General features: G+C 48.7%; 1 protein-coding gene and 1 long non-coding RNA gene across 46 annotated transcripts; one reads left to right on the top strand and one right to left on the bottom strand.

Annotated features, from left to right (window-relative positions):
* Positions 1-55,439: 55,439 nt before the first annotated feature.
* Positions 55,440-272,972, bottom strand: DYSF (dysferlin). Of its 44 annotated transcripts, none has more exons than XM_025994567.2 (58): positions 272,385-272,516; positions 247,109-247,164; positions 246,089-246,180; positions 225,267-225,372; positions 214,047-214,161; positions 212,723-212,815; positions 212,153-212,364; positions 209,578-209,706; positions 209,077-209,139; positions 208,171-208,221; positions 206,708-206,738; positions 206,002-206,117; positions 201,157-201,283; positions 199,308-199,411; positions 191,737-191,805; positions 191,564-191,607; positions 187,698-187,780; positions 180,371-180,412; positions 178,593-178,708; positions 177,935-178,051; positions 176,494-176,671; positions 175,831-175,955; positions 173,780-173,886; positions 168,473-168,665; positions 166,216-166,371; positions 162,458-162,589; positions 162,195-162,361; positions 161,236-161,350; positions 160,842-160,947; positions 160,431-160,573; positions 158,480-158,653; positions 143,330-143,423; positions 142,708-142,785; positions 134,595-134,776; positions 131,903-132,043; positions 131,040-131,069; positions 129,442-129,471; positions 123,584-123,625; positions 120,711-120,812; positions 120,428-120,589; positions 119,212-119,377; positions 118,652-118,728; positions 112,221-112,283; positions 89,247-89,345; positions 81,220-81,348; positions 80,755-80,910; positions 80,052-80,143; positions 77,402-77,572; positions 76,593-76,735; positions 74,545-74,684; positions 73,198-73,286; positions 72,846-72,941; positions 72,299-72,440; positions 68,055-68,154; positions 62,485-62,663; positions 60,778-60,887; positions 59,303-59,450; positions 55,440-55,705 (listed from the first exon to the last, which is right to left on the bottom strand). In XM_025994567.2, exons 1-58 carry the CDS (start codon positions 272,470-272,472, stop codon positions 55,667-55,669), a joined length of 6,450 nt encoding a protein of 2,149 aa, XP_025850352.2. In that variant the 5' UTR covers positions 272,473-272,516; the 3' UTR covers positions 55,440-55,666. The 44 variants fall into 44 exon arrangements, with proteins under 44 accessions (XP_025850352.2, XP_072622985.1, XP_072622986.1 ...); XM_072766884.1 differs by lacking the exon at positions 272,385-272,516 and adding an exon at positions 263,021-263,171; XM_072766885.1 differs by lacking the exon at positions 272,385-272,516 and adding an exon at positions 263,021-263,171 and having other exon boundaries at positions 212,153-212,358.
* LOC140599983 (uncharacterized) lies at positions 270,031-273,073 on the top strand. Of its 2 annotated transcripts, XR_012003088.1 has the most exons (5): positions 270,031-270,072; positions 270,447-270,492; positions 271,561-271,628; positions 272,374-272,483; positions 272,935-273,073. It is a non-coding gene; the product is annotated as an uncharacterized lncRNA (long non-coding RNA). The 2 variants fall into 2 exon arrangements; XR_012003087.1 differs by lacking the exon at positions 272,935-273,073 and having other exon boundaries at positions 272,374-272,497.
* Positions 273,074-288,358: the final 15,285 nt, after the last annotated feature.

The following is a 288,358-nucleotide window of genomic DNA, read 5'->3' as shown; positions in this document are numbered from 1 at the left end:
GATGACAAGTTCAGCCTTCCCTGAATCACACACACGTGTATTTCCTTCAAGCATTAAAGGTTTCATTGACAGTCTGCAAATGATTTATTGTTCCTCCCTGTCTGCATCCATTATCCCTTGGATTTTTAGTCCTATCTACCCACAGACAGAGAGAGGCACAGAGACAAGAAGAGAACCCTAGAGAGTGCATCCCGAGAAAAGCAAACCTTTCTTTCTCTTTCCTTTTGCCCCCAGACCAGCCTCTCACAAGTGTGAGCCAGTTCCACAGCCCACACAGCACCTGTACCTATCTCCCACCTCATTCTGACAGTGGCCCTGGAAGCCTTTTGAAATGGAGGCCCCAGGAGGAACCATAACTCACCAAAGGTCACACTTCAGGCAGTAAATGTGTCCTGATGCTTACGGTGCAGTGGTCACTGGGACACATGGCTCTCATGTCTCTACCTCCCTTCGTGGCTGTCAGGAGGCACCCAGCATGGCCTGGGACATGGCAAAGCCTCGCCTTGATGCATGGGACTGTGTGGTTAAGGGATGCCTCCGGTGGATTCATCAAGGGTCTCTACCCCATATGAAAGGTTGAGAATATGAAAAAAAAAAAAAAAAAGTCAGGTCTAAATTCCTGTGGAAGTGCCTCCTGACCTTCTCTAACATGGTGTGGTTTGAGTTTTCCGGAAACCAAGCCCCCCAACTAATGGTTCTACTCTCTTTTCTAATAAATATGTGGCCCTGGGCCCGGCTCCCTTCTCTGCTTTGTCATGAGGGACCCGTTATTTATGACTTAGGGATGAGTCACAGGCCTTGGCAAGGAGCTCACGGCTCTGGGCCCAGTGTATTTTTCCACTCAGTAGCAAGCAAAGGAGGACGGACGCTTGTAAATTCTCCCGTTGAAACAACTGTGTAGGTATCTTCACAGGGATGCTCTTCCTAGCTGAGCTATAAATCTCCCTGTTGGACATTTCTGGTGGTCTTTGGCTGCTGCCCAGGAGTGCGGGTGGGGCTCTATGGACTCTGGACTTAGCCCCCACCCCAGCTCCCAGGCCACACAAACAAAAGTGCCTCACAAAAGTGCCACGTATTCTGTGGGGATTTTTCCAAGGCACCTTGGACACAGTGAGTCAATGGAAATGAAGGTGTCAGAACAATGAGTCCCAGGGAAGATAACAGTGGTACATGGGAGACACAGGCAGTAGGATATAAGGGCTTCCAGGGTTCCCCATCACCCTCAGAACTCAGTGTGCATTCCTTAGCTGGGCACTCCTGACTCTCTGGTGCTGGGGCTTGCCCAGGTGTAGACTGCATTGGCCTGAACTCCCAGCCTCTGTGCTTTGCTCCAGCTTTTCTCTCTCCTTCCAAACCCCCAGCCACAAAGCCCTTACTCAAGCACTATGCTATTAGTGATCTATGTTGTAGATGATTTTTTTTTTACTTCCTATTTGTCTGTCTTATTTGCCCAAATAGATTTTGAGTTCCTGAGCAGAAGGTCTCATGTCTCTTTACATCATTTACATGATGACCAAGCACTTGATCTGGGAGGCAGGTAGGAGAGATGTCAAGAAGGACCTGAGATTCACACCCTTCTTGCAAGCTAGAAAGCTTGCCTGCCGCTATTTCATGGATGCTGGCAGAAGACATTAGACTCCTGGGTCAGACACAAAGGACTCTAGACTGACAGTGATAACAGTATCTGGAGCATGAGCATTTGTGCCAGTCCTGGGAACTCGAATTTCTACAGGTTTAGGCAGGGGGCTGCATGATACCTACACATACATTACAGAAGATCTCTGAGCTTAAGGAGCCTGAATCTTTTATAATAAGCAGTAATCATGCCTATATTTTGATCCAGAAGTGGACATTCTCTTTACCGTTCTGGACAGCAAACAAAGCTGCTCTCTCATCCACAGGGAGACACTTCTACCTTCCTAGACTGTTAACTACACAAACCACCTTGAAAAGGCAGTCAAGAACAAAGGGAGCCCATGTCTGTGCTGGAAAAGATGTGCAGAAAAATGATGCATGGAGCATTGTCTTCCAACAGGGGACTCAATAGATTTTTTAATTCATCTCATAATGACCAGCTTTGGCACTGTCCAAAACTCTGTCATAGTGCACCAGCCTAGAGATCCCAAACTCTGCATTGCACATCAGAGTCTTGGTGAGATTGAGGGTAAGAGTGAGGGATATACCTCATTTGTAAAAGCATATTGAAAAAAAAAAAAAAAGCATATTGCAGCGGGTTCTCTTGGTTCTCTGTCATAGTCTTCACTTCCAGACTAAAGACTACTTGCTTCGCACCTGCCTCTGCCCGTGCAGAGGACAAGCCAGAGCTATTGAAGGCATAGGGATCCTGTTATCAGTCCTCAGCCAAAGATGGGGAGATGGAGCATAAATACCTCAGCTTCTTTGCCCTTGCCTGGGACAACTCAGTGAGACTGTGCCCCAGTTTCCCACAACAATAGCTGCTCAATGGCAATCCCTTTATTGGTCTCTTCCCTTCCCTTTTTCACTCCTGCACTCTCTCAGTGCCTTCAGAGATCACTTCCTTACTTGCATATAAATCTTTTTCATAATACTACTACTAGGGGATCCCAACCTTAATTGACATCATAATATTCTATGTTCGAAAAATGAAGTGTGTACTGTCTTCACAATACAAGATATAAAAAATAAAGTTTACCAGTGGCTGTCACTAGTTGGATGTTTACAATCTGCCAGGTCCTGCATGCTGAGTACATTCAGCTCATAATCCTCATTAATCCTTATCACAACCCTTCCAATAAAATTGACATCATAATAGTCTGTTTGAAAAATGAAGTGTGTATTGTCCTCACAATACAAGATATGCGAAATAAAGTTTACCACACCAAGCCTGAGTCATGGTGACATGCAAAAAAATAGTAATGATTCCTTCCAAGAGAGGGGGAGATCAAAAGAGGACAAGGAGAGAAAGAAATATGGGATTAAAGAGGTCAAGACCCTGTGCTGGCTCTTGAGAACACAGCAGCTGAACTATCTCCACCAGTACAAAAGGAGACATGCAGCCTAAGGACCATCGGCCAAAGAAGCACTGGCCTGTAGTCTTTCCTTCTGTGGTGCTCTTCTCTTACATTCCAACTCCAAGTCTACCCCCTTCTTAGTCCAGACTCTTCCTTTATAGGAATCTCAATCACACACAGGCATGAGTATCTGACAATAGCTATGAATGGGATCCTTGGGGCACTGACTTTAAACAAGCCTCAAAGCCTTGAGCTAAAGTGAGGAATGCCCAAGAAGGGGAAGGGGGTGGGAGTCCAGAGCTTCAGAACCACTTGGAGAGCTTATCCAAACCACATACCTAATGGGTTGGAGACATCCCAAGAGTGGGCTGAATGTCTCCAATTCAGCCACATCCCTGCAAAATTTACATTTTGCCCAGAACCACTCTGCCAGGCTTCCTCCTCAGCACATACACTGGGAATTCTCTCCTCCAACCCTTTAGCCAGCAAATCAAAGCATGTTAGGAAACCACTAGCATTAATTAGCACTCATAATTATTGCTCATTATCATTATTATCTCTTGAATTGAAACAGTTCTTTATATTTTTAAAAGCTTTATCACATTGACTATGTTATTGAGCCTCTTTCTTTCCATGCCCCCTCCCCCGCCATTAGATAATTAAAAAAATAATATTATCCTCATTTTATAGATAGTGAAACTCTAGATTAGTAATGGAAGCTTGATGGAAATGCTTTCACTTTATAGATAAAGTGAGACTCAGACAGAGTGGCTTGCCTAGGGTCACACAGCACATTAGTGTCACAGAGAGGAAGAGGAGCATCTTGTTATATAATACTGTAATGGCTGTCACTAGTTGGATGTTTACAATCTCCAGGTCCTGTATGCTGAGTACATTAATGATACATTAACCCCATTTCACGTATGAGGACATCAAGGCTCAATGTGGTTAGTGATCTACCCCAGGAGGAAGGCAGATCCTGGCTAGGTGGGCATGGATGTGTGCGGAGTTAGGCTTCCTAGCTTGCCAGCTCTCTCCAAGCATGAGCTCAATCAGATCTGACAGCCAGATGTCTGGGATGTGACGTCAGGGCTCAGGGCAAGGGGCTGGGGGACAGCCAAGCTCTGGTTGGTAACCCCCACCCAGGCAGCTCCCCATATGCCGGGCCACATGAGAGTCAGAATGAAAGAGTATATCTGTTCCTTTCTGCTGAAAATACCCTGCTGATGGGCCTGGGTCTGGTCTTTATACCCAAACCCACCCAATATTTATGGGTCCCTGAAGAGTGCTGGACTCAATCCCTGCAGCTCCAGCTCTAGGGCAGGCAGATGCCCCAGAAAGGGCCAGTGATTGCCCATCCCAGTAGTGCCCCGCTGAGCAGAGGACTGTCCTCCCCTCTCCCATCAAAGCCTCCTCTGTTTAGCCACAACCTTTTGGCCATTGCTTCCTTCACAGATCACTCCATGGTCTCTTCCCAGGGAGACATCTTGCTCCCCTCCCAGGCATGGCCCGTGGCTCAAAATGTACACCCAGGCTGACCTCACCACTTTGCTTCAGGAATAATCTGGTGTGAATGCTAGGCCAAGTCTCGGGTCACTGGCAATGAAAGTCTGCTGTCGAGTCCCTTTCCCCCAGCCCTGACACTGTCCTTCGGCAGCAGCCCTTGAAGCCTTCTCAGTGTCCAGATGTTTGGTGTCCTACAACCTGGCTGATGTCCAGCCACACCACAGTGGCATTAATGGAGGCTTCTGCTGGAGAAGATGGAGGTCAGTTTACTTAACTCAATTATAAACAAAAGCAATAATTATCCTGAGTGAGGGAGGGAAGGGAAAAGGAATAAATTAAGGCCAGGCTGAAGAAACACCTGTGGAAAGGACTCCTCAGCCCAGGGGAACAGCGGCTGCAGTAAACAAACCACGAGTGACCTTGGCTCACAGACATAATTTGCTTATTGTTGATGGGTTTATGCAGCCTAAAATGGGAAGAAAGCCATGGTTAAGCAGCAACCCAGTCGCCCTGTGTGGGAGCATTTAGTCACGAATTAGCAATTCATTAGTCATGAATTAGCAAAGATGGAGTAGCCCTGGTCTAGGGCCATAGGCCTGAGAGGGGACTCGGCCTTATTGTAGGGGGGCACCCAATGGGGTGGCTGCACCTTCTATAAACTTGGAGACAGACTAGGGGAGGGGTCACATTTGCACTCAGATAGCTACAGTACTACACAGAGCCAAAGAGGTGTATGTTTTATCAAGACTCTTGGTTACAACTTGAACCAGATTAAGAAAAAAGATGGATATTATCTACGCAGAGAATCCAACCAAGTCATGACAAGAGCCAGAATGCAAAGGGATTTCAAGAATCCTCCTCCAGGCCTGCTTCTCTTTCTCTCTCCTCTCTCTCTTCCTGCCTCTCTCTCGATATCTATCTCTAGCTATCTATCTCCATGCCTCTCTCTATGTTAGTTTCCTTCTCTTACAGCACAATGGCTTCTATCATACCAAAAAAAAAAGGGGGGGGGGGCCTTTAACAGCTTCTAAGTTTTATATCATACTATTTCTACCTCATTCTCTCTCTGTTTGTTTTTTTAAGATTTTATTTACTTATTTGAGAGAGAAGGCAAGTGAGTGAGAGAGAACATGAGGGGGGGAGGGGCAGAGGGAAAAGGAGAAGCAGACTCCCCACTGAGCAGGGAGCCCCACACCCGGCTGGATTCCAGGACCCCAGGATTATGATATGAGCACCAAGGCAGATGCCTAACCATTTGAGCCACCCATATGCCCCATCTTAGTTTTTGTTTTAAAAAACATATCAGGGAATGGCTCTGAGTAGCCTGGATTAGGTGAGGTGGTTGGTTTTAAACCAAAGAACTAGAACCAGAAAGGTAAGGAGCTATGATTGACCCAGCCTGGTGAAGACCCAACAGTGAGCTTAATAAAGGCGAGGCTGCCAAACACCAAGGCAGTCTCCCCGCTTTTCAACCACATGGTGATGTGGACAGCAGAAAAAGGAGAAAACTGCAGATGGAAGGAGGTGTGCAGGGTGTTAATAGCACAGCTGGACACGGCACTCTATTGACAGGAACAATACTGAACCATCATGGCAGCATGAGGAGCAGGAATCCAGAGCAAGGAAAATGTGATTGAGTTGGAAAGACCAAAGAAGGTAACATGCAAGTGAGTTTTGAAGGATCAGTAGGTGTTAAACAGGTAAAGGAAGGAGAAAGGGTCCTCCATGTTGGGAGAAGCAAGGGACAAAAGATACAAGAGCTTAAGAGTAAGTGGGTATGACAAGAAATGGTATGTCTGGGTGATGGACTGAACAGTGAGTCTGAAAACCCTGATGGTTCCATCATGGAAGGCCTTGAATTCCTTGGAAAGAGGCTTAGACTTCATTATATAATATAGTCAGTGAGAAGCCATTGTTATTTTTGTTGTTGTTGTTCAGTTGGCTGGTTATCGAGACATAATTGGCTTAGAACATGATGTTTAATTCAAATATGCAACATAATGATTCAGTATCTGTATATATTGGGAAATCCATTGATATTTTTTGAGCCAGGGTGACATGATCAATTATTCATTCAACAAACACTTTTAAATGCTGCCTATTTTTTAAGCCTTGTGCCTGATGCTGGGGCCAGAGAAAAGGAAAGTACATGCCCTCAGAGGGCCCCTAGACTGGTGAGAGGGATGCAGAAATGGAGCGTTACAGTTCTGCTCTGACACAAAGGCTGTGCCATAGAAGCCAAGTTACATCTGTAGCATCTACAGTTACAGTTGTAGTTGTAACTACATCTACAGTTACATCTACAGTTACAATTGTAACCAAGCTACAGTTACATCTCAGAGATCCCAGAAGGCATGGGAGGGCGTGAAAAGGGGCTTCCCAGAGGGATAAACACCTAGGGATAAAACCAAGTCCTGAGGGCTGAGCCAATATCTGGCACTTTGGGCAGATGGAGAGAAAGGGATGAGTGAGAAACACGGACCAAGAAACAGGATGTACAGTTTTCAGAGCTCCTCAAACCACTTGAAATAGCAAAGCAGGATACAGGCTGGATGAAGGAGCAGTGGCCAGCTGTGGTGTGCTCTGTGGGCAGTGGGGAGCCATGGAAGGTGTATAAGCAGGGGGTGCACATTTTAGACAGCCTGGCTGCTCTGTATAGCTGGGGGGGTGCAGATGCAAACGGGGGGCATGGGGACAGGCAGCGGCAGCTGTGAGGCCGGGAGGGAAGTGAAGACACCTGGACCGAGGCAGGGGGTGGGTTAGGAAGGGATGGCTGTGAGGGAGCTTGAGGGATGGACTGCATGGGAACCGGTAGAGAGAGCCTGGGGCAGGAGGGGTAGTGTCACACACAGGAGCAACGGCCCATGGAGAAGGAGATTTGGGAAGAAAAGAACCAGTTAGTTTGGGGGGCATATTGATTTTGACCTCCAAATTAGTGGGACCTCCAGAAGGAATTATCCAGTCCTGGGGTGGAATTGTGGGTATAGAGTCAGGAGGTACTTCTGTGCAAAGATACAGACTGTGGAACCCCTGACTTTGGAAGGGAGGAGTTTGGATCGGTGGGTGCTTTAAGACTCCAACAGAGAACATGTGGAGAGAGGAGAGGGCAGGCCAGAAAAGGGAACCCCAATATTTCCTGGGAAAATAGAGGGAAACTGCCAGGGAAAATATTAACAAGGAGCAATCAGAAGTGGTTGTCCACCAATATCTGTTCTGTCCTCCTTACAGTGGCAATGGAATTTCTGCCTGGCTAGACGTCATGGTCCCCAGCTAGGTGTGGCCATATGCTGCATTCTGACCAGGGGGACATAAGCTGACGTGACATTGCAGCTTTGGAGTCCTGCCTCTGAAGGGAAGCTGCATGGCTTCCCTTCCTCATCTCCCCTTTCCCACGGATGACAGGGTCAGGAGCAGCCATCCAGGACCAAGAAACAGAAGTGAGTGGCACACAGAAGATGAAGAACAAGCAGAAGGAACCAGACCCTGACACCATCAAACCACCACACCAGGCATGCACCCATTCTTCTTCAGAGAGAAATGAAATTCCATCCTGCTTAAGCCACTGTATTTTGGGGTCCTTTGCCTCAGTGGGTAGCATAATGGCCAGGGAGGAGGATAGGCAGTATAATTGGCTACCACAGAGGTCAAAGGAGCGAGGTCAGAGAAGGACTTGGCAATGAGGTCCCTGGTGATCACAGTGAACACGGACTCAGTGGGGTGGAGGGACCTGTGTCTGAGTGGAGTGGGCTGAGCTGCAAATGCAAATTGATTAGAGACGCAATTGCTAACGGCTTCAAGCAGGCAGGCTGAGGGTGGAAGTGGAGAGACGGGCTGTGGGCTACATTACCAGCAGTATGTAAACAGTGATAAGAGGGCCTGGAGTGCTAGTAGGCACTGGTAGGTGAGGGAAAGGGCACAGGGAAGCCCTACCATTAGGGGAATGCTCTGAGTCCCAGGCTAGAGCATGGTGATGGGATGGACATGGGAAGTGTCATTACTGGGTAGGGACACCCCAATCCATAGGCCCCACAAAACACCCCAAGATCATGAAGGAGACCAAGAGGATGGAAAGAATGCAAAGGCAATGTGGGGTGGGGTGGGTAGGAGAATCAATGGCTTTTGGGGGCTAGACAGAAGGCAGATTTAGACCAGGGTTAGACAATGTTTGGTGACAGGATTGGGAAGGAGAAGGATAAGCAAAGTTCCCACAAAGTGCCATCAGCAGCATGCATGGGCAGACCCAGGGGCTGCCCACAATGGCCTCTCTTGGGTAGCTTTCATGGAGCCATCACCATCTGGTGTTGGGGACACTGTATCTGTCCAAGCTGACGTCTGCTGGGGCAGACTGGGGACCTGATGGAGAAAGGAGAAAGGCAGAAGGGAAAGCTAGGCCAAAGGGAAGAAGGAGGGACCCATCCCTTGGTCCTGGCCTTTCCACCCCTGGAACAGGAAGAGTAGGAACTGGAAAGGTCTGGGTCAGGAGGAGTTGTTGAGTAGATGGCTGGGGACACACTGGGCCTGAGGCTCCCCTGGAGAGTAGCGGGGAGACAGAGGGTCGAGGGTTCTGGTTCTCACGTCGCCAGGGCTGAGGGGAGTATGGCTGGAATGCACTACAAGCCAGTGTCCATCCCCCGGGGCAGCCAGTGGGGAATCTCCAGCCCTGAAGTCATCGCCACCCGAGGAGCCTGGACCCCGCCATGGAAAAAGGGTCCCGCAGGGGCACCCGGCGCCGGCCAGTAAGGATGAGCTCATAGCCACTTGCTGCCTCTTCCCCTCTTTTCCAGGCATCTCAGATTTCTGAATGTCAGGAGCATCTGACAGACAGGAGTGGAGGACAAGAAGGGGACAAGAAGGGGACTGGGGTACAGACTCAAGTCTGGATGTAGGGGGCCAGGGGGATTCCCCTCCACCCCAGCACTGCTCCTACCCCCTTGCTTCATCCTAGGCCAGCCGGTTACAGCAGTGTTACCTTCCCTCCTCACTTTCCAATTTAAGGGACCAAGGAAGCCCTAATGACAAGGCCCCTAAAAAGACACATCTGTGTAACCTGGAGAGATGGCACTGCTGTCCTCTCCCATTGGCCCATGCCTTTTACCATATACTTGTTTTGGAAATGAGGGTCCTAAAACCAAAAGGAATAGGAAACAGAGCAGAGGAGGTAGTCGGAATGGCAGGAGTCTGGTGGAGCCGGGACATCTGATAGGAGGCAAGGAGCTGCCACACGATGCTGCAGTTAGAGCACCGTGCTAAGAGTCTGAGCAGAGAGCCAGCACCAGCTCCTGCTCCACTGCTGCATAGCTGTATGACCCAGGGGAAGCCACGTTCTATCCTCTTCAGTTTCCTCTTTGTGAAATGGAAATGCCACCCGACCTTAGAGTGTTTTGAGAATCAAATGAAAACACAAAATTGGGCTTTGGAAGCTTATGGCTCTTTGCGCCCAAGAAGAGCACATTATTGATGCAAATACAGTGTCCTTTGCTCTATGGCTGCTGCATTGTCCAAACACAGGCGCCGCCACTCACCCTGTAGCCAGTAAGAACAGAGCGCCCCCCATGATGTGGATGATGCTCTTGGGAGTGGCACAGACCTACAGACCTGACCCTACAGCTGGGAAAATGGCTAGGTAAAGTGGTTATCAACTGTAAAGACTGGACACCAGACTACGTAGGGGACATCAGACTGTCGGGGTTATTGCCATTGTCAATCACAGAGGTTAGAGGCCACAAGTGGTCTTAGAGGTTGAACACTCAGGTATGACCCCTCTTTGGGTCATTGTCTCCACTGTGGGAGCCTGAAGGACAGGATGCCCTGTGCTCAGGGGCAGCTGATCCCACAGCTGCACAACTCTCCCCAGCATCTAGAACTAGAGGCCTCCCAGTGGTGTCACTTCACCTGCAGGGAGAATTTTCTAAGGGGAGGGAGGGAAGGAAATGAGCTACCAGTTATTAAGTCGTTGAGCTGTGGCAGGCACTTTACCTATATGCCCAGCACATAGTAAGTGATCAATAAATACGGTCTGAATGGATGGTTGAACAGTGGGAAAAAGAAGCCAAAGTCACCTAACATCTGACTAACTGCAGTGATCCCACCTCCTACAGGGATGATATAACGCCTCTTCTAAGTGGACACCTTCATGTGAAGCAAAGTACCTTGAAGAGCCATACAATTTGCAAAGCTGGCCTCAGGGAAGAGAGATGGGACACTAAGGGGAATCATTTTCTTGGCATAGGAAAACAATAATTTGACAGCTTCTAGAGAGAACGCAAGGGTACAGGAAATGGTGCTTGAGAATGGGGAGAGGGTTGGAGCTTGGGAATATGTAAGGTAGCCAGGCTGGGCCTGCAGAGAAATACAGCCAATAAGAATGAGCAACAGGGGTGAGGCTGGACTTTTAAGAACAGCAAAGGCTAGAGGTCACTCTTTAAGCTCCCACCTGGACTGCACTTACAGAGATCCAACCTCTAAAACATTACCCCCGGAATGTAAGTAAAACCTACCACATATGTGACCCTGATCCTTAGGAATATGAAGAAATTTGTGGGGGTGAGGTGTCCATCATACAAAACTAAGGGCCAACAAGGTGTTGAGAAAGACACAGAAGTGGGCACTGACACAAGAAGTGAAAATACATGCCTTTGCTCATATGCTCCTGTTCACAGTTCCGTTTAGTTCCGTGGTCAATACTTCTAGCCATCAGACCTCTGGAAGTGAAACAAGCTACCTCATATGTGGAATTCTCCATCCCTAGAGGCTTCTAAACAGAGTTCTTGGAAGTGGGTCTCCAGCCCCGGAGTGGGGACTGGACCACACCAAGTCCCTCCCAAACCTGATAGTCCATGATTATGTTAAAATGGTCAAAGAAGTCCTGAAGCAATACTGAAAACTTTGGCCTTCATTCACTTTCAAGTCCTTTAAAGGCTGAAGGAGAGCTGTTGTGAAGAGAACATTTACTGCCCTCCAAAACTTCATCTCTCCTGATTTGGGCAGCCTTCTGGACTACCCTTCCCAGCCTTCCTTGCAGTTATGTGCAACCACATGACTAAATTATGTCCAATGATACTTTAGCAGAAGCAATGTGCACTATTTCATGGTCTAGCCCATAAAATTCTCCCATGCTCCCACTCCTTCTTCTTCCCCATCCTGCTGACCAGGATGTTAACACCCAGAGAACTGGAAGCCACGTGCTGAAGATGGCAGAGTTATCACCAGTGGGTTTCCTGGTGTGAAGAGAGCCAGTGTACAAGAGTGTGATAGAGCGTGCAGCGTTACCTAAGCTTATTTGGCTATGTAGCATTCTGTCTGTGGTTTATGTTGCAAAATGTCTCAGCATGGCATTCAAAGTCCTCCGTGCTATGGCTCTAGCCGACCTTTCCATCCTTGGCTTCTGCTGTTTCTGCCTATGATCTTGTGCTCCAAACAAACTTCCCTAGAATCTGTTGGATTTCCGGGAAGCCAGAAATACTAGGAGAACTGAGGAACAATGTCAAGCATGTTTGTGAACATGCTTGCCATAACCTGTCCTGCCTCTAGCTCCTCCCCTTTCCATAAGCCCCTCCACAATGACTGAGTCTTCCTTCTATGACCATAGCATCCTTCCATGATACCTACATTGTCCCTACTCCCTCCTGTACCCAATAAGCAAACAGTGCCTGTCATTAAAGAGTGCACAAAAATCCCAGTTCTTCTCTTTCTAGGCACCTGAGAAGATCGCACTTCCTTGTTTCTTTTGAAATTAGTCTTGCTTCAGCCAATAAAATGTAGGCAGAGACAATATGTGTCACTTCTGAGCAATGTACATAGAATGTGAGTGAGAAATTCTATTGTTGAAATCTATGGAAATTTTGGAGTTTTGCATTACCACCACATAACCTAGCCTAAGCTGACTGAAACAATGTATGATTCATCACTTTCTCTTCTTACCACCACAGTGATCCTAAAAAAGCACATAGAATTGGATCCTCCATCAGCACAGCCCGTAGGTGACTATGAGAGCAGAACTACCTTCTAATATACAGCATGGGAATTAAACCTTGCCATATAAACTCCCGAAGGGGCTATCTGTTACTACAACATGACTCAGTCTATTCAGACTGTTGTCTTTAAATGCCCTACATATGTATGTCTTATGACTTTGATCAATATTCCCATATTTATAATACTGTGTCTGTCATTGCAAAGTCCAATATCCCTGCCTCTACTGCCAATACCACCATTCTCACCATAATGAAATCCACCATCTTGGTCATAATGACTCTAGCATCCACACTGCTATGAAATCCATCATCGCAGTCAACATTCCGACCACTACCACTTCCAACATCAATGCCACAATCACTCTCATCATTCCCACCATTCCCACCGCCTAGCACCACCATAATCATTCCACCTCCACTGCTATAATTATCAATGCCATCCACATTACTATCACTTCCCCTTGTTTGCTCCCATTTCTGCCATCAACCCCACTAATACCATGTCTCTCATCGTGCCACTGTCACCACCATATCACCTCCACTATCATTGCTAGTATCTCCTCCTCCAACATCTCATCTTCAAAGCTACTATCACCTCTATCATCATGAATAGAATCACTTTCACTGTCCCACTGGAATTATTTGCACCATTACTGCCAATACCATCGTCAGTATCACTTCCACTATCACTAGCACCATCTCTGCATCTATCACTTCTCCAGTCATTCCCTCTGTTATGCTTATAAATTCCCATTGATATTGCCACTTCCTCACCTCTATCACCTCCAGTTTCACTGCTACCATCACTTTTGGATTCTAGAAGTTATTCACAGCTCTCCTCTCTCTCTTTGCTCTATTCTCAAGGAGGAGCACTGCAATAGAATATCTTATGGTGCACTGTGCTAGTTGGGGAGAAAGAGCGCCAGACTGAACGTCTAGCACACATGGGTGCAGTATGAGGGCTAGGGCCTGCTTCCCCAGGGAGAAGGCCCAATCATCTCTCCTAATTTTTGGCTTGAACCTTTTATCCCCATTCCTCTTTCTTTCTTCCATGTGGCAGCCACATGGTCCTGGAAAGGCTTGAGAAATGGAGCAAATGCAAGATGTTTCTGTGTTTCTTGCACTCCCTTTTGTGGCTTTCTGGTGAATGTGGACACTTCCAAGACTTGGGTTTGGACCTAAGGCAGTAGATGGAGCAGGTCTTTCAGCTGATTTTGGTTCTGAGCCATTTGGACTGACTTATTTGGTCAAGAAGTTCTCCACATAATCTAGCATGGCTCACCAGAGTTCTCATTTTTATATTCTATTTAAATCTTTATTTTTTTAATCAAAGTAATACATGTACATATTTTTGAAAGTAAAATGTTCTACAAGGTTTATAATGAAAACCATAAGACTTCTGCTCCAGTCTTGCTCACTTTTGAGTCCTCCTTTTCTGAGGCAAGCACTTTGAATTATTTTAACCCTTTCCTCTAGTATTTATTTGAACATTTCTAATTGACATAGTAATACTGATATTTCTTATATTTTTCAGGATTAGGTTTTATCTATTGACTTTCTCCTATGGAAGATAAGGATTTATCTCTCTTACACCATCTCTCTCCCTCTTTCTCTCTCTTTTACACACACATGCAACATTGACATTGATTACAGGCATATTCAGGATTTGTATTACTATCACTATATTACTATCACACACAATTAAACCACTTTTCCTTTCTTGTACAACTGTTTGGTTTCCCTTGGAAATAATAATTACCTTGCTTTGCCATCTGCTTAATTTTCCACGTATCATTTACTAATTCATCTCTGAACTTTCCAATGGAACTAAAACTTTCCTTTGAATGTACATTACTGTCAGTTTAATTTCCTTCTTGAAGACCTCCCTCCTGGAGTCCTGTATCCTCATGGCTAATGTGGACTGACTGTTCTCCACATATTTTACTTGATTGTCATCTTGACACTTTTCTTCACCATCATTCACAAACTTCCCTTTGTCTCTATCCTGATCACATATCCTTTGTGTCCTTCCTCTTCCTTGGTTTATTTCCTAAGTAAGGTGGATAACATTCCCCAAGATCCTCCTGGAAAATACTGTTTAAGAGGTAAATTTGTAAGACCATTCATGTCCAAAAGTATCTTTATTTTTATTGCCATACTCAATTGCTAGCTTGCCTCAGAATTTAGAAGCATTGGTGGAAATAATTTCCCTCAGGATTTAGAAGCATTGGTCATTTTCTATCTTACACAGTAATTGTAGAGATTACAACCCTAATTCACAATAACTCGTAAGTAAACTTCTTTCCTCATTCTGGAAACTCTTGAAGTTTTCATTTCAATGTTCTGAGATTTCACTGCAGTGTGCCTTAAGGTGAGTTGTTTTTGTGTTTAAATTTGGTCTGCCATATACTCATAGAAAAATTTTTGCCTGGGGTGCCTGGATGGCTCAGTTGGTCAAGCATCTGCTTTTGGCTCAAGTCATGATCTCAGGGTCCTGGGATCGACCCCCACATCAGGCTAGCTGCTTAATGGGGAGCCTGCTTCTTCCTCTCCCTCTGCTGCTCCCCCTGCTTGTGTTCTTTCTGTCAAATAAATAAATAAAATCTTTTTTTTAAAAAAAGGAAAATTTTTGATCCATAAATTTATGTTCTGCAGTTCTAGGAAATTTTCCTCCTTTTTATTTATTTTTTAAAAGATTTTATTTATTTATTTGACAGAGAGAGAGAGAGAGAGAGAAAGCACAAGCAGGGGTAGTGGCAGGCAGGGGGAGAAGGAGAAGCAGGCTCTCTGCTGAGCAGGCAGGGAGTCAGATGCAGGCTCCATCCCAGGCCAAAGGCAGATGCTTAACCTACTGAGCCACCCAGGCACCTCCATCCTTTTAAAATTTTATTTCTTTCTAGGACTTACAATGCTGCTCCTAGACTGACCATCTACATTTTTCTGTCAATTTCCATTTCTTTGTTATACTTTTTGGGATTTTGTCCTGATTTTATAGTCCAACTCTTCCTTTGCCTTTTAATAAAATGTGGATGTTATATTTGCATGTCCAAGAATTTTCTTTCTTCTGCTCCTTTTAAAAAAGTCACCCCAGTTCTCATTTAAAGAAGGCATAACCTTCTTTTATCATTCTAAAAAATATTAATCATGGTTTCTGTGCTTTTCTTCTTCACCATTTTTTTCTATATTCCTTTTTCCTCTTAGTTTGGATGTGTGCCTATCATGTTGGAGGCCTTCTTGAAATATCAAGTAATTCTTAGCTGCCCATTCATATTGTTGTGTGAGGCACTGCAGTTCTGATTGGAAGCAGTGGAAGAAGAGAGAAAGTTGTTGACATGTGGGCTTCACCAAAGAGTAATCGGTTGGGACTCAGAGCTTCATGGGGAGACCAAATACCAAACCTGTAGGAGAAAACAGGAAAATCAGTGTCCCCAGGAAACTTTCTTCCAATATCTTGCCTGTGTGGTATTACTCTGGCTTCCATTGCTCTGGGGATTGATATAGAAGAGAGCTGAGAGCTTCACCTTTCAGGAAACTGGCTTATCTTTAATCCCTATTTTCAGAATGACTCTTCTCTCCTCCTCTAGCTTTGCCTGGTGCTCCTATGTGTGAAGCCTTTCAGGTTCAACATCTCAGAGCACAAATCTGTCTTCCACCAGCATGGAAGGGGATAGGGTTAGCTGGATGCATAGGGTAGAGGAGTCAACCCAGGATATGGAGGTTCTTACTGCTTTTTAAAAAAACTTAAAACCAATCCTCCTATTTTCCACCCTCATTCTGAACCCCTGCCTTCAGAAGTAACTGCTGCATCCAATTCCCAGGCTTTTCTGGGAATCCGTGGCTAAAAATATTTTGCTACCTATTAGTTCCTGCCATCTACCCCCACAACCTTGCGGGCTTGAGTTTCAGCTTTTTCTGTGGTCTGCTAAGTCAGGTACCACTCATCCATACACTTTCTGATTTCCAAATTCTTGACTTCTCTTGTCTGCTGCCATTCCCTCTCCCATTCTCTTTTTCCCTGTGGGTTTATGCTTAAAAAAAAAAAAATCCATTAATGATATGTTAGTGGGGCTTCTGGAAGTAGCCAAAATAAACATGTGTGTTCAATCAGCAATGATTGAGAAGTCTAATGTTTTCTATTGGATTTGAGGGCCAATCTAACAGTTAATCATAAGGAATTCTTCTACCTTGCTTTGCCTGCCCCCGCTGTGCCTTTCTTCTGGAGCAGACAACTGTTGAAGGTAGTCCGGATCACATATCTCACCATGACTCTAAACCAAGTGGAACAATCATCCCAAACAACACAAATGTCATTACCCCTAACACCTTTATGATCTTAACCACCTCCTCCATCATCTACTCCATGGTGTCCATCACTACTATCATTTCTAACATCACCACCACTCCTTCCACCATCATCTCATCAGCATGTCTATTACCAAGTTCAGCCACCACTTCCATTATCTTTGCCCAGACTTCCACCATCTCCTCAAGCATTATTGCCTCTAGAATATTTTCTTAACAATATGTTGAATATGTTCTTCCATAGGAGTTGCACAAGTGATTTTCAGTAATGTGATTTCTGAAATCAGAAGGGGTGATTTCTACCTTTGAACACAGAGAGTCCTTCTTTTAACAAAGAGAGGAGTAGAAAAGAACCTACCGGTTTTTCCAGCTTAAGTCACCTACATGGGAAGAGGGAGAGGGGAAAGGGAACATTTACTGAGCCCTTTCTAAGTAACAAGCATCCTACTAGGCACATTAGTTAGAGTGTTTTCTCTGGTAAGAATCATTGCCCCAGTTTTACAAGGAGGAAACTGAGATTCCCAGATGCTAAATAACATACTCAAGGCCACACAATAAGTGGTGGAGCCAAGATTCCAACCCTGTGTGACTTCAAAGTCCATATTCTTTCCATTACACTATGCTGGCAAGAAATCTCAGGAGCTTGGTTTAAGCACAATGGGTTATGACTCTGAGCAAAGAGAGCCATAGTCATGGTCCCTGATCCCAGGAAGACCTGATCTGATAGGGCAGAAAGAAGTTCTTCTCTCAAAAAGACTATTATCTGATAAAGAAGATTCAATTCCAGCCCCACAGAGCCTATGCCCTGCCTGAAGTCCTCACTCAAGCAACTCTTCATAGTACCCAAGCTTGCCACCTCTCCCTGACCTTGAGTTCCCAGAGGGAGAGGGAGGGAGTGTGGACATCCAGTCCTGGGAATGCCTGGGGTTGAGAGAGCTGAGTTATTTTGGGATTGTTTACATTTGGAATCTTCCTGATCTTTGGTCCCAGAAAAACACCCACATGTTGGAAACTCTTCCGAGTTATTCACTGTTGGGGTTTTTCTTCATCTCCTTCAGCTTTTTCTTCTTCTTGGATGGAAAAAAAATCTGCTAGTGATTAGTCACAACCTGTGAGGCTCAGCTTTTGACAGCCCCACTGAGAAGAGAGAGACAAAGAGGCTCAGAGAGGGGCCCATGGGCAGATGCTGCTGGAAAGGAAACGTGGTTCACAGCATTGACCTCCCGGGATGAGGGATGGTCCATTTGCCTCTCTCTGCCAAGGGACAATCACTCCCCAGACCCTGGTTGTTCCATTCCAAGCCCTCATCCCAATTTCACTGGGGAGTACAGGCCAGAGCATGCCTTAGAAGGAGGCGCAGAGGGTCAGGACCCTGAGAAGAAGGCTGAAGAGAGAGGAAACGGGAGCAGGTGCCAGGCCCAAATGATGCCTGCCCCTTAGTCTCCCCCTGGCCATGTTCTCCACTGACAACCCAGAGTGCCCCATTTCAGGATGGAAGTATGAACTGACAATCCCATACCTCTTTGGACAGCCATATGATCTCTGACAGGTTTTATTACATCTTAGGGCTCCTGGAAATCCCAGAGTGTGAGGGCCTCCTGCTTTTTTGCAAGAAGGCTAAGGGTCGGGTGGGGCTGAGCACTGTCCACAGAGGCCAGGACAAAGGGAGATTGTTTGAGCTGAACAGTTAAGGCCTGGAAGTCAAATGTGGATCCAATTTTAAAATCTAAGGATTGTGAAACATGGTGGGGGTAATAAAGGGAATTTGGGAAATCTCCCTTGGTGTAGGTCTTTTTAAAGAGGTTATAAGGCAAAAGAGAAAATCAATTAATACAATAAGCAACAGGGCAGCCCCAGAGGCTCAGCGGTTTAGCGCCGCCTTCAGTCCAGGGTGTGATCCTGGAGACCCGGGATCGAGTCCCACGTCAGGCTCCCTGCATGGAGCCTGCTTCTCCCTCTGCCTATGTCTCTGCCTCTCTCTCTCTGTCTCTCATGAATAAATAAATAAAATCTTAAAAATACCATAAGCAGCAATATGGCAGAATGGCTTAATGTCAGGGGAATGGCAGTGCCATCCCTAAGGTGTAAAATTTCTGGGATCCCAGAAATTTTTTTTGGCCAGGTCTATCTATGTAGACAATTTGAGTTTGTCAAAATCAGTGTGTCAGTACCATTCTGAAAGGTATTCTGAGTATGTCCATGAGGCCTCAGGATAACTGCATAGGCATGAATCTCACTGCAGCTTGGAGCATCTGGCTGGCCCCACACATGGGATAGAGGGATGGAGGGTACTTGAAGGAGGAGAAAGAGGGGCTGGGGTTCATCTAAAGCTCAGTCCAAGCTCAGGGTGGCCCACTCAGAGGGCACTGCCAACCCTGGTCAGTTCTAACCACAGATGGGGATCTCCAATATCTCAAGGAAAGAACTTCAAGGCACAGGGTGGTCTGTGCCCAAGCCTGAGGATGGTACTGGGACTGGAGGCAGTAAGCTGTCAGCAGGGCACCTCATACCTCTACAGTAAGGTGTTCTAAGGGGCAGACAGCAGCACCTGGCTTTTAGTCTTAGCTCTTTTACTGGCTATATGACCTCAGGTCACCTCCTGTTCTTCTCTGGGCTTCTGGTTCCTCATCCATAAACAGCTCTATAATGTCCACCTCAGAGACCTGTTGTGAAGAGTACTGGCCCAGTGCCCTGGTCCTAACTCTTCCTGAAAGGGGTGGATTTGACCACGGGTAATATGGTCCAGGTCTAGACTCTTGGCCTGCCTTCCAGAGTCTCCAGTCTGGGGATATGCTGGCCAATACCACTTCTCCTTGCCCCCAGTGCTGGCCCTGGGATCAGAGTCATGCTTCTCTTGAGAAGAGGTGTCTCTGGACCAGGCCCCTTGCCAGACGACAGAAGGCCTATTATCTAAAATAGGCGGTTAAGGCCAGCAGGGTTCAAGATACAAGCCTGACAGGAAGGGGAGGAAGGTCCAGTCTGGGTCACCTAAGTGAGGCTCTGGAGGATGTCATCCCAACAGAAACACTGCCAGCTTGGACTGAAGGGGACAGAGAGGATGAAATAAGAGTAGGAGGTATGACAATGGAAGCAAAAACCAAAGTGACAAAGCCACAAGCCAAGAAGCAAGGGCAGCATTGATCTTGGAAGAGGGAAGGAAACAGGTTCTTACCTGTAGGGTCTACAGAGCCAGAGGCTGAGGAAGTTGTTGGGCTAGGAGTCATCCTGGTCTTGTCACAGAAAAAGGAGGGGCAGCTATGCCCCCAGAGAAGACTATTCAAGCCTCCCTCTTGATGTAGTCCTAGGTATGACTGGATCTAGGTGGCTGCCTAGTACAAGACCACATTCCCATCCTTGAAGCTATCATATGAGCCAGCTGAGGAGCAGCCAGGGCTGGGGGCCAGGTGAGGAGTGGGGACCAGGACTTGAAAAAGCCAAGAATGCCCCCTCTCTCTGATTCCCTCTTTATCTCCTGATTACCACCCCCTAATACTGCACGTGGGGGCCTCTTGGAACATTCCTTCTAATGTCACCTGCTCTTGCCTGTGGAGGACTGAACTGAGGTCCTTAGGACCCCCAGCATGGTCAAACAAAGCTAGAACAGTCCTCAGAAGTAAAGGCAAAGGAAGCCCTTGGCAATGACCCAGCAGGGGCTCCGTATGAGCCTGTCATGAAGATGTTCCACATGCTTGCCATCCCCAGAGCTCCATCCTGGCAGGTGGCTAGCCTGACCATCCACTCACCCTCCTCACATTACAGAGCCCTCTGTTTCAGCCTGGCAGAGTAGGGCAACCCCTGCCCAAGCCCCATTTCCATTTCGAAACACCTCATTCCTCCACCTATACACTTAAAAAAAAATGTAGGGACGCCTGGGTGGCTCAGTGGTTGAGCATCTGCCTTCAGCTCAGGGTGTGATCCTAGAGTCCCGGGATTGAATCCCCCATTGGGATCCCTGCAAGGGGCCTGCTTCCCCTCTGCCTATGTCTCTGCCTTGCTCTCTGTGTCTTTCGTGAACAAATAAATAAAATTCTTTTAAAAATGTAAACAAAATATGTAGTCTACCAAAGGATTTTATTTTCTTACTTGCAAATTTAAATGAAAGTCTTACCAAGAAATAAAAAAGAATAAATTCTGCTTATAGTGGGCATTCCATGCACCAACATTATCAGAAGGAAGAGATTTTTGTGTACATCGATGACTCTAGAATAAGGGCTGAAGCTGCAGGTCCTAGGCCATACCTGCCAATGCAGCCCCAACCTGCTAACAAGATATGGGACAGGTGCTAGACCCACCCAAAGAGGACAAAGAGCTAAGTGTCTGTTGGGTCCAGAAAGCTGGAATGAGGGGAGAAAGGGTCTCAGGCCTCAGTAGGGAGGAAGGTGGGAAAGAGCACTGACAAAGCAGGGACAATGAAAGAACTGCACCTGAGGGGAAGACTGAGACCCAAAGCATGAGGACCCTGTTAGGCCAGTCACTGTCCTTCTACTCAGGGTATCATTACCATTTACTGTAACAACATCCCTTAATCTTTCTCATACCTACCAATTCCAGGGAGGTAGGTTGTGCATTATTTCTGTCATTCTACAGATGGAAAAGCTGAGGTAAAGTCATGACATTTGTGTCCTTCCCTTGCTGACACCCTTCTTCATAGAAAGGAGCCTGATAAGGAACTCAGGGGAGCAGCATGGAGCCACTGGTTCTGGCCCTACATTTTGGTGGAGCTCTGTCCTTGTCCCTCATCTCTCTGGGTAGGGCGAAGTAGAGCCAAAGCTGCCTTAACCAGGTCATAGAGGATGGCTCTCCACAGGACAGGAGGTCACCACTGGTCATCAGGAAGTAGGCCTAGCCTTCCTGACCAGGTGCCCTCACCCACATCTACCAGCCAAATTGCCTGGGCCAGGGCCTCTGGCCCGGAGCTATTGTCTAAGAGAACTGGCATCTCAAGAATCAGCCCTCACTCTGTCAGAGAAAGATTTCACCTTATCTTAAGTACCTGTGCTCCAAGTGCCCACTCCATTCTGCTTAGGCCACTCTATGCTGGGGCTGAGACTGGGCCCAGGCTCCACTATTAGACTGAGAGCTCCCTAAAGGCAATTCTGGATCTCTCTCCCCTCACTTCAACATATTTGCTCTCAAGACTATTTCTTTCTTATTCTTTTCTTCTTAATACCTTGCTCTCTCCCCTGCAAAAAACCTGGCATGCAATGGTTGATACTTTGCCCTCCCACATACCTACCTGTCTAACCCAGATTTCCCTCCACAGACTGACTGAGATCCAGTGTTGCCATTCAACGAGTGGGTCTGAGTCTCCTCATTTCCCAGAGGAGAAAGCAAGTCTCAAGAAGTTGGGTGACTTGCCTGTCAGGATGCAGTCAGTCCTGGACCTCTGGCCTTCCAGCCAATGGTCCTTTCCCCAGACAACCTCACCATGGCCTCCTGGTGTTCACCCCAAGTAAAAGCCAGGAGCCAGGACAGGAACTGGGACAAAGAGGAGGAGGACACTGGGGCCCAGGCCTTGACCCCAAGTTCCTATTTATAATCCTCGTTCCGGAGACGGCCACTTAAACACACATTCCTGATAACTGAATAATCTTTGGCACCAAGCAAAAAATAGCCTGTGGCCCAGACCACAATTGCACAGCTGGAGCAGGGTGAGCAGGGGCGACACAGGGCCCCGATGGTGCAGGACAGCCTTCTGAGGGGGGGGTACAGGGGTGGCAGGCGGGGCTGGGGTTGGGACAAGTGAGTGGAACTGCAAATATAGCAGTTAAATATAGCCTTGCCGACCCGGACATGGTGCCAGCCTCCTCTGCAGGCAGCATTTCCCAAATCGGCTTGGATCTCCTTTTCCCAAAGGGAATGAGAGCCAGAGACATGAAGGGAGGAGCTGGAGGGATCTTGATGGAGATGGAGTCTAAGGTTCTGGAGAAGTCTGCAAACAAATGGGGCACCAAGAAGAGTGGCTCTGATGGCACCTTCTGGAATTGCCAATCTGATCAGGGAGGCATGGCTGTGCTCTGAGGCAGAAAACAGAGAATATCTCATTCCCCAGATCAGCTGGTCAAACCCCATCCATCTTCCAATTCCAGGAAGACTGATGCTAAGGTCTCTTTTCCAAGAAGGCTCAGGGCAGGGCAGAAATGAAAGTGGGAGACATGGAAAGTTCTGGAGTCTAGAATCCTGAGGGATCTTTGAAGCAAACAGTAAGCGCCTGACCCAGGCAGGGTCCCCAGAGGAAGCAGCCATGGCCTTCCCTCCCTCAGGACCAGCCGACCCCAGGATGAGCCAAGGTGCTGCTTGAGTCAACACCCTTGACGAACTTCTGCTCTGTTTCCTCTCAGGATCTTTCAGTTGCTCCTTTGGGGCACAAGCTTGGTTCTGAGTTCTAAATTTTAGAGAGTCTGTGTGGCCCTTCTTCAGGAGTTTAGAGACAGTAATAAAGAAGGTGCATGATTCCAGGTCTCAGGACCCCTTGCCTACTCGGAGGTGTTCCCCTACATTTCCAGGATATCCCAGGCAGGGTCTTACTCACAGCTGGGAATAAGTCTTCTCACTTGTCTGCTCACCATAAGCCATCTGAAGAAGTCTCACCCAACCTCTGATGCCACTACCCCTTGAGAACCCCTTCCATGCCCAGGTATCCCCAAGCTCCCAAGGTCATTAACCCTTCCAAATGTCAAAGTACTGGTTTTCTTCCAGTCATCCCTGGGCAAGGATCTGATCCATCAAAGTATCTTTTAGAAATGAAGAGAACATCCTCAGCTTCATTACTGTGCTATGAGTCCTGAAGCATCACTTCCTGGACCCCAAATCCCACAGCATCCAGCAGTTTCTCTCTATCAAAAGTATGATCCACACCTAGCACACTGTGCTTGCCCTCCCTTCAACAGCCTTCTAATTTGGAGGAATCTCTCTTGGGTGTGGTTTTGTAAGAAGCAATGTTCCACTCCCTACTTTAGAAGGTGATAGTGCAGGACACCTAGGTGACTCAGTGGTTGAGCATTTGCCTTCAGCTCAGAGAGTGATTCCAGGGTCCGGGGATCAAGTCCCACAGTGGGCTCGCTCCCTGCAGGGAACCTGCTTCTCCCTCTGCCTATGTCTCTACCTCTCTGTGTGTCTCATGAATAAATAAACAAAATCTTAAAAAAAAAAAAAAAAAGTGAGAGCGCCCAGGTCTCCCTCACTGATAGCCTGGGCCCTGACAACCAGGGCCAGGTACTCGGTGCAGCTCAGCAAGGAGTGTGCCAAGAGCCACTCCTCAGCCTCCCCAGGTTGTGGCTGTCAGAAGTTCTGTGACATGGTGAGGGAAGGGGCTGGGCCACATGGGTCCCAGTGTCCCATGTCCCAACACAGGCCCTTCATTCCATAAAGATGCCCCAAGAGCCACCATGTGCCCGGTGGTATGCTTAGTCACTGAGAGTAGCAGAGGGAATGAGAGCCAGGAGCCCCCTGGCAGCTGCTCATAGCCAGGCATGCCGAGAGCTTTGATGGAGGGCAGCAGGAAGCCCAGGCAGTGGAGGACAGGGATTGGGAAGGCCTCTAGAGATCAGGAAGGCAGAGGGAGCAAGGAATTCTAGGCAGTGAGCCTGTGCATGAAAAGCCCTGAATGAGGGGAAGGGAAGCCATCTGAGGATGTGAAGAAAGGGGCAGCATAGCTAGTGCTCAGAATGAGAGGGGGAGGCAGGAGGTGCAGGACAAGGTTAGAAGAGGGAGCAAGGGCCAGATCATGCCCTGGACTCCTCCTGTGGGCAACAGGGAGCCCTGAAGGATTTTAAGTAAGGGTTGACCTGATCTATTTATGTGTGAGAAGGATCCTTTGGTCACAGTATGGACAGTAAATGGGAGGGGCCCTAGACAGGATGTGGGCTGACCAGTTAGGAGGCACTTGCAGATGTCCAAGTGAGCAATGATGGTAGCCTGAACTCAGGTAATAGAGGTAAAGAGAGGTGAGCAGCCCTGCGACATATTTAGGAAATGGAAACCATAAAGACATGGTGAATGTTTCACGTGAGAAGGAGAGACAGAGAGAAATAAAACATTCACTCATTCATTCATTCAACAGTGATGCAACGAGTTTCTAACACACATGAAGTCCTTTGCTAGCCATTGGGGATACAAGTTCTCTGCTCTTGGAGATATACCATCCAGTGGTATGGGGCAATGTAAAATAAACATGTAAACAAATACAAGGTCATCCTAGCTGGTGGCAAGTGCTTTGAAGATAATGAAAAAGGATAAATAATAAAGGGTAATTTGGGAAAAGGGCCTACCTTGGGTCGGGTGTTCTTCAAAGCCATTTCCAGAGGAGAGGATCAAAATGCAAAGGCTTCAAGTAGGAAAGAGCTTGCAGTCTTTGAGGAAGAGAACGAAGACCAGTGTGACCAGGGTGTAGTGTGAGACACTTGGAGAAAATGAGATCAGAGGATTAGGCATGTGCACATGCTCAATATGCACACGAGCACACACACACACATAAACACGCACATACAAACACATGCCCCCCAGGACTGTGCAGAGTTGACTTGACACAGAATAGATGTGGAGAGAAGAGAAAGAAAAGAAGGAAAAGAGGAGAAAGACAAGGGAACCCATCACTGAGTGGTAATACAATAAACACAGGCTCTCCATTGGAACCACAAACCAAATTTACATCTCTGGGTGAGTTCGAGGACGCTCACACTGTGAAATTTTATGTAATTGGAATCATACTTTTAGTCTGGTTTTTCCCACTATTATACTACATAAAAAGGATGACTTTATAATCCAATTAAATGTGTTTACATAAGATATCAAAAGCCTACGGATATATGCCATGGAGGGCCTTACCAAAGAAAAGCTAAAATAGCTGTGTTAATTTCAGACAAGAGATTTTTAAGGAAAAGCCTTTACTAAAGATAAGGTGATTCCTTCACAATCATGACACATTTAGTTCATCAGAAACGTATAACTAATTTAAATTCTACGCACCTAATAACAGAGCCTTGAAAGTGTAAAACATAAAAATTATCAGAACTTCAAAAAAATTGACAAATCCACAACCACAGTAGGAGACTTAACACATTCTGTCAATAATTGATACAATAAAAATTAAAAAAAAATCAGTAAAGGCATAGAAATGTTAAGAAACAGGATTAACAAACTTTACCTAATACACATATGTAGGAAACAGGACCCAACAAGTGCAGAAGATACATTTTTTGTTCAAACACACTTGAACAATTCCTATAAATAGACCATATACTTGGTTCCAATGCCAATCTCAACAAATGTAAAAGAATGAAATCGTAGAGCATGCTCCCAGATTTAGTGCGATCAAACAAGAAGAGGAAAACCAAAAAGATAACAGAAAAATCCCCATATGTTTGGAAATTAAGAAACACCTAAGTGTCAAAAATAAATCATATTGAAACTAGGAAATATTTTCAACTGTACAATAATATTAATATTATATGTGAGGGCAGCCGGGGTGGCTCAGTGGTTTAGCACTGCCTTCAGCCCAGGGCATGATCCTGGAGAACCGGGATCGAGTCCCACGTCAGGCTCCCTGCATGGAGCCTGCTTCTCCCTCTGCCTGTGTCTCTGCCTCCCTCTCTCTCTGTGTGTCTCTCATGAATAAATAAATAAAATATTTTTTAAAAAGTTATATGTGAAAGTTTGTGACACAACCAAAGCAGAAGGAGGGAAATTTACTGCCTTATATTAGATATATTTCAAAAGGCTGAAAAATAATGAGCTAAGCACCAATGAGCTAAGTTAGAACAATACCAAAATAAATCCAAAGATAATAAAAATATATTAAAAATAAGAGCAGAGAATGATGAAATAGAAAACAAACATAAAAAAATAGAGAGGTTCGACAAAGAGAACAAATGAGTTCTTGAAAGAACTGATACAATTGAAAAGCCACTAATGAAAATGATCAAGAGAGAAAGAGAGACAAAATGAGAGAAGACAATAACCAACATCAGGATAAGAAAGTGGACATCTCTGCAGATGCTATAAAGATTTAGAAGGATAAGAGAAAGTGATTTTTAAAAAAGCATGAGAATAAAGTTGTGTGCTGCTGAGATATCAAGTGAAATGAGAACCAAGATGACCAGTGATGGCAGCCGCCACAATGGCAGCCCCCTGCCTGCCTATTCTCCCCATCGATGCCCTCCTGGCCCCAGCCAGGCTGCAGGGCCTCCCCTTCCAGGTGGGGGCCTCTGCCTCTCTAGTCCTCAGGGGCTGAAAGGTCTCAGTGAACTTGACACAGACTTGCATTAACCCAATTTACTCAAGCCAGAGTAGAAACCTGATGCCAATTAATTCTTCTGCAGCAGGGACTGTCCCTAGAATGCACCCTCCATTCCAGGATCCCATTTCCCTAGGTCAGGGTGGGGAACGGAATAGCAGAGTAGTTAAGTACATGAGGTCAGGAGCCAGGCTGCCTGAGTTCAAATCTTAGCCCTATACTGTAACTTAACCTCTCTGAGCTTACATTTTCTCACTACAAATTTGGGATAATAATAGATTATTGGGAAGACTTAATGGGTGAATACACATAAAGAAGTTAAAACAGGGGATCCCTGGGTGGCGCAGCGGTTTGGCGCCTGCCTTTGGCCCAGGGCATGATCCTGCAGACCCGGGATCGAGTCCCACGTCGGGCTCCCGGTGCATGGAGCCTGCTTCTCCCTCTGCCTGTGTCTCTGCCCCTCTCTCTGTATCTCTCATGAATAAAAAAATAAAAATTTTTAAAAAATAATAAAAGAAATTTGTAAAAAAAAAAAAAAAAGGGTTAAAACAGTGTCTGGCATACAGTATGCACTCAATAAATGTTAATCATAACAACAGCTACTCCCTGAGAAGACAAAGTCTTACCCAGAAGATGGCTTGGTGAGTGTGGAACTCACAAAGAGCTGTGTTTGGTTTGGAGGGAAATTTTAGTTTGCTCTAGGGAAGCCCAATAAAACATCTCAACTCAGCAAGTGGACCTCCCACCCCTGTCCCACCACCCATTTCCTCAGCCTCTCTTCCTTGAACATGGCTGGCGAACAGCAGGCAGATCTTGTTTCTCTGATCTTTGTCATTCTAATCTCACCATTCCAACCCATCCGACCCCTCATAAATGAATTAAGCAGCAAGGAGCTAAGTTCACAGTTACTGTAGCTGTGAATTCAAAGGAGTTTCTTAATGGCCTGTACCTCAATTTCACATAGATTTCACAAAACCATCTACACGGCAGGGTTGTTGTTCCAGTTATCTACTGCCAAGTAATACACCACCTCAACCCTAACGACTTAAGACAGGGGTCAGCAAACCACGGCCCGCTTTGTGGTTTTGTACAGCCCACAGGCTTAGAATGGTTTCTTAGGTTTTTAAAGAGTTGCAGAAATATCAAAAGAATACTATTTCACGACATGTTTAAATTATACAAAAGTCAAACTTCAGTGTACATAAAGTTTTATTGGAACACAGCCACACCCATTCGTTTATGTGCTACCTGTGGCTGCGTTTGCAGGACAACAGAGGTAAATAGTTGCAACAGAGACCTAATAGCCCACAGAGCCCAAAATATTTACTATCTTGTCCTTTACAGAGGAAGTTTTCTAGCCTGTAGCTGAAAACATCAACTGTTATTTATTTCACTCATAAATCTGCATTTGGGCAGCACTCAGTGGGGAGGGATTATCTCTGCTCCTTTGGGTATCATGTGAGGTGGCTCGAGACTGGGAGTGAGTCACCCAGGGGAAGACACTGTCTGAAGCCCTGCTCACCTGTCTGGCCGTGGGTGGCAGCTGGCAGCTGAGACCTCCTCTGCTAGAATGGTTGGTCAGATCACCTATGTAGGACCTCTCCACGTGGCTGTCTGGCTCCCTCACTGCTTGGCTGCTTGGCTTCAAAAACAAATGTCCTGAAGGTTAGGAAGTGAAAGCCACTAGTTTCTTAAGACCTGGTCCCAGAAACTCACACAGCAGTACTTCTACCACATTCTGTTGGCCAAGCTGCCTCAGAGACCCAGGTGCAAGGGGAGCAGACATAGACTCCATCTCTCAGTGGAAAGGATGTCAAAGAATATGGCAGCCATGCTTTAAACCCAGCACAACTGTTGTGAGGATCTGGGGGCACGAGGCAGGGACTCTTGTTTCTGCTATTCATCAGCATCAGAGTCACTGCCATTTCTGATTCTCTTTAAGGAAGCCTCTGCTCATGGGGCCTAGGAGATATGCAATCTCCTCCCCAGTTGTTGACTTATCCACATTCAGGTTACAATTTGTCTAGAGGAAAGTGCCCAGAGCCCTATTTCTCAGAAGCCCCTTGGTTGATTTTAGTGTGCAGCCTGCATTCAGGACCACTGAGCATGGGAGCAACTCTAGCATTTGCTGTCAGCCCGCATACAGTAAACTGATCCATTTCTCTGGCCCTTTATGTGAAGACAGAACCAGATTCTCTGGTTCACCTCTTAATTCCCTGCACAGTCTAGGCCAAGGCCTAGAGCACAGCAAGGTCTCAAGTGATGCCAGCCCTCCATTCCCCGCAAGCTTGTTCTGACACTGGGCTGACCCAGAGGAGAGGTGCCTATATTTTTCCCAGCCTTCCAAGCCTCTTCCTTTCCTTGCTTCTTCTTCTAGAACAAGTAGTTTCTGGGAAAACCCATTAAAAGAAGCATGAGTTCGGGGCAAAGGAACCATTAGGTTGCCCCTTCTCTTGGGCAGAGGAGCAACATCACATACACTGGCTGTTTTAGGGGATGAAGAATAGGCCTGGATGGAATGAGGGTTGTCACCCAGCCGCACTGAAGGCCCACACACAGCCATGCACATCTGAAGAGCCCTTGTGATGAGACACATTCCATGCCAAAGCCTGGCCTCCAGATGCCAAGCTCCAGATGCCTCCATCTGCCATGGTTCCCATAGGACCCCCCAGACTGCAGCCATGTGCAAAAGTCCCTTCAGTTGTGAGCTGGAGCCTTCCAGTTGTAGGGATGCATGCCCTGGCAGATCTGCTGCTCCCCCAACCCCAGGTCTCAGCAAGGAGTTCAGAACTCAGAGCTGCAAATGTCAAGACATTGCATGTGTCTCCGTTGGAGGAGGTGCTGGGCAACCTCTCATCAGCTAAGGCTTTGTGAGGTCAGTCTTATCCACATCAGTTACACTGAAGATAAACTGCTTTCCAGTCACACTCAGCCGTAATTCGGTCACATCAATGTGACCTCAGACTGACCACAACCATGGCCACAGACCAACCCTGACACTGACTCACACTGATCCCAACCCTAGCCAAGACCAACCTCTGACACTGGCCACAAAACCAACCCTGTCCAAAGACAAATCCTGACCCTAGCTACAAAATTGACCCTGACCCTGACCACAGACTGACCTGTGACTTTGGAATAGGATTAGTAGAATGCACCAAACCATAGCACAGCCTCATGGGCCCAAAGGTGCACCAGTCTAGCTACACTTGAGTGACAGCCATATGGGCGGGAGCAGGAGGGTCTGTCCTGTGCAAACCCAGGGCTACCTGTAGCAAGCAGGTCCTGAGTGACTGCAGGATGACTCAGAAGCACCTTCCAGAACAGCTGAAAGGGCCAAGCGGTTGCCAGACACACCAGCTTGCTTGGCCTCTAGGCCTTTGCCCTGGAGTTCCCCACCAAGCAGGCCTTCTTCTCTTCTGCTAACTCTAATCCTGCTATATCTAGTTCCACCTGCCCCGGAGGCTGGTCTGAATGTTCCACTTACATTTTCAAAGGTTTTTCACCTGCATGATCCTGACAGGAAGTGTCTGCTAAGGGGGTCACTGAAGGACTTTTCTCTCCAACCTTCCCACTCAATAAGAGACGTGGCACCTTCCCCTTGTTTCCCCCAACACAATTCAATAGAGACCAGTCTGGAATTATTTAAATAAAATCTTGCTGTCTTCTTGTGTACATCATTGCCAGGGAGAAGTCTGGTGCCAATTTGATTTGTAAGTTACTTCTTTTTGTAAGTAATCTGTTCTCTTTCTTCCAATGAGTCAGGAGGAGAGGGTTAAGGGGCAGAAAGGAAACAAGATGTTCATCCCTGGGACACTGGGAGTGTGGACAGTGGGGTGGGAGCTAATTTGAGGGTGCATGGTCATGCTATCTTCCCATGACAACTACTGCACCCAAGCTCCAAGTGCCACCCACTCTTTCCTCTCCTGTATTCCTGAGCCTTGACTCCTTAAGAACCAAGTGTTCTCCGTTTAGAGCCTCTGTTCTCAGAGCTCTGCACTTCCCCTCTCTCATGGCAGGGAGCAGTCCCCATTCCTGCAGGGCTGGCTAGGGGACACTGCACACACACGTGAGTATCTGCTATGCATATTTATCTGCATGCATGTGTGTGTGACTGTGTGTGTACATGTGCACCTGTATATGTATACATGGACATAGATATGGATCTAGAGGTATGTGTGAGGTATCTAGATGTGAGTGTGCCTGTGTTTGGCATGTGTGCATGTGTGTAGGTGTGCATTGGTTATGTGGGCATTGTGAATGTGGTACATGTGGACTGTGTCTGTGTGTGTGTGTCTATGTGTGTGCATTTGAGAATTTGCTGCTCTTCCATCCCTGACCAGCAATGTGCTTCCTGGGACAATGCCCCCTCACCTGTGCTTCCTGCACAATCCTTGGACCGGATGTGGCAAATTCTCAGCAAAGTCTCAGGGCTTGGGTCCAGTGGGACAACATTCCAGGCCTCCTGAGTCCATGGCCAGTAACCTTGGTAGAGCCAGAAACCTGTCAGCAGTTCAGTGCCTATGGGTGGCTGGAGGAACAAGAATAGCAAGAGCCTCTGGGGGTAGCCTTTTGCCTCAAAGTTATTATCCCAACACCGAGCCCAAGTTCATGGGGCAGCTACTGCCAGCACACAGCACCTGCAGCTAATGCTGCTATTCTCTCCTGAAATCCTGCTCCAAGCCCCAGATCCCAAGCCCCAAGCCCACCAGCAAGCAAAGCACTAGCTCCTGCTTCCCCACTCCATCACAGATTCCCACTTCCACCTGCCTTGCTCCACACTCCATACACCCTCTTAGAACAGGAAGAGGGAGCCTGTGTGTCTTCTACCCCCAGGAAGTTCACATTTTCCACAGCCGGGATTCTGAGCAAGGCTGAGGAGGGTGGGGGGAACCAAAGAACACCCTGAGAAAATGTCCCACGCCCTGGGGCAAAACTTCAACCTTCCTCTCCGTCCCTGCCACCCATGAACCAAAATCTGAGGCTTCAGAAACCTAGGTTCTGCTGCACCCTACAGCTGGGAAAGATTATTAGAGAGTGAAGTGACTTCATCTGCCTCTCAAGGGCTATCAGGAGTTTAGGGGCCCAGCACACAGGCTCACACTCTGATGATATACACCACCTTTCCGACCAGATAGACAGAGAAGCAGAAATTGTGAAGCCCACTGGGAGGGCCATGGGACATCCTGGGAGGGGCATGAGGCATCCTGGGAAGGGGGTAAGGAGTTCTGGGTGGGGTGTGAGCATCCTGGGAGGAGCATGAGGCATCCTGGGAGGAGCGGGAGGCCTTCTGGGAGGAGATTGTGATTTGGGTCAAGTCCATTAGCTTGATGACCTTTGGCCAAGTTTTCTTTAGTTTAGCTTCCTTGTATACGGTGACAATTTAAAATCCAAATTGGAACACTGTTAAGAGTGAAAGGGGACACTATTAATAATTATACCCAGACAGCAGGTATGAGTCCCAACCGTTCCAGGCAAATGGGGACGTGTGATCACCGATAACCCGCGATCTCTCTGTGTCATCTACAGCAGTGATAATGAGGAGCAGGAGGGAGGGACTGCAGAGGGACGAGGCCTGCTAGATTTTCAGGCATTCCACTTGGCCACGGGCCAGGGGCTGAAGGGGAGGGGAGGGCCGGCGGGCGCTGGGCCTCACAGGCGGGGCCTCTTGGCCTCTCCCCGCCCTGCTCACCTCCGCGTGCCCCGGCTCTCCGGCTGGAAGGCCGCACTGATGCCTTTAGCAGCCGCCCAGGTCTATCTCCAGGGGAGTGCTAGGTTCAAAGATCAGATAAATTTTCTGGCAGACGTGGGGCTGGTGGCCGACTGCCAGAGGTAGGAATGGCCCTGCCGGCTCGGGGTCAGCCGGGTTATTTTGACTCCTCGGCATGGGGTGAGGGGCCTTAGGAAGGAGAAATCTGCAGTGTAGAGGCAGAGACTCCCGTCTCTGATGAGCTGGACTTGGCTTTGCCTCCCAGCTTGGAACAGGAGAGGGAAAAGGAGCAAGGAGCTGGGAGAGGAAGGGGGAGACGGACATGAGGAAAAAGAAACCTGGAGAAGGACCTATTTTAAAAGTCACCCATTTGGGTTCCAGCTCCCCCCACTCAGGCACTGGGCCACAGGGTGTGGTGACAAGGTGTGTGTGGTCAGTGCTGGAAACCCTTAGGCATCCAGGGCAGCCGGGGAGAGGCCAGGTGGGGGTGGGAGTGGGCAGAGCCAGGCATGGGTCACTATAGCTGGTCCTGTCTCATCACCCCGAGTGCCCCTAGACCTGTATCTTCAAACTTTTGATAGTGACATACTTTTTAGGCCGCAACCTGGAACACATAAAGATTCTCCCAAAATACTTGCCCTTATTAAGTCAATGTGTCCTGTATTTTCAATTCTACTCTTATTTTTAAAATAGTGATTGCAACCCAGGGCACTGTTTTCACATTGTTTACCATGGGTCATGTCCTGTGGTTCTGAAAACCCCTGCTCCAGACTCATACTTCCCAAACTCCAATAAGCCTGCCTATACATCACCTGCGAGCTTGCTAAATGCAGATTCTGGTTCAGTTGGTCTGCAATGGAACCTGAGGCTCTGCATTTCTAATAAGCTCCTGAGTGATAGAATGCTGTTGGTCCCCAGACCCTGGAGAAAAAGGCCCCGGATCACAACTTCCTAGTCAGCACCAAGTTCACCAAAGAGGCTTAGGGATCACACATGCAAGGTGAAAGGGGAAGATGAAGGCTACCTACACTGAGGGTTGTCCATCACTCAGCCTCCAGGCAAAGCTGCACCTGAAATGTAGCAAAAACATGATGGCATAGGATGGCAAAGAGCTGCCTTCCAGGGCCCCAGGCTGAGCAGCTATGATCTAGGAGTCATGTGAGGTATGACTGCTAGTCGGCATTAGCTAGGCCTCACATGATAAAGGAAGGAGGGAAGGAGCGAGAGAGGGAAAAAGAAAAAAGAAAAGATATTGTAGATTTGAGGACCTCATTCAGCACTCTAGGAGGCAAGGTTGACATGTCAAACTGGGATTACTTTCAGAAATCTAGCATTAAGCAGGAAGAGCTGCCTTGTTACTGTTCCATTCTGGAGCAATGCTGACCTTGCCTAGAGGCAATTGATTAAGGCAGTGGGTCCCAAATAGAGTTCTACAAGACACTAGCTCAAGAAGATCAACCAGAAATGAGCATCAAGAGCAAACGTGTTTGGGAAATAGATTATCTCCTCGAGCCTCACGTGGAGTATTTTTGTCCACAGTGTAAGATGACAAGAAGACTAAGAGTCAAGAACCCTGCTTAATTTGCTTGAACTCATCATTTTTCACACTTAAGCAACCATGGAATTTTCTTTCTCTTTAACCTATTGGTATGGAATGAACCGTGTCTCTTCAAAATTCCTAGTTGAAGCCTCTGATATGACTGTATTTGGAGATAAGGTTATATGAGGTCATAAGAGTGGGGCCCTAATTCGATAGTACTGATGTTTTTACAAGCAGAAGAAGAGACAGCAGAGCTCTCCCTCTGCATTTGCTTACACAGAGGAAAGGCCATTTGAGGTCACAGTGAGAAGGTAGCCATCTGCCAGCCAGGAGAGAGGCCTCACCAAAAACCAACCTTGATAACACCTTGATCGTTGACTTCTAGCCTCCAGAACTGTTTTTGGTATTCTGTATGGAGGCCTAAGCAGACTAATATATCTATAAGCATGCTGTGGAACTTGCTTTAGGAAATCAGGATTAAAAAAAAAAAAAGGAAATCAGGATTTCAGGATTAGACTTGTGCTTTGCTTTTTTTTTTTAATATATTTTTTTAAAGGTTTTATTTATTTATTCATGAAAGACACAGAGAGAGAGAGAGGCAGAGACATAGGCAAAGGGAGAAGCAGGCTTCCTGCAGGGAGCCCGATATGGGACTCTATCCTGGGGACTCCAGGATCACTCCCCGAGCCGAAGGCAGGCACTAAACCGCTGAGCCACCCAGGGATTCCCTAGACTTATGCTTTTCATATGCTTCATCTTCTAGGAGATTTAGAAGTTCATGTGATCCGCATCTGGAGTCTAGGAAATGAAAGTCCACAACATGAAGTGAGTGGCCCAAAGTCACATAGCTGGGCAGGACTAGGCACATGGAATTCAAACTCACTGTGATCGGCTCAGAAGACAAGTCTCCCACTGTCCAGCAGCGGTAGTCTACTGAGCATGGTATGATATTCCCATTCATAATAAAGAGGAGGCTGTCCCCCTAAGCACATACTGCATAGTAAGATAAATTTGTGAAGCACCTGGGTGGCTCAGTAGTTGAGTGTCTGCCTTTGGCTCATGCTTAAGGATTCTGGGATCGAGTACCGCATCAGGCTCCCTGTGGGGAATCTGCCTCTCCCTCTGCCTGTGACTTTGCTTCTTTATGTCTCTCATGAATAAATAAATGAAATCTTAAAAAAAAAAAAAACTGGTATTGATCAAAGGTTTCTTGGAAAAGGTGATTCTAGAAGGGCGCACAGAGTGGTCGTGTTGGAAGTAACCAGGATCAAAATTGGTGAGACCAGCTGATGGTAGGAGCTAAATACTAGGCTGAGAACCAAATATCTTCCCTGCTAGGCAATAGAGAGCCAGAGTAGGTTCCTGAACAGCAGGGCATGACATGGTGTGAGTTGGTCTAGGTATGTGGGATGGCTGGGAAGGATCCTGGTTGTGAGAGGCCCAAGAGCCAGAGCAACAGAGGAGTGACCCTGCAGAGGTGGAATGTGGAAGGATGGGAGGGTTAACTTTGTCCTTCTCCTTCCATGCCTGCCCCCATAATCTTGCTGCCTGGGGTAGGAATGTAGGGCCCTGGGGGATGGTTGGATTTTCCATGCCTTGACATTTAGAGCTGGTCCTGGCAGCTAGTTCCTCCCAGCCTCCTGCTGGGGAAACTGACAATGAGGGGTGGAGGGTGGATGGAAAAACTATTTAAGGTACAAAAAACACACACATACACACACAGCATGGATGGCTGTTGGGCAGGGAGGCTCTCTGCTCCCCTTCTCTGTTCCCCACATGTAAATGAACCCTAGCTCACTGCTCTCATTTCCACGTATCCTCCCAGACCAACTCATACAGTCATTCAGTCCGGAATTGTCACCACGTGAGGGAGGGAAAGAGTCCTAAGGCAGACTCAGGGGGAACTGGCTGGGACACAAGCCCGGGCACCAGCTGATTCCCCACAATATGGTCAGTTGGCCCTTCAGGACAATGACTCTGAGCTCTGGGGAGTCCTAGGGGGCTCTTCAGTGTGCCTGAAGGGCAGAGGAGTGCTGGGGGGCAACCATCCCACATCAACCCCCATCATTGCCATCCAAACCGGACTTAAACCAGCTCAGCTCAGCTTTCACCTACCTTAACAAATTGGGGCCCTGATACATTCATTCAGAGAAAGGGATCTACATCCTTTAAAAAAAACTATCAGGGGACTTGGATGGATATCTTCCTTCTATTCAGGTCACGATCTCAGGGTCTTGGGATCAAGCCTAGCATCGGCTCCTTGCTCAGTAGGGAATCTGCTTCTCCTTCTCCCTCTGCCACTCCCCCTGCTTGTGCTTACTCTCTCTCCTTCCCTCTCTCTCTATCAAATAAATAAAATCTTAAAAAGAAAAAACACACACAGCATTCTAGGGATTGTGGGGTGGGGGGGGGGCAAGGGTGCTGAGCTGCAGCTGACACTTTGGGCCGCGAGGCAGGAATCACAGGTGACAAAGAAAGCATAGGGAAGCCCTGCCATTCCCCACTTTATACTCAAGGCAGCTCTGAGAACTGAGGATGCTTCTCCCCTTCTGCACTATGGAAATTGAGTCTGGAAGATGCGAACTAACTTGACTGCCCCTAATCACACAGCCAGGATCTCCCATCTTCCCTGGGGTCTCAACAATACTAACAGCTCTGAGTTACTGGGAGGAAGTCTTAAATAGGGCCACCACTGCCCTAGTCCAGGAAACACTATTCATGGTACATTCTAGAGAGGCAGCAGGATATGAAGACTGAGAACTGAAGTAAGGAATAGAATCTACCAGCCTCTTAAAAAAAAAAAAAAAAAAAAAGAATCTACCAGCCTCTTACAACCTATGCAAGCTTTAACAAGCTGTTCGACTGCTCTGGCTCTCATCTGTTAAGTGGGGATAGACAGTAGCTCGCAGTAGGGTTATGGTGAGATGAAGTGAGTACCTATCTGCGAAAGCACTTATAACAGTGCCTGACTCCTCCTAAGTGCTAGGTCAGTGAATATTACATGAATTCAGTCATTTGATTCTGTGTGATTGATGCCCCCAGAGTCAGCGGGAACCAGTGGACTGGGAAGGGTGATTGCTACTAGGCCGTATCTGAGTTCAAGCCTGGGTCATTTTCCATGACCTTGGATGTGACCCTGCCACTCATTGAGTGATGATTTGGGCTGGCAAATCCTGCAGGAGAGCCTGCTGAGATCAAAGCCCAGCCTCCCACAGCCCCCTTTCTGAGCTATCTGCCTCTTTCGTGCACCTTCTTGGCCACGAGGCACATACAAAAGGTGAACTCTCTAGGGCAGTTAGGGCCTCAGCATGGTGTGGCAGAAGAGGACTAGAGACCTGGATCCCCTGGCCATGACAGACAAGAAGCATCATCCCCTGCTTTCTCTTCTACTGCCCTGTCTCCTATGCTGTGACCACAACTCAATCCCAGGCTTCCCTGCAGGAGCCCCTCCAGTGGCCTCCTATCCTCCCCTCCAATGAACACTGGCTTCTCCTCTCCCAGTCCTGGCTGTTCAAGGCCACAAGGAGGGGCTGGAGTTGGGGCCCTGGCTGGAGGCCTCAATGGCTTCCAGGTGTGGGGGAGGCCCAGCTGGACAGGCAGGTGTGGGGAGGGCCTGAGCAGCTGTGGGGTGTCTGGAAGGCATTTGGGCAGCTAATGAGCTCAGGATCTAATTAAAACGTTGGAGGAGGAATCTGGGCCCAAGCCATGTGGCACAGGAAGTGCAGGCCGGGGGCTTGCCTAGGCCTGGCCGAAGAGCAGGCAGGGGCCAAGCAGGGATTCAGCTACAGCTCTGACCCCACCCTGCCTGGCCCCACCCCTTCCTCCAGAACCTAAGTTCCTTGGATTCCAAAGTGCCCAGGGACTTTGACAGCACACCACTGCTCTCTGCAAAGAGAATCGGTCAGCTCCTGGCTGAGGACTAGGGGGATAGGGGCAAAGACAAGGACTCTGTCCAGCTAAGTTGAAAGTGTGTCTGAGGACTGGAGATGAGGGAGCAAGATCAAGGTGAAGAGAAAGTCGGGAAAGATACACCAACCTGACAGCACACTCCACCCCAAAGATGTGGGCATCCAGGTGGAGCGAAGCTGAGGCCATCAGTCTCCACCATTATTACTTCATCACCATCGCCACACTGCCACTATCAGCACTGTTACAAGTACAGTCACCAACATCACTATCACCATCAACCCATGAACACTACTCATTGGTCTCTAATGCCCTTGCCAGCCTCTCCCCACCTGCACCACGTTGAATACCCACCTCCCATTTCTGGTCTAGCAGATCTCAGCTCCCTCGTACACCATCCACACCTTGACACATGCCCCCACCCTTCACCCTACCCCCACTAGTGCCCTGAAGGGCTTAAAAGAGGGGCAGGTGGTGTGAGTCCCCATTGTCCAAATGCTGGGGCTTCTGGTGGGACACTCCCTAGACAGACAAGCTCATGCTTCTCAGTATCCTAAATCTGGAATTTCTGTCCGTCTGGACCAAAGGACTTCCATGGAGAAGATATTTCTAAAGAATTGGCTCAGGACCCCAGTGGTCTGGGTGAAGGTCTGCTCAGTCCTTTCCCACAAATAATCCCACCAACCCTCACGCCTAGGCTGACCCTCTTCCCCCTTCACGTCCCTGCCCCTCCCACCGTCCCTTCCCATCTGCTCCCAATAAGTCGAGCTAACATCTCCCAACATGCCTTTCAGCTCCTGGTCCCTGCGGGAGGACTGAGAAGGCACGACATCCCCCATTCTGGTCCCAACTCAGGGTGTTAACAAGGAACAGGTTTCACCCCAGCTGTGGGTTGGGCCCTCAGACAGGAGTTTCCTCCCTCCTGCCTTCTCTTTATTCTTCAAATGGCCCAATTTCCCCAACAGATGCTGGAGGTTGAGAAGAGAGAGGCAGGTGGGGAAAGTGAAGGCTTCTTTCTGGAGTGGAGGTGACAGGGAGGGGAGGAGAAGGTGAGAGCCTGGGGAGGTAAGGGGGACACTTCCTCTGGAGGTGCCTGGGGAAGCAGTGGTCCAGAGGTCAAGCAGAGGTCAGACCCACAATCCTGGGGGGCAGTCCTAGGGGAGAGCTGGATGCTGAGGTCCCCTTACCAACCCAAGTCTCCTCAGCCCTCAGCCTCAGCTCATACCGCCCCCATCCTCCCATCTCGCAAGCCCTGGGGAGAAGCCTTTTTTCCCTTAAACTCTTCCGAGGGAGCCCCTAACCTCCAGTAGGATTGACCACAACCCCTGCCCCGACTGGCCCAAAGCAGCCTTGCCAATCTTGTTTGCACAGATCTATCTATCCGCTACCTCAAAGGGAAAGCAGCATCTGCCTCAATTGTCTGCCCTCTTACACGAGGTTCCGTGCTCAGCACACACTCCCTGAGCGCTTGGTGACTGGATGACTACATGAACGCAATGGTGGTGCTCATCCAAACCAGCAGCCTGGGAGATGGAGCATGAAGTCTTGTTTTCTCTCTCCCCCTGCTCAGCTGTGCAGGTTTAGGTAACTTCCTTGCTGCTTCTGGCCTCAGGGGGTTGGACTAGATGCACGGGGAGTGGGAAGGCTGCTAACTCCCCAACATGGTAGGATCTGATGGGCTGTTGCTGAGAAGTATACATAGGAACTGCTTTGCAACCCCAGTGGCCCCCACCAAGCCTGAGGTCCAAGCCTTCTCTGGGAATGCCTCTCACAGACTTCACTGGGGCGAGGGCTGGCTGGTGGACTGGTCTGGGGGCAGAGCAGCGCTATGGACACAGCCTTGGACAGGATTTCCTTGTCTCCTCAGAGGCCAGGTAGGGGTTTCCCAGGATTCTGCATGGTGGGAACACCATGAGAAGCTCCCCCAAAGCCTGGCTGTCTTTGCCAGGCCAAAGAAGCTGCAAGAGACAAGCCAGTATCCTACAGCCAGGCTCTCAATGAGGAGAGGTGGTCTCCAAGGCAGAGCACAGATCCCAGGGCTCACCTTCTCTGCCATTTGTCTCTGCCCATGAGCACTTCAGCAGCTCAGGAGGTGAGGGGAACTGGAAAGACCTCGCCTCATGTGGGCTCCCCATGGGAGTCATGGTAAACCAGGAGACTTGAGAGGGCAATGTGCAGCCACCCCTAAAGAAGTAGAGCTCTGGAGGCAGGCAGAAGTGTTCTCAGAGCTCCAAAAGTCCAACCCCCTGGGCTACCTCCTCCAGGAAGCCTCCCCTTCCTTAAAGGGAACTCCTTCTTGTGTTCTATGGTTATCCCTTGGCCCCAGGGGCAAGGGCAGAGCTACTGCCATTTATTTGCTTTTCCTGGACCTGGGAGGCAGGTAAGTCTGTGCCTAGCTACTAATTATTCTATAGTACCCTGGTGAGCACCCTCACCCCTACATAGCCCCAGAAAATTCAGTGGGTCCCAGGGGCTCAGTGATTCTAGCCCTCTGGGGCTTGCCATGCTCCCAGCCTCTGCTGCGTTCTTCACCCCACCCCAGCGTTCAGGGCCAGGGCTGCTGTGTCAGGAGAACATGCTGTCCTGGGGCTGCCATCCTCAAGAGCCTCCACGCTCTGCCATTCTGCCTGAAGTCCTCAGAAAAACCCTCCCAACCCTCCTAGGACTGTCCTGCTCCCCCACCCCAGTCAGCTTACACCATGCCCAGCATCAGCACCACTGCCTTACTCTCCTTCATCTCCCCTCCTCTCCCACCAGGGCCCAGGCCCAAGCTCTTCCTCCTTGGCAGCTCCCACAGGAATCAGCACCTGTCCAGGGCTCCCTTGCCCTGTTCTTGGTCAGACCCCACATGCCCACCTTAATGCCCTTGAGTCTCAGCTGGGACATGCTTACTTCCCATACCTCTCTAGTCTTTGCCAATGGTTCTAAGGGTCTCCTTGGACAGGAGGCACACTTCCGCTATTTGACTCTGGAGGTTCCACCTCCCCCATCAGAATATGTGCTCTCCAAGGGCACTGCCTTCTCCATTAATCTTTGGTCTTTTCAAGTCCAGGGGCTGGTGGCCTGAGGGTCCCTGAGAGCAAGTCTTGTATCTCCTATATTGGCCTGGGAGCTCACAAGCAACAAAGACCATGTCTCCCCTTGGATGGTATATGCCTCTTCCTCCAATCAGTGGGATCCCTAAGGCAGAAGATGTGCCTCTCCCATTTGACCTGCGTCTCCCCCATCAGACTAGTGGCTCCTAATGGAGCGGACCTAGCTACATAATTCATAGGACCCAGTACAAAGTAAAAATGCAGGGCCCATTATTCAAAAGGCACTAAGAATTTTAGGCAGTGACAGGAGAGCATTCAGGCAAAGGCAGGGCCCATCTCAGCACAAGGCCCTGCGCACAGGTCCCATTTCCCTAGGGCTGGACTGTGAGGAGAGTACCATGACTCCTCATTGAGGCAGAGGGCAAGGAGCTGAGAGGCTGGAAGGGCACAAAGCCAAAGGGAATGGGGAGAGACCTGGAGGTGAGCAGGCCCCCGGCCTAGAGGAGGGGTGCACAGGGTCACCTCCAGGAACAATGGGGCATTCAGGAGCAACTGGGCTTCCCAGCAGGGCCCTGCCGCCAGGCTGCGACTCATGCTCCACTCACTGAGTGAGCACTGGCAGGGGCTCAAGTAGGAGAAAGTTGAGGTTGCGGAGGTGGCCGTGGTGGAAACATCTATTTTTACCCAGGCGGGTGGGGAGGTAGTTCAGCGGTGGCTTTGAGTGAGTCCCAGAGCAGCCACCACAGGGGCCAGTGAGGGCCTGGGCTGGGACAGTCATGAGGGAAGGGGGGAGGGCAGCCCATGGCAGCTGGGGGCCACCCAGGTGGCCCACCCGAGCAGCACCCAGTCAGGCCTGGGTGGGCCAAGGAGCAAGATAGCCTCCCTAAAAGAGGCCCAGGAGGGCACCGCATCTATCTCCAGTCTTGCTCTCCCAATGTCACTCAGGTCCTTGCAGCCTGACACAATTAGCCTGGAACAAAGCCAAACACTCGTGGAGCTTAGCCCCCACACCCATGCCAACCCTGATGAAGGACCACCACCCACCTCCCCCCAGGTCCCTGGGGATGCTCTGGCCTATCGACGTCAGTAAGGGTAGAGGAAGAAGAGTCTCGGGCAACTTACCCTGATGGGGATGCCTGCTGAGTTACCCACAGTTGGAAGTGGAGTGTGGGTGGGCCTTTAAATAGGGAGCCAAGAGATGTGCTGCTGAAGCCAGGGAGTGAGGCATAACGGGGGAATTTCAGACTCTGCACCAGCCTGGCACTCTGCTTGGGTGGCCCCTACCCAGCCTCTAAGGAGGCCAGCTAGTCCCCACCACCTGCCCGTGGCAGCCAGCATCTGAGGCTCCCACCTGTCCTTCCCGTGAGGGAGATACTGTGTGCTGAGGTGTTTATGTTACGTAAACCAAACCACGCTCATCAAGACAATTTGTGGCTCCCCCTGAGTAATGAAAACTCAAACGCCTTCTTGTGCAGGGCCAGGCTGGGCTCCCAGCCACAAACCCTGGATCCACTTCACACTCCCAGATTCCTCTGGACCCCGGCCAGCATGGGAGAGGAGGACAGACACCCCCACCTCTGCTGTGCTCACCTCTGCCTACCTTGCTGGGCAACCCCAAGGAAGGCAGGCTCCAGCCCCTCAGGCAGCCTGCTGAGGCTGAGCCAGGAAAGGACACGGGTCCCCTGCCCGGGGGTGGGTGGGGGGGGGACCCCAGCAGCACCGGGAGCCCTGTACTCCACTCTGGGAAGGCTCCCCCTTCCTTTGGGGACAGCCTGCCATCCATAGGCCACCAACCTCACTCCACAGCACCTCTTCCGGATTCATCACCTCTCTGACAAAATAGCAAACACTTCTCTAGAGTTGTCTTCCCGCCTATCACCACTTTTAGGTGAGAAAGTTGGGGGCAGGGGTCCTGGGGCAGGAGCTACCCCAGGGGTGGAGAGGAGACAATTGAAAACAACGTCCACACATGGCTGCACTGCTTGGGTCCCACAGAGCCCTGGGACGGATGCCATCTCTCTCGTTGTCCTTAAGGCCAGGGCCCTTGGAGGCGTGCACTGTACAACCTGGGCAGCCTCCTCATGCAGCCCTGTCAGCTTCTAAGGAACGAGGGACAGATCTGGGCTCCCCCCAGGGGCATCACTCACGCTTTATAGGTCTTCTGAACAGACCTGAGGCAGTCCCCTAACGAGTCCTGCCTGTTCCATGGGGCCCAGCAGATTGGGATCTAGCTCATAAACCACAGAGGTCTGAGTGCAGACAGCCGATGGGAGGAAAGAAGGCGCTGGCCCCAGCCACCAGCTGGGGGGAGGGGGGAGGAGGCTGTAGACAAATGGTTTTTACACTTTGAGTTAATGAGGGTCAGGCAGGGGCACCCACTGGCAGGAGAGGATAAATGAGAGGAAAAGTTGGGGGAAGGGGCAGGAGGAGGAGGGGAGAGTCTCCAAATAAGGGAGGTGAGCGGAACACTTAACGCAGTCATAAAAACCTCTTAGAGACACACACACAAAGAACGGGTCCGCCCCACACAAGCTTCCAGAGCCCTGCTGCGTGCCAGGCCTGGTGCTGGAGGCTGTGGGGCAGCTGTCTCCAGTCCCCTTACTAGCAAACCCTGTCAGTGGAGAGTCTGCACTCCCAACCTATTTCTCTCCCCATAGACTACATCTAGTACGACCCGCATGAGTCCGTTCCTCAGGGCACACTGAGCTGAGGACAGGGTCTGGACCAGGTAACGGACATGAACCCTGATCTCAGCGGGGCCTATCTCCTAGTCCTTGTGATGGCTCAGTTCGCATCACTGACTTCTTGTCAGATCTAATGAGGTGCTTGTTTTCTCACCTCCCGCTGCAACCGGTCAGATGAGCCCTTGCTGGGGTAGAAGATGTGTGCGTCAGCTCTGCGGGCATCTCTGCTTTGTGTGGTTAGCTTGCCCTCGCCCTGCTATCCTCTTCTGTTCACGTCGTTAGCTTACCTCCCAGCAGTGTTCCATGGCAGGAGTCTTTCTAAGCCTTGGGTCCACTTCTGGGAGGCCGGATCCTGTGATCTGCAAATCCTCTTAAGCAGGCTCACATGGAAAGCTAATACGTGGGAAGCTGATAAACAACGGTGATACTCCCAAGTACCCCTTCCCTCAGGACACCTATTTACCTGACGTAAAACCTGTACCCATCTGTCCCATGGCATAAGAGGAGTCCAGGATGGATCTGAATATAACATCCTGGGAAAGGGCAGTAGCTTCGATTTTGTAAGTATTCTCTTCTCCTACACCAGCAAAGGGTTGTGTGCCTCCTGAGGTCCCCGGAGCCCACCGCCAGGGTAGGGGGAAGCAAAGGGGTGGAGGAAACATTTTATATCCCCTTAGAGACTTGGTAGGAGAAGAAAATGTAAAAGCAATATTTAAACACTGAGCATCTACCACGTGCCACATTCTCCATTCCTGTCCTCTGGCCCTCAGGGTGACCCTCCTCCAAAGGAGCTACGACCGCTCCGCATCTGGTGGTGGGGAGAGAAGCCAGAGAGGTGGGACTCAAGTTCAGGCTGACCCAAATAACCACAGTGACGGTCAGCAGGGTGGTGAGGGCCCTGAGGGAGGGGCTGAGGCTCTGAGCCTACCCTGCTGGATGCATCAGAGACAAGGGAGGTCTGCCACAGTTGGTGATGCTCCGACCGACTCCCTCTTCCTGCCCAGACCTACGCTCCCATTCCCCTGGGGTCCTCACCTGACACACCTCACCACCTCTGCGCCTCCATAGCTTTCCTGTCAAGCTTTCTGGAGAATCAGCCACCTGCAGACTCAGGACTCTCTCCTGAGGGCAGGTGATCCTGCACTCCCCATCCTGTGTATTCATTTCCCCTACCAGCCTTCCTAAGCCCCACCCCAGCCCTCAGCCCCCAACCCCAGGTCTTTGGAGGCAGCCTGGAAGCCTGGAATGGCCTTCCATGAGCAGCACTGACTGTGGACAGCTGGAGGGAAAACCTAGTTTTTTTAGTGAATCCTCTTTCCTGAGTCTTCCCAGGGATTCAGCCTCTGCCTGGGGGTGGCTGAGAGACCTAAAGGACCCATGCCCTACAGAAGGAAGCGTGGCCCCACATGCTCAGCCGAGAGCCCTGTCCTGACCTCTGGCATCCTGAGGCATCTTACCCCACCTCCTATCTCAAGGACGCTTCAAGGCACTTCAAAATAGCCTCCCAGAATGGCTAGTGAAAAGCCCTATGGACAAGATGTTCCAAAAGAGAAGAAAAAAAGGAAAGTACCAGAAGTCCATCAATAAGGACCTGGCTAAATAAACTATGGCTTATCCAAATGATAGACTATCACAGAGCCATAAAACCATGGTGCAGCGCACACTCAGTGATGTGAATGGAGAGTCACGGTAGAGTGGTTACAAGCCACCGTGTACAGTGAGATCATGTTCTTTAAAAATACTAGCATATATTTCATACTCACGTGGAAAATTCTAGAGATACCTATGTGCCAACAGTGGTTCTTTCTGGGTAATGGGATTAGTGGCTCTTTTATACTCTTCCTGTTGCTAGCCGATTTCTCAAATTTCTATAATGAACGTATAATACTTCTGTAATAAGACAAAAACCAATAAAAGCTATTTTTAAAAATAAAATAAATAGTCACCCTTGCCCATCTGGAAATAGTGTGTTGCCCAAATCCCCAGCAGGGGTTAGAGTGGGCAGTGAGGAGTGTGAACGCTGGAAGCACTTCTCCAAGTAGCAGACCATGGGAAAGAAGATAGCCAAGGAGGCTGTGTGCCACACTTAGCCTCGCCTGGAGTGGGTGAGGGCACCCACTTCATTCCTGGCAAGGGCAGACAGGGAGGGATAGGAATGGAGTGACGACTTGCTCAGACCCCGCCTTCCCTGGCCCGGAAGAGTTGAAGACGAGCTGTATGAGAGATGACAGGCAGCTCCCAAGCAGCGAACAGTATGACCAGGCCAGCAGGCCAAACTCCTTCCTGCCTCAGGGCCTTTGTACCCTCTGCCTGGAATGCTCTCACCCACGTTTTGCACGGCTCCCTCTCTCAGTTCAGCCAGGCTTTACTCTGATGTCCTATTTTCGGAGGGCATCCCCCATGGGAAGGGCCACTGCCCACCGATCGTCACTTTCATTTCCTCCCTCTGCTTTACTTTTCCTCTTCATGTCCCTTCTCACTACCTGCAATTGTTTGTTGTCCGGCCCCCTGACTGGGAGCTTTCACAAGGGCAAGAGTTCTGTGCTTAGAGCAGAGCCTGGGCACACTTCACAGCGCCCGCCCGAGGCTACCCCCACGCACGATCGCCTCCTTGCTTCCGGGCCCAGCCATCGGGAGGGGGCTCGGCCGCCTGAGACTGGGGTCTGGCGGGGAGGGCCTGGGCCTGCGGCGGGCAGGGAAGCAGTGTGGAAGGAGCAAGCGCTGAGCCAGCGTGGCGGGATCTGCCTTTCATTAGCAGCTGTGGGGCCTGAGTCTTGGTGTTCTGGGCTCTAAAATGGGGTTCAAAAGAGCCGCTTCTCACAGGTGAGGATTAAAGGGGACCGTGTGCCTCGTAGAGCACCTGCCCGGCAGTTGGTGCTCCGTAGCCGAGGGCTGCCCCTCTCAGCAGCCTCCAGCTTCCTCCTCACCCCAGAGCTGAGCCGACTCGCCACCCCCCCACGTCCTCCCTCTCCCCAAGCTTCCAGCCCCTGACCCCGCTGGGAACGGGAGAGGAGAGGTGCCTGTAGCCGGTAGGGCAGGGCTCATCCTGGGTGCGGCCGCCTGAGAGCCTGGCCCGGTGGGAGGTGAGCCTGGCATCTGAGACAGCCTCTTTATGGTGTGCAGCCACCTCCCACATGGTCCTTGGGGGCAGGGACCCCAGCTCCGACGGCTGGCCTGGCACCGACTGACCCGGGGCTGACACAGCCAGCCTTCCCTCTCCCTCCATCTCTGTCTCTCTATCTCTCTCTCTCACACACACACACACACACACACACACACACACACACTACACACACCCCCACCATACACACACCACACAAACACACCCACATATACCATGCACACAACACACACAACACGCACACACAACACACACATTATACAACACACACCATGCTCATAACACAGACCCCGCGTACACACACCCCTGGCTGCCTGGCTGCCCTCCCTGGCCTCCTCCCTCCTATTCTCCGTGGTGGAGGTGTTCCCTCAGGCCCATTTTTCTCATTCTTCTGGCAGCCTGAGCCTAACTGTGAAAATCCAGCTCTCCCTGGCCAGGACTGGGTTATGTAAGAGGCCCCAGAAGCCCTGGGGGAGGGGCAGACCGAGCCTCGACCTCCAGTGGGGGGGGGGGGGGGGGTGGGGGCAGCTCTCAGCTCAGGGTCCCAGGGCCATTTCTACCTACCTGCTCCTTCCAGCCTCAAACTCCCTACTGCCCACTCACACACAACACCCTCATGTGAAATCCAGTCTCCGCCGATTCACCCATCCTCTTTCAAAACCAGCTTCATCTGACCTTCTTCAGGAATTCTCATGGAATCAAACACACCCAAGCGCCCCCATCCCTGCAATCCCCTGAAGGTAACTCCATCCCCCACCTGCTGCTTGCTTCCAAAAGAGTGAGAGGATGAGGCAGTGGTCACAGAGAGCACCGCCCCTCAGACTGAGAGGGGATGCACTTCATCCTGGTGTGGGCTAGACAGGACGTCCCAAACCTCCCACAACCCGAAAAAAGGGTGTCAGGAGAGGCTGTTCACATTCCCCAACCCCCAGCAGGCTTCTCGAGGGACACCCTTGGGCTCCCCCCATCTCTAGGCTTGCTAGGTAAGCTCCTGATTGCGTGGGGCTGAGGGAGCTGGGTCCAGCTCCCAGGAGCAGACCCTTGTTAATGGAACTCAGAAAGGGGTGGATAAACCAAAACGCCAGTGTGGAAGTGATCAGCGAGTGGCGCAGCTAGCGTCGGCACGATCTACACACGCACTCCCTGTAAGCAGGCCTGCGCTGGAAGCCAAAACAGCATCAGAGGTTTGCCCACAAATGGGAAGGAAGAGGGATGAATTCAGTGCTTCATAGCCTCGGGGAATAGCAAGCCTTGTCAAGGGGCCCCCTAGCCAAGTCTCTCTTCCCTGGACACAGTCAAGGTGGGTGTCTGAGACTCACACTTTTCTCTCTAGATGGGTGAACATGTGCTCCATGAAGGCTTGCCAGGCCTTGGGACCAGTCACCTCATCAGGGAGCCTTTGCCAGCCTACGCTCTGGTCCCGCATGCTGTCATTTCCTAGCGCAGTTCCGAGGGCAGCTCGGTTTCCGCCAGTTCTGTGTTGGTTCTTGGATGGCACCTTGCTGCTGCCCCCAGGTTCGATCCGTGTGGGGGATCCAGGAATGATTGCAGCTCTTTCCTGGATCCTGGACAGCAGGGAAGGGGAATGAGGGTATGGATCAATATCCCCTGCCCTGCTCCATTTTCCAGGCTCAGCCACGCACTTACTCGTCCCTTCGTTTCAGTAGCTGGCAGAGAGTCATAATTGAATTTGCAGTAGGGCTGAGAATGAAGAAAGAAAACCCTTTACATGTCTGGGATTAATTTATCCCTGATGATGGCCACATTCACACGCTCCTTTCTGCTTAGGTTTCCAGAGCATTCTGGCTGACAATGGGAAACACACACACACAGAGAAAGCATGTGTGCCCTGAGTGCACGCTGGGAGTGTGCGTGTGCCTGCATTCGTGACTGTGTCTGAGAGCGCAGGGCTTTCTGGGTGGGTCTCAGCATGACGGATGCAGCCGTCTGCCTGAGTGGGCCTGCATGAGGCAGAGGGCCTCCAGCATGCACATCCATGGGCACCCAGTCTGGTCATTTGTGGGCAACTCTCCCCCAGCTCACCCAAAACCCAAGTAGAGTAACTGAGGCCATGCTGCTTTGCTATGAAAGGAAAGCCTGGACACGGTGGCCAAGACAGGATGGTGCAGTGGGCACAGCCCGGGGGTCAGGGCAGCTGCACAGCTTCTCCCACTCCCTGTTCTCATTCAGAGAGCAGCAAGCCCAGTACCCTCGGGGCAGAGAAATGGGGTTACCATCATCCCCACACTGGAGAAGCCCCCACCAAGAGGGGAGCCATCTCCAACCTGCCCTGTCTTCTTCTGTAGTGTTCTCACTGCTCCCCAACATCCAGGTCAGCCCAGAGCTCCTTTTCAAAACAAATTTGAGTGCTCATTATGCATCATCACGGGTCATCCCTGCAATACCCTGTGAGGGAAAAGCCACCATCATTCCCTGTTTCAGATAAGAAAATAGAGACCTAGGGGTAAAGTGACTTGTCCAAGATCACAAAGCTAAGTGGCAGAGGCAGCGCTTGAACCCCTGTGTGCCTGATTCTAAAAGCCACACTCTGGCCATGGGGACTAAGAAGGCCACTTGTGACAAGCACCAGGTGTTGTATGGAATTGTTGAATCACCATATTGTACACCTGAAACTGAATCACACTGTATGTCAACTACCTGAAATTTAAATAACAACTTTAAAAATTAAAAAAATAATAATAAAAGCCACCCTCTAGTAAAATCTCTTTTGACCAGGGATCTGTCAGCCTGGGAATCCTTTTATAGACTGAGGAAGCCTTTTGGTCCTTGAAGCTCTGCTCCCAGACAGTGTCTTACAGGTGAGTTTAGGTCTCCTCAGTGGGAGTGCTCAGAGGACAAACCTCTCTGCATTCCCACTTCCAGGGAGACCCTTGAGGGGGCCCCTCCTGGGAGTTTCAGGCAGCATTATCCTCTGCCTTCCCTATCCTGAAGGATCTCTTGACAGCTTCTTCCTGTTCTCTGGACAGTGAGCAGAGGTGGCAAAAGTGCTCGAGGGAAAACAGAAGAAAGTGTAGATGGCAAAGAGGTAGAGGATACTAGACTTACTCATTATAAGTGTGAGTAGATTTCTTTGTGGATTTTGGTCTTTTGTCTCACCCTTGGTTCTTGGTCAAGTTCCTTCAGAGAAGATCCCAGAAAATCTCTGCTGAAGCCAACAGTAAAGGGAAGAGTTTCCTACATAGGCCTGAGCCAGCAGAGGGATGGAATGGGCTCAGGAGGCTGGGGGTAGGGGCACAGGTGAGCTCCCAGAGGGCCCCACAGTGGTCCCCTCTGCCTGCAGGAGGAATGGGCAGTCAGGTTCTGGCCCTACATTGATCATGGAAACATGGAGAACTGGTCGGGGGCGGGGGCAAGCACTGAGGCCCTCTGCCCAGCCGCTGAACCAATCACTGCCCCCAACTACACACACACACACACACACACACACACACACACACACACACAAGCCAGCACAGCAGAATGAAGGGACGTGGAACCAGGGTTATCAATGCAACCTACAATGAACTACTGGGTTATGAGGGAAATGTGACATGGGGCTTCCCCAACTGGATTGATGGAGGGAGACCAGTGCAGGGGACTTGTCTCTCTCCTCCTCCCTTCCTCTGCTTCCGCCAGGATGAGCCTGGGAGCCCATGGGGAGGACAGAAGGGAGCCGGCTCTGGCCCCGGAGGAAGGAAAAGACAGCTGAGGAAACACTCCAGCAGTTGCGTGAGGTGCTGGCCTCTATCCTGTCCCCACTGCCATGGTCTTCCTGTCTCTGCCTGTCCCTCACCATGACTGTGTCTCTCTACATCTGTCTCATCTGTTCTCTCTTTTACACACGCAAACACACACACACACACACCATGGAAAACTGAGACCAAAACAAAGGCGGGGAAATGGTATGAAAGTCCCACCGGGCCAAGCCACAGGGACTAGGAGCTGCAGCTGGTTGTCCCTGAGGAAGGAACAGCGGTGACTGGAAAAGGAGGGAGAGGGAAGCTCCCTGGTCATGTCAGTGGCTCCACCGCCAGTTAAGGATGAACAGGTCAGGCCGACCCGGCCCCTCCCCAGTTGTCTTCTGCAAGCAGGAAACTTTTCCTGCGCTGTCCCTGTGCCCCTGTCGGGGGATGCCCACCTGGCTCCTCTGGAAATCCCGTAATCCTACATTTATGAAACACATGGAGAGAGGATTGAGACACGTGTGGGTTCCCTAGGGGTGGAGGCAAAATGGGGAGGGGAGTGTGGGCCCCGGGGCAGGCCAGGGCTATGCTTACAGCTCCCTCGGTCCATCCCGCCTCCCTGCCACCCTTGCTGGGCCATCCACACAGTCCAGGAAAGGGAACAGAAAACGGTGTGTGCGTGTACGTGTGTGTGAGCACGCACACATTTGTGTGCACGCATGCACGCAGAACACCTCTCCCTAAAACACCATCAGAGAAACCAAAGGTGGGGAGCTGAGTATTCTGAATACAAAAGGCTTATCGAGTTTTACTGAGCCCCCTTTTTAACCGATGAGTTATTCGCCACCTTGCAGCCAGAAAGGGTCTCAAATTTCAGAACATAACAACCCATCTTAAATGGCTCTGAGGGCCTGGCTACTTCAAGAGAACTTTCAGTGAAACACTCAGCAAAGCTCCTTCTTCAAAGGAAGCAGACATCTCATGAAGGACTGTGATGTGATTTCAGCCCTGGGGGCACCGACTAGGGGCAGGGAGGCCGAGAGAATCACGTCAGCCTGATCTCAGTGAGGGCTGCACACCAGAGCAGGTCAGGGGAGACACCCCAGAGGACAATGGGCCAAGGCCAGGTCTGTACCTGGCTCAGCTCCGCAGAGCAGAGGGAAGAGCAGCAAATGACATGAGAGAGGCAAGCAAGGAGTGGCCAGAGATGGTTGACTTCCCTCCTGAGGATGCTGGAAAACCATCCCAGGGTCCTTTCCACTGCTTATGGACAATGGGGCCAGGGGGTGGAGAGGAGGAGGACCGAAAGGAAGGATTCTTGGGTTTCCATGAGGCCAGCCTGCTGGTGGCCTCACTGCAAGTGGGAATGGTGAGAATGGGGAGGGAAGTAGCTTGATGCAGAGTGACTTGAGAGCCAGAATCTGGGATTTGGTGATGTGTTAGGTAAGGGGGAAGGAGGAAGAAAGTCCCAAGAACGCTTCCCGTGCGTCCAGCTCCAGTGACTGAGTGTATGGAAGGAAGGGCAGGGCAGGAGCTGCTTTCACGGGGTGGAAAACAGAGATGTTGAGTAGGAGTCTCGAGGTTGCTGTGCATGGGAATTGCTCCCGGGGAGATGCCCCCCACCCCAACCCCACCGGCTAAGATGCTGGATGACATGGCTACAGCACAGAGCAGAAAGGAGACTAGACATAGGGATTCCAGGGTCAGTCGCCCCTGGAGGGCAATCAAAGCCACAGGAACACATGTGGTGGCCAAGGAGGTGTGCAGTATAATAAAGAGCCACGGCCACAGCTTGGGCAGCACGGCAGACCAACAGAGAAGGATGCCTAGAAAGAGAGGAGGACAGAGAGGAGGAAAGCTGGACCTCTGTGATGTCATGGAAGCCAAAGATTTAAAGTGTCTCACGAACCAGAGGCACATTCAGTGCTGCCAGCTGTTGTGCAGAGGCTGGAAGGGTAAGTGGCTGCAGCTTTAACAACCGGGGCTAGATGGGACCCCGGTGTGAATTGGAAAAAGGTGCTCTTTCCTCAAGGTAGTTTACATCTGTGATAAAACTATTGTAACACACTGATTTTATTAGAACAAAACACTTTACTGCCATCTGTAGGAAAATTGTTATAATAAATAATAAATGTATGACATCCTAGATGGGGTGCCTGCACAGCGTAGCCCTGGTTATTGGCAGTGCAGTAAAAACAGTGTTCCAGAGAGCAGAAGATTGACCAGTGAGCATGCGGCAAGCTGTGGGTAGCACACTACACAATCAAGATAAGGTATTCATGACCCCATGTAGCAAGATGACTAAAAGTTGCAGCAGTTCCAGAGTTGGTTCCTTCTCAACAGCTTCATGGAGAACCAGGTCCTTGCCATCCTCGGTGTGCCGGCATCCTTCCTCAGGCTTGTGCCCCTCGTGATCACAATATGTCTGCCAGAGCTCAGGTCATTAACATTTTTCCACAACATGATTCAAAGGCAGAGGATGAAGATGAGCCTCCTTGCATGCTCTTTGTTATTGGGCATAAAGTTTCCTAAAAATTTTCCCAGCTGCTTCCCACTCCCCAAAACCACCACCACCACCACCACCACCACCACCACTTTCCCCTCAGGTCTCACTGGTCATAAGTGAATCACCTGTGTCTTCCTAAACCAATCACTGGCAAGGGGGATGATGTCACTGTGATTGGTCTGATCTAAGAAGACAATTCCCACTAGGGCTGGGGCGCGGCTCCTCTCTCAGTACTTGGCCATTGAGAAAGCTGAGTAGTATCAGGATTCTTTGAGCAAGGAGGAATAGCAGAGTCTGCCACAGGCATAGAGTCAGAACAGTGGGCGGAGGAGTGAGTGTGAGGTGTGAACAGAGAGACACAAATGCAGACGATGCTTTCTAGAACTTTGAGAAGGGAGGAGAGAGACCATCACTGCAAGGAGACATGGAGGGCAGGAAGGGTATTATGACTCTGCACTAAATATTTCTGGACTTCCTGGTCAAAATGGACTTCGTGAATGGTACCAACAGTCATGAAGACAGAAAATCGAGATTTATCCCACTTGGCATGTATCTCCTATAGCACCCCACCCCACTCCCAGCCCTAGCCAATCAATCCCCTGGGCCTCTCAAGTCTAATTTTCAGTATCTCTGGAATCCACTATCTCTATGCCAGAGTTTCTCAACAGGAGCAGGAACAGCATTCTGGACTAGATAATTATTTTGGGGAGATAGGGGCTGTTCTATGTACTGAAGGATGTTTAGCAGCTGCTGGATGCCAGTAGCACCCTCACCCCACCCCAACTCAACCTCCAGCCAGGACAATCTAAGACATCTCCAGGAGCTGCCAAATATGCCTCGAGGGGTACAACTGCCCCTGGTTGAGAACTCGGTGCCCACATGGAAATTCTTATAGATGTTTGAACTGGTTTCCGACTATGGCCAGTCTTTACACCCTCTGTTCTCTCTATTTTCTTTTCCACTCTTTGCCCTTGACCCTGTAACCCCTGCTCACCCATCAGTGCAATGTAATTGCCTATCTACCTGTCTTCCTTTCTGACTCAGTGGTGAGGTGTGGGAAGGCAGGAACCATCTCTACAAACCGATGTTTATCTTGATCAACATTGTATCTCTAGAGCCTAGCCCTTTGCCTGGTGCACAAATGGCTACACACACACACACACACACATTTCTTTAATGAATGAATGAAGAGCATGAATGAATTAATGAGCGAATGATTCCTACCCTGCCTTTCAGATCTTCCTTCCCCAGCTGAATATTGAGGGCACTTCCAGCCTGAACCTTTCCTGAAGAGAGAATCACTCTCTGAGAGAACCATTCTTTGAAGTATAGTTCTCCCAGAAGGGTCCAGGATGTCAGTCCTGTGCCAATCCCCCCAGTCTGCCAATCAGGTGAAACAAGGCAGGGCTTCAGTCTGGGTCCCAGAGTGCAGTGAAGAGCCAAGTGCCCTGGAAGGATCACTCTGGGGCCTTGGGGCCCAGGCCAAGGGAGCAGACTCACAGTGGGAAATAGGAGAAGCCCTCCTGGGAAACAGGAGAGGAGGCGGCCAGCGCGGTGCTCCAGAGTTCCAGCCCCTCAGGCGAGAGAAGCAGAGGCCTCTTATTTTGGAAACACAATGTTTTCGTGCTCTTTGCTTTTTCTCTAAGTATGTTCCTGCTGCCCCCGTAGATTAAGCCTGATTCATGCAGGAGACAACTGACTCTGAACTAATGCTAAGCTACAGACCACAAGGAAAGGTGTGTTTGTGCAGACCAGATCTCGAAGCAGGGTAAGGAAGCAGAGCTAGGGAGTCCAAGAAATCCCAAAATAGTGGGGGATAAGGTCACAGCCAAAGGTCCAGCAGCCCTCCCTGCCTGGAGAGCTTCTGTCCCAACCCTTTCCATGGTGCTCCAATTGTATAAAGTGGACCCTCTGCCTGGGCATGGTCAAAGAAAGCAGAAGGTATAGTAACTGCCCCGTCTAAGCAAAGCGAAGCCCGGGAAAGGAGGAGGAGAAGCCTAAGTGGGGGAGGGGCAGGGAAGGGGAATGTCTCAGAGAACCAGAACATGATGGGTCTTTAGGCAGACCAGACGCTGAGCCTCAAAACCCACCCACCCTGACCAATCTTGTCAAAGGATAAAGTTTCCCTCAGAATACCAAGCCAGAGATGACCCATGTCCCACTCGCACCCCACCCAGCCAGAGACCCCACCCTACACGGTCACACCTCATTCAGGTACTACAAGGACACACAAGCCAACATGGCCCTGTGGTTCAAACTGGTTTTTTTTACTGAAATATCTATGGGCTGATCCAAAAAGGGTTGGATTGGGGGAGAAAGAAATGAAACAGCAATGATCCCAGCACTCGATGTCACCAACTCTTGGTGCATGTGCCAGTCTGTCTGCCCACCCTGGCAGCCTGGTCAGGCCTGGAGGTCTGGAGGAGCTCAGCGAAGGTAGGTGAAGAAGGCAGCCAGGCCTGGGCCAGAGTCCTCAGCTGAAGGGCTTCACCAGCTTCATGGCAGCGTAGTTCTGGAGGGAGGGAAGAGGCAGCAACACATGATGACAGCCTCCGGGGGGCGCAAGAGCTGGGAAAGGTGGCTCACCTACTCAACCACCTGCCCACACCTTACCCTCACCACCCCCTGCGCCACACTCAGCTCAACACCCCACCTACTGGGGCTCTCGCCGACCACACAAGCCCACACCCTCCTGAAACTCTGCTTGCACCCTCCCACCTAGGGCCACAGCTGCCTGAATTGCTCTGCTTCTGCCCACTTCCATGCGCCAACCACCTGCCAAGAAGACTGATCACCCAGGTCCTGGTCAGAAGCAGGCATGCCGTGGTCTCTTCCACCAGACAGGTGGCCTGAAGGCATGGCCATAATTCTCACCACACCCCTCCCATGGGCCCTACACAGGAACCCACATGGACTCACTGGCCACCACAACTGCCATCCAGAAAACAGAGAGAGGGTTGCAGGGTGGGGTGTATGGGGGCGACCTACCACGCAGGTCAGCGCCAGAGATGGGTCACCCCTGATTAAGCCCTGCCTGCTGCAGGACTGACAGGAATCTCCCCTCCCCACTCCTCCCCCCAAAAAACCATGAAAACACATACAACACAACACAGGGCTCCTAATTGGGACAGTATGTTCCCCAGCGCCGGCCCGGGAAAGCCAAGTCTGGAAACAAAGCCACCGCTCCTTCCCCGCCAGATCGCCTCCTGCCTCCCCACACTGGCCCTGCTCCCGGCTGGCTCTCGTGGGGGGAGCCGGGAGGATCAGACAGGCTGTCCTCCACATCCCCCTCCCAAGGTAATTTCCAAGAGGGTGGGGAGTTAGGCCGACCGAGGGGCTGCAGCCCTGGCTTTGTTCGGGTCCCTCTCCACCAGACCCCCTGCCCCTAAGGCCTAAATGCCCGGTGAGGATCTGGGCCCTATTAGGTGACTGGGCAATTGGCTGGAGGGAAGCAGGATGTGCCCAGCTTGTAGTAAAGAGCTACACACAAAAAAGGTCTGCAGCCTCAGGCCTGTGCTGCCCCTCTAGACCTGGACCCTCCCCAAGGATCTGGCTCTCGCGTGCGGCTCCGGCAGAGGGAGGCAAAGTTGGTATTTGCAAGAGGACGATTTCCAGAAGGACTCAAGGAGAGTGATGCCACGGTTGGGGGACAAGACAGGGGAGGGCTCTGACAAGGGCTGTTGTCAAAGTGCTCCTCTGCTCCTGCCCGCAGGGACTGAGGCTAAGGCTGCCCAAAAGTAAGGAAGGACCACAGGCTGGCAGTGACCGGAAATCTTCTCTCCCCCTCCCAGCCAGGAGCAGGCCCTCCTTCCCTGGGTCCCTGAAGGCCTGGCCTGCCACCCAGCTGGAGCTAGTCACAGAATGGCAGTGATGACACTTGGGACCTGCCCCTGCCCTCCCCTCAGCTCTTCAGGAGAAGGCTAGCTTGAGATGCAGCACCCCCAGGGAAGGTAAAAGAACTCCCCTGACCCCAGTCCCAGTCACAGCAGGTCCAAGCAGTGCTAGCCCAGCCCCTCCCCATGTGGCTAGGAGAGCCTTGCCCAGGTCACCCAGGAGGTCACTGGCAACACTGGAGCCTCGCCAACATCGCTCCAAGCACAGAGCCCCATCCTACATAGCGGGGCAAACCTCCATGTGTCCAAGGTAGGCTCCCTCCAACAGACCCAGGGCCAGTCCAGCACCCTGCGTCTCTGACCAGCAGCCTGGGACCACCGCTGCTGCTCCTCAGACTACCTCCTTGCAGAGTGAGGGTCTGAGCCAGCTCTCCTCTGCCTAAACTCCCCTGGCCCGAGCCTCAGGATGGAGCCCCATCCCTTGTTCACTGGCTTCGCTGTGTCTCCCCAAGAACCACACTCCCTGGCAGCACAGAGCTCGTCACCTTCTCCCTCAACCCCATCACACACACTGTGCTTAAGGAAGTCCTCACCTGAACTGAGTGGCAGCCAGATATACCCAAAATGAGAGGAAGGAAGCCTGAGGACAGGCCAGCGAGGGGAGCCATGCCTCCCTGGCTCAGCAACCCAGGCCTGCCCAAATCGGGGGAGATACTGAGGCAGAGTCTGAGCCTGAGTCCGGAGCCACAGCTGCCACATTGCACATGCCCTTCCATGGCCCCAGATTGGTGATTTTGTGACTTTGGTCTTCCTTGGTTTCAAGAGGCCCCCGCCAAACTGCACATGTTTCAGGTCCCTACCACCTGGACCCTCCCCTAGACCACAGTCAGAGCTAGCCAACTGCCTGTGACTCTTCCCAGAACACATTTCAGCAGGGCACTCCAGGTGACCACAGGCAGCTGGACACATCAGCCATTCTGGCTCCAGACCCTCCTTTGTCACTTATGGCCCCAGAGAGTAGCTGGGGCCTGGACAGATGGTACCCCTGCTATTCCTCACAGTCCATGATATTAGGGACTGAAGGGGATGGCTTTGTGGTTTTAACTGTCTTCCTGGTAGGAGATGCATGCTGTTCATATAAGGCCCCGCCAGCCATAGTGGGAGAGAGCTCTCCATCCTCCCTGTCCTCTGGAGGATTCACAAAGCAAAGAGCACTCAGACAAGTAATTGTCAATCCCAGAGCAGACTGCCTGCTGTGGGGACGGCACCCTTGGCCAGCAGCCTGGTGCTGATAGGGACAGAGGCCTGCAATGGCTGGAACCGAGGACCAGAACTGTGCTGATTGCTGTGCAGACCTGAGCCAGTCCCTTCCATCACTGGGTGTCTGTTTCTTTGCCTTTAGAATCAGGGTGACATGGGGTTGATCATGCCATTCTCTCTACTTTTTTTTTTAATCAATTTGACATTTGAATATGAAAAAGTTTTGTAAAAAAATGTAAAGAACATTAAAAATCAGGAATCAGCCTGGGAACACTTCATACTCTGAGGTTCCAGAGACACAGTGGGATGGGGAGCTGGAGCATCTTTGGGGCTCCCTGATGATCTGTGAGGGCAGGAAAGCACAGACAGGAAACAAAGGTGAGGTCCTACTACTCCTCTCTGGGAGGGGCCCAGCAGAGCTGGTGGTATAGCAGCGCTTGCTAAACTGGCCCCACAGCTCCTTGCCGGGTGTCAGCTGGCTTCCTACCCCAAACACCAACGTGCCCTGGAGAGAGGCTCCCGGGCCTGCCCACGCCTTCCCCCATACCCACCCCACCGCAAGAGGCAGGACACACTCAATCAAGGTCCTCAGGCAGACAGTGAGACCCTCTCCCAGCACTAGGGCCTCCCTTCCTCTGGACATCAACAGGTGCCATTCTTATGAACAGAAGGGTTTTCACCTCAGCCCTGCATCCATACCTACCCTTCCCTTCCAGACCCACTTCAACATGATCCATCAAGAAAGTTCCCCTGCCCACTGCCCACCCCTGCCCAAGGGGCCTCACCTTCTGCCAATGTTGATGACAGAGTCTAGGGGCTTGCTTAGCACAGCTATGTCTCCCCATTGAAGGCAAAAACTCAGTTTCTCCCACTGGACGAAGAGAAGGACTTTGCCCCAAGGGCAGGACTTTGTCTCTCCCAGATTGGGGACTCCCCAGAGTGGGGGTTCTGTCTCCCTCATCAGACCAGAGGATCCTCCAAGACAGTGTCTGGGCCTCCCCCTCAGGCCTACTCACCGGGAAAGCATAGATGAAGATGCCTAAGAATAGTAGCACGATGAAGAGAATGATGAAGAGGATAATGGTGCATCGGAACCGCCGCCACAGGATGAACTTCATAGTCTTGTATGGAGAGGTGAACCAGAGGAAGGAGGTGTCAGGGCGCCTGGAAGTGAGACCCCAGAGGTCAGCGAGGCATCCCCTACCTGGGCTGCCTTCTCCAAACCCTGCTCCCAAACCACCCTGGCCTTCCACAGTTGGCCCCCAGGACCAGCTCAGCCTCAGTGCCCCCAGTACTTTCCCTCTCCATTCCCCTGTCCTCTGAGTCTTTGCTCCAGTGGGAGCCTTGTCCATGCTGCCTTCTCCTCTTGGCATCACCCAGCGCTAGGCACCCTCCGAGACCCAGCTCTCAGCCACCAGCTCCTCTCCCTGACCCAGAACTTAATCCCCAGCTCTCCAGCTGTGGGAGCTGGGCAGAGCCTCAAGGAGTTGGCACATTAGGTGAGTGACAGCCCCCTGAGCCCCAGCTGAGCCAAAGCACCCACCTACATGCACATGGCTGGTCCATGATCAGGGAATGATGATGGGAAGAAAACTGGCTTTCTCCCACTCACAGCCAAGAACCTTGAAACCTTCCCTAGGTCACCTGCCAACTCAGAGAGCATGCAGGATGTTGTGTCTCAACAATGGCTGTTGTAACATCGGAGTGCACATCACTGGGTGTCCTGGGTCTCTCTTGCCTTTCACCCAGATCCCAAAAGCCTTGGGCAGGGACGCCTCTCACAGCTCTGCCAGCCCCACGGCACTAGGGAATCACCATGATAAATGGCCCATCTGTGCCAAGTCTAACCTGAGCCAGCCTGTGGGGTGGCCAGATGCAGCTCTCACCACTGCCCCCACAGCCATCCTCCCGGCCCTAGTAACTGCCCTCAAGGCCTCTACATCCATTGGATTGGTCTATATCCGTTAGCAGCCTATGAGGTAGGGAAGACAGGGATTCAGAGTTGGGAAAATGAAGGCTGGAAGGCTGTTTGAAAGCCACAGTGACACCACAGGTGAGCCCCGGAAGGCAGCCAGGCCAAGGCAAAAACCTTGATTGGGCTCCAGAGAGAATCAGAGCAGGTGTGAGAATTTCAGCTTCCCTTTCCAGGTGGAATGACCTTATGTAACTTTGCTAACATTGTTTCCTCATCTATAAAATGGAGATAATAACCACCCAGCAGGGAGGTTCCATACCACTGCATACATTTACCACATGACCACATGCTCGGCACACAACCAACACTTACCCAGCAGCCCCTGCTTCTCATATTAGCTGAAGAGCATTTCCTGAAATGATGCCTATCCCCTGTTCCTAACTTCTCATATGACTGTGGACAAGTCACATCCCTCCTGAGTCATTTGGACCTTGTGACTTCTGCATGACTATGGCTGCCTCCTAAACCATCCCTCCTGGCCCCCTGGGCATCAGGGGTCAAGGACTGGGCACTAACCTTGGGTCCTCGAGCTTGGGGTTCATGTTGGGTTCATCCCGGCCCTGGCCAGCAGGCCGCTCCTCATGCTCACTCTCTGCTACGATCTCCAAGGTCATTTCCAGCTTGCCCTGAAGGGACAGAGGGGACCTGGTCAGGTGCACAAAGGCTCTGCGTCATGGCTTGGAGAGGAATCCGGCCAGAACAGACATAAGAGCCACTTTATTTATTTGTTTGTTTGTTTGTTTGTTTTAAGATATAGGGTTACTCTGATCACAAAAGCACTACTGAAGGGCACCTGGGGGGCTCCATGGGGGAGTGTCTGCCTTCAGCTCAGGTCATGATCCCAGAGTCTTGGGATCGAGTCCCACATTGGGACTTCTCCCTCTGCCTATATCTCTTCCTCTCTCTGTGTCTCTCATGAATAAAATCTTAAAAAAAAAAAAAAAAAGCACTACTGCTCCTTGTAGAACATTTAGAAACTACAGAAATGTACAAGGAGAAAATCAGCCCTACTTACACTATGTGGAGACCAGCACCATTCATATTTTTATGTACCAGAGCTATTTTCCTCTGCAAGTATATGCAATATACCCCTTTGTATATATCGTACTAGAGCTTGCTTCTTTCACTTAGAAATATGTTTCACTATATAATCATATATTCTTTAAAGCTTGCTTTTTAATGGCTGTAAAACATTCTATGGGATGGTTGACCATAATTTATTTAGTAAACTACTTATTTTGGTTCATTTAGGTTGTTTCCAACTCTTTGATGTTATAAATAATGCTGCAAAAAAACACCCCAGAGCCTACACTTTTAATTGTGTCTGTTTATTTCTTTAGGGGAAATTTTGAAAAGTGGGATGACAGCATCCAAGGGCATAAATATTGTTAAATCCCTGGCTATATATTACCAAATTGCTTCCCTAAATGGTAAAACCATTAGCCCTCCCAGCAGAGGTAAACGAGGGGCTTGCCTCTGTGTCTTCACCAGCAATGAGCATTGAGGGGTGTTTTTTTTTTCTTTAATGTCTAATTTAATAGGCAAAAATATTTTCACATTTAAAATTATTCCTTTAACTACTAGGAGGAATGAAACTTTTTAAATGTTTAATGGCCATTTCTACTTCTTTTGTGTATTATCTTTGCTGGTTTTTCTTTTGAGGTGCTAGTCTTCTTAATAAGTGTTATAATTCCTTCTACAACAAGGGTATTTTATTTCAAGTCCACTTAAGGGGTTGGCCGTCTGCCTGCGCTTTCTCAGTAAACCTTCAGGGATTCACTTCCTCTCCAGAGGAAGGACAATCCTCCCCAGTGTCATGGCACCCCTGAGCAGACCTCTGGGTGAGAAGAGTAGTACAAGGATGGTCCTTGGAAGGATCCTGCTCCAGTGGGAGAAACACTCCCCCAGTCCTCCACGGAGAGCCCGGGCCAGAGGGAAGCCAGAGAGGAGCCTAGGAGCCGAAGGAACAATCCCCAGAGGCCAAGGAGCAGAGTATAAATTAAACAATGTCCACAGGAGTTAACAGTATCTTTCCATTTAAATAGGCTTCCTGGGATGCAAACCTCAAGTTGCTGGAGGCTGGGAACTAGAAGAGAACCACGACAGCACCTTGGAAGACAGGAGAGGCAGGGTAGGAGAGGGAGAGCGCCCAGTACGTGCCCAGTAATCCCTACAGAAGAAGCCAGTCGGCTGCCTGCACCAGGCTAGAGGGAGCCCACTTACTGCCAGCATCTTCCTCTCGCCCTCTTCTGCTACGCAGGGCCACCAGCCCTTAACTGTTTTCTGTTCAAAAAGGGACACAAACCACTCCGGGTGGAAAGTGTCATCCAGCTGGTCCAAGGAGCACTTCTCAGCTGTCTTGGCAGGCTTGGGCATGTGGTTGAGATCCAACTGCAAGGAGCCTGCAGTAGAGAGGGGTTCTTTGGCAGAGGGTTTCTCAATCACTGCCAGCCTGGGGCTATCCCAGGGCTGGGCAGTTTCAGGAAAAACTATCACGTCCTCTGCTTGGATCCATGGGCTTAGCCACAGGTCAGATCCCACAAACTCTCCACTTCCCCGCCCACTGCCTCTCACTCCACATACACAGCTGTGCATCCAACTCCTCATGCATCCATATGCTCAGTTATCTACCCTTACTGGTTTACCCTTCATGAAGCTTCCTGCATGATGCTCAACTTCAGCTTACGTTGTACAAATCCATTCATTCATCCATTGTCTACATCCATCCATCCATTTTTTTAAATTGCTTTTATTGTGGTAAAATATATATATAACATAAAATTTGTCACTTTACCCATTTTTAAATGTATAATTGGGTGGCATTAATTACATTCACACAATCATCATGCAATCAAGCACCACTACCAATTTCCAAAACATTTTCATCCTCCCAAACAGAAAATCTGTCCCCGTTAAGCAATGACTCCGCATACCCCTTCCTTTCAGTCCCTGAGATACTCTAATCTTTCTGTATGAATTTGCCTATTTGAGATATTTCATGTAGGTGGGATCCTAAAATATTTCTCCTTTTGTGTCTGGATTATTTCATATTGCATGCTTTCCAGTTTCATCCATGTTGAAGTATGTATTAGTGCTTCATTCCTTTTTATAGTGGAATGATGGTCCATGGTACAGAGAGACCACATTCTGTTTGTCCACCCATCTGTCGATGGTTGTTTCTACCTTTTGGCTATTGTGAATCATGCTACTCTGAATATTGGCATGCAAGTGTCTCAGCCTCAGTTTTCAATTCTTTGGGGTAAGAGAATAGAATTGCTAGGTCATATGGTAATTTCTGTGTTTGGTTTTTCAAGGTCCTGCCAAACTGTTTTCCACAGCATCAGTACCAATTTCTCTACATCCTCTCCAACACTTGTTGTTTTCCATTTTCTGTTTTTCTTTTTTTAGAGTCATCTAGTAGATGTGAAGTGGTATCTCACTGTGTTTCATCCACCCATTTTTCCATCTGCCTGCCTAGTTCTCCAAGCAGCCATCTTTCTATACTGTTTATTACTCGTCCATTTTATCAATCATCTCCCTATATAGCTCCATCTTTTTGGTTGAACCATATGAAAATGGTATTCAACTATCTTTGACCTATAAAAACAGCAATTTCATGTGGTTTCACCTAATCCAATCACAACAACATGATGAAGTCAATGGGACTGGAGCATAAACTGCTAAAGGGATTAAGTGAGAAAGATAAATCTAAAAAAATGTTTTCTGAGGCCAAATTAAAGAAATTCTTGAATACCATGCAAAAGAGATTAGATTTTTTCAGTGTGGAATGCTCGGTTACTGTAAGTATCCACCGATGGGTTTTCTTTCTTTCCACTTATCCACTTATCCCTCCACCTACCCATCCACTGTGGTCTAACTAACCCCATCCCTCCACAGCTGCCATTTGTTGAGCACTACATCTATCCATTGATCAGGCTGTTATTCTGTCCATCCATTCATTCAATTCTGTATGAGCATTCATCTATCTATCCCCCTGCCCATATGTCTCTCCATCCCTCAAATGTAGGTGAATGTGGGATGCCTGGGTGGCTCAGTGGTTGGACATCTGCCTTCAGCTCAGGGCGTGATCCCGGGGTCCTGGGATCGAACCCCACTTTGGGATCCTTGCATGGAACCTGCTTCTCCCTCTGCCTGTGTCTCTCTGCCTCTCTCTGCCTCTCTCACGAATAAATAAAATATTTTTTAAATGAAAAAGAATGTTTATTTCCCATAGTAAATATAGTCCTAATATAACATTAAGAAAAAATCAAGATATTAAACCATACACATGTGTGTGTATATACACAAAATTATCCCAGTATGAGAAAGGGGAACCCTCTTGCACTGTTGGTGGGTATGTGAACTGGTGCAGCCACTCTGGAAAACTGTGTGGAGGTTCCTCAAAGAGTTAAAAATAGATGTGCCCTATGACCCAGCAATTGCACTGCTGGGGATTTACCCCAAAGATACAGATGCAGTGAAATGCCGGGACACCTGCACCCCGATGTTTATGCAGGAATATCCACAATAGCCAAACTGTGGAAGGAGCCTCAGTGTCCATCGAAAGATGAATGGATAAAGAAGATGTGCTATATGTTTACAATGGAATATTCCTCAGCCATTAGAAACGACAAATACCCACCACTTGCTTCGACGTGGATGGAACTGGAGGGTATTATGCTGAGTGAAATAAGTCAATCGGAGAAGGACAAACATTATATGGTCTCATTCATTTGGGAATATAAAAAGTAGTGAAAGGGAATAAAGGGGAAAGGAGAAAAAATGAGTGGGAAATATCAGAAAGGGTGACAGAACATGAAAGACTCCTAACTCTGGGAAACGAACAAGGAAGGGGTGGTAGAAAGGGAGGTGGGCAGGGGGTGGAGGTGAATGGGTGACGGGGCAGGGGGCACTTGATGGGATGAGCACTGGGTGTTATTCTATATGTTGGCAAATTGAACACCAATAAAAAATAAATTTTAAAAAATTATCCCAGTATGATCTACATAAAAGACTATAAGGAGGGATCCCTGGGTGGCGCAGCGGTTTGGCGCCTGCCTTTGGCCCAGGGCGCGATCCTGGAGACCCGGGATCGAATCCCATGTCGGGCTCCCGGTGCATGGAGCCTGCTTCTCCCTCTGCCTGTGTCTCTCTCTCTCTCTCTCTCTCTCTCTCTCTGTGACTATCATAAATAAATTTAAAAAAAAAATTAAAAAAAAAAAAGACTATAAGGAAACATTGTATAATCTCTGGATGGCAAGATGACAGATATTAGCTATTATTTTAATAAATATTTTTAAAAAGCAAAATATGTAATTAGAAACACATGAAGGAGAAAAAAAGAAATCTTATGAAGTTAAAAGTGGTAGTTTTAATGGTTTTATTTTTATTTTTAAAAACAAAAGATGAACCTGTTTTGTTTAATTTTGAACGCTGTTTTCTCATTCAATAAAAATGCAGCTTTCTTTGTTTTTCTTTTTAAAATTAATTTTCTGAAGCCTCACCTCATAAAGAAAAGGCTGAGAGAATGATGCCAAAAAAAACTGTTAAGTCTGTAAGCAAAAAAGCCTCCATAAAAAAATTAAAAAGCAGTTGAAGAAAGGGGAAGAATCATTTGTAATGTGTCCTTACTATGTAAAAAGCTCTGAAAATAAAAAATCAAAGATAAACAAAAACATGAAAATAAAACCTCACTAATAGTATGGGTCATAAATATATTTTTAAAGTTCTACCTCACAAGTAAAGAAGAGATGAAAACAAAAATTAAAATGAGGTGTCAAGTAGGCAATGTTTTCAGAAAAGATAACATTGATAACAAAAATTTAGGGAAAATGGCTCCCTTATACAAAAAGGGCACACATGGGGAGTAAAATGTCAGTGTAAAAATCAAATAACAACTGAATAAAATATTTCAAAAGCCACGAGAATGTACAAAGACTCTAAAAACCTACTTACAGTTCAGGAAAGATATGCACAAAGGGTTCAGAGCTGTGTGCCTAAAGGTATCGTTCATAGTGGAGGATCTAAAGGTGAGCTGAGTACCCACCAAGAAAAGATTGGTTAGGCTGAACAGGGCCCAGGGACAGGCAAGACTTAAGTATGATGATGCAAATATAAATGTAAACAGACAACTACCAATAGATAGGATGTTCTTGAAATATTAAGTTTTCCAAAAAGCTAGGATAGAAAACATATGTGTGATAAAACTCATTCTGCCATATATATGTGTGTGTGTGTGTGTTTATATATATATATATCCCATTTATGTATACATGATTATATGTGTGTATAAATACATATACAACATACATGTGGTTGCTTATATATGAAATACATGCTAACATATGAGTGGAGGTTAACTCTGGGTAGTGAAATTTTAATACATAAATAAAAGGAGGCACTGTTGATCTGTATATTCCAATTTTCTACAGGAATTATATACTGCAGATAAATCAGTAAAAGAACAAAAGTCCAATTGGATGCCATGATTTTGACAGCCTGAATCTTTTCCAGTGATGCCCTACAACAACCCTTGGGTCCTCTGAGTGTGTGGGTGACCCGGCAGGGAGTGGCAGGGGCAGGAGAGATGGAAAAGCAGGCAGGCCTGCTCCTCACCCCTGCTGAAGCTGCTCCTTAGCACTCCCCCTGCAGGGGCCCAAGGGCTCAGCAAAGACCAGCTCACCTTTCTGCAATCAAGGGCCACCAAGAAGGGCTCCGTGATGCATTCAAAGCCACCCTGCTCCCAGTAGCAGTGTGGGCCGACAATTCAGGACTCCTGACTTCCCAGGCTGCCTTTTTCACAAGGTCCACTTTTTTTTTTTAATTGAATTAAAACTCCTATAAAATGTACCAATTTAACCATTTTAAAGTGTAAAACTCAGGGGTTTTACACCACTGACCCATTAGCAGTCACTCTCATTCCCCTCCTGCCAATGCCCGGCAACCACATGGCCACTTTCTCTTTCTGCGTTTGACTACTGCGGACAATTCATATACATGGAATCACATGCTACAAGTCCTGTCACGACTGGCTTCTTTCACTTAGCATGTTTTCAAGGTTTGTCCAGGTTGTAGTGTGGATCTGTATTTCCTTTCTTTCTGTGGGTAATATCCAACTGTGTGGATAGACCACACTTTCTGGGTAACTCTGGCAAGTTGTGACAGGGCTGTTACTCAAGTCCCACCTCCTGGCCCCTACGACCATCCTCCTCGCCCCACGTCTCACCCTGTCTTTACTACATCCTCCAGCCCAGCACTCCCTGCTCCCAGCTCAGTTTTCTTACCACCTCTTCCTGACCAGAAGCCTGCCTGGGGGCCCAGAGGATGGAGCCACAACAGCTCATTCACTCATCACTCAGACACAAGGGCAAAGAGGGCTCCTCACTCACTGGGCCCAAGCTGCCCCGTCTAGACAGGGGTTGAGGTGGAGGCATCCCGTCAAGGCCAGACATCCAGCTCCTGTTTGCACTGCCTTTGACCTGTGCTCTCCTGCCTTCCTTACCTGACTCCTACCATCCGATGTAGCCCAGCATACAATGCCACCTCCCATCCCCCTACAGGCCACTATGATCACTTGGGCACTCCTCTGCATTACAGACCTTGCTCAGCACTGGGGAGCAGTGACCCTGAGCTCCCAGAGGACAGAAAGTAGGACTGCTCCTCCTGCCAGCCTTCCCAAGAATAGCACACACACACACACACACACACACACACACACACACACACACACAAAAGTAGGGGTTCTAGGTCCACTCCCAACATGCAGAAAGGTGCTGACTGGAAACGGCGCTCACCCAGAAAGTCGTCAAAGGAGAACTTGTCATTGTCCCAGATCTGAAATACCACTCGTGCTGGGATTTTGCTCTCAGTCTTGTCCAGCCTCCAGAAAGCATCCTGGCCCAAAGGAAGAAGCAGGGAAGCACGATTAGACAGAAACAGCCCGGAAGGCTGCCTGGAGAAGGCAGTGAAGGCAGGGACATCAGCTGTTAGGGACTTGCCAGCGCCAGGTCCAGGTGGGAAGATTGCTAAGATGCCGGTGGACAGTGTTCAAGGACCCATGAAGGAACCACGCAGGCTGGCTTCACATGACACGGTTCATTTAAGCTGCTCAGTGCCACGGGCAGAGGTTTCATTCCCATACTACAGATGATGAAGCAGAGACTTGAAGAAGTTAAGAATGTGCCCAAGGTCTGACAGCTAATAATAATAATATTAACCTGCACTTCCTATGTTCTAGCCCTTCACCACTATGAGCTCATTTATCCTTCCAACAACCTATAAGGGAGATGCTGTCCTTACAGCCGAGGAAACCAGAGCAAGGGACCTGCCCCAGTCACACTGCTAGGAAGTGACGAGCCAGGATTCAAAGCCAGGCAGTCAGGTCCCAGAGTCCTGCTCTCACCTCTAAATCTTCCTCTGCTCCAGTGCTCTTGGGGACAGGGTTGGCTGACTGCGAACCTGGGGCCCCCACCGCATCCTGTCACCAGAAGGACCCCCTGACACACTGCTATAAGAAGCTGACTTAGGGAACAATAACCCCAGCTCCTCCCTGGCTGTGGCACCCCACCCCATCTTTATCTCCAAGAGCTTGCCTTGGGACAAACCCAAAGCCCCCAGGGCTGGGAAGTTCCCTACCCTCCTGCTCTCCCCACCCCACCCCCCTCTGACCACTCAGCCTGGACCAGCAATAATGTGGGCTTCTTCCCCCAGAGGCCTCATTAGAGCAGCTGAAGGATGAAGATAGGCATGCTGAGGCCTGTGTTCAGCCCTGCTCAATCCATATGACTGTCACTGGGCTTTCCCGCTCATGCTTGTTCTCTCGCCTCATTGTAGTTTCTCCTGAGTGAGTGGCAAGGACAGGAACCATTATGACGATCCTGCAGACAGTGGGTGCCAGATCCTGAGTGCCAGGTCACAGCAGGGGCCTGGCCCGAGTCTCAGGAGACAGACTCCATGGGGAGTCAGTGAGAACTCCTGATCCCATAGGGTTTGCCTGCCGCTGGGTGCCCTGTACCCGCGGCCTGGCTGCCTAGCCGGGGCTGTGCCTACTGAGTGGCCATCCCGGGTCATGCAGACCCACAGAGCTCCTGAACCACAAACCATGCCCTGCAAAGAACAGTCACCTTGCAAAGCACACAACTGCAGCTTGGCCTACTGCCTGATTTGGCGAGGGGCTCGGGCCCCCAGCTGGCCCACGTCTGGTGCCTCCCCTCTTCCGGGCCCCAGCCCTCCTGCAGGTGCCTCCCTTCTCTGGCGGGGCTTTTATGGCCAGCTTCGCAGGCCCGCCTGCACAGGCCGCCAGCATCCTCCATTCCTCTGGCCGGCCCGGTTTATGGGCTCAGTAATGAGCCAGAGGTTCAAACAGCCCCTGGTGGGAGCAGCTGGGCTGGGGCTCCAGCCTGGGGAATGGCCCTCCAGGTCCCAAGCGCTCATTACGCTCCCGGTCTGGGCCCTTTTACTAGCTGTTTATTTGCAGGGTGGGTGCCTGACTCGCAAGCAGGCCCCAGTGGGTGTGCTGGGCTCCAGGTGGGGAGCCAGGCCGGGGCAACCAGCGGCGGTTCAAAGCGGCCGGATGAAAGGAGACCCTTGTGCTTTACGACAGTCTCGTCTGGTTAATGGGGTCCCCGGAGGGCCTGCCTGCCAGAGGCCCTGAACCCCTCGGCAGAAGGCTGGTTCTGCGGCAGGACTGGGGAGCCCAGGGGCTGTGCTGTACCCCTGCACCATCCCACTCTCAGACTCAGTTCTTTGGCCCAGACCAGCTTATTGGTGCCCCACTATGGACACAGTTCCACCTGCCTCCAAGGCCCCTTCTTCCACAGAACGACCGACTGGCTCTTCCCGGGCCAAGCCACGTCCTCTCCCGCTCTTCTGGTTGACTCCAGACTCCAGAGCCTCCTCCTCCACCCTTCCTTTCGGGTACACTCTCCTGGGGCATGGCACCCCACAGAAATCCATTCCCCCTGCCCTGCCCCTGGGGGGGCCTCTCCTGGACTGCCTGACTCCTCTTCCTTCTCTCCACCCAAGCAGCCCTTCTGGGCTTCCAGGTTCTTCCAGGCCTGACCCTCGCCTATGGGCAATGCTACAGTGGGTCAGCCGGATTCTCTTCTGCGTTCCCAGTGCCTATCACAGAGAGATCAAACTCCCTTCACTGCCTGAATCGAACCATCTCAAAATCTTAACAAGCAACTTCAACTAGGCCCTCAGCACTTCCAGGTAACCATCCTAGCATCACAATTAGCTCTCCCTCCCCTTCTTCCTTTCTCTCCCTCTCTGCTCTACTCCCCTTCGCTCCCTTGCTCAGCACAATGACTGCTTCCAGCCTTTTCCACTTATCTCAAGTCATCTGCCAAAAAGTGCCAGGAGATTCTCCCTCCTCCTACTTTGTAGAGAAAACAGCCTCTGCTTCCCATGCCTCCTTGAGTACATCTCCACCTGTTACAATGAAGAGGGTAGCACCGCCTCCCATTGAAGCAGGCCAGTCCGCACCTCTCAGCCTGGTTTCCCATCCATTACCTAGCCCCTTGTTGGGCGTGCGGAGCACCAGACATGGAGGCCCCACTTCCCGGCCCCAGTGCTCCCTCTGCCCACAGCAAAAAGAAGTGTGTGTTTGATCTGGAGCTCTTCCCCAACAAACACCACAACTGCTTTGTTATGGAAACAACCTGTAATAGACAAACACTCTGAGCAAAGACAAACAAGATTCAACCTACAAAGAGGCTGGGGCTGTCCTTGACTGCACAGAACCCAAGGCTGTTGCTAAATTCTGCCTTCTGGCAGGCACTGTGCAAGCAATATCCAGGTGAAAGCATTCATTTAACCTTGTTTAACCCTATTTTCTTTGGTTTGATGGTTTCAGAATGTTCACTGGAACACTTTGGTTTCTCTAAAATGCAGATGATCCTGTGTGTCAGGCTGGGCAGGGGTCATGCAGGGAGGATGAAATGAAGAGAGCTAAAACTTCAGCAGTGCCCAGGAAGTATGTTCTATATACTTCATGAGTATATAGAGACACCCTTCATGAGACACTCGAGCATTCAGGAAAGAAGTCACAGAAGTTTGGTGGCTTGAAGCCTTGTGCCACTTTGGGAAGGAAATCTCATCTAAACACTAGAGAGGCATTCACTTTGCCCAATAGAGAGTACCTCAAGGTGGAAGGGTTCTTGGTGGGATGCAGGTGGTCAGAAGCTCCAACAAAGGTGCTCTCCACCTGCAGTCAGCTTGGCTATGAGGCCTCTCTGTGCTCTGGGGGCTCTCCCCAACGGCAGGTGCAGGACCACCCAGAAGGAAGGTCTGCCTCAGGATCTGCCTACTGCAGAAGACAAGACTTTACCACCCAGATGAGACCTCAATGAGGAGATGCTGAGGTCCCAGGACCCATCTCCATCCTCTGGTTAATGCATCAGGTCCCTTAGGGGCCTGCAGCTTGCAATGAGCTCAGGGAGGAAAGAAGACAAGGGCTTCTGGCCTGGAAGGCCTGAGCTGCACCCAGGAACTGCCCAGCTTGGACAGTGACCACAGGCACCAGACACAGAAATGTGCACGATGACATAGCAGGAGGGGCTTAGCTAAGCAACCCCAGTCCTGTGGACAAGCCAATCCATAGGCGAGGTCAGCCTTCCAGGGAAGCTCTCTCTATGGGGTCTGCTCAACTGCCCCTTCGACAGCCATGCTGTGTGTCCTTCGAATGTTCTTCCCACTCTGACCCTGCAGCCCTGCCTGCTGCCTGGTTTGTCTGGAGTAGGGAAGACAGCAGTAGTTTCAGGATCTGGATGGAGTAACATACGCTGGTTGTAGTACTAGTGCGGGTGTGGTTGTAGGGGTAGTGATCCTCATGATGGCAGTAATGATAGAAGTGGCAAAAATGCAGGTGGGGAGACAGGTGAAAGGGCACTGGTGGTGGTCATCAGGCAGGGGTGGCCATAGGGACTCCAACGTTGGCAGGGGGTGGGTGCTGGGGAGGGGCAACGCTGCCAGGGCAATGACACCCACAAGAGAAACCCCTAGGACCAGCACCCCTGGGGGTGCGCATGACGCTCACCTTCTTAGAGACGGTGCAGACTTGCTCGGCTGGCAGGTAGTCAAAGGGGAAAATGAACCTCCAGTTAAAGTTGCCTTCACCTCCCAGGGACCGGTAATGCACATCTGTCTTTTGCTTGTGCTCTTCAAAGCCAACCATCCAGCTGGACAACGTTTTAGAGAACATTTCTAAGTAAGGCTTCCACCACAACATGCATGCCCAACTCAGACAAACGAGGAATTACGGAGGTAAATGAACTTGGTAGAGGGTAAAGCAAAACCCATTCCCCAGAAATCTCCACGAAGCACCAAAATGTGCCATTAATTTTAAAACATTCTAACATCTCTCTTGAGGGACATCCTCAAACCTTGGAAGTTCAACCCAAAGATTTTTGTAGAAGCAATCCCGTGGGAGAAAGTCTCACCAAAGGCAGAGAGCACGCCCACCAGGCCCTCCTTTCTTTCTGGTTCCCCATTCCCTACACAGGAGCTCCCCCTTTCCACTACCCCAGAGGGAGCAGGGCAATACCATGGGACTGGGACAGGTGAGAAGGCAGATGACTCCCTACCCCTTCACATAAATATCACTCATCTTCTCCCCTGTGATGCTGAGGTCATCCAGGATCACGTCCTTTGTGTTCCAGATGATACAACGCAGGAAAAACCTGTGGAGAAGAATGGCTTAAGTCCACACGGATTTCCCACCAAAGGGACGGCAGTCCTTGACTGAGAAGCCAAAAAGCTGGCTTATCCAACAAGACCCTGATACTTGCCTGGCTGGGCACTTGGCCAGGCCCACACAAAAGTGATGCCCCGTGGCCCAACGCCTGGCCCAAGAGTGACCTCCAGGTCCCACCCATGGCTAGCTGTAAGCATCCCATCACCCTGCTCAGCTCCAAGCCTATGGCTGGGGTAAGTCACCTTCTGGCTCTCCGCGGGGTGATGTTGAAGGGAGGTCCGGGACGCCCCAGGGCCTTGGGAAATAGGTCGATCCACATCTGCAGCTTCCCCTGGGGAGACAGAACCCCATTCTCTCCTCACCTCTTTCTTTCCACCAACACCTACCAACCAACTGCTCTGTGCCATGTAGGTGGAGCACAGTATGAAGAACACCCAGGCCTGTCATAGAGAGGCTCACCACCCCAAAGAGCAGGTGCTCTACATGGGACTCCAGGCCCAACTGCAGCAGTGAGCCGGCTGCCCCACAGGCTGATGATGTGGGCCCCATGCTGGGGGCCGGGGGGGCAGGGGGCAGGACAGGCTTCTCCAAGATGATGATGTTCACGCTGAGTCTCAGTGTGCCAGATGAAAAAGGAGGGGGAGGGCATTTCCAGCTGAGGCAATGGCACACACAAAGTTTTGGAGGGTCAGAGGACACGGTTTAGTCATAAGAATTTCAGACGATTTCCACAACACGAAACCACTCTACCTGCCAGCCCTCAGCTCCCTCCCTCTCTGCAAGCTAAGTATTATTTTTGTCCCCATCCCACAGAGAAAGAGCAGGGATCGAAGTAACTTCTCCAGGGTACTTAGATAGAGAATGAAAGCTCATATATCAACACCTGCTGTGCCACTTTGGGTGCTGGCAACCACATACCAAGAAGAGAGCTCAGTTCCAAACAGTAGAGATCATGTCTCCTGCCTGTCTACAAAGGCACTTTCATTGCTACCTCAGCCCTTCTCTGCCTGTAACTTTCTTTCCCCCTCTTCCTCCTCCAAAATCCAGCCTTGAACTCACCCCCCCCCCCCCCAGGAAGCCTCCTGGTCTTAGTCCCGGGCCAACTGTCCCTCTGCTTCCCCTCCCTCTACATGAAGGATGCCCTTGGCTATCCTGGCAACTGCTCTCAGTGACAGTTCTGTCATTCTGTCATAGGATCCCAGGCTCCCTGTCTAGATTCCTCTCTGCAGCTCAGCCCCGTGCCAGCCACCTAGATGGCACTGACAGATAGTAGGCAAGGGCATCCTGAGGGCAGGCTGAAACAGTGAGGCTTCTGAATGACTCCTGGGAAGCCAGAGGTCTATCCACGGGGATAGAAGCAGTGGCTCAGGCTCACTCCCCAGGTCCTGAGGGGGCTGCAGGTAGCCAGGGGAGGCCAGCCCAAGGAGTCCCCTCATAGGCCAACAGTGGTCACCACTCAAACTGTGGAAAAACATGTCAAGGAGGGATTGGCCAAATTCTGAGCTCCCCACCTCTTGGATATCCATGTTGTCCTTAGGACAGGGCTAGCTTGGGGTCAGGGCCCAGGGGCCCAAGGGGCAATGTCCTACCTGTTCAATGTCTGGCTGCAGGGGGCTGTAAAGAGGCCGGGACTCCACATGCTCAGGGACCAGGCCCTGCTGCTGGAGGACATGCAAGGCCAGACGCTCTTCCACTGGGCCCAGGTGTGGGTTCGGGACCCGGCCAGCCTCTGTTCCAGTGAGAAGACAAAAAAGTTGTGGGCTGAGTGAGCAAGGTATGGTAGGGCTGCCTGGAGGCCTCGGGAAGGCCCTAACCCCTACACCCTCACCCCCCAACCAAGACACACTTCTGATCCTCAGGTCTCACTCTCTGCAAGGGAAGCCTCACTGTCCACTGGCTCCAGCTTGAAAATCCAGATACCTCACTGCCACCATTTCTACCAAGCCTCTTCCATAAAGCTCTTCCTCTTTGCCACCAATACAAATCCTCCCTGCCTACCAAAGCTCATCCCTTCCAGGAAGCCCTCCCTGACTGCTCCAGCAACCTCTCTTCCCAGATCAGCCATCTAAGTGCTTTTAGTACTATGGTGCTGCAGTTCACACAATCTGTTTTATTAGTAGCAATAGCTAAAACAATAGTAGTCACAGCCAACACTGACAAAACAGAAACCAGACACTGCTCTTCATAAATATTAACAGGTTCTATCCTCACAATAACCCTAGAAGGTAACTGCTATTTTCATGCCCATTTTACAGATGACAGAAATGAAGCATAGAGCAGTCACATGGTTGGACAGCAGGGCAGCTGAGATCACACCCTCATCTAGGAAAAGGGAGTGACTGTCCATGAATGCCCTTCTCTTCTGCCTCGTGCTTCCAAGTCCAGCTCCTACCTGCCAGGGAGTGGGTCAGGGACTGGTGCTGTGGACATGATGAGGACATACGGGTGTTTCAGACCCAGACGAGCCCAGCCAACCAGCCAGCAGCAAGAACTTAGGGCCCCCACTACAAAAACTTGAACAGGGGGTGGGAGGGTCCATGTGTGTCCAAACACACAAGTAGACACACGGGTATGTGCACTGAGGTGTGCCCATGCTCAAGAGCACAGATTTTCATGTGCATACACACACTCACATATGCACAGTTCATGTATCAAACCTGCCTCTCCCCTCACTTTAACAGGTACCACAAAGGAAGCAGCCCAGCACTGCAGCAGGACAACTGGGCCAGGAATCTGGCTCTGCTCCTAACTCGGTGACTCTGGGCAGGTCGTTAGTCACTCTTGGCCTCAGTGGCCTCATCTGCAAAAATAGGCAGATGTGGGATGTCACCATCAATAGATTCTGGCTCCCCTTTCTTATGAATCTATGACCATGAGCCCTGGCCCCTGCACTGAAGCTGCTCACAGACTAGCAGAAGGAAATGAGACCACCCCTAAAACAGATGCACATTCTATAGGAAAAGAGAATGGGGGTTGGGTTAAGTCCTCTAATGGAGAGGAGCTGGCTCAGGCATGACCTGGAAGAGTCGGGGAAAACAGAATGAGAAGGAGGGGGAGGTGAGGATGGGGGAATCAGAGCCACCATTCCCTTTTTATAACCTCAGCACCAGCTCTGACATCAAACATCTCTGAAACCAGCAGGAAGCAAGGGGCTCCCTAGGCCTGTAAACACCTCGGGGGAGTCTGAGCTGCTCCTGGTAGACAATGTAGGCCTGGGGACACCTCAGACATGCAGGGAGCACGCAGCAGAATTCTCAGGGTGAGGATTGGGCAGATGAGAGGCAGGGGTGGAGGCTGCAGGGCTTCCTGCTTGCCCCCTGGATGCTTTAGGTACAGGACCTGTGGGGGGGGGGGGGCGGGGAGGCGGGCAGTGGGGAGGTTGGGAGGGCTCAAAAGATACCCTGAAGGCCAGGCTGGTTAGCTAGTGCAATTCAAGTAGAAAACAATCTCAGAGGTAATCTGGACCCCAAATTCCAATTAAAGTCTGGCCACCCAAAGCCAGAAGCAAACTGATCCTATGACCCTGACCTGGCTTTACACTCACTCCTCATCTTGCCTTCAGAAAGGCCCCAACCAGGCCCTGACCCCTTAGGCAGAGGGAGAGCCCACCATGGTTCTGGGGTCACGCACAGCTCACCTATTTCTTCAATGCTGTATTCTTTATCCTGGAACACCACGTGGTCCGTGAGGTACACAGGAGCCTTGAGTCTGCGCTGCTGGCAGAAGAGGTGGAGAAGCTGGGAGGGGCGGAGCTGGTCCCTCCACTGGTTGGGTCCAGAGCTGAGGCCCAAACACAAGGCAAAGAAGAGATGCTGCAAGGCGCCATGGAGGATAGAGGGGTACACAGGAACCTGTGTCCCCACATGCATAGCCACCCACCCTTCATTTTCACACTGGGTGCCCTCACTCACCATGACGGGAGGACCCACTTCACACACAGAGAAACTGAAGCCCAGAGACAACAGGACTTGTTTAAATACATACTGAGTTAGAACCTCGATATTGCCAATTTCCAGATTTAGAGAATCAGACTCAAATGAGCCCCAAATTGACAGTGGGCAGGGGCTGTCCATGCGTGAATTCACCTGACATGGATCCCCATAAGCTCAACTGGGGCCCATGTGTCCCATTGTCTGTCTCCCTTCTCCTTTCCGTCCTTCCTCATTCTTTCCTCTACAGGGGCTTGGTAGTGTCTTAAGGAGAACTGGATTACGACAACACAATGAAGAGCCAGGTTCTTAGAGTCAGACTAACAGGTTCAAATGCTAATCCCACCACTACAAACTGTGCTATCTCTGGGCCTCAGTCTCCTTATCTGTACCATGGGGACAAGACGCCAGTTGGCTTTAGCGAGAGAAGGCCTATCAAGTGCTAAGCACAGGGCTGTCACACAGTAAGTGCTCAGGATTCGGGTGGCAGAGGAGCAACCAGTCCCCGTGCACCTACACACAGTACGTCTGTGGGAGTCCGCAGCGAGCCCCAAACTTGGACAGCAGCCTATCCTCCAGGTCAATGACTGTCTCCCCAATCTTTTCATCTTTGGAGAGGAGGTCATAGTCATAGAGTGTGATCTTCAGGTCCTTCTCCAGAGGCAGAGTGCAGGTCAGCTCGAACATCCTGTAGGGGGCCCAGGGCAGAGGTCAGGAAGCTACAGGCTCACCAGTGTTGTTGGACACCGTGGGTACTCAAGAGAGGGAAAGCAGGATAAGAGCAGGGGCTTAAAAGCCTTCCTTGGCCCTCTCCTCCCCTTCCAAGAGTGGCCCTGGAGTCCACCATCCTCGGGTCCCCTGTATATCTTAAAATATTATTCCCAGCACTCTACTGGTACTGCACTTTCCTGAGAGTGTGTGTGTGTGTGTATCTGTGCACATACACACATGGGTGTCAGATGTCCCCAGATAATCTGGGCTGAGCATATAGAAGGTACATGCCCAATGGACCACAGAATGAACAAAATGAATTGGAATAGAAAGTTAAACTGAAGTTTTTACCATGACACCAGGAGGCAAGGGATGTCAGGTTGCCAGAGCTCTGGAATTTACCAAGGGGATGGCCTGGGACCATCCCCTACTTTGAGGACATGTAGGGCTTTACACCTCCTTGTAGTGTGGGAAGGAGGATTTGTGAAAAGAGTTCTTTGGAGGGAGCTCCCACTGTGCTCTGAGATCCCCATTCCCCTTATAAGGTCAAATGTGACACAAGCCTGGCACCTGACTTATACTCAAAGAAGAGAAAGCAGATGGCAGCAGACAGGAGAAGACAGAGGCTACACTGCTTCCATCCTGGCTGGGACACCATGAGGCCAAACCCAAGCTACTTGGAATCCCACCGCCTGGGAGCTGGGGCTCCAGCAGTGAGACTCTGGAGAAGCCCATCTGAAAAGGGCCAACAGTAAAGGGACACAGCATCTGCCACTTCCCTGGAGAGTCAGTGGGTGGGCTCAGAGGGGCTTTCTGGAAAAGCACTTAGAAGAAAATATAACAGCTTTAAACATTTGCCACCCAGAGTGCCTAGGAAATATAAGGGCAGTGAATAAGCACATGGGCTCTCCTCTCACAGGAGCTCCCCTGGTCCTGGCCATGCATGATCCAGAAGCTCGGGGGCTAGCTGGAGGTTGAGAGGAGACATTAGATGGGACAGGGAGAGAGGCAAAGCCCCCTCCTGCCCCTCACACACACACATCCATGTGCTGCATGCAGCTACACCCAAAGTGGACCTAGCTGGGAAAGGAAACGAGTACCCCAGATAGAGCCTGTCAGGTTCATGATTATACATGAATGGACATTCTGGTTACCACCTTGAGACTGGGTTTAGGACAAAGCAGATTGCCTAAAAGTAAGCAGGAAAGTCACCTGCCTGGCACGGTTTCCACTCACAAAATGAGGAAGGTAACTCCCACAAAATAAATGTTCACAGGACATGAGCTGACAAAGACAAAGGTGTGTTCTCATTACGTTCCATGTATGTGGAACATACATGTGCATGTTCAGCATATGAGTTATACAAAGGAGTTTCTTCACTCACTCCCCCACCTGGCACTGGGCCCTGACACACACCTCCACCTGACTTGTGGAACAGGCCCAATCTGCTGCCCAGTCACCATTTGCCCATGGCCGCACTGCCAGCCACTGGAGCTCACCAAATAGAGCTCCTCCCCACCTTCTTCCCTGCTGCCCTTCCCTCCCATTCCAGCCTGTCACTCATCATAGAGGCTCATCACTGGCAAATGGCGATTCCCCAGGCTGACCAGTCCTTGCCACAGGGCTGAATGGCCCACAGCTAACCCTGCAGATACCGGCTTATGAATTCAAAGTGTCATGTGTCAATATCAGAATGACACATCTTCTACCAGTGCTAGAGAAATAGCCACCAACTTCCCTCTGTGAATCTGCCCTTTCTCCAGTCTAGTTAAATAAGCTCCCATCCAGCCCATTCAGGCTGCCTGGGAGCTGTGCCCATGTAAGGGGCACTGATTCTTCCTTTCCTTGTTCTTAGATTTCAAGAAGCACCTTACTACCTTCCTCGGTCTATCCTCTAGAGATGAACATGCAACAATAAAAGACAACAATGACTAAATGCAACATGGGATCCTGGATTAGATCCTAGAACAGTAAAAATACAGTGGGGAAATTGGCCAAATTCTAATAAAGTCGAGCATTTAGTAAAATATCAATTTTGACAAAATGAACCATGGGTTAAGATGTTAATGTTGAGGGAAACTGAGTGTGAAGCATATATGAAAATTGTGCTATCTTGGCAACTGTTCTATAAATCTAAAATTATTCAAAAGTAAAATTAATCTAAAAAACAGAATATTTAGCAAATGCAGGCTCTGAGTTTCCATTTAGATTTCTGATCTTTGAGGTAATTGTTTATGTGATTAAGTAGGAGCTTCTGCAGGGACTCAAGCCTTCAGCACATAATGAAAAGCAAGCTGAGGTTACACCCCTACAGCCCTACAAACATGCAAGATTAGGGGCTACAGCTTTGGGGCAGGAACTGGGCACTTCCCAGGGGCAGCCGCGTATCCCGCACTATGCTGGGGGTTATCCAGATTGCACCTCTACCCCCCAGACCCAAGCTGTTCCCAACCTACTTTCCAAACACAGGCTCCAGAGTACAGGGAATGTAGTTATCCTGGTCACTCACTGATTTCTTCCCTATGGAGATCTTGATGTAAGGATCACACTGAAGGAAGAGACAGGAAGACTTCAGTGAATTCACTCTCCCAACACACTTCTGAGGCTTCTTCGGTCCCCTGCCTCCCAATGGAGGTAGGAGGCCAGCCATCAAGAAGTTGCCATCTTGCCATTGTGCCAAGTCAAGGGCCCCATCCTGCAGGCCACCACACTAACTGGCCCTGAAACGGACTTCTAGTTACAATCTAGCAGTGGAAATGGGGGATCTGAGTCCTCCATACTCCTAAACCACCGCTCTACTGGGAGAAGGTGAGTGAGGGCAAGGCTCATATCCTCAGAAACACAGCAGCTTGCATTATATATGTGACTGAGCCAGCTAGGGTCCTCTCTGTGACCTCTGCTTCAGGATATCGAAGGGAGAGAGATGGCCAGACTTTTTCAGCCCAACCCAGCCCAGGCTGGTCTGCCCCAGATGCCTCTTGCAAGCCATAGCCTCCAGTTAGGTCCAGAGTGTGCTCAGGGTCAGTTGTGGCATGAAGAAATCTTGAAGTGTATGTACTGACCTGTTAACTCTCTGGGGGAGAGCTGTATCCAGATTCTGCAACCCGTGTGCACCCCAGCCTGCTGTTTTGGGAGAACTGAGAGCTCCCGGAATGTTACCTTCCCATTGGGGTCCTTGGGCTGCAGTCCAAATGCTCGGATGATATAGATGCGGACCAGGCACTCCTGAGGCCCTTGGGCAGCCAGCTGGTGGAATTGTCTCGGGGGCATGGGAACAGCCGGGTCTTCTGGGAGGGGATAGATTTTGAAGAGGCCCTGAAAAGAATTCATCTCATTCATCATCATCATCACCAACACAACCACCATCATGACCATTACCCTCATCTCTGCCAGAGTCATGACACCTGAGATCACCACCAAGTTCACCACCATCCCTACACCACCATCAGATTCTGCATCAACGATGTCACCTTCACTGTCACCCACATGGTCACCATGTGCCAACATCAACACCACGGTCATTACTGCAGTTACTAAAGTATCCCTGATCCCACCCCTTTCACTTGTTGACGCCACTTCACAGTCTCAGGCCTCCCGGGTAGGGACCTGTTCTTAAGAACTTACCTTAAACTCCCCAATAACAGATGGGTCCTCTGTCTCCTCCTGAGTCTTGCCCCGGTAGAGCTTGAAGGTGTTACAAAAGTCAGACAGGCCCTCAAAGGCCTCCACGTTCTCCAGTTGTGTGTCATAGACCTGCCACATGTGGGGACAAGAAAGGGGGACGAGGGAAAGAGAGAAAGAAGAGGGCCAGCCAAGGAGGAGGAAACATGGCAGTATTTAAGAGAAGATTGCCAAGAAGGAACAGAGAAGAAAAGGAATAGGGGAAGGGCCGTGTGCATATGTGAGAAGCAAAGGCAGGTAGGAGAGGGAAGTGAGAACAGCCAAGAACAGAGAGGGCAGAGAAGGAAAGGGCAGAGGTGGAGATGAAAATGACGCCAAGAGTGGAGAGGAAAAAGAGGGGAGGTGGGGGACAGGAGGGGTAGGATGGGGGGAAGAGGGGAAGACACGTGTTCAGCACCCTTAGCGACAACTTTCTGGTGAATCCAACATCCTAGGTATCTAGGAGTCATCACCTACATGGCTGGTGTATTTTTTTAAGAGAATCAAATCCAACAAACACAAATGAAAACTTAACTGACATTTCATTTGAAGATCTAGACAGAACTCTGGAAAATTCACAGGTCCATGTTTCAAGCCACAGATGCTCCCTGTCCAGGACGCCCAGGTGGTACCAAACACTGAGCCACAGGGGCCTTCTAAGCACAACTTTAAATTTGCAAACTCCAGGAGCACTGGGTAGTTCAGTCAGTTGAGTGGCTGCCTTCAGCTCAGGTCATGATCTCAGGGTCCTGGGATCGAGTCCTGCATCAGGATCTCTGCTGAGCAGGGAGTCTGCTTCTCCCTTTCCCTCTGCCTCTCCCTCTGCTTGAGCATGCTCTCTCAAATAAATACTTAAAATCTAAAATAGGGCAGCCCCGGTGGCGCAGCGGTTTAGCGCTGCCTGCAGCCCAGGGTGTGATCCTGGAGACCCAGGGGATCAAGTCCCACGTCAGGCTCCCTGCATGGAGCCTGCTTCTCCCTCTGCCTGTATCTCTGCCTCTCTCTCTCTCTCTCTCTCTCTTTCTCTGTCTCTCATGAATAAATAAAATCTTTAAAATAAAAAATCTAAAATAAATAAATAAAAATAAATAAATTGTGCACTCCATTTATCTATTCTGTTCCTCTCAAACAGCCACTGACTTCTATTTGTTAGACTAGTTTTTGGAATTGCTTAGGCTTAAATGAAGCAGTAGTTTTCTATCACAAATTATAAAACATACCTAATGGTGACATTAAAAACTTAATATATGTGCTAGGTTGGTTACACCTGACACTGACAGCCAAGATGCTCCAGGTAAGTCCCTTTCTCATACGGCTATTATTCCTCACTTAGGACAGACCAAATTCCATCCCTTCCAAGAAATAATTAATTAATGATGCAAGTGAGGCAGGTTCATTATTAAAAATTTGAAAGTACGAGCAAATATAAAGAAAATATTATTTTTGTCTCTCATTTTGATTCTCAAAAATAGCAGCTAGTTATTGGCTTAATATTTGATAAGTACCATTTTGAACATGTTCTTGATCCCTTTATATACTTTAAGCATTTCAAAGGACAGTTCCTTCACTTGTCAATTATACTACTTCCTCTGCTCCAGTTCCTTATTTCTGTTTATTTCTGCTTTTATTTTTATTACTTAGTTCTTCCCCCTGCTTTAAGGGTTTTTTAATTCTCTGTAACTTCTTCCATTGAAGCTTTATTTTCTTTTCTCCCCCTATTCTGATAAGGAGACTGCTTGTTGCTATAAAATTGTCTCTGCTTACTACTGCTTTGGCATGGTCTCATTTGTTTTGACTGTGACGTTATCATATTCATTTTCTTGCCATGCCATAGTTACAGTTTTATTTGTTTTGTTTTATTTGATCCAAGAGCTAGATGCTTTTTTTTTCATTCTTTTGTTTTAATTAAGATAAGCTTGTAAGGCTATAAACTTCCTCTGAATGCTGCTTTAGCTATAACAAGTAGATTCTAGTATGTGGCATTTTATCCTTGTTTCCCAGATATTCTGCAGTGTGGGTTTGTGTTTTCTCTTTCACCAAAAACTGTTAAAAGAGAGATTTGGTTGGTTTCTTTTTTAATTGTCTAGTAGGAAAGAACTTTTGGGCTTTTGATCTTGTTATTAAGTTCTCATTTTACTGCATTATAATCAAAAATCATTGTCAGAGGTATGCCATTTTTTGAATTTTATTAAAGTTCTCTTCAGGATGTGTAATGTGGTCCATCTCTGGAACTGTGCCAAAGGTATGGCCTTTGTTTTCAGGCTACAGGAGTCAATCAGGTGAATAACTATGCTCTTTTCTATATCTTTTCTGTATCCTCTTATGTTTGTGTTCCCTTGAAACTGACATAAACTAAGAGGAGAGAAAAATAAGCTTCCCCTACCTACTAGTTCTTTCCTCCATCTCCATCTCCTGTAATTTCTGTTTTGTAAATATTCGTGTTGCATTATTCAGCACATAGATATTCTCATAACTGTCATCTCCTGGAATTGCATGGTTTAATGTTATAAAGTGTCATTCTTTGTCTCATTTAATTTGGGGGACCTGAATCCATTCTCATTTAATAAGAAGATGGTGACTTCCACTTTCTTTTCGCTTGCATTTGCCAGACACACATTTTCACCATCTTTCATTTCAACCTCCATGAATCTCCTTATTTTGGAGTTAGATTTTGCTTTGAGATCTGATTTAAATTTTGTAATTGAGTGATTGATATGACATGCATTGATATTATCTGGGTTTATATTTATATTATATTACATATTTTATATTATATATTTATATTATTATATTTTTATTTTACATATATTTATATTATATTTACATAGTCATATAATAGGTTTATGTTACAGTTTCCAATTTTGCTAATCTTTTTTACATTTTGCGTGGTCTGTTTACTCTGTGTGTGTACATTTCTGATAAGCTGAGTTTATATTCTAATATTATTATAAATTTATATATATCAGAAATTCTCTAAGTTCTGTATGTCTTTAGGGACAATATCTATGAGTTCCCTACTATAGCAATGATAAAATGATGGAATTTTATCTCCCTCTCTCTCCCTCACTCAATTTTAAGCAGTATTTACTCCATACTATTTGCTTATTATTTGCTTATACTCCTCTTATTTGATTTGCCAATTTTAAATATTATCTGTCAACTCTATCTATTCTATAACATGGCAATCCATGTACTTACTCTGTATCCCGTTATCTTTCTTCCTTCTCTATGTGCCTAATTTTTTTCAAGATTTTATTTACTTGAGAGAGAACACACGAGCAGTGGGGAAGGGCAGAGGGAGACAGAGAAGCAGACTCCCCACTGAGCAGAGAGCCCAATGCAGGGCTCAATCCCAGGACCCTGGGATCATGACCTGAGCTGAAGGCAGACACTTAACCAACTGAGCCACCCAGGCACCCCTGCACCTGATTTTTGTTACTTCCACATTTTTACTGTATATATTTATGTTCTGTCCAGTTACCCTAATTCTTCCATTTATGTTCATTGTAGGTCTAAGGCAAAATATGATCACAACCATTCCCTTTGTTCTGGCTTTCCCAGTTATCTTCTAATTGACTAAGTTCAATATCTAGGAGCTCCTCAAGATGGGAGCACGAGACCCATACCCCAGTTCTTGAATATGCACCCTTTGTAGCTATCATTCCAAAAGGCAGATAGGCTGAATATAAATCCTGGGCCACCCTTTCTCTCCTTGAAGGTCTTACACATGGCACATTACTGTCTTGGGGTATTAAATATTGTAATGGAGAAACTGAAGCTACCTTGACTTATTTCCTATTTTAAATGACTTAATGTTTTGGGGGTCGTGTGTGGGCAGTCAGTATGACTGCCACAAAAATTCTTTATCCCTAAAGTCCAATAACATATACTAGGATATGTTTCAGGGTTGACCAAGCTGGGTCGATTTTTCCTGACTCCCAGTGGACACTGTAGTGTATATATTTGAGTATTCTTTCATTCCTGTGACATTACATTAAACTCTTCAATGTCTATTTGTTTTATTTCATTGTTTTGGTTGTCTTTCTTAGAGACTCCAATTATGCAAGTGTTGGATCTCCTTTCCCGACTCCTGGATCTGTCATTTTCTCTTTTTTTGTTTTATATCTCTGTTTGTTATTCCTATATCATTTTGCTTACTCTCATCATTTCTGTCCTCTACCCCTTCCTGTGTTTTCCACTGTGGCCATCTGCCCTGCATGCCTTCCAATTTTATGTGTTCTTCTCCTTGTTTCCAGAATCCTACCAGTTCAGTTTATCTTTTCTTATCTCATCACCCGTTGAGTTCTTTCATTTCTGCTTTGCATGCTGACTGTCCCACTTCTGTAAAGTTCATAGCAACATATTTCATTTCATCTGCCTGTTGGCAAAATTTTTGATAGGTATAGATCCTCTTCTTTTGGTTAAGTTTTAATTTATATTTTCTTTTTTCATGGTATTTCTGAATGAATGCCCTAATAGTTCTTTTACAATTACTTGTCACTAAATGTATTGGATTCTCTTGGCCCGATTACTTCCTTTGTTCCAACCACAGATGCAGACTGCTTCCTGCAAATATGGCTCATCTATGATTCTTGTGTAGCTCCACCTTCTCTGCTTCTCTGAACCAGACCAGGTGTGAGAAGCATTTGTCACCAGCCTGAACCTGACTCCAACGTTCGCATATCCATTGTTGTGAACAAGGTGGATCACTTCTATATTTCATGGTGAAACTTCAACTTCAGGAACTTTTTTTTTCACTACTCATTTTGAAAGTTTTCAAGCACACACAAAAGTAAAGATAACCGATAACAAGCACCCATGAGCCTATAACTTGTCTTCAATAATTCTCAACATTCTTTTATTAGGAAGGATGGGGTTTTCTGAGATCTGCTACCACTATAACCTATCATCATTTTCTCTTCATTTACTGCCGAGTGGCTTCTACCCAATCTTGGTTGCCTTTGGACAGCCCTTACATGTATTTTGGAGTCTGCGGGTTTTATTTGTTTCCAACTTTTACTGAAAATGGAGTTTGTGGGTTTGAATGATTTCCAGAAGAAAAGGGGAAAAAATGCTGACTTATGCAGCCATGTTCGTACTGGAAGTCTCAATAAAATACTTTTTAAATTTCCAAGTGGTTGGTCTTTTTGTTTAAACTTTTGTTATTAATTTCTCATTTTATTGCATTTTAATCTGTCTTGTATGATTTCTGTTTTTGGTAATTTATTGCTAAACTAATATGGAATCAAATTTGGTAAATATTCTCTGAGCATTAGGAAAAATTATATTCTCTATTTTTTATTATTTTTATTCTCTATTTTAAATCTACTTTTAATGTAGCTTAAAAATATTTACCTTGTTATTCAGATCTCTTATTTCCTTATTTATTTACTTTCTGCTTCATCTGCCTAGGAGAGAGGTGCATTAAAGACCCTACTGCATGGGATCCCTGGGTGGCGCAGCAGTTTGGCACCTGCCTTTGGCCCAGGGCGCGATCCTGGAGACCTGGGATTGAATCCCACGTCGGGTTCCCAGTGCATGGAGCCTGCTTCTCCCTCTGCCTGTGTCTCTGCCTCTCTCTCTCTCTCTCTCTCTGTGACTATCATAAATAAATAAATAAAATTTTTTAAAAAACATTTAAAGACCCTACTGCAACTTTAATTTCTCTCATTTCTTGCTTTCATTTGTGTGAGGTATGAGTTTAGAACTTCCAACAATTTTTGCTTTAAATATTTCTAAGCTTTATTTTCCTGTACATGAATGTGTGGGCATTTTCTCATTGAGACGTGTATCTTCTATTTATATAAAACACCCCATTTTGCTTCCTTTGCTTCTTACTTTAAATTATATGTTTCTCTTTTATTTGCACTTATTTTGTTTGCCAAAATATTTATTTTTTAGATATTCTAAGTTGTACTATTTTAGACATACCTCTTAAGAACAGTCTAGTGAGTTTTGAATTTTATTTCATCTGAGAGCCCTTATCACTTATTAGAGAAGCTTAATACATTTTCATTTACTAGGAAAAGAAATATGTATTATTTTTTCTATTGTGTTTTTCTAGGATTTCTGTTTTTTTATGCTTTCTTGTTTGTATCTTTTGTTTTCTATCTTTGCTACCGATACTATGAGTTGTACATTTCCCCCATGCTAGTAATTTCCAAAATATGAGTTTTTTTCCCTACCCATTGTGTTGTCCATTCTCTCCATATTGCTACAGGCTATTTTACAAAAACTCTTGGTGGTGGTTTTCTTTTATTTACTTATGCTTTAAGGACCAGTGTTCCTTCCAGGTCTGGTTTTTTTCCCCCAGAAACAGGTTGAATGTGTTTTGTTTGGGATGGTCCATCTTCACTTGGACACTGTCAGAGATCTCCTTGGAGAGGTCAGTCTGGAGGGCTGGGTGCCAGTTCTATGTCCCGCCTCTGAGGGAGCAGCAAAGGGGCCAGGGCCATGGGCCACACTGGCAGGAGTCCTCACTCTTGGTTTCTCTCATTTTCTGGCAAGGCCACAGTACCACATGCCAGACCTAATGTGTCGGACCTTCTTCCTGGTACACAAATAGTTTAGTCTCTTTGCCCAACCTCACACACCCAACTGTAAGTCAATGAAGAATTTGCTGCCTAAGGAGGCCTATGCCTTTGGATCCACTGCTCTCCTCATCTCTGCACATCCAGGCCTCCAGCCACAGTTCACCCAGAGGCCCCTAGTGTGTCAGAGACCACTCTTGCCACCTTGTAGAATCACCCTCCAGAGTGGCCACCAAAGGCTTTCAGCCAGCAGAGCTACCTGAAAGCCCAGACCACCCACCACTCCAAATGACCTCCAATCCCATTCAGCCAGTCCTCTTTGGGGTGCTCTTCGGGCCCCTTTCCTGTCTCTAACAGCCTTTGCATACTTCCTCTAAGCTGGCATGCCAGATAAACCAAGGCAAAATACAGGACACCCATTCAAATTTGAATTTCAAATAAATAGCAAGTAATTTTGTTAGATAAGTATGTCACATGCAATTGGGGCATAAGACATACTTATCTAATAATTATGTAAGATCCTTATACTAAAATACTATTCCTTGTTTATCTGCAATTCTACTGTAACAGCATCCTGAATGCATTTGGCAACCCGCTCCAGGATCCTCCCGACTCCTTCGGAGTATAACTTTGAGTCACCTCTGGTTATCTTTTTTAAAAGGAGTCTACTTTTAAAAAGCCTAATTGTATTTATGGAATTTCCTCAAAATACCAGAATTTGGCTGACTCGTGCCTGGCTTTATTTTTGTTTGGTTGGTTGGCTTTGGGGGGAGATAGGGGGTGTTTTTTTTTTTTAATGGAAACAAAGTTTACCATATTTTTATATTTCTTAGGCAATTTCTGTCCCAACTGTAGGGGTGGAGTAATCAGAGCTACATTCTCAAGCTGACTTTTTCCTTTTCATTTTAATACAAATTTTTTATTATAGAAAAGTTCAAATAACTTGAAAAGAAACAGAATAGTATAACAAATCCCTAAGTACCCATCTCCAAGCTTTAACAGTTTTCAATATTTTGCAATTTTCATAATTTTTAATATTTTGAAAATCTACCAGAGGGCCACTCATATCATCTATCTTCCTGTTTATTTTTCTTTCCTTTCTTTCTTTTTCTTTTCCTTTCTTTTCTTTTTTCTTTTTTTTTTAAAGCATATTCCAACAAACCCCAGGCCAGGCATTATTTCACCCATAAATACTTCAGTATTTTTCAACATTCTTCCAAAAATACTTTCTTGGTAATTCCAGCCCACACTGACTTCTTGCTCTAAATCAGTGGGTGAGCTTTCTCACCTCAATTAATTCATCAGGACTCATCGGCTCTCAGGCACCGAATGAGGAGATACACACATATAGTCAAAGGAAGTGACATATGAGTATATGTTTTGTCTTCTGTGGCACCCCCACTGTCCCTCATGTGTGCCCAGGGTCTTCTAGCCAAAGAGCACACTGCAGAAAGGCCTCACCTTTAGAGTGTCAAAGCCCTTCTCCAAGTATGAGCCGCACTTTTCCCTCTCCCCTGTGGAGGCAAAGAATTTGCTCCACCAGTCAATGAACTCTTCCTCCTAAGTGGATAGAAAAAAAAGAGATAACTTCAGAAACAGAATTTGCCAAGCAAGGCCTTTCTGGACCAGACACATAGCAAGGCTGATGGGCCGGCATGGACTTCAAAGCTCTCCTATTGGATGAGTTCCAGGAAGCAGACAGCCAGAACTCCCCATCACTCCAGGGACAGACTGTGCAGACCAGATCAGAAAAAACATTTGAACACCTGCGGCATTGGGAGGAGGCTCTGGTCCTGGCTCTGCCCTTCATTCATTGTGTGATGCTGTTAAGCTCTTGGTCCTCCCTTTTCCTTTCTGTAATGTGGACATGATCATTGTCATACCCTCAGAAGGTACATATAGTAACTCTTTAATGAAAAATGTCAGTAATGTGGTATTTATGAATAAATGCAGTAGACCCAGGAGAATTCAGACCCCAAAGAGCTATCCTGCCTTCCCAGCTCCTAAAAAAGAAGAAGCATGAAAAATCAGAACTTGGCCTTCCCAAGGTCAAATCAAGGCAGAGTTCCTGAAAATCAACAAATGCTTACTAAGTTCCCATTATGCAAAAGACAGTATGCTATATGGAGGAAATTAGGTGAAAAGAAAAGAAGTTTGTGACAACACACTCTCTCCCCTGTCCTTCTGTTGTAACACATACCAGTCTCCTCAGCTCCACACATCCTGCACATGGTATGTCTATAGTCTCTCTTAGCTCTTGTGTCTAGAATGTTCCTCCAGCTCTGTCCTGTCTAGACGTGACTGTCCCATCACCCAGGGAGTCAGCAAGCCTCCTGAAGGCAGGACGGTCATTCTTCCTCAGTCTCCTTCCAAATCCTCCCTGGAGCTGGGCACTCATTCTGTGCCTGTCAATACCATTAAAACTCACTCAGTTAGTGGGAAGGGCCAAAGACAAGGTGTGAGGAAAGCCCATCTGGAACTTGCTTTTCCTCCTCTGTATAGGGGTATGCTAGGAGATCTCCCAAAATTCTGCTCTGATACTATAAAATCATTGAGATTGTGAAAATGCTGGTGGCTCCCTTTAAATTAATGTTCAGTCCTTTGAGTTCTGGCTTCTTATGGGTGAGAACCAGCTAGAACCAGGCCAACAGTACCTGAGCAGGCACAAAGGGGACAGGGTAGGATGAGGTTATCAGAGTCTCCACCCATACTGGTAGTGTGGCCCTATCACCCACTGTGTGGCCAGAATGTGATCCCCAGACACACAGCACAGAGTATGGGTATCAGAGTAAGGCTGAATCTACAGAGCATCATTGTCAGAACAACTTACCAGGAGGGCCTTCTGCAGCCAGAGGAGAGAAAAGGCCATTCAGATGAGTTAGAGACAGCATAGCAGAGTTTCTGGCTTATAACCACTCTAGAAAAAGCCAGCACTGAGGCAAGGCCTATCCTAGCCCTGATATGGTAAGTTTAATTTAAAGAGAAAGATGCCATGGGTGACTGAACATATGCAGACATATATACCAAAGGTATAACACAGAAAAATATATTTACATAGACATTCCCAAGAGAGATGTTTATACTGCAATGCACATATACCCCACAAAAGTACATACACCAACACGCAAGCATATATTGCACACAAATAGAAATGGCTAGATTGGAAGCCAGTTTAGCTAATCCCTCCTAAGTCTTTCTTCTTTTCCCCAGCCCAAATACTTAAAGATTTGAGTTTATTATTCAGGCTCAGAGTCAGGCACAAATAGGCAACCAACCAGTGTGTTCTGTCCAAAGAAATAACAGAAGCACACTAGTTGTGGGAGAGTTGTTACACTTCCCACAATCTTGAAAAACCCAATAATTTTTTTAAAAAGGAATATTAAGACAGAAAATCTGAATACCACTAACAATGTCAATTAAGAAGACAAACATGTGATTTAAAGACAGAAAGAATACCTTCTTTTCCAACACCACTGGAGCACTTAGAAAAAATTAAAAGCCACAAGCAAATCTCAATAAAGTACAAGAAAAAGCCGTATCAGTCACATTCTCTTAGCATAACACAGTAAAACTAGAAACTAATGAGAAATTTAAGAATGAAAAATCTCAACCTTTTAGAAATTTAAAGGCACACTTTAAACTCTCCTGGGTCAAAGAGAAAATCAAAACTAAAATCATAGATACTTAGAAAATACCAACAGTGAGAAGAATCTGCCCCCAAATTTTCAGGTTAGAGCAAATTTGTCCTCAAAGAGGTGTGTCTGGGTGGCTCAGTGGTTGAGTGTCCACCTTTCGCTCAGGTTGTGATCCTGAGATCTTGGGATCCAGTCTCGCATCAGGCTCCCCAAAGGGAGCCTGCTTCTCTCTCTGCCTATGTCTCTGCCTCTCTCTTTGTGTGTCTCTCATGACTAAATAAATTAAAATCTTTAAAAAAAAAGTCTTCAAAGAAAAATTCAATCTTAAGTTCTCTTGCTTTTATATAAAAAGAATGAAAATAATCTGATAGCTCTAGAAATTGCAAAATGAAAAATAAGAAGACCAAAATTTGACAAGTAGAACTAATATATTAGGAAGGAGAAGAGTATTATAAATTATAATTAAATCTCAGAGCAAACTTTCAAAGGCCAATAAAATAAATATTATCAAATCTAATGTTTAGAAGCAGATACACCATGAGGAATGAGAAAGATCAAATAGAATATTATAGAGAGAATTAAAATATTAAGAGATTTACTACAACCAAATCAGTGACAAAATGGAAAATGTAGATAAAGCAAGAAATTTTCTTGAAGAGCATAAATTCCCAAAATTGATTCAAAAATAATAGAAAACATGAAGAGATCAGTAACCCTGAACATGGAAAAAGTACTTCCAAACAGACATCGGGCCAAGATGGTTCCTTTGGAACAAAGTTCTATCAGTCTTTCAAAGATTAGATCATTCTTTATTACACACACACACACACACACGCACACACACACACAGCTTAATCCCATTCCTGAATAGAGACATTAAGATACTAATAGATTACAGCAATAGATCTGCCATGGTCAAGAGGGATTATTCCACAATGCAGGAGTGGCTTGACATCAGTGATTAAAGAGGGAAAACCAACATGATCATCTATAACAGAAATTTGCAAACTACTGCCTACTGGCCTGGCCACTTGCTTTTATAATTTAAATATAATCTGTGGCAGCTTTTCAGCTACAATAGCAGAGTTGAGTAGTTGAGACAGAGACCTTAAATCCCCCAAATCTAAAATATTTACTCTCTGGCCCTTTAAAAAAAAAAAAAGGTTTTATTTATTTATTTGAGAGAAGGAAAGTGGGGTTGGTGTAGGGGCAGTGAGGCTCGATCTCCTGACCATGAGATCACAACCTGAACCAAAAACAAGAATCAGATGCTTAACCGACTGTGACACTCAGGCACTCCCAACTCCCTGACTCTTTAAGAAAAAATTTGCCACCCCTAATCTATAACATGCAAATAAGAAAGGGGGAGAAACAAACGATAAAATCTTCAGTTTTTAAGTTTTAAATGAAACTCTCCATTCACTCCCATTTACTCACTCTCCTTCAATTAAGAATAAAAGGAAGCTTTCTTAGCATTTTATAAAGAATATCCTAAAGCAATGGGCAATATTGTGCTTAATAGTACCAGAAATTCTCCCTTCTGGGCTTTTGTAAATAGGGCTGCCTCTGCCAATAATTTTCATGTGATGTGGACACAAAAAGGCTGTAAATCAGGGTGATTGGGAACTAGGATTTGGGAGCCAGACTAGCAGAGTTCAAATCCTGCCACTCCTGGCTGTGTGACCTTGGATAACTACTTAACTTCTCTGTGCCTTAATAATCTTTAAAATGAATAAATAATAGTACCAATTTTATAGGGTTATGGTGAGGAATAAGTGAGTCAATAGGTAGAAAGAGCTTAGAACAGTGCCTAGCACATAAGGGCAATGTCAGTATTTACAGCTATCACTGATCATGATATTATTGTGTCTTTGGTGTGGACCAGGTTAGTTTCTAGGGCAAGGGCTGGCTCTCTCACAAAACTGCCAGTGGGAGCATAGCTGGCCACAGTCTACTCCAGAAGGCAATTTGGCTGCATGTTTCCACAGCCTTAAAAGTGTGCATGCACTTTGACCCATCAACCTGTTCTGGAAATCTATCCAAAGAAAGTAATGGTAGATATGCATAAAGATTTAACTTCATTTATAATAGTAAAAATTGGAAACAACTTCAGTATCCAACAGAAAGGAACTGTTTGGGAAACTGAACATCCACATGATTAAATGTTATGCAGCATAAAAAATGATGCTGTTGAAATACATTTATTGACATGGAAAGTTATTCAGAACAAATGAGATTTATAAAAGGTTAAAAAATGAATAATTTGATTTCATTTTAGTAAAGAGATCAAGCCCCAAATGTTCATAGCAATTACCTCTGAATGACATTATAAATGTTTTGTTTATTCCTTCTATTTTTGTGCATCACTCAAAATTTTCTAATTTTTCATGGTGTGCACATATTCCTTCCATAATTTTAAAAATTAAAGATTTTAAAAATAAAGGATAATACCAGGATGCCTCAGAAAAAACATGACCAAGAAAATAAAAAGATAATCCCAGAACAATAGAAAATACTTACAAAGTGTATACCAGAGAAGAGATTTGTAACCAGATTATATGGAGAACTCACACAGCTCAATAATAAAAAGCCAAAAAGCCCAACCAAAAAGGAGCAGTGTATTTAAATAGGCATTTCTCCAAAGAAGATCAATAGATGGATAATAAGCACAGGAAAAGGTGCTCATCATTAGCCAACAGGGAAACACAAATTGAAACAACTGTGAGAAAACACTGCACATCCACCAGGTTGGCTATCATAAAAAGTCAGATAATAACAAGTATTGGTGAAGATGCAGAGAAATTGGAACATTACTGATGAGAATGTATAAAGGTACAGTCACTTCGGAAAGCAATCTAGCAGTTCTTCAAAACATTCAACAGAGAGTTATCGCATGACCCAGCAATTCTACTCCTAGTTGTAAAACCAAAGAGAAATGAGAACTTACATCTACACCAAAACTTATGCAGAAATGTTCAGAGAAGTATCATTCATAACAGACAAAACATTGGATCCGAATGTCCATCAGTTGATGAATGGATAAAGAAAATGTGATATATCCACACAATGGCATATTATCTGGCAATAAAAAGCAGTGAAGAATTGATGGGCAGTACAACATGGATGAACCTTGAAAAAAATGAGCTGAGTGAAACAAGTCAGTCACAAAAGACCACATACTCTATGACTGCATATATATGAAATGTCCATAATAGTCAGACCTGAGACAAAAAGTAGATGAGTGGTCACCTAGAGCTGGGAGTGGTTGGGAGGAGCTGGCAGGTGTATCCTTGGGTACAGGATCTCTTTGGAGTGACAAAAATGTTCTAAAATCGATGATGATGATGGCTGCACAACTCTGTTAATATACTAAAAAACACTGAATTGTACAATAAATAGGAACTTATATCATGTGGATTATCTCAATGGAGCTGTTGAAATAAAAAAAAAAAACAAATGATCAAATACAAGCTTATAATCTCTAAAACAACCACAAAAGCGGGAATCTCAAGTATGTATCTTAAAGAAATAAGAGTCAAAAAAAATTTTATAAGATCAAATGGTCACCGAAAAAGATCTAAATTTTAGCACACCCAGTCATCCTCAAGAACCCCTCCCAGCTGTAACTGCCTCATCCCTCACAGTTCCAGGCAGGAACCAGGGGCTGGTTCTCCCCGGCAGACACACGGCTGGTGAGGAGCACAGGTGGTGGCCTTCCTCATTCCAGGTGACACCAGCTGGCCTGCCGTTCTCAGTGGCTCCTGTCCCCCTTTTCAGCCAGCATCCCACAGGCTAACTTCTAATTCCACCCCCTGGGCAGAAATGATATGTGCAACAGAATTGTAATTTGTATGGTAACTAGTTTATTATTCGCCTCTATTTATATGTATTTTTTGCTTCTATTTGTATGTTGAGTAGCTATTTTTTGCCTCTACAATCCTCTACCTACCCCTTGATCTTCCCTGCTTCTACTCCCTTGCCCCTCTCTGGAGCACTAACATACTTCCATACTCCCAGCCGACCCAACCTGGGTTTAACACAAGGGCGCATGTGCCCCGTACAACCAAATGTGGCCAGAGGGAAACAGCAACCCAGGTGCTGCTCTCACTCCAAGTCCTCATCACAGCCTCAAGTGGGTCCCAGAGCTGGCCATCCACACCACCTTAATTTCCCAGTCCTTGAGTTCTCCCATCCCCTAACACCACCACCCTATACCTTCTGCTTTTTCCTCAGATGTCCTCCACCTCCTTCCTCTTGCAGTGACCCTATTTCCTCCTTCTCTTGGGAAGCAGAAGCAATCAGAAAAGACCATCCTCAAGCCCTCACCAGCCCCTACACCACATCCTGCCTTTCTGCCTATCACCACGCATGCTCGGCTCACATCCCAACCCAAGACCAACGGCTGCGCTCGTACCCTAGGTCCCGTACCCTTGGCCTACTCAAGGGCACCACTCCATGATCCTCTTCACCAGCGCCCAGGCCAGACTCCCATCTCTACTGGGTCATTCCATCAGCATTTAAACATGTGACTAGTTCCCTGTCATTTAAAGAAAACACTCTTTCTCCATTGGCTCCCAGCTCATTTCTTTCTCCCCTTTACAGGAAAACTTTTACAAAGAGTCAGCTACACTTGTGTCTAATTCTTGCTTTCCATTGTCTCTGTTCAACCGAAACTTGTCAAGCTCACCAGTGACTTCAATGATCAATCTAGCAGCAGTATTTGATGTAAGCAGTCACTACTCTGTCCTTGAAACATCCCCCTCGCTTTGCAGAGGACCAAGGTGGTGTCTTCCCCCATCACCAGCCAAGCCTTCTCAGTCTCTACTGATCGCTCCTGGTCACCCACCCTTTGATCATGTGAGTGCTCCAAGGCTCTGTGCTCAGACCTCTTCTTTCCATCCACTCTCATTCCCTGGGATTCCCCTTGAGACTTACATCTTTAAATGGCACAGATGCTAATGGATCCCATGCTGAGCTCTCTCTAGCCTGGATGACTTCTCTGAATTCCAGTCCCCATTTCACATCTCCCACTGCACATCTAATAAGCATCTCAAATGTATCACATCCAGAATCCAATTCCTGACCATCCTCCACCCACCTGCTCCTTCCAGTCTCCCTCATGTAAATAAATAGCAACACCTTCCTTCCAGATACTCGGCCCCAAACCCTGTGGTCACCTTTGAGTCATTTCCTCATGCCCCACATCCAGCCCATTTAGCAAATCCTTTTGTGCCAGCTTCAGTACATATTCAGAATCAGACCACTTCTCCCAAATCATTACCCTCCTGTTCTCTACCATCTGGAATATTGCACTAGTCTACCAACTGGTATCCCTGCTTTCAAACCTTGTCCCCCCAAATATCCTCAACACAATAGTCCTGTATGGTGGAACACATCCAGCCACACTGGCCTGCTTGGTCCTTGAGCACTTCCAGCACCCACCTGCTCTTAACCAAGAGCTCTATTCCTCTCATAGATACATGGATCACTTCTTCGCCTCGTTCAAGCCTTGACTCAAATACAATCTGCTTTACCCCCCTTCTTCACCAGACTTTAAATCATGACCCTTTTCCCCAGAAAATCTTATCCCCTCTTCCTTGCTTTTTCTCCCTAGCAATTATTACCATATGACATGCCATATATTTTATTTAGGTACTTGTTTGTTATATCTCCTTCCCCATGAGGGCAGAGACCTTTATCTTTCTTAACACTATACCCCCAGTACTTCAAACACATCCCTAGTACTGGCACATATTTGGAGTTCAGTAAATATTTGATGAATATATGAATGCCCAAGCAGCAGGGATGAAGGGAGATATTTGGCTTTTAAATTTCCAAAAAGCAGATAATATTGCTTTTTTAAAAATAGGTTTAAGAAGATATTTTGTCCAGCCAGTTTTCCCACCCTATCTAGAGGAGATAAAAGCATAGAGCATGGGAGGAATAAAGAATTAAGAGATTTGTGATGGTTTTGATCCCAGGTTAGCTCCAAAGTGTGTATGGAAGAGACCCCTCCATAACTTTGGGGATCTGGTAAACAGCGGCCCAGGAGTTACCAGAGGAATGGGCACAGGGAGCATTTGGCAGAGATGACTGCATGGGTGTCATGGGAGAGAGAGCCACAGAGCCCTCAGCATTTCCTGACCCCAGAGTGTCATGAAAGAGCAGCCACATTGTACCATGTTCCCCAGAAGGGCTTGAAAATTAGTCAAGAGAGAGAAAGCCAGGGGACCTGAAAGGATCTTATGGCTGAGATAATATTTTATCTATGTGGTCCAAGTGCCCAGAAATCAACAGACCTATGTTGGCAGGGCAGACACATACTGGTGATCAGGGATCTCTGCCTGTGGAGGTCATAACATTAGGGAAGCCCAATCCAGAATTTAACTGCCTCCCAAAGTGAAGGGCAAGGAAGAAGAGCCCAGAACTGACTCACTTAAACCTGAACTGCTGAAGGATACCAGGGCTTTTCTGCCATCAGGAAAAATGTGAGCTCAAAATTAAATTGAATTACAGGAAAATCAAGTTGTGTTTTTAACACACTCATAGACGCGACTTGAAAATACCATTCCTGCTAGTTTACTAATTTGGCTTCTGGTAGAGTTATTTCAAGCCCATTTCTTCCTTCTCTCCCTCAGAAAGTCCCAGAATAAGTTAGCACACCTATAAGAATGAGCCCCACAGAAATAGGATGGCCCTTCCAGTCTTAACCCTGATTATCAAAGCCAGCTCCACCCCCTGCCCCATGTCAGTGGAATCATAATCCAAAACTCCAGAAGGGTAATGGGCATATTTTCTCAAGTTCCAAGTGTGCGCTTGACCTTACTTTGCAATAGCCAAGCATCTAGTCTTGGAGCATGGCAAGGAGGAAAAACAAATGCAAAAGGCTTGATTGCTAAGTGTCATCTCAGGCTTTAGCAAGAAATCTGGCCATTAAAACTTTATATCCCCGTACCCAAAGTTCAAAGCCCCTCATCGTTCAGCCAGCCAAGCAAGTAAGTCTGATCAAGGCACGGACTGGCAGCCTCTCCAATTTCAGCTAATAGCCAGCATTCAGTTCCTGAGCAACCAGAGCCATGTAACAAAGACATGCTTCTCTGGGCTTGATCCAGTGTAATGGGTAGTCTAATCCCTCTGAAGACCCAAATCAGCACAGCACACACTGAACATTTAATCTCCCATTTTCATTCAGTGGACCTAACACATCTCGTGAATATAAACAGAAAAACTGACAACAATAATTCTAAGCCTGACTTTCTGTTAAGTGAGGAAAATTGAGGGTGGGAAGGGGTCTCACTTGTGTTCTCTCCCAGGATGACCATTTGAATCAAAGAGAAAAGTTCCCAGTCAAATCCATTTATCACCAAAGTTATAATGTTACACTTTGCTTGGGTCACTATATGGAACTACTCACACCCACCTCTAAAAAATAAGTCTATTTTTTAAAAGTAATTTTAAGCAGGACTTCATTACCTATGGCAACCCAGAGGTAGATATTCTAGTGTGTGTTGAAAGTGAGTTCTCTCTTAGCACAAATCATTATCATCAAAATGGTAATAATATAACACAACACTGAGATTATGGTGAGGCTAAACTGATGTCTACAAAGAGGCTTTATGACCTGTAAAGTTTACCATGACAAATATCCTTGTTGATACTGCCAACATCATCAGTTTGATCCCCAAACACTGCCCTAAAGCTCAACATCTGCATAACTAGAATAATGATATGATGCCTCTCATTGTTTAATTAATGCCCAAAGTTTTAAGCAACAGAGACTATTTGCTTGTGCACACACATATACAAATGCAGACGTAGCATTGGAGTACTTATGCCTACATGTAGACCAGATAAACCTCCAGACATGCAAGTACCCCAATTTCAAACCTGCCCCCCCCATTCATACTAAACCTCTCATGCCCCCCAAACCCACACAAACACATTCCCACAGCCAGCTACCATGTTGATTCAGCAGAACTCTACATACTTACAACAAAAATGACTTAATTATTTCCACAAGTGAAACACTGGGCTTTCAACCTCTTGTTGACATTCCCTATAGTCTTCCTACCTCTGTGTCTGTCATAGAGATCATTACTCTGCTTACTCTGACTTCAAGCTGGACCAGCAGAAGTGGGAGGGAAGGGAAGACCTTTAACCAAAATGCTGAATTGTTTCCAAAAGGCCCAGTGAGTAAGTGTGCCTGAAATCTAGCAAAGTCAAGCAGATGGTAAGCAGAGAAGGGTCAGGACCTAATAATTTGACTACTGGCCTGTTCCGGATGGGAGACCCAAGTGGGGTAGGGAACCTCTGTGGAATGCCAGCTTACTAGTCCTCTCCCAACTCTGGTGCCTAAGGTAGATAAGATACATGAGCTCATGACTTGATCCTCTGAGGACAGCATGACCATATACACCCATGCAGAAAGCCTAGAGGAATGGGATCTATCCAGTAGGGTGAATGAAAGAAGATTCTATCACAGTCTTCTCACTTATGAGGAAAGCAATGAGACATCATGAATTCAGATTTTGTGATGATTCCAGTAGGGCCTGGGCAAAAGTTTTCCTTACCTTCTTCATTCTGCTTATGTAGACAGTTTTGCTCAGCAAGAGTTCCAACAATCTACTTAAGAGAAAAACTATTTTTGAAGGCTTTCCCGGGACTGCTAAAGCATTCATCAAACTACAGACACTAATCTTAGCTATCTTAAATTCTATTTTAAAAGTATTCTGGGGGAACCTACTATGTGCCAAAGTCAACCCACTTTCTAGTTACTGTGTGCATTTTCATACACAAAATCACATTACTTTTCAAATATTTTCTATTTTGAACTTGCTGTTACTTCGGTCTGGTTTCCTACCCTTCAGTTAATGTCAGAGAGGTGTTAAAAACACTGGCTTGGTTAATAAGCTTCAATGAACATCCTCGGGGGATTTTTACTCAGCCATGAGCACTGCACCAAGTTCAAAGCACTGTCCTGACCCAGGCTAGAGGGCAGGAGGAGACAGGGACAGGACAGTTACAGATAGGAAGGCATGAAATGAGACCTCAGGGAGAACTTGTCACCCTGCAGATTTCCACAGGGAGTCGAGAATTTTGTCTCTGAGATGAATTTTTTTTCTTTGGATGGGAAAACAGGTCCCTCGTGGACCAGAGGAAAGACCTTCTGGGAAGAGGGGAGTATGACGGGGTGAAGGCAGAGACAAGGAGGGCTGGTTGCAGGGGGCTGGGGCCTCCTCCTGCCTGATGAGGCCCTGGAGTTTGCCAGACAAGTTTCACCCCGGGCTATCCCCCCTGCAGTGTGCATCGAGGGAGGAGGGGTGCACCCCCGAGGAGACCACAGGAATGCCAAGGAGGGGAAAGGCGCCTGGAGCCAAGGGCTCCGGCAACGAGGATCCAATATCTGCGGGTGACTCCAGCCCCCGTAACAGGAGAGACCGTAAAGTATGTGCTCTGCTTCCCAACCAGCAAACACAGCAAATAACCAATTACTCCAAATAGCTAACAGATTTCGGCTCTGATTTCCCTCCCCTTGCCTCCCCTGTGCCTTCACTTGTCATTTGATGGGCGATTTGTATTTGCTCTGAGAAAATGAGAGAAGGAATGACTCACAAAGGAAGGTCCAGATTACACGCAGTGACAGGCATCAAACCTCTCTCATCAGAACTAATGGGAGTGGGGGGAGGCCAGGCTGCTCTGGCAACACATCTGAACCGGAGATATTTTTGAAGAAGTACAGTTTTGTACTTTCAAGCACATACAGTAATTCGTGCTAAACCAATATTGCCAAATGCATGTCCTTAGGAAACCTACTTTAAGGAGGAGATAAGTATCTACCTAATTAGCACATCTGCTAGATACCAAAGGACAGGTAAAACTGTTCGGTTATTGAAGTTAAAACACTCCCCCTCAAAAGCTCAAGTTCAGAGGTGCAACCGTGAAGTTCTGAGACAAACTGCCTTGGATGCCTTCTGGAAATGCTTCCTCACTTGGGAGCCACACCCTGTAATTGATTCCTTTGCTCAAAAAACCTTTGCTTCAAAGTCTTTGGATAAATTGTTGTCAGTATTCATGAGCTGCAACGAGGCATTCCCCCAAAACTTGGAATTAAGAGAAATAGGGCTGCCCTCGGAGAATTAGACCGTGAAATCAATGCAGAGTGGTTCAGGGTAAGGACAGGCAAAATCACCTCAAAGCAGAAGAGTGGCTCTTACACTAAGCCTTAACCCTAAATGGGTAGGCTGTATTAATACATCTAGAGAAAGAATATGTTGGTGAGAAAAGGAATTGGCCAGTTCCACAAGTACAAGAGAAGGAAGGGTTGACTATTGACAGTTGTGCACATCAGCACCCTTGGGATGGCCTGAACCTTTGGAGATAGGTGGATCTGTCCATCTTGGTCAGCTGCCACGAAGTTTCGAGTCACAGAACTATCTCTCCTCATTCTGATTATTTACTCATCTCATCTCCCATCACACCTTGGCTTCCCAGTTCCTGAATCTGTAAGATATCATGGGCTGGGCCATAATCTGATGTCACATCCCCCAGGCAGGAGTAGTTCTCACTGTAAACTCATAAACTGGCAACCTCAGTTTGAGACTTGAATAATAAGTATCTTGACCTAAGAAAATGGACTCATCAAGTGTCTGAACCTACAAGGGTGAGGATCCACACACAATACTATAGAAACCTCCCCAAAGAATAACCCTGCTTGGTGGGCCTGATGGGAGAGAGTCAGCTCTCTTTTACTTCAGAAACTCCTTACATAGGCATCCATTGGCCAGGACCATGGCCCTAACCTAGTTAGTTAACACCCAGCTGCCACGATAAACATAGAAAACAAGCTCTTCAGTCCGAGGGGGAAAACTTCTGATCCTGCTTTCCTTCTTACTTCTACCCTGCTAGATTCCTCACAGGGCAAGATATAGCCATCTTAGACTATTTTCCTCTTCTTTCTATAAAAGTTTGAGATTATAAGGGGGCCCATGCAATGATGGACAGAGCCAACTGAGCTTCCAGAACTTGACAAGCAAGTACTTCCTCTGTAAGGACCGATAGAAGAGAATAAGGTTCAAAAGAAATGGAGTAATAGGAGGATGAAGACAGGTGTTATGTTAAAGAACTGAGTAAAAGACAGAAGAAAACAGGGGAGCCTGGGTGGCTCAGCGGTTGAGCATCTGCCTTTGGCTCAGGGCATGATCCCGAGGTCCTGGGATTGAGTCCTGCATCAGGGTCCCTGCACGAAGCCTGCTTCTCCCTCTGCCTATATCTCTGCGCCCACCCCCCCGTGTGTGTGTGTCTCTCACAAATAAATAAATAAAATCTTAAAAAAAAAAAGAAGAAGAAAACAAATGGCTACTTTATGTTGGTAGGAAGTTTCATGAAGTTGGAGCATGCAGTCCTGAAGGACATATAACCTGCATGAAGACAAATATGACTGTTAAATGTAAAACTATAACAAAGACATTGATTTCCAGCAAAATGACAAACAAGAGGGCCAGAGAAACTCTCCAAGAACTCCCAAATTAACAGATAAGATATCTTTAAAATTCTTTTTAAATGCATGCCTGAGCTGATGGGAATGTAAAAAAAATCCTTGGGGGAAAATGAGAAAGCAAAAATACCAAAAAATAAGGCACCAAAATGCAAACTAACTGTGGAGCCCAAAAAGCCCCAGCCAAACATTTAGTTTTAGTGAATCTGGGTTTGTAGCATTTCCAGGCATCTGGTAAAGTAAACACATATCCTCTGTGAAAGAATGTAACTTTCATCCAGGCCTCAAAAAACTCTCAGATAAAGTTCCAAGGAACATGAGTTCACAATCAAAAATAGTATAACACATAAGGAACAAGGCACCATGAGCAAGAGTCAGCTAGAAACACCAACTGCATATCAGGTCTGTGAAGACAATAGGAAACAGAATTGTCATAAATAGGACTATTTAGGGGGGAAACAAAGCTGTTTAAAAGAAAAAAAGACATTAAAAATTATGTCAAAGGAACAAGAGGCTTTCAAAAATAAAGCTGATTGCAGGAAGAACCTTTTGAGATAAAAATATAATTCTTAAGACTAGAAACTCAATAGATGGGGTCTAATAGCCTTTAGAAAAAACTAAAGACTTAATGAACTAGAAGATCTGTCTTCAAAATCAGTCAGTGCAACACAAAGAAACAAGTAATATGAGAGAGAGTTAAAACTAAAATGGAGAACAGAGAAGGTCCACCATATATCTATCTAATCAGAGTTCCATAAGGAAACAATAGAGAGAATGCGGAATGTGTAATATTTAAAGAGAGAGTGGTTGAGAACTTACCAGAACTAATAAAATGGAAAAAAAAAAAACAGTTCTCAGATTTAGGAAGACCACAGTACAATGGAAGCAGGAATAGTACCTTCAAACTGCTGAAAAATAAGTGTTAGAAAATAAGTGTTAGTAAAACTAGTATATCTAAAATAAAGGTGAAATAAGACTAGTATTAATTTTATTTACTAGTTAGTAAAACTAGTATTTCCAAAATAAAGGTGAAATAAAAATATTTTCAAACAATAATTAAAATGTGAGAAAGTTTACAATGAATTGATTCTAATTCAAGGAATTTCTATAAGCTCTAATTCAGAAAGAAAGACTACCCAGGAGAAAGAAGACTGGCATACAAAACAAAATAGTAAATGTGAGTATAGTTAACAGAAAATGGATTACTTTTCAAAATGATGTGGGTTTTTTTAAGATTTATTTATTTATTCATGAGACACAGACTGAGGAGAGAGGCAGAGTAACAGGCAGAGGGAGAAGCAGGCCCCCTGCAGAGAGCCCAATGCAGAACCCAATCCCAGATCCCAGGATTATGACCTGAGCCGAAGGCAGGCGCCCAACCCCTGAGCCACCAGGCGTCCCAATGATACTGTTTTTTAAATATCATTTATAAAGGTAAAACTAAAATATTGAACTGAAGTTTATAAATTGGTATATGGTTGGAATGAAAGTATTCTAAGTTCCTTGTAATATTCTGGAGGAGGCTATAAATATTAATTAGACTTTGTTAAGCTGAATATGCATGATAGAGTTTCTATACTAATCACTAATGGAATAAAAACAATGTATAGTTTCAAACCTGAAAAGGGAGGAAGGAATGGAAAACAGAATCTGTCTATTTGCTATTCACCAAAGAGACACCTAAAACATAAAGTCACAGAAAAGTTGAAAGTAAAGCAATAGAAAAAGGTATACTAGGAAAATACTGACCAAAGGAAGTTGGTGTAGCTGTATTACAAGAGACAAAGCAGACAAAACAGTCTCATTAGTAGAGATTTTAAAAAGCAAATGGACAGAGGTTTACTACATATCATTAAAGGATTCAATTTTCCAGGAAGATATGTGAATTCTAAATGTCTTTATGGCTAGTAACATAGCATAAAATATATAAAGTAAAAGTAGGTAGGATCATAAGGATAAAATGACAAATATCAAATCAAAGCAAGATGTTCTAATATACCCCTCTCAGAAATTAATGAATGACACATACAAAAATCAGAATAAAAACAGATTTAAATCACACAATTAACAAGTCTGATCTAAATGGATGTGTTATATATAAAACACATTTGGAGAATAGACATTCTCCAAGCACACACAGAGTTGCAAACATTTATCTTGTAATAGATCATAAAGCCAATGTCAAGAACCATAACATACAGACCATATTTTCTGAACCATAGCACAGTTAAGCTGAAACCAGTAGCAGAAAGATAACTTAAAACATAAGCTAGGAACTTCTAAAACCTACTCTTTAGTGATCAGGTGTCAAAAAAGAAATATAGCAAAAATCAGTAAATACTCAGAACTGGAAAATGACCAAAAAACAACAAAAAAAAGTCATCAAAACCTGTGGGATGCATAAAGCAGTACTTAGAGGAAATTTTATAGCCCTAAATGTTTATATAAGAAAAGAAAAAAATTTTTTTAAGATTTTATTTATTTATTCATGATAGACATAGAGAGAGAGAGAGAGAGAGGCAGAGACACAGGCAGAGGGAGAAGCAGGCTCCATGCCGGGAGCCCGACGCGGGACCCGATCCCAGGACCCCAGGACTGTGCCCCTGGCCAAAGGCAGGTGCTAAACCACTGAGCCACCCAGGGATCCCCGAAAAGAAAAAATTTGAAAATTGATGAACTAAGCATAGCCCTTAAGAGGTTAAAAATATAATAACCCTCCCCAAAAACAGAAGGAAGGAAATGATAAATTAATAAACTAGAAAACAAGGAAACAATAAAATATCAACAGATTAAAAATCAGTTCTTTGAAAAGACTAAAAAAATATCTGACAAATTCTGACAAGAATAATAAAATATAACCTTAGGAATTAAAAGGAACATAAATAGAAGAAGAAAAAAGTTGAAAAGTAAAAAGTTATTGTGAGAAATGCTATGTCAATAATATTTAAGAAGAAATGGATAAATTACAATAAAATATAAATCACCAAAAGTGACTCACATAGAAAAAGAAAACCTCAAAGTTCCTATAAACATTTTTTTCAAATTGTATCAGCAATTTAAAATAACCCCAAGAAAAATACTAGATTTAGAAATGATTTAGAAAACTAACACTAGTTTTAGAAATGAATCTACAACCATTCAGGCAACAAATAATGTTAATCTTTTTTCATTCACTCAAAGATTAGAAAAAGAGTATATATACCCCCAAGTCATTTTATAAGATTAGTGTTAACTAAATATCAAGACCTGAAAAAAACAGTATCACAAAAAGAAACTTTAAGCCATATTCACTCACACAATAACTGATGCAAAAAAAATTCCTAAACTAAATACTTGCAAACTGAATCTAGCAATGTAGATAATAATAATAATAATAATAATAATAATAATAATAATAATAAATAATGTATCATGACCAGGATAGATTGTTTCAGGAATGCAAAGTTGTTTTAACATTTAAAGAATCTATTAATGTAATTCACATTAACAGATTAACAGATTAAACAAATTATACAATCACCTCACAGATACATAAAAAATATTCAGTAAAATTTCACATTATTCATGATAAAAACTCTTAGCTAACTAGTAATCATTCACCTGCTGCACCAGTGGTGTAACATAAAAATATTTACTTGTAAATTAGAGCAGATAAGAATATTCTATTATCAGTTACATAGAACACTAAAGTGAAGATCCTAGACAGTGCAATAATATGAGAAAAGGAAATAATAAAGAAAAGAAAAAGAAATTAAAAGAAACAGAAGAATCAAAACTGAGATTAATCACAAATTATATGATAGATTACACAGAAACCTCAAAAAATAAATCAGCAGAATTAATGAGAGTTTAGCAAAATTTCTGAATATAATATCAGTATATGAGAATAAATTTCTTTTATATACAAGCAAAAAATAATCAGAAAATGTACCCTTAAAAATCTAAGTAAAAATAACAATAAAGCACAAAATGGGAGGAATGAAATCTAATAAAAGTTGTACCAGGCTTTTTTGGAGAAAATTATAAAAGTTTATTGAAAACATTAAAAAATACCCAAATAAATGGAGAGATATATGATGTATGTGTTCAAAAGAGAATATTATAAAAATGTTTTTTCCAAATTGATCCAGAAATTCACTCAATCACAAATCACAACACTTTTTCTAAAGACGTTGACAAGCTAATTCTAAAATTGAGATGGAAAAAGCAAAGGACAAAAATAGCAATGACACTTCTAAAAATGAACAAGGTAAAATATTTCCTCTACCAGATATGAAGGCTTGTTATAAAGCTACAGTAAAATTAGACAGTAGAGTACAGGGAAAGACCAACGGAACAGAATAGAGAACCACAAACCAACCCACACTTATATGGAAACCTCACATATGACACAATTGTCCTTATATATCAAGAAAGGACAGGTCATTCTATGATGATATGAATTCAGTGGTTAGCTACATAGGGAAAAAAAAGAAATCTAATCTCTATCTCAGACTTTGTACACAACACAAAGCAATTCTAGATGGAATAAGGACTCAAGTATGAAAAAAACCAAGATTTTAAAGTTCTGGAATTTTGAGAACAAAATGTAGATTAATACCCCCTTCAAAAAAATGCTGAACAATGCAGAGATGGGGGGGGCAGGCAGAGAGAGACAGAGATATGAAGTCATAGCCTAAGAGATCCAAAATATATATAACAGGAATTTCAGAGGAAGAAAGCTTAAAAATGACTAGAAACTGGGCACCTGGGTGGCTCAGTGGTTGAGCATCTGCCTTTGGCTCAGGTCATGCTCCTGGGATCCTGGGATCGAGTCCCCACATTGGGGTCCTTCAGAGAGCCTGTTTCTTCCTCTGCCTGTGTCTCTGCCTCTCTCTGTGTCTCTCATGAATAAATAATAAAATCTTTTTTAAAAATGACTAGAAATTAAGGAAACTAACCTAATAACAATTTTTTTTCTTTTTTTCTTTTTTTTTTTTATTCATAGAGACACAGCTAGAGAGAGAGGCAGAGACACAGGCAGAGGGAGAAACAGGCTCCATGCAGGGAGCCCGATGTGGGACTCGATCCCGGGTCTCCAGGATCACGCCCTGGGCTGCAGATGGCGCTAAACCTCTGTGCCACCGGGGCTGCCCAATAACAAAATTTTTGAAGAGCTGACTCTCTGCATGAAAAACAACCATAAAAGTAAAAAAGATAAATAACACAAATCACCAAATTAGAAATGAGGATGAAAATAGAACATATACAGAAATGTTTTCCTTGATTGTAGTAATATACACAAATTTATACTAATGTAATAAACAATACCTGGGGACATCTAAGCTACCAAATTGACAGAAGTAAAGAGTGATCCAAAAAAATCCCCTTCCAAAATAGGTCCTGGGCCCACTTTTTACCAAAAAAAGTACAGGGTGGGTGCATCTTATACAATTACACAAGATATGCATTCCTAAAAATCTAAAATTCAAAACTCATATAACATACCACCATTTTCTACTTTTTAAAGAGTGATTGATTTATTGATGTGAGAGAAAGAGTGTGCCTGAGTAGGGAAAGAGGGAGAGAGAGAAACAATTTCAAGCAGACTCCATCCACACTGAGCATGGAGCCCAATGGGAGGCTTAATCTCATGACCCTGAGATCATGACCTCAGCCAAAATCCAGAGTCTGGCACTTAATCAACTGAGCCACCCAGGCACCCCAAATAGCACCATTTTCAAGAAAAAAATGGTAAGTATCCTATTTACCAACTAAACCATAAATACAATTCACTTGACCACCACCTTTTAAATTATATGATTGTTAATCATTTTTCAAATTTAGGTTGATTCATATTACTACACATTTTGTACACAAAGCAAGACTATTAAAGGTTTTTTCTATTAAATGTGTATATCAACACCAATAAAAAATAAATTTATTATTAAAAAAATAATAGGGACCCATGGGTGGCACAGCGGTTTAGCGCATGCCTTTGGCTTAGGGCGCCATCCTGGAGACCCGGGATCGAATTCCACATTGGGCCCCCAGTGCATGGAGCCTGCTTCTCCCTCTGCCTATGTCTCTGCCTCTCTCTTTCTCTCTCTGCGTGACTATCATAAATAAATAAAAATTAAAATAATAATAATAATAATAATAATAAATAAATAAATGTGTATATCATACAACTTCCAATGTGCATATTTCAGAGTCATAGAGTGGCTTTCGTATTTCATGTATTTTCAAACCCTTAAGAAACTAATTCTCAGGCCATAGAAACTAGAGTGTTCAAGAGCACAGAAAATGATAGAACACCTCAAAAAAATTGTCCTATGAAATTATAATTTTGATATCAAAACCTAACAAAGACAAAAGTGATACTTATTAATAGAGACACAAAAATCCTAAATAAGTAAGAGCAAATGCAGTTCATGATATAGACTAGAATTTCTTATAAACTTGCCCTTAACCAGGATCAACAAACACTATCCATTTTCCCTGCTAACAATCTGAGGTACAGAGCCCACTGAAGGTTGGTATGCTGCTATAGCTCCCATAGAGGAGCTGCATGCTTACAAGAGTCACTGTGCTGCTTCCCAAACCTGTTTATGCCATTTGTACTCACATGGTAATCAGATCAATAAGTCGATATTACAAAAATACATAAAAATTGAATTTAAAAGAAACGGTATCTTATCTAGAAAATGAGTTTAGTGATTTTTTTTAACTGATGAAAATTAAGAATGATATTTTTTAGTTTTCATTCAAATTCCTGGTAGTGAACATACAGCATAATATTAGGTTCAGGAGAATCACAATATAGTGCTTCAATAGATGAATTCAAATAGATGATGGGGATTAAGGGGTACACATGCTGTGCTGAGCAGTGAGTGTTGTATGGAAGTGTTGAATCAAGAGTGAGATTTTTTTAAAGAAAAGGTATGGGAGGGAGGAATCTTAAATTTTTAAAAGGACTCCACGGTCCAATTTTTTTGTGGAAAAATCTCATCAAACTTTAATAAACCTAAAGGAAAAATCATAGATAATGTAGTTTGGATGTGGTTTATACAAGAAGGATGACACAGTACTCTAATTACAGATCCAAATTTAAAGAAGCCTTGACATGTGTCAAATGACTGGTAAAGAAAGATACATAGATAGGGCTAGATATAAAATGTTTATGGTGTGTACACATGGCTTTTAATCAGTCCCCATTCAATTAACTTCTTCGATTTGCTAATCAACTACCTGTCTTGATTGCACTGGATAAGAGAACTTCAATTATAGTAAATTATAATACCATGACCAAGTATCCAGGAATGCAAGACAATTATACATTATGTTAACAGAATAATAGAAAACAAAATAATCATCTTGATAAATGACAAATGGCAGTGGATAAAATTAACTCCTATACCTAATTTTTAAACTATTAATAAATAATAAAAGACACGATCTTGACAAAATCAAGAATATCTATCTGAAACTACCAATCATTATCACAATTAATGGAAAAATGGCAGAAGCTTTTCATTAGAATCGGTAACTAAACATGTTTGTTCACTAGCACCTCAATTATCAACTGTTATTCTAAAAAAGGAATAAGGTATAATTATTATTAGAAAGATAGTGACATATTTATTACTGTTTGAAGAAAACCATCTTACCTACCTGGAAAACCCAACAGAATCAATGAACAACTTTCAGAACTAATAAAGGAGCTTCCTAAAGAGTCTGTTTCAAAGGAAATACACAAAATATTGTCTCCCTATATTCTAACAATAAGCAATTAGACCAAATCATTAAAAAAACATATTCCACGTAGATAGCAACAAAGGCTATAAAATGTCTAGGACTCAACGTGAAATGGGCTGGTCTAAAGTAAACAAAAATAACTCCTCTAAGAAACAAAAGGCACCGGTGGAAATTAATATCATTAAATGTCCAATGATAGGGAAGTAGTTAAAATTTTGTAGATTTCCATATGATGAGATGACATGAAGCCATGTCTTTAAAGAATATACCAATATGGAAAAACATTACATAATTTTAAATAAAGAAAATGCAAATTATAAAAAGGTACAACATGACTACAATTATGTTTTTAAACAAAAGTCTGTACACATGCAAAAAAGATATCTTAAAATGTAAGCACATCAAAATCTTAACAGTGCTTGTCTCCAACTGGTAGGAATACAGGTGGTTTTCACTTTCTGCTTTACACTGTCTTTTCTGTATTTTCTATAATGGATAAATCAGAAAAAATTAAAAATATATATGGCCTCTTCCTAGAAATCCTAAGATGCCCAATACAGCAATGCCTCCCCCAGCACCATGAACAGAATTTAATTGTTGGCAGGTCCTATCTCATATGGCTCCCCCAGCAGCTCAGAGGCTGCTCTGGCTCTGAACGTGGGACTTCATGAGGGCGTGGTGAAGGCTAAATGCCAAGTCATCTTCCCAGAGGGACCCACGACCCCTAAATATGACACCAAGCAAGGAAATCAGCCCAGTTGCAGACTGTGGGCCCCAGCAAACATCTCAGAACCTTCCCCAGACAACCTAGGTTCCTTGGTCACACACAGTTTTCATGTCTGTGGGAGGGGCAGAGAAAATCAACCTGCCACTGCCCACAGAAGCTTTTTACGTCCCATGTTCCAGCAGTCCAGCTCTAATCTAGACACTTCCCTGTTTCCATTGTCCCCTGCAACCCCAACCAACCCTCTGGCCCTCATGCCAGTAAACAAGATTAAGTCCCAAGACAAACTAAGATAACTCAGTGCTGTTTCTGAGGATCTTCCCCTATCTTGCTCCCCATTCCTCATCCATCACACAGGGCAGGTCACTGTTCTCTGTGGGATCTCAGGAAATACAGTTGACCCTGAACAACACTGGTTTGAGTAGCATGGGTGCGCTAATACACAGATTTTTCCAATACAGCACGGTGCTATAACTATTTTCTCTTCCTGATGATTTTCCTAACAGCATTTTCTTTTCTCTTGCTTACTTTATTATAAGAATACAGTACGTAATACCTACAACATACAAAGTCTGTGTTTATAAGCTATTTATGTTATCAGTGAGGCTTCTGGTCAAAGTAGGCTATTAGTAGCCAAGGTTTTGAAAGTCAAAAGTTACCTGTGAATTTTCTACAGTGCAGGGGCTAGTGCCCCAATGTGCCTGCCCCCACATTGTTCAAGGTCTAATGTACTTCCTTTCTTTCCCTCCCACTCCCCTTCCTCTGTTCCTTTCCTTAACTCCCTACTCCCACCCCAAGCCCCCCAGGGAAATCAAAGAGCCCGCAAATAGGTAAACAATACATACATGAGGACTGGATGGAGAAGATGCCATGTTAGTGGGGGCAGAGCCCGACAGACCATCTGCAAGCTACAAATTAAACACGCTGGTTAGCAACAGGGTTAGGGAAACCACTTCAGGGAAGACTGGACCACCCCAAGGAAGTAGAGCTCTCCAAGCAGGGAGGCTATAAAAGCTACAGGAGGAACGTGTATTTTGGAGTTAGGTAAGGCAGGGTCTAAATCCTGGCCCCACTGCTCTATCAGCTATGTGACCTTGGTCAAGCCCCCTGACCTCTCTGGGTCAGCATCCCAAACATAGAATGGGTACAAAGCCCAGGTCACAGGGCAACAGTGAGTATAAGGAGTTGAAGGTCATGCATATTTAGCACAGGTGAGGCACATGAAAGTTGCTCAGCCAATGCCCCTCTCTCGCCCACTTTCTCACTGCCCTTGGCACCACTTACTCAATACCATCCTCACATGCCCACCCTATCTTTCAAACCTCTCCATTGCAGACATACTCCAAGCTCCCCACCATTCCTGGTGGTTTCTTCTAACCGCTGGACCACACCAACCCCTGCTTGGGCATGGTTCCTAAGTCTTTTCTCTTAAAAGACAAGAACCAGGGATCCCTGGGTGGCGCAGCGGTCTGGCACCTGCCTTTGGCCCAGGGCGGGATCCTGGAGACCCGGGATCGAATCCCACATCGGGCTCCTGGTGCATGGAGCCTGCTTCTCCCTCTGCCTGTGTCTCGGCCTTTCTCTCTCTCTCTCTGTGACTATCATAAATTAAAAAAATAAAAAAATAAAAAAAAGATTCTCTCTCTTCCTATCTCTCTGTCAAATAAGTAAATAAATCTTTAAAAAAAAAAAAAAAACAAAGACAAGAACCAGGGCATCATCCGACTTTCCCAAAGCCTGTAAAAGGGAGGCTTGAAGAGTGTTATAATCCAACGCCCCTTTGCTATGCTAGAGAAAACTTCCTGCATCCTTTTCTGGCATCAGATCCTTGCCAGCAAGGAGTACCTGCCTTGCCTCTGGTACTGTGACTCAGTACTTTCTAGGATAAATCCCTGGGCTGCAGGGTCCAGAGAGCCTCAGAAGGCAGGACTGGAGACAGGCGACTTTGTCAGAGACCACTATAATGGTCCTAGAGAAGGTGATGGGGCTCTGGGTGGATGAGCACCAGTCTGGGTAGACAAAACCAGGAGATGCTTTCCAGGCAGAGGGGGTAACAAGTGCAAAGGAGTAGAAGGATAAAATACAACACAGTCAAGAAAGCAAAGGGCTCAGCTCGGGAAGGAGGCACTGGGCAGCAGACAAATGAGGCTAGGGGGGCTGAGACGATGAGCCAAGAAACAGACTCCCAGCGTCAGACTCTCTCTGCCTTTGAACCCCGAGCAGAGGGCTCCGGGAGACTCCACAGGAGGCCTGAGCCCTGGGTGGCTGTCCAATCCTTGGCTGGAAAAACCTGGGAGACACAGTCACCTGGGGGTCAGAAGGGCTCAGGAAGGCCAGAATAAAGTCTTTTGGGATCTGGGGGGGAGTCTTGGAACCCATAGACCCAACTCTGCCCTGTGAAGGGGGAATCACTGAAGGGGACCCTAGTCCCCTTAAACTAGCTTTATTTAGAGCCAGAAGCACAGGCAGCGGCTAGTGAGCACCAGGCCAGGCTGCTGGATGGTGCCAGGGACTGGCCACATGTGTTGGTGGATATGGTGTGACCCCTGGCATAGACCAGATGAACTCCACGCAACCCCCCACTCCCCAGCCGCCTCTGCCCCTCCCGCTCTCATCCCGAACTTCACAGAAGCCTTCTTGTTATTTTTAATACAGTTTGTTTTTAGAAAGGTGAGAGGGAAACCAGCAGTTCACCCAAGCAAAAGGAAAAAAAATAAAGCTAAACATAGTGCTCCAAAGATCTGGTCCCGCTTCCGAAATTACACGTTCCCCTTTGGGACTCAGGCATAATTTGCCGCTACAGTTCTGGGAGCACGTTGCCACCTTCACGGCGTCCCAGAGACTATAACTGGAGCAGCAGGCCCAAAATGAGCCCAAGCTGGGGAGCTTGGGAGCCGCCAGCCTCAGCACCCTACCCCACAGTGCGGGGAGTGGGTCTTCACGCCTCCTGATGCCTTCTCCACCCAGTCTGCACTTCCTCCGATACCCGCCCACCTCACACACACGCGCACACACATGCATCCACATACACTCACACACGCAGTCCCACTGCCTAGCCTGTGCTCCACTCCTTTGCCCATCAGGAAAGCCCTCCTCTCCTCTCCTCTCCTCTCCCCTCTGCTGTTCTAACCCCGCCGGCCTATGGGGCCAGCCCCTCCTGGGCATTTTCCTGATCTCTTAGCCCACGCTGACTCACAGGGCCAAGACAAGCACACGATCTCTGTCCCTTGCTGATAAAGTGTCTCATTTGAGATCAGTTACATACCTCTCATTTCACCCAACTGGGGTGAACATTTCAAGGTGCTCTTTCCTCTTTATCCCTCTTCAACCTGCACATGGTCCCCACCCCCAAACCCAGAAATCCTCCTTCTCTGGAGACTTACAGAGGAGATCGCCTACCTAGTGTGGGCTCTCAGAACGATAGGGAAGAGTCACCCTTGACCAGGTGACTCCAGGGGCATCTCAGTGCCCGGTGGGTCATGTGTGGGGTGGGCAGGGGCACCACCTCTGCTCTGAGCTTTCAGACCCTCTGTAAGAGATGGGGGGGGGGGGGTGCTTTGTGTGTGTCCTGCACACTCCTTCTCTTCACCTCTTCATATTTAGAACACCAAGAACCAGCTTAATGAAAAAGCAGAGTAGTTAAGAGAGACTCCCAATTTTGTTTTAAAGAGAGAAATGGAGTCTGAGTCGGAGTCAGAGACAGAAAGAGAAGCCCAGGCAAGGGCAAGGGGAAGGAGAGAAGGATATGTTGATAGAAGTTCATTCTGATAGTGTCCTTGGTTGGAAGTAATGCCTACTTATTCATAATTATCCTACATTTTCCAAATTCTACATAATTAACACATATTTATAGCCAGAAAAAGAATTAATATATCCTTTTTTAAAGCAGAGCACTAATGGAATGAAATAAGCTCTATGCCCTCTCTTTGAGGACATACCCAGGCCTGTCCTCAGAAGGTTAAAAGTCAAGGCCTTGATTCCTACAATACCACTGTGTCTAGACACACCCTCGGGAGCTTGCACACACACACACACACACACACACACACACCTGCCCCCAGCCGCTCCCACCTCTCACACACACTCATGTGCATACACCACACACATGCACACAAACACACTACCCCACCCCCAGGCTACAGGTCTAAAATCTATGCAAAGGAGAGCCGCACCAACCAAGGATAAACTATGGAGTCAATTCACACAAGCCTATCTCCTCCTGGCCCTGATCACCAGAGAAGAGCTCAAGAGGCCAGGCACCCACCCACATGGGACAGGGGTACTGACCTAGGAGCCCAACAAGGCCAAGTGGACAGATCTGCTTATACATACATTTTGGGCCATCTCTAGAATTGGCCACTCCTGACACAAACCACACATTTCTTGAAACCTGAAAAACCCTCTCTGTGTCAGCCCAATGATAACATCAGGGAAGAGTCAGATGACATTTCTAAGGTGTGGCAGGTGCCTCCCAGGAACCGAGCCAATGATGCCAAGGACGTTCCTTAGCAGAGAGGAAGTACTGAGGAAGGAGACAGAGGGACTGAGACAGAAGCCAGATCTGGCCAGAGTGGATGTGCAGCCAGGACCTAGTGAGCTCAGCAGTGAGGACGACATCACCATGAGCATGAAACAGGCTGCTGAGAAACACGGGTTGGACAAACACGAGCCAGGCAAAATCCAAAGTCAGCCAGACTTCTTGTCCCTTCTGTCCCCAGAGGGCAGGGACCTTTTTGTGTGGGGGAGGGGGAAAGGGATATAAGCCCAGCCAGAATCATCTGGCAAACCATTTGGAACTGGTACGCATTGCCTCCTGGATCTGCCTCAGAATGCCTGGTCCTGCCAAGTGCCAAGGGGTGTGCAGGAGAGACAGGGGAGCAAAAGATCTCCTGTCCAACCAAATAGGATCAGTGGATCTTGGAGAAAAACACAATACAAGCTTGGTTTTTCCCCAATTCCTCCATCAGACGCCATCAGGCCAGGGCTCCCTGGAGACCAGTGGTGGTGTCCCTGCTGGCCTCACGGGTCCATGAGAGTAGGGACAGGAGCTCAGGAGGGCCAGGTTCAAGCCTCCTCCATCAGAGCAGGCATGTCACACTTCCTCCATCTCCTGGGCCACCTCTGAGGCCCTGGGAGCCTGCCTCCCCACATGTGGGCACACCTCCAGGAGCCCAGAGCCCAGCTCCTCACCCTTTGCCTGGCCAGCAGTACTAGCCAAAGTGACCATGTGTTCCCACAAAGAGCACAGCCCCTGCACTGGCTCAGGCCCCAGCCTCGGTTCACCCATGTCAATGCCAGGAGGATGTCCAGACTGGGTCTTCTCACTATCTGCATCTGACTGTGGGCTTGTAGCCAGCAGGACTCAAAATAGTACCCCCCCACCATCTGAGTCTGTAAATATTTTGAGGGCAGCATATACAGACTGGAAATGCTGCTGGGCAGGCCCTATACTTCCCTGCATAGGGGGCAGAAAACAGGAGCCAGGATTGGGAGGCCTAGAATTTGGGGCTAATTATCTGCCTAATTCAAGCTACAAACCCCCACTGAGGCCAGAAGGCACTAGTACTGAACATAGCTGAATCCTGGGTAGGACCATCCAAAATCTCCACTTGGATTTTTCTCAATCTAGAGAAGCTCCTTCTTCGACCCACATAGAGAGTAGGCAGGTCATGCATCCATGCATCCACCTATCCTCCCTCACAATGGCCCATCCAGATAGACTTCACTGAACTCCTCCTTTTAACCAGTCTCATGCTGGGTATTGAGGACACAAAAGAAATACACCCTGGTGGTTGCCCTGAACCTGGTCTGGGGAAGGTGCTGACATTTGCAGAGATAATCAGGACCTAAAGAAAAGGTAGTGACCAAGATATAGACAGGACTTGCAGGAGAAGGGGGGAAGCCGGGGACGAATCCCAGAAGGAGGTGACCACACCTAAGTTGAATCTTAAAGAAAGAGCAGGTGTAGGCCAGAATGTGTCCCCAGTAGAAAGAATGATGAGCAGAACCCCTCTTGTTTTAGCAGCAGCTAGACCCAGGTGCACACTGGAGCTGTTCCCTTGGAAATGGCAGAAAGGTGAAAGATGCACAAGCAACAAAGAAGCAAAAATCAGCCCTAAATGTTAGAGGGAAGCTCCAGGGTAGCCCTGAGGATCCTGAGCCCACCTTAGCACCCCAGTGTGTTCTCTTGCTCCCAAGGCCAATATTTGTGTGGTGGTTTAGAGAAAATGGAATCTCCTGGATGCCCTATGTCAATAAATAGGCCAAGAGCCTATGGACAACAAGTACTGTCAACACAGCCTGGACACTCTCCGTCTAGGCAGCAGGGAAGCTCTGGGAGCCCCAGGTCCCAGGGGTATGACCAGTGACCAGCATCATGCAAAGCCAGGAGGAGGGTGACAACCTGAAAGAGCTCAAGGCTGGTGCTCACTGTGAGGCCTTTCCCCATCTCCACCGTGGGAAGGACTGGGTGATCTTGGGCCTAAGGAACTAGAGCAACCCAGGGCCCAAGGTGGGGAGAGTGCTCCCTGCTCAGTAAGAGGTGCCACAGCCCTCCCACCATGCTATTTGGCATTGGAGCCTGGGTCACCAGCTGGCCCTGGGACACTCAGTTGCTGAGTATGTAGCAAAGGGATGCCTCTTAACTCTCCACAGGGTTGGATTCCCTGAGAATAAGATCCCCCTCCTTCCCCTCACCCTTTCTTTTCTTGGAGGTGGCAGGAATGGGGCAAGAGGGACTATTGGCTTGGACACACACCCCTCCTTCTCAGCTGCTTTCAAGGTGCCCCCATACCTGAGCCTATAGTTAAACCTTACCCCCAAGCAGGGTTCTGGCTGGGGTAAGGCAATGGCGCTAGAGCACACTCAAGACTGCGTGGTCACTCTTTCCCCTGTCTTCCTTCTCTTTCATTTGCTGAGCCCACCATGATTTCCTGAGTAATCTTCAGAGAGAGCCCTCACCATGGCCCTCTAGGTAGAGGGTACTTTTTTTTTTTTTGGCATGCTTTGGAGAAAATGACTGGGTCTTGCCCAGGTGACCACACATCGCCTTCCCCCAACCCCTCCACCTCATTCCCGACCAGACTGAAAGCTCCCATCTGGGTTCCTCCACCTATACACTGTCCAGCCACCAGGGTACGAGGGAGATGTCTTACAGAGGCAGAGGCCATGTGGTAAGGAAGGGAAGGGAGGAAGAGTGGGAGAGACAAGGAAGAGGGAGAGGCAGCCAAGGCCAGCAGAGCCAGTGTCTTTCCTGGGGGACCAGTGCTCATCTCACCTGCATGGGGATGAGGGGCTCCTTGTCATCGATGTCAATGAGCACGTCTTCCCCAGGACTGAGTAAACTCACATCATCTGTAGGGAAGAGCCATATCCATGCCTGAGAGGGGCTCCTTCAGGGTACTCGCCCCTCTCCAGCCACAACACTCAGGCAAGACACTGAGACCAAAGGCCCTCAGCCTTCCACACTTCTCAATGTCCTCTGTGTCCTTTTCTTCCTATCCAGTTCTTCCCTCTCCCATCTTCTCTCACATTCACTGTCGCCCCACCCCCACCTGGTTCTCTCTCTCTCTCCTCATCTCATAGAATCCCTGCCTTTCTGTCTCCCTCAACTCTTCCCCCACATCATCCCACCCTAGCCCTGGCCTCTCAGTTAGCCGAGAGCTGGGCGATGCCCTGAGGAAGGCAAGATTCCCACCCTCCTGGTCAGCTGAGCAGAAACCATTTCTCGCTCAGATCCAGGTAAGAGAAGGGCTTCAGGCCACGTCTCACCTGGGAAGCCCCACCTGCCCCAGCCCCTCAGCCCTGGCCCTCTCCATCAACAGCCCTACCCCCTACCTGGGCCGCCCTGTGGGGACGGACTCTCCTCGGAGTACAGGTCACACATGAAGCTCTCCAGGGAACGGATGGTACACTGGCCCACCACAGGCCGGCGGCCAAACTGGCGGTTATCAATGACCTTGATCACGATGGAGGGACAGTAGACCTCCTCCTTGGGCAGCATCTGGGCAGAGCAGGAGGGAAGCTCTGGGCTGTGGCCCGAACCCACCTCTTGGAGACTTTAGAGGAGGCGAAGGCTCTCCTTCACAGGACAAGTTCAAGGAACAGAGAATGACTTTAAACCCACACATCACCCCCAAGAGCCATAAATCCAAAGTGGTGGTTGGCCGAAGCCAGGAGCTGGCCAGGGGAAGAGAAGCCACACACCTTTTCAGTCTGCCTCTTGAATGCTGTATGCAGAGGCTGACTTTTCCCCCACAGCTCTACCTTCCGGACACATCCAGCTCAGCCTCAAGCTAAAACAAGTCTACTTTCCCTGAACCCTCACTGGTTGGGGAGGGGAAGAAGGGAGAAGTTGGCCCAGGACTCAACATTTCTTGCAGACAGTCCCCCCCAAGTGGATACTCAAGAGTTGGCTTACAGACCCAGATTCTTCTCCTCCCAACCCCTGCCCCAAAAGCACTTTGAACACAACTTGAAATAATTTATATGCTCTCCTTCGGTGGCGGCTTTGGCTCGGCCAAGAGGAGGCTCCTGTTGACAGCCACTGGGCCTGGAATTTCTCTAGCGCTTTCATCTTGCAAACCATTTTCCTTTCCTCAGACTTGCCTCACTCCGGCCACTAGGCCCAGGCAGCCTGGGGAGCTGCAGAAGGCTGAGAGCCTGAGGGCCTGTGGGCCGTGGTGGGGGGAGTCCACAGCAAGGCTAGAGGAGTACCCAGTCAGGGAAGGTCTGGAGGAAGCACGGAAGGTCAGAGCCCTGGCAGGCCCCCCGAGGGGAGCTCCAGGGGGCTGAGAACTTCCCTGGCAGGGAAGGGTGGGTCCTTACAACTCCTGTGCATGCCTGTCTGGGTAGGAAGAAGCCAGCTGACCCTCATTCATGCTGCTCACAGGCTTCAACTCTTCCAGGGAGGAGATGGTGAGCACTGCTTCCCCATTTCCACAGACAAATGAGATGGGAAAGATGCCATGACCTAGCCAGGATCCCACGGAGAGGCAGAGCAGACAGCCGAGCCCCTGACTCCAGAAGGGGACAGCAGGAAGGCCAGGCTTACCACTTCCATGAAAAGGGTACAGATGTCGAAGTTGGGGTTCTTCCGGAGGTTCTTGATGACACAGGACTGCACTGTCTGGCCCCCGCACTCTACCACAAGGCTAGGGGAGGAGATGCTGGCCAGCTGGTAGCTCTTCATGTTCCGCAGGCCCCACGCCAGGATCTGGGGACACAGAGTGAGGAGAGCAGCTGGAAAGGCCCCGGCCCCCAGGAAAGGCTGGGGCCAGGAAAGGGAAGGGCCAGGCTGCATCCCCACCCCCACCCCATGCCAGGGCCCAGCTCACCTCTATGGCAGTACGCTGGAGAACAGGCTTGATGTTCTGGGGGACCATGAAGATGTTGGCCTCCCTCTGAGGTGGCGGGTAGGGCAGGTCTACGTCCTCTGACTGCAGAGGATGGCAGGTGGAGCAGAGATGGTAGGAGGAAGACCAAGGCAGAGAGATAAAAAAGAAGGGGGAGGCAGTTGGGACAGAAAGGACAAGGGTGGAGGGCAGAAATAGAGAGGCAAAGGCACACAAGTTGGGCAAGCAGGCAGGCAAAAATGAGAAAACCAAGTCAGTTTTTGCCAGGCACCATCTTTTCCAGCATCACAATTTGAGCACCTTGGCCTGGGATTCAGGTCACCTTGTTTCAAGTGAACCCCAGGTCACCCCTCCTCCCTAATGCAGTCTCAGAGGCACCAGTGTGCTGCTGAGGGTCTCCCCATCCCTGCCACATGCACACACATGCACACACACACACACACACACTGCACACTTTCATCCTAGCACATCCACTCCAGCCTCACTTGGGCACAGAGAGGACCACATTTCTCCCGCTAGCCTGGTTCTCCTGCCCCCAGGCTCAGGCACTCCCAATGTGCCAACCACCTTGGTGTCCCTCCTCCATCCCCCACACCACACCCAGACACCTGCCAGCCCTGAACCCCTACTTCTCACATCTGTCCACCACAAAGACAGAACACTCGCTCTGTGAGCCAGAAAGAGAATTTACAAATAGGAGAAGGGGATGTACGTGCCCATTATTCACGGGTGCTAACAGGAACTGCTGGGGAGGCTCCTTCACCACCATAGGCCAAAGATGAGAGCAGCATGTGTCAACTCTGCTGACTGAGGGTTTGCCAGAAAGACTGAGCCAAAAATCCCCCATGATCATGAAGAAATACACAGGGAAGCATCAGGGGCAAAGCAGGCTGTGTCACTGTAGACGAACCAACTACCAAGTCTCACAATGCTTAGGAACACAGGCTCCACCAGCTACTGACTTGCATCAATTATTTCATCTTTCCATGGCTCCATTTTTTTAATCTATAAAATAGTTATTAAAAGTTGCCAAAACTCGGGATGCCTGGGTGGCTCAGCGGTTGAGCATCTGCCTTTGGCCCAGGACCTGATCCTGGAGTCCTGGGATCGAGTCCCACGTTGGGCTCCCTGTATGGAGCCTGCTTCTCCCTCTGCCTGTGTCTCTGCCTCTCTCTCTATCTCTCAAGAATAAATAAATAAAATCTTTGGGGAAAAAAAAGTTGCCAAAACTCTAGATTAATGTGAGGCTTGAAGAAGTTAATACTGACACTTAGAACAGCACCTGGTTCACATGGACCCTCAACAGGTCTCCGAGCCCACATTGCACCTTTGTGGCAATTAAAGAAAGATGTCCCTTCCTTGAGACTCTTTACTTCCACCTCAGAAAATCGTCGTATTTTACTAGCTTCTTAGAACAAGACACTTTACTGCCACCTACTGGAAAATTGTTATAATAAATACAAATACATAATGCCTGCACTGGAAATTGTATCTCCTTAGACACAGTGCCCTTGTGCAGTGCACAACCCACACTTCCATACAAGAAGGCCCTGACACTCAGAAAATGTTGACTATTAAATAAAAGAGCTAGGCTGGACACTTTACAGAGCCTGCCTTGTGTAACCTCATTTAATAAACAATGGAATCAGTGGATTAATTCTCCAAGTGACTTGCTTTGGGCTCCTTCTCAAAGGATGGTGCACCCATGTACAAATGCTCTGACGTAGATGGTGGGAGCAGCTGAAGCACTGAGACACATGGGCTTCCCCTTGCCTCCATGAATCACTTCACAACCAACCCCAGTTGTCACTCTTGCCCTGTGACACACACTACACTACCCCAACCTGCAGGGGTTAAGAAGCTCATTTCTAGTATTGGTTGGGCCTCAGTTCTAGTTCCAGCCCTGCCGCCTTCTAGCTGTTTGACCTTGGGCAAATTACTCAATGCCTGTGACTCATTACCCTCCTATGAAGATCCAGGATAACAATACCCCTCGAGCCTGCTCCAACAATTCAGTGAGAACAAACCTCAAGTGTCTGGCACCCGGGAGCTGCTCAGTCAATGGCAGCAATTGTAAGGATGGCATTATTGTTGTCAGTACCATTGTTTTCACCAGGAGGGCTGTTGCTCTCCCAGGGTGACTTGAGGAGAACTGGGCCCCCAGTAGCATTTCTCAGAACAACACTGGCTTCCGAACTACCCCTATGTCACACAGGCACCAAGTGAAGGAATTCATAATCTTCCTCCAGACCTTCAAAGCAGGTGACATGGCATAGGAAATGCCTACATTTTTGGACTGGCTGGGAGACAAACACTGTCAGGAGGAGTGGCAATGTGCGGAGCTGCCACAGGGCACAACTCCATGGCCTGCTGGGCATGTCACAGTTCATATAAGTAGTGGCCTGGAGGGTGGAGGTGGGGCCCTTTAAAAGAAAGGTTTTGCCTGAAGGTCTGCTCATGGTCTGTTTGTGACCTGCTTAAGGCTGGTGCCCAGCCCGATGTGAGGGGCCCAAGGCCCAAACCCCAATACCGAAAGGAGCAAAAAAGAAGGGACTGGGGAGGCAGAAAGATCAGGCCCTTCTCACATGCTTATACCGTTCTCCTGAATCATGAGAAAAACTCATTAATATATTCCCCCACCCTGAACATTTCTCTCCAGGCCCCCCAAACTCTGGGCAGTGTCCCTCTGATTCCTGTTTATCCCTCATTTGCACATTCAGGCTTTCCTCCCAGCTCTGCTGAGCTCCATGGTGATGACATTCCCCTCTACAGGCTGAGGACCAGGCTCCCCATTTTCAGGAACCTGTGTGTGAGGACAGGGAACAAGAGCCTTGAGCAGGCTTGAGCTCCAGTACCGTTTGGAGGAGGCCCTGGAGGAAGAAGGCAGGTGCACACAGCTGCGGAACACCAGGCCCAGCAGAAGCAGAAGGAAGAAAGAAGCAGAGACAGTGGTTAGAGGTGTGTCCACGGGCAGCTTCCTTGCCACAGCATGAGGCCACCATTCTCATCCCAAACCCATCTCTGTCCACCTCACCATCCCCCCAGGGGTCTAGGCACATGTTTGCTCCCTGCCATTTGTCAGCAGGACCCTGCCTCTGCAGCCTACCCCCACACTCCACAGCCCCGGCCTGCAAGCCACCACCACAGCCCCCATCCTCCTCCCCAGCGTGCACACCCACATGCCCATTCATCCCTCTGGAGTTATCGCTGCACAGCCACACCTAAAGCCTCCCTTGTTTCCAGCCACATCCCATCCCGAGCTCCCCAGCAGCTGGATCGTTTCCTTCCCTATTTAGAGACGGTCTCTCATATCCATCCCTGCCCTGCTCTGTGTCTTCCAGCAGCCTCCCTCCTTCTCCCCTCTCTTGCTTCCACAAGGCCCTCTGCCCCCAGCACGCCTGCTCCAGAAACTTCACTGTCCTAAATCAACGACAGCCTGCTTGTAGCTCAACCCGAAGGCCACTGGCAGGCTCGCATCTCTCCCTCTCCTCAGCAGCATCCTGCCAACTGACCTCGGCCTCCTTCCTGAGACTGTCTCTGTGGTTTCTCTCTGCTGCCCCTTCCCCCTCACCCCCTTCTGTTGGCTGAGTCTCCTCAGCCAGTTTCCTGGGCTTTCTGCCTTCAGACCCACATTGCCTACCTCTTCCTGCTCAGTTTGCCCATGTGCCCCACTGGCCTCTAACACTGAACAGGTCCCAAACTGGATCAAGTTATCCCCTCAAAACCTGCTCTCTCCCCATGTCATCTCAGAAACCAGCCGCATCATCCACCTTGACCATCAAGCCAAAAAGCCCCACGCCACCCTTGGCTCTCCTCCCCTTCATCACTATGTCCCATGGACCACCTGGCCTTCATGATTCTGTCTCCTAAACTTCTCACATGCCCATCCACCTGTCTCCTTCCTTCACCCCCTCACCTGCATTCACCAGCATCCCCCTAAGTGGTCTCCTTGCATCTGGTTTTGCAAATTCCTTCCCAAGAGAGCCAGTGTGTGCTGTATTCTGCAACCAGGGGAAGTGTTCTAAGAATTTCATTCTGTTTAAAACCCGTCAAACGCTCCCCAGCTGCTCAGGATGAAGTCCAAGTTCCTTAACATGGCCTCCAAGACCCCTCATCTTCTATTTCCTTCTGACTTCTCTGGTCCTGCCTCCCACTAGATAATCTTCCATTCTGGGATCCCAGAGAATGATGAGCCACCTCCCCATACATGCTCAACACTGGCCCTCCTGAACACTAGCAAGTTGTAGAGGCAGCACACTCTCTTTTCCTTTGAGGCTTGGAGTTGCCAGTCCCTCTGAAATGCTCTTCAGCCCACCTCAACTGGCCACCTCCTTCTCAGACTTCAGATCTCCATTTAAATCCTCCCTGGTGTCTTGAGCTCAAGATAAGCAGCCCCATGGCTTCCGCAGCAACTTGCCTCACTCCCACTGAAAGACACACCACCCCGTGCCATCCATGTGTGTTCCACTGGCAGCTCTGCCCACGGGGACCACAGCTGAAATCCCTGTCCAAGGACTACAGGATGATGAATGAGTATTTGAGGGGAGGGAGGGATGGCAGAGGAATGAATGGGTGGGCAGATGGTTGAATAAAGAACCCACCCACACACTCTCCCTTCCTCCCCAGCACTCCTGTCTGCATCAACCTGCTCCATGGGTCCTCACCAACCCCCTTTCCCATGCCTGCTCCTCACTCCTTCTGACTGAATGGGCTTCCCAGACCACCTTCCTGAATCTAACACATCTCTCAGGGTCTCATTCAAGCTCTACATTTTCCAGAAAATCTCCCAACTGTTCCAGAAACTTCTTACCACCCTATGATAAGGTCCTGACTGGTCTGTGACACCTCACTGTGAGAGTCCTGTGGCCCTGGCCAGATGACCAAACTCCTGAGCCTGAGTTCCTCAACTTCTGGTCCAGACAATGTGAGGGGCTCAACACCCTCTTCCAGGCCAGTGATTCTCGGGGAGGGTGGGGGGCTGCAGCGATCCTATCACATCCAGGGAAGCATATCGACACTGCCAGAGGGTAGACGCAGACTCCAAGTATCACCAGGACATTCTAATTCACTGTCCTATGTGATACGAGGACTCTGAGGACCACGAACCTGGAGGGCAACTATACAACGGAAGTCTAATTAGATGAAGCCACCCATGACCAATCCCTCCCTCGCACCCCACCCCCTGCCACCCTGAGTGCAGGCAGACCTGGGGCCACCCCACTGATGGGTCCTACAGGTGTGCAGGGTGTTTACTGAACTGCCTCACATCAAGAGGACAGGGACCCAAGAACAGATGAGGCTCTCTCCCCCGTCAGAGCAAAATCTACCCTTATGTCCCCATCAGTCTGTTCAGCAGGCCAGCTGAGCACAGAGAGCTGAGGACAAGCCTTGAGGGGGACTTCCTCCCCTAGGTCGGAGGGCCACCACACTAGACAGACATTCATTCCCAGGGCAGGGCTGGGGGAAGGGTTGACCTCCCCCCACACACACACCAAAGTTGTCCTGTTAGCAGCGGCCCCAGAGACTCCCACCTCACCGGGCCAGGACGGTCAGAGGACCCTCTAGACATTCAGATCTGGCTCCTCCGGGAGCTCCAGGCGGGGGCAGCCAGGCGTGCTGGGAGGGCTCCATTGTCTGCCTGCCCCACCCAGCTCGTTAGGAACAACATGTTGCTCTAATTACACTTCCCAGGAAAAACAGTGTTTTAAATTAAGGCCTTGGGGGAGGGAAAGGGGGATGGGGGGACCACTGGGTTTATTTTCCTGATTGCAAAACACCAAAAATTTCCTTCTCGTGGATTTGGGGGTGCCAGAGAGTACCTCGTGTACGTCTCCAACTAGAAGCCATACCCTGGATTTGGAAGGGGACAGAAAGACATCCGGTTGGCCCCCTGAGCCCTCAGGGAAAAACAGCCATGGGGCGTGCAGTCCCTTCTAGCAGGGCATCCCCCGCCTCGGAGCAAGACAGGAGCGGCAGGACCAAGGGTAATACCCCAAAGAGCGCCCCCTTAAATGGTCAGGTCTGCAAGCCTCAGCTGTGCCCACTGGGTCCCCCAGTGGGATCTCCCTCTGCACAGAGTCCCACATCCTCGGGGCCCCCCGTTGTTAAGGAAACCACCATCACCTCTTCTGCCACCGGTGTGTACGTGTGTGCGTTCTTACACATATACACACTCGCGCACATGCACGCTCTCCAGTTCTCAGGAAATCTAAAATTGCAGTTTCTTTGAACTCACTCCCCTTGGCAGCACGGACCGCCTTTGTTCTCCAGACAAAAAGGAAAAGAAACGAGACAGAGGGCTCAGAAGAGGCGGGAAGAAGGAGGGAGAGAAGGAGCCGGAGGCCAAGGAGCAAATCAAGGAAGAGGGAAACAGGAAGGGAAAGCGGAAGAGGAGAAGGTGAGCAAGGCTCAGGAAGGGGGGGGGGGTTCTTGCTCTACTCTGACAGAAAGACAAACTGGGGAGCTGGGGACGGAAGTTCTCCCCTTACCCATGCTCTTTGCAAGGACCCAGGTCTCCCAGACATCAACGAAGCCTCAAAGACACAAGGCGAGTCCCAGTTCCCCGCGGGCCAGAGCTCCCAGAGAGGGCTGCTCCAGATGGGCATAAAGCCTGGGGGAGGGGAAATCATGCCACACAACAATATGGCCCCAGGTGGTGACAAGCCCCTAGCCCAAGGCAATTCCACCTAGATCCCAATCCCCAACTCCTTCTGCCAATCCCTGCTTCTGATGTTAGCTCAGTGTCACCTCTTCCAGGAAGCCATCCTCACTGTCCTCCAGTGGCTCTGGGAGCCATCAGCACAGCTTAGGAAGATGTCATTCCCAGACACTCTGTCTCCCACACTGGCGTGGAATGCACTGGCCAGAGGCACTCCCCACCAGAAAGGCTGTCCTTAAAGCATCCTTCAGAGTCACAAAAGCCTCTTACCTGGTCCTGCCCCCTGCTCCCCAGCCCACACCCCCTGCAGCCACTAGCTTCCTAACAAACCCATCTGCTCTGTCTGCTCCCAGACTTCCAAGGGCCAGTGGCCCAGAATCTAAACTGCCTGAATGCCTTCCCACAGCCTCAGGGAAGCTGGTGCACTTTTCACGAGGATCAGACCGGGAGCCTGGAGGGAGTTGGAGGGAGGGGGATGCAAGGCAGGAGTCTGGCCACAGCAAAGACAGAAAACTTCTGTTAAGGCATCAGGCTTCCTATGGACCCAACAGCAGCAGCTGGACTAACCTATCCCTGGAGATTCCTGAAATGAAATAGGACCCAAGACCTCCGTATGAGGCTTAGCCTTCAAGTGCAAGGCAAGTGGCTGAGCCATGGAGCCCTGGGTCTGGCCCCCAAGAAGGAGGTGATCCACAAGATCATCCTCTGGGGTTCTTCCCTGGACTGCCTGATACTCCATTCATCCCATGGGGCCTTCGACCCCTTGAACCTGCTGACTCAGCCCAGCCCCGTGCCCAACAGACCCTCAAGATTTGCTCTCCTCTCACCCTGCTGACCCACACCCCACCTCAGCCTGTGGTCTGGCTGGCTCTGTGGCAGGACACTTGGCCCTCTTCAGGGTCTGGCCCAAAAGCGGCAGATTTTAATTTGCTTCTTGACAAGACCACAGCCAGAGCCCCGCTCTCGGAATCTGAGCCTTCACTGTTACATATTACAAATCCAGCTATTAAGGACTTTAGCTTTTTTTAATAACTCATCCCTGGGCTGGGTCTTCTTCAGAGCAGGCTGTGGGTTTTGGCCACAAAGTGCTTTCAATCAAGAGGAAGGGCTCCGTGCTGCTTCCCTGGACAGGGCTCGGCTCCCCTTTCCAAATCGGCAGTCTTTCGCAACTGCGGCCAAAAGCAGGAGGCTGCCTGTCAGGCACAATTATGGCCAGCTCACTTGGCGGACCCCACCTTGGTCTGGGAGCAAAAGGAAGTGAGGTAAGGGGCGCGGGGCCTGCGGATCCCACATCCTGACCCTGCATTTCGAGTCCAAATTGCACTGGAAATGTCAAAGGGTGCCCGCTCCCAGCCTGGGGATTCCCTGATGGCAGGAAGTGGCTGCCCTTTCCCCAGCCCATCTGACCAGGGCTCTCCTTCCTGTCTCCCTGCCCAGGCCTCTGCCCAGGCCTCTGCCCCTGCTCACTCCTGAGGACCTGCGCACAGAGGGGGTGCAGGAGGCCATAAGGGAACATGCTCCTTATCCCTCGTGGCAAAGGATGTGGCCTTACTTCCTCTGGAAGTCAATCCCAATCTTCTTCCAGAACCTAGGAATCCCCAACCCCACCAGCCCCTAAAGCAGCCAGGCCCTAAACTGGTGCTTGGCCCTTTGAGCCAAAGGCGCATTCCCCGTCTTTCTGCAGCAAAGTATGGCTAACGCTACCTTCACCAGAAAGGCTTCCTTGACTACTCTAGCCCCCTTATGAAGATTTTATTCTTGAAAACATGCCACCTGGTACTCAGCCAGATGAGACCCTGCATTTCTGCCAGGAGATCTACATGAATTCAGCCTCCGACAGGGCAGCAAGCCTTCTGAGGCCAGAATCACACTAGGATATACCCCCATGCAGCCCTGGATCAGCACAGAGTAAGGGGAGTGAAATCCAGTCAGGTCTCTGAGTGGCAGATGTCCACTGAGGCACCAGGAACCCAGAAGGCTCTGCGGCACCTGCCCAGAGGCGAGCCTTCTCCTTCCCTCTGCCCTCCTGCACCCAGCTGCGAGGGGCCAGCTCACCTCTTCCAGGATTCCTGACATATCCTGTACCTAGGCCGCAGCATGGGATGATCCATGTCCAGGAGATTGGTGGAGGGAAGAGAGGAGGGAGGGTAAAAGTTTACCATCAGTGACACGGAGACTCGGCTGGGGCAGAGATCAACACATCAGATTCACCCTAAGAGAAGCCAAGAGAAACTGCCTCCCATGGAGGGTATGGGTGGTGTGCATCTAGCCATGCCTTCCACATGGTTCCTTGAGAAGGAAGGTGTGATGGGGTGTCGATGCAGAGACTGGTGGAGAGGCCAAAGTGTTAACCTAGAGCCCTGGCATCTCTGGAGGTGACAGGTGGTGGGAAGGGTCGCAGACCCTGTGCAGCACCCCCAGGAAACAGCCAGGCCTCACCCACTGGCACCGCTGTTTCTGCTGAAGCATATGGATTTGGAGAGGCAAGGAGAAACCACCCAGATCCCCAGGGGCAGGCAGGCCGGAGAGCAGGAGCTTGGACTGGACAGGAGAGAGAGAGAGAGAGGGAGACAAGCCAAAGAGGTGGGGGGGGGGGGGGGGGCGGAGGGGAGAAGTAGAGGGGTAGAGTGGGGAACAAGCAATAAAGGAGAGCCCCGCTGAGTAAGAACTGTCTGCAAATTGTGCAGGCTGCCTCGTCGTAAGGGGGGAGGCCTCCAAACACAGCCCAAAGGACCACTTCTCAAAACTGCAGCTGAGCCTGGCAGAGAATAGTACTTCCTGAATCAAATTAGCAGGGTTCCAGGAAAGCTCTACATTTTCTACCATGACCCCCACAAGAAGGGGAGCAGGGAGCAGGGAATAAAGCAGAGGGAAGAAAACCAGGTCATGGTGGCAACAAGGAGCCAAGGAAGAGTGTCTCAATCACAACTTGGGGACCAAGCATGGCTCAGAGCCCCTGGAGAGCTTCTGAGTACACAGGGTTGCTGCCCTGTCCCCTGAAGGTACACTTCAGCCCATCTGAAGTAGGGCCTGAGACTTGGCATTTCTTACCACACCTCAACAGTATTCAGCACTGGCTGCACATTAAAATCCCCTGGGGAATGGAGATGGGTGGGGGGATAAGGTAACTGGGTGATGGGCACTAAGGAGGGCACTTGATGGGATGAGCACTGTGTGTTATATTATATGTTGGCAAATTGAATTTTAATTTTTAAAAAATCCCCCAGGGAACACCAAAGGCTACCAAGGCCTGGGCCACTCCTCCAAGAAGTTGTGTTTTGATCGGTCTGGGGTGCAGCCTGAGTACTGGTGATCTCTAAAGCTGCCCCCAGGGATTCTAATATGCCACCCAGATGACAGCCACTGGTCTGGGTGACTACAAGGTCATTTAATTCTGAGATCTGTGATTCTCGGGCTTCTCCGGGAAGAAGGGCAGGAAAGGCCAGAGCCAGACAGGGCCCCCAGCCCCTGCCCACCCTACCCCGTGGCCCCCCTGGGGCCTTCCTCTGCTTGGCCGCAGGATGGTGGTGACACGTGTATGCCTGATGGCCCTTCCTAGCCCGGGGTGGTTGGGCGGTGGGGGCGGGGTGGGGACCCTGCAAGCCAAGAGAGGTGCAATTGGTTACAGAAGAAAAGGGAAGAGCAAGACTTACCTCAAAACCAGGAATATGGTGAATGGCCGGCTAGGGTACAGAAGAAAGAGAGCTTTGGTCAGATGCCTGGCACCCAAGCCCTCAACACCCTGCTTTCTGCCCTGGCTAGGCAAACACATTTCCCACCACAAAATGACACTCATGGAATGCGTCAGTGATCAGACAGTGCAGGGGTTTACAGAATCTAGTCCTCGAAGGCCTAGGGGACTCGTCAGAGGAATCTGGAGGTGGTGGGTAATCTCAAAGGAAAGCCAGGTTTGTGGTATGTGGTGCTCCCCTCCAGACACCTCACCCAGAGTAGCCCTATTTCTACCTGGCTTACATTGTGAGGTTCACATCACAGTAAGAGGAAGTTTGGAGATGTGGCTATAAACCAAACGCCTTCTTTCATAACAGGGAGGTGGCTGGCCCTGGGTCATGGAGCTAGGCCAGGGCAGAGGTGGCACTAGACCAGAGGCCCTGCCCTTACCTGCCCGTGGAGATGCCCCCAACACACTTAAGCCTCCCCAAACCAGATCACAGAGGTCCTATTCCCAGAAACCACCTCAAGTTATGACCCAGCGATAAAGATATCCAATGGCCAGAAGATTCAGGCATTCTAGCACAATCCGGATCCCAATACTCTCCCTAACAGAGCATGTTGTGATTTGGGGTTCAGAAAAGATGGGCAAAACCCAACCCTTAGCAGGAGGCCTGACAGCAGGTGACTGTTCAGTGTTCCCCAATGACTGCAGGCCTCCAATCAGTGAAGAGGGATTGATTGCAGTCCCCTCTACTCCAGAGGGGCATCCCCTCCCTGGGCTCCCTGTCACCCCTACTATGTATGTACTCCCTGCCTGAATATAGATATGAACCAGCCTCACCTTTTCTCTCTGGATGAGCTCAAAAGAGGCCAGCAGCTCCCCCGCCGACTGGCTGCCCCTAATCAGTGGGAACCAGGCCAGCCGGGGTGTCCGCTCCAGGCTGGGCTGACAAATGCAGCGTCCCATAAACTCATCTGCACCCTAGACCGGGCATGAAGAAAAAGTCAGCATCTCCCAGTCCAGGACTCTGAGTGGCCTCAGAGCAACTACCAGACCTATATCCAGCCTCCTGAACTAGAAAGGGACTCAAGAGTTGTGGCAGCCCCTGGTGCAGAATGGTACACTCTGCCCCCCACCCCCTTAGCAACCACTTCAAATCCCCATCAAGGTCAAAAATGCCTCCATATGTCTAACTAGCCTCACCTTGATTTAATTTCAAGCTCTGAGCCCCTTAGAGACCACAGTGACAGCTCCCTAGCATTTTGCTAACACCCTCAGCATGGTAGGTGTTTACATTTCCAAAGGCTTTTGCATCTCCTTTAAATTCCCCACTTCCTAGCTGGGAAATTGTGATCACTCATCAAATTAAATGAGTCTTGTTAAAATGATATTTTAGTCTTATTCATCTGCTCAGGACCTTCCATGGTTCCCACTCCCTGGAGGATAGAACCCCCATCTCCTGGCATGGAAAGCCCCTCACTGGAGCCTACTTGCCTCTCCCGCCCTGCCTCATTCCCTCCGCACACCCCCTGCTCCAGTCTGCTGGCCTCCATTGACCTCTCAGCCCCTGGTCTTCACATGAGCCATCTTCCCCAGCTGTGCTGCTCTCTGACCTTCTCAGCCATCACCCATGGCCCTGCCCAAGCATGGCCCTCTGGCATGGGCCTCCATGACCTCACTGTCCTGTGACCTCCAGCCGTGTGATTAGCGTCCCCAAGGTGGCAGCGGCAGGACTGGGGTCTTGGCCAGATGGTGCCACAGCCTTTACAAGCCCTGGTGCCTTGCCGAGGCCCTCATCTGGAGAGACGGAGCAGAATTTCTGGGAAGCACCACTGACTGCAGTCATGACACTGCTGGGGATGTCCCACACAGCAGATCATAGTCCAGCATCAACCACTCAGTGTAGACAGCAGCCACAGCGCTGGGAGGGGTCCTGGAGGCCCCTCTGGCCTGTGGGTTGCCCCATTCGCTGTGGTTCATGGAGAGGTTATGGGGAGGGGATCCTGGGCAGCCAGGCCAGCAGGAGCTCCAGGCAATGGCTACAGTCACTTGATATGTTAACAATGTATGCAGCCTCTGCTCTGCTCCAGGACCCTGGAGCCCAGCCACCTGGAAGATGCCATGGCTCTTCTCCCCCTGGGACCCCCAGGCCCTGGCCTGCAGGAGAGAGACAGGGTCAGAGCAACATTTTCAAAAGAGGAGGTGGGATGCTATTGGAAGAAAGGCTGTGTGCAGCCAGGCTCCCGGCTCACCTTGATCTAGCACTCGCACCTGCTCCTCTGCCAAGCCCCTGGCCCAGCACATCCTGGTCCTCCCGCTCCTCCCTTCTTCCTGCCCCCAAGGTGCCAGGCCCTGTGCTCTTCCCCAGACAGTTCCAAACAGACTCTTCCTCCAGTTGATCAGCCCCCTGACAGAGCCAAGGGAAGAGCCCATAGGTGGACCTTCCCAGCTCAGGCTTATGATTCACTGCCCACTGCCAGCTGGCCCCCTCCACCTGGTGGGACACCCCAAACAGCATCACCTTGCCCCACCCCCTAGTTACCACACCTTCCCAGAGAACCTGACATCCAGCCATGGCAACTCTTTCTGGAAATATCTTCCAAATCCTGCCCCTCCCCTTCTATCCACTGCCACCCCACCCAACCTCAGGCCCCTCTACCAAACATGCTGTCAGGCAACCCGTCTCTCCCTTCTCTTCTTTTCAAAATGTTGCCTGACCACCTCACTCCCCTTCTCCCCAGGCCTCCTACTCCTGTCTCCTCCTTCCCAGCTTGCTCTCGGCTCTCCTTATCTCCCTTTGCCCTGTGCTGGGCTGGAATGCCCTAATACCCCAATCATGTTTCCTTCAGGGCCTGGGTCTTTCCCAAGGCCTTCCCTTAGGTTCCAGCCCTGGGCTTTATCTCCCTCCTGGGAATCTTCTAGAGCTGCACCTTGTGGCTGTTTAAACATAAAGTTTAATTAATTACAACTAAAAATTAAAATTGAGTTTCTCAGTTGCAGTAGCCACTTTTCAACTGCTTGATTGCCACCTGTGGTGAGCAGCTCCCGTTCCAAGCAGCGCAGCAGGGCCATAGGGCTTTGCCAACACCGCAGGAGGTTCTGTAGGAGGCCCTCCCTGTACCACTGGAAGCATCTCTGCTCTGTGGGTAATTCTCGCCTCCCACCTACACTGGGAACTCCAAGTACTAGCCACTCAGCCCAGCACATAAGTGCTTGATAACTGGAGAGTCAATGCATCTCTCGATGGGGAGAAGAGACTACTGGCCTGGGGTCTTAGAAGCAAGTTAGAGGCAGAGACACCCTGACCCACAGCCAAATACCCTTTCCAGTTCCATCCCCTTTCCCTGATGCATGCACAGCACGTGTGTAAGCAATCCGTTATCAATTACTCTGGAATAGTTTTAACTGCTCTGTAGCCTGTGGGGTCAGGGGAAAGACCATCTGGCTGGGTACCCCTCCCAGTGGTGTCTCCTCCTGGCTCCTGGAGGCCACAGGCAGTGAGGGGACGAGAGAGGAAGGCAGGTGGACTCACGTAGGTGTCGTGGTCATACAGCTCCACCACAATGCTGGGCGGCTGCTCAGCGATACTGGCTGGCTCACCAAAGATCTCAATCTCATAGAAGATAAGCGTCTGGTCCCAGGTGGGGTTCAGAGTGTTCTTCGCCACCACTGTCTTCTGGCTCTGGTGCAGGAAGGAGACGATGGCGTAGGGATCTGTGTGGGCCAGGCCCAGGGAAGGGAGGCAGGACATAGCAGGGACCGTGAGAATTGTCTCTGCTCGGGCTTCATGTGGGTCACAAAGCCGGAGCAGAATCGTGGCTGCTGCTCTGGAGCAACAACCTACAGGTTGGAGCCCATTTCCCCAGCCACCACCACCCCACCCCACCCCAGGCCCAGCCCTCTAATAAGGCCAGCTGGTGGGCTACAGGGGAGAAATGGAGCCGAGGTCCAGGAGAGCAGGCTCAGAGAACCAAAGAACTTCCCTTCTGGGCTTCTTACCGGACTGGCCACTGGGAGCCAGGTCCAGCTAGGAGAAGTGAGTGCCTGGATGATGCGTTCCTTCATTCATCCCACAAGCATTTACTGAGTGCCTTCTGCATGCCAGGCCAAGAGCTAGGAGCTCAGGGCTGAGAATACAATTAGAGCAAAACCATAATCCATACAAGCAACTATAAAACTACAATTCTGATCAGCACTTTGAAAGTGGATAAAAGTCACAGTGGCATGAAAGAGGTTCCTTGAGAAAGGGAGAGTAGAGCAGAGATGCTGGTGCCATCAGACTAGGGTGCCTAGGCCTGTATTTTAACAAGCCCACTCCAGCTGCCACATGGAGAATAGCCTGGAGGAGGCAGGGACACCAGTAATGAGGCCTCTGCCAGGATTCAGGTGAAGATGGTGGTTCTCAGATGGGCGAGCACACTAGAGGGAAGCACATGGACTCAAGAGCTGTTTAGCAGTGGGCGATGTGACAGGAACCCTAAGATCCCTGCAGCTCCAAACTATTCTAAAGCCTGCCAGCCCCAGCCATGCCAGCTGGGGCCCACCCGCTAGTCATTCCCCCTGCCTGCTCCCAAAGGGAAATTAGTGTTACTAGAGAAGATTCTAGGGCCATGGCTCTCAAATGTGAGCATACAACAGAATCACCTGGAAGGCTTACCCAGACTGGGCCCCATGCCCAGGGACGTATTAATCGGGTCTGCTGCTGACCCTGAGAATCTACATTTCTAACAAGTTCCCAGAGGGAACTGATGCCGTGTTCCAGGGCCACACTTGGGAAACCAGTGTAGGAGAAAGTCCTATGGAATTGAGTACATGTAATCTGGGATAGAGGCAAAGGGTTGGAGGAGGGGCTCCTCCAACTTCTCTCACTAGGATGTCAGACTGGGGGGCAGGTCCAATTCACTGCCACTTTATAAGACTCAAGGTGCCAAATACTGAAGGACAAGAAAGTCTTGAGATGCAGAGAGCTGGTGGCTAGATGCTAGATGTCGGGAGGGCTGAGCCCAAATAGCCTAACACATGCCCTCCACCCTTGGCTCCCCACTCCAGCCTGCAGCCCCCTGCACCCTCTGAGCCTCATAGTGCCCCAGATGTGCCCTAATCCTCATGTGACCTTAAGAGAGCCTGAGCGCTAGAGGTCCGGTACTGGGATGTCCAACTGTAATCCTGGGGCTGCGATGGGGAGATAGCACTTCTCCAAAACAGGAAGGGGAGCAGGACAGGATCCTTGGCCTTATGGAGACCAAGTGGCACACTACGGCCGTTGCTCAGGAGGTAATAGAGAGTAACCGTAGAAGAGGAAGGTTGGGGAGGATTCCCATCAAGACATGAGGATATTAGGATCCAAGTTTTAAGGGTAGGGGAGATCTAAGTTAGGAGGCAGGAACTATGGGCATTCAATGGCTGAATAATGCTGGGTTTGGCTAACAGGAGGTAGCCACCAGCATGGAACCAGCCTTCAGGCACAAAAGCACAGTGCAGTCAATCCTGGAGGGCTTCCTGAAGGAAACCAGTTTTGAACCTGATTCTGGGAATAGAAGAGGGCAATGCAAGGCCCTTGACAGGGGAAGGGGCAGAGGAGACATGCCCACCCGTCTTGCCACCCCCACCTGGTGGAAGCCTCTCTGGCATGGGGCTCCCCCTTCCATGCACCGGCCCTGGTAGGGTTGGCCCCAAGCACTTCCCCTCCTGCCCCTGGCAGGGCCCAGCGGCGTCTGTGCATTTAATGAAACCGTCTGGCTGTGATACCATCAGCTCCAAGCTCGGCAGAGAACTTCTCCCTGGTTCCAGTAAGGGAAAGAGGGCGCGTTCCGATAAATAAAACCATATTAGAGAGCCGGCGAAAAAGCCCCTTTTGTTCCCACCCCCTGTGCTTCCCAACGCTTTATTTTTATAAGCGCGAGGGCCCCAGACCGACCGCGTTTACACAAAGATCACAATTGCACATTGTAGCGGCTGTGCACGCTGTATTGGTGTTGGCAGCACCCCCCACGCTGCCTAACCCCCCCACCCCAGCAGGCCGACTCCTTCCAGCAGCCCCAGCAGCCCAAGCAATGAGCTCAGCGCTGGGGGAATGGGGAGGGGGTGGCTTTCAAACAAAAATCACCCAGACCCACACACGCACCCTGCCCGCCCATGGGAGGAAAAAACACACAACAAAGGCATTGTAAAGAGCAGGCCTGGAGGCCTGGGGCCTCAGACACTGGGCTACTGTGTGCTGGGGCCTGGCTTCTCCCCCCACAGGGCCCAGCCCCTCCACAAAAAAGAAACTGGGGAGAGCCAGGGGGTGTTGCTGAAGCAAGGTGGTCAGATGAGGGAAAGCCAGACAAACGCACAGACACATCCCTCTTCCAGGAAGGCCCAGAAGAGTGAAAAACAGATCCCAAGGAGAGGTGGAGGGCAAGGTAAGAGGCTGATTCTTCTCTTTGCACTCCAGCCTAGCACTCTTCCCAGGCCCACTCCCACTGAAGGAGGTGGCACTGGCCCTCAGGCCTCACCCATCAAGCCACATGGAGCTGAAGCAGAAAGTGGCTGGACTGGAGGTCTTGGAGGACCATTAGCTGCCGTAGGCAGCTCCAGCTGTGGACACATATGATTCTACTGGATGCCATCATTTCGAGCAGCCCCAAGCAGGTGGTTCTTTTGCCAGACCTAGAGCCCTGCACCCGACCTCTGCTGCCCAGACCTTCCTAGAGCCTTCCTAAAACCTTTATGATACAGTAAGTCTTCCTCATAGGCCTTCCCACCTTCCCAGTTCAGACCACCGGGCTGGGAGATAAAGCAGGCAGCATCATTCCACTCATCGGAAGAGAGAGCTTTGAGCCACGAAGACTAAGTTACTAGCCTATAGCTCACAGGTGACCAGGGCTAGACCCCCCTGACTCCCAATCTAGTGCTCCTTCCACCATGCCATGCTCTTTGGAAAAGAACTTTTAAGAGAGAGGGAAATAGATCACTAGTAAGGCAGTGCATATGAAAACTATAACAATATTTTTCCTATTAAATTAAGAAAAATTGTTCAGAATTATAAAACCCAGTGTTGGCAATTATTGGACGAAATGGGTACTCTCCTTTATTGCTGGAAGCAATTCAGGAAAGTAACTGGGCAATATGCCCTAAAAAACATAAAACTGTTTATACCTTGCTTCCTATATTCCTGGGAATCATCCAAATTAACCAAAAGCTATACATGCAGAGATGCTCATTCCCACATTATTTGGAATCCATCATTCATTCACTATGTAATTACCGACTGACCAGCACGTAGTGGGTAAGCACAGTACCCGGGATATGGAAATGAAGGAGACTCAATCTAGGCTCTTAAGATCATGATTACTGGTTGAAAATGGTAACTACAGGGCAGTTTAATCCAAGGTGATATGCAATTTACTCAGGGAATGGATAAGGTGCTGTGGGCGGGGGTACCCCATGAAGCCTGGCAGCATCTAGTCAGTCTTCCCAAAGGAGGTCTCCTACCCTGAGTTTCAAGAATGAGGAGTAACCAAGACACACCAAGGAAAGGGGGGGCATTCTAGACAACTAGCACGGCATGCGCAAAGATGCCAAAGAGCACGGGCACTTGGGAACAGCAAGTAGTTGGTCCAGCCAGAGGGAGGAAGTGAGGGCCCAGGGCAGTGGGGATGAAAGAGGGAGAAGGAGGCTGGGAATATCACTAAGGTCCCAGATACAAGCGCAGCAATTTGGACTGAATCCTATAGATCAGTGTTTCCCAAAATGTGTTCTTCGTCAGTGTGAGTTCTCTGGGGAGCTAACGAGTGCTTAAACAAGTCAGACAAGCTCCTTCCCTGCAGCCATTGCAGAGCCCTCAATGCCACTGTGCATTGTAAATCTGGAAGTGTGCGGTGTTCCCCAGTCTCCCTTGCTCAGGAACCCTGTTTAAGTGGAGCATTTCACAAGCCTCCAATGCACTTTGGAAAACAGCTCCGTGAGCTCAGTGGGAGAATTCCCCTGGCCAGAGCCAAACTTAATAGAAAAGCTGTGCTTCGAGAAGGAGTGGGCTATGACTGGAGTCCAGACACAATGAGCCCCAAAACAGAACTCCCCAGCTCCACCCAAGATAGAGTCTGGATCTGGGTGAAAACTAAAGCACCGGTCCCCAAAGAGGTGACATCAGCTGCGGGGCAGCCATGGGCCATCAGACCTCACTGTGGCCTGCCCTGGAGTAACACCTTTCAGGACCACCCACCTGGCACATACCTTTCATCTCCCAGGAACCATAAGGCCAGCAAAGAGGGCACAGAACCTTCTGCTGTCTTAACAGATACCCCAGGCTGGTAAATTAATAACCTGGCATCTGGTCTACTTAACATCTCTCATGCCAAGGCAGGCCCCCTGAGCCCACTGATCTGTGAGAGGAGTTTCTGATTCCCCTAAGCTAAGGGCCGTCTTCTGCTATGTAGTGATCTCCCAACAGAGCTGCCAATGGGCTGTCCGTCTCAATGGGAGCTCTGGAAGCAGAGCTTATGGCTCCCTCAAACCACAGCTCTTGTGCCCAGCTGGAGGAGAGAGCAAAGCAGAATTCCCTGGGGAACAGTCGGGCACATCAGACAGGTTTCTTCCTGATTTCCTTTGATACATAGCAGGTTCCAATGAAGAACAGCTCAGCTGAAGCATTGCTGCCCACTAGATACAGCGTGGAGAACCTGTGATTTCTAAGTCCTCCAGCGTCATATCTTTTCCATTCAAACTGAATTCAGTGCATACTATGGATGCTCACCAAGCAGGGGCAATCCCAACCCAATATCAATGAGAAGTCATTTGAATCAAGCATCATTTTATGTTTCCTAATGCTTAGTTGCTACACAGGCCACACATCCTCACAACCACAAGCCACACACATCCTTCTAGTGTCTGGAGAATTGATGCTGGCTATACATTCAAACCACACCTGAGGTGGGATCCTCAGGCAACCTGGACAGAGCATCTCCACAAGCCCCCTTTCCTGCCTGAGTTTAATATTATACAATAAGTGTTTCCTGGGCAGTTCCAGTATGTCCCTCTAAACCCTGGTCCAGAGCGGAGGAGGCAGACACAGCCCCAGCCTTTCGGCAGCCTCAAGGCCCACCCCTCAGGGGACAAGTGGAGAGCACAGCTTGGGGCCCCTGGAGCCCACTGCTGCTGGAAAGGCCCAGAGCACCACAGGTCAGAGTCAACCAAGCACTTCTGGAGGAGAGCCCTCTCCACCCCAGACACCCAGCAGGCAGGCTGGAGGAGGATACCAGCCACAGACACTGCACTAGACCCTCCCCCGGCCCCAGACATTCTGGATTCACACATGAGTTTCCTCCGAGAAATGCCAGCTGGTGGCCACGCACAGCCTCCAGCCGCCAGCCACCCCAGGGTCAGTGCCAGGGGAAAAATGGCTTTGGTTTAGGGTTTGGGAGTGAAAATAAACACTCTGGATTTTATAGGTTCACCCATGTTGGCTGCTGTTTTCCTTTCCAGCAGCTGGTCAATCAGGCCTTTCATTCAGAAGCCAGCGGCCTCTGAGGAAGCCCTGGGTAGTGCCCTCAAAGCTCAGGGGATGTTTATTTGGGGGAGGGGGTGGGGCTGGGATGGAAAGTGTGACATCTCCCACAGGCCAGCACCAGGCTGACCCTGCCTGTGGTCCCCGGGGGTGTGTGCTGCCTCCTGGCATGGGCTCCTTAGGAGGGGCTCCCTCCCTGCAGGGTCCTCAGCCAGTCCCAGACCAAGGAGGGCAAAGGCTGCCCACCCCCTTGCCACATGCCCACACAACCCCGCCACCTGCATCCCCACCTCTCGTGCCCGCCAAAGAAGAAGCAAGGCTATGAATGAATCCACCTCTTTTCTCTCCGCATGGCATACGTTCCGATTGTCACTGAACAACCTGGCAGGTTCCCAGCAAGGGCCAGTTGCACACATCCACCCAGGGCCCACCAATCCCTACATATGGGTTTTGCATATGCTCTTCAGAAGGTGCTGTCAGACCCCCCAGGACCCCAAGCACAGAAGAGAAAGTGCTCTATTCACCATGTGCCTGGCTGCCGGGGGCTGGAAAACAGGCCACTGAGAGGAGAGAATGCAGGGAAACATAGCTGCTGGGGGTGAGGAATGAGAGTGGTCCCCCACGTGGGGGAGGAGCAGGGCTGGGAGCAGGAGAGGCAGGTGGCTCTGAGCTGCAGCACCATCCTAGGAACAGAAGAGACCCCTCTGACAGAAGAAGTCACTTCTACTCAAGTTAAGTGGCAAGCATTTGGAGGCTGGGATGCACTTGTCGGCTATTTGACCTCAAGTAATTTAGTTATGCTGTCTGCGTCTCTGTTTCTTCACCTGTAAAATGGGTACGTGAAACACCTATGTCTGAGAGAGATGTAAGGGTCACATGCATTGATGCCAGGGAAATGCCTGGGTTCATAATGAGCACTCGGTAAGTGTTAGTTCTTTAGATACTTAGTGCTGTGGGCTCAAGACAAAGCTCTTCCTGGAGCCACTCACAGTCAGGGTGGGAAAGAAAGAAGCAATCGGTCCACACAGTGGTCAGGGCTCTGAGAAAGGTGGGGGTGAGGCGCTTGCCAAGTGTTAAGGAAGGAACAGCCAGCTGGGCCCAGGGAAAAGTCAAAGCATCTGGGCTGGATCTTAAAGAATGAATAGAAGTTTGTTGGGTTAAAAATTGGGAGAGAATGCATTCGAGGCAGAAAGAGCACTGAGTATGAAGGCCAGGAACATGGGAGAGCTCCACAAACGTTGTGAAAGTTGGTGAGGCCAGAGCTAGTGGTTAAAGGCGAACTAGGGGAAGGTGCCACCGGTGAGGTCCATGGGGGTCCGATCCACAAAGGAGCTGTCTGCTGGGCTGAGAGTTGGGGATTTCTCTCCCAGTGTCTACATGGGAAATCAGAGTAGTGACGTGACCAGATCCTTCTGAGGCAGTGTGGAAGGTGAAGGCGGCCCGGAGATGACCCTGTGTCCAGGTAAGAAGGGGTGAGGCCAGTCCTCAGAAATATCTCCGAGAGAGATTCAGAAGCCAGAATCAACAGGACTAGATGACTCATGGCTTCCAAACTGATAGGCAATAGACAAGTGCTGATGTGATGCCGGGACCACAGTGGGTGATGAGGAAAGGCCTGGATCAGGGGCAGGGGCACAGGGAGTTCAGTGTGGATGGGAACCAAGGAGCCAGTGAGGCATCCAGGGGAGCTACCTAAGATGTGGCTGGATCTAAGGGCTCCTGTGAACTAAAGGCCTAGAAGCTTCTCTAACATGAGTGGTCCCTGAAGCCAGGGAAGGTGAGGGGACCTCAGTGCCCAGAGGAGAGGACACAGGCAGACCATCAGGACCATCAGACTGGGAAGCTCCCGAATAGGAGCAGGTGGAGCAGCAGGAGGCTGCAGGGGACCCTGGATACTTCTCCTGGGGGCCAAGGCCAGAGGGACTTTCAGAAGGAGGTGATGGTCAACAAAGCCAAACCCTGCAGAGGAGTCGAGCAGGCCACCTGACAACCAGAAAGCACAGTGGACCCTGGCAACATCAGCCACCTCCACGCATCCAACAAGCGGCCACGCTCCCACCCACAGGAGAAACCCTGCGCCACGTTTCCTGTGGTCTAAAGACCTGTTGGCTCAGCTCCCAACTCTCAATCCCTGGTCCCCGACTCCCTTCCCACCTACCAGAAAAAGAGTCCTTGTCCATCGAGGGCAGGTCCCGAGCCTGGTACATGTAGCAGCGTAGGTGGTAGCGGTTCCCATCTGCACCAAGGAAGAAGGAGAGATACCAAGTGAGGGGCCAGGGGTGGCTAAGAGCTACAGCTGGGGCAAGGGTAGAGTCTACCCTAGGAAGGGCAATAGATGAAGGATCTGAGTGATAGAAATGATATATGTCACACTCTGTGGGAGTGAGCCGCTCACAGGATCAGAACAGACCACGGCTCAAAGGTAGACACCTGAGCGTCATGTCCTTGGGCCTGGTGAGAGCTGCGAGGAGAGGATGGAGGAGAAGGAGAACGAGAAGCCAAATAAATGATGGGGGCAGCCAGAATGCACAGGGCCCTGAATGCCTGATTCTGAGCACAGAGTTGATGCACATGCCACATGTAAAGGGATGTGTGCCTGTGCACACAAATGTACGTGTGCACATGCCCACCCCACAAAAGACAATGTCCCACCACAAAGTACATAGACTCAATTCTCCCTAGCCCCCTGTATACACCTGACCACATAACCCCGTGAAAACAAGCATAAGGTTACACACCCATCCACATCACCCCCAAAGACACCACCAAGCATCACTTACAATCAAAGATGCAGGAAATCGTGGGTCTGTTCACTCCAAAGCTCAAGGTGGACACGGACATGGAATCTTCACTCCTGTCATCTACCACACCACCCTGGAGAAACAGAGCTGGTCATGGCAGATTCAGGTCCCAGAGCCTGGGGGTGCCAGGAGACCAGTACAAGGGAGTCAGATGCCCAGGGCAGGAAACCTCTAGACAACACTCTTCAGCTGCTGAGACTGGGCCATTAGTCCCTAATTTTACTAACCAGGGTAGCACATCCTCCTACATCATCCCCAGACTCCACTGTCAAGTTCACAGGGAAATTGTTCTCCCTTTCTAGTGGAGGCCAGACAAGCCAGAATGGAATTTTGAGTGATTATGGCCCAGGAGGTTAGAGTCTGATAGAAGGAAGGACTCTAGGGAAGAGAATCCAATGGGGATTTTCCCACCAGGATGAGTTAAGAAAAGCCAAATCTAGAGGGCCCAGTCTACCATCTCTGTCTACCCCTGCATATCTGGACATTGGGTCCCAGCTCTGGGAGTAGTTGCACTGCTCCCACTGAGCTGTGGGTGAAGGAGGGTGCAGACTGTGGCCAGGACAAGGACAGGAACAAGAGGCAGGGCAGGTCTGCACTCAGGTTCGGAAGCCAGTCTGTCAGTGTACTGCACATAAAACTAGCCTGTCGATCCCCCTGGCTTTGTCTTCATTGGCACTGGGTTTAACCACTGGGCCGTACACCAGCTTCCTTGGACTAGATGCCTACCCCTCAGGTGTATCCCACACCACCTCTGCCACACTGCAGCCTCTCACTGGCATCCTGCATGGTTTGGGGGCGGTGCTCAGGGACCCAGCAGGGACCAAGGCCCCCACAACCCACAAGAATAGGAAATATGCTGGTCACCACATAGCCCAGCCTCCAGACTTGGCTTTCTTGGCAAGCTCACCAACATCCTATGGCCCAGAGCCCAGCAGAGGGACTCCAGAGAGCTGGAGACTGTTCCCTCTGCATTTTGAGAGATTTCTCCAGGTCCCTCACCCATCTCCACCACTCCCCACCCCCCCACTGTCACCTACTCCACTCTCTTGCCCAGTTCCTCTTCCCAACACACAAGCACACAAACCCTTGTGTGTGAATGAAAACTCTGGCATCACCGCCAATGGCCTGTTCATCTGGACTGGCCCAACCAGAGTGGCCACCTGCCAGGACCTTCCACCCTGCCCACCCTCCTCTCCAAGTCACGCCCACTCTTAGGGCCCAGTCCCAGATCCCTTGTTGCCTCCTTGAAGCCTCCCTGGTTGCCTGCCTTCTCACTTCGGATCTGCCCACACCCAGAACCAGAACCAGCATTGCTACCCATAGCCCAAATCCTTTGCTGGGTCCTGATCAGACCTCAGGTTACTTGCCCCGTTTTCCCATTCAACACCAGGGCTTCCCTCCCCCAAACGCAACCCTCAGCTGTAGGCAGTTCAAGCTGGCCAAGACTCACACCTGCTCCATCACAAGCTCTTGCTGTTCCCTAGCTGGAAGTGTCACTGACCATCCCAATCTACCCCCCGTCCCCATCTTCAGGGCATCCTAAGACCCAGGAGACCCATAACTCCTTTGCCCTCTCCCAGTACCTACAGGGACCTCCGTATGTGCTGATAGCTGCCAGTGCACATTTCCACTCACCCCATGCCTCCTCCAGATAGCCTTCCCCAGCTGCCTCCCATGGGCACCACTTCCACCAAAACACCTCTGTCTGGGGTTCGGGCAGCAATTTCTGGGTCTCTGTCCAAGGGCAGTCCACCTTCCTGTGATCAGAAAAGGTGTCCCCTTCCCTGGGATTTCTATGAAGGCAGGTGCCAGGTGTCTCGGACCTAGCTCAGTGCTTGGCCCAGAGTAATAATGTCCATCAGAGGGAGGAATGTCCCCACACGGCAGGGGCTTTTCCACCTGTCCTAAGACACCCAGGGAAAGCCTGCCCTGGTCATTCTGGGTCAACAAAGAAATGCATCCTAAAGCTGGCCAGGTCTTCCTCTGCTCCATTCCTGCAAAAGGGCTCATAAAACACCCACGCAGGAAAGACAGGTTCATCTGCTCTTCCAGGGGACTCACTAAGGTCCAGCTTCAACCAGATTGTCTCTGGATCCCACCACAGGACACTCCCCTTCAGTGGCCCCCTTACTTTGATCACAACTCCAACACAAGCTCTAGAACCAGATTGCTGGGACTCCAGTTCAAGTCCTGACATTTATTGGCTGTGTGACTTTGGGCAGCTTGCTTAACCTCTCTGAACAAGTAAGTCTCTGTAAACTTGGAATAATTCTACAGTATCTATCTCAGAGAGTTGCTGTGGTTGTTAAGGAGAAACATTACATGTTGTTCTTTGCACACCTCCCAGCACATAATAAATGCTCAGTAAATGTTTGCTGTTAATGATCTTATATGAGAAATAAGGCAGAGGTGGGGCAGGAGCAGAGTAGGTCATAAACTATAAAACTCGCAATTATTCTCAGGGGCGGTATCCATATACCTCATACTTGTTCAAAATTATTCCAGAAGCTGGAAAAGTGGACATTTCAGGAGCCACAGCCCTGGGCAGAAATCAAAAGCAATCAATCAAGCAATCAGTCTCTCAACACACATATGCACACACACACGCGCGCACAAAGTAGGATAACAGGGAGGGATGTCATACTATAGTATGACAGGGAAAGACCCAAAGGCCCAAAGGCCATCACTCCTGAACTCCTGTCTCTTGAAGAGATGTGGACCCAAGGCATCCTGGGCATCCCCCCACCCCTGAGAAGGCATTTGGCCTGGCCATGCTACCCTGGCATCCCGCCAGAGCATGCACCAAGGCCAACAGCTGACAGCTCCCAGTTTCAGGATTTGCAAGGCCGCACATAGGGCTGGACCTAGGGGGCCCAGCAGGCCACCCCAGGCGTCAGGTGCATGACACCAAGGAAAGCAGAGCAGAACACTGGAAGCAGTGCAGTGGCCAGCGCCCCCTACCCCTGAGTGCAACAACCTGTAACACCTGCATCACAGTGCGCTTCAGTGGGAGGGAGTTCAGCTGGAGGCAGGGTGGAAGGCCTAGGACCCTGTGGCCCCTCTGCCTCAGCCTGGCAACACACTTGTGCCCCCCATGAGTCGGGTGCTAAGGTGAGTGAAGGGAGGGAGGCTGCCTCTGGCTCCCAGGGGACCCGTAACTCCTTTGCCCCCTCCCAGTACCTACAGGGACCTCCGTATGTGCTGATAGCTGCCAGTGCACATTTCCACTCACCCCATGCCTCCTCCAGATAGCCTTCCCCAGCTGCCTCCCATGGGCACCACTTCCACCAAAACACCTCTGTCTGGGGTTCGGGCAGCAATTTCTGGGTCTCTGTCCAAAGGCAGTCCACCTTCCTGTGATCAGAAAAGGTGTCCCCTTCCCTGGGATTTCTATGAAGGCAGGTGCCAGGTGTCTCGGACCTAGCTCAGTGCTTGGCCCAGAGTAATAATGTCCATCAGAGGGAGGAATGCCCCCACATGGCAGGGGCTTTTCCACCTGTCCTGCCTCCAGAGTGGGGGGGCCATGGGGCTCTCTGCCACCCCCCCCCCAGCCCCCAGTCTGCCCCTCGAGGACAAACCTGCCTCCTCCCTTCCTTCTTCCCCCAGCTCAAAAGGACACATGGGGATTGCTGAGAAGAAGCCAGGAGAACCAGCAGCCAGGCTAGGAGACCATGCACTAAAGTTCAGTCCCTCCCGGCGAAGCCCCAGCCCAGCAGGCCCCCTGCTTCCCACCCTGGGCAGGATTCCACCCACACCGCTGGCCAATGTCTTTCCATCCTCTGGTCCACGGACCTTCACAGGGCAGCCCGGGCTCTGCATGCATCCTCTTCAGACCCTGCGAGCAAAGGGGAGGCCAGCCCTCCCTCCCACCCTAGCCACGGCCTCTGAACTGAGCCCCCAGAAGTCTGGATGCCCCCAAACACCCCCAGCCTGATGACCTTCAGGCTCAACCCCCCTTTCTTGCTCCTGAGCCTTTTGCACATGGGTCTGTCTGCTGCTTTCTTTCCCTTCTTTCTCCTTGGGTGTCCAGCCTCGTCCTCAAAGGTCACCCTGCAAGGACAAGTAAGCTCGCCTCCCATGTGCTTCCACCATGCCCTGAACTTCCTCTTAGGGCATCTAGCACCCCCTGTCCCCGCTCACCCATCTGTGCCCTCCCACTGAGAGCTCTGTGAGGTCTCTGTCACCAGCCCAGGTCCCCTCACATACAGCAGGTGTTCGGTACACACCTGGAGGGCAGGTGAACAAGAGAAGGAAGTCACCTCAGGAGAGAGCAACAGTGTAAGCTATGGGGTGGGATTGGGGGGAAGCTGGTGACAAAAGCCAGCCTGTCACCCACGTTGGGCAATCAGTCTATACAGTAACAGATATTCCCATGTCATGCTTCCTTCACTAGGAGGTACATTTTGGTTTTCATGTGTACAAAAGTGGGGCTCACACCCCAGAATTTCTCTCAAAGCAAATGATGAAGCCTCATGAAAACCTGATTTGGACTTGGTGATGGGCACTGAGGAGGGCACTTGATGGGATAAGCACTGGTTATTATACTATATGTTGGCAAATCGAACTTCAATAAAAACAAATGTAAAAAAAAATTGTTTTAGCATGAGACTGGAGAGTTGAAAGACTCAAACTGACTCCACCAGCAAATCTTCATTGGATGAATGCTAAGTGCCTGATGTAAAAAAAAAAAAAACAATGTAAAAAAAAAAAACAAATCCCCCCCAAAAAAGAAAGAAGGAAACCTGATTTGAGAGCTTCTAGGAGGCACCTTCTTCCTGCTAGTCCTTTCCTGTCTTGTGCATTGTTGGATGTTTAGCAGTATCCCTGGTCTCTACCTGCTAGATCCCCATAGCTCCCTGACCACCCAAAATATCTTCAGATATTGTCAAATGTCCCCTGAGGGATGGGATGGGGGATAGAAATTGCCCCCAGTGGAGACCTACTGCTGAAAATTGAATGTGGTGAGGCACCCACAGCCCTTGGCAGGTTCCTGGCACATAAGCAGCACTCAGTAAAGGGTGCTGGTGGAGTCAGTTTGAGTCTTTCAACTCTCCAGTCTCATGCTAAAACAATATGTTCCCCCTCTTTAATCTCTTTTTTCTTTAAATTTGGAATCCATCACCTTTTCTCTGCCTCAGGACCTTTGCACAGGTTGTTTTCTCCACCTCGAGTGCCCTTTCAGGTAATCTACCTTGAGCTCTTCCCTCACCTCAGTCACCAGAGTTCTAGATACCACTGTGGCCACCATGCCTTCAGTGGCAGTCCCTCCTCAGCATCTCCTAGGTCTCCTGCATCCATCACCTGATGTGTCTGGGCAAGGCACATACGCTCCTCTAACCCCTTTACTCAGCCCAGCATCAGGCACTTAGCATTCATCCAATGAAGATTTGTCACATAAAATGAATCACCAGCATTCCTTGCTCCAAACCATGTGGGCAGCATTCAGGCCTTGGGTCTCAGGAGAAGAGTCAGGAAAATGTACATCAGACAGCACCTTCCTTCCCTCAGGGGGCTCAGAGCGGGATGCCACTGCAGAAAGAACAAGCGATATGGACCCACCCCCCAGTGGGGCCATCTTGAGGGTGAAACAGAATGGAGTGGCCCCTTGGAAGGTTGCATTCAGGAAAGCTTCCTAGAGGAGGGGAAAGAGAAGAGTGTGGGCACAAGGGGAGCAGCAGCGTGCTAGATGCCTATCCCCCAGAGCTTAGGGGAAGATTCAGCTGAAGGGGAAAAGCTGGGGCAGGGAAAACTATGAGAGGAAGGCAGCCTGCTTCTGCTCTCGCTCGGAGCCCTGGGCAGAGAGTCAGGCTGCAGTGGGAGCTGATGCTTCGCTTTGTGTCCACCCACCCTTCACCCCCGCCCCACACACCACTCTCTCTTCCCCAGCCCCACCAGGCCCCGGGCATTGGGTTTCCCACAGCCACATTCCTGCCTCCATAGCTCATGCCGATGCGACTCCCAGACTGTGGTCTGTGGCCACACACTCCATCTTGGGGCTAGCTGTGTAAGGGATCCTGCTGCTCGCCCAGGGGACTGGGAAGCATCCAACCCACCACTGCCCGGCTGGCAGCCCTGGCTCCCGGGAAGAGCCTGATCTCAAGAGTGCAGGAACTCTCTCCCTCCCAGATTGGGCAGGGCTGCCCTGGGGGTCCCCAGAGCCAGTGGCCAAACCCACCTTATCTGCTAAGGACTCCTGCCCCAGGACCTTGATGCAGCCACCACACCAGGAGGAGATGAGCAATTCTGGGAAAACAAGCAGCCTACGAAGAGGACCCCTCGTCCCGCCTAAATTGGATCCAAGACGGAGCACCAGATCTCTAGCATGTGTAAAATTCCTCTATTGCACTGGTTGTTGGTCATACACACACACACATACACACACACACACACACACACACACACACCCTCTCCCTTTAGCATGGTCCAATGCCTCATTCATACAGGGCTCAGGGAGCTGGCTCAGGATCTATGACCTGGAGGCAGGATGGAAGATGAAGGGGCAAGAGCAGTGGTGAATGAAGCAAAATGACTGGCTGAGTAGAGGGCCCCCAGGGCCGAACAAGCAGAGGACAGAGCCACCACAGCCACACCATGGAGGTCAGGAAGGAAACAACAGGGCCTTGGCGGGATCTCAGGGGACTCTTGGGAAACCCTCTGTGCCATCAGAGTCAAGCAGCCACCCTCCTGGCTTCCTGAGTAGGGCTCAGGTCCAGTGCCTGATGGGCCCAGACAACACAGGTGACAGAGCTGTTAGGAAGAAGGCTATTACCGGGGCCCCTATCTTTTATGTAAACAGCATCAGGGCCCCCCAAAAGCACCAAGTGCTGGTGCTGGCCTGCATCATCAGAAGAGCAGATTATTAAGTTTTCAGGTGTTTTGCAAGCTGGGTGTTAAACACGGCCATTTGTAACAATTAAGTCTTATAAATTTATAACTACAGAAATTTTTTTCAAGAGGTGGGTCAATCTTGATTTGACTCTTGATTTCAGCTCAAGGTCAGTCATGACCTCAGGGTCGTGGGATCAAGCCCTGCTTTGGGTTCTGTGCTGCATATGGGTCCTGCTTGGGATTCTCTCTCCCTCTCCTCCTGTCCCTCCCCACACCCTCTAAAATAAATAAATACATTTTTTTTAAAGGTGATAAATACTCAAACTCATCACTTCCTAATCATTTTACAACTTTTGACTATTATTCCACTCCTGGGGGTATTTATATCTAATGTATCTGTGGGCTGGAAACACTATATAACCATCTGCTATGGCCCATCTCCTCCTATCTCCACTCTCGGTGACGTCACACGGTTAGCTTGAAATTGGCCACAGCAGGGATATTTACACCATGGAAACCAACACGTACTACAAACTGGGTTGGGTTTGTTTTTTGGGTTCTTTTTCTGGTTATTAAACACTGACTAGTATGCTCTAGGGTGAACTGCCAGGACCTCTCCTTCACTATTGGCTTTGCTGGGACATCCAAGTAACAAACAGCAATGTAGGGTAGTATGCTATAAACTCTGTACAACCCCACCATTATCCATAGAATTTCTCGTAACAGTCATGTGAGGAAACACCACTAGAATCATTATGACTTGCCTTCTCTCTACCTCAATTTGCTCATCTGTAAAATGGGAATAATAAGCCCTATCTCTCGGGATCACGGGGGAGTTAAAGGAGATAAAACACAGGGCAGAGGGCAATGCCTGGCATAGGCACAGGCTCTAGAATGGCTGGTTAGCATTGTTCATAGAGAGCCAGAGAGTAAATACATTCACCTTTGCAGGCCATATGGTCTCTGTCGCAACTCCTGAGCTGCCACTGTAGCAGGACAGCAGCCACAGACATTGAAGACACAAATGAGCACAGTCATGTGTGAATAAAGCCCTGTCTACACAAGACGGCCGAGGATGGACTTGGCTTGTAGGCTATGGCTTGCTAACCCCTGCTCTGTAAAGGGAGCTTATTATTTTTGCTGTTATCACCTCTATCCTGAAAGTGAAAAAACTAGGGCCCAGAGAGGTCAGTGTCTTCCCTAGGATGGTACAACAAAATAACTGGCAGAGTCGGGGGTCTCCCAGCAGCCCCTCAGGGCTCTTCCCAGCTTCTGCTTCCCCGTCAGAACCAGACACCTGAGCAGGGTTCAGGGGTAGGACAGGGCTGAGCGCCAAGTCAGGGCCTTGGGGAGCCCAGGGCCCACATCACAGCCCTGGCCGCCCAGCCTCAGCTTCCAGGGAAACCCCACACAGGCTAGCAGGCCAGGCCAAAGGAGAACACTTTAAAAGAGGGAACTCGGGAACACAGACCTCCCTTCCTAATCAGGGCTGATTGCAACCTTAAGTAGAATAGCAGGAAAGGGTGCAACCCCATTTAATTTACAGCTGGAGCAGGAGCTTGGAAGCAGCTGCAAAAATCCTTGCAAAACTACCGGCCAGCCCCTGGGGAGCTTGGGAATGGAATCAGGAAACCTGGAGAATCCACAGTGCCACGTGTGGGCTGGCTCAAGCATCTGCGCGTATGCATGTGTGCACAAGTGCCCCTCTAGGCTTTCCGTGTCTCCAAATTGGAGGCTGCAGAGAATGCTCAAGCAGGTTTGACCCCTGTCAGAGTACCTCCATAATTAGGACAACCCCCGTTTGTCTGGGATGGCCCTAGCTTACGCCTGTTTCCCAGCATAATTATGAAGAGTGTCTCAGACAACAAGTTATAAGGTCACCCTAGCAACCAAAGATGTAGACCCCAGTGCGCATACAATGATACTGTACAGAGATGGAGCACCCAACACATCTGCCCAGCTGTGACACACACACTCCTCAGCACCCATGCATGCCTGTGTGCTGCCATTTTGTCTTGAGCACACAGACACACGGTTGGACCCTCCAGACGTCAGCCTTCAAATCTTGAATGAGACAGATCCTGGGGTCCACCAATTTGAAGGAACTATCCAAATGGTCCTTCCATGTGGGACAGCAAGGGGGCAGGGATGCCCCTGCTGGAGAGACCAGCCAGCCTTCAATCAGCTCCTGCTAGCACAAAACCAGGTATAGAACAGGTGCTCAAGTAGCATATTCAAGAAACAGAATCCAGGGAAACACAGAACCACCTCTCCTGCCTGGCAGACTCGGTGGGGATTTTGGTTACTTTATGAGGCAAACCCCTCTCACCTCTCAGATGCTGCTCTCAGATGAGCAGGTCAAAATGCCTGCTCCAGGAACTAGGTCTGGGTACTCTGCAAAAAGCAGGGCTTTATTCAGGCACAGAGATGGACTCTCCCCTCCTCACCCACATCTGACCTCCTCCTCAGCTCAAATCCCAAATTACTCCTCTCTGGCACCATTACCCTTCCCTGACTCCCCTTCCCAGCACTTCTGACTCCCAGCTGCCCATCTCCATCCTTAGGCTTGGGCTTGCTATCCTGTCTCTGTAGATCCTCTCCACTTCCGGCCAGGATTCAGACTTTGGACAACCAACTAGAGGCTTCTCAGGGTGGGGGTCATGGTGCCAGCTCCTTCCTCTCTAGCTGCCCTGCCTCTCCAGGGAAGTCAAGTCACATGGCTACACAAGAAAAGTGATGCTAACATCCAAGACTCCAGCCAGCTGCCCAGGACCCTCCCTAGGACCCCACTCGAGGGCCTTCTCTAGGAGGAAGACATTATGCCCTAAAGGGAATAGGAGTATGAACTTGGGGACAGAGGACAAAAGAGCCCACTGTCCGGCCTTGATTCTAGAACTAGCCATTCTATGCCACTGGGCAAGCCCCCTCTCAGAGCTCAGTTTCTTCTGGAGTAATATTATGGGCTCAGACTTGTTCTAGAACAACACTGTCCAGCAGAGCTTTCTGCAATGATGAAACTGTTCTATCGCTACACTGTCCAATATGGTAGCCATGAACCAGGTGTGGCTATTGAGCACTTGAAATATGGTTCATGTGACTATGGAAGTAAATTCTTATTTTAATTACTCTAAATGTAAATTTAAATACTCTCATGTGGCTCGTGGCTACTGTATTAGGCAGTACAGTTCTGGAAACTTGGTATCCCCAACTGTAAAATGGGTATAATAATAGAATCCAGTCTTCTGGGGGCGCTGTGAGGATAAAATGAGACCATGCACATAAAGCTGTCAGCCTGATCTCTGGCGCATGGTAAAATGGATTTTAGTAATTCTTATCCTCTTTGGGGTTCTAAAGTCCCTTGAGAATTGGAAAAAACCACGGACCCTAGACCTGAATTTACACATCATAGACACACACACACACACACGTTGCACATACACGTATATCACACGTGTGCACACATCATATACATCCGTACATACGGGCACATACATATCACACACACAGTCACATGGCACACAGCTTGTGTGTGCACACATATCATCCATGTGTTTACACATCAGACACACTTGCACACACAGATCACACCCACACACCCATAACTATGCGTCCAATTTCAAGGGGATCCAAAGCCAGGTGGAGAGCACCTTTCAAACATGAAAGTTCCTTCCAGCTCTAAAAATCTCCAAGGCTATGAGCACATGTTGCTGAGTCTCCATCTCCTTCCCTCCTGCCCAAGCTCCGGCATCTCAGAAAACCTTTCCTAACACTCGAGGCCAAGCACAGAGACAGGGCTCTGGAAAAATCCTTGCGCATGGAGGGCAGGCCCAGGGCAAGGGCGACAGGATGGATTCTGTGAGCTCATCCCAGCAGCCGTCACCAGAGTTCCCAGAGAGGCTGGTGGCGTCAGGAAGGGGTGCCTGGGTGGGAGCCGGCGGTGGCGGCAGCAAGGGGTGTGGGGCGAGGAGAGGGAGGCTGGATGGAACAGGCTATAATAGCAGCTTTGTGCTCTGCTTCCCAGCTCCCTGGGAACGCCAGGAAGATTATGAAACCGGTGTCTTTGGGAATGCCAGGATATTAGCTGGAAAAAGAATAATACGAAAATAAAATAATACTCGGGATGGAGACAGCAGACGATTAGCAGACGGAGCCAGGGCCTCCCGCTCCACGGAGGGAGCCAGGCTTGGCCCCAGCAGAAGGTTTCAGGGAAAGGCTGCCGGTGCTAATGAGCAGACAGGGCCTGCCTTCCAGCAAGATGTCTTCAGGAGGAAAACTGGCAAGCAAGGCACAGCCTGCTGGTGGACCTGTGGGCCAGGAGAGGGGTGGTAGGAGGCAAGGGGGCGCCGCAGGCCTAGTCCTCAGGCCCAAACATCCAAAAATGTCAGATTACCAGGAAGTCCACCTGACCACCACCACCCACAGTGCCTCCCTAGACTCTTTCAAGGTCTGCCTCCAAACATCCTCTTCCAAGAAGCCTCCCTCATTAGACACCATCATTCTGGAATGACCCTTATTCTGCCCTCCAGCACTGCAAAGATGCAGACCCTATTGGGTTTATTTGTACTCATGTGTGAATCAGACAGGGAGGGGCTCCATCCCAGATCACTAGCCAAGACTCCATAGGCCAGGCCTCCACCATCAGATCAGGGGATTCTTAGAAGTGAAGATTACTTTTCTCTCACCAGGGAGCAAGGAGAACATGTCGTCATTCCCTGCTTCCCTCTCTAGGACCCTGGCCACACACCTTCACCAAGTAACAGATACACCCTGCCTCTCTCAGAAAGGCATCCAAGTAGGGGAATGGGATGATGTGACCACCTCTCTCATCTTCCTGATGCACAATATGTTGTTTCACATCCTCACCACTCAAAGATGGTCCTCAGACCTGCAGCATTGGCCTCACCTGGAATCCTCTTAGAAATGCAGACTCTCAGGTTCACCCAGTCATGGAATCATGAGTGCATTTTAACAAGACCCCACACACTGTTCCCACATTCACTAAGCCCGAGAAGCACTTCTTTACATGTGTCATGTAGTTATCCCTCACAATGACCCTAGGATGCGGTGACTTTTACAGATGAGGGAACAGAGTTGCTAAAGGGATAAGTGACCTGTCTGCAGCTAGGAAGGAGAATTCAAGCCAAACCTGCTCCACTGGGAAGCCTGGCCCATCCCACCATGGCTCCCACTAAGTGAATCAGCAGACATCAATGAGCAGTGGGCAGGACTAGTACTCAAGACAGCAGGTGGGTCTTGGCACTCAGACGACTGTACCATCTGCTCCCATGATGCAGGGTGGACTTTAGCCCTGGTGCCTTGCTGGAGCATCAGTACCTCCCAGGATAGAGGACAGCAGATTCAGGGACAGGCGCATATATGGGTGACCATAAAGGGGTCAAGGTGTGTGTGTGTGTGTGTGTGTGTGTGTGTGTGTGTGTGTGTGTGTGTGTAGGTGCTGATGGAGATTCATTCACTGAAGTACAGAGTGGTCCAGATAGTTACAGTCAAATGGGCCTGTGGCCCTATCCAAATGCTGGCCACACCTAAAGACTTTCCAAAACTGTGTCCTCCAACTCCAGGTTTGTGGGATCCAGCCTCTCCAACCACTGTCTGCCTCTGGTTCTCTATGTCAGCCAAGTTCCCCCAGGACGCAGAGGGCTTCATTATGTTGGCTTCTCCTGTGCCTCACAGGCGAGTCCCATCAGCTTCACAATCAACCACCTCCCCATGTCTGTTGACTTGACATTTGATTTCAATGCTCCCTCACGACATTCTCTCCCGCATAAAGAATAAACGGATTGGTTTCTCTGTTTCTGGGAAGTGCCCCCCTTCATTCTCCCAGTCACCGAGCCATGAAAGCTTGGCAGTGGGTCCCCAGTCTTGCTCATCTTCTTCCCCCAGATCCTGGCCAGCCCCAGAACCCATCCACACTTCCGTCCATGTGTCTCTGGCTACCTCCAGCCTCGTGTCCTCTCTCCCACGGCCCTGGCCTCCCTGCACTGGGCGGCCTGGAAAGCAGCTGCCAGATCCGCCTTCTTCACACAGCACTTAACCGTGTGTGTCAGACTTGCCAGGGCCAACCATGAACTCATCACAGCCCCAGGCCCACCCCACCCACCCTGTGGCCCGGCAGTGGGAGAAGCCATGCCATGCACCCAGCAGAACCTCTGGGCCATTATGACCCTCCCCAAGCTCTGCCACTGTAATTCCCTCTACTCTAGCCCCCAGCTCCCCCCACAGATGTCACCTCATCCCAGATCACTAGCCAAGACTCCTGATGGTCTCCTGATTCTTCCACACCAACCATCCTCCATGGCTACTTGATTAATAGCCCAGAAGTCCAGCTCTAACCAGAGCATTCCTCTGCTCAACAATCCATGCTGGCTCCCTATTGTTCATTGAACTGAGTCCTGTGGCCATAATCCGTAGCTCTTTGCCCAGCACTGTTTGCAGGGATTTTTGGTTTTTTTTTTTTTTTTTCCTTCCCAGATGCTCTTCTCCCCCTCCTGATGGTGCTGTCAACTACAAAAAAGGAGCATGACCCAGGAGAGCCAATCAGAACATTCCATTCCTCACCCTCAGGCTGGCATGGGCACATGACCATGACAGCCAGTCAGTCACACCCAAGACTGTCACGGCATTATGGAGAAAATAGCACTCTCCTCTCTGTGGTCTCCAGATGTGAGGAAAATAGAGGATGCCAGGTGGGCTGTGCTATTTTATCTAGCAGGGCTTTGCTGGCTGTAAAGTTGATGTTGGCCTTTTTTATAGGCACCATCTTTGTTACCACCCAGAGTGAGCCAGTGTGAGAACGAGGCCAAGACAGAGGGGCGAGTCAGAAACAGAATTCCAGGTACTGTGTGAACCCCCATTTCTTGCCCGGCCTAATGCCGGTTTCGCCTCTTGGTCTCTCCCATCGATCTGAGCCCTTAAACTCCTTTTCTCTCTGTAGCCCATATCATTGAGTTTCTATTCCTCAGGGTGTCCACCCAGGCTTCTCAGACCTGGCCCTGACTCTGAGCTCTGCCAAGAGCCCACCCCTCAGCTGGAGCCACAAGACTATCCCTAGGCCCTGTCCTGTGCTCAAGCCAGGCCTTTTCTGACAGGACAAGGGGAGTCAACAAACACCAGCTCTGGCCCATGAGACCTCTAGCTGGGGCTGCTCCAGCTGGGTTAGCAGTTTCCTCCCACCTAGCCTGAGCATGAGCCCAAGCAGCCCAGAGCTCTGCTGTCTCCTTTCAGCCACCCCACAACTTGGCCCCAAGACATTATCAGGTATCTAGCATTATATGACCCCCAGAGGGTTTCCTCTCCCATACTGCCACCCCTAGACCTGGCCCACCATCAAGGCCCGAGAGGGATGGAAGCTCTCCCCTTGGGCCACCACCAGTCTCAACTCCCTTCCCTGGATCCATCCCATCAGATCCTGGGCCTGTTCTCTGTACTCCCTGACTCAGGGCAAGGCCCCACTGCTCCTCCCTCCAACTGATTCCTCACATACATGCACACACACCAAACTGATACACATGGACACACTCAGATCCCATCAGCTATCAGAGTTGGTGGGACCTGCTCTCGGAGTCACATATCAAAGCCCCAAGCGGTGGGCAGTCCTGGCTGGATTTCAGAGGAAGGGCTTCATGCTGGGCATCTCCTCCCACCTTTAGGAATCCCCAGATCAAAACAGAGTGGAGAATGGCCCTACTCAGACTGTCCAGGAAGGGCCTGCTCATCTTTTGGGGCTGGGAACCTTGAGCTGACCTCAATTCTACTGGCTCCAGAAAGTATACACCAAGGCAGGATTGCCATCCTGATGTTCAGTTTCTGGGGTACACCTCTCCCCCAAAAAAATCTCAGGGATGCCAGGAGATAGGTTCTGTCCAACCAAGGAGGACTCATGTCCAACCAAGGACATGGCCATTCAGGGATCATCAGGCCTCTCTGGCTACTCCCAGGGCCTAGGCCAAATCCTCTCAGGCCCACTCTGTGGCAGCCAGCCTCTTCAAGAAGGGCCAGATCCCTTGGTTCCAGTCATAGCTCAGACCTGTGACCTCTATCAGACAGAGATCCTCTCTTCCTGTTCCCATCTTGATCACAAAAAGAAACAGCGAGTCCCCCAGTGTCAAGAAGGGAGCTGTTTTGTATTAGGACACCCAGACTGCCCTCCACTTTCCCCACAAGCACCCCCAAAGGAACTGAAGCCAAGGTGACCAGCCAATGTTCCATCCAAAGTCCTAACCTGGGGGGCTCCCGCTATAGCCCTGGAAAAGCAAGCCACACCTCCCCGACCCGGCCACATACCAGAGCCCCTTCAAGGGCAAACACGGCTGCAGGCCCCGTCTTCTCCAGTGGTTCCATGCGGCGCCGCCAGCGGCGGCGGCGGAAAGCATCAGTCTTGCGGTACTCCAGGTGGAACTTCCAGCCAAAGAGCGAGGCGTACTCCCAGCCCTCACCCTCTGCCTCTGCCTGTCTGTGCTGCATGGGGAGAACAGGACAGACTCAGGCACTGCTCCGGCGGCCTGCAGGAAGGGAGTCCTTGGGCTGCCCTCCATGATTCCCTACCCACTCCACACCAGCACCTTCCAGGTGGGAACAGCTAGGAAGGCCACCTAGAGGAGGGGGACTCTGAGCAGCTTCTGCAATGACAAGAGTCCGGATCAGAAAATCAGGAGGGGAAAACGCTCCCTGGGCTGTGGGGATCCGAGGAGCCAGAAAAGGCAGGTAGGCTAAAGCAAGGATGAAAATATCAGGCTTTGGGTTTGTTTACTTGGATCATGGGTGGATTTCACAAATCCAAGGTTTTCTTGTCATTTCCTTTTTCTTCTTCACATCCCAGCTTATAAAAATTGAGGGGGGTCAATGAGGATTGTTTTCCCAACCCCAGGCTATTTCTTCCTGAAGCTAGGCCTAGGTCAGTGTGGAAGGCCTCCCTGTATTTCCTTGAGGGGACCCTCTCCCAGGCCTAGAGGGACCTCTGGAAGCCCCTTCCTATCCAGGTGATGACCTGACACCGTCCTCAGGTGCCCCTCAGGCTCAAGCCATGAACTAAGCAACAAGTACCAGTCCTGGAGGGCAGCCACATCCCTCACCAGTGATGGAGCAGGCAAGGCACACTGTCTGACAAGGGTCACCTTTATCCCATGGGTGCCCCAACAGGCAGAGCAGAGTCTGTCTGGCTCATGGCACCACAAACAGTTTGCTGCCCCAAAGCCTTGCTTCTCCCTGAACCCAGTGACATCCCTCTCCAGATTCCCTGTGCCCAAAGAGAAAGGAAGAAATCTGGGTCATGCCAAAGACTACTCCTGGACTGGTGGAGGCCTGGTTCTTGGGCCCAAAATCAGATGCGTGCATGGGAAGAAGGAATGCACAAGAACAAGAGGGAACAAGAGGGATCCGGGGAGGCAGATGCTGAGGCTGTGCGAGACATGGGCATCTGGTGAACTCCAAGAGCAGGTACATGCATCATGTGCACTTATACATGCCTACTCTACTCCTCTGTCCTGTGGGTACCTGGGCACGCCCATGGATCTGTGTGCTTGCACTGTGTATGTTCTCCAGTGAATAACAACGGAGCCCACCGGGGCCCCTCTACCAGCCAGCACACTCACATGCTGCATACATCCTTACCTACTAGCTCCAGTGGCCCCGTTCCACAGGGACTTGCCCATGCTGAAGGGAGCAGGCTCCATGGGGAGGGTACCCGCCTCAGCCCACTCCCGGCAACTATGGCTGGTGACAGAGCTTAGGGGGTACAACCCCAACCCCTTTGCCTCCAGGTGAGGACAATTCTGTGGTGCTCCAGGGTGTGCCCCTCCCCAAGCCACAGCTCAGGCCAAAACTGACATGGCCTGATACCACATCCTTGCTCCCAGCACTCCTGACCACACTGCTTCTTCTAAAAGCTCCATGTGGCCAAACCCCTGTCTCAGACTCCACCTCCAGGACCCCCAGGCACAGACCCAGTCTCAGTATGTCTTTGCACTTTCTGGGTCTGTGTGTGATCCCAAGCACGTCTCCTTGCACAGTCACAGGTATCTGGACGTGTACTGGTGTGATCTGTGTGTGTGCTATAACCTGTGAGCAGCAGTATATGTGCTGGGTGTGATCCATGAGCATCTCTAGGGAGCCCATATGCCTGATACATGTCCTGAGCACACATGCATGTGTCTGTACACACAGGTGTGCACCTGTGCCCAGCTGGCCTCCTGCAGCCAGGGCCTCACCCCTACCCACCACCATCTGCCAGACTCACCCTCTTCAGTGCCTCCATCTGGCTGAGGTCCCTTCTGCGTAGGCGGACCCAGCGCCGCCGACGGTGCGTGTAATACATCTTCTCAGCAGGAACCCAGTGCTTTGGCTTCCGATCCGGGGGGATGGTGATACTGTACTCCCACCCTGGAGGAAGTGTACCCATTGGCCTTTGCCCAGCCATTCCCCATCTCTCTAGAGGCTAGCTGTCCCACCCAGGCACAGTCACAAGCTCGTGACTGACCACTAACTTAATTTGTAGCTGGAAATGAGGCCTGACTCAGAAAGTCCCCCAGATAAAGAAGCCCAGTGAAGGCCAGTGCCCCAGGGCACAAGGCCCTGAGCTCAGCTGTCCCACCAGCACACCTCCTGAGATTGCTGGGGTGGATCTCACTGGGCTCTACGTGCTGCCCACCTTGCTCATCGACGGCCCGATTGAGGTCCGTGGACCACTCTTCATCTTCCCACTTCCAGCCCAGTGGGCACTCAATGTCATCCTTAGGAAGCACCTTATCCCCATTCTAGGGCAACACCGGACAGGCAAGCATGAGAAGAGACAGATGTTATCAGAGGAGCAAAAAAGATGCAACTTGACAACATACATTCTTGAAGCCCCAGGTGCAATTCCAGATCAGTGTCCTACCGGCACTGGACTTCACACTGTTTCTCTAGAAACCAGAGCATGAAGATGGGGACATGAGAGCAGGGGGGTAGCATCCCATCTTCTCTTAGCCACAGGCCCCTCCTGAGCCCAAAGGTCTGGGACCCCAGGAAAGCAAACCCTCCCTGTCCCTGGAGCATCCACTCACCACATCTGTGTAGTTGTCACTCATGTAGATCCACTGGCCTCCAGGGAGCCGGGTCTGGTTCTCAAACACCTCCTCCACAAAACTCAGGTGGCCCGCGTCCATGTCATGGAGTAGGCTGGGGGGGGGGGTCAGAACCTCTGCTGAAGAGAGCCCCCCCACCCACCCACCCACCACCTTCAGCAGAGCACTCTTGGGTCCTTAGCCAAGCTTCCTGCATCAGCCTCACCCAACCAATAAGAAGGTGGAGAGGAGAGGGAAAAGGAGGGGCAGAGCATCAAGGGAGAAGAGCAAAAGGAGACTCAGGTGGACCTAGAGATGCTCACAGACAGAAGAATACATCAGGGCCCAACATAAAGAAAGAGAGAGACACCAAAGAGAGAAAGAGCCAAAGACACCAAAAGCCTGGTGGGTAGTTAAACAACCCACTATTAGTTGTTGAAACGTTAAAGGCAATCAAGCTGTATACTTAAGATTTGCATACTTGAAATAATATATGTTATACTTCAATTAAAAAAAAAAAAGGAAAGAAACCCAGTTTGTTGAATGTCAGCCAAACAGGAAAGTAGAGAGCAGAAAGAGGTAGGGACAGTGTTGCAGCTGGAGGGCTTTGTTCTGAGAAGTATCGGGGGGACGGGAGTGGGGAAGGCTCAGGCACAGGAAGGGTTAATACAGGGAGGAGGAAACAGGCTGTGGCCTCTTGGAGAAGAAGTTTGCAACCAGTGGATGCAAAGTCAGACAGAGGCCAATTTTAGTTTAATATTAAAGAAGTTCCCCCTTGTTCGAGCCTTTCCAGAAACAAGGCTGCCTAGCAAGCCCCCAGCCCCGGAAGAGTTCAAGTGCAAGCCCCTGTGACCAGCATAGGGGCAGTAGGAGCAAGTAGAACCATTTATAGGACTATGGCCTTTCAGAGAAAGGACTAGGGCAGAGGGGGTCCCCCAGGCTCCCTGTCCATGACTCACGTCTTCTCTGGACACACGAACCAGTCTCCGGCCCAGGTCCAACCAGCTGAGGGGCGGAAGCTATCCTTGGGTAGCTTGATCTTGCCCATGACATCAGAAAACTTGGGGTAGGTGAGGCCTGTTGTGCCCCAGTTCCCAACCAGGGCCAGTTTGGTCTGGTTCTCATACTGGAGAGCAAGGGATAAAGAGAAGTGAGTGGGGACCAGGGCAGCTTTGGGGCCAGGGGCAGGAAAGGGCAGGACGGCAGGATGGCAGGCACTCACGGTTTCAGCAAAGACAGACAGCTTTCCCTCAGCAAACTGGTTGAACTCCTTCTCATCCACAGAAAGCCCAAACCAGAGTTTCACCCGTATTTGTACTGGCATCCGGGCTCCGGGCACCCCCTCCATGGGATACTAGATACCAGAGAAGGAGAGAAACCCCCGATCCCCTTTAGGATCAGGATGTCCCCACTGAGTCGGGGTGGGGTCCTCCAAGGACTGGGCCTAGCAGCCTGACCCCTCCTAGATACATGTCCTGTTGGAGGACTTATTAGAAATTCACAGAAAGGGAATATATACTTAAGAAGGCTTCTCCATACCTGCCAAGATTCCTTCTCTCCAAAGGAGACCACATCATCTCCACCTAGGTGCTCAGTTGAGGCAGGCCTAGACCAGCACCCTCATTCTACCCTCTCCCACCACATCCCCATTTCTGTTCTCTTCTAGAATAACTCTGCCCAATGGAACTTCTTGCTACAAAATAGTTTATATCCGCATGGTCCAATCATGCTAGCCCCATGTGGTGAGCCCATTGAGCCCTTGAAATGCAGCTCGTATGGGACGTCTGGGTGGCTCAGTGGTTGAGCATCTGCCTTTGGCTCAGGTCGTGATCCTGGGGTTCTGGGATCGAGTCCTGCATCGGGCTCCCCGCATGGATCCTGCTTCTCCCTCTGCCTATGTCTCTGCCTCTCTCCGTGTGTCTCTCATGAATAAATAAATAGAATCTTTTTTTTAAAAAAAAATGCAGCTAGTGTGACTGAGGAACTCAATTTTTAGTTTTATTTCATTTTAATTACTTTAAATTTAAATAGCCCCTTGCAGCAACCATGTAGGATAGTGCAATTCTAGAACATATCTTTAAAGAAGATACAATGATCCAGGTCTGGAAGGGGAAGAGGTTAAAACCTCCTCCTTTATTTAGTTTGTTTCAGGGGCACTGTTATTTTTTGACTAGATGTTAGTATACCATCTGATACCACTACCCTTTCAGGCACTTATCAGCAAGTTAACCACTAGTCACTGGTCCTCAATTGCTTATTATCCTGAAACTTTCAGAAGCTCTGCCAAAATGCAATAACCACAACAGCCCAACATCAAACATTTATTCCCCGCAACTACTTTACCGTGTGATTGAAATCAATGGTCAGCTACAGCCTAAGGAGCAGAAGTTCCTCACTCTTAGAACAACACATTATCCCTTAGAGGAAGTAGCACAAGAAGAAGGCCCTAGGTTTCATGTACATGAGCCTGGAGGGGTACCTCCTCTGCAACAGGAGGCTGAATGTGAAGAGAAAGGAGTTTTGATGGCTTCAGAAGAGGAAAGGGGAGCCAAGGTAAGAGGTCACCAACAGGTAGAGGAGGCCTGGATCCCTAGAAGGAGAGGCCAAGCCAGGTACGGGGAAAAGGAAGGGGTGCAGGACATGCCAGGGTGATGACAATCTCCCCCGTCACCACCCAGCCTCTCTGCTTCTGGTTCATCCTCGGTGAAGCCCAGAGGAGGCCCTGAACCCACATGTCACCCCCTGGCAACCTCCCATGACCATTTGCTTCAGCCGTCTCCTCCCTGGGGTGGTTAGTGGCCTTTTTCCCTCCAAACCACCAGCCCCAGGGAGATGGCAGGAATGCCTAACCCCCCTTCCCCCCTACCCCCCCACCGCCGGTCTCTCCCCTGCCCTCCCCCAGACGGGGCCAGCCTGCCTGACCCAAAATAGCAACAGCAAATAAAGAAATGTCTAGTTTGGGGCTCCTCTCCCTCTCTACTAGTGCTCATTTTTTCCAACTTTGGTTTAAGTTAAGAAACACCAATGTTTTCTTGGTCTCTGCTTGCTGCCAACATTTTTGTAGAGCTTGCTCAGGAGCTACTGGCAGGGCTCATAAACTCAGTGGGGAAGACTTCGAGAAACAATTCTATATCTTTTTTTTTTTTTTTTTTTTTTTGCTTGGAATCAGGGAAAATTTTTCAGTTTGTGTTTCCCCAAGGCTGCAGGGCCGAGAGGTCAGAGCCTGAAGCTCATCCTGCTCAAGTGCATCCCCACTGGCACTCTAGCCAGACAGCCTTTCCTGGTCAACCCAATGCAATGTGGCAGCTCCTTGACTTCCTTCCCCTTCAGTCCTGCTTGGCAAGGAGGTAGCTTAGGAGATAGAAGCAGGATGCTAGGAGGTTAAGAAAGCACCAGGGACGTGCCCTATAGGCAGGTGAGAGGCGGCAGCCCACTGCCTGACACATCCTCACGCTCTTTCTGAGCAAAGCTGGTCTCTCCAGCAGCCCTGAGTCCAGGTATCTGCTCACTCTGCCTTATGTTGGCCTCCAGTCATGCTGGTGGAGCCTCCTCTCCCCTGAGAGCAAGGGAACACCCCAGAAGGTAAAGGGGACAAGAAGGAAAGAAACTGATATTTACTGATCACCTCAGTTTAGCCAGAGCCATGAGCTGTGTCACCTAATTCAATCCATAACACCCATCAAGTGGGCAGTCCGATGATCATTTTACAGGTGAGAAGACAGCCAGAAGTTCAGAGAGGGTAGGCAATTTACCCAAGGCCACACAGGCTTCCAGACAACCCTGCCACCTGTCCACACTCACTGTTCTGTCAAATCCTGCCCTCTCTACTCAGGCCAGGGTGGGACAAGAAAGAAAGGCCAATATATGAATGGGTTGACCCACAGGCACTCGAGAGGCTCAAGGCTAAGGCTAGCCAACAATGACTTCCTGGAAGAGGAAAGGTGGACACTGGTCCTGGTGTGGATGGACAGAGCGGTGGGGAAGGGAAGGCCAAGAGGCAAGGGGCCGGGGCAGATGGACCAGGCTGGGAGGAAGGCCAGGCAGTTTATAATGCCAACAGAGCCATCTGAACTGAATGGAGAGTGGCGAGGGGAAGGCCTGCCTCCCACCGCCACTCCTCCTCCAGCAGGACAGCCTCAGTGACAGCCCTCCAGACAGGGACCCCGCCCCCCTCCTTCAGACCCAGGGCAGTCACAGCACAGGAAGAGATTTTCCTAAATTGTGTCCTGGCCACCAGGCACATGGCCCCAACCAAAACAGCCTTGGCTCTATGTCCCCACATTAATCTAGAGAGGAGGATCATGGGCACTCAGGCAGCTGCTTACATCCGTGACCCCAGACTGAGCCTGGCCAGTACCCTGAAAGAAGATGGGCAGGAAGCAAGGATGGGGGCTGGAAGAAGATAAAGGAAAGGAGAGGTGCGGGCAGGACAACATTTGGATCCAACACTGGATCACGAGCCCCCAGCATCCTGATGGGCCAGAGCCACAGGCACACTCAGCGCCTAGACACCAGCCTTCCCATAGGGAAGAACCTGAACTTGAGCCTGACTCCAGTCGGGGTCAAAGCACACAGGCAGGGCAATGAGGTCTGTACCAGTTCTTAGAGGCTGGGGTCGGGGCTGAGGGCTAAACCCCGCCCTCCCAGAGACCTGACCATGAGATGGAGAGCAGCCTCAGGAGTCAGCCCTTCCCAGACAGCCTAAGGGCAGCGGCGGGGGGGGGGGGGGGGGGGGGTGCATAGACCCTGCCTCATTCATTTCCAGCATCCTGTGATTCCCGCTCTCACCTGCCAACTTTCTAGACCAGGTATATGGGGCCCAGGGACTTGACAGAGGAGAGAGAAGGGAAATGGTTTTGCACAAAGCCCTCCACCCCTTCTGAGAGTCCAGAGACTGTCAGAGGGAGAAAAGGAGACATGGCAGGGGAAGCGAACTACCTGGGAAGAAATATGATCATGACTTGAGAAAAAAGAACCCACTTTCAGAAATATCGTCTGCAGCTTCCCACAGTTCTTGCCACAGTAGCTGGCGCCCCGCCGGGAGAAGAGGACCTCGTGCGCAGGCACCCGCTGGTACGCCACTCGCTTGTTTCCCTGCAGCATCCAGATGATGATGTCGGGCAGGCTGTTCTGGGGCTGGAGAGAGGGTGGTGGCAGTCAGGGTGGGGAAGGCCCACACCCTGCAGCCCACCATGAGCCACTGGAGGCCTCTCCTCCCCCTCTGCCCACTCCTAAGAGCCTCCTTGACCTCCCATGGCTGGCTGGGCACCTCTGTCTTCAGCGGCTATGAGCCCCCAAGGACAGTTGGGGCATGAGGCTGCCTCTGCTCGCATGAGGAGCCTGCCAAAAATTCACTGAGCTGAGTTCACATTTTCTGGGAAGAGAGGCTTCTAACTAGAGGCCAGAGCTAACGCTTTTAGATCCCCTCCACTGTGTAAATAGGTGCTCCTGGAGGGCAGAGATTGGAGGATTTGATTTGACCTGAGAGATGACATCACACTTAAGATGCTACCCTTTTTCCTTACCCCAGAGCAGCAATGAATCCACAGGTGTCCTTCCCGAAGGACAATCCCTTCCTCCACCCTCTAAAGCAGGGATTCATGGTGTCTGGTCCTTTTCTGGGACTAGAGGCATTGGGCTCTGAAAATGGTGACTAGATCAAGACAAAACTTCAAGGCCTGAGCACCCCTCAGAGCCACTAACTCTGAGTGAGAACCATTGGGTACAGCCCACCTGCTTCCAAGGCTGGTGATTAAAGTGTGCTCAGTGAGGCGGCACGGGACCTCTAACCAGGACCACGGCTGAGAGCTGATGCTCCTGGGGCCTCACTGGGCATGCCACAGTCTCACTCACTCCCTATGGCATGGATAGGCAGCCCCATTTGCCAGGTGAGGAAATTCAAGCTCAAAGAGAGTAGGAGCCAACCAGGTTTTTCAGCCTCTAGAGAGTGGTTCCTAACCACTCTACCAGTGTGGTCTCCAGAGCAGCGGCACAGCAGCTCCCAGGAACTTGCTAGAAATGCAATTCCTCAGGCTCCGTCCCAGACATGCAGGGTCATACAGGGCTTGTAACCTGTTTTAACAAGCCCTTCAGGGGATTCTGCTGCACTATCAAATTGGAGAAAGACTCTCCTCTCTGGGTTCCCTTGCCGACAGTAGCACCCATTTGACCTTAACCCCTCCCAGCCATAGCACAATCCACGCTGAGAGTTCCAGGGGCCATCCAGTTTAAGATTACGGAAGGCAGCCTTTGACCAGTCCAAGAGGATGGTCTGTAACCATTGTATGGGGTCAGCCTATGGCTGGGCAACACTGCTGCCCCAGGTAACTGGCCACATGCCCCAAGGCCTGCTCAGGACGAGTCTAAGGCTGACTCTGAGGGACCAACTCTTTGGGCTGCCTTCCCCTTCCAAGCAGCCTCCCACCTGCAACACCTCCCTCTCCCCTTCAACAACTGGCTCCTCCAGAAGCCCCTCTTGGGCCCTGCCCTTCCCCACACTCCTTCTGCAGAAATCCTTCCTCATTAGCCCCAGCCCTCCATGGGAACCACACACCTCTGGGTGGACTGGGCAGCAGCTGGTCCGCCTGTGACATATGAGCAGAACCCTATCCTCATTCTGGATAAATCTGTGGAATGCTTGCTTGCCTTGGGAACTGGGTGGGTACATCTGACCTGGGGCAAGGGGGCATGGGTGGTATGCAGGGGACAAACTGCACCCACTTCTCTGTGATCAGATTCAACAAAGTTCACAGTTACCACAAATGCAGCCTCCTCAGGTCTGGGGACAGAAGGCATCCAGGAGAGCAAGAAGTACAGGACCCCCAGAGAGGCAGGTTTGAGGCCAGATGCAGACAGGTCCCCATTGGCAAGGAGGAGTCAGGTCCCCAGGGGCACAGGCCCCAGCACTGAACCTGGAACTGGGTGCCCAGGTCTCTGGTCTCAGCTCTGTCTCTGACATACTTCAGTGACATTTATTGAGCACACGTACTGAGCACATTGGGGGCATTTATTGAACACCTACTACACACCAGCTAGGCCCCAGAACACCCAGTATCCGGCTGCATCCTCTCTCCTTCGGCTGCGAATAGGGGACACTGAGGATCAAAAAAATTGAGTCACCTGTCCAAGCTTACCCAGCAGTAGAGCCAGAGCTGGGCCATAGTGCAGACAGTCCCCACGTCCCTCCCAGTTCTGACATTCTCAAGCAGGAAGGAAGATACCTTCCAGGGTCTACTACCTCATCAGCCAGGGCACGGAGACGCAGGAGCCAGTCTTCAGCCTGCTCCAGGGCGGCAGGGAGCTTGCCGTGCCCAAGTTTCAGAGCCAGGGCCGCCTCAGTAATCTGGCCTAGGTGACGGGTGCGCAGTCTGTACAGGTGCCAGTCCAGGTGGGTGGCAGAGGGTATCTCTTGGACATTGCCTAGGGGCTGGCTGTGAGGGACAGACAGATGGGATGAAGCTGGCACTCACCCAGGTCCAGACACACATGCTATACACACGTGTACACAGACAGACCCTGCTCCCCCCCCCCCCGCCCCGTAAAAAACAAACCTCACACCCTCAGCCTGTCTTTTGGGTGCTCTATATGCCCTAGGTGACTTCCCCAGCCTGACCCACATGCAGTCATCTCCACAGCCCAGCTACCTGGGGGTACAGGTATGTGGGTCAGGCTCCATCCTCACCTCCTCCAGGAAGCTTTCCCAAACTACACTAGTCCACATGCCTCCTACTCTGAAGTCCCTCAGCCTTCTATTCTGGAGCTGGCTATTTGGAACTTATGAGTTCTTTGGCATGTGTGCCCCTCTGCCCAGATGGCCACAAGCCCTCTAAGGGCCCAACAGGTCCCTCTGGGCCCCCCGCATCCTCCTAGAGCAGAGGCCGAGTGCTAGGTTGCCCTTGGCTGAAATGAATCTATTCTGTTGTACACACACTTTCTTCAGGAAGGAAATTTATGGATCCCTGACAAGCCACTGCAGACGCTGTGGGAAGGCCAGCAGCCAGCGATACAGATGTGTCGACCTGGGGCAGCCCCATGACAACCCTCCCAGAGTCCTCTGTTTGGGAAGCCTTTGGAGAAGAGATAGGGGGTACATATAGCCCCAGAAATACAGCCTTGGGCCCCAAGAGGGGGTTGGGCTTAAACTCCATCCTGCTTGGAGGCACAGAACTCTGATCCCCCCCCCCCCCAGCTCATCCCACTGGGTCCTTCCCCCTAGATGTGCTTCTTCATATGGCTCTTCCTCACCATACCAGGCCTCTGGGGGTCAGTCCCTACCCCCACAGAGTCATGCGGGGAGGGTGCGGCGGGGTGTCTGTGCTCTCCCTCACTGTGCAGGAGCTCTCCAGATGATCCCTGCCTAGGGGTGTGGGGGCTGCTCCACCCCCGCCCCACCCCCACTGAGCCCTTGACTCCCAAACAGGACATCAGTCAAACCCGCTCCGCTAGTTCTGCCCCCGCCACTTGCAGCCCCCCCACCTCACACTCCCCTCCCCGCAGTGTCTCGACTCCGGCTCCCGGCTGATTTATTTTTCTGCCAATTTCCCCGAGCTATGCAGAACCAATTACCGCCAGAGCGCAGCGGCACCGCCGCCGCCAGATACACCACTCTGGCAGGCCCTCGGCGCACTACATTTTTCCTGTTATTTTTTTTAATTGAATTTTTAGGGTGGGGGGAATGGTACGCAAACTCCATCTCGGGAAACTTAAGCCCCGGGGCCTGTCTCAGGTCACGTACCGCACACCCTGTAGTAATATAATATTTACTGCCCCGAGGGTGCCGCGGATGGGGCTGCCCCAGGCCAAGAGAGGGGCGGCCTCCATCCCCAGCCCACTCGATCGTGGTGGAGGGGCACGCTGGGTGGGTAAAAAGGGGGGCCTGGGCCAGAGTCCTGGACTGGGGCCTGCCTGGGAAGGAGGCCTGAGTGGGCCCGAGGGCGGGGGCAGGCAGATCTGGAGTCGGATCTGGAGAATGGAGCCAACCAGGGTGATTTATGCTCCTAGCCTGGGTCGGGAGCTGGGAGGGACTGCCATACAGACCACCAGAGGGAGATTTTCATGGAGGCCAGCAGCCCAGCCAAAATGCCCCCAAAACAGCCAGGACCCGTGACTGCCACCAACAATATGTCTTGGCCCTTTCTCGCCCCAGGAAAGCCCAAGGAAGGAAAGGGAGACTGGGAAGAGGAGGCTGGTACCCCAACCCCAAACACGGGGCAGTCACCTTGGAAATGGTGGGCAGCCCCATGGTGGCTTGGCGCAGGCTGGGGGCAGAGCTGGATGGCTACCAAAGTCGCTGCCGACCCCTGCTGTGAACCGGGGCAGTATCCAGCCTGAAAGGTGAACTAGCCCAGAGGTCATTCATTTCATTCCTCATGAACAGCAGCTCTGCTGGTCCTGACGGGGCTGGGTCCAGAGACCTAGGCCTGCCCTCAGCACCCAAAACAGAGGCAAATAGGCTAACTCCCCACTGAGCAGCCTCAGAGTCAGCAGCACCTCCTGGAGGAAGCCAGTCAGGCCACAGAAAGCCAGACGGTGTTCTGGCCAAAGGAACAGTATGTGCACAAGATGAAGGCTCAGAGGCAGGAGGGAGCACACGTGGGGTAGCGAGAGCTGCACAAGCCAGCACAGAGGCTCCAAAGGGCTGGAGGGTGGGACTGCTGGGGTCCTAGTGGGGCGAGAGAGCCTGTCCACCAGGATGAGAGCTGGGACTTTTCCTGAAGGCAGTGGGAGCTGCTGGGGGCTGAAGCCCAGGTGGCATGGCACAATTTTAGGAAGACTCCAGAGACTGAACCGATGTGCTGCCAGAACAACCAGGCAGAGATGTGAGGCAGGCAGACAAGAGCTCGGGTCTAAGGATGAGAGAAGGCTGGGCTGGAGGAACAGAGGGGGACCCTGCCAGGGGGAGACCAGCTCAGAGGGAGAGAAGCCAGGAAAAGGGAGGGTGTGGAATGAAGGACACTGATTTCAGAGGCAGGACAGGGGCTGGCTGAAGGAATGGGGAGCAGCTAGTGGTCGGCTCTGGCACACTGGCATGGGGCCCCGATGCCTGGCCACCCTGCTCGACAGCACAGAGCCCGAGGTGAAGGCAGCCCTCTTGCTGCCGCCCCACGGCTATCAGGTGGCCTCAAGTGGTGCCTTGAAGGAATTGGTCCTGAGGTTTGGTATTTCTCCCTGGAGAGCCATGTGTCCATTCCAAGAAGAATGGAAGCTTCCCTTAGCCACTCCTGACCTGAGACCAATGCCCCCAGGGGCCCCCAGGCACCTTCTGTCCAGCAGAGTCACTCAAAGAGGCCCGGGCTTTGGCAGAAGTAGATTTAGCTGAACCCTCTGAGAACAGAGCCCGGAGAAAGGCAGTGAGGGCAGCCCAGTACTTGGGTCCCACCCATCTCAGATGCTTCAGGCACCTGCTACCTGCCAAGGTCCACATAACACATGAGTCATGAGCAGTGCTGTGGGTAGAACCCAGAGCCCTGGCCCGCCCTCCACACCCGGGCTGTCAGGCCCAGCCAGTGGTACATTCAGAGACACTTCTCACACGGACTATGCCCCCGTATGCTCCTCTGGCCTCACTCTGTCCTCCAACCTCCAAACCACAGATGTCTTCAGGTACCTCCCACCCAACACAGCCAGTCCTAAGCTTCTCAACTTCCCCTAAAGCTGCTCTTCTCCCACTGATCCCCCAAGAATGGCCCTGCTGTCTACCCAGCTGCTCTGGCCACAGCTGGGAGATCATTCTGTACCTTCCTTGGGCCCCCACATCCATTCCACCAGCAAGTCTCATTTATTAGAGAGTGATACAGCCAACAGGCTCAGCCACTTACTAGAGGAGTGAATCTGAGCAAGTTAATTAACCTCTCCATGCCTCTGTTTTCTCATCTATAAAATGTGGATCTCTCTACATCCTAGCTCATAAGGTGCTTATGATTAGTTCATACGTGTAAAATTTTCATAATAGCACCTCACACAGGAAGTGTTCATTATTAGGCTGTTGTCATTATGATGCCCCCTAAAGACAGCAAACTGCCCTCTGCCTCCCTCAGCCCCCAGCCCTCCCCACGTGTCTGGTTTGGGTGACACCATCTAGTTTCTTCACACCACCACCACCAATCCATCCCTCACTCTGCAGCCAAAATGAGCATCTGAATCATAGGGAACCCTGTGCTCCCCCGCAAAACCTCCCAAGGCTGAGTTCACTTTAGCGGACCCTAAGGCCTATCTATCCCATTTGGGCTTTGCTTCCCCTGCCAACCCACGGAGGCAACAGGCATTTCAGGCTTTGCACCTTTGCCTAGACGGTCTCCTCTCCAAAGGTTAGCTCCTACCTCTCCTTCAGAGTTCACATCAGGGTCATCCCCCACTCCGGGAAGCTTCCCTGAATTCAATCTGAGTTTGATGCACCTGCTCTGAGCTCCTACAGCTCATTTCTCTAACTCCTCAATACACTCTGCTTCCTTTGCTCATTTTTGCATCTGTCACCTCTGGAGGGGGCTGATGCTGCAGCCCTGTCAATTTGCTTTAGGTTCCAGGAAGGTTTGGGGAATGCATGAATGACCTGCCTGGAATTCTGTGACTGGGGGGGGGGGGGGGAGGGGGTGTCTTTGGAGTAATGTTTTGTTTGATAAAGATGCACTTCCCAGCTGAAATACAAAGGACAAGAATGGGCTTGGCATGAGGCTGAGCATGAAGGTACTTCTCAGTCCCCAGAAGGTGGGATGATAAGATTGAGGGGAGCATAGAATACACTTTCATACATTTGCCCTTAACTCCACACAGTAGAAAAGCAACTATTTATCATTAAGTCCATTTCACAGCTGAGAAAACTGAGGTCCATGGAAGTGAAGCTGCCCAAAGGCACAATGCCCGGTTAAAGGAACAAGAACCTAAGTCCCCTGACATTTCTTCCTAATAGTAATTATAGCCACCATTTATTAAATACTTCCTCAAGGGCCAAGCATTTTGCTTATGTGCTATTATTAGCAGTTATTCTTAACATGAGGTTGAGGATGAGGAAAGCAAGGCTCAGAACAGGTGGGCGGTGAGCCCCAAATCACCCAGCAGAGGAGGAGATGCTGAGATGCCTCCCCTTCTGCTGGGCCTCTGAGCACCCCCATTCCCCATCACCCCCAGAGCCCTCTTTTCCTAAAGTTGACAATCAGCCATGTCAATAGAGGGCTAAATGGAACCCATGGTCCCCGAATTGGCTTTGGGGAGGAGGGGTACCGTCACCCCCACCAGCCAGCTCCTCCTGGAGATTCCATCAGGGAACTGAGAGGTGGGGGGATCAGAGACACAATGCTCCCCATTCAGGTGAGCCGGGCTGCCCCAGGCCCACAGCTGCCGCGGCTGCAGGAAGATTTATGACCTGCTCTAAATGTCACCTTTTCAACTCCCCATGCTGGCTCCACCACCTTTGGACTCAGCACAGGCTGGACTGCTGGCCAAGCATGGCTGGGGAGACGTGCCGTCGCTCACTGCCACACACGAACACTCCTAGGGAAAGCCTTGGTGAGCCAGGAGGGGAGGGCACGTGGGTGCCAGGCACCCCTACCTGCAGTCTGAGATGAGCTCATCCATCAGCTGGGCCAACAGGGAGTCCACATCCTCTGTGTTGAACTGCGCCTTTAGGGCCAAGTGGACTTGCTCCAGGCCAGCTTCCTGTGGAACAGGCAGGCAAGGGTTGGGACTATCACCACAGAGCCCAAGGTATATGCCAGGCCCCCAACCCCCAGGCCCTGTCACCGAAATTTGAATCTTCACCCTGAGCCAAAGGAGAGAACCATCAGAACAGAGAAGGCAGCACCCAGACCCAAAAAGCCAGGGTCTCTCTTACCTTAACCTTCCAGGGCTCCCCACACCAAGCAGATCCAAATTCTCAAGCCTGGGACTGCACCCACAGGCCTTGATCACAAGGACTTGAGTACTGTGTGCAGACTCCAGCACAACTCTAGCACACTGCCCCTCCCGGAGCCCCTCAAGCCTGCCTGCCAGGTCACAGGTGAGGGACCCTCTGAGCCCACAGCAGTCTCCACCTGGAAGGTGCAATCCCTTCCAAATCCCCCTGCCCAAGCAGGCTCAATCCCCTCCTCCCTTCAGGAACACTCAGACAACCTCCAGGAACAGAGAGTTCCCTCTCTAAACTCAAGGCCCAGCCACTCCCAGGTCACATCCATCTCCTCCTGGAGCTCCTCTGCAGCCATCTCCATGGAGGCAGACAGCTGTCACAGAATACCTGTCAGGTCAAGGGCAGGTCAGTCCCCTCAGGTCTGCTCCCCACCCATCAGCCTCCCTGGACATGTGCCATTTTTCTGAGGACAGGCTTTGGGAAGAACTCACAGTCCCAGACTTCAGGGAGTGGCTTGTGAGAGAATGGCCACCCCAGAAGATGAAGTCTGGACTCACAGAGCAAGGACTCTGAGTCCTCCAGAACCTGGGTGCTGGCTGGTCTCCTTCCTCCCCAAGAGCTGCCAGTCTCAGGAAGGCTGGCCACCATGCCTTCCCACAGGCCTGCATCCCCTCCTGCCCCTCCAAGACCACCGTCCTCCCCTTCCCCTCACCTGCCTTCCTCACTGTGCTCACCTCCACACCCACTGACATGCCCACACCTCTGCAACCACTTCCCTCCACCCCACTGCCCCTGGTTCACTCCAACAGCATTCCCCAGGTTCCCAGAGGCCACACTCCAGGCTGTGCACACACAGAAACAGCCTGGAGCCACCACCAGGATCACCAATCACCCGCCTGGGCCTCTACACCTCTGGCCACTTTGTTCTCCTCCACTTTCTGGCTGAGAGCCAGGCCTTCAGCTCTCAGCAGCCACAGATCACCCTCGAGGGGATCTCCTGATCACCTCCAAAGCAGCACTCACTGCCTGACCTCATAAACTCTACTTCTCCCTGCCTTCCCAAGTCCCCAGGCACCAAGTCCTACTAGCCCAAGTCTCATAGCTTTGTCCCAGAGCCCCCCCCCCCTGCCGGCCCAGTGCCTTATCACTGTTCCTGGACCGCTTCCATGGCCCCTAAAAGGGCTCCTGCTTTCTGTCTCCTCACTGCCTCCACAACGCCTTCCAGATGCTCCTGCACCCTCTCTCTCCTCTGAGTCCCCATCCTTCCTCGTGGTATTCCTAGAGCGTCGTCTGCACCTCCGTTTGGAACCTCTGTATGAGGGGTGTGGGTGAGCCTGTGCTTGCCTTCACTAGACTGACTCCTGACGGCAGGGTAACTCCTTGTTCATGTCTACGTTGAGGCTACAAGCCTCCAGCACAAACCCTGGCACGTAGTAGGAGTCAAAGGCATTTGATGAATGAATGAATGGGTACAAGGCTCCACCTTGCTGCTCCAGCTTCCCTTCTCTCAGCTCCTTCTCTGTTCTGTCTCCTACCTCACTGGGCCCCCCAGATCATTCACACTCCCTTGCCAGCAGCAGGACAAGATCACAGATCTGGCAAGCCACAGTCAGGATACAAGGGACTCAGGCACCATGAAAGTCTGCAGATATAGCTACATGTAAGTGCTTGCACCCATGGAGTCCTGGCCTATGGATACCCATGGGGGCAGGGGGCAGGCACAAGGGGTGTGCAGGTGTGAGGCAGCTTCCACTCACCAGATGGTCAGCGATCCTGAGCAGCTGGTTCTGAGCCTCGACTCTGTGGCTGATGTCTTCCCAGTAGGATGACAGCACCACCACAGGCTTCACATTGCCCCAGGGCAAGTAGTAGTAGTGGCACCCTGGAAGGACAGGAAAGGCCTGGTACTGAGCCAGGAGTACAGAGGTGGGTGGGAAGGGGACCAAGGGCGGAACAGATACAGACACCTGCTCCTTCCCCCTAAGAACTCCCTTGGACATATAGGATTGCCCACATACCCCAGTGGCCAAGCAAAGTGCCTGTACTCCCTCCTCCTGGGCTGAACAAACAGCTACCACTCTTATTAGAGAGGTTGCTAAAAAGACCATGGGAAACCCACGTTCTCCAAAATCTCTACACCAAACAAATAGCCACCATGAAATTGACTATTGCCATAGGTCAGGATCAGTGCCGACCACAGCCAGTTCCAGGAGCCCAGTCTGTGGTCCTGGCAGCAGAGACTCACCTGGAGGTGAGTGGGGAGTGGGCGGTGGCACGGGGGAGTAGGGGACAGAGCAGGGAGTCACCCCAAATCAGTTTGCTTGGGCCAAGGCCTTCAGGTGGGCCTCCAGCAACTCTCCATGAGAAGCAGGATTTAGGGTTCGGCCCCACTGTGCCAGGCGCATGGCCTCCAGCCTCACCATCAAAGACTGCCCGGCTGTACTGGGTGGTGGAGGCCAGTGGCAGACAGGTCGTGTCGAACTTGTTGCCGTAGTTCCCAATGCTGACCTCAAACTGGATGGCATCGTCTACATCCTGGAGCATGGTGGCCGAGTAGAAGGCGGCAAAGAGAGAGTACTTGCGCCTCCGGAGGTATTTCTGGGGGCAGAAAGGGCAGCTGACGGGTCATGGGAGAAGGAAGGAAGACACTGGGGTGGGGAGGGGTCACATGTCTGGCAGGCCCTGGCCGTGACTGGCGCCCAATAAATCCTGGCTGGACAGATGGGTGGTAAATGGTCCAGCTAAGCAACAGTGCCCAGATTTGGTTACTAACTGAGCAAACTCATTCCAGGCCTGTGTGTTTGGCCATGTTCCTCTAATAAGGCCTGCTCCTCCAAGGTCATGCTGCTCCTTAATCCAAACCAGCAGCAATGGCACCGCCCCCCACCCCCACCCCAGGGAAGCCTGGGCTCCTGCATCTGCCATTCAAAAGGAGCTGAAGGCTCTAAAGCACCATGCCGCTGCCCATAGCTCCCACCCCATGCCAGTCAGGGTCTCCACTACGCCACCCAGTTCTGCCCTATATACAAACTACCATATGCTGGAGAGGAATGTCTCCTCTAGGCTTCGGGGACAGGACTGAGGACATGGCGGGCTCTCAATCACATACCCTGGTTTGAACCAAGATGACTTTGTGGTCCCCTTCATAGAAGGCAGAGAGAAGAGGGGTGCACAACTGGGTGGTTGAATAATGCAAATAGTAATAACAGCTAATGCTTACTAACTGCTCAGGGCATGCATCTTTGATTTAATTGAATTCTTGCAACAACCTTAGGAGGTAGGTCTACTCACTATCCTGAGTTCATTGATAAGGAAAGTACTAGAGCTGGTAAGTGGTCAAGCCAGGATTCAAACCAGCGCTTTCTCACTAGAATCTGAAAGCTTAACCCACCATGCAGACCCCATCCAGCTGCCTCCTGGGCACAAGGCTCAGGAGGCCTTGTGAGGCTGTTCTGGTACATTTGAGCCTTAGTGTCCTCATCTATAAAATGAAGATACTAAAAGCATATACCTCACAGGTGCTGGGAGGACTCAGTGACATCAAGTCACTAGCATTGTGTCTGACATACAGTGGTCAATAAGTGTTAGCTGTTCCCACGGTATTGTTATAAAATAGACCTCTCACTTTGCATCAAGCTCTAGGCTTTTAGAATGTGTTTATTAATCTTCCTTGAACTTCTGAATATTCCTCAGGGAAGCACAGGTGCCATGGGGCTACTCCTACCTCACAGCTGAGGCACTGGCACACAGAGGGGTGAAGGCACAGACTGTGGGCAGAGCTGAGCCTCCACCAGGACACTAGGAGCCAGTCCCATTTGGCTGCCACTCCCTTCAGCCCGTCCAGAGCCACACACCCCTCACCTCCACCCGAAGGATGTCATCAGCAGGGAGGTCCTCCACCCTTTGCTCGCCGCTGTGCTCCACCAGCTTGGTCTCCAGGGAGAGCAGAAGCCGACCTCGGTAGGCCACGCCTTCCCCCTAAGAGGGGAGGTTGGGTCACCAGGAACAGGGGAGATGCAAGGAAAGAGGAGGAAGAGGAGAGCAAGGAAAGGAGCCTGATCTGGCCCTGAACTTGCTCATCACCCCGGCAACCAGGAAGGCTGTGGGCTACCCTCATCACTCTGCAGATAAGGAAAGGTGGCCCAGAGAGTTCAAGGGGATGTGACAAGCCATCCAGACAGACTCCAACCCAGACAAATGAGATGAAACCTGACACAGATGAGGCCTGGGTCCCTCCAGGGCCAGGAAAATGAGGGATAAGGGGGCCAGGCTGGCCAGAAGGAGAAGCTAAGGGATGGGGTGTGAGAAGGAGGAAGGGACCAGGAGGGGGCCAGGTGGAAAGAGGGTTCTCTGAGAACGGGCTGTCTGGCCCTGGGCCCACTCAAGCCCCATCAGGCGGCTGGCATCCAGAATGGAGCAGGTGCTGCCCAGGCTGGAAGAGCCCTGCATGCAGGCCTGGGGATCTGGAGCTGGGTGGGGGTGGGGGGCAAATGGGGTGTGGAGATGCTGGCAGGCTCACCTTGCCCATGTTGAGTTCCGCGTAGGGGTCCGGGAAGCCAGTGAATTCCCTGGGGCTGCCATAGAGATTGACGAAGCAGGGCCCGAAGGTGGGAAGGAAGCCCAGATGGTCATCCACTGGGAGACACAGGTGGGGATCAGAGGAGCCAGCCCTGCGGGGCCTTCTAGTGCTCAACTCAACCAGCTTCAGACCTGCATCCATCCCTGGCCCTCAGTTCCCTGAACATGCACAGGATGCAGTGCCCGGAAAGGCATAAAGAATCGTAACACTGACCATTGTCTCTCACAGACCCCTTAGTCCACACCACTCTGCTAAGACACGGAGATTTGTATTACTTCTATTATCTCATTTAACAGATGAGAAAACTGAGGCTCAGAGATGCAAAGGAACACCTCACTACAAAATGGCATAACTCCAAATGATCTGACCCCAAAGCCCATGCACGCAGCCAGCATGCAAAGCTAGGAGCTCTACTGCCCTGCCCCTCCTAGGCCAAATCCCATCCTGCATGCCCACTGCCTCCTGCACAGGAGTGTGGGGAGGCACAAAGGAGGCCCTGAAATCTGATGACCATAGAAGCTACCCCTGGAGCCAGGGCAGGAACCTGGTTAGGTGTCCCAATCCACAAGCAACCCCCCACCAGGGAACATGTCTCCCTTACCCCCAATATCATTATGAAGTCAAGGCAGATTACCTAACAGCCCTAATTCATGCTGGCCTCCTGTCTCCCTCCCCACATTGTGCAAAGAACAACCTTTCAGTAGCACAGGTGGGAGGAGAACGAAAAGGAGAATCCCACAATGATGAGGGAAATCCTCCCTCCTTTTCAGAGGCCCTCTGTGGTTATGTCATGATTTTCCAGCCAACAGACAAGTTTTCTAGGACAGGACTTCACTGGGTGTATTCTGAGAACCTCAAAAAGCCAGGGTGTCTCTTCCAGAGGAAGTAGGGGGGCAAGCTGTTTCCAGAATGCCAAAAGTGGGAAGTGGACCCACGAGCAGGAATCATCTGGGATGATCCAATACATATGAGCAAGGAGGGAGCAAGGTAGGTACAGAATCAATGGCCTCAGAAAGGACATGCTTGAGCCCGAGCTAAGGGCAGGAGCTGTGAACCCTGAGTCCCTCCACATGCCAGGCCCCTGAGGTGATGTGGGGTAGGCAGGGACAGGGCTTGAGAACTAGATACTACCGACCAGAGCGTAGGAGCACGCGCACGCACACACACACACACCTGGCCACAGAGCCAGCTGCCAAGCCACTGTCCTGACTCTCCCTCCAGTGCCCAGCACAGACAGGGCTCTGGCATTTGGGACCAAGGTGGGAGGCCCAGGCTGAGAAAACTAACATGAGCTTTACTAATTATTTGTACTAATCCTCTCCATTATGATTTACCTTGTGAACTTCAAGAGCTTTCCACTCCCCCTGGCCTCCCCTGGTCCCCAGGATGTTTTCGTCCAGGCCCCCACCCCACCATTCCCTGCCTGAGAGTGTGTACTCATTTGAGCCTAAGCTGGAGCCCACTTGGTTCAGGAAAGGGTTGGGGATGAGACTGGGGGGGGGGGGGGGAGAGAAGGAATTGTCTTTAAAGCATTCCCAGCGATTTTCACATTCAACCTCGGTTGAGAGGTAACAGCCTCAGGTAAGCTCAGAGACTGGGTGGTGAATCCCAGCCCCACCTCAGGCAAACTAAAAAATTCCCAGCAACCAACACCCTCTCCCCTCCAGCTTAAACCCCGAGGCCTGCCCCCTTGCCATCCCCAGGGGGAAAGCACATACGGTCCGTGGCTGGAGAAGGCTTGACCACACCTGCAGGCTCCTCTGAAGCATAAAGAAATGGAAGAGGGGTTAGGATGGACATGACTGAGACGGGGACTGGTTACGTGCACAGGCATGTGGATGGAGAGCTGGCAGGCAGGGATGGAAAGACAGTCCCGTGTGGGAAACAGATGTGGCCCAGGGTCCCACCCCCTCCCAGCTGTGAATTTATCACAAACTAAGTCATCACCACACCACCCTACCCTTCCCTCCCCTTAGCTCCAGGGTGAACCCTAAGGTCCCTCCCCACCACTGTCTGCCTACCTATGTCTGTGTACTCTGTGCACCAATTGAAAATGGGGCCCGAACTTAATACATTCAAGTAAAAACACAGAAAAGAAATTGTGCTTTTTTTTTTTTTTTCTATATTATAGCCAAATAAGTGAGGGAAACAAAGTACAGACACAAAGAAAGGGTGCGGGAAACACGAAAAGGCAGTGAGGCACACCCAGCTCTCCACCCAACAGGCAGGTTGACACTTGGGACCAAGTATACAGAGCAACCACATTTCAAAGGGCAACATCTCCATCTCGTGGTCATTTTCATGATTGCCACTGAGAACACCATGTTGCATTTTCACAACAGCAGGAACTGGTATCTGGCTTCAGGCACCTGCCACTTTGAGTGAAGCACAGTGCCAGACACTGTCCATGAGCTCAAGGTTCTACACACTTGGACATGCCCTTACATGCTGATAAGGAGTGTCTAGAAATGAGAGAGGCAAAGAAGGAGAAGCAAGAAATGAGAGAAGCAAGGAACAAGATGCTCTAGCACCCTTCTGGGCTCTTGGAATCTGTCCCTCACTTCTAGGCAGATCTAAGACACTCCACAGGGTACTTAAGGGTACCCTTAAGTCTCCTTCCATGGTCCTCTCAGACTCCAGCCTCTTCCTGCATTCTGACCCTCCGTGTTTCCTCCTCCACCCAACTGAATGTAACCAGGCTTGGGGTCATGACCAAGCCTGTAGATATGGCTGGTGAAATCTTTGATGATTTTCATTCGTTGGTCACCTTTACCTATTTGTCTCCTCCCCTCAAAGTAGATCTATGACTACTTTCCCATAACTCCATGAGTGTAGTTAAGAGCCAAGAGTTAAGCAAAATACTGTGAAGGAAGACTGAGACACAGAGATAAAGAGTGAAGAAGAGAGAGAAGGGGAACATGGGAGTCCAGATACAAGGCCAGGGCTGACCCACTGGTGCATAAAGCAGCAGGAGGGTGAGTCGCAGCTGCCAGGGGTCCAGGCCTTGGGACCCAGCCCCACAGCTCTCTGCAGCCAGGCCTCAGCTAGAAATGCCAACTAGCAGAAGTCAAAGTCAAATTACAGAAAACCGTAATTCAGGCCCATTTTCATATCCACAGAAATAGGTTTTCATCAGTGGGGGAGCAGGCCTCTGGTCACAGGGGAGCTTTGACCAACACAGGCACAGCTGCGGCCCCAAGGAGAACAGCAGCCAGAGCCCACCCAAAGGAAACAGATTCCATTTTAAGCTCCTTTCAAATGATTACAAACAGACCTGGCCAGTCATCTCAGGCTAATGAGGCCGAGGTCATAGTTCTGACTGCATGTGCTTCTTGCAGAGGTAAACTCGGCTGCACATCCACAGACCAACTCTGAACCCTGGCCGTAAACCGGTGCCCAGCCTAGACACAGACGTCTCCCCGCCCCCGCCCTGCCAACCATCTGACCCATACACGCCTCTGGTGCCAAGAAGGACTGGAGGGCGGCAGCTGACCAGCCTATTTCCCAATGGCGCCTCTCATGAATTCCTTTATTTCTTCACTCATTCGTTCATTCATTTAACAAACCCAATCAGGCACGGTGCTGGGCACCACATAAGACCTGGCCCTGCTGACAACTCTGACCAATGATTCCTCATTTGGGGGCAGGGCCACAAGTCTCCAGGTACGGAGGATCATCTTAGGTTCTCTCCTCTGTGTCTACAGACAGCTCATAAAGTCGAGGGCACAGTGACCAGTGAAGCCACCAAAGACAAAACTACCATTCAGTCCTCATCACTCTCTGCCAAAACGCAAGGGTTCTGCTGTATTTTCCCTAAGCCTGGGGAACTGTGGCTGTAGAAGCCCCAGAACACTCATGAATACTCCCAGTTTGGTGGCCTGAGCCACCAAGCCTGACTCCCTCACCCCTGGGAAGCCAGAGAAGATCAGGAGCAGGCCCTTCCGACCCCGTGAGCCACACATCACAGCCCTGCGGACAGTGCCCACGGACAGCCGTGTGTCCTCCTGGAGAAGCTGGGACCGTTACCTGCCACTGGCCCCGCCAGCTCCCCCTCTCAGCACATCGCCCGTGCCCACGGTTTGGCGGCCTGACACCAGACCATGCAGACAGGAGAAGAAGCCAAAAAGTGCTGGGAAATCATCATCTATGCTCCAAAGACAAAAGACAACAACAACAACAAAAAAAAAACCACTCCAAACCCCCACCCCCAACACACACACAAAAACAAAAACAAAAAAACTTCGGATTTCTTAGAAAAAACTGTAGGATACAAGTGCCATCTTTGTAGTGTAATTTCCATTATAAAGTTATAAAAGAATCTGTGTCATTTCGTGGGTTTTAGGTGCCTGTTACCTTTTGAAAGAACTGTACCTTCTAAGGAAATCACTCCTTTTTAGAAAACAAAATTTTTCCTCAATGCTTTGGAGCACAGGGTCCAAGGAATACTTAAGTGTGCCCAGGCAAACTTGTGGGCAGAAGTGCTTAAGAGGCCAGTGTTAGGTTCTGTCCTCACTGGCAAGAAAAACAAAAACTCCCGGTTGGGCCAAATAATCTGGTGAACCAGGAGGTGGGGAAATAAAGAGAAACAACTGGTTTTTACAGTTTGGTTTAGTTGGGGCTCTGGGAGCCATGAGAAGATGGTGCCACGAGCTGCCCGAATGTGCTAGATCCCCTAAAGGGAAGGAAAAAATACACACAGTTGAAAGGAAAGGCGGAGCCACACGTCCTGAGATGGCCTCAGGACCATGGGAGAAGGGGCAGGGAGCAAGGCAAATCCCAAGGGGCAGCTTCTCAGATAGGGACCCATCTCTCAGGGCAGGGACACCAGAAGCGCCAGGAAGGGCGGCTCCATTTTGAGCAATAAGTTACACTCTTGTATTGTTCCAGAGATCAAGCTACTTAATAACACATTTAGAACCGGTTAGCCATAGTTTGCGAGACGATTCTCACGGATCCCCAAAACAACCTGCGGGAGCGTTTGCACCCAGCTCCGCCAGGCGCCCTGAACCTCGCGGACGCGGCGCTGCCCATGACCTGAGCGCCATCTAGTGGCCACATAAACCTCTTCCTCACATTCCTGCGAAAACCTTCACAGTGACCCTGAAAGAGATCCAGGCCAACCACACCAGACGTAATGAAGACTGATGGGGAGACGGGGATCTAAACTCTCCCTCGGGCAGCTAGCTGTTGGCAGGCGCAGCTGTGGCCTCCTGAAAACGGTAGCCGTCGGAAAACAGTCGGAAGGTCACTCTGTGTGCTTCTATCTGGGTCCGCCCCTGGATTGTAAGGGGGGGGGGGGGGGGGGCGTCAGGACCAATCGGAAAATTGGAGAAAGTTCCTTACATACCTGGAGTTTCGATCTACAGGGAGTCTCTCTCCCACCCCATCCTCATAATGCACTGCCCCCCACCTCAAATCTTTCTATCTGTCCATCCAAAATAGCCATTCTCAGAAATTATCTGAACAGCACTAGAGGGGGTGGGGGGGGGAGAATGGGATACAACTACCGCATCTTGGGATGATTGTTCCCAGTTGGAAGGGGGAGGGGCGGGGGCAGGGGGGTCCTCCTAGCAGAGCCCTGTGGGAGGCAGTTTTTGTGTATTTCACCAATTAAAAGTATCAACGGTGAAATCAGAGCTGCAGAGAGCAGCTAGATATTAAACTGAGTGAGGACACCTGGAATTCCACCGCACAGTTCTGTATTTTTGTGTATGTTTGAATTTTCTATCATTATAAGTTGGCTTGTTTTTTTAGGGGGGGGGTGTTTTTATGTTTCAGAGAACCTTAGAAGAAGGGATTGCTCAACTTCAAGAGCCCTAGGTGGAGTCTTCCAGAAACTGAGCACCTTAACCTGTGCTCCGGATAAAGATTTGTCAGGATGATTGGACAGAGAACAAGGCACCCTCTCTGTAGAAAGACACCAACACTGACCAGGTCTTGGTAGAGCATAAATTAAGGAGAAAGGAAGATTCCCAGGGTGCCAACCAAGAGAGGGTAGCAGCATCTGTAAGATTCCAAAGAACATTTACCTGAAAGTCTCAGAAATGATTTGGAATTCTCAACAGAGGGCAAGAAGGCATAGCTTTTGTGGAACTAAGCAAATCTTCTGGGAGAGAACAGACAAAAAAGAAAATGAACATATCAAAGGAATAACAGAGGGAAAAGAAGGCGGGACGAGAAACTAAAAAATGCAATGGCCGATTTTAAACCACATGGAAAGCAGTAAGGAGAACTGGTACAGGAAATAAAATCAGATTAGTGATGCAGAAAGCCAATAATAATGATACTACACAGCAAATGTTACTTTACTTTAGGATTTCATGTGTACCAGACACTCTAAGAATGTTACAGTTATAATCTCACTAGATCTTTACAACAACCTTATGAGGCCAGGACTGGTGAGATGAGGGGAGTGACTCACTTAGCTACAAAGAAACAGAACTGAGACCCAAGCTGCCTGGTTCCAGAGCTCCAGGCTCTTATTCCTACCCCACCCTGCCTTCAACTGCTCATGTTCTCATGTTAGAATAAATTATTCCCCAACTCAGATTTAAAGAATTTGCTATGTCTCAGACAAAATTCAGTGAAAAGAGTCCTGTACCTAGGTACTTCAGAGTAATTTAGCAATAAGAAAAAAAGATGCATCCCTACCAGCAGCATCTAGTTAGAAAAAAGTAGACTACCTACAAAAAAATCCAATCAGACTCAGAAAGTGTACCTAAATAAATTCCAAATAAACTAAATTTTTCAATGTAAAAAAATTTTTTTAAATTTTAACTCATTGTTTGAGTTAAATATAACCTTGGGGGTTGCTGAAGACCAAAAGCATCACCTCTGGAGCAGAGACCATATCATTATTTAGACAAGAGATTTTAAAAGTAATTACAAGATGTTGATTAGAAACTTTTAAGAGGAATCTTTTACTCTTTTAACACAAAAAGAGTAAAAAGATGAGAGAATAAAACATTAGAAAAGAAAAATATTAGAAAATTAAGAAAAAATATTAGAACTGATAAATAAATCCAAAAGTTGATTCTTGGAAAAGTCCAACAAAGTGTGTATGTGTGTATGTGTGGTGGGGTGGAGGGCGTGGAGACTTACAACAAACCTAATCAAGAAAAAAAGAAAACTCAAACACATATCATTAGAAATAAGAAAGGAGAAAAGACCCCAGGTAGAGAGAATTATCTAAATTATAAAAGACTGTTCTCTATAATAGTTATATAAAGAAATCAGAAGAGCTCAGCATAGCAAATACTCTTCCAGGAAGATATCCTAGAATTGACTATCATAAAAGTAACAAACTAAAAATAACAATGATCACAGGAGAAACTGAAAAGTTTTTAAAGAGTTAGTACTATACCCACTCAAAAAGGGCACCCAGCCCATCTGGTTTTATGGATGAATTCTTTCAAACCCTCAAAAGACTATATTCTTATGTTATATAAACTGCTCCAGATGTTAGAAACGACTTTAAATCTTTCCAATTAATTTTACAGAGCCAGCATTACCCAGATACCAAAACCTAAGAAATAACAAGCAGACATACCAATTAAAGATAATAGAAAATCAAGAAACAGGTCCAAGAACACAGTTAGGAATTTAGTAGTGGATAAAGGTAGTATTTCAAAATAGAGGGGAAAGATTTTTCAATATACAGTGTTGGTATTACCAAAGAACAATTGTGAAAAAAATGTTAGGTCTTTGCCTTAGTGGCCAAGGAAAGGTTAAAAGATTTGGCTACATAAAAAATTTTAATTTCTATACATCAATTTCTATTAAATGGTAAAATAAAGCAGACAAGAATTATTTACCACTTATATGATGGGGAAAGTTAACATCCATACACACACACACACACACACGGAACTCTTACAAAACAATGAGAAAAAGACAAACATACCATCAGAAATATGGACCAAGACAATGAACAGGCAATTTATAATAAAATAAATATAGAGTATATAAATATGTAATATATAAATACAGAAAAATTATTAAAATATTTTTAAACTTGCATTCATCAACTTAACCAGCTATTAATGAAATGAAAATAAAGGCAATAATAAAATTCACCCATCAAATTAACAAAGTTTTTTTAATATTATTTTTACCCTGTCTTGGTGAAGGTACAGCAAAAGAAGCTCATGTGAGTCACCAGAGTATACATTAGTCCAGTTTTTTTTTCTGAAGGGCAATTTTGATAAATTACAAATCGCTTTAAAATGTACAAATCCTTTGATACAGCAATTCCACTTCTAGGTATTAATCCCTCTCAAAAAATCATGGCTTGTATAAAGATTCAGCTACAAAAATATTCAGTAAAAGTTCGTTGCTTATAATGTACAAAAATTAGAAACCACTTAAGTATTCATCATTAACTAGTTAACATGGATTATGGTACATTCACATAATGGAATATGTGTATTCACTTAAAATTATATTGTAGAAGAATATTTAATCACACGAATAAACATCTCTGTTGTATTGCCAAGTAACAAAAGCAATTTTCAAAACAATTGTTTCAAAACCATTTTTAATGCACACACACCTGTATGTGTACATATACATACATATACATGGAAGACTCCCAGAATATTAATAATTAGCTCTTATCTGGGGGGAGGTAAGCAGATGAGTAATTCTATGGGTCAATTTTATATTCTTCTTCATTATCTTTAAAATTTTACAAAATGATCATGGCCTACTTTTTAATTGACCAATGAAAGCTATTTCAAAATAGAAACTGCTAGGGCACAGTTGGCCAACACAGAATCTGGTGCATGGCATGGCTGCAGGAGTGAACTAGCCTCTCTGTACCAGTCAGTGGTGTAGTCCCACCAGCCAAGGTGTAGAGCATCTAAAATGTTTGTAAGCCCATTGTTCAAATCGGCCACAGCCCTTCTTCATGGAGAGTAGGCTGCAAAGGCCTGATAATTAATATTCCTATTTCTGCACTCTCAAAAGTAGAGGTGTGAAACAGACAGGAGTGGATCAGGGGAGAGTGCAGGGAACCAGGGGGCAGAACAAAGTGGGGAATCTTACCTTCTATTTCTCCTCCAGGGGCAGAGATTTTCGACATACTCAGGTAGGTGGTGGCCACGATGTCATTGTGGGTAAGGCGGTCCCTAGAATAAGGGGGTTGAAAGGGCATGAACATAGGAGGAGGACTGTAGGCCACAGCCCACTCAGGAAGGAGAGGGCCTCAGTTATACATCTTTAGGGGTTCCAGTCTTCACGCTGGGTATGTTACTGAGGCCTGATAATCCTAGGAAGAAGAGACTGGAAAGAAGCATTGTCTAAGACTCCTCTGGAAGGAATTAGTCCATCTGGCCAAACACCAGCATCCAACACACATCAGCCAACCAACACTGGGCTGCCAGCCTGGATGACTGGGGAGACATAAGCAGGTTGAAAGGAAAGAGGCCAGAGGCAGGAGGCAGGGTGGGGGAGCAGGAGGTTGCTCAGGGAGCCAGACCCCCGACCCAGGAAGAGAAAAGTTCCAGAAGCTCAAGAAATAATCCAGACCAGGAGAAAACCAGGTGACCAAGAAGAAACTATCTCCAAGGCCACATCTTAAATTAGCTTGTATTAGTTAATGCACAATTATGCTTTGTATCTGACTTTATATGTGACAAAGCACTTTTACCTTTTTTATCTCAAAGGACCCTCTCAGGAACCTTGAGGAATGAGTACTTTTATTACCCTCTCCATTCCAGAGATGAGCAAGTTGAGGCTCTGAAATGGAAGGTCCTCAAGACACCTGGGTAGTTCAGTGGCTGAGCCACTGAGCTCTGGGTGTGATCCCAGGGTCCTGAGATCGAGTCCCACATCGGGCTCCCTGAAGGCCTGTTTCTCTCTCTGCCTATGTCTCTGCCTCTCTCTCTCTCTCTCTCTCTCTGTTGTCTCTCATGAATAAATAAATAAAACCTTAAAAAAAAACAAAAAGAAAAAGAAATAGAAGGTCCTTGCCCAAGGTCAGCCTGTGGGGAGGGGCAGAGCCAGAACGGAAACCCCAATGTCTTGACTCCAGGTCCAGTGCTTCTGCCATGTCACATGCTGCTCTTGGGCACAACACGGGGGCCTGTCCCTGTCTGGCTTCCCAGGAGGAAGGTTTCTCCCCTCCAACCATTATGGGAACTGTGGGTATGAATTCGAGCAGACTGACTATCATTAATGAGGCCATTAGCCAATAACGTCCCACGCAGACCCTCCCTCTGTGTCCCACACCTGCCCCCTTGATAATAATATATAGAATAGCTGGCATTTACTGAGCACCTACTGAAAGCCAAGCAGTATGCTAAAATCGTCACATGAATTAGCTCTAACCTCCCTCAGCCCTATGAGGCAGGTACTACAATTAGCCCCAATTTCAAATGATGGAACAAAGGTTGCCTAGATGGCAAAACCAGTATTTGAGCCAGATTTGCCTGACACGGAAACCAGAGCTTCAATCACAGCCACCCACTGCTTACTGTCAGGCTAGAGCAAGAGTTCTCAATGCAGTGATTTCAACCCCAGGGACATTTGGCAATATCTGGAGACAATTTTGAATGGGGTGGGGGTGGGAGCAGGGGCAGTGGCAGGGGCAGTAGAGAGAAGCCATGGTTGCTGCTAAACATCCTATGATGCACAGGCCTATCTTCCTCAGCAAAGAATTTTCTGGCCCCAAATGTCATGGTGCTAAATTGAGAAAGGCTGGACCAGGCAAGACCTATCTCCTTCCTTGAAATTTCCCTGGGGGCCGCTTTCCTTGGAGCCCTGTAGGCTCTCTCTCCCTCCTGGGAGTACCTTGGTCACAGGCATGCTTTCCTTAAGCAACGACACACCCAAGCCCTGTTGTGACAGACACGCTTGGGCAAAGTTGTCTTATTTTCCTGTTACATCTCATACCCATGGGATGCCTAATCTCTGCTGCTCCCTCTCTTCCTCTTTTCATACTTCATACTCGCCTTCCCAGGGAGGTGATTAAGCTTTGATTCTAAAATGCTTCATGGGGCAGGGAGCTAACGAGAAAGACCAAATTGTCAGCAGAGCTTCATCAATTTTCCTGATGAATGATGTCAAGAAGCTCTGGAAAGTAAAAATTTCCTTAAACACCCTACAATGAGATCATCAACACCAGATAACCAGCAGCTGAGGGATTGTGCAACCGCCCTGGAAAAGAGAAGCACCTTGGAGAAGAATGGGACTTCTCACCTCTGGTCTTATCTGAGCCTTGCGAGAAAGGCAGGAAAACGGGAGGAGGGAAATTCTGTTCGTATGAGATGGGAATAGCCTTTTGAGTTTTCATTTTTTAACAAAAAAAAGCAAATATTTAAAAATCAAGTGGAAGATTAAGTTACAGGAGAAAGGCCATGTGGACCATATCATATTTCCAGGATTCAGGTAATAACAAAAGTTTATCTGAGTCTTTTGGGGGCAGGGGTTGGAGAAGCACTTTTTCTGGATAAGAACTTGCAGCACAGCAGCAGAACACTTTTTGGCCAACAGTTGGGTTTTAGGGCTTGGGGTTGCTTTTGGAAAATACAGCAAGTCTGAAAATAGACTCACAATAAAAATGCCACTTCAACCCAAACCAGAGATGCAACCACCAGATTCCGTAACGTGTTTGGATTGTACAGTACGTTGATGCCTTTGACACAGCTCACATGGACCCGGCAAGGCCCACCCACCATACACAAGACAACCATACCCGTGTGCATGTGCGCACAAGAGTCCACACGCACAGACACACAGACGCAGACAGCCAATCGGCCCCCATCAACGCAGCGCACTCAGGTGCACACACACCATGAACTGAGAGGCAGAGGTGGTTCTGGGGACGGAGAACACATCTCTGCCCCAGACCACTTGCCCACGGAACATACCTGCGGTCAGGGCCCTAGAGGCCTCTCCCTCCTGGCCCTCCTGGCTACTGCTTTCCTCTCTAATTCCCACAAGCTGTTTTCTCTCGGCCTGGGGAACTGGCACACACTTTAATGGCTCTGTGGCCTGGGGGTTTTCCCTGGTCTCTCATTACCCTGCTGGCTGGGGGTGCCGTGGCCTGAGACCAAAGGAGAACATGCTGGGAACCACATGGCCAAGAGTTTTTGGGGGCAGAGAAAGGACAACTCTCTTTTTGGAAAGCCTGATGTATGAAAGGTCCTGGTGCTCCTGCGTGGGGACCCCTAACAGCCTTCCAGGTGTGAGAGAGATCACCTTAGCGTACTGGGAAGCAGGTAGCCCAGTGTTTAAGAACACAGGCTTTGGGAGCAGCAGGCTTGGGTTCAATCTTGGCCTCAGCTGCTTCCCAGCTGTCACTTCAGACAGGTCACCCCCTCATCTATAAAGTAGCCAGGAGTCAGTCGAGCTGAGGATCAGGCAATGTCACACATGTGAAATACTTGCTGAGCACAGGGTCTGGCACACAGTAGGTGCTCAGCAGATGGCAGAGCACTTTTCCAAGATGTCCACAAGCTCTTGCCCTCACCTGTTCCAAGCCTGCAGTGACCCCACACCATTCCATGGCAGCAACCCATGGCAGGGCTGGGGCAGGGTGGGTCATGGTCCATCCACCCAGAAGCTCTACTCTTTGCAGTTTCCTTGCCTTTGCTTATGATCCTCTCCTCACTGGAATGCCCTCAAGCTGGACTTAACAAAACCCCACCTCCTCCAGGAAGCCTTCCTGGCATCCCCTGCCCTAAGGTATCTCAGGTACCCATCTGGCTGCCCTCCTATGCCTTGGGGCAGGCCTGTAAGTGAGCTTCCCAAGAACAGCCCACACCCTCTCCTTCTCTGGCCTCCCAGCAGCGGATACTCCCTCACCTGAAATAGATTCTCCCACTATATGCTCTGAACTGAGGGAAACTGAAGGACCCAGTGAGCCCTGAAGATAGCCACCTCCAGAGACTCTGAGACTCAGCACTCACCAGTCCATGACGCGAATCTTCATTTTTTCACACATGGAGGGAAACTGAGAGGGAAAAGACACGTGTTGAGGTGGGGTTCTTTTAAAGAAGGGGAAGTCCAGGATACAGGCAGAACGTCAGGGAGGCCAGGAGCGCAGGGCCTCCTGGAATGGGCTGGAGCGGGCAAGGCTCACCATGGCAGGCAGAGTGATGCTCTGGTTCCACTGAGGGTTGGCTGTCTTCTCCAGGATCTTGCTGCAGAGCTAGAAGACACAGAGGACAGGTGGATGGAGCTCCGAGAGGACTATGGATTCCCTTAGGGACCACCTCACCAGCCAGGGGCTGTTCTCTGCCATGTTGGCCACCCTTCAGGCTGGGCAGAAGAGCCTGGGAGCCTTGATGGCTCAGACACAGGGAACTGCAGAGGCAAAGCTACATGGTAAATCAGACCCAAAGCTGGAGGGGATGGGGTGGGGGTGGCAGGGGAAAGGGGGAATGGGTGGGAGGGATACATTGCCTGAATTCCACAGTCCTTCTACCTTTATCTCCTACCTCTGGCTGGAAATCCTCCTCCCCCACCTCCCATATGGCCATGACCTTAGTGTGGGGGCCTAAGTCCAGACTAGCTGTCCTAGGGGTCCTGAGGCCTGGGCACCAGTCAGCCCAGACCACCTGTTCCTTTGGAAGACTGTGAGCCCTAAGAGATTAGAGATGGGAGGTGGGGGGTGTGGGAGATCATAGCTGGAGGGCCAGGGCCTGGGGCCCAGGTGCCAGCATCTGAAAATGAGAGGAGAAATCATGAACATACAAACCCCATAAGCCAGTCTGCCTCAGATCAGCCCTGCTCTTAAGACTGGGCTTTCCCCAATCAAGAAGCCTAGCAGAGGTGGAAACTAGATCCAAATCATGGCTTATGTGCTCTACCTGCACTTGGAACCCTTGGGGAGGTGCCAGGCCTCTTAGCCAGCTCCAGGGCATCCTGTACTCCCACAGGGACAACAGGTAAAGACTCTATTTCAGATACATACATCCTGGTAGGTGTGCATGTCCTGTAGCCTTTTTTAGAGCATTTGCTATGAGCCCTGCAGCATGCTAAGCATTTATGTGCATTATCTCATTTAATGAGCATATGATTGGGGGCTTCAATTCCTCCGTCAAATGAAGGTGCAGCCTCCATGGGGGCCCCAGGACCTTGTATCCATCCCTGGTTCACTCAATGCCAGCCCCTGTCCCCACCCTCCCAACCTCCCTGTGAGAAAAGCGCAGGCAAAGGTTGGGGGTCAAAGATGGGTGCCATGATTTGCTCCTGTGTCAGCAAAGAAAGGAGTAAGGAAAGGAGACCAGCAATCTCATGGGACAATGGGCAGAGAGTGAATGAAAATTCGAAGAGTTGAAGGCACATAAAAAGATGCTCAACTTCCCTCATAAGAAAAGAAACACAAAGCCAAGATACTATTTCTCACCCATTAGATTCATAAAATTCTCTAAAATCTTATAGCCCTCTGTTGGCACGGCTATGGAGAAACTGCACTCTCATATTTTGCTGGCGGGAGAAAAAAATACCTCAACCCTCCAGGGAGCAACTGGCCACTATCTCTCCAAATTGCAAATGCAAAAACCCTTTGACTTACCAGTTCTACTTCTAGACATTTATCATACAGAAATACTTGCATATGTGTAGAATGACACACGTAATGAGGTTATTCAAGTGTCAAGGATATGGAACAACGCAGGTGTCCACCAGTAGAAGACAGATTAGATAAACGATGGTGCATCCATGCAATGGGGTACTATGTAGCTCTAAAAATAATGAGGACTGCTCTATAATGTGAAACAACTTCCAAGTTATGTTAATAGAAAAAGACAAGTACTGGGGATGTAATGTACTATATGATGATTCTATGGTAGAGTAGGTATGGTGTATTTGAAAATTATTAAGATAGTAGTTTCTAGGGGTTCTCATCACAAGGAAAAAAAACTTTTTTCTTCCTTTTTTTTTGTACCTATATGAGATGATGGATGTTAACTAAACTTATGACAATCATTTTGCAGGTAAGTCAAGTCATCATGCTCAAAAATTTATTTCAAAAGCTGTTCAATAACCTAAGAAAATACTAGCCTATAAAAACAGTTGACCAAACTGAAGAGATACAGTTGATTCTTTTTTTTTTTTTTTTAAGATTTTTGTTTTTAATTTATTCATGAGAGACACAGAAAGAGAGAGGCAGAGACACAGGCAGAGGGAGAAGCAGGCTCCCTGCAGGGAACCCAATGTGGGACTCGATGCCAGGACTCCAGGATCACTCCCTGAACCAAGGGCAGACACTCAACCACTGAGCCACCCAGGTGTCCCCATACAGTAGATTCTTGCACCTGATGGTAGTTACACATTCTATAAATCACCAAGAACACTGAATTCATGAATATTAAACCATTGCTCTGGGGGAATTACAGGGTTGGGTTCTTACCAGCATCTGTCACAACATTTTTGTCAACTAATCAATACATAACCTTGTGTCGTGTGCATTTCTGTTTAAAGATATCTTATTTAATATATATTGTTGATTCATTAACATTGAATTCATCATCGGCAGCACTAACTCATACCTTAATTAAGCTTATCTAGCATATTTTCTCATAAGGTACATCCCAGCCTTTTCACACAAAGAAATATCAGACAGCCTTTCAGCACTACTCAGGGGTGGGGGTGGGGGGCGTGTTTTAAACAGTAATATCACAAAAAAAAAGCACCAAAATGAGAAAAACATGACACCAGGTAGACCAAGTAAAGGACCCATATTTATAGGATGAGAACTGAAACAAAGAGGCAGACTCACACTGTTCCAATTCAGTCTGCAAACACTCAGGAAAGCACCATAAGTATTAATTTTGGGATTACAGGGGCACGCAGGTGGCTCAGTGGTTGAGCATCTGCCTTTGGCTCAGGTCGTGATCCTGGGGTCCTGGGATGGAGTCCTGCACCAGGCTCCCCACAGGGAGCCTGCTTCTCCCTCTGCCTATGTCTCTGCCACTATGTCTCATGAATAAATAAATTAAATCTTTTAAAAAATAGGGGGATTGCAAATAAATTTTATCAAGTAGGTGAATTTGCAAATATGGGACCCACGAATAATGAAAATCAACTTAATCTAAATCCAATTTTTTTTCTAGCGTGGGAGAGGGGAGGGTTGGGAGTGAAAGCAGGGGAGAGAAAAAAACATACTACAAGGAAATACACACAAATGTTAACAGTGATTATCTCCACATTGACGAAGGGTACAGAAATATGGTTAATTTTTTTCATACAATTTTCTCTGACTTTCTCCAATTTTTTCTACAACCGATACTTTTTTTCTTGCATTCAGGAAAAAAGTTGTTTTAAAGTCTCCCACCCTGCCCCCCAAGTACCTCTCCTTTCCTTCTCACCAGGTGTGTGTTTGTGTAATATCTGGTATGGTTCACATCGTGGATAATAGTGCCACCAAGTGTCCATAGGAGGAAGTGCAATGAGGGACAGGCTGTGCTGGGTGAGCTTACAAAGGACAAAATCCCAGGACTCCAGATTAAGTTGTAGTGAGAAAAAGTAACACACGGGTAGGCTGAGGGAGAGGGACAGGCAGAATGAGACAGGTAGTAAGGGTAGCTGGAGGAGAGAGGGGGGTGACACAAAGGTCCAGGGACCCCAGGGGAACCCAACAGGCTGAAGGTTTCAGAAAGGAGGGGCTCAACTGCTTCCATCACAATAAGCCTCTTCCTTCTAGGGGGAAAGTGGGGGAGATGTAGCTTCTTGGAGAAACTAGCTCACCAATCAGCTTTATATAGTCCCTCGCTTGGGTCGGATCCCCGACCTCCATCATCTCCCACAGCCATTTGCACCTACCTAGAAAACCCCCCAGGGCCAGCCAAGGGCATCTCAGAAGACCTTGGAAGATCAAGGTGCCATGAGGACCCAGAAGTAGCCAGGAGCCCCAGAAGTCTGAGACTCAGCTCCAGGAAAAGCCATTTAATTTGAAGGCAGGTCAGTCTTACTTCTCACCACCATCAAAGCACCCTACTATTTTGGAGAATGTGAAATAAAAAATAAAAACAATCTTGAAATATGACTTTCTTTATCTGTCAAATTGGGAAATTAATCCCAGTCCTTGGTGGAAGTGTCGCACAAGCCTGTCCAGCCACACCTTCCCACTTCCTTGTCGACTTCATTCATTCTGTTACAGTCCCTCCTGAGGCTAGATACAGGCCATCAGACCCATACCCCAAGCCCAAACTAACACTGCACTTGGGTGAGGACCTCATACTTGGGCAAGAAACTGCACTTGGGTGAGGACCCACAGTGATCACTTACACCTCAGTGTGAGAGAGTTTAAGATCGGAGTTACCTGTCCCACATTTTCACTGAGACCCTGAGTTAGGCTCAAGATGGAGGAGCCAGCTTGTAGGGGCCCCAATGGCCAACTTCAGGACAGTTCATACATCCAGCACAATGACTGATTTTACCATGTTGAATTAATAAAAAAGTATTGAGGTCCACAGTAATATTCAAAGGGGTCAAGGGTGGGGGGGAGGAAAGCTCTTCTTTCCAGAAAAACACTAACTTATAAAGAGAGAAGGAATGATGAGAAAATCACCACTTTTGCAACCCCAAGTAAATGACTTGTTCAGGTAAGGAGGCCAATGGCTGCATAGACCATTAGGTAAGAAGTTGCTGAGAAACAGGATATGCACACAGTGCCAAGATACCACCCCTAGGATTTGCAAAGTACAAACGGGTAGTTCGACAAGGGATATATCTTAAGCAAATGATCAATCATCACCAGTGATGGGACAACCTCACGTTGCTTCCTGTTGTGATGCAATACAATGCACACAACATCACCTCTGACACATTATTGCTAAATACTGAATCTGAAGCTAATCTGGCCTCAAGAACTAATTTCCAGTTTATAGGAAATACAGGGGCCAGAGGAGCAAGGTAAATAACACTGGAAGGAAATAATCCGACAAATCCAGAACATGGACAAATGGCCTGGGCTCTTCAAAAAGATCAATGTCATGGGGTGAGAAAAATTGTTGGAGGGGGGAGGGGGGAAAGTCAGGAGGAACTGTTACAGGAAAGACCACAGAGGACCAAATGCAGAGCATGAATTCTAGTGGGGTCTTAGATCAGCACAAAATTAAGCCAGCTGTAAAGGACATTTTGGGGATAATCAGAGAAAATTTATATGAGCCAGTATCTGATAATATTAGGGAATGATTGTTAACCTGGTTGGTGTGATAAGATTACTGGAGTTACAAAGAATTTTCTTTCTCTCAGGAGATGTATCCTGAAGTCTTTAGGAGTTTCAAATGATTGCAACTAGGTTTCAAATGATTCAGCCAGGGGGGAAAAAAAGTATCTATATATAGAAAGTAAATGCAACAAAATGTTAGCAGTTGCTTCAATCTAAGTGAAGGTCATACCAGTGGGTGGGATGTTCCTTGAGCAACCCTTCTAACTTTTCTCAATGTTTTAAAATAGTCAAAATAAAGAGCTGGGGAAAACGTCTATTACCTATACATGAGGAAAAAACTGGAAATCGGGCACCAAAAATGAACTCTGTATGGTGCAATGTTGGTAATTTCATTTACTTTTTTTCTGTAATTTTCAAACTGGGCTAGTAAACATGTGCATCAGTAATAAAAGGAGAAAAGAAACAAAAGGCGGGGAGTTAAGTCTGGTAGGCATCAGACAGGACACCCCTCTCTCCCCGTCCCCCACTCCCAGCTCAGAGCCTCCCTTTGTTGGTGGCATGGGCTGGCCCATCCCGCTCCTTTTTAAAACGAATCTAAGAAGAGATTGAGTGAAAGGAAAATTGCCAAGTGCTGTGTGAATGGGAACCCACACCACCTCCATCACCACCCTCAACTTCTAGTGTTTATTGTTCATTTTTAAAACTTCTCCCCCTTGTCCTATTAACACCTGCGGGGTTTCTTCCCCCTGCGCACCTCTGCCTGGGGAGCAAAGGAGGAGCGGGCTGCAAGGCACCCACTCTCCCGCCACCCAGCCCAAATTCTCAGTCCTTCTCCCCTGCCCCGGGGCAATTTTCCTGCAAGCCAAGGGATTCAGCTCTCCCAGCCCTGGTTCTGCGGCAGGTGGAACCCCGCAAGGTTGGCACGACCTCCGACCTGCGAGGCCCCCACCCTGCCGACACACGCCGGCGGCCCCGTCCTCCACCCCTCGCGGGGGCAGGGGCTGGGCGCTCTGGGAGCGCGGGCAGTCTGCGCCACCTGTCATTGCCCCACCATCTCCACCGTGATCTCTGCTTTGAGGTTGGAGCTAAAAGGACCGGGTTCTCGCCCACAAGTCGGAGAAACAGACGCTGATGACCGGGCAGGAATGGAAACCCGGCTGCAGAGGGCTCCGTGGGTCGCCGAGGACGGCTGGACGTCCACGGCTGGACGGCTGGACGGCTGACAGCGGCTGGACTGGGCGCGGCGGGGCCGCGAGGGCTCCGGACTGCACGGGCCCGGCCAGGGCCGGCGGCGTGACCGGTGGAGGGAAGAGGCAGGGCGGACGCGGGGACCCGAGGCCACAGCAGCAGGCGCGCCCTGGGGTGCAGGCAGGGAGCCCCCGGGGCTGCGCGCTCTGGGCCGCGGCTGCAGGGCTGCGTGCTCCCGCAGGGGCGCCACTTCCCCGGCGCACAAAGGGCGCTGACTCCAGCCAGGGAGAGGCGGGCGAGAAAGTTCAAGAAAGCTCGGCTGGATTGTGCGGTTTGAGCTTCATTGTGCAAACGGGGCTGTTTTAGACAGATTATTCTGGGGCTTTCTGTGGGGAGAACCCAGAGGAGAGAATGAACCCCAGGCTGCTGTGTGGTCCTGGGAAGAGACTGACGGCAGGCGGAGGGGAGGGAAGGGCCCTGGGGCAGGTGTGAGGTCCAGAGCAAGGGGCGGGGTGGGGGAAGGGGGGGCGGGTTTGATGTGAGGAGGTTAGAGCACAGGGAAGAATCAGGGCAGGCCCACGTATTCCGCCTTTGATGGTGGTACCAGCTAAGGACGAAGGCTCTTGGGAGGGGGCAGGCGGGGCAGAGAGCCCAGGGGGCAGCAGATAGAGATGTAGAGACCCGGGAAGGTCTGGGGCTGTGGGAGTGGGGGTGGGAGTTGTGGGAGTCCGCCGTGGAGGGGTAAGGCTGAAGCCCGGTGGTGGCCCAGATGCCAGGGGGAGCCTGGCGGATGGGCATAGGAGGCTGGAGAGGGCTTGCCTGCCTGGGGTGGGCTGGAGGGAGGGGGCCCACGGGAGCCCCAGTTACAGCCCCGCCTCTGGGCAGAAAGGCAGGCTGCAGGGAAGAGAGATGTGACTCATCCCTAGGGCCCCCACCAGAGTGGACTTTCTCCACTGGACTCCTGCCACAGTTTTTTAAAATAATCATTGTTTCTGTTACCTTTTTTTAAGTTTCCCTATCTTTATGCCCTCACATCTAGTTTCCATGCTACTGCTTAATTTTCCCCCAAACCATCCTTTATCTGTCCACTGTCTGTCCACCCCATGTCTACTACCTGTGTGCCTGTCTCAGGTACCCCAAGCAGAGCCATCCACAGGCGTGTGCATGGCAGCCCCGGAGAGCCAGGCCTGGGTGAGTCTCTCACCATGTGTCACCCAGTCAGCCCCTCCAAATGCACATTCTTACGTGCGTGCCTCACATCAGCCTTCACTCTGCTCAGCACTCATCCACAGGGACACCCAGTGGTCACCCTCCCAAGAGAATCCTCCCACTTCCTTGCTCCTTACCATTTTCCCCGCAAAGCTGACTTCCATGAAGGGATCTACCAAATTCTTCTTGTTGCTGTCAAAGCCAAAGATCTGCTTCACATTGTCCATCACAGCATCATCCACTGGGGAGAACATGCTAGTCAGTGCCCGCCTGTCATCCACCCTCCAAAACGTGACTTTCCACCTCCCTCCCTCTCTTCAGTCTTGAGACTCCCTGAGAGAGACGCTGTGGCACCCCTTCAGCCTGGGGACCGCCAGAACAGCAGCCCCTGAGGACACACACTCCTCCCTTACCAGTCTGAACAGCTTTGTTCCTGTCCCTGCTCTCAAGCAGTTTCCATAGATCCACCAAATGATTGATTGATTGATTGATTGATTAGCAATCTACATCACTAAGGGCAGGTAACAATCTAGAAAAGGGCTGGAATTTGTTTTAATAGTATCCCATCATTGGTGCCTGTTTGACATTTCCTTTAAGTCCATAACACAGTGATTGATCTGATGTTAACCAACAGGTTAATTCCGGTGTTTTTATTTTTAAAGAATTTTGGGGACACCTGGGTGGCTCAGCTGGTTAAGCATCTGCCTTCAGCGCAGGTCATGATCCTAAAGTCTCTGGAATCGAGCCCCACATCAGGCTCCCTGCTTAACGAGGAGCCTGCTTCTCCCTCTCCCTCTGCTGCTGCTCTCTCTCTCTCTCTCTCTCAAATAAAACCAAAAAAAAAAAAACTTTTTTTAAATAAAGAATGTTTATGCTGCTCCAAACCAATATTTTACTGAATTAGTCATATTATTTACAAATGTATACACAGATAGATGGATATGTGCACATGTATATTTCTAGTATGTATCAAAGTCTATGTGTGTATGAATGAGAGGAGGAGACAGTTACAGATTATATACCAGCTGCTGTGTACATGAATAAGACAGATAACAACAATTAGCAAATATTGATGTCCTGTTTACCACCTATTTCTTTTTATTTATATTTAAACAAGATTGCAGAGAATTAAATACAAAGTACATTCACCATGAACAAAGCAAACATTTCTATTTCCCCGGCCCTCTGCAGGAGCTCACCAGCCTCACTTCTGCATAGTGTCAGCCAATAAATGAAGAATATTATTAAGCATGTATTGTAATGCCCATCTAATACCAATTACTTACTTAAAGGTTTTCCCCGTGATTTTGCTACAGTGAAGCTTGTACAGAAGGAATGTGTATCTTTTATTGAGTCATTAGTCAAAGTTTGAGCAAAACCTCAAATAATTAGCTTTATGCAAAACTTATATACAGGGACCTAAGTTGCAAATGCTCTCCCTGACTGCTATGGACAGAACTGCTTGGTGACGCCAATACATGCTTCAAAACAGTGGTTTACCCTTTAACGATGCCCAGTGTGTGAACCCTACTCCATAGCCAGTCAGTGTGAAACACAGGAAAGGTCTGTACACCTTTAAAGATCCCCAGGTCATTCTAATGTGTGCCTGGATTGACACTCAAGACTTTAAAATATTCACCATAGTTCCCCCAGCATTCACTGAGCCCACAGGGGGTGGGGGTGGTGCAGGGCCAGTCATTATGAAAAACCAGGCAGGGGCCACCCTGTCTCTCTTGAAAGGATAAGGACATGGCCACAGCTAGGGTGACCCACTGCCCCGGGTGGTCAGAGACTGAAGGGTTTCCCAGGATGGAGGACTTTTGGCACTGAAACCAGGACAGTCCCAGGCAAACTGACATGATGGCTCACCAAGTGGATGGGTTTCTCATCCGTCGCAACACTGAGTCCTGCCAACACCTCAGTGACCTTCCCCTGCCCAGGGACCCCACTCACAATCTCAGTCTTAGGCCTCCAACCCAGACTCACTTTGTGGTAAATCCTCCGCTCTGAAGATCTTCAGGCAGAAGTGGGCTCCTCGCAGGGCCACGCCAGTTGGCCTGAGCAGATTGTTTTCAATGTCCTCCTTGTCTTCAGAGGGGTCCTTTCTCTCCAGCTACAATGCAACCACATATGATTCCTTAAAGAGCTCTTGAGCACAATATTTTCCCTTCTTCAACTGACATCTCTTACACGGTGCATTTTAAAGAAAGGTGGATCTCGCCCTGCTGCTTACTAACATGGGATCTCAGGCAGGTTCCTCCCCACCGAGACTCTCTGCTTCCTCACCTGGACAGTGGAAACAGTAACACAGACTTCACAGGCTGCTGGGCAAATCAACTTCCATAATGCATCAATGCACATGGTGGGCATTCATGAACCTTGGCCTCCTTCCTGCTCCACCCATTAACAAGAGTGCAGAAGTGACAGGTCTAAACTGGCCTCTCTGTCTTCAATAACATGTGTTTGTTCCCTCAACAAATATTTGGTGTTAGTGAGTGACCACCAGGATGTGCTGAAGGAGGAGGGATGCAGCAGTGAACAGGCAGACAGAGGTCCTGTCCCCATGGAGCTCACTCACAGGGAAAGCCCCCCTTAAAGCAAGCTCCTATCCCGCCATTCCACTGGCTGGAAATACAGACCTGATGATGGGAACTGGAGCAACCATCGCAAACCATGAGATGGAAGCTGCATGATGATGACTATAGGACAAAGACCAGGAGCCTGGGTCTCTGGTCATCGTGGGAGCACTGTGCCAGTTCTGGACTGCCTCCCCAGGCATTTAGGAGGGAGAGAAGCACACCTCTATCTTTCTTAATGCCTATGATTTAGGGTATCTTTGAACCTATATCTTAATTCACACAGTGGCCCAGGGTAGATGTGAGGGGAGCAAGACCTTGGACTCTGGTCTTGGGATGGGAGAGAGAAGCATGCTCTGAGGTGGTCACACCAACAAGACTGACCAACCACTTGCATGTGAACTGACTGATGTGGGATTGAGGGATGAGGGATGAAATCAGGCCTCTGGCCATGAAGACTGAGTACATAATGGTGCCATCTCCTAAGATGTCACCTAGCCCAGGATGGGTGCAGTTGTGAGAAGCACACAGCAGGTGATCCTGGGTTTTTGCATGTGAAACTAGAGGGGCCTGATGGGTGCGTTAATGTGGCTTTATTACAGAGCAACTGAAACTGAGTGTCTGGAGCTCTGAAGAGCCAAGCTGGACATGAACAATTTAGGGGTCTCAGATGGACAGAGATGGACTCCTTGAAAGTGAGGGTCAAGGACACAGCAAAGAGGCAAGGAAGGGAATTTTACTCGGCCACTGAATTTGAAGGATCCATATTTTTAAGAAAGGGAGAAAGACTTGAGAGAATCACCAATGCTAAGGGAGAAGAGAGTTTAAAATAAGTCATGGGCTCTGGAATCAAATACTATGGAGGAAAGGAGCAGATTAATAGCAGAAAAGAGCCCCTGAGGTTAGCCATGGTAACCCTCCATCCAGCATGTGGTTTCAGGGAAGGAAGGTGGCAGGAATCTTAGTGAAGAGGAGGAGGAATGAGCAGCTGGTAGAGGAGTAGGGAAGAGCAACCCGGCACACTCCCTGAAGAAGTTGGTCATGCCTGGAAGCAGCTTGCAAGCAGCTTGGAGAAGAACGGTGGGAGAAATGGGGGACGTGGACAAAGGTGTTTGAAGGTGGGGAAATCTTGAGCCTGGTACAGATCCAAGGGCAGAAGAGAAGACACCAGGAAGGCAGAGGGAACAAGATGGCGGAGGATTCAAGCACATGACAAAGGAGGCAGGAAGATGGGGAAGGGAGGGAAGACAACTGAAGTCAGGAATGAGGATCAAGGGAGCTCCAAGGGTTTACATCATTCACCACTGTGCAGCTCTGCCTAAGGAGACAGAGGTTGGGGCTTAGGAAAGACAGCAAAGTTTAGAAACAGCCACTGTGGAGAATGGGATAAGGAGTAAACCACAACCAAGTCAAAGAAGACGTTGATAGCACCCATGTTCATCTAGCCAGCACTTCCAGGTGACTTCTGTCACCAAAACGGACCAAGGAGTGGTGTAGACAGTGGGGGACAGTGGGTTTATGAGGTGTGGTAGGAAACCCCTAGTATGGAACCAGTAAGCACATGATGAGAGCTGTGATGGAGAATGGGGTCCAGGCTGGAGAAGGGGGGAGAGTGGCAGAAGGGCACTAATGGACTGGGCAAACAGAGAGGGATCAGGGGGCTGTAACACCAGGAAAGAAGGATTGTCATTCAGCCGGGGCGATGGAGAAAAAAGGCAAAGAGTGGTGGAGAGAGCGATTTCTGAGCTCAGGGTCTTAAAGGAAAAAAGTCAGATGTTGGTGGCTAATCAGTGAGGATGTGTCACACCTCAGGACAATGGCAAAGATGAGAATCTGCAAGCAGGGATGCCCCCTGGACAGCTCTGTCTATGCCAGGGGTACGTAACAGCCCAGAAGAGGGGAAAACAACCAGCGATGCAGCCTTTGAAAGAGGAGGCAGTGCTGATGCTGGGAAGAGCTGCTGGCTGGGAGGCTGCAGAGGAAACCAGAGATTGCTGCTCCTCCCACTCCAGAACCCATGGAGAGTCGGACCAGAAAGTAGGGGCTTTTTTCTGAGTTGGTTTCAATAGAAGTGGTTTCATCAGGAAAAAGCAAGGTTCCAATTAATAGGAAGAGGAGAAATAAATGTTTTAGGAAAAGATAATAGACTCAGAAACACCATGAGAAGGAGCAAGATGGCACAATGTCTCGGAAAAACATGCTACAGAAGGACAGAACCGGACTGTATGGAATGAGAGAGATGGACAGGTGCCTTTGGGTGGGGCTTGTCCACTGGAGCTCCATCAGCCCCCTGCACAGCATAGAACCCTGGGTTCTCCATCCCCTAACCCTCTCCACTGTGAAGCCCTTGTCATCAGTCTGCTCCTATTCCTGACATCATCGGAGAACTTTCCCTCTGCCTCTCACTGCTCTTTTCTCCTGGAGATATGCATTCCCCACTATTGCCTCTCCCTCTCCTCTTGGCTATCACAGGCTGGGAAGAGAAGGCCATACCTTGCACCTGCACCCACCATCACTCCACCATGTCTTTTATCCAGAAGGCCCATCCCCCACATGTGCCACTCTGTCCCCTAGTTCTCATTCTACCATCCACCAAGCCAAGGACACATGCTCACTTTTCCTTGATGACTTCAGTACCTGCCTCACCACTTGCCTGTTTGAGTTCCAATTCTCCCATAAGATAATCAATATCCATGTGGTCAAGTCATTCACCAACATTGTCCCCTTCCTCCACCAACACCACCTTAATCTCCCCTGCCCTTCAGCTGTTAGAGGCATGGCCATATCTCAAATCTCCAGCCACTCAGAGCCTTTCCTCTAGCAAAACCTTGACCACTAAAACCCGTCTCTGAATATAGCTTGCCAACCTATCTGCCTGCTCCAACCTCCCACTCAGAGCAGGGCTCCCAACATAGCCTGGCACATTGCAGGTGCTCAATAAATGTGCATCCCCAACCCTTTGCTATTCTCTATCCCCCTCATCAGCACAAAGCCTTGCACTCCTGCATCCTGCCCACCCAGCACCACCAGCCATGTCCCAATGCCCAGGCTATCTCATTCCTGTGCTTCCACTAGTCCTGCCCTGTGCACGCCCAACACCTCTGCCATCCATCCTCCTGCTTCCAGGCCACCGAGTTTCATGAGGCTCTACCACAAAGCTGCCAACCCAGAGTGGGTACTGCACTCAGGTATGCTCAGAAATCTTTGTTTACCTGGAAGTAACTTTTCATTCCTCTCCCACAACTATTCCAAACCTTCTCTCTTTTTGCCAAACATACAAAGATGCCAATACCTCCCCAACTCTGCACACCTTTCTCATCATTCTTCCCATCTCCAACTTGAACTTGACTTACTGGTGTGTAAAGATGATAATGGTATATTCTCAAGTGATAAAATTCAGGTTGGAGTAGAATATAGAGAATGATCTCATTTTTGCAAAAAAGAAAAATATACAACAGATCAGTAGTTGCCAGAGGCAGGGGAGAGGGGACAGGAGGAAGGGAGTCAACGTGTACAAACCTCCAGTTAGCAGATAAGTAAGCCATGAGGATGTAATATACAGCATGGAGACTCAAGTTAATAATACTCTATTGCATGTTTGAAAGTTACTGAAGAGAACACATCTTAAGAGCTCTCATCACAAGAAAAAATATTTTTGAAACCACATAAGGCAATGGATGTTAACTACACTTACTGTGATGATCATTTCACAATATATACACAAATAAAGAATCGTGATGTTGTATGGCTGAAACTAATATAATGTTATATGTCAATTATATCTCAGTTTTAAAAAGTAATAAAAAAAAATAGATGGGGCGCCTGGGTGGCACAGTAGGTTAAACGTCCAACTCTTGGTTTTGGCCCAGGTCGTGATCTCAGGGTCATGAGATCCCCTCCTTGGGCTCCATGCTCACAAAGAGTTAGCTTAAGATTCTCTCTTCCTCTCCCTCTGTCCCTCCCACCCATGCACTCTCTCTCTCTCTCTAAAATATACCAATTCTTTTCAAAGTAGAAAAATACATATGTACATCCTCCTGGGAGGATATGCAGCAAGATAGGAATCACAGCTGTCTCTGAATGGTAGAATTAGGAGTGATTCATTTTTTATTTATATTTTTGCACGTGGTCTACATTTCTCATAATTAGCATGTATTTTTTTTAGATCAGAATAACTCAAGTTGTGTTTTTGTTTGTTTGGTGCCTCTCCTACCAATTGGAGGAGCCATGAGGAGGACCTAGGCAATATACTCACAGGCGCTTCATCTCCAGGCCCCAGCACATAAAGGCTTGCTTTCAGGTAACCTCTGGCCCCAACAGAGAAGTCATCAGGGTCAGAGAGTAGCAGCCACTTCCTCAGATAGGCATGTCCTAAGAGAAACAACATCCATTGGTGATGGCCAAATTGGAAGGACCCAAGTCTGCAACCACATCCAGAAGCCTGAGGCCGACTTTATTTGAGTCAAGATGAGGGATTTATTCACAGGAACACGGAGGCCAGACTTTGAATGTTCAAGTCAAGTCTTATAGGTGCTCAACAGAGGCACCTATAAGAAGCTGCCAAAGCCAGATCCCAGGCCATTTATCTCCCTCTCAGGAAGTGACCAGACCAAAAAAGAAGCCACAGTGTGGAGAAATCCTAGACTTGTTATCAAAATGGCCCACCCCTGTAGGAGGTGACCTCATCTCCAACAGCCCTTGCTTGGGGCCTTCCAAATCTAGCATCCCTGACTGAGCCAGCTGGGACCCATGTGAAGGTTTGATCTCTCTGAGGGCCTGGTTTACTTGGAAGATGAAAGCCTGCCTTCTCTTCATTTCTGCAGCTCTCATCTCCAGGATGACTCTGCCTCTAAATTCCAAAACCCTCAAGGAAGAAAGGTGGTTGTCCCAAATAGTTGTCCCTTACAGCCTCCATAACCAAAATGCAAGGATATGGTCAAGGTGATGAGGATGTGACTCACGGGGCTCTCTGTAGATGGTACCCACATCCATCTGAAATCAAACCAAGAAACACAAATCAAACTCTTGCCCCTGGAGGGTTAGATGAAGTATGGTGCATTATGCCATCACATTAAAAATCATGCTCTGAAGACCATTTGGAGACATGAGGAAATGTTCATCAGCTGACATTACATGGAAAAAAAGAGCACAATACATTTTTATCAAAGTTTGGTAAGATATTTCTATGCATAGGAAAGAAAGAGCAAAAGAAACACAACAAAATGATAACTGTGCTATCTCTGGCTGGTAGATTTAGGTGGTAGATTTACTTTATTAGTTTTTCTTTCCTGTATTTCATAATGTTCCATATAAAATCATAGATTAGTGAGATGTGCATGGCGGCCACTGGGAAGTACATGACAACTCTGTACTTTCCATTCTATTTTGCTATGAACCTAAAACTAATCTAAAAAGAATTTTTTTTGATCGTGGATTACTTTTGTAATTACAAAAAAAGAAAATAATTTTCTACCCTAACCTCTGGGTTCTCAGAACAAGAATATGCTTCAAAGATTAGAGACTCAAGACATAGAACTGCATTTATTACAGAATGACTCAGGTTCAATCCCATTGTTTTTAAAACTGCTTCTCCAGGAAAATTGACTTCATTTTCTATATTGGACTACCTCTCATAGAAGGAGCCACATTTTATTTGGATAGCAAGGGGAGGTTAAAATAAGCCTGTACCCCTTCTTTCAGTTGATAAAGGCCTGAAGATTCAGAAACAAGAAAATCAGTGAGAATTGCATTAAAACACTATTCGTGAAGGTCTCCATTGCTAGTTGTCTTTGCTTTCTGAGACTTGGTGATGCCTCCCTGAGAGCTGTGTCCTACTCAGTCCTTGGTTTTCTGCAGTGCACTCCTTGTTTCTGCACTGTTGGGGACAAATGAGGGGGGTCAGACTCCCCCATTTCCCCTGCATCCCACCCTGATCCCCCCAGACTCCACTCCCAAGCCAGCTTGAGGGTGCATGCAGGGCACAGAGCTGGCCCAAGTCAGAATCAGGAAGAGGGTCACCTCACCACCAATTTCATGCTGTCTTCCCAGAGGTAAGGACAAATAAGAATCATAAGTAAGAAACTCAACACCCCCTGTTAGACACATGGGAAGAGATTTCCCTCTCCATCCTTTCTTTCAGATCATTTACCTGAGAAATCTCCCGGTGCATTTCCTGTCATGTGCATCACCTTCTGGATTGATATTTATTCGATAATAAAAGTCTGTTCTTTGTCTATGACCTTTGTGAAGAGGATTTCTGACTTCAGAGAAGATTTTGTCTTTTTTTGTTTAACTATATTTCCCCAACACAGACCAAAAAGGAATAGGACCCCTAAAGCACCAGCTTCTGCACATTATATACAGAGCCTCCACTAACATGAATTAGCAAGAACTAACTGCCTTCAAAGAAAATGAAATAAGTTACCCGGAATTCCCCAATGAGAGCATCTGTCCTGAGAGAACGGGAGTCTACGACCTGCGGGGGGGTGGGGGAGGGAAATAAATTAAAACTCTCATTTACAAGTAAACGTTGGCCCAGACAGGACCCAACACAACATCTCTTCCCTCCCAAACAGTAACAGCCAACACTTACATAGAGTGATTGCTCTGTTCCAGAGATTGTTCTGAGCAATGTTTAACATTCACATGAACCCCATAAATAGGGACTAGTATTGTCCCCATTTTACAGATGAAGGAACAAAGGTACAGAGAGACTACAGGACTTATACAGAATCACACAACCCCTAAAAGGCAAGGCAGGACCAGAGCCCAGACAGTGGCTCCAGAGCCCACACCTTCAACAACTAAACTATACTGCTGGGGCACCTGGGTGGCTCAGCGGTTGAGCGTCTGCCTTCGGCTCAGGACGTGATCCTGGAGTCCTCGGATCAAGTCCCACATCGGGCTCCCTGCATGGAGCCTGCTTCTCCCTCTCCCTCTGCCTGCTTCTGTGTCTCTGCCTCTCTCTGTGTGTGTCTCTCATGAATAAATAAATAAAAATCTTTTTTTCAAAAAAAAAAGAATGATTTCAGGACCCTGACCTGTGGCCCCTGTGAGGGTGTTGGGCAGTGGAGGTTCCCCACTTGGCTGTTGCCTCCATCTGAGCTTCCAATGATATTTCTGTGACCAGCAGAGTTTGCCGGTGAGCTGCTCCACATCACCGGTGCCCTGGGTTGTATGGCTTCTTATACTCGCTCACACGCACAACAGGTACATACACACACACACACACACACACACACACACTGATGTGCACACATACACACATGCACGGTGACATATGTATGAGTGAACATGTAACCCACAGAAAATGCTGACTGCTGAGACGTACCGTGATAAAGATGGGCTCATCAAACAGCTCCGAAGGAGAGTCAAACACATTGAAGAAAAGAGTCTGTGGTTCAGGGCCAAAGGGAAACAAATGAGTGCCTGCTGCCCCCAGGGACTGAGGAGAGGGTCAACCACTCCCGCCCCCGCCTTCAGGTCTGTTCACACAGAAGTGTGGACTGAGCTCTACCCAGTGAGCTCTGGGGATTCCACAAGTTCTGGGGTATCCCACCCTTAACCTCATGGAGGTTGTCATCGCAGGGACAGGGTGGGTGGCTGGGCCTACAGCATGTCAGAGATGGGGAGTTCTGGGAGCCCAAGGCAGGAATAAGAGCTAGAACTCTTCCTCCACATCCTCAGATAACCTGCTCAGGACCCAGCACATCTCTACGTCAACAGAGTTAACACTCTCTACAAAAACCAAATGGACTGTGGGATGTCTGCTGTGCACTCTCAATTTGTAAGGGCCACCGTGGTCTTAGTCCTAAGAGCCAGCACCTCCTACCTCGTTAAAGAGTGGGCTATTTCCCTTGTGGATCCGTGTCCTCTTGGTCTGCCCAGCAGCAGTGACCTTGATCACAGGCTTGATATTCACCCCTGGCAGCTGGCGCCCCTCGATCACTTGCACTCTGATCTGAAAGCCAAGAGAAGGAATGAGTGGGACGAAGAGGGTAAGTAGTCAGGCCCCAGGAGAGTTGGAAATCTCAGGGGCCATTCTCACTGCTGGCTTCTGGGGAAGGGCATGAACAAGTTATGAGGAAGAGCATTACAGAAACAGTCGTATTTTCCTACCAAGGTCCCTTGCATCTATAAAATTCCATAATTCCATGCAAGAGCTGTCATGGTGCCCCAAGCAAGCTCCCAGCATCAAATTCCAGGCTTGGGCTAAGGACCCAGATCCCACATCATTTCGTGCGGCTGTTGACACAAGGCCTCCCTCAAGACCCCTTGACACCAACACATCTAGGTGGCCTGGACATTCTTCACTGACAGTCCCCTCAGAGGCTGACCTTCTATAGAGAAGTGACCCTACTTTGTGCTTTATGAGATACAATGTTCTCTCATGTTCTGAGAAATAAATTGAGAGTTTTATCCACTGAACTTTAAGTAAAGAAAGTTTTCGGGAATATCTGTGCTTCCAAATTGAGGCAAAATGTTTATTTTTTTTAAAAGATTTGATTTATTTATTCATGAGAGAGAGAGACAGAGAGAGAGAGAGGCAGAGACACAGGCAGAGGGAGAAACAGGCTCCATGCTGGGAGCCCGACATGGGACTCGATCCTGGGTCTCTAGGATCACACCCTGGACTGAAGGCGGTGCTAAACCGCTGAGCCACCCAGGCTGCCCCAAGGCAAAATATTTTAAAACATGATATTTTAAAATATTAGGACAATTTTCATAGAAAAATAAGATGTTTACTGGTTTTAAGTTTAATCAGAGATGATTTATTGATGGATCGATCAACACTCTCTTTTTAAAAGCCATACTATAGAAAAATATATTATTAATAACAATGGGAAGGTAGATCCATGATTTTTATTCTCTTCATTTTCCTGTATTTTATAAATTTTTTACAATAAACCTATATTAATATTCAAAGGAGAAAAAAGGCAGTAAGTACTTGAGACTAAACTAAAAATAATAATGTGAGAATTTTGTCTCTCAGGCAAATACACAGTGGTTACTGCTAGAACTTTTGCTTAAATTACCACGATTTAGAACTAAAATGTATTTTTATAATTTGTTGCACTTAGTGAAAAGCTAAGTTTCCTGTTTTTAATTTTAAAAGTACTTCTGAAGAGCTCAATATCACTAAATGCAATTTCACCAACATGGGAAATTTCATAGAAAAGAAAAAGAATAAGCAAAGGACCAAAATAAAATGCAAATAAAATGGAATGGATTTTGGGTTCAAATATGCCAAAGGGTTAGGGTGCCTGGGTGGCTCAGGTGGTTTAGCATCCAACTCTCAGTTTTGGTTCAGGTCTGTGATCTTGGCGCCAGACAATTAATCCCGGCATCAAGCTTCATGCTCAGCGTGGAATCTGCTTGAGATTGTCTCCTTCTCCCTCTGCCTTCCCCCTGCTCACGCACACATGCTCTCTCTCTCTCTGTCTCAAATAAATAAACCTTTTAAAAAATAAAATATGCCAAAGGGTTAATATTAACAGTTTTATTCTGTGAAGAGCTTGAACAAGTTCAAATTCTATGTGGCCTTCCAAAGAATCCATGGCTATAAGGAAGGGAATGGATCAAGAAAGAAAAGAGAGCCAGACAGAGCTTAGATTTCGGGATCTTGTTAAAATGCAGATTCTGACTCACAGAGCCGGTGGTCTACGTTCCCAGCCGGTTTCCAGGTACTGCTTCTGCTGCTGGTCGAAGGACCACACTATGAGTAGCAAAAAGCTAGCTGGCCAGATAAACCCCAGTTGGAAAACGCATAACAAATGTAAAGATATGCTGAATCTCTGCAGTGCGCCCCTGCCAAATTTTTTTTTTAAAGATTTCATTTATTTATTCATGAGAGACACACACACACAGAGAGAGAGAGGCAGAGACACAGGCAGAGGGAGAAGCAGGCTCCACGCAGGGCGCCCGATGCAGGACTCGATCCTGGGTCTCCAGGATCACACCCTGGGCTGAAGGCAGCACTAAACCCCTGAGCCACTGGGGCTGCCCCCTCTGCCAACTTTTTATTTATTATTTTTTAAGATTTTATTTATTTATTCACGAGAGACACACAGAGAGAGAGGCAGAGATACAGGCAGAGGGAGAAGCAGGCTCCACGCAGGGAGCCCGATGCGGGACTCGATCCTGGTACTTGATCCTGGGACTCAATCCTGGGACTCTAGGATCACGCCCTGGCCCGAAGGCAGGTGCTAAACCGCTGAGCCACCCAGGGATCCCCACCCTACCCCCAACTTTTTAAAGAACTAAACCAGGGCCTGCTCATTCTTCATCTTCCCCCAGGGGTCCAGGGAAACCCCAGACTCCAGCCTAGGAGAGCCCTTAGGACCTGCCTCAGGCTGGACAGACATTAGCTAGAAGAAAAGGCTGTGGTCAGAGAGTCAGCCCATTACCTGGAAGTCCTGCGGTTTGTCGGACAGCAGCTTTCTGGCTGCAGGAGCACTTCTTTTCCTCTTGCTCCCAGGGTGGTAGGGGGGCGGATGGGAAGGTGGCTTCCTCGGGGTGGTGGGAGCCCCAGGGCCTGGGACGCCACTCTGATCCAGTAATGGCTCTCCCTCGTCTCCAGTGAGCCCCTGGTCCTCAGTGTCCTCCTCTCCTCCTGTGTCTGGGCAGAGAGGGTGCTAGTAAGGGCTGGTCCCTCTGGTCCCGAGCCCAGGACCCTGCCCAGCCAATGGAGGAGCCAAAGGGCTTGGGCACCAAGTTCTACCACCCATCTCCCCTCCTGTCAGTGAGCTGGGATGGATAAGGGAGAAAGAAGAGGAGCTTCCAACAGCTGAAACGTGAGGGCAGTCTGTCCAGTTAGTCAACAGGAAGGAAACAGAATGGCCCTAGCCCTCCCCACCACGTCTGCTGGATCAGCCCCTCTGGCCGCCTCGCCCCACGCTCATGAGCTGACAGATGGCAGCGACAAGCCTGTTACAGGTGGAAGGATCAGGATCGGGGTAGCCTGACCCGCGTCTCACCCGTGGGGGCCAGCCACTTCTTTCCAGAGTATCTTGTATCCACGGTGCTGTCACTGAGCAGGGACCAAGTCTCAGCCCGGCTCTGTCCCCCACCTGGCACATGGGCAAGGGCATAGCCCCAGAAGGGGAGGAGGGAGCTGGGTGAGGGTAGCCAACCTAGGGCACCCCCACCCCAAGCCTGCTCTCCCTACCTGCCCCAGCCTGGTACAAAATTGGAACAGTTCCCATGTCTGTCAGAGACTGTCCCTTCTCACCAACTTGCTAGGAAGGACTGGGAATTTGTCACTTTGGGGATCCTTGCCTGAGTGGCCTGAACCCTAACTCTGACAGACCCACCTCCAAGGTGGTCCCAGAGCACACGGACCCCTCACCCTCCTCACTCTGTCACCCGGAGCACCCCTTCTTTCTGCCCACTGCCTGCCCTCCCCAGCAACCCGTGCCCCAGTCCAGTTTGACCTCTCTATGTCCAAGCTCAGCCAGCGTGGAGCTCCAAGATGCCTGGGCAGGCCAGGTTTAGGGTACACCCCCACCAGGGGCTGCTCAGGTGTTAATGCCATGTTTGCCTCTAGCTCCCTCCATGGGGAGAGAAACTGCAGACTCTTTCCCATGGCCAAGTCCCTGCCTGGTCCATCTGTGCAGCTTCCTGCACATTCCAGCAGGCTGGGCCACATGGGGTCTCACCAGCCCTCATACTGGCACACCAAGCACCCTGGGCAGGATCCTTCTGTGACAAGGCCAGCAGAGGCAAGTGAAGAGAACTGAGGCAACCTTGGAACTTGCCAACTCGGTCTGCTCATTTCACAAATGATAGACTATTGGCCCCGAGAGGGAAAACGGCCAGCCCAAAGTCACACAGCTGCCTGGTGCCAAAGTCAAGAAAGGAACTCATGTCCCCTGCCATCGGCCCAAGGCTCTTTCAAGGAAAACCCAGTTCTTTTGTCACATGCCATCACCAAAGGTCTACTAAGTGCCAGAGCAGGGAAGCATCCACCTCTGAGGAGCAGGACAGGCTCCACCCCAGCACAGACATGCCCTCCATAGCTCCCACCCATGGAGAGAGCACAGTGCAGAGCAGCAGCCTGCAAAGGGCCCCTCCCTAGGAGGGCTTCCTCATGCTCATCCTAGTAGCACTCTCTCTGCAGGGCAGAAGGCAGCTCTCAGGACTCCCCACCCACTGGTGTCCTCTCTTCCCTGGGCCTGGGCAGCCCCCAACCTGGGGAAGGCAGCAGAGGCTGGCTGAAGCCTCACTAAGGCGTCCCACACCCAGACTCAAGCACTGCTGCTGGACTTCTTCCCAGGGGCCCTGCCAGGGTAGGCTCCTCACCGGCCCCCATATCCATGTCAGGCAGAGTCGGGGAGGGTTCCAGAGATGCAGCAGGTGGGAACAGGGGCACGGCTCCAGGGAGTGGAGTGTAGGACACCTGCAGGACCAGCGAGGCCTGGAAGAGATGGGGATAGAGGGCAGCAGGTTAGTACACTGGCCTCGGACCACCACCGGCCAGCATCCTTCCAGTCCCTTTTACTCCTTCATCAAAGAAAATGGCTCTGACAGGGGTCAGGTTTGCAGGCAGCTGGGGCAAAGCCACCCCCAGGGGCCTATCAGCATGGTCAGGTGGTCCAAAGCACAGAATCTGGAGTCAGCTTCCACCACTCAGAAGCCGAGCAATGTTGGTCAAGCCCAATAACCTCCCCATGCCTCCCTTCCCTCATCAGTAAAATGAGGGTGCTAACAGCAATAGTACCTTCCTCGTAGGGTCAAGTGGGGATTAAATGAGCTGATAAAGCACATCATAAACTTTTATAAATGGATCAGCAATTCAACCTCTCCTGCAGGATTTTAAACCCTCAGCCTAGGCCTTTCTTCAGGAAAAAGCCCCCTGGCCCCTCTGTTTAGCTGTGGGGCCCTCCCCTGCTTCTCCACAGGCAGCTCAGCCTTGCTCTGCTCAGGTGCCAGCTACCTCTGAGAGAGTCCCAGGGTGCTGCTCACCTTTCTGAGCCCTCTTCCCTCCCAGAAGCACCCCTGTCCCCCACCTCAACCTCAGCTGTTCCAGCTTTTACCAGCCAAGAGGACAGTGACTAGTCACTCCATTCTCATGGACCAGGAAAGCCTGCTCTGTGTTTTCACCCCATGGATGCACCGCCCTCCAAAGAGACCTACAGTGTTCAAAGGGCCCCTCAGCAGGCTCTCCAGCCTTCTAGCTCCTAGACCAGTGGGGGTCTGGCCCAGCCTTCCCTGGTGCCACAGGTCCAGCAGGCCTCCTGGGGCAGCCTTTTTATGGATCAAAATAATATGTTCTATTTAAGAAAGTTTAGAGTGTACAGAATACTTGAGGAAAAAAAAATAATGCAGGGTGCCTGGGTTGCTCAGTCGGTTAAGCAACAGACTCCTGGTTTCAGCTCAGGCCATTATCTCACAGGTCATGATCTCATGGGTGTTGAGATCAAGCCCTGCATAGGGCTCAATGCTCAGCAGGGAGTCTGCTTGAGATTCTCTCCCTCTCCCCCATCCCTCACTCACTCGCACACTTATGCATACTCTCTCAAATAAATAAATTCTTAAAAAAGAAAGAAAAAAGAGAAAACAAATTTCCATAATTCTACCTTCATTCACATTTTGATATAATTCTCTCCAATCTTTTTAAAATGCTTTTATATTTTACTTATGTTAGTAAGCATTTCCCAGGTTTTGACAAATCCTTTATAAAGATAATTGGTTGGGTTTTTTTTTAAGATTTTATTTATTTATTCATGAGAGAGGCAGAGACACAGGCACAGGGAGAAGCAGGCTCCATGCAAGGAGCCCAATGTGGGACTCAATCCAGGGTCTCTGGAATCACACCCTGGGCTGAAGGCAGCGCTAAACCGCTGAGCCACCCAGGCTGCCCAAAGATAATTGTTAATAATGCATAATATCCTCTGAGAGGTTCAGTATCATTCACTAGACATCTCTACTGAGTAATATTAGGGATTCCAGAAACTTCTGGGGGCAAATCCTGGTCCTGAGACAGAAAGGGCAGACGTACTGGATGGCTCCAGGTCTGGGACTTGAACCCCCAGACTGGGGCAGCCAGGCTAAGGGAGGGCAGGACCAGTGGAAGGACAGGGTTCGGACGCTAAGGAAGGAAGCTAGCCAGAGCCAGCTTCCCGTCCCAGGAGACCCAGGGTGGGGCCAGAAGGCAATGAGACCCTTTCTGTCCTGGAAGCAAGGCACGCCCTCAGTGCCTGCTGCCAGGTTTGAGAACCACCAGCAGGTGTCGCCACTTGAACAGGCAGCGGGCCTCACACTCTAACCTCCTAGAGCCCAAAAAGGAAAGAACAGCTTCTGGGGCCCCACTCAGGTGGGGGAAGGCAGCAACCGGGAGGGGTGGTTGTCCAGACCTACTCACAGCCACCGCAGACTCCTGGAGATTCCAGTCAGCAGGTCTAAAGTGGGTCTAGAGTGGACCCAGGCGCTGAATTTTTGACAACCATCCTGGGACTTTCCCCCACTTCATCCAAAGGCAAGTTGGTTCTTTGGAAAAGTAACTAATTCTAGGGTTAGGCCAGGGAAAGTAGATGACTCTGGAGCCCTTTTGTACCAGAAAGCAAGGAAATACTGAAAGAATGATAGAAACATATCCGAAGGACATAGAAAACTATTCTCACTGACTCCCACTAGCCAAATCTGGTACAATTTAAATATGAAAATAAATATAGTAGCAGATCAAACCATTGAATAAAATAAGAATGTATTAATCTATACAGAAATAAATAGGACAGAAGAAATCTTTTCCTTATAGTGAAATACCAACTGATAAATGCAGAAAAAAATAACTGGCTCAGAGTATCACTACTTGACAACAATCAAAACAATAATTAATCTAACCAAGTAAACAGCAATGGATGTAAAAACTGCCAGGTAAAAGTTGGGTGAGGAGCAGAGTATTTAAAGTCACAAGGTATTAAATACCAGAGTATTTAAAGTCCCCTCCCCCCAGAATTCTTATTAGAAAAGGGAATGGAGGGATCCCTGGGTGGCGCAGCGGTTTGGCGCCTGCCTTTGGCCCAGGGCGTGATCCTGGAGGCCTGGGATCGAATCCCACGTCGGGCTCCCGGTGCATGGAGCCTGCTTCTCCCTCTGCCTGTGTCTCTGCCTCTCTCTCTCTCTCTCTCTCTGTATGACTATCATAAATAAATAAAAAATTTAAAAAAAAAAAAGAAAAGGGAATGGATTGGTGATTAGCGGAGAAAGCCAGCAAAGGCAATGTTAATCAGATGCTCAAGGTTAAGAGCACATTAATTAGAATACGAGGGCAGCACGTATTCACTGTGTTCTCTTCCTGCCAAAGATGCTCAACCTAAATCTATTCACAAGGGGGGCACGTGGGTGGCTCAGTCAGAGGAGTGTCTGCCTTCAGCGCAGGTCATGATCTCAGGGGCCTAGGATGGAGCCCTGCATCAGCCTCCCCACTCAGTGGGGAGTCTGCTTCTCCCTCTCCCTCTGCCCCTCACCCCAGTTGGGCTCTCAATCTCTCTTAAATAAATAAAACCTTTTTTAAAAACGTTTTTTTTTTCCAGAAAACAGGCTCAAAACCTTGAGACCTAAATTCCTTTCCACTCAAAAAGAGATCCTAAACCATATATTTTGTGTGTAGAGTTTGTTCAACTAAAGGAATAAATGTTTATTAAACTAAAATGGACCTGTTATTTCTTGTCATCTAGTACTAATAAGCAAACCAAATACCCTAACGAAAAAATTGTAATGGCAGAAACAGCTACTTTGAGAGGAAATAAAATACGGTACTTAGTCTTGAAAAAAAAAAAAAACAAAAAAACGTTTTTTTTAAGATTTTATTTATTTATTTACGAGAGACACACAGAGAGGCAGAGACATAGGCAGAGGGAAAAGCAGGCTCCCTGCAGGGATCCCAATGCAGGTCTCCATCCCAGGACCCCAGGATCACACCCTGAGCCAGAGGCAGATGCTCAACCACTGAGCCACCCAAGTGCCCCCCAAAAATTTTTTTTAAATAAATCTAATCACAAGGAAACCTCCGACAGACCCAAACGGGGAGACATTCTACAGGATAACTGGCCTGTATTAGCCAAAGTCAAGGTCACAGGCTGTAAAAGTCAAAGAATGAGGAATTCTCCCAGAGGGAAGGAGACTAAAGACAAACAACTAATACAACATATAATCCTTACTTGGATATTGCTACAAAGAACATTGCTGAAAAAACTGATGTACTCGAATGGGGGTCTGTGGCTCAGATGGTAGCGCTGTATCAACATTCATTTCCTGAGAATGGGGTAACTAGGTGACAGGCACTAATCAGAGGGCTTAGTGGGGGGATAGGATGAGCACTGAGTGTTACACTATATGTTGGCAAATTGAATTTAAATTTTAAAAATGTAAAAAAAATTAAGAAGGCAATAAATATACAATGAAAAAAAAAATTCATCTCCTCAATCTCTGAAAGCTGTAGGTTTCTTTGGAAAAAGTCCTTCATCAGAGAAAATACACAGTAAATTCAGGGTGATGGGCCAGGACGTTGGCGACTTACTCTCAAAGGGTTTAAAGCAAAATACTCTTCGTACTCCTCTTGCAACTTTTCTCTAAAACTTAAATTATTTTAAAATAAAAAGGTTAAAAATCTCCGAAACCTGCTTCTGCTCTAATCATAGGAATCTCACTCAGACAAAAAAAGCCCCTCACCACTCCCCCACCCCCCGCCATTCATGCTGATTCCCACTCTCCAGAAGTAGTGTGAGGCCAAGTGCAAAACGAAAATAAAGTCCCTTGTTAAAATTTTATTAGGAATTTCAAGATGGCAATAGCAGAGAATTAAACCAAGTGCAGGGCCTAACAGCCCATGAGGTGACTGCTTGGCTCAATCTAAGCTGGGCAGGAATCTGAAAGGTCGGAGGGTGTCGTTCCCCGCCCCCGCCCCCCCCCCCCCCCCACACACACACACGGGGCCTGACCCATTCCTCCATGAATTTGCTTATTCATTCCCTTCACAAATAAATACGTTGCACCTGCAAAGGGCCAAGCTCTTCAAGATACGGGGATTCTTCTATGAACAAAGCAAAGGCTTCTGTCCCCATGGAGCTGACATCTTGGCAGGGGAGATAGACAATAAATAATAAATGAAATAGATATGAAACTTATAAAGCATGTCAGAAAGAAAAGTAAACCAGAGCCAGTGAGATCAGGGCGGCAGGTGGGGCTGCAGGCCACAGTGCTAAATCAAGTGGTCTGAGTGGACCCCACTGAGGTGAGGAGAGATGGGCAAGACCTTGGAGGGGATGCTGCTTGGCTGCCTCTTGGCACCCCATCCTATTCTTTTAACACTTGGTGACTGAGGTCCCCTGGTGCTAGGAACAGATTCCCTTGGAGAACACCCCTTCTTATTCTCAGAGTAGGCCCTGCCTACCCAGCCCCTCCACACACCCCAGGGGACTTCGTACATCTACTCTGTGCTGAGCACAGAGGTGGGCCCGCAGGAGAATGACTGCCACACTCCACGGCCTGGGTGCCACACCACAGCATGGAGGCTCAGGGGAAGGCCTGCAGGAGAAGCAGGAAGGAGCAACAGCCCCGGCATTGGAAGACCACCCAGGCAGCCCTTCCCAGGGTTTCCTGAGTATCAGGTACCCCCATACCAAGAGCCCCACACCAATCTCCTGAGGAAATGGCAACATCCTGGTGGGTCTGGGCACTTGAATGAGACTCCCAGCACAGAGCCAGCTCCACCTTTTATTTACCCATCAAGGAGCCACAAGGACATCCCTGGCACCTTCAGAGGATCTAAAGCCAGGACCTAGAACAGGCTCTGAGGACCACTGCTTCAAGACCACAGGTGATTAATACTAGAGTCCTGTAGCTCTATAGGGGATCTATAGCAGCATGTCTGTGGATCCCACCCAGGTTAGGACCTCCCACCTTCACCGTGATGTCATACCTCATTGCCTATCTCCTTCTCTAGACATAACCAGAGCTGAGATTTTCTTCCTATGGGATGTCTATGAGCTCCAAGCTCTCCCAAACCACGTGACCTTGGCCTAGGGTCCTTCTTAGGTTGTCCACATCAAGGTACCCCACCTGATAGCCCTATTCCTCAAGACTCCAGCCCTGGCACCACCATGCAGTCATCCTGTTACAAAGTCTTGTAACAGTCTTGTCATTAGTCATGTGGCCACCAGAACACACTGTCCTGAAGCAGGTAAACCTGTCACTCATGTCTGCCATCTTGAGGTCCACAGTCAACGATATCACAGAACTCTGGAGGGTCCTGTCTGGCCACCAGGCTGGGAGGGCCTAGGAAACCAAAGACAAAGACAGAGGATAACCTCAGCAGATCCTCCTACAGGTTATGCGGCCAAGCTCTGGGGTCCTTTGCCCACACGATCATGCTCAACCCCATTGCTTACTGCCTGCTTCCTGAGCCACATTTTTCTGACACTGAGCTTAGTTAGCATGACCAAACCCCAGATCAGCCCACTCCCACCTCCCCCAATGCACACTCATGAGTGCAGGAAAGCTCCATATGTGTCTGCATCTTATTTCCTTCAGACAACACCAAGAAGTTGGGGGAGGGTAAGATGTGGCCCTGAGCGGAGGGAGGGGTGGTTGGCAGCATTTTCAAACCACTTGAAAGAAATTCAAGCATTCACTCCCAACATAGGGCCCTGCTCCAGTGCCTTCCTGTATCCCCAGCCCTCCACACCACTGGGGTTCATGTTTCCTTGTGACCCAGCAGGTCTCACTTCTTCTGATCTGCCTCTGGCTGTTAAGATTGAAGTAATGCCGACAGTTTGCAGGGTGTCCACACCCTCACTAGCAAGCTGCTCTCAAAGTATATTTGTGAGTATGCAGCGACTTTCTTCCATGTGTGTCCAGCATCCCTACGGGCCTGGAGGCTCCTCCGGGACAGGGATAGTGTTGTCTCCTTCAGTCTAGAATCTGAGGACAGATTTGGCATCTTCTCCTGGCACACAGCGCAGTGACCCACCTCTGAAGGGATCTGGGTGAGAATACTGAGTGCCCGGCCAATGGAGTCCAAGGCCAGCCTGCAGCAAGACTTTATGGCCTCCCGCAGCCTTCTTCCTCCTCTCAGTCTTTCCAGGGTTTTCCAAGGATCCCACAGGCCTGTCTTCACTCCCATCACTCCTTCAGCAGGTTGCTTTGACAGTTTGAGCTGAACTCAGTTGGGTGCGCCTGGCGTGCTCTGCCCATTGGGCCCAGCCCAGACGTCAGCCTCGATGAACAGCCAGTGAGAATCCTGCACTTCTGACAGAGCTTTCTGTTCTCTCTGAGAACAACCTCAGTTCTCTGAGCCTCCCGCTGCCATGCAACCAGCCCCAGGTCCTAGGTGGGAAGCCCTAACTCAGAGGATCTCAGGACCTGGGGCTGCTCTGTGATTCAGCACTATCACAGGCATGAGAAGACATACCCAGACACTCTCTACAGACCAGAGCTACCTCCTGGCCACCTCCCCCAGGTTGTACTCAGCTGGGGACTAAACCAGGCAGGGCTCAGCCTTCCTCTCCCATCCATCCTTCTGGCTTTTGCCGCACCCTCTTAGAGACATGGTCTGTGAAGGACTGGCAATCTCTGCAGATAGGCAGGGGTCCTAGCCAGAAAGGAGAAGGCAGCAGGTTCCCAGCTGGTGAGCATGAAGTGCAAACAGAGCGTGGAAACAAAGAGCCAGAGGAGAGGGGAGGCATCTGGGGATGGTCACGAACCTGGCTCAGCCCTGTGGACAAGGACCAGGTGTGAAAAGTTGTGTCTTAGAGGCTGGACAGGCATCTGAGCTTGGAGGGGTGCAAGTGCAGGAGAACTTGCAAGAAACACCAGTCACGGATGCTCAGATGGCAGTAGTAGAGAGATGTTTGAGCAGCTTAGCCAGAAGCTAGAAACCCCAGTTGGAGGCATCAGGGGCTGATTTAATGATTTACAAGAAACATATATTCGATCATTCAGGTGACCAAACATTCCTCCACTAGATTTGGTCTTCATCCACAGTTCCTGAAAATACTTCAGAGCCATAAAGGTAAAATTGGTGTCTCATTGTTAATGAAGGTGACTTTTGCACCCCGTGGAAGGGAGAATTAACCATGTGGTTAGAGGGCTGTAATTTTCAGACCCATCTGCCACAGCCTCTGGGGAGGAGAGAGGGGCTACAGATCGAATTAGCCAACAGCCAGTGACTTGGTCAATCATGACTATAACGAAGCTTCTATTTAAAAACTCAAGTTTTTTCATCTCTTTTTGCAGAGCTTCATGCTGAGGGAACTAGAACACTTCCATATGCCGCTGAACAGGGCCCCCAGCTCCACAAGGACAGAAGTTCTTTCGCTCAGGACCTTGCCCTATGTATCTCTTCATCCGGCTGTTGGACGTATCCTTTATTTTATCTTTTAATGAACTGGTAAATGTTAGTGCTTCTCTGAATTCTGTGAGCTGCTCTAGCAAATTAATTAAACCTAAGGAGGAGATCACTGGAGCCTCTAATCTGGAGCTTGTTGGTCAGAACCACAGGTAACGGCCTGGCATCTAACATGGGAGGTGGAGAGGCTTCTGGGGGGCTCAGTCAGTGAAGCGCCTGCCTTCGGCCTGGATCATGATCTCAGGGTCCTGGGATCAAGCCCAGCACCAGGCTCTCTGCTCAGTGGGGAGTCTGCTTCTCCCTCTCCTTCTGCCTACTGCCCTGCCCACTTGTGGTTATGCTCGCTCATGCTCTCTGTCAAATAAACAAATAAATCTTTTTTTAAAATGTTAAATAAAAATAGGGGATCCCTGGGTGGCGCAGCGGTTTGGCGCTTGCCTTTGGCCCAGGGCGTGATCCTGGAGACCCGGGATCGAATCCCACATCGGGCTCCCGGTGCATGGAGCCTGCTTCTCCCTCTGCCTGTGTCTCTGCCTCTCTCTCTCTCTCTGTGACTATCATAAGTAAATAAAAATTAAAAAAAAAAAAAAATTAAAAAAAAATGTTAAATAAAAATAAATAAAGTGGGAGGTGGGAGCAATCTTGTAGGACTAAACCCTTAACCTGTGGAATCTGATACTGTCTCTGGGTAGATAGTGTCAGAATTGAGTTGATGTTGTTGGGGGGGGCATCCCCCATTGAAATTGGGTCCAGGAACTCTAAAAGAGGGGCCCAATACACACCCAAATTGGGTCCAGGAACTCTAAAAGAGGGGCAGGCCAGCCCTGAGATGTGCTGGAGAAGTTTGGAGAAGATTCCTGGCTCCTATCTACAGTTCCTCCATTAGTGCTCTCCACCTTTAGAGAAAGCTATGGTCCTCTTAGGGATCCAGAAGTTCTTGGAGTCCTGCTTGACTATACGGATGGGATACTGTGATAATTGTGTGTGTGTGTGTGTGTGTGTGTGTGTGTATTTGGTCATTATCCCTGTTTCAGGCACAGAGCTCCTTTTATGAATTCTTTGGAATTTCCTAAGTGATAAGAGCCATAAAAGTGAATTTTGTTGTGCTAATGAGGTGACTTTGGAATCACCTAAGGATAGGATCTGGTTGCTAGATCTGGAGCCAACCTTATGGTTAGAGGGTTGTAGAACTTTCAGACCTCACCACCTCCAGGAGAGGATCCAGGCTGGAGAGTAAGTTCAACTGCCAATGAAGCCTCCAATAAAAACCCAAAGGACAGGGATTGGAGAGCTTTCAAGTTGGATAATAATTGTTCTGGTAAGCAAAATGTTCTTCTGAGTTCTGTGAGCCACTCTAGCAAATTAATCAAACCCCAGGAGGTTCATAGGAATGTCCCATCTAGAGCCAGTTGGTTAGAAGCACAGGGGAACCTGGACTTGGGACTGGCATCGGAAGGGGAAGGAGAGATCTTGTAGCACTTAGCCCTTAACCCAGAGCTATCTCTGGGTAGACAAGTGTCAGAATTGAGTTGAATTATAGGACGCCCAGCTGGTGTCAGAGAATTGCTTGGTGGTGTGGAGGGGAACCCACACATGCACATTGGAAACTGGCACTAGAACCCTTAGACTGCATGAGTACTGGAGAGCCCAGGGAGGACAAGGGAGATTCAGCAGGTGACGGAGACAAGCTCAGTGACGCTGAGGAGGCCATGAGAGAACCCACCCACTAGGTGACCTATGAGCTAAACCCAGGCAATCTGAGGCTCCTCCCCCCCTCCATGATTGGTGGGATGTAAGTTCCACTTGCCATCCCTGCTCCCAGAGGCTGCCCCAGGCGTAGTCTTGAGCTAGTGACATGGTGTTAAGATTATCTGGATGGTATACAAGCTGAACCCAGTTAAGACCTCTATGTAAACCGAAGATTTGGTAGATGGGTGCAGAGACCTACTGCTCTTGCTGCCATGCCAGATAAGCCTCACAGGTTAAGAAGTTCCCTTGCTTACTCACCCTGCTGCCTCCCAGTCTGGAGTGGCTTTGCCTCTTTCCTTGGCCCTTCCCCGCCTCCAATGGCGGGGGGCTGGTTCCAGATTTCACCTGGGAAGCTCCTGAAGAGGTTACAAACCTACAAATGATCACCGCACCAAACCACAATGCTCTGCCATTGAGCACTGTTTGAGAAAGGGATGGGCTCTCCTGGGAAGTAACCTCTCTCCATCAGGGAAGCATCGAGCCATCACTGGCGTAAGATGCCTCAGGAAGAAATTCCAGCATCAGAAAGGCAGTGGACCAGAAGTCCATTCAAGTCCCTCTCCCTCCCAGCCCTGAGAGTTGAGGTGTGCCACACTCCAACTTGGCCCCATCTGGACATGGATTCACTGTGTGACTTCTGTCCGTCACTCTCTTTCTCCAGCTCCCAGTACCCAGTGGTGGTTCCTTTCAGAGTTCTGCCCAGATTTACTATTTCCTGACTCAACAAGCCAGCCAAGGGTCCCTATCCTCACACACACACACACAGTAGCCCCACTCTGTCTAAGAGAACTGGGCCCAGATCCCCAGGGCCTCACCAGGAGGAAGTATTTCCAAATGAATAGCTCCCCAGTTCATCCTGGGAAGTAGAGCTGACCCAGAGGGAAGGTCAGGAATTCTACTGACCAGGAAGAAAGAACCCTGCAGAGTATATTTAGCTCCCTAAAAATAACGGGAAGCCAGAGATGAGGGCTGGGAATTATCTGCTAGGACTGGAAGAGCACTGGAAAGGCTGGGGGAGGGGCAGGAAGGACAATGAAGGAAAGGAAGAGAGTCTGACAGGTTCCGGCGGGCTGGGAAGGGGGATGTCTGTCTCCCTTCCCTTATGATCTGTGACCCAGATGACTCAGATATTCCAGTCCTGGAGATGGGGGCTGGGAGGTGAAGGATGGGCTACCAAGGGGCTTGGGAGAGCCGTAACCAAGGCCCTTTAGGAACCTTGGGGAGTCATCAGGTTTCTAGTGAAGAAACAACCCCAGGAGATGATCTGACTCTTCCAGTCAGTTCCCTTCCCTGGCACCCCCAGCCTCAGCCAGGGAGGGCCAGGCCTAGTTGTTGGCAGCTGGACTATGATACACCACTAGGGTCAGAAAGGCAAGGCCTCAGACCAGACACTAACCTGGTGCAAAGGCCCTTTGGGCACTTACCCCCGTGGGCTGCTTCTTGGCGTCCAGGAGGGGGGCATTGAAGCTGGCAGACAGACTAGGAGTGGCGAGGACCTCCTGGAGTGGGACTTGGGCTTCCCCTAAGAACCTAAGTGGAGAGAAAAGCAGACTGTAGAGAACTAACGTAATGTGCCTGGCTCTTCACCCAAAATAGCACCACCACCACCACCACCTTACAAAACAAACACCCTGCAGACAAAGTTGACCTGACTCGAACACCGTAGTCCCCTAGGACCCTTCAAGGCTCCCTAGCACTCTGCTCCCAGTCACCCCATGCATCATCCCTGGAGGGCCAGGCCCCTCTCCCTGGACAAGGATGAAAGACAACTTCCCTTCTCCCAAAGTCAACTCCCTGCCTCTCCTCAGAGCCGCAGCCCCACCACCCCTGTCCACCTGGGTACTCCCATATAAGGGCTGCCTTGCCCATCCGACCTCAGCAATCCACCAGGTCAGTGTTTCCTGAAAGCAGGGCTGTTTCCCCACCACAACATCTGCTCACTCTTAAGCTGCAGTAGCTCATGTGACCCACATCTACACAGGCCGTCTACATCAGTTTCCCAGGGCTCGGCCAGCAATGATTATACCTGAGAAATTGTCTTCCCTATCTTCAGAGACAGGGAGAAAAGCAAATTGGGACAGGGCAGACAAGCCCACTCCCAAGAGAGGCCTGGGACTGTCACAGCACACACACCTCAGGCCGCATCTCCATAAACGTATGGGTTCTTAGGAAAGAGTAGGTCACTGAGCCATGATCCTTGAAGGGACCCTCCAAAGAGTGCCAAGGAAAGAGTTTGTGTTCCCTAGGCTAAGAAACGGGCAGAGTGCATTCCGCACCTCTGCAGGCAAGAGGGCAGAACCGCTGCCTGCCGTCTGCATCAGACTCCTGTGTGCTTCCTGCATAGGACTGTCAAGATGGATGGTGAACGGCAGCCACAGGGCTGCTCTCATCTTCTGCTTCTGAATTTTTTTCCCCTGATGAATAAACAGCACACCTGCCATTTGGGACCTTCCTTTTTCTAGTGTCCATAACAACTGATTCGAATATAAATTTTATGAAGTTTTATTGAAATACAACTTTAGTCTTGATCTAAATGGCTGATTTAAAAAAAAAAGATGTATTCATTTATTTGAAAGAGAGAGAGAGTGCAGGGGAGTAAGGGGCAGTAAGGGGAGATGGAGAAAGAGTCTTAAGCAGACTCTGAGCTGAGCATGGAGCCCGATGTGGAGCTTGATCTCATAACCTTGACATCACGTGAGCCAAAACCAAGAGTAGAATGCTTAACCGACTGAGCCACCTAGGCGCCCCCTAAATAGCTGATTTTTAACACTGGCTACTCACAAGGAAATACCACCTCACATTCATTAGGATGGCTACTATCCAAAAAAAAAAAAAAAACAGAAAACAACAAAAGTTGGTGAGGATGTGGAGAAATTGGAACCTTGTGCTCTGTTGGTGCGCATGGAAAAAAAAGGAATGCAAAAATGGATCAAACCATATAATCTAGCAACTCCACTTCTGGGTATATACCCAAAAGAATTGAAACCAGGGACTCAAAGAGATATTTGTACACCCATGTTCATAACAGCATTATTCACAATCACTAAAAAATGAAAGTAACCTAAGTATCTATCAACAGATGAATGCCTAAATAAACAACTGAATGGATAAATAAAATGCAATAAAAATTAAAATAAAATAAATTAAAAACACATACATGTACTGTGAAATGTTATTTTGCTTCAAAAAAGAAAGAAGTTCTGACAGGTGCTAGGACATGGATAAACCATGGAGACGTGGTGCTGAGTGAAATAAGCCAGACACAAAGGACAACTATTATATGATTCCATGTATTTGAGGTTCCCAGAACAAGCAAGTTCATGAAGAAAGTAAAATAGAGGTTATCAGGGACTGAAGGACAGGCAAATGGGGAGTTATTATTTAGTGGCTATAGAGTTTCAGTTTGCGAATATGAAAAAGTTCTGGGGATGGATGGTGGTGATGGTTGCTCAACAGTGTGAATGTACTTAATGCCACTGACCTGCACATTTATAATAGTCAAAGTGGTTAGTTTTGTTATTTTACCATGGTAAGAATAATTAATAGCTGCTTATTAATTATCAATTAGTCATTGATAGTTGTTCAATAAAATCACTTGACTCCATTCTTCTTGGAACCAGTAGACTCGTGGCCACGTTACACGTTCCCTACCTAGCAAGGCAGTAACCTGATTTGTGCTGAATTTTGTAATATTTTTCTAACATTTCTTTAAAGAAAGGGCTAGGGATCCTTGGGTGGCTCAGCGGTTTAGCGCCTGCTTTGGCCCAGGGTGTGATCCTGGAGTCCTGGGATCAAATCCCACATCAGGCTCCTTGCATGGAGCCTGTTTTTCCCTCTGCCTGTGTCTCTGCTTCTTTTTCCCTCTGTGTCTCTCATGGATAAATAAATAAAATCTTTATTAAGAAAAACGAAAAAAAAAGAAAAAAGAAAGGGCTAAAGAGATTTTCACTAACATTCATTCCTCTGATGCTAAGAGTCACATTTTCTACAATTTGGAGTGGCGTGTGTTAAATTCCTCTGCAGCACAGAGCAGGCTTGCAGCACAGCTTACTAAGCAGAGGCTCCTGGAGTGTCTACCTCCCAGGGCCAGCGTGGGGAAGGCACCTGGCACCAGTGTGTTGATTGAAGTGTCCTCAGTGTCACCAGGTAGATCCCAAGAGCTGATCTTTAACCGCTGACTTGCTTGTCCCCACCGACCTCTGTCCACATTTTTCCATTAGCTCTTCTCTACAACTTCTCTCTCAACTCAGAAAAAGACCCCACTGGCACAGCATCCCATGACCGAAACCGAAACTGCCCTTCCGACCGTAACGACTGCCCTGGTGAAGAGTCCTGGCAGCCCAGACCCCCGGACCAGTCCCAGCTTACTTCTCCATTTACACCTGCGCAGATGGGCCACGGAAGGACCCACGGATTAACCGACACTTCTCTTTACCCCCTTATAATAGTAACATCTCTGCCCAGGTTGGAGCACAAGCCTCATCTACGTGGCACAATGTTAGTACGGGCGTGTTTCCTTAAGGCGCATCACCGGCCTCACGCCAGCCTCCCCTACCTAAATATTTTAAATAAAAGAAACCCAGTCACCCCTGGCTGGGGAGCGGGGTGGGGGGTGGGGGGTCGTGACTTGAAAGTATGCCCTGTGAGCCGAATTGCTGTCAATAGCTTCCTTCGTGCGACAGCTCCACCCGGTGTACTTTGTGCCTGCCCCAGCGTGGAGCAAACTCCTGTCAGTGGGGCTACCGCAGGACCCAGGCAAGACAGTAGGCGCAAAAGCCCAGTGAGTCCATGCGACCCGGGGCCGCGGCCTGGCTCGCAGGTGCCCGCCGGGCCTGCCCCACAGCTGCGCCCCGGCCTGGGGCGCCCGCCCGACGCGGAGGCAGAGCGCGCAGCCGCCCGGCGCTGGCGGTGGCGGTGGCGGTGGCGGTGGCGGTGGCGGTGGCGGTGGCGGTGGCGGTGCAGACGCGCGCGGGGCGCTCCCTCGGGGGCGGGGCGGGCCGGGCCGCAGCGCCCCTTTCTGGCCGCGGGCCCGCCAGCCCTCCGCCCCCGGAGAATTCCCGGAAGTGGGGCGGGAACAATGCGAGGAAGCGCGGCGGGAAGCGCGGCCCCCACCCCTGCCAGCCCAGGCACCTCCGGAGGCGGAGGCGGGGAGACCTGCCAGCAGGCGCGGCTTGTTATTTCCTCCCTCAGCGTCTTGCTGGACCTTGAAATGCCCCCACCTCCCACCCAGCCATGGGCCTTGGGCCAGTCCTTTGGAGAAGCCACGCGGCCTTCATAAGCCCCTACCTCCCCTAGGGGGAGAGGCTGGAGGCAGCACAGCAGTTGCCTGTCCCCAGGCCTCAGGAGCGGGCTGCCCCAGGATTGCCCTGGGAGACCAGACTGGGTTGGCTGGACACCCTGGGGAGGTTGGACGGGTCTGAAGCTTGAGCACAGGAAACCCTAGTGGCTGCTCTTCATTCATTCTTTCACACAGGATGGAGGAGAGGTGGCTTTATTAGGGCAGCCTCAGGGGAGGAGGGCCCAGTCCCTTAGGGAGACCCACCGCAACCAGAGATCAAGACTAAGGCACAGGGCCTACATGAACCAGCGACGCCCGCCTCAGTGGCACTGGCACTGGCACCAACCAATGGCCACTCGTGGCAGACAGGATTCAGTAAGGGTCAAAGGAGGCAAGAAAGGGCCTGGGGGTCCTGCACAGGCTGCCTCAGAGCCAGCTCAGGCAGGTGGGAAGGAAACCCTATGGGCCCCGGGCCCCAGCCCCTACAGCCCACAGGAGGATAATGTCACTGCTTTCCCAGCCTCCACAGACCTGGCCATCCCTACTGGCAGTGCTGGGTTCTGCAGCCACTGGAATGTGGGCAGAGGAGAAATGTGAGGGCTGAAATCGCCACTGCCATCCCACAGACTGAGAGAGAGGTCAGGAATTGGCATGTGGGAGGGAGAGAAAGGTCCAGGCAGTTCACACACTGACAACGCACACATTTTTCCTCCACAGATAAAGAACTGTTCCCAGACTCATCACCCAGTAGGGCTACTGTCCTATTGGAGATGGAAGAAGGAGGGGGTAGTGGCCTCCAAATCTGAGCCTTAAGTGGGAGGCTATAAATTAAAGTGGCCAAGTAAGTTTATTTTAATGAAGCACAAAGAAATCTAAACAATTTTATTTCAAAACATTGGGCTTTTTTACAATTTTGTTTATAAGAACAAAACACAGGGGACGCCTGGGTGGCTCAATGGCTGAGCATCTGCCTTCAGCTCAGGCCATGATCCCAGAGTTCCAGGATGGAGTCCTGCATTGGGCTCCTCCCAAGGAGCCTGCTTTTCTCTCTGCCTGTGTCTCTGCCTCTGTGTGTGTGTGTGTGTGTGTGTGTGTGTGTGTGTGTGTGTGTGTCTCATGAATAAAAAAATCTTAAGAAAAAAAGGAACAAAACGCAGGAGGCAACCCAAATGTCCATCATAGAAGATAGATAAAGTACAGTACACCATATGATGGAATACTGCACAACTATAAAAATAATGTGACCTACACCATAGACTTATATTTGGAAAACCTTCAAGATACATTGTAAAGTGAAAAGCAGAGTACAAAAGAGTGTGGGCACCTGAGTAGCTCAGTCAGTTAAGCGTCTGCCTTCAGCTCAGATCATGATCTTGGGGTCCTGGGATTGAGCCCTATGTCCAGCTCCCTGCTCAGTGGGGAGTCTGCCTCTCTCTCTCTCTCCCTCTGCCCATCCCACCCCCTCTGCTCCTGCTCTCTCTCTCTCTCGTAAATAAAGAAAATCTTTTTTTAAGGTGTGTATAATATGCTACCTATTACTTAGACTAGTGGAAATCACAGACAGAAAGTAGAATAGTGGTGACCAGAGGCTGGGAGGAGGGGAAGCAGGGAGTTATTGTTTACCAGACACAGACTTTCAGTTTTACAAAATGAGAAAAGTTTTGGGGATGGATGATGGTGACGGCCACACAACAATGAGAACATGTTGTTTTTTTTGTTTTGTTTTGTTTTTTTATTTATGATAGTCACAGAGAGAGAGAGAGAGAGAGGCAGAGACACAGGCGGAGGAAGAAGCAGGCTCCATGCACTGGAGCCTGATGTGGGATTCGATCCGGGGTCTCCAGGATCGCGCCCTGGGCCAAAGGCAGGCGCCAAACCGCTGCGCCACCCAGGGATCCTGAGAACATGTTTAATACCACTGAAACGCACACTTTAAAATCGTTAAGATGGTAATCGTTATGTTATGTGTATTTTACCACAATACCCCCCCCAAAAAAATCTATTTAAATAAATAAATAACGAAATATGCTACTGATTGTGTAAAAAAGAGGAAAGTCAAAATCTCTCCTGGTGATTCAGCAATAGCATAGGAGCTCTGGAATGACACAAAAGAAACTAAGGATGATGGTTATCTCTAGGCAACGGGTAAGAACAGGGCAGATGGGAGACAAAGACAACAGGGAGAACTCTCACTGCATTTTTTCTTACAGTTCCTGTCCTTATAACCCCTTATGTTTTTTACCAACTCAAAATTTAAATTTAGGAACGTACATGGAATCTTGAAAATCTTGTAACTCATTCATTCAGCAAACACTTATTCACCACTTCCACCAAAACCCAGTCCCTGCCCTCATGGAACTTCCTTCTAATAACAGCTCCCCTCCTACCGAGTAAGTACACGTTAGACACAGTGCCGAGCACTTTACCCACACTCTCGTTTAAAATAACACTAGCTCAAAAAATAAAAAATAAAAAAATAAAATAAAATAACACTAGCTCCATGAGGTAAGCACTGTTATTGGTTCAATTCATCTTACAGACAGGAAATCAGAAAATTAGGACTCAGAAAGGCATCTGACTTGATTTTACACAAAGTACAAGGCAGACAGAACCAGACTCCAAAGGCTTTCCTTTGCCAGACCTATGCTGGGTCTGCTGGTGCACCTGAGAGCTCCCTGACTATGAACTGAAACACATCATGGTGAAAGAAACCAAGATGTCCTTGACTTGCTTCATGCATGGAAAAGGGGGCCCAGCCTACATATTTAATCTGATTCAACTTTTTTTTTTTTAATCTAATTCCAGGGTCACCTGGGTGGCTCAGTCAGTTAAGCCTCAGGAAAGATCTCAAGGGGCCGTGATCTCATGGGATTGAGAGGCTGAGTCCCCCTTCACGTCTGCTTGAAGATTCTCTCCCCTGCCCCCCCCCCTCAACTTGTGCAAGCAGGCTCACTCTCGCTCGCTCTCTAATAAATCTTTTTAAAAAACTAATTCCAAGCAGTATTAATTATGCCTTTTTATTTTTCTGTATTTTTTAAATAGGGCTGTTATTTTTAAGTATTTATTTATTTATTTATTTATTTATTTATTTATTTATGAGAGAGAAATAGTGCAAGACCCACAGAGGGTGGCAGACTGTCCGTAGTTACCCAAGCCTTCCCCTATGCCTCGGTGCTATGAGCCGTAGAAGGAAGGGGTGCAGCAGCCCAGGGTAGACAAGAGCCCCAGGCACCAGTAGCCATGCAGGGAGCAGGAAGATGGGAGAAGTGGGCACAGCTCATACTAACACTGACGAAAAAGTGTAGGTAAGACATGTCCCCTCCCCCAAATGCCCCAAAGAAAACTGGCCCTGGAAGGCGTCTGGAACACACAGCTCCTGCTCTCTATTTGGTTCAGGGGACATCCCAGGTGGCAGCCTCTAGAGCATCACATCAACCATCATTTTCACATGTTGAGTCACTCCTAACATTTCCAGGTATCTTTCAACCTATAACAATGCTCTGGAAGCATCCTTCCTCTCATCCTCCAAAAATAAATATTTATCATTGCATGATTAAGAATAAGAGCTCTTAAAAGAAAGAAAGAAAGAAAGAAAGAAAGAAAGAAAGAAAGAAAGAAAGAAAGAAAGAAAGAAAAGAAAAGAAAAAACAATAAGAGCTCTCAAGTCATCCTACCAGTGTTTTAGAAGCCCAACACATGACAGCTGTGTGCTAAGCATAAGTGACATAACTTCCCTGAGCCTGTTTCCTCACATGTCAGAGTCATTCATTCACTTAACAAATATGTAGTGAGTGCCTACCATGGGTCCTGTACTATTGTTAAGTACTGGGGACACTGGTTAAACAAACTGGACAACCATTCCCTCACCATCAGAGCTTCTGGGGAAAGTGCACACTTCAGAGGGTTCTTGTAAAACTTGAGTTCACACACCTAACACCCTTATGTGTGCCTGGAGCATAGATGGGGCTTAGGAAACGACAGTTCCCTTCCTCCCCCACTGCCCACCTACCCATTCACCACCAACCTGTCCTTCTCCGCACATACCTATTATACCAAATTACTGTGAGGGCCACATTAGATCATGGCTTCAAGGGTTGTCATACGGAAGAGGTTAGATTTATTTCTGATCTTTCCTGATGGTAGAATAGAAATGAGACCCTCAAAGTCTCAGTGAGAAAGACATGGTTCAATAGAATAATCCAGGCCTGAAATGGGCTTCTTCCTGACTCCAACACTGTCCTTGAAGATGGAAAAAATGAGACTCCTAGCTTGATGGCTCATAAGTTTTTCAACTCTGGCTGACATACCTGCCCAGGGGGAAGGCTCCTATGAAGCTTGTGTGGCTGATGCACCAGGCCCAGCACAGAGTGGGACCAATACGTGATGGCAGTGGGGTTAGACAGTTGTCCCCATGATCACAAGAACCTCCCACAGAATATAAATGTGGAGGAAGTGCTGGGGATGGAAAGCCAGTTCACAACCATTATGGTAAAGACCAAATCAGGAAGAGTCATCTGTAGATGCTAAATCTAGGGGCCCATTTTAATGAGGAATAGGATATTTTTATACTACTTTGACAAGTGATCAAAATAAGGGACATCTTGTGCCTCCAGAGCCTGAGACAGACACAACACACCTACAAAATATTCTGGCCAGGAATTAGTAACTGAATCTAATCATGAGAAAAACATGAAAACAAACACCAAATTAAGAACATTTGTATATTATATTATTGAAAAATGTAAGTTGTTGTAAAAGAAAAAGGCTGTGAGAATGTTCCAGATTAAAGGAGGCTATGGAAATATAATGACTAAATTCAATATGGGAATCTAGACTGGATTCCATACTGAGAAAGAGGGAGAGGGGGCTTGCTATAAAAGACATTATTCAGGGGCACCTGTGTGGCTCAGTCAGTTAAGCATCCAATTCTTGATTTCAGCTCAGGTCATGATCTCAGGGTTGTGAGATCAAGCGATGCATCAGGCTCCACACTCAGTGAGGAGTCTGCTTGAGATTCTTCTCTCTCTCTGCCCTCCCCCCACCCTCACTGGCTTCCTCTCCCTCTAAATAAATAAATAAATAAAGTCATAAAAAAAAAAAAAAGACCGGCATTATTTGGTCAATTGCTAGAAGAGAATACAAATGGTGAAGTAGGTAGAAGTCTGGTAGCCATGTTAAGTTTACTGAAGTTGATAACTACCCTGTGATTATATAAAAGAATATCCCTATTTTTTTAAAGATTGTATTTATTTATTCATGAGAGACACAGAGAGAGGCAGAAACACAGAGACAGAAGCAGGCTCCCTGCAGTGAACCCAATGCAGGACTCGATCCCAGGACCCTGGGATCATGCCCTGAACCAGCCAAAGGTAGACATTCAACAACTGAGCCACCCAGGTGTCCCAAAAATATCCTTATTCTTAGGAAATATACACTGAAGTATTTAGAGATAAACGGCTAGGATGATTATAATTAGCCTCAAATGGGAGAGAGGAAAAAAGGAAGAAAGAAAATGGGAAGGAGGGAGAGGAGAGAGAATAATATAAAGCAAATGGGGTAGCATGTTCATTAATGATTCTGAGGAAAGAGTATATGGATGTTCTTTGTTCTATTTTTGCAACTTTTCTATAAGTTCGAAATTATTTCTTAAAAAAGCTCCAGAAGGATTTCCATGTATCTGTTTCTCATTCTTTATCTTTTAAACTAAGAAAAGGATGTGTCAACTACAAATACCTATTTTACAACTCAAACCCATTCATCACTGACTCAGAGGCACCTTCCCCTCAACTGAAGTCAATGAATCAGGCATGACAGGAGTCAGAGAGCCATTGTCCTGGCAGGACGCACAGACGCTTGTGCAGACGCACTCGGGGGAGATTTCAGGTCCCTGGGAAGAGACAGCCGTGAGCTGTGGCCTCTCCAGCCCTCAGCTGTGTGTGCCTGGCAGTGAGGGGCAGGAAATGAGGGACAGCCGGACATTCCGGCCCCCTGAGCCCACCTGGCCTCTGGCAGTCTTCCTGCCAATATCTGATTCCCCAGGGACTGCCCCAGGATAACTAAATAGTTTTCCACTTCAATCCAGAGAAAGACAAAAGAAAAACTATTCTGAACCCCAGGGGCGTCCTGGATAGAATTCAGCACAAAATATAGTTACAAAAATCCTTGGAAAATCAGGGCACAGTCAACATTTCCGAGCATGCTGAGAACAATGAGATGGTGAACTGTGAATATTCCTGCCTCCCAAGTATTCCAGAAAGGGGGACCTGGAAGCCAGCCTACTGAAACCCAGAGGTTAAACTTAGGCCTACTTTTCCCAACTTCTAGCAACAGCAAATCACCACTCTGCCCTTTTATTATTTTTTAATATTTTATTTATTTATTCATGAGAGACACAGAGACAGAGGCAAAGTCACAGGCAGAGGGAGAAGCTCACACCCTGAGCCAAAGGCAGACACTCAACCACTGAGCCACCCAGGCGTCCCCCACTCTGCCCTTTTAAATGTCTAAGAGTACACGCACACATCTGGCTGAGGGTCTATTCTTATTTGGGAATGGCATTTGTCATTCAGGCAGGAAGAAAATCTCCTCCACACATAAAACACACAGAGAACTAATATTCCTGATAGGATCCCAAACGTACAAACTGCTATGAATCAGTAAGAAAAAAACAAGCAACTCAAAATATAAGGATAGGCAATTGACAGAAGAAGAAATACAAATGGACAATGAAATGCATGAAAAGATGCCCAACTTCACAAGTAGTCAAGAAAATACAGTTTGGAGGCACCTGGCTGGCCCAGTCATTCGGGCATGCACTCTTGACCTCAGGGTCATAACTTTGAGCCCCACGTTGGATGTAGAGATTACTTAAAAGTAAAATTTAAAAAAAAGAGAGAGAGAAAACATGGTTTATAAGATACTTTTCGGGCAGCCAGGGTGGCTCAGCGGTTTAGCGCTGTCTTCAGCCCAGGGCATGATCCTGGAGATCAGGGATCGAGTCCCACATCGGGCTCTCTGCATGGAGCCTGCTTCTCCCTCTGCCTGTGTCTCTGCCTCTCTCTCTCTCTCTCTGTGTCTCTCATGAATAAATAAATAAAATTTTTTTAAAGATACTTTTCTCACACACCACCCCACCCCTGCCACGGCACTGAGCAAAAATAAAAAATTGACGGGCACCTTTTTACATTGTTGGTGGACATAAATTAGGACACATTTTTGAAAAGCAATTTGGCAGAATCTATGAAAATGTTATTTACCCATATCCTTCGACCTAATAATCACACGTCTATGGATCTATTTTAAAGAAAAAAATAGTATAAGGACATGAAAACATTTGGATAAAGATATTCATGGAAGGGGCAGAGAAGAAATTAGAAAGAAATCGAATCCCAGTCAATAAGGGCATGGTGGGATAAACTATGGATCACCCACCTGGTGAAGTGCCACACAACCCTTAAAAATGGGGTTGACTGGGGGGCGCCTGGGGGCTCAGTCGGTTAAGCATCTGCCTTCAGTTTGAGTCATGATCTGGGGTTCCTGGGATCAAGCCTTACATCGGGGAGTCTGCTTCTCCCTCTCCCCCTGCCTGCTACTCTCCCTGCTTGTGCTCGTTCTCTCTCTCTCTGTCAAATAAATAAACAAAATCTTTAAAAAATAATAATAATAAAATGGGGTTGATTAGGGTGCCTGAGTGGATTAGTTGGTTAAGCATCTGCCTTTAGCTCAAGTAATGATCTCAGAGTCCTGGGATCGAGTCCTGCGTTGGGCTCCCAGCTCAGTGGGGAGTCTGCTTCTCCCTCTCCCTCTGCCTGTTCATGTTGTCTCTCCCTCTCTCAAACAAATAATAAAATCTTTAATAAATAAATTTTAAAAATGGGGTTGATCAATACAGACTGACCTGGGGAAGGATCCATGATGGCAAATGACTAGTATATACAACATGATTCCATTTTTAAGTACGCGCATACACACATATGTAAACAGATGCTCGGACAGGCTTAGGAAAAACCAAGAAAGATATGCACCATATTGTCAGCAATGGACACACAGGAGGGAAGGGAAGCAGCAGAGGGGGAAAGGTGAGGAAAAGTGCACTTCTTCCTTTATAACTTTTTAAGAATGGAGGTTACTTTTGCTTATTACAAAATACTTCTAATTTGTATATTCTTGGGGTTTTCTTTAGTTTTTTTTTAAGATTTTTATTTATTTACTTGATGCAGAGAGAGCCAGAGATGACAAGTAGGGGGAACAGCAGAGGGAGAGGGAGAAACAGGCTCCCCGAGAAGCAAGGAGCCTGATGTGGGACTTGATCCCAGAACCCGGGATTCGTGACTTGAGCCGAAGGCAGACGTTCAACCACTGAGCCATCCAGGTGCCCCTCGTTAGTGTGCACTCTCTAGTACGGTCATGTGTCCACATGGGGCGTGTGGGTGGTATGTTCATAGTTGGTGTGGTCTGCATAGGTGCACCCATATGGATCCAACAGTCCCAATGTACTGAACACCTTCAAGGTGCCAAGTGCCAAGTAGGCATCTAACACCCACACATTATCTCACATAAGTTTCGCGACAACCATGCAACATAGGTACTGTTATTGCCATTATCCTGATGGAGAAATGGGTTCAGAGAAATGCAAGTTGCAGTGTCAAGATGAGGCTCACTACTGAGAGGGAGTCCCTGAGAGAAGCCTTTAACCCTCATTCTTGTGCCACCACCCCTGCCCTGCATGGCTCTGGACAGCTGGGGCTGTCCACCTTCTCCCGCCAGGATGGAACCCCTGGCCCCCAGCAACACACTCCCCTCAAGGCCCACAGGCAGCAGCCGGCCAGGCCCCGCCCCCAGGTGCCTCTGCCATGGCCTGTGCATTCTTCCATCAGGCTCTTGGTCAGCTCCTTCCTAGAAACCCTCACGTTCCCTAATATATATTAAGCCTGTTGTCCCAGGAGGAACTAAGACACCCCCACCTCCACTCTGAGGGCACCAAGGCCTAGTCCAGGCTCAGAGGAGCCCTACACACCATAGTCACTGAAGTCAGCAAGCTGGCCATTCCCAAAATATCTCCATGAGAGGTTTCTCATGGTGCCTGCCGCTCACCATTAACCTTCCTTTGTTGGCCTAAACAGAGTCTGGCACAGACAGCACCGTCCCCCAGGCTCCTAAGAACAGCAAAACATTAAGCCATAGGCTGCCACCAACACTTCAGTATGAATTAGTCCTTTTTCAAACCATCACTGGCTGAGAGCAGGCTTTGATGGGAAAAAAGCTGAGTCAGTGAGAACCAAAGAAAGTAGCACAGCCAGAGAGCAGCACAGGAGAGATATGAGAAAGGATGTGCCAAAAGTAACTGCCGTTTATGGAGTGGCCTCTCCATGGCAGTTCCCTTAGACATGCTTGTGCATTTGACTTAACGCCCCCTAAGGAGGAAGAAACAGAGGCTCAGGGAGCTTGGCTGAGACTAGGGCCCAGCGCTCCCCAAGGTCCACACTCATTCCACTGGACCAGATCGTCAAACCCTGTGTGATGGTGGGGAGAGAAGCAGCTGCAAGAGGAAGGAGGAGGAGGCATCTGGGTGGCTCAGTGGGTTGAGTGTTCCACTCAGGTCATGACCTCAGGGTCGTGGGATTGAGACCGGAGTCTGGCTTCATGCTGAGCACAGCGTATCCTTGAGATTCTCTCTCTCCCTCTCCCTCTGCCCCTCCTTCCGTGTGCCACGCTGTTTCTCTCTTTAAAACAAATAAAACTTAAAAGAAAAATTGTAGGGAGCAGCCCCGGTGGCTCAGCAGTTTAGCGCCGCCTTCGGCCCAGGGCGTGATCCTGGAGACCCGGGATCCAGTCCCCCATCGGGCTCCCTGCATGGAGCCTGCCTCTCCCTCTGCCTCTGCCTGTGTCTCTGCTTCTCTCTCCTCTCTGTGTATTCTCATGAATAAATAAATAAAATCTTTAAAAAAAAAAATCGTTAAGGGAGAAGGAGCAGGCATTCAGAGAGGTTCCCAACCTGCCTCCTGAGCCCCTGGCCAGTTGCAGGTACCATGACTGATGACCCAGATCACGGAAAAGTGAGGGCAATCAAGCTCTGTGTGGGGGCGAGAGACACCCCGAATGCCCCACTTTGCGGAGTCACCAGGTCACCAAGAGGTTCCAAGTACTCCAAAGAAATTGGAGTTATTTCCAAAGAAATAGCTACTACAAACAAGAACTTTCCTTTTTTTTCTTTTTTTTTAATTTTATTTATTTATTCACGAGAGACACAGAGAGAGAGAGAGAGAGAGAGAGGCAGAGACATAGGCAGAAGGAGAAGCAGACTCTCCCCTGAGCAGGGGATTCCAATGCAGGACTCGATCCCAGGACCCCAGGATCATGCCCCGAGTCAAAGGCAGACGTTCATCCCCTGACCCATCCAGGTGTCCCTGTGAACAGGCTTTTCTAAGGCCATCAGCGCCTCCTGCCCAATTCCCAGTGTAAAGTTAAGGGCCCTCCTACACTGCTTGTTTAAAGGGAGGCAGGGTGCACAGCCACCCTGAGAACGGGCTCTGGATCAAATGCAGAATTCCCATTAGGCTTACTTTTCAGATAAACAATGAATAATTTTTTATAATAAGTATGTCCTATGTAATACTTGGGACAAACTTAACTGGGTATCCTGAATGTCACTTTGTTGAATCTGGCCACCCTATCCCAGGCCTGGCTAGGCCTGGACCCAGTGACGAACATCTTGATCCTGGTGTTTTTTTGACAGGTAGATGTTTTGACCCTATGGAGATTTTTTTTTTTTTTTAATATTTTCTTCTGATTCTTTTTTTTTTTTTTTTAATTTTTATTTATTTATGATAGTCACAGAGAGATAGAGAGAGGCAGAAACACAGGCAGAGGGAGAAGCAGGCTCCATGCACCGGGAGCCCGACGTGGGATTCGATCCTGGGTCTCCAGGATTGCGCCCTGGGCCAAAGGCAGGCGCCAAACCGCTGCGCCACCCAGGGATCCCCCTATGGAGATTTTTGCTTCATGTGTACATTTACGAAATATTTAAATAAAAAATACACCTGCATTAATTAATTTCCACTGAAAAACCATTCTCCGAAATAAATTAAACTAACTACATTTCATTTGTTGACATATTTTCTATACAGTGCAATTAACTAGTTCGTTTTTCTCCAGTCTTCATTTTTATTTGACTGAAATTAGTGTCATTGGTAACAACTATTTCTTGTTTAAATTTCTCTGCACAGATTTGGCTCAAAGATTTTTTTTTTTTCAATTTTTTGGTTCATATCAAGTTCTAGTAAATATAGCCCCCCCCCCTTTTTTTTTCTTAAAGATTTTATTTATTTATTTATTTATTTGAGAGAAAGAGAGTGAGAGGGAGCCCGAACAGGGGTCGGGGCCGAGGGAGAGGGGTAAGCAGACTCCCCACTGAGCAGGGAGCAAAACGGATGTGGCTCAATCTCAGGACCCCAAGATCATGACCTGAGGCAAAGGCAGACGCTTAACTGACTGAGCCACCCAGGTGCCCCAAATAAAGCTCCTTTCTATTTTGAGTTTTCTCTTATGAAATTATTTCTATTAAGTCCAATTTTCCCCAGGTCAGGGTTTACAGTTACCAACAAGATTGTAACCTCTTTCATTCCCTTCATGATTCTACCGTGTGTGGTTTTTAATTTTGTGGTGATCGTTTTTGCCCGTAATTACACACATGTGCTATTATAAAAGTGACAGTTTAGGGATCCCTGGGTGGCGCAGCAGTTTGGCGCTTGCCTTTGGCCCAGGGCGCGATCCTGGAGACCCAGGATCGAATCCCACATCGGGCTCCCGGAGCATGGAGCCTGCTTCTCCCTCTGCCTGTGTCTCTGCCTCTCTCTCTCTTTCTCTGTGTGTGTGACTATCATAAATAAATTTTTAAAAAAATAAAAAATAAAAAAATAAAAGTGACAGTTTAAAAAATAAATAAATAAATAAATAAATAAATACATTTTTTAAAGTGACAGTTTATATTTATTTCCTAGCTAATTCATGAACAAACTGAGAGCACTTCTTTACAAAAGGGCCAGCATTGCCCTAACACAGTGGGTGTTCCTCCTCGGGTGCATACTGTCCTCCCCTGGACAGCTGCAGAAGCACTGATGCCTGCACCCCACTCCAGAGTTTCTGGTTTAATCAGTTTGCTGTGGAACCCAAACACTAATCTCTTTTAAAGCTCCCACATCGGGATCCCTGGGTGGCGCAGCAGTTTGGCGCCTGCCTTTGGCCCAGGGCGCGATCCTGGAGACCCAGGATCGAATCCCACATCGGGCTCCCGGAGCATGGAGCCTGCTTCTCCCTCTGCCTATGTCTCTGCCTCTCTCTCTCTCTCTCTGTGTGTGACTATCATAAATAAATAAAAATTAAAAAAAAAAATAAATGCTCCCACATCAGGGGGCCTGGGTGGCTCAGTGAGTTAAGTGGCCAGCTCTAGGTTTCAGTTCAGGTCATGACCTCGGTCCTGGGATCAAGCACACTCAGCACTCAGTAAGGAGCTAGCTTGAGGAATCTCTCCCTTTCCCTCTGCTTCTTGTCTGCTCACACTCTCTCTGTGTGTCTCTAAAATAAATAAATCTTTTTTATTAAGCACCTGACTTCAGCTCGGGTCATGATCTCAGGGTCCCGGGATCGAGCCCCACATCGGGCTCCTCACTCAGTGGGGAATCTACTTATCCCTTTCCCTCTGCCCCTCCCCCCCATTTGTGCTCACTCTCTCTCTCAAATAAATAAATAAAGTCTTTGAAAAAAAAAAGCTCCCACATCATTCTAATATGCAGCCTGAGTTGGAACACTGCTGTAAAGAGCTCTGCTGTCCAATACAGCAGCCACTATGTACATTAGCTATTTAAATTTAAATTGATTAAAATGAAATAAAATTTAAGATTCAGTTCCTCAGTTAAACTAGCCAATACAGAACATTTCCATTATCTCAGAAAGTTCTATCATGTAGCATGGGTCTGGACTGAGATGAGTGGCTCTCACCCTGGGCTGCACAGCAGAAATACCTAATACCTGGGAGTTGGTAATGATGCCCACCAGGCACTGGTATATGTAAAAGCTGCAGGTGATGCAGTTGTGTTGCCTGGATTAGGAACCTCTCAAATGAACATCCCAGTGGTCAAAACAGCTGGTCAGGGATCGGCATCACCACCCTTACCGCATCCCTATGAGAAGCCCAGAGTAAACAGGAAATTGTTCTGAGACAGGAGTCCAGGACCTCTGCTGGGCTTTCAGGAGTGTCTCCTATCCATAGGAGTGGAATTTCCTTTTCTGTGCATTTCAAACCTGGTTTTTATCAACACAAAGCTGGCCCAACGCCACTGTTGGCTCTGGGCTCTCTCAGTGCTCAGTGTGCGTAGGTGCTGAACAGCCAGGAGGCAGTTCCCAGCCCCTGTTCCCCTCTTATGGCATGGAGGGCTCCCCAAGCTCCCACCCCAGGCCAACAGACAAGTCTGGTATAAGGAGGCCACATCAAACTGCCAACAGTCATCAGGGGAAACACAGCAGTGTCAAATGCCACAGGCACCCTGGGGACAGAGAAGAGGGTAGAGGTGAAGGAGACCCAGAAGGGAGAAAGAATGGAGGGAGCAGAGAGGACAGGCAAAGTGAGGTACTTGTGAGACAGTGGTGCTGAGGGAGAGGCTATGAAGAATGAGGGAGGTCTGGGGGACACCTAGAAACAGACGGAGGCAGAGCAGGGAAGTTAGGCAGAGGTAGAGGAGGCAAGACAGAGGCAGACCAATAATTAACGGCAGTGGAGGCTCAGATTCACCTCATTTGGAGAAGCCCAAGGAGGACCATTTATGAGCTCACAGCACACAGGCTCGGGACACTCAGAAATGACGGGGGAGGCTGTGTGATGACCCCATAGGTCCTTCTGAAATCCTGGGGTCAGATGACAACAGTCACTGTCACGCCTGTCATTTCCTTCTTTGCTTCCTGACCGGACAGTGACAATGTGAAAGCAGAGAGTAGATGTTCTTTTTTTTTTTTCCCCCTAAGATTTATGTATTTATTTTTTTGTGGGGAAGGGGCAGAGGGAGAGGGAGAGAGTCTTAAGGAGATCCCACACTGAGTACAGGGCTTGATGAGGGGCTCCATCTCATGACCCTGAGATCACGACCTGAGCCAAAACCAAGAGTCACACACTCAACTAACTGCACCCCCAGGTGCCCCTAGACAGTAGGTTTTCTATTTAATTTTTTTGTTAAAGTGAAACCACTGAATATTTTCCCTTCTTTCTTTCAAAATGTAAAATGTCCCATGGTTGCTCTTGTCACTTCCTGGTCTGTTTCTTACTTTTACTGCTTTAGAATTGTTAATACTTTTTATCTCAGATTCTTTTCTCACAATCACATGTAAAATGAAAGTCCATGAGGTCTGGTCTCGGGGGCACACAGCATGGCCTTACTGGTTTCCTGCCCCCCTGCCACTGCTCCAGCAGCTTCTCCCTCGGGCCCCTCACAGTCAAGCAAACTACTCTGGAGGCTGCCTACCCCAAGGAGTTCCATAATGAAGCCAGACTCCATTATTTCCACCCAGGACACTGTGGTTTGGGCAACCTCTGAAATTCTTCAGGTATTTATGAATATAAGTTTAAATTTAGTTTAATTCAAATTTAGTTTTTAATTGCTAGGAGTGCAAAATTAAGAAATGTTTGGAAAATTCAAAACCTACATGAAAGTGGTTACAAGAAAGAAGTTTCTAGTATGTTGGAAAGGTTTGAGAATTAGCAGTTCTGCAAATTGATGTTGAGGAACTGATTTCCAGCACTGGCCCTGCAGTGAACTGGTGTTCAGGGAGCTGGCTTCCCCCCAGGAACTACAGGACACCCACAAGGGCCAATGAGAAGGCCCCAAGGTACAGTGCAGCCTAGCCCCCAGTGTGGCACTGGTCTGGTGTCACCCTGAGGACCAGCCTGGCCCTTGAATTGATCAAAAATATCTTCACAGCCCCTGCTCAGGTCTCCATGATTTTAAACATCTCCCCACAGGGCCTGTAAAATGCTGAATATGATCATGAAAATGAAACCCATGTACCTTGCAGCCCCCAGACTGTCTTGCCTCACTACACCCTTTCAAGTCCAGCATCATGAGGGAATGGAACCCTCCAGAGGGTCCAGCACCCGCCTGGGCCTTCCAGGAGCCTCTGAGAGGCACAGGGACTCAGTGATTATGAGCATGCTGCAGACCTGCCTTCAAGAATAGCTCTGCCATCACCAGCCTCTGAGAAAAAAACCCCATCTCTCAGAGCCACAGTGTCCTTCCATACGATGACAACCGTAACAGCAGTACCCAGCTGATTTAAAAAGATCTTACATTATAAAGACTCAGCAAAGGGCCAGACACTAGGCAACATCAGCTGTTGTGGTTTTGCTATTATTATCCTCAGGCTGATATCAGAGAAGCCCTCCCAATCTGGCCCCACGGCTCCCTTCTCACTGGGCTGCATGTGTCGTGTGACCGAGCCCCAACTGTGAGGCCTTGGCCTGTGGGCCTTGGCCCACCACACCCTAATGCTGGAATGCCCTCCCTTCCTCATCCTCCAAAACACTGGAGTCAGTCTGTGTGGCCCTCCTCCAGAAAGCCTTCCAAGACTGTCCGGCACCCAGCGTCCCTCCCTCTTTCACCTGCAGATCCACCGTCCATGCTTATTAGAGGCTGCCTTTTTTTCCCAGAAAATGTCTGTGTTGGGATCGATTAGTGTGAATGGATCCCAGTCCCTGCCCCCTGTGCGGAGGTCCCGGTAAAAGTACCCCCACTCTCCTCACACATACCATGTCCTGCACCCATGACCAGGACAGTCACAGAGAGACCCTGGCAGTTGGATTTTTCTTCCAAGCTTTTGAAGATTCCAAACTTTCCAGGTGCTTTGCAGCCTGAGACCCTCGTTAGCCTCCCTTAGGCCTCTGACTCTTCCCTTCCTCCCTCACTCTTCTCTCCCACCACAGGGTAACACAGCCAGGCCTTCTGGGCCTCAGATACTGACTGACCCAATTCCCAGACAAAGGCACCCCTATGAGTAGATCACAAAACAGCAAGCCCATGCCTCAGTACATAACACCAAGAGCAGGAATCCCCCCTCCCTGCTGGCACCTAACACAGCCCTACCCAGCCATGCCCAGCAGGGATGCTGAACCCTGCCCTCACGTTCAAGGCCACAAGGCCACGGGGCCTCACAGGCAGTTTTCCCAGATGACTTGACCCCACAGTGAGCAGCACCATCAAGCTGCAAGCTTGGCTGGTCCCGCCCCCCGCCCCCACACTACCCCGGGCACATGCAAGGCCCCCAGTTCAATGACAGGAGACAGGACCCACTGCCGACCTTTAAAGAGCCTGCTTTCTCCGCCACCACCACCCCCAAGCTTTGCTCCTCTACTGCCCCTGCCTGGAACCCTCCACAGTCCATACATTAAACAAGAGAAAAGTCGGCCAGAGGGAAGTATACAGCCACTGCAAACCTTTAATACCTTCCGACTTCTAAACCCCAACTCTCACCTCCAGTCCTTCCTCTTCCATGAAGGCTTCCTCAAGAGCTCCCTGCTAGCTGCAGTTTTGTTATGCCAGGCCGCCCTGGAGTGCACTGCTGCCCTCAGCAGCCTGACCGGGTGGGGAGAGGTGGCCGCACCCAGGCTCCCCTGGGCTGCAGCTGGACGTGGGGATCCTTCTCCTCCCTGCTCCCTAGGACGCAGGCTGTCGTGCAAACACGTGCACATCTGATTCCAGCCCATCTCCCTTCCCTGCAGCCTAGACAGCTCTCAGATTTAGCCATACTGAGTTCTTGAGGCTACAGGCATGCCCCCTCCCGGGCATCTACCACTAGGCCCACAAGAGACACATCTTCAATACACGCTGAGTTGAAACACCAGCGCTCCAGGGCCCAGGTTCTGGAGCCGGTGTCCACCACGAACCCCCCTGTGCCTTCAGGCCACAGAGTGCCCCTTGCCCACCTCACCTGTTCCTCCCCATTGTCTCATGGTCTTTGACCACCACATGAAGCTCGGAGCTCTGGTCCAAGGGGATGCCCTTGAGGTCCCACTCAAAGCCCTGGAAGAAAAAGAGAACAAAACAATGGGTGGCCCCTTAGGAGAAGAAACTGTATCTGGTTCACCCTGGTCCATCCAGGGCACTGAACAGCCATCCATGAACAATGACAGTGGGTGGATGAATGAATGAGCAAATGAATGAATACATGAATAAATGAGAATTCCAGAGCTTCAGAAGAGACAGCAAAAGCTGAAGGGAGCAGAAAAGAGAAGGAACTCAGGCTCCTATGGCCTCCTTCCCCAAACTCAATTCCACCAATGACCAGGAAGCCAGGCCAGGAGCACAGTGCAGAGGTGGAGGCAATGGTGTGTGTGGCTGGTGACTCTACAAGGTCCTCGGGGACCAAGATCAATGTGCTCATGCGGAAGCCAGGCCTGTGGCATGCAGTATGGATTAGTGCCACACTAGGTATGCCTGTCCAGAGGCCCTAAATCTCTCCTCAGACCAAAGGTACCCTGTGAATCCCAGCCCTATCCACAAGGCATCCAAAGGACCACCAGGGGGTCATATGCAAGGAGCTAGTTGAGCTCCTGGTTAATCAGGGAGGACTGAGAGGAGGAGGTGGGCTTTGGGCAGGAAGAACCGCCTGGATAAGGGAGCCAAGGCAGGCCAGAGAGCCCCTAAATGACCCAGCTGCTAGTTGTACCTGGCTGACAAGAGCTGGGAGCAATAGAAACCAAAGACATCTCACTCCTCCCCATGCCACACCCACATCAGAGGAGATGCTTCTATTTACCTGGCAGGCCAGGCCACCAACTGTCCTCCCGGGTTCCTAGCACCAGGCAGATTTAGTTGACATGCGGGACCAGCCGCCCCTCCCCTCCTTGACATACCTCTGAGAAAGCCACCTCAGTCTCAAGCTCCTGACTTGTCACTGCAGAGACAGTGACAGCAGATGAAAAGGAGGGAGAATGGAAATTTTGCATACCTCATTCCACACGGGGTTCACGCTGTTCTTGATGACTTTGGTTCTCTTCTTTACTCCTAGGAGAGACACGAAGGGAGAGTGGAGAGACGAATGCCAGCCCTGCACCTCCTACCCAATCCGGGGCAGCTCCTGAGAGCCGCGCTGCTGCCGCTTGCCCCCCCACCCCCCCGAGGAAACCTCACCCAACCAAGGGATTCCTGAGAACCCCACGGGGCTGCAAGGAGTGGCCAATGCCAGTCATGCGCCTTCGCTCTCTCAGCTCTGGACTGATACACAGCAGTCCCAACCCCAGGATGTTTTTAAAGGAAAATACCCAGTCTGCCTCTTCTCAATGATTTTGTTACTGTTATGATAATATGTTATGATAATATAACATGATAATAACAAATTCTATTGTTGGGAAGTTATGACTTTCTAAATAAAGGTTTTATTTTTTTTAATTTTTTTTTTTTAATTTATGATAGTCACACAGAGAGAGAGAGAGAGAAAGAGAGAGAGGCAGAGAAACAGGCAGAGGGAGAAGCAGGCTCCATGCACCCGGAGCCCGATGTGGGATTCGATCCTGGGTCTCCAGGATCGCGCCCTGGGCCAAAGACAGGCGCCAAACCGCTGCGCCACCCAAGGATCCCTAAATAAAGGTTTTAAACTGTAAATTTGCTGAGAATGAATGATCTGCATGGAAAATATTTTTCATTTTAAAAACATCTACCTACACATATTGTACGATTCTGTTTATGTGAAACAGCCAGAATAGGCAAATGCAGAGACAGGAAATAGGTTAGTGGTTTCCAGTGGCTGAGGGGAGATGAGAATAAGGAGCAAATGCTTAATGGTTTCTTTCAGAGGTAATGAGATATTCCGGAATTAGAACGAGGGTGATTGCACAGCCTTGTGAATATACTCAAAACCATTGAGATCGCGTGCTTTTAAATGGTTAAAATGATTAATTTTAGGTTATGTGAATTTTACCTCAATAAAAAAAACAGCCCCCCCCCCACCCTTGCCTTGAAGGGGTATGTCTGAAGCAGGCTGTCCCAAGGCTCGCAATGGCTGGGCCAATGGAATGCAGAATGGTTCAGGGTAGATGGCAGGAAGAACAGACAATGTTAGGGCTGAGGTGGGACCCACAGTGCCCCAGACGACAGCAAGTCGAAGCACCTCCTCTGGAGCCTTAGGCATGGAGGAGTGGATGTGAGGCACAGAAAAGGACAAATACGTCCAACACTTCCAGTAAGCATCAGAACAGAAATGATTCAGTGTTCAATGGATGATTAAAAGTGGTCACATACAGAACTTACATTTGATCACCTGGTTCCACCCTGCCTGTGCAAGACTTTATAGTGAGAGGCTTGAGACTGCTCTACTTTTATAGAGTCTGGACCATGAAAGCCCCAAAAGCCTCTGGAAACATCTCCTGGGACCCCTCTAGTCCTCCTCTGAAGCTAAGCATTCCCAGTGACCTGCAGGCTCAGCTCCTTCTGGCCAGTTTCAGAGCAGGAAGAAAAGAAAATCGGAGTGGCATCAAGGATGCAAGCAGGGTTTGGGGGAAGATTTGGAGGAGAGAAACAATAGAGAAAGAAAAAGCAAAGTAAAATTGTGGAGAAAGAGATATCTGAGGGAGAGAGGCCGAGCAGGATTTGGTAGACTCCAAGGCAATTACGTTGAAAATGGTTGCTGAGCCTCCAGGGAGTCCCTTGGGAGATTTGGATAAAACTCTCCCAAGTGGGGCAGAGTGGACTCCCAATCCCCTCTCATGGCCTGCTGCAAATCACAGATGTAGGAAAAGAATGTGGGTTTCATGGGACGCCTGGGTGGCTCAGTGGTTTAGCGCCTGCCTTCAGCTCAGGGCTGATCCTGGAGTCCTGGGATCGGGTCCTGCATCGGGATCCCTGCATGGAGCCTCCTTCTCCCTCTGCCTGTGTCTCTGCCTCTCTCTCTCTCTCTCTCTCTCTCTCTGTGTGTGTGTGTGTGTCTCATGAATAAATAAATAAATAAAATCTTTAAAAAAAAAAAAAAAGAATGTGGGCTTCAAAATGACACAGACCACCACAGAACACTTATTTCCCATGAAACTTCAGGTCAGAGGTTCTCAAACTCTTTGATCACAAGAGAACTCTTAAAATTTACTAAGGATCCTAAAGAGCTTTTATTTGAATGGCTTGTATCTATTGACCTTTGTGGTATTAAGAAATAACAACTGACGGCGAGGATGCAGAAAAAGGGGAACCCTCTTGCACTCTTGATGGGAATGCAAACTGGTACAGCCACTCAGGAAAACTGTGGAGGTTCCTGAAGAATTTGAAAATAAAGCTATCCTACACTACCCAGCAATTCCACTACTGGGTATTTACCCCAAAGATACTGATGTATTGAAACACCAGGACATCGGCACCCCGATGTTTATAGCAGCAATGTCCACAATAGCCAAACTGTGGGAGGAGCCTCAGTGTCCATCAAAAGATGAATGGATAAAGAAGCTGTGGTCTATGTATACAATGGAATATTACTCAGCCATTAGAAAGGACAAATACCCACCATTTGCTTTGATATGGATGGAGCTGGATGGTATTATTCTGAGTGAAGTAAGTCAATCAGAGAAGGACAAACATATGGTTTCACTCATACGGGGAGTAGAAGAAATAGTGAATGGGATTATAAGGGAAAGGAGGGGAACTGAGTGGGAAAAATTAGAGAGGGAGACTTTCCATGAGAGACTCCTAACTCTGGGAAACAAACAAAGGTTTGCAGAAGGGGAGGTGGGTAGGGTGATGGGGCAACTGAGTGATGGGCATTAAGGAGGGCACCTGATGTGATGAGCACTGGGTGTTACACTATATGCTGGCAAGTTGAATTTAAATTTAAAAAGAAATATTTTTTTTTAAAAAGAAATAACAACTGAGGCATTTAAAAATATTTATTTAGGGGTCCCAGGCTGCCTCAGTGGGTAGAGCCTAAGGCTTGATCTCAGGGTCATGAGTTCAAGCCCCACACTGGGTGTGGAGCCTATTTAAAACAAATAATTTTTTAAGTTAAAAATATTTATTTAGTAACTAATCTTAAATTAACAGTAATAAATCCAATCCATGTTAACATAAGTGACATGTTTTTCTGAAAAGTAACTATAACTTCCAAAACAAAGGAAAAAGAAAAGTGCCACTGTTTATATTTTGTAAATCTCTTTAATGCCTGGCTGGATTATCATGTCTACTTCTACATTCAGTCTGTTGAGATGTCTTGTTTTGGTTGACATCTAGGAAGAAAAATCCAATGAGATATACAGTTGAAGGGGATGCCTGAGGGGCTCAGCAGTTTAGCACCTGCCTTCAGGCCCAGAGCGTGATCCTGGAGTCCAGGGATCGAGTCCCAAATCAGGGTCCCTGCATGGAGCCTGCTTCTCCCTCTGCCTGTGTCTCTGCCTCTCCCTCTCTCTCTGTGTCTCATGAATAAATAAAATATTTTTTAAAAGAGAGAGACATATATTTGGAAAAAGAGGTGTATTTTAATAAATCTTCAGATAACTGTGGATATCCTTCTTTGATACTACACCAAAAACTCAACAAATAGTATTCCTGAAAACAGGTCAATGAACATTTTGTACTCTGTTACACTGAAGCCCATGTTTCTGTCTTGCACTTTGAATGAATATCTTAATCTTGCATGATTCTGCAATATCTTGCCTTGATTACCGGGAAAGTTTCTGCTCATTGTGTTATGTGGACCTTCCAAAGACTGACACATTTGATTGTGTAATGCAAAAAAAATCATATTCATTAGTATTACCATCAATCTCATCAGTAAAGTCATTAAATATGAGGAAGCTGAAGGATACAACTTTCTATGATTCCCATTCTGGTTTGAAAGCTCAAATTTGAGATGCCTGGGTGTCTCAGCAGTTTGGCACCTGCCTTAAGCACAGGGTGTGATCCTGGAGTCCCGGGATCGAGTCCCACATCGGGCTCCCTGCAAGGAGCCTGCTTCTCCCTCTGCCTGTGTCTCTGCCTCTCTCTCTCTGTCTGTCTCTCATGAATAAATAAATAAAATCTTTAAACAAAAAAAAAGAGAAAAGAAAGCTCAAATTTTGTGATTGGCAACAAATAATAAATGTCTGCTTGAGGTGAAAAGCTCATGCTTTCACTTTCAAGAAAATGTCAGTCAAATGCCCAAATCTGAACAGTCACAATTTGTCAGTCATTCTTTCAAGTAAAAACAATATTCCATGAAATAAACAAACTGGCTAGTTCAGCTTGCAACTCAAGCAGCCATACATGTGCTTCTTCTTGCAACAGTCATCATTTTTCAGTGTGGAGTAGGTGTGCTCTATGCATACTTATATCTCAACACTCCAAATATTACAAATATATGTACTTGAAGATCAAGATAAAAAAATTAATAATTGTAATGCTTTATCAAGGACATTTCTCATCTTATCTAGCTTTCTTTTTTTAAGTGCAAATACAGGAAAGGGAAGAATTCAGTGCCGAGTACAATTTTGCACCAAGGCTTTCACTAGGACTAAGATACCAGCGGTTTTACCTTCCATCACTGTTGTACTATCAGTGCAAATATTGACGGTGAAAAAGACACATAGGAACTTCAGGTTATTCTGAAAATAGTTTCAACCTTGCTGACCTCCTCAAAGAGTCTTGGGGATTCCCCCAGGAGTCCCTGTAACACACTTGGAAAAACTCTCAGGAAATTCATTGAATATCTCAGCCTCTGTTTCCTCATCTATAAAATCATAATAATACCTCTCCATGGGGTTTTGTGAAAATTAAACAAGACAGTATGAGTGAGGTTCCTGGCACACAGCAGACTAATTAAATATTAATTCATTTCACTTGCCCTCCCCACCCTCCTGCATCACTCAGATGCATCTAGTGAACTCCTACTGATTCTTCAATACCCAGCTCAGTTGTTTACTCTGATAAGCCTCGCCTGACTCTTCCAGACAGAGATGGCTGACCACATATCAGAACATAGGAGAACTATAGGTTTCTCTGTCTTTCTCCCCAACTGGACTATGATCTTCAGAGGACAGACACCATGCCTTATCCCCAGGTTCACTCCATCACTAGGGGATACCACTCTTCCCAAGGAATGCGATCAGACTGCATTAACAGTAGGGGAGTAGATCAGTGGACATAGGGGATAAGAAGAGTCACAGTGAGAAGGAGGTGTTCTGGGAGGGGCAAGTTATCTTCTCAAAGTTAGTCCAGGCCTGGCCTGGCTAAATCATCCTTGTGGGCCACATTAGTATGTCTCCAGCAGTGGGTGCAGACACAGCTTTGAAGTCACTCAAATAATATTCCCTGTTGTGTGACCTCAGATAGGGCCTATTAACTCTCTAGGCCTTATCTCCCTTGGTCATAAATGGATAATAAGAAGAAGGTTTACTTCATAGGGTTTTGCAGAGATATGAGATTTAGTCTAAGTGTCTACTTCCTCTGCCCTATCAACTTCCCATGACCTACAAGAGTAATGTGGAAAATCCCATCTGCAGCTGCTCTTGAGTTGACCACTTGGAAGCATTCCTGGTGCTCTTGGAGCGTATTAATTGAACAAGCCAAGTGCCAAGCCCTGTGCAAAGTATCTTTCAAGCATTTCCCATTTCTTGGCTTTCCTAAAGATGAGGCAAACAAAGGCCTTCAGTGAACTGGGTATTTACCCCAAAGACACAAATATAGTGATTCAAAGGGGCACCTGCACCCCAGTGTTTATAGCAGCAATGTCCAGAGCTATTGTGGACATATAGCCAAACTATGAAAAGAGCCCAGATGTCAATCGACAGATGAATGGATAAAGAAGAGGTGGTGTATATATACAATGGAATATTACTCAGCCATCAAAAAAGGAAATATTGCCATATGCAATGATGTGGATAGAACTTGAAGGTATTATGCTAAGTGAAATAAGTCAATCAGGAAAAGACAATTATCATATGATCTCACTCATATGTAGAATTTAAGAAACAAAACAGAGGACTATAGGGGAAGAGAGGAAAAAAGAATACAAGATGAAATCAGAGAGGAAGACAGACCATAAGAGACCCTTAGTCATAGGAAACAAACTGAGAGTTGCTGGAGGGGAAGGAGGTGGAGGGATGAGGTAACCGGGTAGTGGACATTAAGGAAGGCACGTGATGGGGGATCCCTAGGTGGCTCAGTGGTTTGGCACCTGCCTTTGGCCCAGGGCGCGATCCTGGAGTCCTGGGATCAAGTTCCACGTCGGGCTCCCGGCATGGAACCTGCTTCTCCCTCCTCCTGTGTCTCTACCTCTCTCTCTCTCTCTCTCTCTCTATGTCTATCATAAATGAATAAATAAATCTTTAAAAAAAAAAAAAAAGGAGGGCATGTGATGTAATGAGCACTGGGTATTATATAAGACTGATGAGTCATCACTGACCTCTACCTCTGAAACCAATAATACATTGCATGTTAATTAACTGAATTTAAATAAAAATATTTTTTAAAAAGGCCTTCAGTGAGATTTCACTAGGTCTGGTTAGAAGGACCAACTCTGAGACCCTCTGAGTGACATTCAGGGAGGACACTTCAATGGAAAGGTGCTATAGCCTCAGAGAGGTGCAGGAAAGAAGTGAAACATTACCCCAGCACATCACATGACTGACAGAAGCCAAAGGAAGGGAAGGCATCCTGCTAATTAGGAAACAGTCAAGAAAACAGTTCCTTCCTTGTCATGGGTCTAAATCTGTCCTGTCCTTGATCATTAATTTTGGCCTTGATAGATGTGGCTTTTTGTGTATAATTTAACCAACTCAAGAGTTTAATATATAGGAGAGCCCACAGGTCATGCTGGGGATGGAGACAGAGGACCATGTCCTCTCCCGGGATTGCTCTGCAGAATTAGGGGCCAGCAGGCCTCATGAGAATTATGCTATAGCCTCTGGTGGTGTTCCTCCAGACTGAATGACTCAGCGAAGAAGAATGAACTTACCGTAGATAGAAGAGTTTGTCCCCATGGAAATGCTTCACTTGTTTCCCCAGGCCTGCCCACCCTGATTCTATCCCAGACCAGAGTCTCTTATTGATGGATGGTAGTGTTTTTCAAACTGCTCACTGGGACCCATTCACAGGCCATGACATCAACTGAGTGACATAACTAATATGTCTTTTTAATGACAGAACAGAGAAGAAAATATCAGAGTACATCTTTCACTGCAAAATTACTATTAGTTGAAAAGTTGGGTTATATTTTCATATACATATTTATATGTGTGTACTATGTCTTGATATTAAATATGTTTCTTGTGAATAACAATCCAAAAGTTTTGAAAATAATGCTTAAAATGAAGATTGTCAGAGAAGAACTGAAGAACAAAGAAATGACCCTCTTGGCCCTTCATTGTTGAGAGCCAAGGGGTGTGACAAGAATGATGTAGCACACCATCTGGTCCTAGTCCCTCACCAGGGGCCAGCTCTGATAAAGACCATGGCTATGGGAAGAGGTTGGGAGAGGGGCCTCAGAGACAGGAGCAGAGCAAAGGTAAGAAGACAGCCCAATCCTGCCCCATCTGGCACCTGGGGCCACCTGGCTAAGCAGTCTCCCCTGGTGGGAGCCCCAAATCTCCTGCCACCCTAGAGTCTGACATAGTCATAGCATCATGTGAGGAGCCACATCATTACTTTCTGCTCACCACCTGGTGAGGTTTACTTGTCAGTGACCAGGGTATTGTCTCTCCAGCAGTCTGGGCCCCAGGCCTCACTCATACCTCCAGGCCCATCTTGTGGGGACAGGCTTCTTTGAGGAGCCCAAGATGTTAGCCCCAGGGCCTTGGACACCCACAGGGGTTACAGCATGGAAGGGAGCCCTCTGACCTCTGGCAGAGCCAGTTGGCAATCCCCCAGTAGCCTCTCTTCCCCACAACACAATTATAAGGTCATGGGAAGCAGACAGTGACACTAATGATGATGGAAGTCTTTGGGGCTGGTGGGATCATAGAGAAGACACACTCGGAAGCAGGGGTTTTCACTGAGGGTGCACTCAGTCTGTAATTTGGCAGGTTTTTATGCCAGTCAAAGGAGGGTTCAAAGAAAAGCTGAGGGATGCTGATTTATTTCCCAACACACCTCAAAAGCACCAAGGTCCACATGCCCATCAACAGATGGATGGATAAATAAAATGTGCGGGATATACAAACAATGAGATGTGGCTCAGCCTTAAAGAGGAAGGAAACTCCTGACACATGCTATGACATAAAAGAATCTTGAAAATTGGGATCCCTGGGTGGCGCAGCGGTTTGGCGCCTGCCTTTGGCCCAGGGCGCGATCCTGGAGACCCGGGATCGAATCCCGCGTCGGGCTCCCGGTGCATGGAGCCTGCTTCTCCCTCTGCCTCTCTCTCTCTATCTCTCTGTGACTATCATAAATAAATAAAAATTAAAAAAAAAATTAAAAAAAAAAAAAAAAAAAGAATCTTGAAAATTCACAGCACGCTAAATGAAATAAGGCAGACACAAAAGGACAACATTATATGCTAGCACTTACATGAGGTACCCAGAATAATCAAATTCACAGAGACAGAAAGTAGACTAGAGGTTTCCAGGGGCTGAGGGGAGGAGGAACGGGCAGGTACTGTTGAAGAAACAGTATGGCATGACTGTGAATGGGCATGAAGTTTCAGGCTGGGATGATGAAAAAGTTCTGGGAATGAACAGCAGTGATAGATGCACAACAGTGTGGATGTGCTTAATGCCACTGAGCTGTATATCTAAAAATGTTTAAATGGTAAAGGATGCATTATATATATTTTATCAGAATAAGAAAATCTTTTTTAAGCACAAAAAAAGTGAAACATCTCAACACTAAGAGTCAGTTGCTGTTCCTAATTCATGGGGGACACTGACTCCCATGTAGGGGAATGATTGGCAACAAAGATGGGTAGATATTTACCGATACCTGTTATGTGCCTGGCACTGTGTTGGGAACAGGACTAATTAAAGGGGTTGCAGTCACCACAGCCATACTGTTATCCTGGCCAAATGGAGAAGGAAGTGGTCCCTGCTTCTTGGAGCTGAAAATGTAGGGAATAGTAGTCTTCAGTAGTAGTCTCTGGTATAGTAGTCTCCAAAGATGGCCCCAGTGAGCCAGCTTCCTAACATTCACATATTTTTTTTCCTTCTCTTTCTTTCTTTCTTTCTTTCTTTCTTTCTTTCTTTCTTTCTTTCTTTCTTTCTTTCAAGATTTTATGTATTCATGAGAAACAGAGAGAGAGGGGCAGAGACATAGGCAGAGGGAGAAGCAGGCTCCCTGCAGGAATCCTGATGCAGGACTTGATACCAGGGACCCTCGATCATGACCTGAGCCGAAGGCAGATGTGCAACCACTGAGCCACCCAGGCATCCCTAACATTCACACACTTAGCTGGTACACCTCCACACTGATCTGAGCTGGCCCTGTGGTTCAAAGTAGGACCTGTGGTTTCTGCTTTCATGGCTTTAGAAGCCCTGAGTGACCATGTAAGAAGTCCAGCTACTCTATGGTAGGGACCAAGCTAGATCTAGGCCTTGTGGGGGTGGGGGAGGTCCTGAGGCTACACAGAGAGAAAGAGAAACTCAAGATCCCAGGACCCTTGCCGGAGGGTGGTAGGAATAAAGACATTGACAGTCACAAACTCTCATAAAAGTTCAGGAGGTCTCAGATATTTGTACCCCCATGTGCACAGCAGCATTACTCACAGCAGCTAAAATGTGTAAGCAACCCAAATGTCCACTGACAGATAAATGGACAAGAAAAATGTGAGTTATACATACAAGAGAATAGGATTCAGCCCTTGAATATGAAGGAGATTCTGACCATGCTACATCATGGATAAACTCGAGGACATTATACTAAGTGAAAGCAGTTAGTTACCAGGGACACGGGGAGTTATTATTTAATGGGTAGAGATTTCAGTTGGGAACAATGAAAGAGTTCTGGGGATGGATGGTGGTGATGGTTACATGATAATATGAATGTTCTCAATACCACTGAAGTGTACACTTAAAGATGATTAAGATGGTAAATTTTCTGTTATGTGTCACATTTTTTTTAAGTCCAGGTGTGAGGGGCGCCTGAGTGGCTAGGTCAGTTAAGCATCTGCCTTTGGCTCAGGTCATAATCCCAGGGTCCTGGGATCAAGCCCTGCATCGGGCTCCCTGCTCAGTGGGAGCCTGCTTCTCCCTCTTCCTCTGCCTGCTGCTTCACCTGCTTGTGCTCTCTCCCTCAGTGTATGTGTGTTAAATAAATAAGTAAAGTCTTAAAAAAAAATCCAAGTGGAGATAGTGAGGACAGAGGTTGTGGGTCTGGGGCACGCTGACCAGCACCCAGGTGGGGAAGGGAGAAGGGTGAAGAGCAGAACATGTCTCAGGTTCTGACAGGGATGTAGGCATGCTGGTGGTGCCATTCACTTAGAGACGGAGCAGACAGGAGAGGGTATGGGGTGCTCTGGACTCCCAGAGAGAGAGACAGGCTGTTTCCGCCCATGAGGCAGGAGACAACACCTACTGTCAGAAGCCGCATGGCACCTTAAGATCCTGCAGGCAGCCTGGACTATTCCACAAACAGGTACTAAGGATTCGCTCTGTTTGGGGGATTCTGTTGACACTTCTTTAGGATATCCATCAGACAAAAATTTGAAGTATCAGCATAAAACCAAAAGGCAATGGCAACTGAAAGGAGAAAAGATGGCTCTGGCTTCTGCTGAAGGAAGGTCAGCTGTACTTCTCAGTACAGACAACCTCCAACAAAAAGGAGAGGTAGACTCTGGTAACTCTGACATTGGCCCACCATCCATGCCTGATTCAAGCCTGCACACCTCAAGAACTGGGCAGCTGTCACTCCCCCCACCACTCCCTGCAGAGTCCTGCTCTTCTCACCCTCAGGAACTCACCCTCATATCCATCTTTCTGAATCTTAACTGAAACCACCCTTTCCAGGAAACTGCTAGCCAGGAAGGGGTGGTGGTAGCTGGATCAACTGGCTGTGATGGAATGTACTCTGAGAAGGGTAGTCTTTGAACTCAAAAGGCCAATTTGAACTGGGGAACATATTTGAAATATCTATGACAAAATGTTAACATCCTTAATATGTAAAGAGCACTTTACAGCTAATTAAGAAAAAAGATACCTTCCCTCCAAAAAACTGGGCAAATGAAAAAGTAAAAAAAATAAATGCAAGTAGGTAATAACACTGAAATGTCACAAATACTATGTGAACCTAAGAAATGGTTAAAGAAGATTGTTAAACATGGTAATGTTTAGTGTTAGCAGGATTATAGGAAAATAAACCTTCTTACTCAGTTAGTGAGAGGGTAAAGCTGGTAGAGATTTTCCGAAAAGCAATTTGGGAAATGCAGCAAATCCTTATATACATCTATAACCTGCATATTAGATGTAATGCTACTTCCAGTATTTACCCAAAGGAAATAATTAAATATGTGGACAAAGATTTAATCACCAGGATATTTCTCACAGTGACAGTATAACTTGAGCACTGGATATAAATAAAAAAGACTTAATATCACTTAAACATACGTCAATAAGGGATTGATTCATTGAATTAGGGTGCAGCCATACAATAAAATACTATGCAGACATTTTAAAAGGTGTGTAAAAGAATCTTTCCTGACATAGAAAGATGCTCCTGGTTTATTGTTGAGTGAAAATGTAAATATTCAAACATTTTAAAAAAGATATCTGGGATGGGATTATCTCTACAGAGGAAGGCAGGGAGTCTGGGACTTCTGATGGAGGAATGAGACAAGTAAGGTTCTATTCCTTGTCCTGGTAATATACATGGATACCCCCTCTTCATTACTCATTAAAGCTGGGGGTTGGGCAGCCCGGGTGACTCAGCAGTTTAGCACCTGCCTTCAGCCCAGGGTGTGATCCTGGAGACCCCGGATCAAGTCCCACGTCCGGCTCCCTGCGTGGAACCTGCTTCTCCCTCTGCCCGTGTCTCTGCCTCTCTCTCTCTCTGTGTCTCTCATGAATAAATAAAATCTTTAAAAATAATAATAAAATAAAATAAAATAAAGCTGGGTGTCTCGCCCTTGGCACTATTAACATTTGAGGTTGGATGATTCTTTTTTGTGGCTGTCGTGGGGAGGCCCTGTACCCTGTAGGTGTTTAGCAGCACCTCTGGCCCCTGCCCACTAGATGCCAGTAGCACCCCCTACCCCCATCTCACCCAGAGGCAACAACCCAAAATGTCTCCAGATGTTGACAAATGTCCCCTGAGGCACAAAATCACCCCCAGCTGAGAGCCAGTGCAGTGAAGCATACATTTATACTGTATGGACTTCACTCGGGTGTTATATTTCACAACTGAAATTGCTTTTTTGAAAAAGAGGATAAAAGAATCTTTGAGGAAATATATCTTAAGTACCAAGTTAATTCAAAGTACCAGGATTTGGGGCCAGTCTTGACTTTTGCATCATACCTTTCTGTAACAGATCCTTTTCCACATTGAGTACATATTGAGTTCACGGAAAGTAGAATGTTATTTTGAATGCTTTAAAGTCACTTTTATTTTTTTTTAAGATTGTATTTATTTATTTGACAGAGACACAAGCAGAGAGAGCAGCAGATGGAAAGGGTAGAAGTAGGCTCCCCTGTTGAGCAGGAAGCATGACTCGGGGCCCAATCCCAGGACCCAGAGATCATGACCTGAGCCAAAGGCAGATGCTCAACCGACTGAGCCACCCAGGTGCCCCTAAAGTCACTTTTAATGTGTAAAAAGCCAGAAACAGAGAGTTCAGTGCCTTGAGCCCACCTTCCCTATACAGGAGAGTCACATCTGCCCCTCAGGAGTGTTTCCACATACAGAGGGTTCTATAAGATGCCCCCAGGTTCCTGGTGGGAGCCTAGAGCCCCCACCACCACCACCAAAAGACAGAAGGGAGCAGAGGAAGGGAAGAGGGAGGGCCAACTAAAGAGGCAGAGGGAGGAAGAGAGGCCCTGAGAGGATGAGGGAAGGGAAGGAGCAGTCATGACTCCAGTTTCTAGCTGGTGAAGCAGGGTAGATATTCACCAAGCCAGGTCACAGGAGATCATACCCTCAAGGAAATAAGATGTCTGAGCTCCAAGGGAAGAGGGACCTCGTTTTGCTCTTAGATATATCCCCAGCACTTTGAACGGTATCTGGCACATAGTAGGTGCTCAACAAATATTTGGTCAGTGGATTTGGAAAGACATAAATAATCACATTAGCTGGTAGAAAATGGGCAGGACAGAGGAGAGGTACAGATCATTAAATGCTACAGGAAATGAAGCCGCTCATGTACACAGAGAATCAGTCGAAACTATCTGCCAGAGCCCAGGTACTCATAAGAGTTTTAGTTAACTAATTATTTAATTAATACAAGAACAAATGAATGATAAGTATTCATTAATAGGCTCCACCCTGAACACTTGAAGGAAACCCGAAAGTGCCCTCAGAGTCCAGCCTTGCAGAGCTCACAGTCTATTTTGGGAGGCGGGTCCTGAAATTACATCGCAGCCTGGAATGCCCTGGGAACAAGAGCAGGGGAAGTGGGGCCAGCTGGGCCCATGCATTTGGGGCTGTAAGTGGGAGCCAAGCACACAGCGCAGGCTGGTTTCTCTGCAAGCAGGCCACAGCACCCCCTGTACCATGAGGGGATCGGGCTCAAGACTTCTGACCCCTGACTACACATCTGAAACGTTGGAGAATGTTTAGAAACACCTCTATCCGGCCCCCTCCTCCAGAGATTCAAGAGAGGAGAGGATAAGAAGGTTGGTAGTGGTCTTTTTTAAAGCTCTCCACGTGATTCTGATGAGCGCCCCAGCCTAAAAGATATGTAAACTCTGAGTTTGATTCTAATGGCCTCTCTCCCTAAGCATCCACTGGGCCCCAAACTGCAGCATGGATAGCCTCTGGGGTGGGAGTGGGGGAAGGAATGACATTAATTTCACATTTCACCCCCTCTCACATCAATTTCTCTCAAGGTGTGGTTCCAAAACGCTCTGCATCAAGTGGATGTTAAGTGCTGAGTCTCAGGTCACTTAGACCTCTTGGATCAGAAGCCAAAAATCTGTATTTCAAGAAGTATACTCTCCAGAAGATTCTCAGGGACAGGAAAGTATAAGGACCATCAGCCCAGACTGCATGAGGCTCCCAGGCACATCCTAAGGACAGCCAGAGCCGGGGCCAGAAAGCACACAAACCCTACAGAGCACCTACTTGTGCTCAGCCAGACAGCTGATGAATAGGACAGGCTGCTGCTCCCAAGGAGTCACGGCATCTAAGGGTGGCTTGGAGCACAGAGCACAGGCTGGCTGCAGCGAGTGCTCTGGCAGACCTAGCAAAGTGTTGTACGCCTAGAGAGAAGAGACTAATGAATGCCAGGGGAATCTCAGGGGCCTTCCTGGAGAAGGTGGCATCGCTGCATGGCTGTGAAAAAACAATAGGCTTGGAATAGTTGGAGATGTTACATTCTATTGTGTGTCAGTTTTGCTAGGACCTTATCAATGCAAATAAGTAATAAAGGATGAGGACGGCAGACACCTAGAGGAGAGCAGCTGAATGGGGCACCTGGGCCAGGACGACGTCAAGGGGGGCTTCAACATATCTGGTCACCTTCCTGACTCATGGGCACTGCCCACTCCAGGCAGTGACCAAGTACACATATAACTTCCCCGAGTTTCCATTTCTTTATCTGCAGAATGGAGAGATTAGGAGCCACAACAAGACTGTTCCAGAACCAGGGAAAGAGAGATGTGAACAGATCCTAAAGCATCCAAGAGATCTGGGCTGCTGTAGGCCCCTGGCCTCAAGATCTTTACAGAACTTCTCTTCCCGCTGGGGATGAGCCCACAGTATCTATAGGGGAATGGTTTAGGCAGATAAGCTAGCGACCTTGCTGCCAAGTGGCATTTCTTTGTAGGTACCCAGGAATGTCACCAGTTAACGAAAAGAGCACCGTGTTCTAAAATATTTTGACTCACGCTTTTCCAAAGAGGAATAAAATGTAAATTGTCCCCTTACAAAGAATAAAAGCAAGTCGTTTTCACCTTGCCGAATTGTGCCTACCATCTATGGTCATTATTATTCTGGGGCGCTTGGGGACCAGATGGAGAATGTGGATCAGAGCAAAAGAGCCCCCTGGTGCCCTCACTGTTTTCCAATCTCCTGAAAACACCAGCCACTTTTCCCTCTTCTTTTGACCATCTTTTGTGATGCACATATTTTTTAATTCCACAAAAACCACAGGATACACCTCCTGGTAAAAGAGAAACCCCTTCTCCTCTCCTTATGTATTTTTCTTTGCTGAACTGGGATCCTGACTCAGCCATTGCTCCTTCTCTTAATCTCAACACATCCTTCCTCTTCCATCTGCTCCTTCTGAGACACCTCCTCCCATGGGAATGTCTGCCTTAAGGAAGATGGGTTAAGGGTGCCCGGTGAGGAGAGCTGCGACTCCTTTGTTGCTCCAGAGAGAGACCCTCTGTTGCCTAAGAACCTCACGTGGGCGAGCAGGCTCTTTGACACGTGGCTGATTGAAGAGGCCAGTGTTCAATAAAGATGGGCGAATGAATGAAATCAAGACACAGTTTCAAAAACACACCATCCACACGCCCAGTTTTAAGTGACCCTGGTTCCTCCATCCCGCACCCACCTCTTTCCCCACCCCTCTCCCACTGCCCCGTAAGCGCTCGAACTTTATTAACTCTCCGTGCGGGTCTTGAGAAGTCCTGACTGTTGACAGGCTCTGGCCCTTTCAGTTCTCCAAAATTTCAGAGCGCTGGGCTACGTACGAGGCTGGGCTTGGTCGTCCTCGCCCTCCCCGCAGGGCCGAGGCCTCTCGCCGCGCCCTGGGCTGGGGTCAGCGCCGAGCCGCGGCCGTGCGCGCCGAGTCGGGTGGCCCGGGCGCGGGCGCGGCCGCCGGGGCTCTCACCTCGGAAAGTCAGGCTGGCCACCGGGTCACTGCGCCGGTCCTTCTTCCCGCCGGGGAGGTTGCTGGCCCTCACCAGCAGGCAGCACAGCATGGTGCGGCCGCGGCGGGCGCGCGGGGGCGCGGCGCGGGCGGCGGCGGGGGCGGGGGCGAGGGCGCAGGGCCCAGGCCCCGGCGAGCGAGCGCCCGGCTCCGCGCACCCGTGCCACAGGGCGGCTGTCGCCTTCGCCGCGCTGCCGCCGAGTCCCCGCGCCCGGCCGAGGCCGCGGGGAGGACACTGGACACCCGCTGGGCGGACCCTCCCTCCACCCCACCCCTCTGCCCGCCTCGGCCGCGACCCGCCCTGCGGCTGGGGGGCGGGTGGGGGCCCGGGGCGGGGACCGCGTGGGCCGCGGGGGCGGGGCGCACAGCCGGGCCAGGCCGCCGACGCTGGGCGCCCGGAGCGCACCCGCGCGCACCCCCTGCGCCCTGCCCAGGCCCGCACTCCGGGGGCGCCGGGAGCCTGGGGCGCAGGAGGAAGGAGCCGAGGCGGGAGGAGGGGGCGTAGTGTCTGCGGACACCCCCCCCCCTCCCCGCTGGAGCGAGCGCGGACGCGTGTCCGGAGCGGCGGCGCGACACGCTGCACCCTGAGCCCGGGCCTCGCGCCGCCCGCCCCAGGACCCGCGCCCTCGGTGCCCCGCCGCCGCCCCGGAAAGACCCCCGCCCGAGCCTCGCGAACCCGCCTCCCGGCTTCTCTAGCGGTCCCTGGAGCACAGAGCCACCCGCCACTCACCCGGTCCCCGGCCACGGCCCGACGGCAGCCTCCGGGCCCCGCGCCCCCACCGGGAGGAGGATTGCGTTAGGCGGGAGCCTTGAGTGGTGACAGCCCTGAGCACGTTTTCCCTGTTCCGTCGGGCTCCTTTCCAGCTGATGGACCTCTGGACCACAGGAGCCCTGGCGTCTCATCTCTCTGCACCCCTACCCTCCAGCATCCAGCACCCGGGCAGGCCACTAGCCCTTAGCCTGAATGTAGTGACTAGTCATCATTCTGCTGCAGAGCCCCTCAGCTGGCTGTCCCCTCCCTTATTTAGAGGATCCAGCATTTTCATGTGGCTAAACCACAACGTGGTGAAATCCAACTCTGCCCATGCCACTCTAACTACTGAAGGTGTTGGAGAACCGCCCAGCTAACCACCTGTCACACTTGATATTCATGACCCTTGATTCAAGTGGACCCTTCCTGCTGCCCAGCAAGCAATCTTTCCACAATCTCTTTAGAAACCACCATTTCATACTTTTCTCTCCCCAAACTTATAACACGCTACTGCCATCCTCACTCTCCGTTTGCTTCCTATTTGCTGAGTAGAGAACTTCCCCAGGCTCCCAGCCTCCTAACCCCCATCAGCATCTGTGCCCAAATCCTTTGCCTTTTCTCCCATGTTTGTGAATGACCAGCTGGCCACATGGGCATGAGATCCTACCCCCCTCACTGCCTCAATGACAAGTCTGAGGCTGTCTTCTTGCCAACCTTAAAGGTTGTGCCTTTTCTAGCTGTCGGGGGACCTTGTTCTCCTGACTTTCCCACTCTGCCTGGGCGACCCCACCCACCCTCATAAGGAGGTGGACACTTGCTTCCTCTCCAGCATTCAGACCTCCCTCCTCCCTCTTAGCAGAACCCAGCTGTTCAGGTATGACCCCCAGCCCCGGCTCCAGGTAGATCCTGTTCTATCAGAAGCCATCTCCTGGCAATAGCTATTGCTGTAGTGAAAGGCAAATGTCCTGAGTCTTTCTCCAGGAGGGCTGGGCTTATACTCTGTGAATGGACAAGCCCAACTCCCTCTCTTGGTTCTTGAGAATAAGGAAGTATGTGGATCCAATTGCTCACGAGCTCTAGGATGGAGCAGACACCAATGACAGCAGACCAGAGGGAAAAACGGTCTGCCTGGGTGCAAGATGACTGCGGGGCTGTATGCTGTATGTGCCCAGAGCCCATTATGTCTCTGGATCTTGCCGGAGCCTAGTACTCGACAGGAGGTCTTTCTAAGGGGTCATGTATTAGGAGTGAGGACCACTTTAAGACTATTTACTATTGGGGATCCCTGGGTGGCTCAGCGGTTTAGTGCCTGCCTTTGGCCCAGTGTGTGATCCTGGAGTCCTGGGATCGAGTCCCACGTCAGGTTCCCTGCATGGAGCCTGCTTTTCCCTCTGCCTGTGTCTCTGCCTCTCTTTCTCTCTGTGTCTCTCATGAATATATAAATAAAATCTTAAAAAAAAGAGACTATACTATTAAAGTCTATTTGAGACAAGATTTTACCTACTTGAGGCTTAAATCTTCCTTGCTGACATCCATGACTTTGGTAGCATCCATGTACCCATAGCATCCAAATGTCTCCACTGAGGCATTTCCTCCACTACCTTCTCTTGCCTGGGCCACGCAGGGGCCTCCTGGCTGGTGACTTCTGGTCCATTATCCATACTGGGGCCAGGCAATCTTAAAACATATGATCGGGCCTCAAAGGTCTCCCTTGTTCTTGGAATCACGCCCAAATCCCTTACATCCACCCACCTGGAAAGGCCACTCCACCCCCTCACTCCCTGAGTTGCAGCTTCAGTGGTTTCTCAGTTTCAGGAATATGCTGAGCTGTCTCCCAGCTTGGAGCTCTGTTGTCCCCTCTACGCACAAATGCCTTCCCCTCTCTCTTTTCAGGGCCACTCCCATTCATCCTTAGGCCTCAGCATTCGTATGGCTTCCCTAGGGAAGCCGTCTCTGACATCCTGGTCTAGATTGGGTCCCTCTAGCAAACAACCTGACAGCCATACTTTTCCTTCTTGGCACTCACTACAACTGTAAGGAATAACCAACCATCTGTGCGATCACCTGTTTGAGGTCTAGCTAGATGGCGGAGTCAATGGCCCAGGCTGTTTCAGTGGGCCAGGCATTTCCTGTGCACAATAAGGGCTGGCCTGGGGTTGGTGGTGTGGACCGTGAACTTGGCTCCTTAGTGGCCCTTCCATCCTGTGATGAGGCTAAGCTAGTGGTTCTCCAGGAGGGCAGTACTGCCCCCTGGGGGAATTTTGGATGTGATGATCTGGGATCGGGTTTTTTTGTTTGTTTGTTTTTTCACTATCACAGTGACTCTAGGCTATGCTCCTTTCCCGCAGCCCTCCACACCCTGCCACGTCCTCCTGCTCTAATCCATCAGAGGCAACACAGGAAATCTATAGGGGGCATATCTAATATTTCCAGAGGAATATTCCAAGGGACTTGTACAAACATTTAGCTTGTGTCCAAGGAACAGAGGCTCAACAAGCCTGTTCCATAAACCAGAAAATCAGCAGCTGGTGGCCTGAGCCCTGGACACTTCCTGACACCTCTTTCCCATCACAACCTCCAGCTTCCCAGCCTGGCTGCTGTTCACTTCTTCCTGATGAGACAGCTGACTCTTCCCTTGGAGACATTCTAGTGTAGTCTAGTCCTAAAGTGGGTTTCCTCCCCATATCAGGAATGCAGTTCTCATGGACGGTGTGCTGGGACCTCAACTCATCCCCCTCCTTATATGTTCTCACCTTCTTCCACAGAGATTGTGCATAGTTTTGCCTGGACACATGGCCACCCAAATAGAAAGAGAACATTTCCCAGCCTCCCTCAGGGCTAGATATGGCCATGATACCAAGTGATGAGCAGAAGGGATGTATGTAACTGGTTGTACCCTTAAAGGGAAGTGGCATGCCTGCCCATGCCGCAGTACAGGTGGTAATGGTGAGCCATCACCAACCATGTTGTCAAGGAGATCCCTGGGGATAATAGAGCAGCAAAACAGGAGGACCCACAGCCTATGGGTCCGACCCTTACTGGGTAGGACTGCCTACACATCAACTGTTATGTGAGTGAGAGACCCTCATGTTCACAGCATGGTTTAGTGAGAGCTCACTGACAGCCAGGTCTGCATCCCACTTAACACTGCAGGTAAGGGCAGCTACTCTGCACCCTGAACTACTCCAGTACCCCTCTGAAGGTGGTAGGGCCAGCTTAGGAGCCACCAGGAGGTTGTAAGGGGATGGGGAGACGTGTTTGGAAGCTGAGGTCGCATAGCAAGCCCAGTCTTTATTTAAGATGTCATATTAACTGCAACAACATTTCAGGGCTGATAAAGGTAAAGGGGAAGGGACTAGTGCACTCCTCGATTTGCCCCATTGCCCCATCGGTGTAGTCACAGACAGGTGCTCGCTGAGAATCCCAAGTGAGAGGAGATTGGCTCTCTATTGTCCCAAGAGCCCGGGACTAAAGTCTCCAAGACCTAAAGAAACACCGCTTCAGATGTCTTTGGTGTCCCCTGGGGATGCCTCCAGCCTACAGACTTATTGTCTTTAAGCAGCACAGTGTTTTATAACAAAATAATACTGTAATTAAACGTTATGAGATTTCTCACACGAGTCTGGATTTATAGCTGCTCTTGAAAATAAATCTGAGTAGCTGGCACATGGGCCCAAATTCTCTGCCTGCCACTGATTATCTGGCTCTGGATGGCCCCTGTGGACCAGGGCATGCACTCTCAGATCACCCCACTTGCCACAACTCACCCAATATGCATGTGCTTTTCCCTCCAGCTTCATCTTACTACACCACCCACCAGGCTCCCATCAGCATGTGAGTTTTGTTTTTTTTTTTTTTTTTTTTTTTTAGCATGTGAGTTTCTGATCCCTCCCCTCTTCTGTCACCTATTAGGGGTCCTACCTTCCTGCCAATCAGAGAAGAAGCGCTTCTTACACAGCCTCTTCTTGCTGCTAGAGTTGGGCCAGCTGGTTTCCTCTGGCTCAGTCTCTGTTTTAACCAAGGCCTGATGTGGGGTGACCAGGAAGCAAACAAACCTTGCACCTCTGCTCAGTGACATCAACCTTGGGATAAACAATCTGCCTGTTGAGTTTACAGGATTCCCTTAGGGCACACGTACCAAAGCCCTAACACTTCCAAGAGTCTGGATGGTCCAACTCATCCTTCTGCCCTTTCCCTTCACATTCATTGAAGAGTCTGTGTATCCATGGGCCCTTGGACATGTAGGCCCCTTGGATTGGACCCATGGGCCCTTGGATTGAAGGGCCACCTACGTGTCCACCTCAGGTGTAGAATGCACAGGCAGTAGTGGCTCTGGCTATGGCCATGATTATGTGACCTCCTGGGAAGAACCATCCCGTACTGGGAAGAATCAGACAGTCCTGGGCTTCCATCCCAGTCCACCCTTTTCTAGCTGTGTGACCTGAAGCATGCGACTTGACCTCTCAGAGTCTGTTTCCACTTCTGTGAAATCAAGTGAATATGTCACAGAGCTGTTATGAGGATTGAACTGAACAATAGTCCTTCCAGCATGGTAGCTGGTACACAGTAGGTGTACAAGGGGTGGTAGCCCTCTTCTGGTTAACATTTCATCCTAATGAACCAATTTGGGGAAGAGATTGGCATACAGGTAGCAGAGACAGAGAATGAGTTTGGCCTGGGAAGAGGGCCTGAGAAGGTCTGTGGCCTTGAGGAGTCACCAAAGGGATATTTGTTCCCAGAAAGACTAGCCCCGTGGTGATGGCCACAGCCAGACAGCAGGCAGGTGGACAAATGTCTCAGCTCAGAAGGGGCCATTCAGGAGAGGCAATCAGAGGAGACAGGACCAGGGTCCCTTGAGGCAGAAGGGATGGCCACTCACCAATGAGCCATGGTGCCCAGACTGGTAGGACAGTAGCTAGACAAACAGCTGATGATCAGAATGATCAGGTGCAAAAGATAATGATAGTCTTCTTGGGTGTGTGGAGTGATTTCTTAGTACCTGTGCAACACGTGTTAACTCTAATAATTATTATAATAAATATATGTATAATCATATATAAGAATAATAATAGTTAAAATGTATTGAATGCCAAGCAGTATTCAAAGAGACTGGGCTCCTGGGTGTGAGCAGACCTGAGTTCAAATCCTGCCCCTCCACCTTTTACTGCTTGTCTCTTGAAAATCAAAGCTAAGACCCAAAGGAGATGGTGAAGTGGTTAAAGATGGGGCTCTGGAGCCAGATCACATGGGCTCGATTCCCAAATCCACTCTCAACCAGTGTATAACTTAACCTCCTTGTGCCATCGTTTTCTCATCTGTAAAATGGGGGTGATGATAGTTGCTATTATATGTGGTTGCTAGGAGGGTTAAGTGTCTACATACAAGTGCCTGGTATAAATTCTAGCCGAACATGATATAGCTCATGGTAAATAAGTTCTATTTAGAACAGTGCCTAGCTCCTAATAAGCTCAGTATCAGTTAAATATGTCTCGCTCAAAGGATTGTCATAGGGTTTTAAAGAAACAGCATCTGAAAATGGTACATTGTTTGTTGTTTGTGCTTAATGAATGCCCATTCTCTCTCCTTGTGATGAAAAGACATTTTTAAAATCAGAACCTTCCATGTTTTGATCATTTGTCTTATATGGTGCTCCCTACAGCCTTGTACTCCCCCTGCTTTGACTCAGCCCCATGCGGGGTACCCCAAGCACTGTCCCCATCCCTGTGCTGGCTCAGGCCCAGGCTGCCCTGGCTGTGGGCAGCACATGGTATGCTTTCCAAAGCACTTTCTTATTCATGAGCCATGGCTGCTGAGAACAACAGAGGGCAGTGAAGAGGTGGGTGGGGTGAGGATGGGAGGTGCTTTGGTTCCCGTGTGACCCAGGGCCCTGCACTTCTCTGGGCCTATTTGCTCTTCTCTAAAGGGAAATAATATCCCTGCCCTTTGGCCTCACAAGCCTGCTGTGAACATGAAATGAATTTATGCACGCACAGAAGAGGCATAATTATGGGATGTTATAATCAGATATCCAAAGGAGGGGGCTTTATGGGTCTCTAACCTAAAGGGAAGGCCAGATCCAGGCTAGCCTGTGAAGGAATACTTCCCAGGAGGCTGTTTTGCTCTGAGTAGTGTGTCCCTGAGACCACAGACTTCTGTGTAATCATTCACCAACCTGGCCCTGGCTCCGGGGAGGGTGAGCAGGCCTGAATGCTGTGGGGAGGCCAAATTTGGACATGGGTTAAGAGCTTGGCCAGTGCAGGAGGTAGGAATGTGTCCAGGGCAAGGGAGGGATTATATTCCTTGTGACTGCCTGGCAGTGACTGCCATGGGTGGGGGTGTGGGGCTACAGGCAGCCCCCTCTGGGGGCACTGCTCTATCAGCATAGACAACCCACTTCCTTTCTCCCCAGGGAAGGGGGAGCCTGGGGCAGCAGGCAGAGAGGGCAGGGACTCAGTCAGGGGCTCCCATGGTGGATGGAAGATGGGGGATGGGCAAGACTGTCCCCCAGACAGCCCTTGCAGTTGAAATCATAAGACAGAAGAGGAGCCACACCAGTGGTACTCCTGTGGGCAAAGCACTTCAGCAGTTAGAAAGTGCTTCCTCATACATTATTCATTCTTTCCTTTCTCTTGCTAGGGTTCAGAGCTTGGCCTGGGTAGAGGGACTTCACAGTGTGAGGCAGGTATGTGTGTATTAGGGTGGGGGTGGGGGGGTGGGAGATGGAGCTTGTGATCAGGAAGGAAAATCTGGTTCAGGCTGAATAGCTCCAGAGGAGACAAGACCCCTGAGAACACGGGCTGGGTTGTACGGTGCTCCCACCCCCCACCCCCACCCCCCAACACACACACTCCTTGAGGTTCTTTTATGTACTGGGCAGCTCTAGAGTGCCATTCACAAAGCCTGCTCGGACCTTGGACTAGGGCACTGTGACAAGGAAGGGGCACTGGAGCAAGAGGCAGCTATTAGATGCACAGGGCTCCCCGCTCCCTCCAAGGTGATGGTATCCTCCTTCCACTCAGCTGGGGGAATGTTCACAGTGGGCACGGTGCTCCCTGGAGTTGAGCAACTAGGAGCCCAGATTCCTAGGTGAGGCTGCTGGCCTGGCCTGTCCAATGCTGAGGATGCAGAGGAAGTATGGAAGTCCCCCATTCAGGCCTTTGTCTTCCCCCTGGAAACACCTGGATAAAGTTCATTTCCGGAGGCAACTGTGGGAAACTGGTAGAGAACAGGTCAAAGCAGAATGTCATCGAAAAAAGCACAGCTAGAGTGTCACCTCCCACTCCCCCTCTGTGCCTCCTCTTGGATCAGGCTGCTTTCCAGGCCACTGGTCCATTCAGTGATGCCTCCTCGAGAAAGCCTAAATCTCACATCCAGGAGTGTGTGTGTGTGTGTGTGTGTGTGTGTGTGTGCGCATATGCCCTTGTTCTGATACATCTGTGTGGACACACGCCTGTGTTCTCTGAACCTCTATCCCTTGGAACATCCTAAATGTCACATGCATTCCTGGGTGTACACAAGTCTGGGAGTACACCTGCACACAGGCGTCTGGGAACAGGTATATCCAGGAGCTCGTGAAGTAGAAAAGAGAGGTCTACTGAATGGTCAGGGACCCATGTGGCTATGATTTCCGGGGGCCTGGAATGAAGCCAGGTCTTTCGGGAGAAGGGAAGTAACAGGTAATGGAGATTAAGAGCAAACCCCCAAGGTTAGTGAAGGGTTGGACTCTCATACTCTGGTCTTTCTCCTCCAGTATGGCTCGGAACCCAAAGACCCAGCTGGGCAGACAGAAGCTCTGACTTGGCTCTGAGGGGGTTCCAGGTAAGCAGACAGGGCCTGGCCATCACCTCCTGGAGGAAATATCTAGTCATGACCATGGGAAGACTCTCCTGTGGAAGTTCCCAATCTGATAGGGGAGCAGGCTCCTTTGTGCAACGATGATGAAGATACCACACCCCAGATACCACTCCCCAGCCAGCTCCAGTCTGGTGGGAAGGGAGAGGGAAGAAAGTTCTAAGAGGCTGGTGCTGGGGCCAGCTGTACCAGCTGCTAAATTTCTCCCACCCTGTTCCCAAATTAAGAGTAGGGTCCCTGGACAGTGGGCGGTTTCTCTGCCCCCCAGTGGCCGCCTGCCTGCCAACTGGTGCTGTGATAGAGAGCTGAGGCCTAGGACAGAGGCCAGGCCCAGACCCAGGAAGAGAGCTGGGCTATAAATAAGCCTGAGACCCAGCCCTCCCTGGAGAGGAGGGGATCCTAGCAGTACAGCACGGAAAGACCTCTTTTAAGAGATCCAGGAAAGTGAGAGGACAGAAGCCGGCCCTATGTTCCAGGCCCACCTTAGCCCCACCTGGGCTCAGCTTCCAGACCCCAGAGAAGTGCAGCTCAGCCACCTCTCTCATTGTCTCAGTTCCCCTCTGGGTCACTCCTTCCTGAGGATACGGGCCTCTGCAGCACCCCAAAGTCAGTCAGGCTTGGCGTGGAGTCTCTTCTCTCCCATCCCCGCGCTCTCTGGGTGGAGGTCGGGGGTTCCCTCTGACCGCACCCTCCCTGCCCTGCGAGGATGCAGGCCCCTCCTACCTGCAAACACCGCAGAGCAGTAGGCATCGCTGATGTCCGTGTCCGGGGTGTGGACATTCTCCGCGTAGAGGATGAAGACCCTCAGCATGACTGGCACGAGTAAGGGCCCCGGGGGCCCAGGGCGCGGAGAGGGCTGGGGAAGGTCGGGGAGGATCGCAGTTCGCGGGGCTCCTCCCTGGAGCGGCTGGAGGAGGGAGGCCGCTTGGGATCGCGGCTGCGGCTCCGATCTCGTGTTCTGGAAGCGAGGCGGGCTGCCCTCCTCCCCGGCCCCGGCCGCGCTTATCCCGCTGGTCGGCGGGCGCTCGGGGCACAGGGGCTTCTGCTCATCTTCCACCCCCGCCGCCCTATCCGGGCTCGGCTGAGCTGTAATTCAATGCTCCGGCCGCGGACTGTCCCAATGACAAGGCATTTTGCACCTGGCCGGAACGGCGGCGGGATGGCAGGGGGCTGGCCCAGGGCTCGGGGCGCCCCGCGCGGTCGGGATCGCGCAGCCGACGGGAGAAAGGCTTCGTCCCTCCCCGCCCTTCCCCCGCCGGTGCGCCTCGCCCAGCCTGTGGCCTCCGCCCGCCGCCGGGATTCGAGCCCTCTGAGCCCTCGTCGGAGGCAGCCGGCCGCTCGGGGGACCAGGGGCGCAGCCGGCGCACCGACCGCGTGAGGACTCGACGACCCGCCTCCTGCCGCTGCCTTAAAAACTGTCCCCCCATTTTTAGGCTGTAAACGCAACATCTGTTACTTTTAACACAAAAGCAAAGGAAATAAAATCTCTGGAGTCTGAAAAAAAAATAGTATTGACTTTTGGATTTTACCAATCCAGGTTTTTACCTCTGAATGTGTGTGTGTGTGTGTGTGTGTGTGTGTGCGCGCGCGCGTGTAAATTACAGTATTTATTATATTTCTGAGATTAATGTATATGCAGTTCTGTGTCCTGTATTTTCATGTAATATTTTATTGCATCATTATAAATTTTTCATAGGCAATTTTTTAAATAGCTACTTTTTTTTTTTTTTATTCATGAGAGACGCAGAGAGAGGTACAGAGAGAGGCAGAGACACAGGCAGAGGGAGAAGCAGGCTCCACGCAGGGAGCCTGACGTGGGACTCGATCCCGGGTCTCCAGGATCACTCCCTGGGCTGAAGGCAGCGCTAAATCGTTGAGCCACCGGGGCTGCCCAATAGCTGCATAATTTTGTATCACACAAATGTACTAGATTTACCAAGCTTTTCTCCATTGTTACACACTATTATAATAATGGGAAATACTTTTTTTGTATAAAGCCTGGGATATAAACCCACCTTGAGACCTTTCTGCTAGTTCCTTGGGTTGAATTCTCAGCCTTGGAATATGGTTGCAGGACGTGCCTTTTTTTAGGTCCCAGTACCTAATACTAAGCTGCTTTCTGGGACCTGTATAGATCCACACTCCCCAAAGTAGGGTGACTCAGCTTCTAAAGAGGGCAGTTTGAATGGGTGTGCAGCTGTCAGCAAAACTTTTCCTCCAGCAACCCAGGGGAGTAGCACATACACCCAGGACAGGAAGAAGGGGCTATTTTGCCCCACTGGCTTTACTAGGTAGGAGCAACATTCCCTGAAAGGTCTGTAATTTTAAGATCAGGAGAGCAAACATTTCCTGTGGTTACCTATGGTCCTCCTGCAGCAACTTTTGTGTCTTTTCTTTGCCTCTAGAGCACTATGTGGTTGGGAAGGAGAGAAGGGGGGATGGTGGTGAAATTAAGTCATTCGTTTAACAGGCTTGTTTCAAGTCTTACAACATGCCAAGTACTGTCCTGGGTAATGGGGACACAATGATGAGCAGAAGCGGCATGGTTCCTATTATGGGCTGAATTCCCCACCTCCCCTCCAGTCTGTATGTTGAAAATCCATATGTTAATCCATATGCCATAACCATCCAGTTAAGAATGTGACTGTATTTGGAGTTAGGGCCTTTACAGATGTGATTAAATTAAGACAAGTCTGGGTTCTAATTCCATCTGACAAGAGGAAATTCGGACACAGAGACCCCACGGGTATATGCACACAGAGGAAAAGACCCTAGGAGCATGCAGTCAGGAGGTGGCCCTCTGAAAGCCCAGGAGAAAGGCCTCAGAAGAAACCAAATTTGTCAAATCAATAATCTGATCTTGGATTTCTAGCCTCCAGAACTGTGAGAAAATAAATTTCTATTAAGTTGCCCAGTTTGAGGTATATTGTTATGGCAGTTTGAGAAAACTAATATAAGTCTCCGGTTTCAAGGAGTTTCTTTCCACTTCAGTGGAGGTAACTGACTCTCATTAAATAATCAAGCCAATCATAATACCATTACAAATCTGTAAATGCAAAAAAGGACAGAAAATGGGGCCCTCATATAATCGTAGGGACAATGAGAGCTATCTGAGATGAGATCTGAAGGCCAATTAGGAGTTCACTGGGCAAGACTGAGGTTGGGGCAGAGGAAAGAGGTGTTCTAGAGCAGTAACAGATTGCTCTGGGTCAAGGCACTGGGGAGAGGGATAGGAAGAAAAAGACCACTGTGACTGGAGAACCAGGCTGGGGGTGGGGAGGCAGGGAGGGATGGAGGAGGTGAGGCTGAGAGAACCACACAGAACCTGAGGAAGTCCAGAAGAATGACAGGATCTGATTTGCTTCTCAAAAGCTCCCTCTGATTGCTTTTTGGAGAATGAAGTAGAAAGGGCCAGATTGAAGGCAAAGAGATCAGTTAGAAGCTCCAGTAGAGGGGGATCCCTGGGTAGCTCAGCTGTTTAGCGCCTGCCTTTGGCCCGAGGTGTGATCCTGAAATCCTGCTATTGAACTCACTATCAAGTCCTGCGTCGGGCTCCCGGCATGGAGCCCGCTTCTCCCTCTGCCTCTCTCTCTCTCTATGTCTATCATGAATAAATAAATAAATAAATCTTAAAAGAAGAAGAAGAAGCAGCAGCAGCAGCAGCTCCAGTAGAGGGCCAAAGTGAGAGATGATGGTGACCTGGCCCAAGGTGGTGAGAGTGGGGTTGGAAGGAAGTAAAGGAAAGTTGGCAGGAAGTAGAAAGGACATTCTGCAGAGCAAGTGGAGGAGATCCGATTTCTTGCTGCTAACCTTGGCCATTATATGTTGTTGGAGAAAACAACTCTAGCTAGCTTGGATGAAGTAACTGACTTGTTCATTCATTCAGTTAATGAACACTTATTTATAGGGTGTCTTGCATGTGGCAGGAGTTTGCCAGATTCAAGTTTTGGAGATGGGTACCAAGTAGGGAGTAAAATGTAATTTTATCGAGAAGAAGGACAAGAGGCTCTGCTGATACAGGGAAAGCCCAAATTAGGATCGATTTTTTTTAAAGATTTATTTATTTATTCATGAGAGACACAGACTGAAAGAGAGAGACAGAGACACAGGTAGAGAGAGAAGCAGGCTCCATGCAGGGAGCCTGATGCGGGACTCCATCTGGGATCCCGGGATCACAGGATCACGACCTGAGCCGGAGGAAGGCACCCAACTGCTGAGCCACCCAGGCGTCCCAAGGATCTATTTTTAAAGAAGTACAGTTGGGCTCTATTCAGATGTATAAAGTAACATGAACCTGCTCTAAGGTAGAGCTAAAATTGGATCTCAGAAGCACCTGGCTGCTTGCAAACGTGGTGACTAAAGTGATTTGACCAGAATCAGTTTCCTTTATAGGTTAAATATCCCCCCTTGCAACTACTCTACATTATTTATTCATGTGGCAAGTTCTCTTCAGACTTTTTAACTAAACTCCACCCCCAACATGGGACTCAAACTCATGATCCTGAGATCAAGACTTGTATTCTCTACTGACTGAGCTGTCCAGACACTTCCCTCTTCAAACTTGTTACACAAGGGCCAGTCGGTACAGAAATAAATTCCTAGTGAGAATGCACCTCAACTTTATTCCTCAATGTGGAGGACATGTTTAGGGTCTCTTCTATATGGCAAAGAACCACATTCTTTGAGATCATCCCCTGGAGAAGGGAAAAACAACCGACTCAACACTGAAACAATCTGATGGTATCTTCCCAAGAATTTGTAATTGAGATGGAGAGATACTAGCCTCTGTGTGTAGCTGGAACTGAGCTGAATAAAACTGGAGGCTCAGAAGAAGCCACATGCATGGAAAAGTAGAGAAAATTCTGCAGTGGGGAAAAAAAAAGAGATATCTTGATCTTGAACTTCTGGCCTCTTGAACTATGAAACCACCACAGTTGGTTGAACTGTATGAACTTGTAACCACCACAGTTGTGACAACTGGTAAGAGCAGCCTCAGGAAGCAAATACACAGAGCCTCTAACAAGGCAATCAGACCATTGTTGAAAAGGACAGGGATTCAGAGCACTTTTGCTGCTTATTGTTTTGGGGCAGAAAAGGAAGGTCAGCTCCTCAACCTCACTGAGAAATCAAGGAGCAAGTCTGATATTATTTCCTGTAGAAAATAGAACGATAAAAAGCAGATTTTTAACAAAAGAGGTAATTTGGAAAATGTGTATGCTGTCTATGTTCTCTCAGATCTTTGCAAAGGTTCCTGAGAACCACAGACCCTGCTTACACTCTGGTCATTTTTTTTTCAAATTTATTTATTTATTTATGATAGACATAGAGAGAGAGAGGCAAAGATACAGGAGGAGGGAGAAGCAGGCTCCATGCCGGGAGCCCGATGCGGGACTCGATCCTGGGACTCCAGGATAGCGCCCTGGGCCAAAGGCAGGAGCTAAATCGCTGAGCCACCCAGGGATCCCACACTCTGGTCATTTTATCTGCGTCCCCTAAGGAGAAAACTCATGATAGTTTCAAAGCATTTCAATCTTCCATGAAAGGGATCTTCCTGAGAATCTCCCATAATAAATACTTGGTAAACAATAAATAGAAACTATTATTATCCATTCAGGTATGGGTGCTGGTATAGCCGAAAGGAGTATGTTCAGAATGGATGGTTGGTTCTTCTGGTCTGAAATTCCCCCAGAAATCTCTCCCCTTGAGTAGGAAGTGGAGAGCAACTTGTCTGCTGAAATGCATAGAACACAGCTCTGGGACTATGTGAGTGGGTCCATCTGTGTGCACAGCCCTCCTTTTGAATTTATTTCAGAGGGTGAAGAGTCTCTAGACTGGATGAAAGAAAGCCTAGAGATACACTTATACACACACACACTGGGAGAGAGGGAGGGAAGGAAAAGAGTGAGAGGGGATGAGACAGAGAGCTTCTGAGGAAACAGATGGAGTGTGGGATAGAATAGGAATTAAATTTTTTCTAAAGTGAGGTTATCTCATCTTGTGGAAGAGGCCACAACCTCCCAGGATGCAGCAATCTTAGCAAACGTGAAGAAACCTCTTCCAGGCCCCAGCTGGCCCTAGTGATGGCTGGTTCCCTTAAAAGGTACAGAATGAGGGCACAGGCAGAGCTGATGCAGATGAGGGGGAGCAAGTATGAAGGGTCCGTGGTGTGTGTCTTAGAGCAGAGATTAGGCAGAGTGCTTTCTGAAGCTCCATACCAAAGAATTCCTATTCATTCATGGAGAGACAACACCACAAGGAAGAATACTTTCAGGAATTAAGAGGGCAACGTACTGGTGGCATTTTCAGTGTTCCTTCCTTGGCTGAAGGCTGGGATTTGGGGTAAAGAAAAGACACCAAGAAAAGTGAATATTTGACTTGTCAGTGTTTCAAGTTGGGTCAATCTGAAGGTCTCCTGTATCAGAATCTTCTTGTAAAGAAATGGACACCTGGGTCCCTCTGTACTTGTAGATCTATTGAACCAAAATGTCTGCAAATGCCCAGGAGTCTGGCTTTTTAAAACTCTCCGCTTACTCTTTTGCAGACCAAAGACTGGGAATCACTGACCTAAGTAGCATCAAAGAAAACGCTTTGGCTCTTTGGATCATAACCTAAAATGCCAGACAAATGCACTCTTGCATTCAGATGGAGTATGTTTCACAAACACTGAGAAGACTGTTTGGAGATTGGCTTTAAGTGGAAAAAGAGCTTTGGAAGAGGAGGGAGGTAAGTGAGATTCAGCTAAAAACTGTAAAACCAGTAGGACAAGAAAAGAACAATTGTAGCAGTGTAAAAGGATGACTCTAGAGTCAGACTATCTGGATTCAAATGTTAGCTCTCCTTACTAACGGATGGTCTTAGGCAAGTTACCTTACTTTCCTCAGCCTTGGTTTCCTTATCTATAACATAGGAACTAGAAGAGTATCTGCCTCATGGGATAAGTGCTTGTGATGGTTAATTTTACATGTCAGTTTGACTGAGATGAGGTTGCCAAGATAGCTGGTAAAATATTATTTCTGGGTGTGTCTGCTGAGGCTGTTTCTGTAAGAAATTAGCATTTGAATCAGTAGATGAGAAAAGATCACCCTCATCAATGTGAGGGAACATCATCTAATCCACTGAGGGCCTAAATCGACTGAATAGAAGAAAGGCAAAGGAAGGGCAAATTTGCTATTTGAGCTGGGACATCCTTTTTGTCCTGTCCTCAGACATCAGTGCTCCTGGTTCTCTGCCTTTGGACTTGGTCTGAGACTTATACCATTGGCTGCCCTAGTTCTTCTCAGGCCTTTGGGTTGGGACCAGTACTACACCACTGGCTTTTTTGGGCCTCCAGCTTATAGACAGCAGATCACGAGACTTCTCAGCCACCATAATCCCAAGAGCCAATCCTTCATAATAAATCTCTTTATATATTAATATATAAAATCTCTTTTTTTATATAAAATCTCTTTATATATATTATTGGCTCAGTTTCTCTGGAGAATTCTAGTACAGTGTTTTGCATATATATGCCTGGTGCATAGTGAATATTCGATAAATGTTAGTTGCTATTACTATTGTAATGTGCAACTATTATTTCATAAGATTAATACTTTAGAAATGCAAGGTGCTTGGCTGACTCAGTCGGTAGAGCACTTGACCCCAATTTTTTTTTTAAGATTTTATTTATTTGAGAGAGAGAGAGAGAGAGCACACAAGAGGGGGGGGGGGGAGGTAGGGTCAGAGAGAGAAGGAGAAGCAGATTCCCTGCTGAGCAGGGAGCCATATGCAGGGCTCAATCTCAGGATCCCTGGTATGATGACCTGAGCTGAGGGCAGATGCTTGACTGACTGAGGCACCCAGGTGCCCCAGCACTTGATTCTTGATGTAGAGTTGTAAGTTCAAGCCCCACATTGACTATAGAGATTACTTAAAAATAAAATCTTAAAAAAAAAAAAACTTAAAAAAAAAAAACTTTAGAAATGAAGCCACAATATTTATGGTCTCTGGCATTTATAAAAATGTTGTAAGCTCTTTTAGTCCATTTGGGCTGCTATAACAAAATATAGATCAGATGGCTTATAAATAACAGAAGTGTATGTCTCACAACCCTGGAGGCTAGAAGTAGAGATCAGGGTGCCAGCATGGTCAGGTGAGGACTCTCTTCCAGGTTGTAGACTTCTCATTGTATATTCACACAGAGGAAGAAGGCTAGGAATCTGCTGGGGCCTCTTTTTTAGGCACTAATCCCAATCATGACGGTTTCACATCCATGATTTAAATACTTCCCAAGGCCTCTCCTACTAATCCTTAACCTTTAGGGGTTAGGAGTTCAACATATGGATTTCAAGGGACACAAACATTCAGACCATTCATACCATGCAGAAGCATTTGAGGTTTTAACAGTAGAGGTACTTACATAAGCTCAACAAAGTGGTGTAAGATACCCTTGGTTCAAAGAAGCATAAATACCAGAACTCAAGAGAGTCCTGCAGATCAAGAAGATGTACCCCTGCATGGAAATCCTCACCAACACTCATTTGAGAAAGGCTTAAAGGTGAGGATTAAAGGAGGGGGGAAGAACATGATTAATGGAGATGATGACTGTAGTACAAGCACAAGCTGAGGTGGTAAGGAGAGACTTCCACTCTGAACATTTGGGGAAGTTACACTAACTCAAAGATATGCATCTGGTATAAGACTTACCTTAGGGACAATTCCAACTCTCAGAAGATGAACTAAGAAAGAAGGGACCTGCTATATGGAATCTAATCCTGACCAACAAGAAAAAATTGATTGGAGAAGCAGATGCAGAAGGTATACTTAAGGTTGTATGCTGGCCAGAGCAATGATCAGTTTTCAAGGCCCAAATCCTGTCATTTCTGTAGGGGTCTGCTTTTCTACAACATGCTCTACTAACCAGGCTCTCCCAAACCCTGGGCACCCACCTAATTCCTTGACTCTGGTAAATTCTCACCCTTACCAAGAGTTTTCTTTTATTAGAGTCAGCTGAGGAAGGTTTCTTGAAGTTCTTCACATATTTGGCTTGAGAGAAATAGGACTGAGCCAAAGGTCCTGCTGAGAACAGGACAAAGCTTGCTACAGTATTTCCTACCCAGTCACAGTACTTCGTAACTGCTTTTCTCTCTTGCCCAATCATTGCCCAGTGTCTGGTCCAGAAATCAGATCTTACTGACATTTTAGAACACTTTCCCCTTCCAGGTGGTCCCCTTCAAGCCTAGGCTCTGAGGTCTATCTTTACTCATAATCAAGCCTCTTAGTGGTTTTAGAATTGGGTACTTGTCAGAACATCCTTAGTTTGTTACACCCAACATATAGAATAATGATGGGAAAAAGATTTGAAAAAAAAAATCATATATCATGGTTGCTATAGTCTCCATCTTCGTATCTGATAACAAGGTCTATGTTGATAATCACAATTGAACATTTCCACTACTCATTCTATTTTCCTCTTTACCTCTGCCAGCATGAAGGCTGGGCAGATTTGAGTTCTTTCTGGTCTTGTCAGTACAGATTAGCCCAGTTTTCCTTTGACCAGGACTATTGGGCCAGTCATAAGGAGTACTCTCATGAATCTGCTAGGTTCCAAACATAGTCATTATTGCTCCTACTGTGTAGCAGCAACTGAATTCTCCCCTGGTAAATAAGACCAATCATCATATCAGGTACAACAAACTCTTTCTCTTCCTGTGGTTCAGTGGTTTGAGTAACCCTAAGATGTGAAAGGGGAGTCTCAGCTTCCAATTCATTAGAATTATGCTCTTATGTCTGCTCTATGCATTCTTCTTTTGGATATTTGGACTTCCAAAAAGATTGAGGCTAAGGTCATAGAGAACTAATAATCCTGGACTTTATTGGGAGGTAGAAATCCTTGAAGTAGGTTAGTAGGTGTAATAGTGAGGGGGAGCACTCTCACTTTTACTCCTTGATTCCCAAACCCATACATTCCAAGCATGGGTGAGTTGGTTCCACATATTGGCCTCTGTCTAAGGTATATAAAGCATCTGTGGGACAATACTCACACTTCCCAAGATGTCTCCAATTTGTGCCATAAATAGTCTTTAAGTCATTCTAACTATCAAGCCAGCTGCTTCTGGGTGATGGAGCAGGTGGTAAAACTTGTGAAGTCTGTGGGCACGAGCCTATGGCCCGCAAGTTCACTTACCAAAAAATATATCTCCTCCTCAAAGTGATGTTGAGTGTTATTTCATGATGATAAACTCCATCCGTAAGTCCACAAATGGTGATACTCTTAGCCTGAGTTCAGGGAAGGAAAATCCATACCTGAAATATGTACATTCATAGTGCGGACAAAGCACTGCATCCTCTATGATGGGAAGGGTTGAATATAGTCAATCAGCAACCAAGTGGTTAGCAGGTTCTCAAGGGGAATGTGTCATATCAGGGATCCTCATCCTTACCTGCCCTGTGATGCCAGATAAGGAACTCCTTCAAAGCTGTCTTAGAGGCTTTCTTGTTCTCTGTGCCAGTTTTAATCATATGTTCATAACTTTTGTCCCCTAAATTTGCTCACTGGGCCATAAGAATCAAAGGACTCTAGAGTCTTTATAAATCGCTATTGTCACTTAAGTGCCACAGATACTTGGTCATCCAATGCCTGCCCTCTACTTGCACTTTGTTCCTTGATGCCACTGGTGATAATTTGAATAATTGTAATGACACTGCACATCATAGACCACTGTGTCCTATCCACCCCTGGCAAAAATGTTACCTTTTTTATAGGTATTTAAGGAGTACCTACGTAATCCTTAAATACATGATCAATGCAAGCCCAGAAATTTAAAACTATTGATTTTGAAAGTTAAAGGTCCACAGGAAATTGCAAAGAAATATACAGGGAGGTCCTGGGCACACTTCTCTTAATTCACTGTGTTAATATTTTATTTTTTTAAAATATTTTATTTATTCATTCATGAGAGACACAGAGAGAGATAGAGGCAGAGACACAGGCAGAGGGAGAAGCAGGCTCCATGCAGGAAGCCTGATGTGAGACTCGATCCTGGGACTCCAGGATCACACCCTGGGCCAAAGGCAGGCACTAAACTGCTGAGCCACCCAGGGATCCCCTGTGTTAATATTTTAAACAACTACAGAACTATATAAAAATCTACAAATGGCATTGGTACAACCCATAAAGCTTTTAAAGTTTCACCAGTTAGATGCGCCTTCATTTATGTGTGTACACACACTATGCAATTTTGTTGTGTAGCCTTGCATAACTACCACTATGATCAAAATACTCAACAGTGCAATCACAAGACTCCTGTAACCCCCATCCTCTCTTCCATTCTCAATCCCCATCAATAACTAACATCTTTACAATTACTATTTCATGAACATTACATAAATGGAATCATGTGGCATGCATATCTTTTTCACAGGCTTTTTCACTTAGCATAATTTCTTTAAGGTTCATCTAAGTTATCATGTGTATTGTTTTTTATTATTGAATAGTATTTCAAAGTATGGATGTACCACACTTTATTCACACACTGAAGGGTATTTGGGTAGTTTCCAGTTTGGGACTACTATAAATAAAGCTGCTATGAATATTCATGTACAAGTTCTTATGTAAAAATAAGTCTTCATTTCTCTGGGATAAATGCCCAGGCGCAAGTGTCAGGTCATACGGTAAATCCATTTTTACTTTTGAAAAGATCTGTCAGTTTCCCAGAGTAGTTGCCCCATTTTACATTCCTATCAGCAACATGTGAATGACTCAATTTCTCTGAATCCTTGCATTTGGTAGTATCACTATTTTTCATTTTAGCCATTCTGATAGTTGTGTAATGGTATCACTGTGATTTTAATTTGCCTTTCTCCAACAGCTAATGATGTTAAACATCTTTTCACGCGTTTGCGATCTGTATGTCTTCTTTGGTGAAATGTCTTAGGTCTTCTGCTGATTTTTCTTTTTTTTAAAGATTTATTCATTCATTCATGAGAAACACACACACAGAGAGAAAGAGAGAGGCAGAGACACAGGCAGAGGGAGGAGCAGGCTCCATGCAAGGAGCCGGATGCGGAACTCGATCCCAGGTCCCCAGGATCACACCCTGGGCTGTAGGTGGCGCTAAACCGCTGCGCCACCGGGGCTGCCCTTCTGCTGATTTTCTAATTGGATTTTTTGTAAGTTTTTGAGACTTTATATATTCTAGGTATAAGGCCTTTGTTGGAAAGCTGATTCGTAAATATTTTCTGCTAATCTCTAATTTGTCCTTCGATTTTTTTTTAACTAGGTCTTTTACAGAACAAGTTTTCACTTCGATGAAATGCAATTTACCATTTTTTCCTCTCATGGATTGTATTTTCGGTGTCAAGTCCAAGAACTTTTGCCAAGTGTTAGATTTTTAAGATTGTTCCTTATGCTCTTTTCTAAAAGTTTTATCATTTTACATTTTATGTAAGTTTTACATTTTTAAAAAAGATTTTGTTTATTCATGAGACAGAGAGAGGCAGAGACATAGGCAGAGGGAGAAGCAAGGTCCCCCCGCAGTGAGCCTAACATTGGACTTGATCCCAGGACCCCAGGATCACGACCTGAGCCAAAGGCAGATGTTCAACCACTGAGCCACCCAGGTGCCCTGGCAAGTTTTACATTTAAATCCATGATCCCTTTTGAGTTTTTAATATGTGTAAAGTTTAGCTTGAGATTCATTTTTTCTGCTGATGAATGTTCTGCTGATGGTGTTCCAGCACTATTTATTGAAAAAACTACTCTTCTTCTATTGAATTGCCTTTGTTTCTGTGTAAATAATTGGGTATATTTGTGTGGATCTATTTCCAGATTTGTTCCATTCATCTATGTCTTTCCCTCTGCTGATACCACACTTTCTTGATTTCTATCCCTATTTAGTAGGCCCTAAAATTGGAAATTGATGCCTCCAAATTTATTCTTCTTTTTCAAAGTTGTTTTGGCTATCCTAGGGCTTTTCTTTTCCTATAAAAACTTTAGAATAAGCTTGTCTATGTCTATACAAATACTATTAAAATTCTTATAGGATTGCATAAAACCTATAAGAACAATTTAGTGAATTAACATCTTCACAATGTTGAATTTTTCAATCTATGAACATAATAAACTTTATTTAAATCTCCCTTAATTTCTTTCATCAACATATTGTAATTCTTATTGTTTAAATCCTATACATGTTTTGGTGCATTTATACCTAATATTCTTTGGAGCAATTGTAAATGATATTGCATTTCTAAAGGTTTTCGCTTTTGCTTGTTCATTGTCAGTATATAGAAAATACAATTAACTTTTATGTTGATCTTGTATCTTAACTCATTTTTTAGTTGTAGGAGTTTTGTTTACAGATTTCTTAGAGTTTTCTATGTAGACCATCATGTCATCTCCAAATAACTTTTATTTTTACTTTCCAATCTGTGTGCCTTCTTTTCCTCTTGGGTGCTAGAACATTCAGCACTATGTTGAATAGCAGCAGTGAGAATGGATATCCTTTCATTGTTCCCAATCTCAGATGGAAAGCATTTGGTCTTTCAAGTATGATGCTATGGATGTGTTTATTTTTGTAAATCCTGTTAATGAGATTGAGGAAGTTACCCTCTATTGAAAAACTACTGAAAAGTTTTTACCATAATTAGGTGTGTTTAATCAGTTGATATCATAGTTATTTCCTTCTTTAGCCTGTTGATATGGTAGATTACACTGATTAATTTTCCAATATTGAACTAGCCTTGGATATCTGGCATAAATCATTCATGAGTTGGGAAGCATTCTTTTATTTTCTGGAAGAGATTGTGTTTTATTATTATTATTATTTTTAAGATTTATTTATTTATTCATGAGAGACACAGAGAGAGAGAGAGAGAGAGAGAGAGGCAGAGACACAGGCAGAGGGAGAAGCAGGTTCCATGTAGGGAGCCCGATGTGGGACTCAATCCTGGGTCTCCAGGATCAGGCCCTGGGCTGAAGGCGGCGCTAAACCTCTGAGCCACCTAGGCTGTCCCATGGTTTGTTCATGAGAGACAGAGAAAGAGAGGCGGATACACAGGCAGAGCGGGGAGAAGCAGGCTCCATGCAGGGAGCCCGATTTAGGACTCGATCCTGGGACTGCAGGAATCACTCCCCCGCCCCACCAAGCCAAAGGCAGACACTCAACCGCTGAGCCACCCAGGCATCCCAGAGACTGTTTTTTATAACAATTTCAATTTTAGGATTACTCAGGTTCTCTACTTCATTTGGCTTAGTTTTAATGGTTTATGATTTTCAAGAAATTTGTCTGTTTTTCAAAGTTGTTGAATTTAAGCATAGTTCATAGTATTCTTTTAATGGCTTCAGATCTGCTGTGATATTGTTTCATTCCTGATATTAGTAGTTTATGTCTTTGTTAATTTTACTAGAGGTTTATCGATTTTTTTTTTTTAAGATTTTATTTACTCCTGAGAGAGAGATTGGCAGAGACACAGGCAGAGGGAGAAGCAGACTTCATGCAAGGAGCCCGATGCGGGGGACTCGATCCCGGGTCTCCAGGATCAGGCCCTGGGCCGAAGGCAGCGCTAAACCGCTGATCCACCTGGGCTGCCCAATGTTTTGTTTTTAAGGGACTAATTATGTCTAATTTTTACCTCATTTCCTTATCTCAATTTCGTTTATTTCTGCTCTTTGTCATTTCCTTCTGATTGCCTTGGGTTTATTTTGCTCCTTTTTGCTTCTTGAGCTATGAACTTAATTTGTTATTTCTTTATAATATAAGCACTCAGTGCTATAAATTATCCTCAGTACTTTATTAGCTATCTCAAATATTCTGATTTTATCTAACAGCTCTATCAACTGGTGAGAGTGGGGAGATGAAGTCCCCAACTATAATTGTATTTGTCTATTTCTCCTTTTAGCTCTATCAGTTTTTGTTACATGTATTTTGAAGCTTTGTGGTTTCATGCATACACATGTAAGACTGCTTTTCCTCTTGGTGGATTGATCCTTTTATCATGTATTGCCCCTTATTGTCTCTCATAATATACTTTGCTTTTGAAGTCTAATTTATCAGATATTAATATAGTCTTTTTTTTTTTAAATGTCAGCCCAGTTTCAAAGGTCAGTTTCCCAGAGCTACTCACAGTACCAATTATTCTAATAGTCTGGTCCCAATAAGAAATAGATGTCACACTGTTAAGTAACATGTGGAACACTTAATTTTAATACAGGGGCTATTTATAAAGGTGTGGGCAGGCTACAGGAGAACCACAAGTGGTAGTTCAGCACATAAGGACTAGAAACAGTAGTTATTAGTTACTGGAACCCAGAAGGAGAGTCCTATAAAGAATGCAACTTTAATGCAAACACAGAGTTTTGGTTGAAGATCAAAGCGCCAGAATGAGGTGATTATGTAGGGAACCAGGAGAAATAACTTGACCTCACTTCCTCTGTTCCATCTCCTGCTCTGGCTCAACTGTTCAAATCCATTCAGTTGCAAGGTCCAAATGAGTTAGCCTTACAGAGCAGAGAGCAGGATGGAAAAGGGTGAGGAGTGAACCTGGTAGGGCAAACAAAATATCTAAGTTTCTAACCTAAAGGACCCTGAGTTGGTAACTTTTTCTCTTGGATTACCTTCAGGCTTTTAAGACTTGAATTTTAGGGAGAGAACTATAATAACTAAAATTATTGAAAAATGGAACTGGCCACAACAGGAACATCCAGGACCTGGAACTACTTCACCAGTGGTGGGAATGTCATGCAGAATCTTCAAGCATTTAAGGACTAACCTTGGTAACCTCTAAAGTTCCCCTCAGCACCAAGGTTCTACGACTGAGAAAGCTGCAACACAATAGACTAAAAAGCATGGAAACCCTAGTCAGAGTAGAGGTCCTAAGGAATCAGGTGGGAGTGCAGAGGAAGCAGATTAGCACTATCCCTGGAGCACGATGGAAGCATTCTGTGTGAGGGTGTTTGGAGCATGGTTGGGAAGATTAGCAAGGACAGGAGCCTACTGGCCACTGGCCACAATGAATAAGAAAAACAGCAATATCACATTATACAAGAACTGGAAATTAAAGTGTTCTGTTCCATCAGCCGTGAAGTGGATGGCAACATGTGTAAATGTGACTTTACTAAACAGGGGATTTCATCTCAAACTCTTCTGCAAATTTTCTGGCAATGGAATAAATTTCAAATTCCCTAGTTCAACATCCAAAGCTGTATGAGTTCAAGAAAGACCCTGATGAAACTGACTTAAAAACATTAAGGAGAAAAAAAAAATTAAGGAGGAAGGGAACCTGAATGGCTCAGGCAGTTAAGCATCTGCCTTTGGCTCAGGAAGTCTCAAGGCGGGGTGGCTTCTGTGCTAATGGATCAAGTAGCATAAGGTTATCATCGTGGGCCCAGATATGTATTGTTTCTCTGCTTTACTGGCCATGACATGTATCTCTTTCAAAGTCTAGAGATCCTCATGGTTCAAGGATGGCAGCCAGTACTCAGGGCTACCGAAAATTAGAAATATGGCTTCTTCTCGGTTTCTACAAAGAAGCCCCTCCTTTCTCAAGAATCTTGGGCAAACTTCTCCTTGGGCCTCACTGGCTCAAACCGGAAAATCACCCTAGCAAGGTAGATGGGATTACTCTTGAATTAGGAAAATCTGGCTGGGTCACATTTAACAAGACCCAACAGCTCAGAGCAAAATATGGGGCCATTTCTGTAACTGTGGAGTAACTGTACC

The sequence above is a fragment of the Vulpes vulpes genome, chromosome 8 (genome assembly GCF_048418805.1).
Source record: "Vulpes vulpes isolate BD-2025 chromosome 8, VulVul3, whole genome shotgun sequence".
Classification (NCBI taxonomy): Eukaryota; Metazoa; Chordata; class Mammalia; order Carnivora; family Canidae; genus Vulpes; species Vulpes vulpes.
The sequence above is the reverse complement of the archived record's forward strand: the minus strand, read 5'-3'. Positions and strand labels throughout refer to the sequence as shown.

Coding starts and splice junctions, on each gene's coding strand:
- DYSF (XM_072766884.1), bottom strand. CDS start 263,111: ATGCTGTGCTGCCTGCTGGTGAGGGCCAGCAACCTCCCCGGCGGGAAG. Junction 201,284..206,001: donor GGCCTGGAGATGAAGCGCCT/GTGAGTATATTG, acceptor GTTGCATTGTAG/CTGGAGAGAAAGGACCCCTC. Junction 162,362..162,457: donor TGTCTGTCTTTGCTGAAACC/GTGAGTGCCTGC, acceptor CTTGCTCTCCAG/TATGAGAACCAGACCAAACT.